This window comes from Hemitrygon akajei, chromosome 12 (assembly GCF_048418815.1).
Source record: "Hemitrygon akajei chromosome 12, sHemAka1.3, whole genome shotgun sequence".
In the NCBI taxonomy this organism is placed as follows: Eukaryota; Metazoa; Chordata; class Chondrichthyes; order Myliobatiformes; family Dasyatidae; genus Hemitrygon; species Hemitrygon akajei.
The window spans coordinates 97,662,880-97,893,130 of NC_133135.1; the positions used below are offsets into that span (position 1 = coordinate 97,662,880).

Below are 230,251 nucleotides of genomic sequence, written 5' to 3' on the forward strand. Positions count from 1 at the left end.
CATTTGTATAGGTCACTCCTTCCCCAGAAAAGGTTCCAATGATCCAAGAACTTGAAACCCTGCCCCATCTCCTCAGCCACTCATTCATCTGCACTATCTTCCTGTTCTGACCTTCCCCAGCTCATGGCACTGGGAGTAATCGGGAGATTATCACCTTGCAGGTCCTGCTCTTCAACCTCCTTCCCAACTCCCTAAACTTATTGTGCAGGACCTCTACCCCTCTCCTGCCAATGTCAGTGGTACCAACATGAACCACAACCTTTGGCCGCTCACCTTCCCCTTCAAGAATATTTGTAACTGCTCAGCGACATCTTGGACCTTGTACCTGGGAGGCAACATACTTCCCTGGCATCTCTTTTGCTGCCACAGAATCTCCTATCTGCCCCCCTATCAAGTCCCCGATGACTGTTGCTCCGCCTGATTTAACCCTACCCTTCTGAGGCTCAGAGCCGACCTGTCAGGATGCTGGAGCATGGATCCAATCGCAGACCCAGTACTGTGCACATAGTGATTTTAATTGAGTAACAAATCCCAAGGTGCAAACAAAGTCAGCGTCAAAGTTCAGGCAGAAATCAAAACATCCAGAGAAATCCAAAAACCCGAATCAGGAAACAGGCAGAGCTCAGATACAAATAATGGCCAGGCTCAGGAAAACTCACTGGCACAATCTGGCAACAAACAGGTGAAAACAGGACTGAAGTACACTGAGCACCAAACAGAGGGGCAGATGATAGGTGGAGCACAATGAGACACGGGTGGCAGCAAAACAGGTAATAATGAGAAACAGATGAGAGACGGAGTACTCAGTAATACAGGGGCTAGAGTAGAGCAGGAGCGGGGACAGTACGTGGCAACACAAAACCACAGACTGACAGCTAGGGGGAAAACACACAAAAAGACAGAGTTCAACTGGAGGTACTGACAGTAACCTCCCCCACCACCGTATGGACACCTCCTGGTGTCAGAGCAGGTAGAGCTGGGTGCTGGTGATGAAAGTCCCTGATGAGAGAGGGGTCCAGGATGTTATGGGTGGGGACCCAGCACCTCTCCTCAGGACCATAGCCCTCCCAGTCCACAAGGTACTGGAGGCCACGGGGACGAACGTCCAGCAGTGAAGGCCTCTGACCCATCAATGAGCCGTGGGGGGGGGGGGTGGTTTGGGGACAGGACACGGGTGGCTCATGAAAGGCTTGATGCAGGACACATGGAAGGTGGGATGAATGAAGTGGAGAGTGCAGGGGAGCTTGAGACAGACGGCAGCAGGGCTGATGACTTTAGCAATGGGAAAGGGGCCGATGAAGTGGGGAGCGAGGTTGCGGGAATCCACCTTGAGGGGCAGGTCTCAGGTTGAAAGCCACACACGCTGTCCCTGGTGGTAACGTGGGGCCTTGGAGCAATGGTCAGCTTGACGCTTGATCCTAGCAGAGGCATGGAGGAGGGCAGAGCAAGTGCGCCCCCACGTCTGCTGACAATGGCGGATGAATGCCTCAGCAGATGGGACGACAACCTCCTCCTCCTGGGCAGGAAACAGTGGAGGCTGGCAGCCAAGGCAGCACTCGAAGGGGGACAGACCAGTGGATGAGGACGGATGAGAGTTTATGGTGTACTCGGCCCAGGGTAGTTGCTGACTCCACGCAGAGGGATTCTAGGAGACCAGACACTGCAATACAGTCTCTAGCCTGCTCAGTTTGTGGGTGGAATCCTGAAGACAGACTCACAGAGGTACCCAGAAGATTACAGGATACCCTCGAGAAGTTGGATGTGAATTGAGAGCCCCTGTCTGACACAACATCTACAGGTAAACCATGTAATTTAAAAATGTGCAGTACTAGTAATTTGGCTGTTTCTTTGGCAGAGGGCAGTTTAGGTAAAGGAATGAAGTGTACAAGACTTGGAGAAACGATCAACTACTGTGAGAATGGTGGTATTACCATCTGATGGCGGAAGACTGGTGACAAAATTCAGGGTCTCTTGGGGATAGATGGGTTGTAACAGATCAGTGGGTGACCTGTTACGAGTTCTCACCTTCAGCATAGACCAAGCAGGCTGAGACAAATTTGTGGATGTCATCTCCCATGGAGGGTCACCAGAACCACCAACTGATGAAGGCCTGGGTGCACTTGGTTCCAGGGTGACAGGATAACCAGGAAGAATGACCCCCCTGCAATACCAGTGAGTGGACAGAGCTGGGTACATAAACACGGTTAGTGGGGTATTGACTAGGGGCTGTCTCACTCCGTTGAGCAGCTTGCACCATGGCTTCAATATTCCATTGCACTGCACCCACGAGACAGTGAGCAGGGAGGATGACATCAGGTACCTCAGGGGTCTCAGAGGAAGGAAATCTTAGGGAGAGGGCATCAGGTTTTCTATTCTTGGAACTGGGGCGGAAGGACAGAGTAAAATTGAATCTTGAGAAAAACAGGGACCAACGAACTTGACGGGAGTTGAGACACTTGGCCATACAGATATATTCCAGATTCTTGTGATCAGTCCAGACTAAGAATGGCACCTTTGCTCCCTCCAGCCAGTGCCTCCACTCCTCCAGAGCTAGCTTCACAGCCGGCAGCTCACAGTTTCTGACGTTGTAATTCTGCTCCGTGGGAGTGAAGCGGTGAGAGAAGGCACGGGTGTACCTTCTCATCCTTGGCCAAGCACTGAGAGAGAACAGCTCCTACACCAATGTCAGACGCATCCACCTCTACAATGAACTGCCGGTCGGTGTCGGGTTGAATCAGGATGGGGACAGAGGTGAAACGTTCCTTCAGGTCAGAGAATGCTTTTTCAGCAGCAGGGGACCAGGAGAATCTGACAGCTGATGAGGTAAGAGCAGTGAGTGGTGCGGCCAGTGTACTGAAATTTCTGATGAAGCGGCAACAGAAGTTAGTGAAGCCCAAAAAGTGTTGCGACTCCTGACGAGTCGAGGGTTGGGGCCATTTGACCACCACCTTGACTTTCTGTTGGTCCATCTGAATGGAACTGCCTGAAATTACGTACTCCAGGAAGGAGACTGTATTGTGATGAAACTCACATTTCTCAGCCTTCACAAAGAGATGGTTCTCCAGAGGCCTTGGAGCACTCTGCTGAACACACAGATCACATCCGCAAAGGACTTAGAAAAAAAAATCAAAATGTCGTCGAGATACACAAAAACAAATCAGTCCAGCATGTTCCTGAGAACATCACTTACCAGGGCTTGGAAGACAGCAGGGCCATTGGGGAGACTGAATGGCAAGACCAGATAATGGCCTGAGGCGGTGTTGAAGGCCATCTTCCACTCATCCCCTTCGTGGATGCGAACAAGATGGTAGACATTATAGAGATCAAGCTTTGTCAAAACTGCGGCTCCTTGTAGTAGTTCAAGTGCCGAGGTCATGAGTGGAAGAGGGTAACGGTTCTTAACAGCGACTTCATTCAGTCCCTGGTAATCAATACATGGACACTAGGAGCCATCTTTCTTTCCAACAAAGCAAAAACCAGCACCAGCAGGGGAGGAAGACAGCCGGATGATGCCTGCAGCCAGAGACTCTTGAATGTACTTATTCATGGCTTCTGTTTCAGGTATGGACAGGGAATACAGGTGGCCCCTTGGGGGAGATGTGCCAGGCAAGAGGTCAATGGCGCAATCATATGGACGATGAGGCAGCAGGGAAGTGGCCCAGGACTTGCTGAACACAGCCCTGAGGTCCATGTACTCATGAGGGATGGCACTAAGGTCCAGACATTCCTCAGGGGGATCTGGGCTTGGAGACAAGAGGATCTGAGCATCACAGAGGCAGTGGGAGTGACAGAATGGGCTCCAGCTTACAATCTTACGAATGAGCCAGTCAATGTGTGGGTTGTGTCTGACTAACCAGGGATGGCCCAGGACAATGGGAGCCTGAGGAGAGTCAATAACAAAGGGTTAACTGTTCATGATGGTTGCCGGATAAACTGAGACTTACCAGGGCCGTGACATGGGTGATGTTAGCCAGACTCTGACCATTCAAGGCGTTGGCCATTAACGGTGACTGGAGAGCAGATGTGGGTTGTCCCCACTGGGCAGCCAAGCCAGAATTGATAAAAACACCCCTCCACACCAGAATTGACCAAGGCAGAGACTGCTCAGCATTGGACGCCCCACTCTAGAGAAGCAAGTATGAGAGGGAGTGGCGTCGAGGAGGGCCGGACAAGGATCACACCCACCAGTACTTCTCATCCTACTGGTGAGCACTTGGCTTTTACTAGGCAGGTGAAGATGAAGTGGCCTGATTGGCCACAGTACAGACAGGAACGGGTGCTGATTCTCCTTTGTCTTTCAGTCGGCATCAGGCGGATACGGTCAACATGTATAGCCTCAGGCTTTGGAGCAGGAGTTGTAGATGGGGGCAAATGGCAGGGCAATGTAGACTGACGAGGAGCTTGGAACTCACCCAGTGCCCCCAGGGGCCCTCTGGAACCCCTCCCTCTGCGGCGCTGCTGAAGGCGAACATCAATGCGGATGGCCAAATCCACCAGGGCTTCAAAGGTGGCAGGAAGGTCCTGGGTGACCAGTTCATCTTTAATATCTTCAGAGAGGCCATTCAAGAAGGTGTCATACTGCGCCTCTGAGTTCCAGCTGGAGGTGGCTAGGGTCTGGAACTCTATTACGTAATCTGACAAAGTTCTGTGCCCCTGGTGCATGTGCAGCATTTCACAGGCAGCCTCTCTCCCACATTTGGAGCAATTAAGCACTTTTCTCATCTCTTCAGAAAATAACTGAAAACTACTCCAGAAAGGAGAACCTGACTCCCAAACGGCTGTTACCCATTCTCTTGCCTGACCGGACAGTTAGCTGACGATGTAGGCTACCTTGGCTCAATCAGTCGGAAATGTTGTTGGTTACAGTTCAAAAAATGAGGGTGCACTCAAAAAAAGCAGCAGGTACTGGGCTCACCTGAGTACTTTTCTGGAGGAGGCAGACAGGGCTCTTAGATGGGAGGAGTATGCAAGGACACAGAAGGCAGAGTGGAATATGCAGTCACAGAATGTTGATGGGTGCTCTGGGACAGCTGGAGTGACTGAGTCTGGGCCACAAGATCGGCTACATTGGCAGAAAGAGACTCGACTGCCCTGAACACGGAGTCCGGCTGGTTCTGGTGTCTCCCCAGCATCACTCCCTGTTGTTCCAGGGCAGCTCTCAGATGACTGGGGTCTACTGGGTCCATTCTGCCCAGATTGAACTATCAGGATGGTGAAGCAGGGATCCAATCACAGACCCAATACTGTGCACACAGTGATTTTAATTGAGTAACAAATCCCCAGGTGTAAACAAAGTCAGCATCAAAGTTCAGGCAGAGATCAAAACATCCAGTGAAATCCAAAAACCTGAATCAGGAAACAGGCAGAGTCAATATTCAGACAGACAGAGTACAGATACAAATGCTGGAAAGGCTCAGGAAAACTCACTGGCACAATCTGGCAACGAACAGGTGAAAACACAGGACTGAAATACACTGAGCAATCAACAGAGAGGCAGATGATAGGTGGAGCACAATGAGACACGGGTGGCAGCAAAACAGGTAATAATGAGAAACAGATGAGAGATGGAGTACTCAGTGATACAGGGGCCGGAGTACAGCAGGAGCACATGGCAATACAAAACCACAGACTGACAGCTAGGGGAAAACACAAAAAGACAGAGTTCAACTGGAGGTACTGACATGACTGCAGTGCTATTGATCAGATAGGTCATCCCCCTCAGCAGTATCCCAAGGGGTATACCTGTTGCTGAGGGCAATGGCCACAGGGAAACCCTGCACTGACTTCTTTCTCCCTTTACCTCTCTCAGTGTTCACCCAACTACTCCCTGAATTCTGCACTCTGGGTGTAACCACCTGCTCAAAAGTTATATCTATCAAATGCTCTGCCTCCCAGATGATCCTAAGTTCATTCAGCTCCAGACTCCAGTTCATGCAGTCTTTCATGCGTTGGATCCTGAAGATGCTGGAAGTCCAAAGCAACATACATAAAATGTTGGCAGAACTCAGCAGGTCAAGTAGCATCTATGGAAATGAATAAAGAGTCATCGTTTGGGCTGAAACCCTTCATCAAGACTGGAAAGGAAAGCAGAGTAAGAAGGTTGGGGGGGGGGCGAGGAGAAGAAGCTAGAAAGTGATAGGTGAAGCCAGGTGGGTGGGAAAGAGAGTTGAAGTAAGAAGCTGGGAGGAGAGGAGAGTGGATCTTGGGAGCAAGGGAAGGAGGAGCAGCACCAGGAGGAGGTGATGGGCAGCTGAGGAGAAGAGGTAAGAGGCCAGAGTGGAGCAAGTGAAGAAGAGGGCAGGAGGAGGAGAAGAAAATTACTGGAATTTGGAGAAATCAAACACATCTCTCTAGCCCTTTCTTGATAGGACTACCCTTTCATCTCAGGAATTATCCTGGTAAACCTCCTTTGCACTCTGTAAATGGTATTGTATCCTTTCTTAGGTAAGGGAAACAAAACTGTGTACAGTACTCCATGTGTGGCCTCACCAACACCCCAGTACAATTGTAACACAACCTTCCTATTTCTAAGCTCAAACCATCTTTTAATAAAGAACAAAGTTTCAATTACCTTTCCATCTGCTACACCTGCCTGCTGATATTTAATGACTCATGCAGAAGTCCACCTAAATCCCAGACACTCAAAAAACTGCAGATGATGGACTCTTGGAACAATACACAAAATGCTCACAAAACTCAGTGGGTCAAGCAGCATCTGTGGAGAGCAAAGGACAGTTCTTGCCCCACTGGTTCCCATCACCTCTCTACACTGGCTGCCTCCTCTCTACTCTTTTAGTCTAGGTGAATGGTTGAAACCTGAAACATTGACTGTCCATTTCCTTTCAAAGGTGCTGCCTAATGCGTTGAGTTCCTCCAAGACACCATCTTTTTACATCTAGGTGTCTCTGTAATGCTGAATTCCCAGATTGTTCACTTCTTCTGTAAAGATCGAACCTCCACTACCTGAGAAAGGGTCTTCAGCTTGAACCACTAACTCCGTTCTTCTTTTCACAGACGCTACCTGACCTGCTGAGTGGTTGTTTTTGTTTCAGATTTCCAGTATTGCAGCATTTTTGGATTTGCAACTACTCATGGAATCATTCAGTGCTACTAGTGTTTGTTGGGCCGTTGTACAGGGAATGGGCTTCTTAAGAGAGCACATAGACCCAAACCATCACCTTTACTGAGCTGCCCTAGTTTCTCACGTATATCCAGGTATGTTGTAGATTCTGACTAATATATCACTGGCACATCCCTCCCCACCACTGGCAATATCTACAGGATGCACTGCCTTAAGAACGCATCTTCAGATCATCAAAGGTTCCACCATCCAGGCCACACCATCTTGTCAGATCTAGCATTGAGCAGAAGGCACAGAAGCCTAAAGTCTACTAGTTTCCAGAACAGTTACTTCCATTCAACCATTCTGTTCTTGAACCAAAACTCAAATTACTCCAGTATGAACAATTGGATCCTGTTGTCTCCAACTCCAGTTCCAACGACTCCAGGTGCCTCAAGACCGTGAATTACACAGCCTCTAGCTGTTACTCCAGCCCCGACCTCAGAACCTCTACCTCCTGACCAAGACCTTCTTCACTGCCACTGGGCCACTGGTCTCCACTTCCCCTACCACCACTCTCCAACCCTGGGTCTCTCAGGCTCCATCATCACTTCTTGGGTCCTCAGAGACTCCATCTTCCTACCTTCCCTGAACACCCTAATTCTTCCCTCTTCTCTGATACCATCAACTCTCCTCCCCTCTGATCCTAGCTCTAATCCATGCCATGTTTACCATTCTTTCCAACCTTCCCCTCTCTGAGGCGAAATGTTCAGTCCTTAGCAAGAGCCTTTTTTTTGTCCCCCTTTTCCCACACCTCAGTGAGTTCTGTGCCCACCATGACACTGAACTCTTTTTCTGTTGCCTTCATTTCTGTACCCTCTTTGGCAAGGATTCCCCACCCCACACCAATGAGACATTCACCTGTCTCCAACCCTCCTCCTATTCTTGGACACCCTGATCTGGTTCTCTGTCTGCCCTGGATTTTTACATCTCTAATTGCTAAGGAGACATCAACTGTCTGAACTTCGGCACTCCTCTCTCCTCCTTGAACCTTACCCCTCTGAATGCACTGCCTGGCACTCTCTGTACACCAATCCCAACTTCAACATCAAATCCACAGACAAAGAGGGTGCTGTTGTACTGCAGTGAACTAACCTCTACTTTGCTAAAGCCAGGAAGTAACTCTCAAACACCTCCTCTTACCCATTGAAAAGGACCCCACTTAGGACCATCAGACCACTGTCTCCTGAACCATCACCAACCTCATCAAATCTGGAGATCTCCCATCCACTGCCACCAACCTCATAGTTCCCCTATCCCACCTAACCAAGGTCCATAAATCTAACTGTTTGGGCAGGCCCATTGTCTCTGCCTGCTCCGGCCCCACTGAACTCGTGTCCACATACCTTGACTCCATTCTATCACCCTTCCCACCTACATTGTCACACTTCACATGCTCTCAATCTCTTCAACAACTTTGAATACCCTGGCCTCATTTTCACCATGGTTGCGAGTTCCAATTCCCCCATCCAGAAGGCCTTAAAGCTCTCTGCTTCTTTCTTGACAACAGGCTACACCAGTTCCCCTCTATCACCACCCTCCTCCATCTGGTGTAACATCTTCACACTTGACAATTTCTCCTTCAGCTCTTCCCACTTTCTCCAGACTTGTGGGGTAGCCATGGACACTTGCATGGGCCCTAGCTATGCCTACCTTTTAGTTGGCCCTAAACAATGCTACCAGGTGAGGTAACACTTAACCTGCGACTCTTTTGGAGTCATCTACTGTATCCAGTGCTCCTGATGTGGCCTTCTCTACATTGGTGAGACCTGACATAAATTGGGGGACCACTTTATTGAGGACTTCTGTTCCATCCGCAAAAAGCAGAATTTCCCGGTGGCCAAGAATTTATTTTACTTTATTGTCACCAAACAATTGATACTAGACCGTACAATCATCACAGCGATATTTGATTCTGTGCTTCGCACTCCCTGAAGTACAAATGGAAGTAAATATAATAACAATTTAAATTATAACTCATAATTAGAAAATAGAAAAGGGAAAGTAAGGTAGTGCAAGTCAGGTCCGGATATTTGGAAGGTACGGCCCAGATCCGGGTCAGGATCTGTTCAGCAGTCTTATCACAGTTGGAAAGAAGCTGTTCCCAAATCTGGCCGTACGAATCTTCAAGCTCCTGAACCTTCTCCCGGAGGGAAGTGGGACACAAAGTGTGTTGGCTGGATGGGTCGTGTCCTTGATTATCCTGGCAGCACTGCTCCGACAGCGTGTGGTGTAAAGTGAGTCCAAGGATGGAAGATTGGTTTGTGTGATGTGCTGGTCTATGTTCATGATCTTCTGCAGCTTCTTCCGGTCTTGGACAGGACAACTTCCATACCAGGTTGTGATGCACCCTAGAAGAATGTTTTCTACGGTGCATCTATAAAAATTAGTGAGGGTTTTAGGGGACGGGCCAAATTTCTTCAGCTTTCTCAGGAAGTAAAGGTGCTGGTGGGCCTTCTTGGCAGTGGACTGTGCTTGGTTAGACCAAGTCAGGTCATTTGTGATATTCACCCGAGGAACTTAAAGCTTTTGACCTGTTCCACTTGTGCACCACCGATGTAGATGGGGTCGTGCGGTCCGCTACTCCTTCTGAAGTCAACAACCAATTCCTTCGTCTTGCTGACATTGAGGGATAGGTTATTGTTTTCACACCATGCCACCAGGTTCTTAATTTCCTCTCTGTGCTCAGACTCATCATTACCCAAGATACAGCCTACAATTGTGGTGTCATCAGCAAACTTATATATTGAGTTCGATGGAAACTTGGCTACACAATCATGGGTGTACAGTGAGTACAGCAGGGGGCTGAGTACACAGCCTTGTGGGACACCAGTGCTCAGAGTTATTGTAGTGGAGAGCTTGTCCCCATTTTTACAGCCTGGATCCTATCTGTGAGTGTGGTGAACTACATATACCTGTCTGGACACGCCCCCCCCCCCCCCCCCCCCACCAGCTGACTGCTCCTGTGGCTCCTCCCACAGACCCCGGTATAAAGGCGATTGGAGCCACAGACCCTTCCTCAGTCTCCAGGATGTTGTGTGATGGTCACTTGCTGCTTGTGCTTTCTTCCAGCCAATAAAAGCCTACCTTAACCCATGTCTCAGAGTTATTGATGGTGCATCAGTGAGGAAGTTGAAGATCCAGCTGCAGATCTGAGTGCTAAGACCCAGGTTCCAGAGCTTAGGAATCAGTTTATTTGGAATGATGGTATTAAAGGCAGAGCTGTAGTCAATGAAAAGGAGCCTTACATATGCGTCTTTATTCTCCAGGTGCTCTAAGGAGGAATGTAGTGCCAGAGACATGGCATCTGCCATTGACCTGTTGCTCCGGTAGGCGAATTGCAAAGCGTCAAGGTTGACCGGTAGGTTATGGTTGATGTGTGCCATAACCAATCACTCGAAGCACTTACACGAGGAAATCTGCAGATGCTGGAAATTTAAACAGCACACACAAAATGCTGGTGGAACACAGCAGGCCAGGCAGCATCTATAAGGAGAAGCACTGTTGATGTTTTGGGCTGAAACCCTTCGTCAGGACCCTCGAAGCACTTCATAGCAATTGATGTCAGAGCCACAGGTCGATAGTCATTCAGGCATGCCACCTTGCTTTTCTTCAGCACTGGGATTATCGTTGCCTTCTTAAAACACGAGGGGATCTTAGACTGAAGCAGGGAGCAGTTGAAGATGTCAGCAAACACTCCAGCTAGCTCGCTTGCACAGGCCCGGAGAACCCGTCCCGGGATGCCATTTGGGCCCATTGCCTTCCTTGGATTTATCTTCAGGAAGGCTCTTCTAACGTCTTCCTCGGTGATGATGAATCTCGATGCCACCAGGTCCAGTTCATCCAGAGGGAGCTGGCCGCTCCTCTTCTATTGGAATCTTGCGTAGAATACGTTAAGTTCGTCGGGAAGAGAAGTGCTACAGTTATTGATATTCCCAGCCTTTTCTTTGCACCCAGTGATCTCATTTAGACCCTGCCGTAGTCTACTGGCATCCCCCGGTTAGCCTGGGCTTCCAACTTGGCTCGATATTGCCTCTTAGTGCCCTTAATGGCTTTCCAGAGTTCACGCCTGGATTCCGTGTAGCGACTGGTATCCCCGGACCTAAAAGCTCTACCCTTCAAAAGGGACTGGAACCTCATAATTCATCCAAGGTTTCCGGTTAGGGAATACCCGGATTGTCTTGCGAGACACACAGTCCTCTGTGCATTTCCAGATAAAATCCATGACGGCTGAGGCATACTCATCGAGGTTAGCTGCCGAGTCCTTGAATACTAACCAATCCACTGATTCAAAGCAGTCACGGAGTACCTCATCTGTTTCCTCTGTCCAATGTGACACCACTTTTGACACCATGACCTCCCACTTCAGTTTCTGTTTGTAAGCCTGATGGTCCAATTTACCGAAGTGAGGTCGTGGGACAGAATGGTAGGCATCCTTGACTGCTGTGTAGCAGTGGTCAAGTATATTCGGGCCTCTAGTGGAGCAGGAAACATGTTGGTATAACTTTGGCAGCGCTTTTCTGAGGTTGGCCTGGTTAAAGTCCCCGGATGTAATGAGCAAAACCTCCAGATACCTGGTCTCAAGTTCACTGATGTTGGCATACAGTATATTCACAGCACACTCCATGTCCGCCTGGGGGGAATTGTAGACTGCTGTCAGTATGACCGAGGTGAATTCCCGTGGCAGATAATAGGGACAACACTTCATCGACAGATGTTCCAGGTCCGGACTGCAGGAGCTTGTCAGTGCCACTGTGTCCGAGCACCACGCAGTGTTGATCAGTAGGCAGACACCACCTACCTTCGTCTTGCCTGAAGACACCGTGCAGTCCATCCGATGGATCGAAAATCCCTCTGGTCGGATGGCACAGTCGGGGGTGGCAGGGGAGAGCCAGGTCTCTGTGAAACAGAATACACAGCAGTTCTGCATCTCCCTGCAGTAGGTGAGTCTCCCTTTAAGATCATCCACCTTGTTCTCTATGGCTTGCACATTAGCTAGTAAGGTGGTGGGCAGAGGGACCCTAAAGCCTCTCCGCTTCAATCTGACCAGCAGTGCAGCTCTTTCCCCATGCTTCCTCAGTAAATAGTTCATCTTTCCAGGTTTCCATCGATGCAGTGTGTTGTTGGCATTTTAATTTAAATTTAATTTTAATTCCCATTTCAATTTCCATTCAGACATGTTAGTCCATGGCCTTCACTTCTGTCACGACGAGGCCACCTTCAGGGTGGCAAAGCAACACCTCATATTCCATCTTGGTAGCCTCTAACCTGAACGTCGAGTTTTGCTTCCAGTAATTACTGTATTTATTTTCTCTTCCCCTTCCCTCTGCTTCTCCACTCTGACTTCTTACCTCTTCTCTTCACCAGTCTATCACCTTCCTCTCTCTCGTGCTCCTCCTCCTTCAATTTTTCCCCTCTCATATCAAATTCCTTATTCTCCAGCCTTTTCTACCCATCACCTCCCAGCTTCTTACTTCATCACCCCTCCTCCACACACCCAGCTTCACCTATCACCTCCTAGCTTGTCCTCCTTCCCCTCCACCCACCTTTTTATTCTGACATCTTTCCCATTCCTTTCCAGTTCTGAAGAAGGGTGTTGGCCCAAGACATTGACTATTTATTCATTTCCATAGATGCTGCCTGACATGATGAGTTCTTTCCTGAGTTTGTGTGTGTTACTTTTAACAATTTGACCACTTTGCAATAAAATGGACATTTTGTTTAAATTGTCTTTACTGGGGAAAATGTGTATAATCTATTCACAAGCTATGTAATCTGGGGTGTGCAGATAGATGCTCAGAATTAGAGAGACAGCAAGGAGTTTGGAGATTGCTGAAAAACAGAAGGGCTGCATCAGGAATGTAAGAACCTGCACTGAAACTGAACTCATAATCTTCAGGGACAACGTGTGATGGTTTTGATAGATAGATAGATACTTTATTCATCCCCATGGGGAAATTCAACATTTTTTCCAATGTCCCATACACTTATTGTAGCAAAACTAATTACATACAATACTTAACTCAGTAAAAATATGATATGCATCTAAAATCACCCTCTCAAAAAGCATTAATAATAGCTTTTAAAAAGTTCTTAAGTAGTTTACTTAAATACATTGAGTCCTAACCCCGGCACTTTAACATATCTTACTCCTGGCGGTTGAATTGTAAAGCCGAATGGCATTGGGGAGTATTGATCTCTTCATCCTGTCTGAGGAGCATTGCATCGATAGCAACCTGTCGCTGAAACTGCTTCTCTGTCTCTGGATGGTGCTATGTAGAGGATGTTCAGGGTTTTCCATAATTGACCGTAGCCTACTCAGCGCCCTTCGCTCTGCTACCGATGTTATACTCTCCAGTACTTTGCCCACGACAGAGCCCGCCTTCCTTACCAGCTTATTAAGACGTGAGGCGTCCCTCTTCTTAATGCTGCCTCCCCAACACGCCACCACAAAGAAGAGGGCGCTCTCCACAAATGACCTATAGAACATCTTCAGCATCTCACTACAAACGTTGAATGACGCCAACCTTCTAAGGAAGTACAGTCGACTCTGTGCCTTCCTGCACAAGGCATCTGTGTTGGCAGTCCAGTCTAGCTTCTCGTCTAACTGTACTCCCAGATACTTGTAGGTCTTAACCTGCTCCACACATTCTCCATTAATGATCACTGGCTCCATATGAGGCCTAGATCTCCTAAAGTCCACCACCATCTCCTTGGTCTTGGTGATATTGAGACGCAGGTAGTTTGAGTTGCACCATATCACAAAGTCCTGTATCACAAAGATGTGCTGGCATTGGAGAGGGTCCAGAGAGAGTACAAGAGGACTATAAGGGTTAACATATGAGGAGCATTTGATGGCTCTGGACCTGTACTCACTGGAACTTAGAAGAATGAGAGAGATCTCATTGAAACTTATCGAATAATAAAAGGCCTATACAGAGTGGATGTGGAGAGTTATTTTCTTTTGTGATGGGGAGTTAGGATCAGAGGGCACAGCCTCAAAATAGAGGCTCATCCATTCAAAACAGAGATGAGGAAAAATATCTTTAGCCAGACAGAGGTAAATCTGTCGAATTACTTGCCACAAACAGCTGTGCAGGCCAAGTCATTGAGCATATTTAAGGCAGAGGTTGATAGGTTCTTGATTAGTCAGAGTGTCAAAGGTTATGGGGAGAAAGCAGGAGAGTGGGGTTGAGAGGGATAACAAATCAGTCATGAAAGAATGGCAGAGCAGACTCAATGGGCCAAATGGCCTAATTCTGCTCCTGTGTCCAGAGCCATCAAATGCATCAGAGCACATCTTTGTGATACAGGACTTTGTGATATGGTGCAACTCAAACTACCTGCGTCTCAATATCACCAAGACCAAGGAGATGGTGGTGGACTTTAGGAGATCTAGGCCTCATATGGAGCCAGTGATCATTAATGGAGAATGTGTGGAGCAGGTTAAGACCTACAAGTATCTGGGAGTACAGTTAGACGAGAAGCTAGACTGGACTGCCAACACAGATGCCTTGTGCAGGAAGGCACAGAGTCGACTGTACTTCCTTAGAAGGTTGGCGTCATTCAACGTTTGTAGTGAGATGCTGAAGATGTTCTATAGGTCATTTGTGGAGAGCGCCCTCTTCTTTGTGGTGGCGTGTTGGGGAGGCAGCATTAAGAAGAGGGACGCCTCACGTCTTAATAAGCTGGTAAGGAAGGCGGGCTCTGTCGTGGGCAAAGTACTGGAGAGTATAACATCGGTAGCAGAGCGAAGGGCGCTGAGTAGGCTACGGTCAATTATGGAAAACCCTGAACATCCTCTACATAGCACCATCCAGAGACAGAGAAGCAGTTTCAGCGACAGGTTGCTATCGATGCAATGCTCCTCAGACAGGATGAAGAGATCAATACTCCCAAATGCCATTCGGCTTTACAATTCAACCGCCAGGAGTAAGATATGTTAAAGTGCCGGGGTTAGGACTCAATGTATTTAAGTAAACTACTTAAGAACTTTTTAAAAGCTATTATTAATGCTTTTTGAGAGGGTGATTTTAGATGCATATCATATTTTTACTGAGTTAAGTATTGTATGTAATTAGTTTTGCTACAATAAGTGTATGGGACATTGGAAAAAATGTTGAATTTCCCCATGGGGATGAATAAAGTATCTATCTATCTATCTATCTATCTTTTCTTAGATAAGGGACCCAAAACTACTCACAATACTCCAAATGTGATCTGACCAATGCCATATAAAGGCTCAGCATTATATCTTTGTGTTTATATTCTAGTCCTCTTGAAATGAATGCTAACTTTGCAGTTGCCTTCCTTACCACCAACTCAACCTTCAAGTATACCTTTAGGGAATCCTGCAAGAGGACTCCCAAGTCACTTTACACTATGATTTTAGTAATTTCTTCCCATATAGAAGATAGTCTAGGCCTTTATTCCTTCTGCCACAGTGCATGACCAAGCACTTCCCTACACCATATTCCATCTGCTACTTATTTGCCCATTCTCCCAATTTGTCTAAGTCCTTCTACAGACACACTGCTTCCTCACCACTACCTGCCCTCCACCTATCTTTGCAAACTTGACCACAAAGCTATCAAATCCTTCATGCAAATAATTGACATATAACGTGAAAAGAAGTGGTCCCAACACCGACCGCTGTGGAACACCACTTGTCACTGACAGCCAACCAGAAAAGGCCCCCTTTATTCCCATTCTTTGCCTCCTGCCAGTCAGCTGTCTTCTATCATGCTAGTATCTTTCCTGTAATACCATGGGCTTTTATCTCATTAAGCAGCCTCATGTGTGACACCTTGTCAAAGGCCGGAAAGTCCAAATAAACAACATCCGCCAACACTCCTTTGTCTATACTGCCTGTTATTTCCTTAAAGAATTCCAATAAACTTTTCAGGTAAGGTTTCCCCTCAAGGAAACAATGTTGACTTTGGCCTATTTTATCATGTGCCTCCAGTACCCTAAAACATCAATAATAGACTCCAACATCTTTCCAACCACTGAAGTCAGTCTAACTGGCCTATAATTTCCTTTCTTCTATCTCCTTTCTAAAGAGTTGAGTGACATTTGCAATTTTCCAGTCCTCCAGAACTTAGTGGTTCTTGAAAGAGCACTTCCAATGCCTCCACAGTCTCTTCAGCTACCTCTTTCATGCATAACATTTAGTTGCTAGCCTGTCCCTCTCTAACACTTTTCTGTCTCTTCCTGATCTACCCATTTCCTTCTACACCACCCCAGCTCTGATCACCCTGTTTCTTTTCCCACCTCTACCTACTCCATCTGCCCATCACTACACAGGTTTCCCACTGAGACTCTTCCACCACTGTTTTCATCTGCCCTCCTTACTCTTTTCACTTGGTTTCATGTTCCACCTTCCCCTCGGAGCAGATTCCAATCAACAGCCCTTTGTCACTTCCACCAATCACCTCTCAGCCTGTGGCTTTCCCCACTCTCTCCTCTAATCACCTGCCAGCTCTTTCATCACCCCTTTACACTTTCTGTCTAGGTGAAAGTTCTTCAGCTTGAAACATTGACTGCCCATTTCCCTCCACAGATGGTGCTTGACCCATTGAGTTCATCCAGCGTCTTGTTTGTTGCCCCAGGTTCCAGCACATGCAGTCTCTTGTTAGTTTTATTTCAAACATTCCCTCTGCCCTCTCCACTCAACCACCTCTCCACAACTCACAACATCTGTCTGACATCCAGGTTTTCCCAGTTCTGACAGTAGTTTACCAGCTGGAATCATTGACTGTTCTTCTCTCCACAGATACTGCCCAACCTGATGAGTGTTCCCTGCAATTTCTATTGATTATTTTCTAAGATACGACAGGGACTCTCAAATGGTTGCTGACCCGATACTCCCCATAGCTGGAAGCTAGAACTGACGACCTCAAGATCAGGGGCCGGGTAGAATGTCTTTACCCCGAGGGCTGAGAGTGGTTGGGATTCTCATCCTATGATGTTGTGAAGGTTTAGTCACCGGGTTCATTCAGGATGGACTGCTGCATCTCAAAGGCTGTGGAGTTAGTGCAGGCAAATGTTACTGATCGGCCATGGTCTTGCTGAACAGCAGAATTATTTCAGTGGACCTGTCCTGGTCTCCGCACATAAGTTTAATTATGAAGAAGTTTGCGAAGATTTGGCATGACATCTAAAAGCTTGACAAACTTCCATAGATGTGTAGTGGAGAGTATATTGACTGGCTGCATCAATACCTTTGAACAGGAAATCCTACAAAAAGAGGCGGTTACAACCCAGGCCATCATGGGTAAAGCCTGCCCCATCTTTGAGCCTGAAAGCATCATCAGCGACCCCCACCACCCAGGACACGCTCTCTTCTCGTTACTGCCATCAGGAAGATGGTAGAGGGAGCATCAGGTCTTACACCACCAGATTAAGGAACAGTTACTACCATCAGGCTTTTGAACCAAAGAGAATAATTTCACTTAGCTTCACCTGTTCATCATTGAAATGTTCCCACAACCAATGAACTTGCTTTCAAGGACTCTTCATCTCATGTTCACAATGTTTATTGCTTATTTATTTATTATTTTTTCTTCTTGTATTTGCAGTTTCTTGTCTTCTGCACTCTGGTTGCATGGTCTATTTGGGTGGTCTTTCATTGATTCTGTTATGGTTATTGTTCTATAGATTTATTGAGTTTGCCCACAAGAAAATGAATCAAATTATATTGGTAATAAATTTACTTTGAACTCAAGCAGAAGAGCTGATCATTGACCGGGAAATGCAGTTGAGCACATGCTCCTGTCTATGATGTTGGTGTTGATGGAGATGGTTTCTGGGGGAGGGGGGCGGGGAAGCACAACACACCAGCACCTCTGTTTCTTCAGAAGGCTGAGGAAATTCAGCATCTCCCCAATGACCTTCATTTTTTACAGACGCACTATAGGAAAGATCCTAGCTGAACGAATTCATTGTTTAACATGGCAACAGCTTTTCCCAAGACTGCAAGGTGTTGTGGACACAGCCCAGTCCATCATGAAAATGAGTCTCCCCTTCAAGGACTCTGTCTACATTTCCTGCTGTCTTGCAAAAGCAGCCAATTTAATCAAGGACCCCATCCTCCCCTGGTCTTCTCCTCTCTCCTGTTGGGCAGAATATATAAAAGCTTCAAAACACATACCATCAGGGTCAAGAACAGATTCAGTCCTGCTGTTATAAGATTCTTGAGTGTTTTAAGAATACTACAAGAACTGTTGATCACTCAATCTATGCCATTGTGACCTTACTTGTCTCCTGCACTGCACTTTCTCTATAACTAACACTATATTCTACATATCTACATTCTCTTTTCTTTCCTTTTGTACTACCCTTTGAAATAATATGTCTGGATGGCACACAAACACGGTGACAATTATCCATTACTTCTGATAGTGCCCAGCACTGTTGCCATTGTCATTACCATCACATGACAGTCTACAGAATTTGTACCAGATTCTGAACAGAGATTTCTAGTCTAGGACTGCTTCTTGGTAAGAGAGTATGGTGGATGGAGAAAACTATTCATGGATTTTCTTGGAGTCTCCTTGTTAGAGTGGAACATCCCTACTAACTTAATATATTTCCTCATTGATACTATTGAGTTCTTGTATTTATTTAATTATAACATTATTTTGTATTTACTGTGAATTCCTGCAAGAAGATGAATCTCAGGGTAGTATATGGTGATATATAAGTACTTTGATAATAAATTTAATTTGAACTTCTAAACTCTTGGCTCATGTACCAAATGTAGTCAGTGGCCATTTCACCAGGAGCACACAGAAACCCAGAGCAAGAAGCAGAGGAGCTCATCACCACAAAGTACACAAGCCATCTCCTGCCTCATCTGCAGAAGAGTCCGATTTTTGGAACAAACTGAACTGGAGTAGAAGCTAGTCTTCTTTTGATCCAAGAGGCTTGGGCAAAAACTGAGTAATGTTGCAGTGGTAAACAGTTTTGGGGAGGCTGCATTTGGAATATTGTGTTTAGTTTTGGTTGATGTGCCATAGGAAAGATGTCATTAAGCTGGAGAGTACAGAGGAGGTTTATAAGGATGTTGCTGGAACTCAAGGGAAACTCAAGGCAAGCTAGGACTTCATTCATTGGAGTGCAGGAGAATGAGAGTTGATCATATAAAATGTATAATATCATAAGGATGGGTTAATGCATGCAGTCTTTTTGCCAGGGTTGATGAATCAAGAGCATAGGTTTAAGGTTAGAGAGGATTTAAGAGAAACCCAAGGAGCAACTTTTTTTTTCATTCAGAGATGGTCAGTATATGGAGTAAGTTGCCTGCAGTGTTCAAAGCAGGTACATTAACCACATTTAAAGGTTATTGGATAAGTATGTGAAAAGGAGAGGCTTAGAGGGATATAGGCAAATGGGACTACCTTAGACCCACATTTTGGTTGGCATGGATGAGATGGATTGAAGGGCTTGTTTCTATTCTGAATGACTGGACTGAAGAAAAAAAGATTTAAGAAACAAAACCAAAAATCCTTAGCAGCTTAGGCATCTTGGCAGGTGCAAGGTTTACTCCCTCCACAGATACTGGTCAAGCACTTCCAGCAAGTACTGTGTTCTCATTTCATGTTAACACCACCTGCAGTATTTTGCTTTACAATTACACTTGTTCATGGTGAGGTGCGTTGGAGTGTTCCTAAGGTCCAAAAGAAGTGACAGAGTAGTCTATCTTTCTTTATTTTGTTTAATAAGATAACAACCCTGTAAGCACTTGATTAAGTTTGTGTAACTACTGTAACGATGATAATGATTCATTCCCCTCGTTGTGGTGGACAGGGGTCAGATATTCTCCCCATGAAGATGATGGCATTGATGGCGACTTCTCGAATCAGCAGGATGAAAGGCTGGTTGGCGTTGAAAACCTCCAGGCCCGGACGCAATGAACGTCCCATCAACATCACGGCCGTGGCGGCTGCAGCCTCACTGCCTTCCTCGTTCACCTGCCAGGCAATGTGTCCATGTCAGGCTGACCCAGTACACAGATGTCAAACCCTCCCATTGGATAGAGAACAAAGCTGCTGCTACACTGCACTGGCAAACACTTGCAGAAAGTGTACCATGTGGATGATGTAGAGTGTAGCACAGTCTTTATACCAGCAGTATAACACCCCCAGATTAGGCATAATGGAATGGGTATGGAGTAAAATCCCTAACACACTGGCCCATCACACCTGGCCAGCATGAAATCAACATAGATTAGACACAGAGTAAAGCTGTCCCAACACACACTCACAGGACAGAGACAGAATGGGTTAGATACAGAGTAAAACTCCCTCCACACTGATCACACACTACCACAACAGAGATAGAATGGATTAGATACAGAGTGAAGCTCCATCTACACTGTCCCATCACACACTCCTAGGGCAGGAACAGCACAAGTTAAATATAGAATAAAGTTTCTCCCTTAGGCTATCCCATCATATCAATTCAGGACATGTACAGCTGACACCAAGTGAAACTCAGTCTACATGGGAATTCTCCCACACTGTTATTCAACTACTAGTCCATATGAACTGGAGAAACATTCAAAACAAACCACAACATGGAAATTTAAATAGAGAATCAAATGATCTGGAGTAAAATACCACCATGATCTGAGAGATGACATCAAAAAACATCCACCTAATTTAGATACTTACTCAGGGAAGAAATTTTGTTCTTTACAGGTCAGGCCTGTATATTGACTTTCAACCACGCTTCAAGAACATAAAGAACTGTATCAAGGGAAGCCAAGGGACCCGTGAGTTTCTGCCATAATTTAGTAACATCAGCTCCACTTCCCTGTCTATTCCCTATAACCCTCAAGCCTCCATTGAGCAAATATCGGTCTATTTTGGCCTTCAATGGCCACAAATCTCTGGGCTAGAGACCTCCAGGAGTTACACTCTTCTGAGAGAAGAAATTCCACTTCATCCCCATATCAGGAGACTATGCTCTTGAGTTCTAGATGACCTTAAAGGGGGAACAATATCACAGCATCCACTCTATGAAGGCACCCTGGATTTTTCTGACTCCCCTCTAAACTCATCAGAGTATTGGCACAAATTCTCCTCATAAGAGAGCCTCATCATGGCAAGAGTGCTCCTTGTGAACTTACACTAAAGTATTTCCAGTGCAAATATACTCCCCCCCCCCTCAAAGTAGGAGACTATGATAGGACCAGATGCCATCTCATTGGCTCTTCACACAACTCTGGTCTATCTGGACAGCAAAGATGCTTACATCAGGATGCTCTTTATCAATTACAGCTTAGCATTTAACATCATCATCCCCTCAAAGCTGGTCAAGACCTGGGCCTCATAAGCCCCTTGTGCAATTGGGTCCTGGATTTTCAAACAACAACACACACAAAATGCTGGTGGAACACAGCAGGCCAGGCAGCATCTATAGGGAGAAGCGCTGTCGATGTTTCAAATCTCTTACGATCTTTCCTTTTGGTTAGTCCTGACGAAGGGTTTCGGCCCAAAACATTGACAGCGCTTCTCCCTGTAGATGCTGCCTGGCCTGCTGTGTTCCACCAGCATTTTGTGTGTGTTGTTGTTTGAATTTCCAGCATCTGCAGATTTCCTAGTGGATCCTGGATTTCCTCACTTGTAGACCCCAATGCAGGCCTGGTATAAGAACACCAAATCCTTTGAGCGGGAAATCCTACAAAAGGTAGTGGATTCAACACAGTATATCATGGGGAAATCCCTCCCAACCATAGAAAAGCAGCATCCATTACCAAAGATCCTCACCACCCAGGCCATGGTCTTATCTCACTGCTGCTATCAGATAGAAGGCACAAGAGACTCAGGACTCGCACCACTAGGTTCAAGAACAATTACTACCCTTCAACCATCAAGCTCTTGAACAAAAGAAGGGGAGAAGGGTGGATGAACTTAGAGAATGGATTGATAGCTGGAAATATGATGTTGTAGCTATTAGTGAAACATGATTGTAGGAGGGGTGTGATTGACAACTAAGTATTCCTGGATTTCCTTGCTTCAGGTGTGATAGAATCGGAGGGGCAAGGGGGGAGGTGTTGCATTACTTGTCCAAGAAAATATTACAGCTGTGCTTTGGCAGGATAGATTAGAGGGCTCATTAAGGGAGGCTATTTGGGTGGAATTGAGGAATGGGAAAGGTGTAATAACATTTATAGGGGTGTATTATAGACCACCTAATGGGGAGCGAGAATTGGAGGAGCAAATTTGTAAGGAGATAGCAGATATTTGCAGTAAGCACAAGGTTATGATTGTGGGAGATTTTAATTTTCCACACATAGACTGGGAAGCCCATTCTGTAAAAGGGATGGATGGTTTGGAGTTTGTAAAATGTGTGCAGGATAGTTTTTTGCAGCAATACATAGAGGTACCAACTAGAGAAGGGGCAGTGTTGGATCTCCTGTTAGGGAATAAGATAGGTCAGGTGACGGAGGTATGTGTTGGGGAGCACTTCGGGTCCAGTGATCACAATGCCATTAGTTTCAATATAATTATGGAGAAGGATAGGACTGGACCCAGGGTTGATATTTTTGATTGGAGAAAGGCTAACTTTGAGGAGATGCAAAAGGATTTAGAAGGAGTGGATTGGGACAATTTGTTTTATGGGAAGGATGTAATAGAGAAATGGAGGTCATTTAAAGGTGAAATTTTGAGGGTACAGAATCTTTATGTTCCTGTTAGGTTGAAAGGAAAGGTTAAAAGTTTGAGAGAGCCATGGTTTCAAGGGATATTGGAAACTTGGTTCGGGAAAAGAGAGAGATCTACAATAAATATAGGCAGCATGGAGTAAATGAGGTGATCGAGGAATATAAATAATGTAAAAAGAATCTTAAAAAAGAAGTTAGAAAAGCTTAAAGAAGATATAAGGTTGCTTTGGCAAGTAAGGTGAAAATAAATTCATAGAGTTTCTACAGTTATATTAATAGCAAAAGGATAGTGAGGGATAAAATTGGTCCCTTAGAGAATCAGAGTGGACAGCTATGTATGGAGCCAAAAGAGATAGGGGAGATCTTGAACAATTTCTTTTCATCGGTATTCACTAAGGAGAAGGATATTGAATTGTGTAAGATAAGGGAAACAAGTAGAGTAGTTATGGAAACTATGATGATTAAAGAAGAGGAAGTACTAGAGCTTTTAAAGAATATAAAAGTGGATAAGTCTCCGGGTCCTGACAGGATATTCCCTCAGACTTTGAGGGAAGTTAGTGTAGAAATAGCAGGGGCTCTGACAGAAATATTTCAAGTGTCACTAGAAACGGGGATGCTGCGGGAGGATTGGCGTATTGCTCATGTGGTTCCGTTGTTTAAAAAGGGTTCTAAGAGTAAACCTAGCAATTAAGTTTGACGTCAGTAAATTAATGGAAAGTATTCTTAGAGATGGTATATATAATTATCTGGATAGACAGGGTCTGAGTAGGAGCAGTCAACATGGATTTGTGTGTGGAAGGTCATGTTTGACAAATCTTATTGAATTTTTTGAAGAGGTTACTAGGAAAGTTGACGAGGGTAAGCAGTGGATGTTGTCTATATGGACTTCAGTAAGGCCTTTGATGAGGTTCCACATGGAAGGTTAGTTAAGAAGGTTCAATCGTTAGGTATTAATATTGAAGTAGTAAAATGGATTCAACAGTGGCTGGATGGGAGATGCCAGAGAGTAGTGGTGGATAACTGTTTGTCAGGTTGGAGGCTGGTGACTAGTGGTGTGCCTCAGGGATCTGTACTGGGTCCAATATTGTTTGTCATATATACTAATGATCTGGATGATGGGGTGGTAAATTGGATTAGTAAGTATGCAGATGATACTGAGGTAGGTGGCGTTGTGGATAATGATGTAGGTTTTCAAAGCTTGCAGGGAGATTTAGGCCAGTTAGAAGAGTGGGCTAAACGATGGCAGATGGAGTTTAATGCTGATAAGTGTGAGGTGCTACATTTTGGTAGGAATAATCAAAATAGGACATACGTGGTAAATGGTAGGGCATTGAGGAATGCAGTAGAACAGAGTGATCTAGGAATAATGGTGCATAGTTCCTGAAGGTGGAATCTCATGTGGATAGGGTAATGAAGAAAGTTTTTGGTATGCTGGCCTTTATAAATCAGAGCATTGAGTATAGGAGTTGGGATGTAATGTTAAAATTGTTCAAGGCATTGCTAAGGCCGAATTTTGAGTACTATGTACAGTTCTGGTCACCGAATTATAGGAAAGATGTCAACAAATTAGAGAGAGTACAGAGGAGATTTACTAGAACATTACCTGGGTTTCAGCACCTAAGTTACAGAGAAAGGTTGAACAAGTTAGGTCTTTATTCTTTGGAGTGTAGAAGGTTGAGGGGGCACTTGATAGAGGTATTTAAAATTATGAGGGGGATAGATAGAGTTGACGTGGATAGGCTTTTTCCATTGAGAGTAGGGGAGATTCAAACAAGAGGACATGAGTTGAGAGTTAAGGGGCAAAAGTTTAGGAGTAACACAAGGGGGAACTTCTTTACTCAGAGAGTAGTAACTATGTGGAACGAGCTTCCAGTAAAAGTGGTAGAGGCAGGTTCGATTTTGTCATTTTAAAAAAATTGGATAGGTATATGGACAGGAAAGGAATGGAGGGTTATGGGCTGAGTGCAGGTAGGTGGGACTAGGTGAGAGGAAGCGTTTGGCACAGACTAGAAGGGCCAAGATGGCCTGTTTCTGTGCTGTAATTGTTATATGGTTATATGGTTTGTTAACTACACTCATTTGAAGATTCTTTAATCTTATTATTTCATGCTTGTATTTTTTGCTATTTATTTATATCTGGATCTGCACAGTTGTTCATTGATCCAGTTTACAGTTACTGTACTACAGATATGCTAACCATGACCACTGAGAAAGAATCTCAGGGTTGTATGTGGTGACATGTACATTCTCTGATAATAAATTTTACTTTGAACTCTGATCCCAGGAATTAACCTGTTAAATTCCTTGAAATGCCTCCATCTATGATGTCCCTTTTTTAGGTAAGGGGACCAAAACTGTCATCAGTATTCTTGTTGTGGCCTCACTACACCTCTGAAATTGGAACGAGATTTCCCTAATTTCATTTTTTTGCTATAAAGATTAATGTTCCTTTTGCCTTCCTGATTACATACTGCACGGGCATGCTAACTTTATACATTTCATATCCAACATCCAGGCACGACTGAATTTCTCACTTAAACAGTACTCTACTTTTCTACTCTATCTGATAATTAGATAACTTGCTCTCCACATTATACTGCATCTGATAAACTGTTGTCCTCTCACTTTGTCCATCTATATCCTTTTGTAAATTCCTGAAATCTTCCACACAGCTTGTTTTCCAAACATCATTATGCTGAGGAAATCCACGTCCACATCCACATCCTTAATAAAGTTTGAGAATAGTCATGCTTCCAACACACAAACTAGATAGTTTGCCAATCCAAAATGACCCATTTATCATTACTTTATTTTCTGTTTGTTACCCAGTTGGATATCCAAGCTAATACATAACCCCAATTACTATGCAGTAGGTCTAACTATAAGCAATAACCTTTCATCTGGACCAGACTGAGTGCCGTATACAAATCCAGATATACTCCATCCATTGGTTCCTTTTACACTGTACCTGGTACATTTTCAGAGAGTTCCACTAAGCTTGTCAAACATAATTTCCTTTTCAAAAAACCATATTGCCTCTGCTGATAAATGGTTTTCTAAATACCCTTGCGTTTCCCATGGGAGGAGAGTTAGTAAAACTGGAAGGCATATGTTTAAGGTGAGAGGAGAAACACTTAATAGGGGCAACTTTTCACCCAAGAGAGTAGTCAGTATATGGAACAAGCTGCTGAAGTAGTTGAAGCAGGTACATTGACAACATTTAAAAGCCAATTGGACAAATAGACAGGAAATGTTTTGAGAGATATGGGCAAAATGAAGACAAATGGCGTTAATGTAGAAAGACATAGATGTTGAAGGACTCTATGAGTAATGCACTCAACATCAGCAAAAGCAAGGAATTAATTGTGAACTTCAAGGAAAGGAAGTCAGAGAACATGCACCAGTCCTCCTTGAGTATTGGCTGTAGAAAGGGCGAACAGTTTCAGGAAGACTGTCAGCATCTTAAGCGATCTGCCTGGGCCCAAGGCATTGATGTGATCACAAAGGCAGGCTACAGGCTCTGCTTCATTAGGAGTTTGAGGAGATTTGGTATGTTACCAAAGACTTTACATATTTCTATAGTGGAACAGTAGAGAGAATTCTGACCAGCTGCATCAGAGCTTGGTATGGAGGTTCCTCTACATAGGATCACAAGAGACTACAGAAGGCTGTAGATTCAGCCACTTCCATCATGGGCACAACCCTCCCACCACTGAGGACATTTTCAAGAGGTGGGGCTTCAAGCAGGCAGCAACAATGATTAAATATCCTCACCATCCAGGACATGCCCCCCTTGAATTACTATAATCGGGGAGGAGGTTCAGGAACCTAAAGACCCCCACTCAACATTTTAAGAATAGCTTCACCTCCACCATCAGAATTTCTGAACAGCCCATGAACTCATTAGCACTACCTTGCTGAATTCACGAATACTAACCTGCTATTTGTCTTTTGCTCTATTTATTTATTTTGTAAGTTTAATGTCTTGTATTGTATTGCGGTCAGTAAACAACCAATTTCACAACATACTGGATATCAAGTGATTACGATTCTGATTCCAACATTTGTCGCTGACAAGTCTATAATTTACAGACCTATATTGACGGGCTGGCTGGCCCAATAAATTTTTTAAAAGAGAAAATTAAATATACTGTAAATGAGAAACAGTGTAAAGAGCCTGGACTCTCCCATGGTATTGTCTCAGAGCAAATTCCAGATTCAGTAAACCAATAAGCATTGCTATTACCCAGACTGGGTTCTCAGAAATACTCTCTCAGGTTAAAGAAGCCTCGGACAGTTGGGCGGCAATTCCCAAAATTACAGGTAGATAGGATGGTGAGGAGGACACCTGGCATGCTTGCCTTCGTTAGACAAGGTTTGAAAACTGGAACTTGGTTATCATGTTACAGTTACACATGGTGTTGTAAGGGTACACTTGGAGTACTGCACACACCTGTGGTTATCCCACTAGAGGAAGGATGTCTTTAAACCAGAGAGGGTGCAGAAACTTACAAGGATGTTACTGGGACTGAAGGGCTTAGACATACTGGACAGGTGGGACTTCTTTCCCTGGAACATAGGCCTTGTCAATGTTTATGCTTTCATGTGGGGCATTGATAAGGTAAGTGGTCAGAGTCTCTGGCCCAGGGTAGGGAGTCTAAAATATAAAGTGACGGACGAAAAATTTAAAAAGGACCTTTAGAGCAGGGGATGGTCAGTATATGCTATGAGCTGACAGAAGAAGTGGTTGAGGCAGGTACATTAACAACATTTTAAAGACATCTGGACAGGTATATGGATTGGAAAATCTCAGAGGGAATATCGAGCAAATACCGGTAAATGAGACTAGCTCAGGTAGGCACTGTGGCCAGCAGATAGATGAGTTGGGCTGTTTCCATCCACATGGGGACACTACTAGGGAGACAGCTTCCTGGAGTGCAGCTGTCAGCAAACAGAGGCTTATTTACAGGTAAGACAGAAAACAACATACCTCCAAAAAGGCTTTATGAAATGCATCGGAAACATAAAGGTCAGTGTGCATTCCTTCAACTAGTCCTGTAAGGTAAACACAATCAACGTTTCTCAGCGTGCAATAAGCAGAGAGACAAAACACCATCAGTCTGCTGTCAAACCTGAGGTTGATCAGAACAGATTCTGACTAACAGTACGCAGGGCTGGATGTGGTTCAAAGCCTTGGTTAGCTCCATCTGGTGAGGGTGGATAATACAGGGATCTGGATGTGACCAGAAGTAGGAAACTGAATGGACAGAGGTATTGAGAGAGGAGCAGGGAGGGGGGAGGGGTTGGAGATGGGGGAGGGGATGGAGGAAGGGGAAAGGATGGGGAGGTAGAGGGATTGGAGGGGGAGGATGATAGGAGGAAGGTAGGAGACAGAGTAGGTGGAGGGAGAGGATATGAGAAGGGAGGGAGATGATGTGGAAGGATGGAGGGGACCAGGAAATAGATGTTGAGGAGACAGGGAGAGGGAGTGGAGGGAGACAGGAAGGTGTGTAGCGAGGGAGATGGAGAGGGGTTTAGGGAGGGTTATGGGTAGATGTGTGAAAGGGAAACATCAGATCGGAGAAGGGAAGGTCAGGGAGCATTTGGGAAGTTGATGGTAAGGTAGGGTGGGCAGAACGGGATGAAGAGAGTGATATGGGCAAGGTAAAGGTGGGAGATGGGCAATAGACTGGGTGACGAGGAGGATGAGCGGGGATGGTGTGTAGGGGTTGGGTAGATTGTGGGTGGTGAGTAGTGACCGAGAGCGGAGGGAACATCACACACAAACCTGGGAGACTTGCTTTCTCAGCGTTGAACAGGTCGACCAGGCCCATCTGCTTTAGCTTGTTGGTCAGGCTGAATGAATCCTCGACACGGAATTGAGGGATCGCGAGCTCCACCTCCACTACATTCAGCCTGTTGAGCCAGCCCAGCATCTTCTCGTGGCTCAATGCAGCCTCGATCTCCTGCAGGTTGCCTCCCGCCATGGGGAGGATCAGCACCATGGAGACATCGTCGCCTTTATACGGGAGCTCAATCACCTTCACCTTGTCTGCTGTGAATTTGCCAAATCGGAAGGAGCCCTGTTGCTGCATCATTGGGACCCGGCACTGGATGTTGGCGGTTTTCTCAAACTCCCTTACTGTTGTCATACGCTTATCAAACATGGACTTCCACAAACCCTGCACAAAGAGGTGAAAACTTACCATTCTTCTCTCTGACATCTGCAGTGGCACAGAAAATCTTACCAATTACAGGCATGGAGAGGATATTTTCAGCAGTGGGAGTGTCTAGGACCTGAGGGCACAGCCTCGGTATAAAAGGACACCATTTAGAACTGAGGTGAGCGGGTGTTTTTTCTTCCAGAGAGCAGTTAATCTATGGAAGCCATTGCCAGCGTGGACTGAGTAGGCAAAACTTTCAGTGTATTTAAGGCAGAATTTGATAGGTTTTTGATTGGCCAGATCTCATTTAGGTTCAGGACCCTTTCAGTAACTATCAGGATGGCAGCTCAGACTGCAGTTCAGACCCTTGGGTTATGTCACAAAGGCCCTGATGACAGACATTCCATCCTGACCTTGGGAACCAGTCCAATGACATTGCTGCAGCTCCTACAGATGACAAGTATTGTCAAATGGAAGACTTAGGCAGCAGCAGCATTCTCTCGACAGAACCCTTGCTCAAGGGGGCAGTCAGAGACCCTCACAGTCAGGAGTTCCTCCCTACGGGTTCCTTACAGAGCATGATGGGAATATTTTTAACAGAAGAAGAGAAAATGGTTGAGGGACACAGTATTTTGTGCTGGGTGAGCATGGAAGAAAACAAAAAAAATCTTAGAAATATGGGAGACAAAGTTTCCAGTGCCAAAGACAAGGGATAGCCCCAGGGAGTGATGTAGATCAGAGGGACTTTGAGTTTGGTTAACCACACACAAAATGCTGCAGAAACTCAGCAGGCCAGGCAGCATCTAGGAAAAGAGTACGGTCAACGTTTCAGGCTGAAACCCTTCTGCAGGACTTCAGGTACATGGTTCTCAATCATCTTCCTAGAGTTGGGGGGGTCAAGAACTCAAGGGAATAGGTTTAAGCTGAGGGACAACTTTATTACACATATGTGGAATGAGCTACCAGAGGAAGCTGTTGAGGAAGATAAGGGAACAGTAGTTGAACAGGTACTGTCCATAGTTTGAAAAGGGTTAGAAGATTACAGCCCAAACACTGGCAAATGGGACATCGTTGTTGACATGGACCAGTTAGGGCAAAGGGCCTGTTCTGCTGCACAACTCTATGAATCTCAAAGAAACAAGTACTAGTTGTGCAGCATCTAGGGAGATGAACAAACAGTTGATGTTTCTGACTGAGCAGCTTCTTCGGGACTGGAGAGGAAGGGGGGAGATGGCAGAATAAAAAGGTGGAGGGGGTGGGGAAGAAGGCTAGCTGGAAGGTGATAGGTGAAGTCAGGTGGGTGGGAAAGGTAAAGGGCTGGAGAGGAAGGTATCTGATGGGAAAGCAGAGTGGACCATAAGAGAAAGGGAAAGAGATGGTGATAGGCAGGGGAGAAGAGTTAAGAGGACACAGAGGGGAATAGAAAAAGAGGTGTTTTTTTTTACTGGAAGGAGGAATCAATATTAATGCCATCAGATTGAAGGCTATTTAGACGGAAGATGAGGTGTTGCTCCTCCACTCTGAGGGAGGCCTCATTGTGGCACAAGAGGAGGCCATGGACCCTCATGTCGGAATGGGAATGGGAATTGGAAATCGGAATTAAAATGTTGACCCACCAGGAAGTTCCGATTTTGGTGGATGGACAGGAGGTGCTTGACAAAGCGTTCCTCCAACTTACAACAGGTCTCACCAACATAGAGGAGGCTGCATCGGGAGCACTAGACACAATGGATGACCCCAGCAGATTCACAGGTGAAGTGTTGCTTCACCTGCAAGGACTGTTTGGGGCCCTGATTGGAAGTGAGAGAGGAGGTGAACGGGCAGGTGTAGCAGTTTGGGAGGGAGATTAGTGGGGTGGGATGAATAAACAAGTGAATCTTGGAGGGAGAAATCCCCGCGGAAAGTGGAGAGTGGTGGGTGGAAGGTAAAAGTGTGTTCTGTGGTAGGATCCTGTTGAAGATGACAGAAGTTGTAGAGGATGATGTATTGGATGCAGAGGCTCATGGAGGGTTAGGTGAGGACAAGAGGAACTCTCTCACTGTCAAGACAGCAGGAAGATGGGATGAATGTGGATCTTTGGGAAATGGAGGAGTTACGGGCGGGGGCAGCATGAATGGTGGAAGAAGGAAAACTCCATTCTTAAAAGAAGGACATCTCTGATGTCCTGTAAAGGAAAGCCTCCATCCTGGAAACAAATATTTTAATTCTGATTCCCATTCCTGTTCTGATATGTTGGCCCATGGCCTCCTTTTGTGCTATGATGAGGCACCCTCAGGTTGGAGGAGCAAAACCTTATATTCCGTCTGGGTAGCCTCCAGCCTAATGGCATGAATATTGATTTCTCCTTCTGATATAAAAAAAATCCCTCCCCTTCTTCTCTTCTTCTATTCCCTACTCTTGTCTTTTACCCCTTCTCACCTCCCCCTAGTGCCCCTGTCCCTTCCCTTTCTCCTGGGGTCCATTCTCCTCTCCTGTCAGATTCCTTCTTCTCCATCCACCTGACTTCACCTATCACCTTCCAGCTATCCTCTTTCCCCTCCCCCCCACCTTTTTATACTGGCGTCTTCCCCCTTTTTTTGCAGTCCTGAAGAAGAGTCTCAACCTGAATTGTCAACTTTTTGTTCAGTTTCATAGATACTGCCTGGCCTGAGTTCCCCTAGTATTTTGTGTGTGTTGCCTTGGATTTCCAGCATCTGCAGAATCTCTTCTGTTTACATGCTAGTTATAATACCTATGGAAAACCAATTAATCTGGAACCTGATAAATCCAAAAGAGCTAATGAGCTACATCCCAAAGATTTGAGAGAGATGGCTCTGGAGAGAAATGAGTCTCTTTTCTCATCTTCCAGGTGATTGGAATGATTCCTACGGATTACAGGGTGATGAACATCAATCCATTATTTAAGGAAGGAGGGAAAGGGTCTAACCAACTCGTTGACCTGATGTCAATAGCTGGGAATGTTGAAATCAATTGTAAGGGATGTGAAATCAAAGCGCTAAGAAAATAATAATATAATTGAACAGAGTCTACACAAATTTATCAAAAGAAATTGGTGTTTGATTAACCCACTGGAGTTTATTGTGTTGTATGAAGCGGAGGTATCAGCGGATGTGGAATATTTGGAATTACAGAAGGTTTTTGATAAGGTCATGCATAAGAAGTCAATGAACAAGATCTGAGCACATAGAGTCATGCAGAATGGAAATGGTCCATGCAGACCAAAACTCCCATCCAAACCTATCCCATTTACTCAACATGTAGGGCATATCTCTTTAAACATTTCCTATCCATCTATCTGTCCAAGTACCTGTTAAATGTTGCTAATGTACCTGCCTCAAAGACTTCCTCTGCTAGCTCAATTCGCATTCTAACCACCCTCTGGGCGAGAAAAAATGCCCTTAGGTCTGTATTAAATGTCTCCTTGCACACCTTAAATTCTTTAGTTCTTGATTCCCCAACCCTGGGAAATGGACTATGTGCATTGGCCCTCATGATTTTATACGCCTCTATAAGATCATCCCTCATTGTCCCACACGCCAATGGTAAAAGTCACAATCCACTCAACCACGGTTCCCTCAGCTCCAGGCAACATCCTTCATGGACATTATACACTGGAGTGGATAGAGTAACCGTGCACGGGAACAGTCTCTCAGGCTTAACTGGTCTGTACTGACCAAGATTCCCATCTAAGCTGGCCACATTTGTCTACAGGTGTCCCATATCCCTCTAAACCTTTCCTATCCATGTAGCTGTCCAAGTACATTTTAAATGTTTTTAATGTATCTGCCTCAACCACTTCCTGGTATTGCATGCATTTCCATGACCACTGTCTGGATAAACAAGTTGCTCCCCTCATACCTTAAGCTAAAGTTCTTTGGGTCTTGATACCCCAACCCTGAGGACAAAGACCGTGTGCATTGACCCTCTTTATTCCCCTCATGATTTTATCCAACACTATAAGATTATCTTTCATTCTTGTCATCTGTCAAGTGGGGAGACTGAGAAGGTTAGCGTTGGTTTAGAAGAATGAGAGGGGACCTCAATGAAATGTGCAACATTTGTTGTTGGTATTGAGACCAGCTGGATGGACACCATGGGTGGCATAGACTGGTGGAGCCAAAGGGCCTCTACCTGAGCCGTGTTTCTCTATGACTCCATGGTAGGGAGACCGAAACCATACACAGTGCTCCAGGAGAAAAAATGAAGTTGCAGTTCAGCCTTGAACAGGCAGCACTGTCTTCTCCTGCTCCAGTTTCTCTCTGATTTCAATAGTCTCGAGTCATCCCCATGCCTTGCATCCAGGGAACTGTTACATTCTTATATTCCTCCTGTTTGAACTATGAAATCCTGACCTGGGCCAATAGTTCAGGGAACCTCTGGGTTAAAGCAACAAGAGGTGACATGAGGGGTGTCCATCTCTTTCAGTTCCTGAGAAGGGTTGGGAGGTCTCATAACCCTTTGCAACCAGATATACAGGAGCTCAGAGAGACTGACAGACTGTAGGGATGACAGCTCACCTTAAAATATATAGCGTTGATGATGACCAAAGTGGTGAAGGGAGTTATTGCATCTGGGGGAAGGAGATTCTTGATGAGCCCTTCAGTCTTGTTGGCCACCCAAGAGTTGATATAGTTTCTGGCCACATTGGGCTTCTCCTGCCAAGGAAAAAGCAAAATTTTTAACTGTGTTCAACAGCCCCAAGTTGTCCCAATGCTTCACACACAGAGATGAGGTTTCATTGAAGGTTAGTCGCTATTGTCAGAAAGGAACCTGTGCACTGCAAGCTCCTACAAGGAGATAAATTTCCAGCTAATCTGATCTTTTAAAGTGGTGACAATATTGAAGATTTTCCTCAACCCTTCTTCAGACAACATCAACCCAAGTTAGTAGACATGGTTTTGTTGAAACATTCCTGGAGATATAATACTGGCACACTCCTGACAATGACAGGATGGGTCTCAGCTAGTTGGTTACAGGATCTCCAATAGAAGAGCAGTTTCTCTCCTGGATCTTCAGTGGATCCTGTGGAAAATCCTTGGCACAGGGGTCCATTGAAAGGGTTACCCATTAGCCTCATTAGCTCAGGGAGGAGGGGTGGGATGGTGATGAGGTGGCATGGCCAGACACTGAAAGGCCTAGATAAAGTGGACGTGAACAGGATGTTTTCATTAACAGGAGAGTCCAGAATCAGAGGTCTGAGGACACAGGCATCCCTTTAAAGCTGAGATGAGCAGGAATCCCTTCAGCCAGAGTGTAATGAACCTGTGGAACCTGCTGGCACAGAGGCAGTGGCAGCCAAATCATTGGGTAGTTTGAAGGCAGAGATTGACAAGTTCTTCATGAGTAAAGGGGTTAGAGGTTACAGGGAGTAGTGGGAGAATCAGGTTGAAAATCTCTGCCACGGTAGAAATGATTGGATGGGCTGAATGCCCTCATTCTGCTCCTACATCTTCTAACCTCAGTATTCCGTGGAGGTTGATTTTCTTTCTTCTTTCCTTCTATTCTCTCTTTTCACTAGCTTCTCTCCCCTTCCCCTCTTTTTCCATAGATATCCTTCCCTCCTCACCACGTCTCCTCCCCTTCCCTCCTCCTTCTGACCATCCCTCCCCGCTCTGCTTTCCTCCCACCAGCTCCTCCAAATTCTCTCACCCTGAAGTTAAGTGGGATCAGCTTTGCTTTGTACACAGCCTCACTGATGTTCTGGAAAGTTCTGTTGTAGGTCAGCGCCTTGTCGCCAAAGAGGCGGTTGGCCGATACCAGCTCTGATGACTTGTTGGCTTTGCGATACAGTCTGCAGTTGAGTTTGGCAAAGAAGTAGTGGACTTGATCTGATGTCTTCTCTGTGATGGTATCAAACCTAAAGACCTGGTGGTGGGTTGGGAAGGGAATTGGAATAGGTTTATTATTGTCACATGCTCTGAGATACAGTGAAAAACCTGTCTTGAGCACTATTTAAACAGATTACATCATTGCATAATGCATTGAGGTAGATCAAGATAAAACAATAACAGAATGCAAAATGTAACGGCTACAGAACAAGTAGACTGCAGGTAGTCAATAAAATGCAAGATCAAGAACAAGGATCATAATGAGGATCATAACGAGGTAGATAGTGAATTCAAGAGTCCATCTTATAACACTAGGAAACTATGTGTGACATCCCCTCAATACCACCCCTCCTTCAGCAGGACATTCCCTCAGTAGGATAGTTGTCCATTTGATGGTTTTGTCTGCAAGGAACTAATTCCTTGAGTACAGCAACACGTGAGTGCAGATCCGGAAATCTGGGCCAAAAGAACACGAAATGCTGGGGAATCTCAGTGGGTCAAGTAGCATCTGAGGAGGGAAATGGACAGTCAAGATTTCAGGCAAAGACCCTTCATCTGTAGACAGAAAGATTAGAGGGGAGATGAGGGGAAGAGGTGGGCCAAGAGCTGGTAGGTGGATGGAGAGGAGAGAGGAAAGAATGACAGATCCTAGGAGGTGATGGGTGGAGGTCACAAAGGGCTGCAGATGGTGCAATCTGATAAGAGAGGAAGGTGGTGCATAGAACCAAGGAGGGAGGTGTGGGACAGATGTGTGGCAATGGAATGAGTGCAGGAGATTAAAGAAATGGGTTGATGGGTGCTAGGTGGAGGAACTGAGTAGATCAGGAGGAGAGACAAAAGGACGTGGGCAGTAGGTTATCTGAAATTGGCACTAGGATGTAGACTAAGCTGAAAATTAGGTGCTGTTTCTGTAATTTGCATTTAGCCTCACATTGGCAGCGGAGGAAACAAAGGACAGGCATGTTGTTGTAACACTAAATTGTAGAAAGTGAAGGAATCAGCCCAGTCCATCGTTGGCAGCACCCGTCTACCACTGACAGCATCAACATGAGGCCACACCTCAAGAAGGCGATGTCTGTCATCAAGGACCCCCATGAGCCAGGTCATGTCCTCTACTCACTGCTATTATCAGGAAGTAGGTTCAAAATCCTGAAGACCCACACCACCAGGTTCAGGAACAGATCCCTTTTACAGTCACCAAGCTGCACTGCCCCAATCCCTCCTCAGGGGTACAAAACTACAGACCACTTCTCGCACTGCCTTGAACTTGTCTCTGATTATAGCTGTTTTTTCACACTAATACCTTGTTTTCCACTCTTGTATAAATTATGTATAATCTTTTTTATAATTTATATTCTATTTGTTGTCTGTGCCTATGAGTCAGTGATGTTCCTACAAACACGTTTTCCATAATAACTATGCCTCACTGTCACACTGTGCACATCACAATAAATGCGACTTGCATGAGGAGGAGAATTGAAATGGTTGCCAAACAGGAGTTCCAGGCAATTACGGTGGATGGAGCACAGGTGCTCGGCAAAAAGGTTCCCGATCCTGCGTGTAGTCTCACCAGTGTAGGGGAGGCCACGTTGATGGTATGCAGGATATACAGCTGGCCATCCAGACCTTTGGTACTTTGGTTACCTACTCATGCCTGTCATCCTGTTGCTGTGGCTTCGTGATTATGAACCCTGAGCCACCAGTAACCCTGTACGCTGTAGGCACCCACCTCCATCAGCTGCCGCAGGGTGTTGCCACAGGCACCCAGCTTGGTCATGGCGAAGGCTGTCGAGATGCTGAGTGGTGACATGAAGATGTTCTGGGTGTTGGACTTTGAACTGGCAAGACGTTTGTAGAACTCAAAGGCAAACTTGCTGATGGAGCGAGACAGTTCCCAGACCCGAGGGTTTGTGTTCTCCGGATATTTCCTGGGACTGTGCTGGCTCGCTTTCTGGCGGCCATCTGTTGGCTGGTGACCCTTGTCTGGAGTTCGGTAGACGCACATGGGCTGGCCTGGGATATCCTTCAGTTTGGTATTACAGTGGGACAGTCTTTCACCGTTGGACACATGAGGCTGGGTGGTCCCCACCAACACTGCACAAAGCAGCAAGCCGAAGAATTTCATCCTGCAGAAAGAGACTAGGCCGGTAGATGAGGGTTACTCCATAAGCAAATTCATTAGCTTACCACCACATCCACTGTGCTGTCTACACACAACTCAGCACAGCCACAGCCCTTCACAACCATGACGATGTTCTCATAAAGTGAGGTAAATCCGAGGTTTGACATTACATGCAGACCCACCACCAGGGCAGTACTGTGGGGGGGGGGTCGTCACACTGGGAGGAATGGTACTGGGGGGGTCACTGTGGGGGGTTCGTACTGAGGGAGGGTCACACTGTGGGAGGGGTGGTATTGAGGGAGGGTCCCACTGTGGGAGGGGTGGTACTGAGGGAGGGTCCCTCTGTGGGAGGGGTGGTATTGAGGGAGGGTCCCACTGTGGGAGGGGTGGTACTGAGGGAGGATCACACTGTGGGAGGGGTGGTACTGAGGGAGGGTCCCTCTGTGGGAGGGGTGGTATTGAGGGAGGGTCCCACTGTGGGAGGAGTGGTACTGTGGGAGGGTCACATCGTGGGAGGGGTGGTACTGAAGGAGTGTCACACTGTGGGAGGGGAGTTACTGAGGGAGGGTTGGTACTGAGGGATTTTATTCCCTGGTTTGTTGGAGAATGAGTATAGATAGGGTAAATTCAAGCTGGCTTTTTCCACTGAGGTTGGGTGAGACTAAAACATGGAGTCATGGGTTAAGGGTGAAAGGTGAAATGTTTAAGGGGAACACCAGGGGGAAGTTCTTCACTCAGAGGGAGGTGAGAGTGTGGATCGAGGTGCCTGCATAAATGGTAGATGCGAGTTCAGTTTCAAAATTTAAGAGAAATTGGGATCAGTACCTGAATAAGAGAGTTGCAGGTCAATGAGACAAGGCAGAATAATAGTTTGGCATAAACTAGAAGGACCTGGTTCTATGTTCGAGAGCTCTATGACTCTCCTGATCTTTTAAATGCTTGTAGCCCTCTTCTCCCTGAACCCTCAGTCCCTTTTACCTGACTCTTCCAATCTCTTCCTTTCCCTGAATCCTTCTTCCATTTCCATTGCTCCATGACTCTTTATTCTCCCAATCCCTTTTCCTCTCCTGCTCCCTCACCCCTTTCCTCCTTCACCTTCTACTTTCCTGGTCTCCGCTTGGGGGTGACTGGAGCATGGAGGCACTCTGGACTTTGGATGCTTGCTGGGTAACCAGACACTGTTCTCAGCCAGGGAAGGCAGTCTGTGGAAGCTCGGCATGCAGAGTGACAGGCTCTCAAGCGTCTCTGCGGGTGCTGTGTAAATCTCAGCTGTCTCAGTCTGCCCTGGGACATAACTCTCCTTAGAGTCATATAGCACAGAGACAAGCCCTTTGGCTCAGCTAGTGCCGGTCAATCAAGATTCCAGTCCATGCTGCCTGATCTGCTGAGTTCCTTCAGCATTTTCTGTCTGTTTCCCATCTGAGTTTGTACCATTTGTCCACATTTGACCCATATCCCTCTGCCTTTTGAATGCTGTTAATGCACCTGCTGCAACATTTTGTCTAGCAGCTTATTCCACATACTGACTGCTCCCTGGATGAAGAAATTGCCCCTCAGTTTCATATTAAACCTCTCTCTCTCTCACTTTAAACCTACACTCAGTGGCCGCTTTATTAGGGACCTCCTTGTACCTAATAAAGTGGCCATTGAGTTTACGTTCAATGAGTTTACCTGCTGCTGTAGCCATTGATTTTACCCATTGAGTTTACCTGCTGCTGTAGCCCATCCACTTCAAGGTTCGATGTGTTGTGCATTCAGAGATGCTCTTCTGCACACCACTGTTGTAACACAGTTATTTGAGTTACTGTCACCCTCCTGTCAGCCTGAACCAGTCTGGCCATTCTCCTCTGACCTCTCTCATTAACAAGGCATCTCTGCCTACAGACCTGCTGCTCCTTGACAGTGTGCGTTCACCCCATCTTCACCTCACATGATTTTTTATACCTCAAAAAGATCATACCTCATTCTCTGGTGCTCCAATAAATAAAGTCTGAACCTGCTCAACCTCTCTCCATTACTCAGTCCTTCCAGTTTTGGTAACATCTTCATAAATCTCCTCAGAGCTCCAGCTTAATGGCACCTTTCCTATATCAGGGTTATGAAAACTGAAAACAATATTCCAGTTGCAGCCTCACCAGTGTCTTTTACAACTGCTACACTCAGTGTACTGACTGATGAATCCAATGCGTCAGAAGCCTTCCTCGCCACTCTGTCTTCCTGAAAGGTTTCAGGGGACTACCATACATAAATACCATAGGATCCTCCTGTTCCACAACATTCCCCAGGCACTCCGAAAGTCTACTCTCATTTGTCTTCGCAGAATACAATGCCTCACACTGATCCAAAATGAACAGGAACAGGATTTCACCCACGTACCTGTGAATTTCAGTCCTGGCGTGGTGTTTGAAGTGAAAGGGTGAAAAGTTCCTGAATCAGGATAACTGCGGAGACAGCCCAAACAGACGGGTCAGTGGTTGTGAGTATGAAGTGGGAGGTCACTGGAGATTACCGAACCTGTGCAAACAGCAAAAGCAAACGACGGACTGGTTGAAGCTCCACAACAACCATGTTTCGACCTGTGGTTAACCCTTAAGTCCTGCTCCTGTGAACTCTTCTACCCTGAGACAGAAGAGGGGCCACGGAGGGACTTTGGTAAGCCCCGTGAGTAGTCACACCAGCACCCCCAAGTCAAAAAGCCATGGCTTTCACTTCACCAGTGTACGAGTGAGGGAGAGAGGGCTGCATTGTTGAGTGAGACATTTTAAGGAAAACTCACTCTGCCCTGTCCGGTGACAGTACCCACACATCTCTTGTGATGTTGGATGCACAACAAGCAACCCTATGCTCCATCATCAGGGCCAAGGCACTCAGTATTCACTCGTTCTGCCCTATACCCCCACTCCTGCCACCTCCTGCCAGAGGTGAATCAAACAGGTCAATTCAGATGCAGGAGGGGAACTGGAGAGGGAAAGAAATTGTTAGATAAAGAGTGAGAAGAGAGGGGCAGAGAGGAAAATAATTATTTTTAATTTCTAGGATTTGATATATTTGATCATTTCAGGACTTTGCAAAATTAATTCTTTGAACAAAGTGTTGCATTATAGGTAGATCAGTAAGGTTAGGATCGTAAGACAGTCAGACACAGGAGCAGAATTAGGCCATTCAGCTCATTGAGTCTGCTCTGCAATTCCATCATGGCTGATTTATTATCCCTCTCAATCCATTCTCCTACCTTCTCCCCGTTACCTTTAAAGCTGTGACTAATCCAGAACCTCTGTTTCAAATATACTCAATGACTTGTCCTCCATAGCCATCTGTGGCAACAAATTCCACAGCTTCACCACCCTCTCGTTAAATAAATTTCTCTTAATTTCTGTTCTAAATGGTCAGCCCTCTATGCTGAGACTGTGTCCTGGGGTGCAGTCCTTCTGGTCCTGAGATCCACCTTTAGATCTTTCAACTTCCCAAGCAACTTCTCCTTAGTAATAGCAACCACACTCACAAATTTCTGGAATTCTGCTAGTGCCTTCAACAGAGAAGACTGATGCAAAATACCTACTCAGTCCATCCGTTATTTCTTTGTCCCCCATTACTACCTCTCCAGCGTCATTTTCCAGTTGTCCAATATCTAGTCAGTCTTTCTTTTATTCATGAAATATCTGAAAAAAACATTTTGGTATCCTCTTTAATATTATTGGCTAGCTTACCTCTTGGACTTTTTTTTTTGTATCTTTCCATTGATGTTTAAAAGCTTCCCAACCCTCCAACTTCCTACTAATTCTATTATATGCCGTCTCTTTTGCTTTTATGTTGGCTTTGACTTCCTTGTCAGCCATAGATGTATCATCCTCCTTTTAAAACACTTTTTCATCTTTGGGATTTATCTATCCTGCTTCGTCTGAATTGCTTCCAGAAACTAAAGCTATAGGTGCTCTGCCATCATCTCTGCTAGTGTTCCCTTTCAATCAACTTTGGCCAGCTCCTCTCTCATGCTTCTGTAATCCCCTTCACTCCACTGTAATACTGATATCATCTTCAAATACTTCATCTTTTCCCTCTCAAACTGCTGGGGGCTTCTATGGTCACTGTCTCCTAAGGTTCCTTTACCTTAAGCTCCCTAATGCAATTTGATTCATTACTCAACAGCCAATCCAGAATTGCCTTTGCCCTAGACTGTTATCCACAAGCTTCTCTAAAAAGCCATCTCATAGTCATTCTACAAATGCCCTCTCTTGGGATCCAGCACCAACCTGATTTTTCCAATCTACCTGCATATCAAAATCTCTTATGATGATCATAACTTTGCCCTTTCAACATGTATTTTGTATCCCCCATTGTAATTTGTTCTCCACATCCTGGCTACTGTTTGGAGGCCTGTATATAATTCCCATCAGAATCTTTTAACCCTTGCAGTTTTTAACTCTACCCAAGGAATCTGCATTTACTGATCCTATTTCACCTTTTTCTAAATGTAAGGCTCTAGTTCTCATCTTTACTGTTATGCTGTAGGCATTTCATTTAGCAGTTCTGTAAGAGAAGTCCATTCTACTTTCAAACTGATTGGGTTATTGTTAAAGATAAGGAATGATGAGGAATGTGTGCCATCCAATTAGGTTGGTGGAATTGAGGGGAGGTTTTTTAGGTGAGGGACACTAAGGGGTCTTGGGGTTTTGGTTCGGCAGAAGATGAAAAGAGAAGGTGCTGGGAAGAACCAGTTGTAGGATATGACCCAGTGGGAGACCCATTTGTTCGAGGTGGATTGCAAGCAATGTTTGGAAGGTGGTATGTGCTCTTACACAGACAGAGACCCTAGTGTGGGAGTGACAGAGTAGTTCAAGATGAGCTCCAATTTGTGCACTTTTGGCTGTTTAATTAAAATGGACACTTTTCTGTTTGTTTTTCTTTACTAACCCTTTAGTTAAGATTGATAAATACAATTCCTTTAATTGTATGCAGTGTACTGTCTGTTATTTCATGTCTCTAATTTGTAACAGGGTTGTTCTAGAGAAGCTCCGGCCTATGGTTAAGCCACACTTAGACCCCTCCAGTTCGCCTATCAGCCCCGACTAGGAGTTAAGGATGCCATCATCTACCTGCTGAACCATGTCTACGCCCACCTGGACAAGCTGGCGAGCACTGTGAGGGTCATGTTTTTTGACTTCTCCAGTGCGTTCAATACCATCCGCCCTGCTCTGCTGGGTGAGAAGCTGACAGTGATGCAGGTGGATGCTTCCCTAGTGTCATGGATTATTGATTACCTGACTGGCAGACCTCAGTACGTGTGCTTGCAACACTGTGTGTCAGACAGAGTGGTCAGCAGCACTGGGGCTCCACAGGGGACTGTCCTGTCTCCCTTTCTCTTCACCATCTACACCTCGGACTTCAACTACAACACAGAGTCTTGCCATCTTCAGAAGTTTTCTGATGACTCTGCCATAGCTGGATGCATCAGCAAGGGAGATGAGGCTGAGTACAGGGCTACGGTGGGAAACTTTGTCACATGGTGCGAGCAGAATCATCTGCAGCTTAATGTGAAAAAGACTAAGGAGCTGGTGCTGGAGCTGAGGAGGGCTAAGGCACTGGTGACCCGTTTCCATCCAAGGGGTCAGTGTGGACATGGTGGAGGATTACAAATACCTGGGGATACGAATTGACAATAAACTGGACTGGTCAAAGAACACTGAGGCTGTCTACAAGAAGGGGCAGAGCCGTCTCTATTTCCTGAGGAGACTGAGGTCCCTTAACATCTGCCGGATGATGCTGAGGATGTTCTACGAGTCTGTGGTGGCCAGTGCTATCATGTTTGCTGTTGTGTGCTGGGGCAGCAGGCTGAGGGTAGCAGACACCAACAGAATCAACAAACTCATTCGTAAGGCCAGTGATGTTGTGGGGGTGGAACTGGACTCTCTGACGGTGGTGTCTGAAAAGAGGATGCTGTCCAAGTTGCATGCCATCTTGGACAATGACTCCCATCCACTCCATAATGTACTGGTTAGGCACAGGAGTACGTTCAGCCAGAGACTCATTCCACCGAGATGTAAATTACACAGCATCCACACAAACTGGGGTTTGGGATGGGAGAGCCGTCTCATCTCATGAGTTTGGCGGGACTGCAGAGTGTCTTCCCTAGACTTACAACAAGAAACCCAGGAGGTTTCATAAGGATTTGATTGAATTTTTTGCCAACATAGCCACACCGCCCCCTTTGCCTACCTGCCTGTCCTTTCAATACAATGTGTATCCTTGGATGTTAGGGTCCCAGCTAAGATCTTCATTCAGCCATGGCTCAGAGATGCTCACAACATTCATTTCGGCCAATCTGTAACTGTGTTACAAGTTCATCTACCTGTGTGTTCCAAATATAACACCTTCAGACCTGTATTCTTTACTCTTTTTGATTTTGCCCCTTGTTACACTTCAACTCATCCCACTGACTGCAATTTTGCCCTATCATCTGTCTGTCCTTCCTCACAGTCTCACAACAGATTGCAATAAGATATAGGAGCAGAATTAGGCCATTTAGCCCATTGAGTCTGGCTCCACCATTTCATCATAGCTGATCCATTTTCCCTCTCAGGCCCAGTCTCCTGCCTTCTCCCTGTATCCCTTCACGCCTGGACCAGTCAAAAATCTATCAACCTCAGCCTTAAATATACCCAATAATTGGCCCCCACAGCCACCTGTGACAAAGATTTCCACAGATTCACTAATCTCTGGCGAAAGAATTTCCTCGTCATCTCTGTTCCAAAAGGACATTCCTCTAATCTGAGGCTGTGTCCTCTGGCCTAAGTCTCCCCCACCATAGAAACATCCGCTCCATTTCCACTCTACTGAGGCCTTTCAACATTCAATAGATTACAATGTGTTCACCCCTCATTCTTCTGAATTCCAGTGAATTCCATCAAATGCTCCTCATATGACACGCTATTCAATCCCAGAATCATTTTCGTGAACCTCCTTTGAACCCTCTCCAATGTCAGCACATCCTTTAAGGGGTCTAAAACTGTTCACAGAACTCCAAGTGAGGCCTCACCAATGCTTTATAAAGCTTCAAATTTACATCCTTGCTTTTGTATTCTAGTCCTCTTGAAATGATTGCTAACATTGCATTTGCCTTCCTCACCAACTCAACCTGCAAATTAACCTTTTGAGAATCCTGCAGGTCTTCCAAAACTCTTTGCACCTCAGATTTTTGAAGTTTCTCTCCATTTAGAAAATAATCAACTCTTTCATTTCTCCTACCAAAGTGCATGACCATACACTTTCCAACATTTTATTCCATCATTCACTTTGCCCATTTTCCTAATCTGTCCAAGTCCTTTTGTAGCCCTATACTTCCTCAAAACTACCTGCCCCTCCACCTATCTTCATATCATCTGCAAACTTTGCAATAAAGTCATCAATTCCCTTATCCAAATCATTGACATACAGTGGCATGCAAAAGTTTGGGCTCCCCGGTCAAAATTTCTGTTACTGTGAATACCTAAGCAAGTAAAAGATGACCTGATTTCCAAAAGGCATAAAGTTAAAAATGACACATTTCTTTAATATTTTTAGCAAGATTACTTCTTCATTTCCATCTTTTACAGTTTCAAAATAACAAAAAAGGAAAAGGGCCTGAAGCAAAAGTTTGGGCACCCTGCATGGTCTGTACTTAGTAACACATTCTTTGGCAAGTATCACAGCTTGTAAGTGCTTTCTGTAGCCAGCTAAGAGTCTTTCAATTCTTGTTTGGGGAATTTTCACCCATTCTTCCTTGCAAAAGGCTTCTAGTTCTGTGAGGTTCTTGGGTCGTCTTGCATGCACTGCTCTTTTGAGGTCTATCCACAGATTTCTGATGATGTTTAGGTTGGGAGACTGTGAGGGCCATGGCAAAACATTCAACTTGCACCTCTTGAGGTAGTCCATTGTGGATTTTGAGGTGTGTTTAGGATCATTATCCTGTTGTAGAAGCAATCCTCTTTTCATCTTCAGCTTTTTTACAGACAGTGTGATGTTTGCTTCCAGAATTTGCTGGTATTTAATTGAATTCATTCTTCCCTCTACCAGTGAAATGTTCCCCATGCCACTGGCTGCAACAGAAGCCTAAAGCATGATCGATCCACCCCCGTGCTTAACAGTTGGAGGTGTTCTTTTCATGAAATTCTGCACCCTTTTTTCTTCGAACAAACCTTTGCTCATTGTGGCCAAAACGTTTTATTTTAACTTCATCAGTTCACAGGACTTGTTTCCAAAATGCATCAGGCTTGTTTAGATGGTCCTTTGCAAACTTCTGACATTGAATTTTGTGGTGAGGATGCAGGAAAGGTTTCCTTCTGATGAATCTTCATTGAAGGTCACATTCGTGCAGGTGTCGCTGCACAGTAGAACAGTGCACCACCACTCCAGAGTCTGCTAAATCTTCCTGAAGGTCTTTTTGCAGTCATGCGGGGGTTTTTATTTGCCTTTCTAGCAATGCTACGAGCAGTTCTCTCAGAAAGTTTTCTTGGTCTTCCAGATCTCAACTTGACCTCCACTGTTCCGGTTAACTGCCATTTCTTAAATTACATAATGAACTGAAGAAATGGCTACCTGAAAACACTTTGCTGTCTTCTTATAGCCTTCTCCTGCTTTGTGGGCATCATTTACAGTGTATTTTAATTTTCAGAGTGCTAGGCAGCTGTTTAGAGGAGCCCATGACTGCTGATTTTTGGGACAAAGTTTGAGGGGTCAGGGTATTTATAAAGCTCTGAAATTTGCATCACCTGGCCTTTCCTAACGATGACTGTGAACAAGCCATAGCCCTAACAAGCTAATTAAGGTCTGAGACCTTGGTAAAAGTTATCTGAGAGCTTAAATCTGTTGGGGTGCCCAAACTTTTGCATGGTGCTCCTTTCCATCTTTTCACTCTAAAATTGTACAAAACAAAAATAATACACTAATCTTGTTTAAAATGTTGAAAAGAATGTCTCATCTTTAACTTTATGACTTTTGGAGATCAGTTCATCTTCTACTCACTTAACTATTCACAGTAACAGAAATTTTGACCAGGGGTGCCCAAACTTTTGCATACCACTGTATAATGTAAAAAGAATGAGTCCCAAAACAGACCCCTGGAACACCACTAGTCACCAGCAACCAACCAGGAAAGTCCTCCTTTATTCCAACTCTTTGCTTCCTTCCAATCAGCCACCGCTTTATCCATACAAGAATCTTTTCTGTAATGCCATGGGGTCTTGACTTGCTAAGCAGCCTCGTGTTGTGGCACCTTGTCAAAAGCCTTCTGAAAAGCCAACTACACATCTATCAATACATCTAGTTGTATACCAATTGCCCCACCCTCAGCCCTTTCATTCCAGTTCCCATCCCCCTGCCCAATTAGTTTAAACCCTCCCCAACAGCTCTAGCAAACCTGCCTACAAGGATATTGGTCCCCCTTGGGTTCAGGTGGAAGCTGTCCTTCATATACAGGTCATACCTTCCCTAAAAGAGATCCCAGTGATCCAGAAATCTGAAACCCTGCTCCCTGCACCAATTCCTTAGCCACACATTCATCTGCCAAATGATCTCAGTCCTACCCTCACTAGCAGACGGTACAGGCAGCAATTCAGAATTACTGCCATGGAGTTCCTGCATTTCAGCATTCTACATAACTTGTTATATTCTCTTTGGCTTGGAGGGCAAGTCATTGGGAAGGTTAATATATTTTGATCAGTAAAGGCATCAAAAGAAGAAGGCAGAAAAATGAGGTTGAGATGGATAATAAATCAGCCATGTTGGAATAGTGGAGCAGAGTCAATGGGCAGAATTTCCTAATTCTGCTCCTTTGTCTTATGGACTTTTTCACAAGGCTTAGACAGAGACCTGGTTGCTGTGGCTCTGCCCTGGTAGGCTGACCCTCCTCAACAGTATCCAAAGAGGTATGGAATGGCCGCAGGGGTACTCAGCACTCTGTCCGTCTTTTCCCTTTCCTTCTCTTAAATCACCCAGATTATTTGTTTCCTACAAATTAGAGCATATTCTGTCAACAAGTGCAGCTGGATGCATCTCACGCAGATGTTCAGATGTAAAAGTTTGTGAACCCTTTGCAATTACCTGGTTTTCTGTATTAATTACTCATAAAATGTGGCCTGATCTTTATCCAAGTCACAATAATAGACAAACACAATCTGTCTGAACTAATAACACATGAACAATCATACTTTTCATATATTTATTGAACACATTTAATCATTCACAGTCCAGACTGAGTATGTAAACCCTTGTATTTAATAACTGGTAGAATCTCCATGACCAGCAATAACCTCCACTGAATGTTTCCTGTAGCTGATCAGATTTGCACAATGGCGAGGAGGAATTTTAGACCATTCCTGCATACAACACTTTTTCAGTTCATAAATTTCTGGGATACCTTGCATGAACAGTCCTCTTCAGGTCACGCCACAGCATCTCAATTGGGTTAAAGTCTGGACTCTGACATAGCCATTCCAAAACACAAATCTCTTTTATAAACCATTCTGTTGTTTATTTACTCATGTTTCAGATCATTGTCTTGTTGCATTATTCAACTTCTATTAAGCTTCAGGTGCCAGACTGCTATCCTGACATTCCCCTGTAAAATGTCTTGAAATTTTTTTTGAATTCAAGATTCAATGATTACAAGCTGCCCAAGCCCTGAGACAGCAAAGCAGCCCCAAACCATGGTATTTCAGGATGTCCTCTCCTACAACTTCTACAACCCACACCTCCAATCTCATCCCATTGATTGGAACACCTGACTCAAAATAGCTTGTATAGGTGGCATTAACCCAGAGGTTCACATACTTTTTTGGAACCTGGATTATGATTGTTTAAATAGTGTACTCAGTATTGATGAGAAGTACAATTGTTTGTGTGTTAATAGTTTAGACAGATTGTGTTTGTCTATTATTGTGACTTAGATGGTCTCCCAGAATTCCCACTTCTGACACGAATATGCCACTGACCCTGACCGATTCTCACACCAGCTTAGGCACCAATTGACAAAGAAAGGATCTTATCAGAAACTTTCCTTAGCCTCTGTCCCTCATCACAGAATCCTCTTGAGCTAAAGCATCAAGCAGTCCACTCCAACAACTTTGGGGACAGAGAGGGAAGTTAGACCATAAGTCAACAGAGCAGAATTAGGCTACTTGGCCCATCGAGTCTGCTCCACTATTCAATCATGGCTGATCCTTTTTCCCCTCAACTCATTCCCCAGCCTTCTTCCATAACCTTTAATGCCATGCCCAATTAAGAACCTATCAAACTCTGCCTGAAATACACCCAACAACCTGGCCTCCACAGCTGCTTGTGGGAACAAATCCTACAAATACACCACACTCCGGCTCAAAAAACTTTTCTGCATGTTTTAAATGGACGCTCCTCTATCCTGAGGCTGAGTCCCCTTGTCCTAGACTCCCTCATCCTTTCCACATCTACTCTGAGTTGGCCTTTCAACATTCAAAAAGTTTCAATGAGACCCCCCCCATCCTTTAAATTCCAGTGAGTACAGACCCAGAGCTATAAACAGTTCCTTGTATTACCACTTCATTCCCAGAATCATCCTCTCCAATGCCAGCACATCCATTCTTAGATAAGGAGCCCAAAACCGCTCACAATAGTCAGGGTGAGGCCTCACTGGTGCCTTATAAACCCTCAGCATCAGATCCTTGTTCTTATATTCTAGACCTCTTGAAATGAATACGAACATTGAATTTGCCTTCCTCATGACTAACTCAAACTGCAAGTTAACCTTTATGATGTTCTGCACAAGGACTAGTCCAAGTCTCCCATGCATCTCAGATTTTTGGATATTCATGTTTCGAAAATGGTCTGCATGATTATTTCTGCAACCAAAGTACATGACCATTCATTTTGCAACACTGAATTGTAGGAGTCACATCAGGCTTTAGGGCAGTGATGTGGGGTATTAGAGATCAGGCCAGAGTCCAGGTTTCTATTCTGCAGGACATGTTCAAAGGACATCTGTAGACAGATTCTGGGCTGGCAAGCATAGTGGACAAAGACCAGTGAGCTGATGCCCCTGTGTCCCCCATGGATCAAAGATCAATGCAGGCCAGAGACATGAGGGCCGATAACCCTCTAGATGCGCAAATTGGCAAGTCAAGTTCAAGATCCTGTGGAGTTTGAGGCCTGGAGTTCGGGGCCCTTTTATCGGTGAGTCTTGGCAGAGTTGATACTGAAAATCAAAACCTAAAGGTTGATGGAAGCCCAAAGTCTATGAGTCCACTGGAGGCGGCTCTTGCTGGGATTGGAACAGAGAGTGGGAGAGAGAGAGGGGGGATTAAGAGAGGGGTAGGAAGAGAGAGGGGGGAGAGAGAGAAGGGGGAATAGAGAGAGGTGGAGCAGGAGAGGGAGGCTTGTGCTGCTGAACATGGTGGGCATGCTATGTTGTGTCAGACTGTGGTGATACTTCTGGGCTGCTCCAGCACATCCATGTCTTTACTTGTCTGCACCAATGTATGTTTCAATGTACATTTCAGAAGTACATGAATCTGAAATGGGTCTGGCTTAGGTTGACATGGACCATTTGACTGAAGGTCCTGTTTCCGTGCTGTATCACTCTGTGAGGGGGTGAGACAATGATGCTCCCCTTCTGGAGAAGCTAGAATGAGGGTTCACTATTTAAATATCAAAGGGTTGCCTACTTACAAGGTAAAATTCTTTTTCAGTGGCTGAGAGTACTTGTGACTCTTAAAAGTGCAGTCTGAATATTTTAATGCAGACGAAATAGGCTGAAATGTGATGAGGTAATATGAAGATGTTCTGTACTGACCTTATAAAATGTCTCAGCAGGGACATTCTGCTACTTGTTTATCTGATCACAGGTAGGAACACTGTCACAGTCATACAGCATAGAAACAAGGCCTTTTGCCCAAAGGTCCATGAGGCCAAGATTCCCATCTAAGCCAGTTCCACTTACCGTAACGACCCATATCCCTTTAAGCTTTTCATATCCAGTTGGCTGCCCAAGCGTCTTTAAATAGAGTAATACAACACAAGTCTCTTCAGCCCAACTAGTCCTTGGCAACCAAGGTGCCCACCTAAGCTAGCCCTTTTTGTCTATATTTGGTCCATATGCCTTTAAACCTTTCCAAGTCATGTACTTATCAAATGTTTTTTAAAGATTGTAATTGTATCTGCCTCAACCACTTCAACTGGCAGGTCATTCCATATACTGGACCACTCTCATTGAAAAAGCTGCCCTTCAAGTTATTAATAAATCTCTCCCCACTCACATTAAATCTATAGTTCATGATTCCCTTACTCAGGGAAAAAGAATGCATGTTTACGCCTCTCACAATTTTATAGTCTCCCACACTTTAATGAAAAACATCCCAACATGCTCAAGCTTTCTCCAAAACTTAGTCCCTTGAGTGCCAGAAACATCCTTGTAAATCTCCTATGTGCTCTTTCCAGCTTAATGGCATCTTTCCTTTCGCAGGGTGACCTACTATAGTGCGGGAACAGAGGGAGAGAGAAGCACAGAAGTGGTGAACAATAAATAACACCAAGGACACAGGTTGCAATTCAAAATTTTGTTTTCTTTTTAAACAATTTATTGAAGTCCTTGTGAACTTCTATTGTTTGACAAACTGCATTTGCTTTCTGACAAGCAGAACAATCTCATGAACAGTTTCTTTACTGATTCCCTTTCCCCAGTACTGAAGCAGAATATTATTGTACTATACAAAGGCAAAAAACAATGTTCACACAGTGAATTCATTACAAAGGAAAAAAGCTACATTCCACATTGGAGAAAGATATTCTAAAACATTCCATACTGGAGTATATCAAACAAAATTTTCAGGAAATTTATTTTTTTTTTACCTTAATTTAAGAAAACTAAACAAGCTGATGTGTGAGAAGGCAATACTCTCTGCACGAGGATCAACATCAGGTGGTGTCTGGGGCTCTTCTTCTAACAATGTTACACACTCAGAGCATCCATCATGCACTCTCTCCACAGGATCTCTGGCAGCACCAAATAATGGTGGGCCTCTGAAGAGAGAGCGAGCTCACAATGGCTTAGAGCAATGTACAGGGTAGACACAGTGGCTGTCCCCAGCATGTGCTACAGGTGGGTGAATGGGCCAGGTTTTACAGGCAGGGCATTGGTCCAACTCACCCCAGGAAAATCACTGCCCCGTCTGCAGCACACGGGGTGCAAAGTGGAGCACAACCTCTCACACACTCTGACCCTCACCAGAACCTGCAGGCAGGGGAGCGTGAGTGGGGAAGAACTGGAGCGGGTGGAGCAGTTGTAAGGATGAAAGGGTTTGGAACGAAGGGTGAGGGGTGGTATGGGCAGACAGATCAGGTTAGGTGTTAGGAGAGGGCGGGATAGAGTGGAGAGAAGGCAAAGGGAGGATGAATTGATGGTGAATGGGGGGGCTGAATATTTTAGAAAAGGGAGAGAGGGGAATGAGAGTTGTGGAAAAGTTGCAGCAGTAAATTTGATGGAGAGACTGGAAGCAAGACAGTCTGCATACTGATCTGTCTGATGTACCGGTATAAATGAATGGCTTGGTATGATCCCTGATGTTTTGCCAGTGATCTGCCCTATGGTCTGGTGCTGGTAATGTTCTCTCTGCACCAAACCAGTCTAATCTGATGGCATATATCTCACACATTATCACTGCTCTGTCTGAAGAATGAAAATGATTCCACCCCAGGAGCTAGCAATAAGTGGCTAGCAAGACGCAAACAATAGATGGCACGAGGTTGCTAACTCATGCTTTTTCATAAACATGCCCAGCTGATGGCTTTCCTGTATTGGCAGGGTTAAATAAAACATACTTCATGTTGAAGTGTAGGATACAGCTGAAGCCAGTGCTCTCCAAAACAAACCCTCCCAGTCTTGATTTTCACCAGCCAAGAGGACTAATTCCAATATACCCAACTCAGGCTCCAACTTGTGGGTGCTCACTCTTGATCCCTCACTGATTATCAGCAGGATACACAAAGATTATGAGTAAGGTCAAAGGCAAGAGGGCAAGGCAGGAAGGATATGGGTGAGATGTTGGGCACCTTGTCCCATTCACTCCCACAAATGAGGAAGACAGAAGTACTTTGTCTTGGCAATATGGCAGATTGTAAACCTGGGCTTGGGAAAGTGAGAGGGGCAGAGCTCTTCAGAAACAAGAGTGGTGGGTGTGGGGTGGATGCATACTGTGGATAGGACTGACAACTGACTGCTACTGTATCACGGCTGGAACCTGGAAAATTAAATAAGCTGGACAGGGAGAAGGCTGAAGATAACAGTGTTTTGGAAAATCCTGGGCCTGACCACAGACTGCTGTGATCAGCCTTGGTGTGCGGACCAAGCTGTGGGCACCTGGGCCCCGATGTGGTCTCACCGTAAACCTGGGTAGGTGATAACTCACTTCCTCTCCTCTCCTAGGTAACACCACCACTCAGCTGTACCAGAATAATGAACAAAGCTCACCATCTCCCTCAGCCTATCCTCAATGGAAAGTTTGGACTCCACTCTGTAATCTGGACATAAGCACCACTCTGAGGGTCACCTGACCACTTGTTTCCACTACTTCCCAACCCCTGCCACCATAATGCCCCAGAAAGCCCAGGTACCTGTGCACGGAAGCAGGAGTGTGGATGGTGTCCCAGCCAGCAGTTTGCAGCCCTTCCAAAGAAAACAACTTCACAGAAGTCATTGTGACAAGATCGGGGATGGGGAACTGCAAGCGAGAGAAGCAATGCTGGGCAAGGACTTGTCAGCATTAGTGTCAGAAGGATACACCTCCCACTGCACTGACACACTGTGACTCCATGCACTCAAGCCACTGTGGGGCCAGACAACTGCAGACTGAATATCAGTGCTTAGTATTGGCATCGATTTGAAGGAAAATATCTAATAAAAGTACCAAAATTACAATCACATAGCTGAGAAAATAAATATCACTGCAATAGGCAGTACTCTACACCAGAAATCAGCCAAAATAAAATAATACAGGGAAGTGCTGAATCTCCCTATCAGTTGTTTCAGTGAGAGCTGATGGCCCTTTCCTTACAGCAGGTTACAACAGATCCTCATTTAGGCAGTTTGCCCACTCACACTGGCACCCAGCGAGGGCAAAGTGCACACTAGAAATCTGACGCAAGATAAGAAGACTTTAAAGCTAGGGGAAGGTGGGGAGGTATTTGTTTGGGAGGGATCACTGACATTATGTCAATGTCAGGGCTGGTTACAGAAGGTGGAGGAGAGGATGGAAAGGAATTAATCCTCATTTGGAAGTGCTTACAAGAGATGTGGTATCATTTGCCTGGACTGAGAACACCTTCCAGCTTCAGGTTGATTCCCAGGGATTTGGGAATCATTTTGTGAACCTTCTACCATTAATGTTTGAGGACAGTATTGATTTATTGACATAACCTCCTTGACAGCAAAGGCTCCAGCTGAGATACAAGGGGTATTAACCTGTGGGCGAAGTACAGACCAAGGCCAATTCCACTGAAATGGCAGGGGCCGTGTGGGGGGGGGGGGGGGGGGGGGGGTAGAGAGAGAGAGAAGAGGAGAAGCAAATCAGAGCCAAGGCTTTGGGGAACTGCTAGGCTCACATCCTTTGCTGATTAATTTCAGCCCCTACCCCACTTTGAGGTAGCAGTCCTAGCCCCCCCAATTTAGTCAGAACCAACAGTGTAAAGCTGCTGTGATGAACACTGTCGAACAGGAAAAGAGACACAAGGTCAGAGAAACACAGCTGGGTCTGAAATAAAACAGAACAGATTTTGGAAGCACATTTTGAAATTATATCGGCCTCCATGGTCTTAAGAAAATTTGTAGTAAAGTACACAGTTAAATGTTATTTCACAAGGATTTTTCAAAACAAACTGCATAAAGCTGAACTCAGCAATGAATAACACTCCCAGCCAACAATCTTTTCCATCAAGATTCAATCTGAAAGTGTTAGTCCTGGTTAGCTTTGAGAAAGAGATATACTGCAGAGGTACCAAGCAGCCAGCACCTGCCTTCACAGCTTAACCATTTTTGTTTCAGATATGTACAGCTCTCACTGGGCATCTGGAATCCTATAATCAGACCCACACAAGCAGGGTCTGGGATTCATAAACTCATCACTCAATCAGCCCCAGAGAATCAGCACTAATTACCCATTCAGTCTAACCTAGCTGCGGATATGAAAAAAAGAGCAAGCCTTTAGAATGGCACCCAGAATCTGCTTTTTATGGGGCTTTTTTCCATCATTTGTGATTCAGGTTTATCTGAACAGTTTTACTGGAAAAAAAACTGATAACGTACAATATCGTTCCTTAGAGTGCAGCTGTGCGATGGTCCAATCTCGTACCACTTTCACAAGCCAAAACAGAGAAACTGAAAGGTCAGTGCAGCACAGTAGTATCCTGCAAACAATTCTGCACCGTATTCCAAGACCTTCTGAATTATAACCCAGCCCTTTTTACACTGAACTTCTTCCACACAAACCTATCACTCCATTCAATCCCACAGTGGTTCCAATCTCTCAATCATGCACTGGTAATTCATGCCTCAGCACCCTCATCTCCTCTCCACTGGAAGTCTAGCTCAACTTCCTCTCCCATCACAGACTATGGCTTGGGAGACATGGCCCAGATCTCTGCCTCACTGACAGGTCAGCCCAGACACACAAGCTAGAGCTCCACCCAGCTTCCTCCTCAATGATAGTCTGATCTTGGGATGACCCACCCTCTCACTGGAACCAGCAGGCGTGACCTTTCAGCTGCTCCACGACCTTTGGGATGTGGATACTCCTCAGTAGTTAACATAGGCTAAGCAAAGAGAGGCATTAACTTCAATAAAGTTCATTTTCAGAAAGCAGTAACCCTTTCCTCTTAGGCTGCTCTTGGATTAGTTAATTTCCACCCTGTGGAAAGTAAATACAACAACAATATTTAAGAGTGTTACTTTTCCCTTGGTGAAAGCCTTTCTGACCATTTCTTCCCTCCTCACTCGCCTTCTGAGGAAGGTTGCTCAAAGAAAGAGGTCAGAGCTTCTTTCTATCAGAAAGTAACAGCTTTCGATTACATGTGTTAGTGGAAGTATTTGCTCCTCACTGTGGTGGAACTAAAAAGGTTCCATCTGTGACGTTGACCTTCGTCACATCATCTCAGAATCCCATGGGAATGTGACTTCAATAACTTGCGCTGTTGCAGGCACAGTTCTGAAGTTGGGGTACATAAGGTGAGATTACTTCACTAAGATTAACCAGGTAATCATAAGAATATGTCCCATGCCTTGCAAGCCAAGGCATGCATGCTAATAAAATAAAGTTTACACACACACACAACAACAAAAAAAAACTCAATGCTACTTTGACGCATTGCATCTAGATGAGTGGTGTGTCAAGTCCATTGCTTGCAGTGCTGTATATTTTAACACGATGTTGAGTGGACTTGTCCAAGACAGTTGCTGTCTCCATTTGTTTAAAGGCCGTTCTGTTGGCTGTCGCAGTGGTCCCCTGCTCCCTCTGTGTCAAGGGCCAGATTGAGAGAGGCAGCTTTGCTGGTCAGTGCGCTGACGGAGCTGTCTGTAGTGAAGCCAGAGGCCCCGACCTTGCATCTTTCACTTTGCAACAAGAAACAGAGAGGTTTTAGCATTTCAAGCATGGACAGAGTGCATCTGTTACATTAACAAGTTGCTTACCCTCAGCCCTAAACTCCTCACATTGTTCAGGCTCCTGCTGCTCTCTGTTCATTGGGAAGCTGAGGCAGGATTTTGGTCAGCACACTGAGTCTGACCAAGCTGGAAGAATCCTGACTAGTAGTTGCATCACGGTCTGGCACAGGCATACAAGAAGTGGATCATAGGCACAACATCTACAGGAGAGGCTGCCTCAAGAAGGTGGTATTTATCATCAAGGATCCCCATTACATGGATCTTGCCTTCCTCTTCCTGCTGCTGTCAGACTTCCCACAGCAACAGGTTCAGGAATGGCTATTCTCCTACGAGCAGCTTTTTCTTTCCTCTCGTGACTGTCTTGTATAATCTATATTGTGTGTTGTTTATGAAGCTGCTGCTAGTCTATGTGCCTGTGAAGATGCTGCTAGTTTCTCATTGCACCTGCATCATGCAAATGACAATAAGCTTGACTAGTGTAGCTAGTGATGTCAGTAGAAATAACACTACCCTATGAATGTGCAAAATCACATAGCCATACTGGAGCCCCTCACTGCCACAGCATGCACCTTCATAGTTACATAGCTGGCAAGGAGAGCTGTGAGAGCTGTGAAGGGCTCGGGAGAAGCCCACATTGACCAGTGACAGTTCTGCAGCCGAATAAAGAACTCTTCCAGGGCTCTGAGCTCCAGCGGAATAGGAACACAAGAGCCCATAGATCCTGTTCCCCATTCATTAGTCCTGACGTGATGCATCTGCCATCTCTATCAATACAAGATCAGGTGGCACAGTTTCAGAATAAAGGGATACCCCTTTCAAACTGAAATAAGGAACAATTTCTTCAGCCAGAGCGTGGTGGATTGAGGGATCAGTGGAATTTGTTGTGATAGTGGGTGATGGAGGCCAAGTCATTGGGTATATGTAAGGCAGAAATTGATGGTTCTTCATTGGCGGGTGGGGGGGGGGGGGGGTTACATGGAGAAGGCAGAAGAATGTAGTTAGCCTTGACTGAATTGCAGAACAGACTCAATGGTCTGAACAGTTTTATTTTGCTCGTATTTTTTAAAGTCTCATTACCACTCTCTCCTCATACTTCTGGACATCTTTTCTGTCTAGAAACCTCCCCTCCCCTTTAATATATTCAGCAATCATAATGGAAAGTGCGCAGTGTTAACACAGACAACTGTGGGTAAAATACTGACAATCCAGATGAATCCAGAATCTGGCCTGCATCAACCACCAGTAAATGATACCTTCCAGAAAACGTTTGCAGTACCCTAACCCCGCATGGTTGAACCCAACCAGCCTGGACACAGGCCCAGTTCACTGGGCACACTGTTCACGAGGTCAGTCTGTGGGCCGCACTGGGTATTAGACCCCAAGGCACCATAATCAAGTCCAGAGCAAGGATGTTGGCTGAATCTATGGCAGTCACTCACGAATGGGACTAACTAACCTGATATAAGCAGAATGTAGCAGCAGGGTCTCTGGGTGTCTATGGTTGTTGGCTGCTCACACAACACAGGACTGCTCCTTTCTGAAAGCTGAGGGCGTAAACCTGCATTTACTGAATGTCAAAGTGTCTTGCTTTAAAGCAGATTTCCAGGAAATAAAACATTAAATGGAGCACAATAGGACGGAGGCTGAGATTTCTGACACACTGTGGAATGGTCTGCACTGATAACTAGATGTGCTGAGCACCCTTGGGACCAGTTACCTGAGGGAAGGTTGCAGATCCTCTGAGGGTTTGTGCTGCTGCTCAGGCTGTCCATTCTCTGCCTGATGGCTCGATGCCAGCTTATACTGCACTTCCAATGAGGGTCGACTCTCCTGTGTAACGAACAAAAGTTGATTGTCTGGGATTGATTACATAATACAATCATGATGGTACAGCTCTGGTTGCAGCCTAGGGTGATGTTAGGAAGGAGTATTAACTTGAGATGTTATAATGTGGAAGATGCAGCAGCCAATTGTACACAGCACAAGCACACACACTAGATCTTAGGGACACTGTTGGATCTCTCCAATGCAGAAGAAAGAAGTCTCCACTCTTCCTGATTCATCCAAACCAAGTAAATGGGGTTCAGCTGACACTCAGTACCTGAATCCAGACAACTGGACAAAGTGAAGGGCTGCCCCAAGGCCCAGTTGAAAGCCAATCTGCTCCACTGATGGAGTCAGTCCTGGAGGAATAGGCCATTCGGCCCTGTTCTGCCATTCAGAAACACCATGGTTGAATCTCTACCTCGGGACCACATCCTCACTTCTTTCCTTTCCCTTGTTATCCAAAGATCCATTGTTGCCTTCAATACACTCAACCATCAGGTCACTGACAATCCTGTAAAGTGGGAGAAAATTCCCAGATAAAGGAACTTTACCTGAGATCAGCTCTAAATGGCCAATTACTGGTCCTACCCGGGTTATGTTTGTAATCCAAACATTTCACAGGCTGGAGATGCAGCCATGAACCAAGAACCTATCCAACAGAAGACACCTGCAGCCCTTTGGCAATCCATCCCAATAGTCTCACAATGTTCATTCGTATGTATGTGCATTTGTAAGCTCGGTGGGGGCAGAGGGGAACACTTTGATGCTGAAATGACAACCTTATGGGTTCAAGCCTATACATCCCTTTCAGAAATTTGCATGCCTTAAAAAAGCACTGATTCCTAGCCTGTTCTGCATTCAGATGAAGAGCATTAAACCCTGACTTGATTTGCAGCTGTTCTATGCTATATGGCTTTCTGACATAGTTATGTTGCTTTGTACTGTTGCCCTGTCCTTTGCACGTTAACTTATAAACTTTCCTTTATCTGGCACTGTAGGTTCACTGAATGGCGAGACACCAAATACACCCCAGTTGACATTTGGAATAGATCATGGAGCTGGGGCAAGAAGTGGTCTTGAGGATTCGACATGACCTTATTGCATGGAGGAAAAGTTGGAGGAGCTACCTAGGTCCATGCCTGATCTGGATTATGATCTTCAGACAAGGCTTCACTGCTGAGGTCCTGGCCACTCACCGTCTCCAGCTCGTGCTTCCTCTTGCCGATCTCCCTCTCCACCTGGTGCAGTTCCAAGCTCAGCTGCTCGCTGGACATTCGACTGGGCCAAGAACTGTGCTGTTGTGTGGTGAGGCTTCCCACCTCTCGTTGGCCTAGCACTGGGCTACTGGCGACCTAGGGAATGAGATGAGCAAGAGCATGTCAACCTGCAGTACATTCCCCATTTTTCACACCCCATGGCACTTGATCTTGAGGAACATGGAAGAAGGGAGGTGAACAGACTCCAGCAAAAGATCTTCCTACCTTGATTTTCTCGAGCTCCTGTCCATATTCCCCACCCTCTCCTGTCCTTCCCTTCCTGTTGACCTCCCCAGAGTTACTCTCCTGAGCACTCACCCTTTCCCTCATTGGGCCCAGATACCTCTCTTGCCCCTTCCAAGAGATTCTTTCTCCTATCCAGTTATACCCTGTTGGCTGGGCAGTATCATGCTGCTGTGTCAAATACCCTCTGGTCAATGGTACCGCCCCCACCTTTAGATTCAAGTGCAGATATTTGAGCTGCAGGAACATTTGGATACCTCCATCCCTCGAAGCTGACTGTGCTGGCTGATCTGCTGGTTGACTTGTTGCAGCTCCAGCCTCAGTTGGTCCCGGTCCGTTGGAGGTATGGGGGGCACAGGGTGCTTCCCATGGGGAGCCATTTCCTGTACGTTCAGCCTCTCTCTGTATGGTACAAACACTACAATAAATCGACATTGCAATATCGGCAACAAAGACTCTCCAGCCTCTCCTCCCACCCACCAAAGTACAGTTTCACCATCAGCACACATTCTTCTCAAGTAGTACGACAGCGAGGAGTGTCCACCTTTAGCCTCTGATGTACGCGCGCGTGTGTGTGTGTGTGTGTATATATATGTATATATATATATATATATATATATATACACATTCTCACTCACTCTGCATTATGGGTCTGAGAATGGGTCCCATACTACCTCACCAGGTCCGAAAAGCCTGACACTGTTTCAGATCATACCCTGGTCCCAGTCTGCTCAGCTGGTTTTTCTTTCCGATCATACCCTAGTCCCAGTCTGCTGAGCTGGTATCAATTTTAATTTGGCTCCTGTCAATTCTCTTGGATCTCACTGTCGACTTGTAATTCGACAGGTGAGATGGAGATATGGTTGTTAGAAACTGCAATTAGTGCCATTAAATGACCTGGGGGTAAGCTTTCAGAGTGAATTCTGCATTCCGCCTGGTAATGAAGTAATAGCGATTGTTGTCAGGACGGTGTGGGACTTGGTTGGGAACCTATATTCCTATGCACCTGTTGCTCTTATCTGTCTTAGTGGGCTAGGGAGGTGCTGTTGGGGTAGTCTGGGCAGAAACCACTTTGCACCCTGTCAGTGATATGCACTGCAGCCACAGTGCACCAGTGATGGAAGGAGTGAATGTTTAGGGTGGTGGATGGGGGTCAAGTGCAGTAACATTATCTTGGATGGTGTTCAGTTTCCTGAGGATTGTTGGAGCTGCACTCACCCAGGGACATAGAGAATACTTCATCTGAGCTAGGTTTAAGTTGTTAATTAATTACTAATCTAAGATCAATAGTTTGTTAATAAAGCTATTAATGGATATGGTCCAAAGCTGGAATTTGGATTAACAAACAACCTGCTGCAAGAACTGGTCAAGCAGCATCTGTGGGGGTGAAAGAAACTGTAAACACTTTGGGTCGAAACCCTGCATTGGGACTGAGTGCAGAAAGGAGATAGCCAGCATAAAGAGAAGGGGACTGGTGACACAGAGGTGACTGGAGGACTGAGGTGGATTTTGGCTGAAGAAGAGGGTTGGAATTTGTAGATAGAGGAGGTGGAGACTAGGTCATGGAGCAGCAATAAATAAATCAAAAAGCAAAACCAGTTTGAGGTTAAGCATTCTTCTGTCACTCCTTTCTCTTCTAAACACTCATTCAAAATGCTCTTCAAAAGCATTTTCAATCTCACATCACGTGGCTCCAATCACAAACAAGAGAAAATCTGCAGATGCTAGAATTCCAAGCAACATGCACAAAATGCTGGAGGAACTCAGCAGACCAGGCAGCATCTAGGAAAAGAGTATAGTCAACGTTTCGGGCTGAAACCCTTCAGCATGACTCACAAAAGCCTTTGACCTGAAACGCTGACTGTACTCTTCTGACTGTACTGACACTGCCTGGTCTGCTAAGTTCCTCCAGCATTTTGTGTGTGTTGCTCACATGTTCCAATTTCTCAACACCTGTGTTGTTACTGTACTGGGCCACCTGGAGCGGTAGGTGGTAACGAAGTGTGGGAGGCAGCAGGTTATTACAAGAGGTTAGAACTCCCTACCTGTCAATAAAATGTCCCTGAGCATGTAAGCTTTGATGAGAATATGAGGCTGGTGAGTTTGTCCAACTGCTGTGGTTTCCATATGGATTATAATCTGCCAAGGGGAAATAAAGGCAAGTTTAAAACAGTCTAAGAGTCCAGTTTTAACTTCACCTGCAGCTGTAATGGTGACAATATTCTCAAGTAGTACTGTGAAGACTTGGGGTCCATTTGCCATGAGCTGCTGTAACATACTTATAAACAGCTGCTTCGAATGAATTGAAGAATTCCCCTCAGATGTGAGCAAATAAACCTATTGCAGACTGGCCTAACTTCACAGGAGGTTTTAGAACAACTGGGCCTCTTGAACACGTTCAACCTTTCAGATTCCTGCTGACTGCTCTGTGTTTGCGGACCTTGATGCCCTGATGCAAGGACAATTTATCAGTAGAAAGCTTACGCTTTGGTAACTCTCCAACAACATCACAGCCTTTTAGGGGATCTTTGTAGGAAAGTGATTTTACTCCTTCTGCTAATTTAAAAATTGGTAATTCTTAGAATTGTAGGGTTATACAGCAATGTCACAGACCTTGCAGCCTACCCCATTCGTCAAGCACCTATTTACACTAATCCACAGTCTACACGTCCTTGATAATTCATCCAGTGATAATGGTAAGGGCTCCACGAACGACTGAGTTACAAATTCCAACCCTCCTCAGACCCCCTTTAAGTCTATTACCCTAAAAATATGGTCTCTAGTTTTTGACGAATCTGTTTGGAAAAAGTTTTGCATTATCTACCCAATATACACCAATCAATTCTACATGCTTCTATTAGATCCTCTCAGAGCAAACTATCTACTCTCTCCACATAACTGAAATGCTCCATTCCATGCAATGTCCTGGTGAATCTGCTCTGCACACTCTTCAGTGCAATCATATCCTCCTGTAGTGTAGTGACCTGAACTGTACACGGTACCACAACTACGGTCTAACCAATGTTTTATAAAATCCCACTACTTTTGCTGTTATATCCTATGGTGTGAAGACATATCCCATGTGTCTTCTTAATCACCGAATCAGTGCTGTCACCTTCAGGGATCTTAGTACTTGCAAATCAAGGTTGCTCTGTTCCTCAACAACTCCGTATAGCCTTACCATTCACTGCATATATTTCAGGTGACCTCCTACACTTGACTAAATTCCTCCTGAGCAGCACACAAAATGCTGGAGGAACTCAGCAAGCCAGGTAGTATCTATGGAGAGGAATAAACAGTTGAGGTTTTGTGCTGAAACCTTTCATCAAGACTGGAAAGAGGCAGAAGACAGAATAAGGTGAGGGGAGGGGAAGGAGAAGGAGTATAAGCTGGCATATGCTAGGGAGACCAGGTGAGGAGGGAGATGCGTGAGTGGAAGAGGGGGGTGAAGTTGGAAGCTGGGAGGGGATAGGTGGAAGAGGTAAAGGGCTGAAGAAGAAATCTAATAGGAGATGACAATGGACCATGGAAGAAAGGGCTGAAGGAGGGGAACCACATGGAAATGATGGGAAGGTGAGAGTCATGAGAAGAGCTAAGAGGATAATCAGAAATGGGAAAGGAAAAACCAAGGTAGGGGGGAGAAATTTCTGTAAGTTGAAGAAATTGCTATCAGATTGGAGGCTACCAATCTGTTTATTCCCTTCTATTGATACTGCCTCGTTGTCTGAATTCCTCCTGCATTTTGTGTATGTTGCCCAAGATTTCCAGCATCTTGCATTTTTGATTACATTGTAGCGATGTGCTACACACAGCGCTGAAATAACGACACGCAGTCGGTAAGTCGTTTCAAGACTAGTTTATTCAAACTTCGCGGTGCTGGCATTTAATCCCTAGCGCCCGCCCTCTCTGGGCAGAAATGACATCAGCGGTGCATTACCAAAGTCTCCCCCTGTGCACTGGCTATTTGTGAGGCGGTTCACCTGTGCAGAAAGTGGGTTGCCACATAACCCCCCCCCCCAGAACTGGCCGATACACCCCACAATGTCCACAGTCTGGATCAGCCTCTGTTTGGGAGGTCTGCCTCTGCGCCGCGGTGCCTGAATCTCGACTGGCTGCGCCAAGTCCACACGGGCTGGTTTGAGTCGGTCCACTGTGAAAACCTCCTCTCTCCCCCCAATGTCCAGAACATACGTGGACCCGTTGTTGTTGATCACCTTGAACGGCCCCTCATACGGCCGCTGTTGCGGTGCCCAGTGTCTGCCCCTTCGTACAAACACAAACTTACAGTTCTGCAGGTCTTTGGGTACATGGGTCAGGGTCTGTCCAGGACTGCTGCGGGTTCTTCCTCTTGCCCCCTTGGGGCTGGTATGAACTCTCCCGGGACGGCCAGGGATGCACCGTACACCAACTTGGCCGACGAGGCATGCAGATCCTCTTTGGGCGCTGTGCGAATTCCAAGCAGGACCCAGGGAAGCTCGTCCACCCAGTTAGGTCCTCTCAGGCGGGCCATGAGAGCCGATTTCAAGTGACGGTGGAAGCGTTCCACTAGTCTGTTCGACTGTGGGTGGTAGGCAGTAGTGTGGTGTAGCTGCGTTCCCAACAGGCTGACCACAGCCGACCACAGGCTGGAGGTGAACTGGGCACCTCTGTTGGAGGTAATGTGGGTCGGTACCCCAAAGCGTGCTACCTAGGCTGTAATCAGTGCTTGGGCGCAGGAATTGGCAGATGTGTCGGTGAGCAGGACTGCCTCTGGCCACCTCGTGAACCGGTCTACCATAGTTAGGAGGTACCGCACTGCTTGGGACACTGGTAGGGGGCCCACGATATCCACATGAATGTGGTCGAACCTCCGGTGGGTGGGTTCGAACTGCTGCGGCAGGGCTTTAGTGTGCCGCTGCACCTTGGCTGTTTGGCACTGCGCGCACGTTCTGGCTCATTCACTGACCTGCTTGCGAAGTACGTGCCACGCGAACTTGCTGGAGACCAGCTGGATGGTTGTCCTGATAGATGGGTGTGCCAAACCATGTATGGAGTCGAAAACTTGCCGCCTCCAGGTAGCCACGTCGCACAGGAGGGTCCTCTCACCTGGGCCTACGAGGAGGTCTTGCAGCTGCAAACCCGAGACTGCGGTCCTGTAGCTGGGCACCTCGTCGTCTGCCTGCTGCGCCTCCGCCAATGCTGCATAGTCCACCCCCAGGGACAGGGCCTGGACAGCTGGTCTGGAGAGTGCGTCCGCCACGATGTTGTCCTTTCCCGAGACATGCTGGATGTCCGTCGTGTACTCGGAGATGTAGGGCAGATGTCGCTGCTGGCGAGCCAACCAGGGATCGGACACCTTCGTGAATGCGAAGGTCAACGGTTTGTGGTCCGTGAACACGGTGAACGGCCTGCTTTCTAAGAAGTACCTGAAATGCCAGATTGCCAGATACAGTGCCAACAGCTCCCGGTCAAAAGCACTGTACTTGAGCTCGGGTGGTCGTAGGTGCTTGCTGAAGAACGCCAAGGGTTGCCAGCGCCCCTCGATGAGTTACTCCAGCACCCCACCGACTGCTGTGTCGGATGCATCCACCGTGAGTGCGGTTGGAACGTCCGTTCTAGGGTGCACCAGCATCGTGGCATCTGCCAAGGCTTCCTTGGCTTTAATGAAAGCGGCCATGGCCTCATCGTCCCAAGTAATGTCCTTGCCTTTACCCAATATCAGGGTGTACAAAGGTCGTGTGATACGGGCTGCTGAGAGGAGGAAACGGTGGTAGAAGTTCACCATACCAACGAACTCCTGCAGGCCTTTGACCGTGTTGGGCCGGGCAAAGTGGTGGATTGCGTCTATCTTGGCGGGCAGAGGTGTTGCCCCGTCTTTGATAATCCTGTGGCCCAGGGTCGATGGTATCGAGACCGAACTGGCATTTGGCCGGGTTGATCGTGAGGCCGAAATCACTCAGGCGGGAGTAGAGCTGGCGGAGGTGGGACAGATGCTCCTGGCAACTATTGCTGGCTATAAGGATGTCGTCCAAATAGATGAACGCAAAGTCCAGGTCGCGTTCCATCGCACCCATTAGCCGCTGGAACGTCTGTGCGGCATTCTTCAGGCCGAATGGCATCCAGAGGAACTTGAACAGGCCGAACGGGGTGATAAGTGCTGTTTTGGGGATGTCTTCAGGGTGCACCGGGATTTGATAGTATCCCCGGACGAGGTCTACTTTGGAAAATATTCTTGCCCCGTGCAGGTTTGCTGCAAAGTCCTGTATGTGCGGCACGGGGTAGCGGTCTGGTGTTTGTAGCCTTGTTCAGTCTGAGGTAGTTGCCGCATGGTCTCCAACCCCCAGCTGCTTTGGGCACCATGTGCAGGGGGGAGGCCCATGGGCTGTTGGACCTCCATACGATCCCCAATTCCTCCATCCTCTTGAACTCCTCCTTTGCCAGGCGGAGCTTTTCCGGGGGGAGCCTTCATGCGCGGGCGTGGAGGGGTGGTCCCTGGGTCGGGATGTGGTGCTGAACCCTGTGTCTGGGCATGGCTGCTGTGAACTGCGGTGCCAGAATCGATGGAAAGTCCGCCAGGATTCTGGTGAATTCGTTGTCCGACAGCGTGATGGAGTCCAGGTGTGGGGCCGGCAACTTGGCTTCACCCAGGGAGAACGTCTGGAAAGTCTCGGCATGTACTAGTCTTTTCCCTTGCAAGTCGACCAGCAGGCTGTGAGCTCGAAAGAAGTCCGCCCCCAGGAGTGGTTGGGCCACCGCGGCCAGTGTGAAGTCCCACATGAACCGGCTGGCGCCAAACTGCAGCTGCACTGTGCGGGTGCCGTAGGTCCGTATCGTGTTGCCGTTTGCGGCCCTCGGGATGGGTCCTGGCTTCCTGTTGGCGGGTTCCGTACCCCGTCGGGGGCAAGACGCTGATTTCCGCTCTGGTGTCGACCAAGAAGCGGCATCCTGACTGTTTGTCCCAGACGTACAAGAGGCTGTCCTGGTGGCCAGCCGCCATAGTTATTAGCAGCAGCTGGCCCTGGCCCTTGCAGGGCGGGCGACAACGGCGGGCTTTTGTGCCCCACCGTTGGTGGTAGAAACACCACTGTTCACTGTCCTCATCACTCCTGCCTCTGTGCTGTGTGCGCCCCCCTGCCGGGCCTGGTCTGGTCCACTGTTGGGCGCGTGGCCTGGTAATCTGACCGACGGACGCCACGCTCTCCCTCTTGGCTTTCTACAGCATGTCTGCCCGGGCCACCACCTTCCGGGGGTTGCTGAAATCTGCGTCGGCCAGCAGCAGATGTATGTCCTCGGGCAGTTGCTCTAGGAACGCTTGCTCAAACATGAGGCAGGGCTTGTGTCCGTCAGCCAGGGCCAGCAACTCGTTTATCAATGCTGACGGCAGTCTGTCTCCCAAACCATCCAAGTGAAGCAGGCAGGCACCCTGCTCACGCCATGAGAGGCCAAAGGTCCCAATGAGCAGCGCCTTGAATGCTTCATACTTGCGTTCTTCCGGGGGCGACTGTATGAAATCCGCAACCTGGACGGCAGTCTCCTGGTCAAGGGCACTCACCATGTGATAGTAACGCGTAGAATCAGAAGATATCTGCCGAATCTGGAACTGGGCTTCTGCTTGGCTAAACCACACGTGTGGTCACAGCGTCCAGAAAGTCGGCAGTTTTAGCAAAACTGTGTGAACAGATGAAGAGTTGGTCATCTTTGGTCCAAATCCCGTTTGGACCGTCGGGGTCACCAATGTAGCGATGTGCTACACACAGCGCTGAAATAACGACACGCAGTCGGTAAGTCGTTTCAAGACTAGTTTATTCAAACTTCGCGGCGCTGGCATTTAATCCCTAGCGCCCATCCTCTCCGGGCGGAAATGACGTCAGAGGTGCATTACCAAAGTCTCCCCCCGCGCGTTGGCTATTTGTGAGCAGGTTCGCCTGCACAGAAAGTGGGTCGCCACAACATTCCTCGGCTATTGCTTTGCCCAATTTATCAGCTGATCAATGTCACTCTGTAGCCCGATTACTGTGCTTATTATCAATAGCAGCACAATTTCTTTGTCATCAGCAAATTGATAATTCATGCTTTCTACCTTTTATCCAAATATTATCATATGAATACAACAAATATCTAACTTTACAGACCAGTGTTCCATGTTGGGCCTTGTTAATGAGATTAATATAATCATTATAAATTACATCTACTGCATTGCATCAATACATTTTGTCACTTCTTCGAAACTAAAATTGGACAGGCAAAATCTCCCCATAACTAAACCATGTTGTCTGTCCTTTAACAACTCTTACTTTTTTGTGTGTAGGTAATTCTTGTTTTCCCTGTAACATCACTAGACTCACAGACCTGCAAATTACCTAGTTTATCTATGATGCTCTCATTGAACACTTGATGTCCTGTAGTCATTGTAGTCATGCGACCAGTGAAGATTTGAATGGTTGTCAGGGTCTCCTCTCATGCCTTTCATTGTATAGAATATGTCTCAAAACTCCTTTATAATGATAACACTGTCTCTCTGCCCGAGTTCTTCAACTATAAAGTCCTTTGCTTTGGGTGAATACCAAAGAGTCCATTGGTTCCCTTTGGTTCCTAATAGCCCCATTAATTAACTAATTATCCTCATCATTAAAATACTTATAAAATGCTTTGGAATTTTCTATAAAAGTGATGACTTGCACTCATCTTTTCCATCCTAATTACCTACTTAAGTATCCCCTACGCACTTGTTCTGGACCCCAAGATCTTGGCTATTTACAATGGTTCAGATTACCACCCTCTGGATGAAAAAGATGTTCCTCTGAAATGGGGAGAATTTTCCTGCAGTTCACCCTATAAATACCCATGCAATTTTATATTCTTCAATCATGTCTACTCTCAACACCTCAAGAAAAAGTCTTTCCTTGTAACTGAAACGTTCCATCCCAGGTGACATCCTGTGAATCTCCTCTGCACCCTAGAGTTACTGTACTTCACTCACTGCAATATCCAGGAGGATACTTTCCTACATTTAAGAGAATTTTGTGCTGGGTTATTGTAACCTTGCTTACCTGACACACTGATGGGCTTGGTGGCAATGCTTTGTGAAGCCATTGCTTGCACTGGCCCTGTTGTCTGATAGCTGGTTTTGGAAGTGCGAGAAATAGCACCAAATTTTGAAACAGTTGGCAGCTCCCCGAACGGGATGATGGGATCCTCCTCCTTGTTTTCAGAGGCTCTCCTCTGAATGTCAAGGTTCATTAGCTGTTCCCGCAGGCCTTTACTGTCAACATTCTGTTAAAGATATGAATTCACGTATAATTGATTAGAAAGTACACAATTGCACCAACTAGTCCAATAATTTGGGTCCTCACTCGGGTTGCCACTCTGCTGCGCAGCACAGAGCATGCCATGTTTCAGCTTCCTGATGGGTGGGCAAAGGGTGAGGGAGGAGGGAAGAAGGGTGAGTGAAACAGCAATTTCAAAGCTCCAGTCAGAGCATTTGATAGATTTGACTGACTGTGCCCCTGGTCTTTTGATTTGGAAACACACAGCAATTTTACTAGCCTCCAACTCCCTGGCTCCATCTTGAAGTCTCCATCTCAAGGTCCACTGATAACTTGTTTAAAATTGTCCATGACAATGTTCATGCTTTGATTAAGCCTTTTCCTACCATTTCTTATCTTACATGAGTGGAACATCTTTCCCTCTCTGTTGTTTATTTCAGTGTTTACTTCAAACGCTATGGAGTGTCACATTCCTTACATTCCCAGGGTGGAGACTTTTCCCTGGATTATCTACTGGATTTCTTGTGGTTTACTGTATATTACAGTCACTAGAACTTGATTCCTTCAGAAGTGGAAGGATCCTAGCTGTCTTAAAAGACAATGTCAGGTCATTATTCCAATCCTGACAGCTTCTGTCATTACGCACACAAGCATGACCCATTTCAAGCCTGAAGTAAATTATATTCAAATCATTATTACTTACTTGGAAGGGAAGGGAACATTTTATCTCAGTATATACTGTCCCAGGTATTCAGGATTGCAAAGATTACACACGTGTTTGTCATGTTTATATACTGTACACACTGTTCTAAGAACAGTACAAAATCCTTATCATTTGTCAATAATTCACGATATTAACAAGTGCATGAGGAAAACCCAGCAGAATCAACAACAACATGCCTGTCTGTCCCAACAACATGCTCCTATCACTGCCCTTTGCAGTGTCCTTTGGTTTAATGCTTTACAAATATTTACAGCACTGGGAACTGGGCTCTATTGTTAGTCAACCACTATGTTGCATCTTTTGACTGTGACTGGGATGTCACATTGATGAGATGGATGCGTTCTTTCTTCATGTGAATGTAATGGTCCTACATGATATGACTAGTGTTTCTCCAGTACATGCACCCCAAACGACAAATCAAATAGAACACAGACATCCACTGTCTGTAGCAACGACCAACCTCATTCTGAAATTACTGCGGCTTGACCTTGTCTGTAGCAATGACCAACTTCATTCTGAAATTATTGCAGCTTGGCTTTGCTGTTCCTGTCCTGGAAGTATGTGATGGGACAGTGCAGAGGGATCTTTACTGTTTCTAACCCATCTGTCCTTGCCCCAGGAATGTTTGCAAACATAAATTGAGGATTTAGAGATTTAATACCGTAAGATTTATAAGAAGAAATAGGCCCCCTGACCCAATGAGTCACTCTATCATTCAATCATGGCTGATTTACACTCAGTGGCCACTTTATTAACTATACCTTTCTAGTACTGGGTAGAACCCCCTTTCCCCCCCAGAGCAGCCTGAATTCTGTGTGCCATGGATTCACAAGGTACCAGAAACATTCCTTAGATTTCCTGGTCCAGGCTGATATGATAGCATCATGGAGGTGCTGCAGATTTGTTGGCTGCACATTCACGCTGCGAATTTTCCATTCTACCACATCCTAAAGGCACTCTATTGGATTGAGATTTGGTAACCGTGGAGGCCATTGGAGTACACTGAACTTGTCATGTTCGTGAAACCAGTTTGAGATGACGTGCACTTTGCGACATGACGCATTATCCTGCTGGAAGCAGCCTTTAGGAAATGGGTAACTGTGGCCATAAAGGGATCACATGGTCAGCGACGATACACAGGAAGGTTGTGGCATTTAAACAATACTCAATGGTATTAAAGGGCCTTGTGTGCCAAGACAAACATTACAGCACCACTACCAACTGAACTGTTGATAAAAGGCAAAAAGGATCCATGGATTCATGTTGTTTACACCGAATTCTGATCCTACCACCTGCATGTTGCAGCAGAAATTCAGCTTCGACCAGGCAATGTTTTTCCAACCTTCAATTGTCCAGCTTTGTTGAGCCTGTGTCCAATGAAGCCTCAGATTCCTGTTCTTAGCTGATGGGAATGGAACCTGGTGTGGTCTTCTACCATTGTAGCATATCCACTTCACGGTTCAATGTGTAATGTGTTCAGAGATGCTCTTCTGCATACCATTGTGGTAACGTGTTTATTTCAGTTACTGTCACTGTCCTGTCAGCTTGAACCAGTCCGGCCATTCTCCTCTGACCTCTCTCATTAACAAGCCGTTTTTGCTCACTGGATGATTTTTGTTTTTCACACCATTCCTTCAAATTCCTTGGTGTCCACATTTCTGATGATCTCACCTGGTCCCTGAACTCCTCCATCCTGATCAAAAATGTGCAACGGCGCCTTTGATCCATGCTAGTAAAACCTTGGGCTCTTATCTTGTTTAGCAGCTCTTGTCAAAGGCCTTCTGAAAGTCCAAACAAACAATATCCACAGACTCTCCTTTGTCTACCCTGTCTGCTATTTCCTCAAAAAATTCCAATAGACTTGTCAAGCAAGATTTCTCCCGAAGGAAAACATGCAGACTTCAGTCTACGTTATCATGTGCCTCCAAGTACCTCGCAAACTCATCCTGAATAATTCTTATTTGTGATGAGCGAATTCTGTGTTTTCCACAGAAACAGCAGCAAACTCTAACCGTTGCTGCTCTACTATCATCCCTACTAGTGCCTCCTTCCAATCAACTTTGGCCACGTCCCTCATGCCTCTGTTGTTGCCTTTACTAAAATGCAATACCAATACATCTGATTTTAGCTTCTCTCCAAAAGGATTTGAGGAAATATTTTCTTCAGCCAGAGGGGGTTACAATCTGGGATGCATTGCATGAGAAAGTGAAGTCAGGTATTCTCACAACTTTGAAAATCCATCTGGATGAGCACTTAGATGGAAAAGGCAGCTACAGCCAAATGCTCGTAAATGGAAAGAAAAAATTTAGTAACTTTTAATAAATTTAGATCTGGTGTTATGAATCTATGAACTCCTGTTTTGGGAAGTTTTTGATGGGATTGTGTAGAGGTTTTCCCCCCACTTTCCAACCCCCCAGACTTTCCACTCTGTGCTGTTCTTTTCATGAATAGTTTGATGAGACAGCATTGCGGCAGCTTAATTTGTATCAACTCTGTCCTGTACCAAATATTAATATTCAGCTGTGGTATGTAGCTGCCTTTCTTAACACCTTAACTGAGCACAATTTTCGAGAGAGGAACTGTGTTAATAAATCAATCAGTATTATGTTCTGTGGTGATTCAATGAAACTTAAGCAGGAAAGGTGATATTTATCCTTGACCCCTCTAAGCCTGCACACACCTCATCAAAATAGTCAGCATTTGCTCACAAGCCTGGACCTCAAAAATCAAAAGATAGTTCTATCCTATGTAATCTTATTCACAGAAATGCTGGACCCATATCCCCCTCCACCCTCATATCCAGAGATGTACTCCAGGTTGCTCTGCTGCTATTTTAGTCAAATCCTACTTTCAATGGTTTGGCTCAGCACAGTTACTCCATGGCAAAGTTAACTCAGCCAGCATTTGTCTGCACACTTACACTGCTCTTACCGTCATTTCCAGGCTGCTGGAAGTCATCATATCTTTGGGCTGTGCATCTTTGCTGCCAATGTAAGAACTAATTGTGTCACAAGACCAGGGCGAGTACTGAGCAGCGTAATCATGGTCTTTGTACTTCTTCACTGCTTTTAGGTCCTCATCGGAATACTAGACATGTAAAGATACAACAGTTAGACCACGTGGACTCAAAAAACAAAGTTTGAACTTGTCTATGAAAAAGAAAGTACAGAATTTACAATTCAAATTACTACAATAACACTACTTAATTGGTGATGAGAGCTTAAAAGTACTGAATGGAATCAATAATTGGGTTTGGTTACAAAGTGGGAGGAAGCCTACTGCAGGATGAAACCCATGCCTAAAAGCCAATGTTGTGAACATTAAATTCTCTGATTTCAGGAAACATGCTCCTCCTGTGCAGGTTGACTCTGTGGTTAAGAAATCATACGGTGCATTGACATTCATCAGTCGTGAGATTGATTTCAGGAGCCAAGAGGTAATGTTACAACTATACAGGACCCTGGGTCAGACCCCACTTGGAGTGGCCAGTGCTATCATGTTTGCTGTTGTGTGCTGGGGTAGCAGGCTGAGGGTAGCAGACACCAACAAAATCAACAAACTCATTTTGTAAGGCCAATGATGTTGTGGGGGTGGAACTGGACTCTCTGACAGTGGTGGCTGAAAAGAGGATGCTGTCCAAGTTGCATGCCATCTTGGACAATGACTCCCATCCACTCCATAATGTACTGGTTAGGCACAGGAGTACATTCAGCCAGAGACTCATTCCACCGAGATGTAACACTGAGCGTTATAGGAAGTCATTCCTACCTGTGGCCATCAAACTTTACAACTCCTCCCTTGGAGTGTCAGACAATAGGCTGGTCCTGGACTTATTTCCACTTGGCATGATTAACTTATTATTATTTAATTATTTATGGTTTATATTGCTATATTTCTTCACTATTCTTGGTTGGTGCGGCTGTAACAAAACCCAATTTCCCTCGGAATCAATTAAGTATGTCTGTTGTGCTCATTTCTGGTCGCCTCACTACAGGAAGGATGTGGAAGCCTTAGAAAGGGTGCAGAGGAGATTTACAAGGATGTTGCCTGGATTGGGGAGCATGCCTTATGAGAATAGGTTGAGTGAACTCAGCCTTTTCTCTTTTATGCAACGGAGGATGAGAGGTGACCTGATAGAGGTGTATAAGATGAGGAGAGGCATTGATCGTGTGGATAGTCAGAGGCTCTTTCCCAGGGCTGAAATGTTCAGCATGAGAGGGCATAGTTTTAAGGTGCTTGGAAATAGGTACAGAGGAGATCTCAGGGGTAAGTTTTTTTACACAGAGAGTGTTGAGTGCGTGGAATGGGCGGCCGGCAACGGTGGTGGAGGCGGAAACAATAGGGTCTTTTAAGAGACTCCTGGATAGGTACATGGAGCTTAGAAAAATAGAGGGCTATGGGTAACCCTAGGTAATTTCTAAGGTAAGGACATGTTGGGCACAGTTTTGTAGGCCGAAGGGCCTGTATTGTGCTGTAGGGTCTTCTATGTTTCTATTTGTCCCTGCCCTCTCTTCTGGTCTTCTCAGTTCTCCCTACCTCTATCCAAATCATCCCCTTATCACAGTTTTCTTTTTCACCACACCTCCCTTATTTGACTCTATGCTCCATCTTCCTCTCCTTTCAGATTTCACCAACTGCAGCCCTTTGTCACCACCATTTCTCACCTCCCAGGCTGTCGCTATTTGCCCTCCTCTCACTTCTTTATACTTGCTATTGCCCCTCTTTCAGTTCAGATGAAGGGCCTGATCCAAAATATGGACCTTCTACAGATGCCACCTGACCTGCTGAGTTCCTCCAGCAGCCTACTTTTTTGCTCTACACAGGTCCTCCTCAGCTTAGGTTTCTGTGAACTCTTCATAACCCAAACAGCTCGCAAGTCAAAAATGATGTTGCTGACAGAGTTCCAACATGTCAAAAATTGTCATGCAGCAGCCAGCAAATCCATCCCACTGGTGTCCCAACTCTTGTTCATATATATGGACTGTACATACCAAACATTTGCAAGCTGAAAATGACTTAAGACTCATCAATGTGAGGATATCATTGTTTACCAGCAGCTCAATGGAGCTGTCTGCACATAAATACATCACGAGGGTGAAGCCCCAGGATTTGGCTAGAGAAGCACCATTCACCCCCAGCCTGGTCCAGAGTCAACCGCTCACCCCCAGCCTGGCCCAGAGTCAACCGGTTACTCCCAGCCTGGTCCAGAGACCACGTTCAACCCCAGTCTGGCCCAGAGTCAACCGTTCACTCCCAGCCTGGCCCAGAGAGCACTGTTCAACCCCAGCCTGGTCCAGAGGACACTGTTCACTCCCAACCTGGTCCAGAGGGAACTGTTCACCCCCAGTCTGGTCCAGAGACCACTATTCACTCTCAACCTGGTCCAGAGATCACTGTTCAACTCCAGCCTGGCCCAGAGTCAACCGGTCACTCCCAGCCTGGTCCAGAGACCACTGTTCAACCCCAGTCTGGCCCAGAGTCAACCGTTCACTCCCAGCCTGGCCCAGAGAGCACTATTCACCCCCAACCTGGTCCAGAGACCACTGTTCACTCCCAACCTGGTCCAGAGGACACTGTTCACTCCCAATCTGGTCCAGAGGACACTGTTCACTCCCAACCTGGTCCAGAGGGCACTGTTCGCTCCCAACCTGGTCCAGAGGGCACTGTTCGCTCCCAACCTGGTCCAGAGGGCACTGTTCGCTCCCAACCTGGTCCAGAGGGCACTGTTCGCTCCCAACCTGGTCCAGAGGGCACTGTTCGCTCCCAACCTGGTCCAGAGGGCACTGTTCGCTCCCAACCTGGTCCAGAGGGCACTGTTCGCTCCCAACCTGGTCCAGAGGGCACTGTTCGCTCCCAACCTGGTCCAGAGGGCACTGTTCGCTCCCAACCTGGTCCAGAGGGCACTGTTCGCTCCCAACCTGGTCCAGAGGGCACTGTTCGCTCCCAACCTGGTCCAGAGGGCACTGTTCGCTCCCAACCTGGTCCAGAGGGCACTGTTCGCTCCCAACCTGGTCCAGAGGGCACTGTTCGCTCCCAACCTGGTCCAGAGGGCACTGTTCACCCCAGCGTAGCCCAGAGTCAACCGTTCACTCCCAGCCTGTCCAGAGATCACTGTTCACCTCCAACCTGGTCTAGCGTCAACCATTTATCCCTAGCCTGGTCCAGAGGGCACTGTTCACCCCCAGCCTGGCCCAGAGTCAACTGTTCACTCTCAGCCTGTCCAGAGACCACTATTCACTACTTCCAGACTCTGCGGTAGATCGTATTTCCTAAGCAACAGAAAACTAAGAATTACAAGTACCTCCGAGGAAACATCTACAAAGGAAGATGGTATCACTGCTGTTGGAGGGAAGGGAGGTGGAGAGATGGTTTTCCGCTCCTCGAGCTGAGCCATAAGCTCTTTCCTTCGGCGGTGTAGGTAATCCAAGCTTGGTGGGGGCTGAGGCTGGTGCTGGGGCACCCTGCTATGAGGATCCTGTAACAAAAAAGGACAATCAGCAATGTTTGCATGCTTTTCCCCGTGGGCAGTTAAAATGTGATCTTGCTGGCAGATGAACCCCCAAGCACATCAGCCATTTCATGTACAAGCAGAATGACACAAGGTGGAAAGAAACAGAGGACGTGCAGGTAGATTTACATGACTGAGGCGAGTAAGCTTATGCACATAAACATAGGCAGAGCTTAGGTGGGCTGAAAAGCCAGATTCTGCAGCGTAAATTCCACTGTCAGAAACAACAGCCAATCACTGTCGGGCAAAGGCACTGTTTTCTCCTGTATTAGTACAGGTCTCTAAAATGAAGATGGGATCACACAGCACAGGAGCTCTGTGCTGTGTTAGCCCACTTTAGTTCGGCTTATAGTAGCACTTAGCACCCCACAGCTGCTGTCCCACACTACCCATGGAATAATGCCAGAAAGTACACATGCAGACAGGACAAGGCTCCAGTTCCACAGCTGCCTGTCTGACACAGGAGACTGATGGCTTGGCTGAGATGGTGAAGACTTTAGATAGCTTGTATGACATGGGAGAAAGCACAAAAAAATTGCTAAATCCAAATGGTGAATAACATCCACAGACCACACGTACTCGTTCAGCACTTAGCTCATTGTACCCTGCTGCCCATCTATTTCCTTTAGCTATCAGAGCTAAACTCTTCCTCAACCTGCTCCATTTTCCCCTTTTCAAATATTTATCCATCTTCTCTCACCAAAACTAGGCATTTTGCTCTCTTGATTAGGCATTCCACCAATCACTGAAACAGAAACCAAAATGAAGCAACTGCTTCAACATTGACCTCCAGAGACATCTCTCCAGTCCAGAAGTTGTCTGATTATCTATCCATGTGCATCATGCACCTCATCATATCTACAATGTGGCACCTTATCAAATCAAAAGCTTTTACATTTCAAAATTCCAAAAATCCACTGCACTCAAGATGCTCTTGATTATTGGCTTGAAGAATTCCTTTAAGTTCCGTCAGACATGATGCTGCTGCCTTTCTGGGTGATTTAGTCCTGTACATTTACACAGTAGTGTGTGAGTTCCCACTGAGGGATGCTGGAAAAACTGCCTTTACTCTTGCTATTACAGATGGCTGCCATCAAGAAGCTTTTAAGAGGCTCCTGTATATGTACATGGAGCTTAGAAAAACAGAGGACTATGGGTAACCCTAGGTAATTTCTCAGGTTAAGGACATGTTCGGCACAGTTTTGTGGGCCGAAGGGCCTATATTGTGCTATAGGTTTTCTATGTTTCTAAGATTAATGATTGCTCAAGGGGCAGCATGCTATGTCCTCATATTTCATCCTCATCAATGAGAATTCAATCTCTCTGGTTCAGGTCTTCCTTTTGTATCTTTTCACTTCAGGTCAGGACAACAAAGATTTTATTTTTCATCCCTCCACAGCATCACAGGATCCCCTTCAGTTATAATTAATTCACCTGAGTGCTTACCATTTTGTTGTGCGTCCTGGCATATTCCATGACCAGGTCAGCAAAACTCACAATGTAGAAGATTCCTGGACTGGGCTTGAATAGCAGAATGGGATACCTGAGTGGAAAGTGTTTACTGAGTCGGTCTATAATTGGAGGGGTAAATCTGGATAAGGAACTGCACAATACTCTGACGGAAGGTGATTATGGGTTGGTCTGGAACAGGAGGGTACCTTGTCAGAGATGATTATTGGTCTAGTCTCGTATCCAAGGACACACAGACCCATATCTGTTCCAATTTATTCCAAAGAACAAGCTGTAAATGCTTCAGCAGGGTTTACTATCATTCAGGATAACCCAGTGCTAATACATCCTTTTCTGTGACACCTGTATGAAATAATTACTGCTCCCTGTGTCTGGGTGGAATTCAGAAGAAACAAACAGGTTATTTCTTCAGTGTGTTTAGAATGAGCCTGTGAGTGTGCAACGGACATTTATTGACTTCAGAGAGAGTTCTGATAAGGAACAAAATGCACAAGGTTCACCAATGATTTCTGATAACACGGAACGGACTGATACCAGCAGAAATTCCAAGAAGATTGCACAGAGCACAAGGTGGTAGCAGTCTAAGTGATAGCAGTGAGACCTACCCTGTATGCAGGCCTGATCTGGGTGGGGTGGGAGCTCATGGTATAGTAGCTTTCAGGAGCGTAGCATTCCCTTGGCTCTGCAATGCAGTTAGTCACTGCAGATGGTACATCGACTGGTATTGGGCTGTTTCGAATGTCCTCCCTTGGGTAAGATTGTAGAGGGTGGTAGATCCGCCGCCCATCATAATGGGGAGGGTACATTCCTGAAACTGGTTGTGCCAGTGGGTACTGCTGAGGGCTGGAGTACTGAGAGCTTCCCATCCTCTCCTGAATGTAGGATGGGTAATGGTCCTGGTACTGAACACTGGAAGGAGGCAGAGGAGGTTCTGGTACATTGCCAGCCCGTCTATAATGCGGTAGGTAGGGTGCCACAGATCCAGAGGAGTGATGAGGGTAGTAGAGGTCTGAGGAAACAAGAACAAAATATCACATTTAGAAACAGTTGCATCACACAAGGGTGCTGTCAAAAACAATCAAGATACAAACATGTGAGTTAGAAGGATTTAGGCTCTTGAACCAGTTCTATTATTTAATACTGTGGTTATTCTGGATGTGGCATCAACTTCACATTCTTGACTACCCACCATAGCCTTTCAGACTCTTGGTTATCAAGAATCTATCCACCTCTCCCTTAAAAAAAATACTCAAAAGACATCCTTGCCTTAATCACACTGACAATTCCCCTAAAGGTCTTGTACGTTTCAATAGCCTCCAATTCGAGCTGTAATCTAACAGGAAGATTCAGGTGGTTTAAATGTAGGGCAACACCCATAATCCAGTATCCAACCATTTGGAAATCCCAATGGTTTGGCATCTGATTCACTGGATAATGTTTCTTGACTCTCTAGACCCAATTTTACACTCCTTCCTTCTCACTAGGATCCAGTTCCTAAACTGGGCCTTTGCTTTCGTGTTTCCTTCTGCCTATTAGTTCTCAACTTATCTTTCAACTTACCAGGGTCCTGTGCTCCCTTTAAACTTAACAATTCACTAAGAAAGGTACTGTAATAGATTAACATCTAACGAGAATAACATCCAAATGCCGAGAAGGTTTGCTAATCCCACTCCAGAGGTCTGAGCATATGGATTACCAGAGTTTTTTTGTAAGTGGATACATGCTGTAAGCTGGAAGCATATCGTGAGAACATATGTATTTAGGAAAAACCTACATCCACCCCAAAAGAACACTCAAGGACTTGTTTCCATCTCCAAGGACAGTAATTCTAAATGTCCACTTTTCTACATTGACGTGCAATAGCGCTGGAGAATTATAACCCAGACCCACTGACTGAGAGGTGAGCCTTGAGTCATGTGAGGTGGATGTTAAAATGTAGGTAGAGCAAATAATAGGAAGGCAATGGATGGCCTTTATAGCAAGATGCCTCAAGCACACAATTCTCTGGTGGGACTACACTTGAAATACTGTGCACAACTGGTCTCTCGACCTTAGGAAGTATATACTTGTGATAGAGGGAGTGCAGCAGGGGTGGGGAATTGTTGTATAGAAAGAGATTAAACAGTCAGAGGCTATTTAGAAGACTAAGTGGTGATTTTGCTGTACAAAATACTTACTGGGCTTGACAGGATAAATGTCGGGATGATGTACTCCCTGACTGGAATGTCCAGAAGAAGGGTTATTCCAAAATAAGAGGTCAACCACTGAAAGCAGAGGTGAGAAAAAATTGCTTTATCCTGTGGGTAGCAAATCACCATCTCAGGGAGTGGTGGTCTGTCACTATATTCAAAGGATCAATGGATTTAGAGACACAGTGTGCCAGGGATATGGTGTCAGTGCAGAAAAGTGTGCACAGATTGAGGATCAGTCTGATCTTACTGAATGGCAGAACAGGTATGAGGGGCTAATTGGCTTAGCCATGATTGGAAGCAACTCTATCAGAATAAACTAGCTACTCAAAGGGAGGGACTCCCTGACCACTTCCTCTCTCGAGTCTGTTCAGAATGATAAGTTGATGCCCCACCTGGTGGCCACACACTATAAAAGAAGAAAGTAAGAAGGGATCAACAAAGTAATGGGGCAAACAAGGCCTTCAACTAATACCACTCCACTGTCAGTTCCCACAACATCAATCCAGTCATCTTTCACTGCCGGACTGACAGAAATGCAAGAAACTGCAGAGAGAGGTGGACTCAGGCCAAATTAACACTGATGCTGATTCCAGAAAGCAGCATCTATCATCAAAGATCATAGCTATCATCAGGAAGGAGGTACAGAGGCTTCAGGTCCCACACCACCAGATTCAAGAACAGGTACTTCCCTTCAATCAGTTGGTTCTTGAACCAACATGTAGATCCTTAATCTCTAGCTCAATATAGGAACACTATAATCACTTTGCCCTACAATGGACTTTTTAATGTTCTAATTGTGTTCTTCTTTTGGATAGTTTTTTGGATAGTTGGATAATTCATTCCATTCTTGTGAATGCTGTGGCTCAAATGCTCTGTGCCTATAATGCTACTGTAAGACTGAACAAGTGGAATAAGTTAGGTCTTTATTCTTTGGAGCGTAGAAGGTTGAGGGGGGACTTGATAGAGGTTATTTAAAATTATGAGGGGGATAGATAGAGTTGACGTGGATAGGCTTTTTCCATTGAGAGTAGAGGAGATTCAAACAAGAGGACATGAGTTGAGAGTTAAGGGGCAAAAGTTTAGGGGTAACACGAGGGGGAACTTCTTAACTCAGAGAGTGGTAGGTGTGTGGAACAAGCTTCCAGAAGAAGTGGCAGAGGCAGGTTCGATTTTGTCATTTAAAAAAAAATTGGATAGGTATATGGACAGGAAAGGAATGGAGGGTTATGGGCTGAGTGCGGGTCAGTGGGACTAGGTGAGAGTGAGCGCTCAGCACGGACAAGAAGAGGCAAGATGGCCTGTTTCCGTGCTGTAATTGTTATATGGTAAGTAGTTTTCCACTGCACCCATGCACTGATGCACTTGTGCGTATGACAATACACTACACTTTGATTTCTTTCTTTTACTTTGAGATTGACCATGTCCCCTGAATCCACTGATTTTGGTAGCAGCATCCTTGATCATTTTTAATCACTCTGCCTTCCTTTCCCTACATAAACTCTGGTTCAGTAGTTCATCAATACACTAGGATAGTTGAAGTAGTTTGACTAGAGGTATAGCAGTAATTTAGAGTGTCGTGTTTCTGAGGGAGAGTGCAGCAGGCAAATCACATAGCAATGAGGCACTCTAAACTGTTGCTATGCCTGTAGTCAACTAGAGGCAAAGCAGTACTCAATTTGCTTGCTGCACTCTCCTAACAAATGGTCAGCTTGCTTCCTCCTGCTGCCCTCTAATGGTCATTCTCAGCTCTACCTGCTACCACTTCTGTGTCTTGTGGCATGAGCCTCACGCAACCCAACTGTTCACAAATAGACTGCTTACTTGGCGGATACTGCGGTGGCTCATAGGAAGCAGCTGAGCTCCTTGGGTCCTGGTAATACACGTCAGGCTGCTGGCTAGGGGTGTACATTTGTGATCCCCGTGGTACCATCTGGATCTGCTTGGAGACTGGCATGGGTGGCATCTCGGCACTTATTCGTGGTGGCACGGAGAGGGCACTGATTGGCACCGCACCAAGGGAGCTCTTCTGTGGCAACTCAATCCTGCTGAGATACAGGGAAGGACAGGATTAGCTTGAAGCAACGTGGGGAGCTTCACATACCAGAAAAGAGGAAGAACAAGAACAGGAGTAGCCCATCCATTTCCTCAAGCAAAGAAGCAGAAGCCAAATACACACATGACTGATCAACGGATCCCGTTTCCTCGTGCAACTTTGGCATCAGGATCTGGCAGATGGGGGAACATTGACATTCAGCATGTCTTGTGGGGAGCAACAATCTGCAGGACAAGCAGCATCTGAGAGGAGAGGTTGTTGATGTTTCTGACATAGGGTTGTTGTAATGTAGAAAACATAGCCCACAGGAAGGAGAACACCACCAGATGCTGCTGGTTGATAAATAAATATTGATCAGGCCACCCACACTCTTCTAATTAATACTTAGGGACCCACTGCCATGAAAAGTTGCAGGAGAAGCTTTCCCTGTGCATTGATTTTTATACATAGCAGCAGTACTCTCAGAAATGATACTTCCTGATCAATGACATTTACTCAATAATTTACTATGGTAGGATTTCACCTTTGGTCACCACCAACCCAGAATCTTAAAACTGCACATCACACGAACAGGCCACCTTCAGCCCACCTCATCGATACTAACCAATTTCATCTGCCATTTTTAAGGCCTGCCTCCTTAGGCTGACAGGGTGGATAAAGAGGGAAACTCCTTCCTCTGGTTGCAAATCAAGAGCTGTCATGTTTTAATATTCCAACAAAGGCAGCACCTTCATTGAGACATGGTACCTGGAAGCACTTCCTTTTTCTTTTGGCAGAAGATGCACTGATAACCTGGAACCCTATTTCTGAAAAGAGCTGTCGAAGCTCTGAGTTACTTAAAAATGATAGTGGATTTTTGTTAGGCACACGAAGTGGAAGCAAGACAGGTGTTTGGATAGAGAATAACACAGCAAGGATCTAACTGAATGGGGAAGTAGGTTGGAGGGGGAGGTTGCTTTATTTTTCATTGTTTGGAATGTGGGCACTTCTGACAAAGCCAGCATTTCCTACCAATTGGGGTGTGGTTGTGAACCAGCTTCTAAAAATCATGCCCATCCCCCCCACACATGCTGCTCACGTTCTGCTTGCTGGCAGAGAAAGGTGTTGTTGAAGTGGTCTGCAACTACAGTGCACTTTGTAGGTGGAATGTTTCAGGTGGTTTTCCTCACTTAGATACTGTTTATGCTTGTTTCAATCATCAGGCCAATGAACCCAACAGACTTTTCCCTGGTTTGTTTCTTTAGTTAAAGGGTTCAGGTTCTGAAGAAATGGTATAGAACTGAAAGTTAATTCTTATTTATTTCTCTAGATATATATGCTGTTGGACCTGCTGAATACTTCTATATTCTAGTTGTTTTATATATCCATCCTGTTTTTGAATTAAGTGTGCAGGTTCATAATTCATGTTATTCAGATGGGTAATCTGACAGCATTCTTGTCACAGCATTGGAATATGCTAGGCAGATAGGATTCAAGTATTTAAATGGAGGCTGAACACAAACAGGGGCATGAGAGTGGTTGGGAGCAGATAATTAGAATGTGGTGAGACAGATGGAACATTCAGCAGAGACCGGTTGTATGGGATACATCTCTGCTTGTCATAGATTCTATCTAATACCATAACCATCACAAAACACAAGATGAGCTTGCAACATTGAGTATTTAAACCTCAAACAACACTGAAAATATTTGGTATGTTTGTGGAACACAAACTGGCTTGTTGGGATTTCCCACATTGCCATTGTGAGAATGGCAATACTTCAACTGCACTCTGAAGGCTGTTTATATTTGGACTAATGGAAGACATGAAACAGATCCTAAAAATACAAGCTTCTCAGTGCTCAGTGCTTCAAACACCCTAGCACTGCGAGTGAATGTCCCAGTAACCTGCTGAAAACTATGAAACTCCTGCAGAGAGAGCAGGCAATGGGTGATCCACTGGGGAAAGGGGCCTCCAGGCAAAGTGGTCTTGTGCAGCAGGCTATTGGGAATTGACTCTCAGAGCAGTCGAGGAGATTCCCACCCACCAGGTGACTAGGGAAGCTGACAGCTCTTGGACTTTTATCAGGCTGATGTTAAATGCACCTTACTGTGAGGATAAAGAGTTTTCTTACGAGTCTGGTGGAGATCCTGACACCGATCCCGGCGCACTCATACTCATGTCGCCCATCTTGCCCGGCTTCACTGCAATGTCATAGGTGCAGTCCGTCCCACGGGATATCAGCTGTGCAATGCTGTTGCTCGTGACTACCATGCCATTTTGAATGGACACGGGCTTCGTGCCAGCTTCCAAGGAGCCCTCATCAGACAAGCTGTTGGACGTGACTGACATCACCCCTCCCACCTTGCTGAGCTGGGTGAGGGATTGGCTGAGAGGCCGCCCGGCTGCTAACCGCTTGTTCCTCATGCGAAATCTGGAAGGGAGAGACATCACCAAGAGATCAAATAGGTCAGCCAGTGTCACAGCTGGTCTGAGGAGTGCTGATGTACCTGGTTCTTATTGTTGGGGACTGGAAATTTAGTGTCCCTGAAAACTTCACGTTACAGCTGAAATAATCTTGGCTGTGCAGTGTGAGGAAATGATTGTTAATCTAGTGTTAAGCCACATCTTTTGCTTTGCTACATTTTAGATGTTTTACAATGTAAACACTTGATTCACTTGAAGTTAAGAGCCATCCAGCCAGACAAGGGAGAGTTGCTGACTACACTGACAAGGCTTTATGTTGAAAAGCTCATCGTGCGTGGTAGACAAAGATAGGAGTTTAGAGGCAGGGTATTCAATCCCAGGAAGGTGTGTGATGAAAATGGCAGGAATACAGACAACTCAAGTTGCCAAACTTTATTTGTGTTGGAATCGATCACTAAGGAATGTGGTCCACAGGTGATGTGGCAACAGGCTACAGCAATTAGATTGCTCTTCAGTGAAATAACATGTTCCTCTTGGAAGCTACGAGCAGTGACTTCATTAGGAGCACTCTGAGAACTGTCAGCACTAAGGTACTACTAGTCTGACCTTCCACTGAACTGGCAAGCTGCCCAAGCTCATCACAGAGCAAAGCCCACCCCACCATTGAGCACATTTACATGGAACCCTGCCAGAAGAAAGCAGTATCCATCATCAAGGATTCCCACCATCCAGGCCATGCTCCCTTCTTCTCCTACACTTGGGCAAGAGGTACAGAAGCCTTAGGGTCCACACCACCAGGTTCAGCAAAAGTGACTACCCAACAATCATCGGACTCCTGAACTAGCGTGGATAACTTCACTCAAAACAACTCAACAAAACTCAACCTTCAGACTCACTCTCAAGCAACTGTTATTTTTTATGTGCACAATTTGTCTTTTGCACATTGGATGCTTCTCAATCTTTGCTTATACTGAATTTTTCATAAATTCTTCTATATTCCTTTATTTCTTGAGAATGCCTGCACGAAAATGGCAAGAAAATGCCCTGTCCTGTGCCCCTCCCCAAGTACAGTCTCCTGTCCTGACCTGCACCCCAACCCATATACATGTTCCAGCCATGACTGTGCCCTTTCCTGGCTCCGGCCCTGACCTGTGACCCTCCCCAGGTACAGATCCTGCCCTGATCTGTGACCCTCACCAGGTACAGATCCTACCCTGACCTGTGACCCTCCCCAGGTACAGATCCTGCCCTGACCTGTGACCCTCACCAAGTACAACATTCTGGCCTGACCTGTGACCCTCCCCAGGTACAACATTTTGCCCTGACCTTTGACCCTCTCTGGCTCCTGCCTTAGAAATGACTTTGTTCTTGCAATTCTGTTCAGCAGTTATGTATCTGACAGCAATGGGCTTGCTGGATGTGCCAGGGGAGCACTCGCCCAACATGGGAACTGGAAAATCTATCTCCCAAGGCAGACTCTCCCAAGTCTCTTGTACTGTTATTATTGATAAAAGCCAGGCTTCCTGAAAGGAAATGCTAGTTTTTGAGCAAAGATCTATGCCATTGGATCTGGGGTGGGCTGCCCTAGTTACAGTTTTATTTGCCTTGGTAGAAAACTATGGGAAACATAGTTTTGATGTTGTGTACTTGGATTTTCAGAAGGCTTTTGACAAGGTGCCACACATGAGGCTGCTTAACAAGCTACAAGACCATGGTACTACAGGAAAGGTGGTAGAAGCAGATATAACTGCTATTTGGTCTGACAGGGAATCGAGAGATGTAGACCCTGTGCAGACACCACCACCCATGGCAGCATGTTTTAGGCACCTTCCACTCTTCGTGAGAGGAGAAAAATCTTGTTTCACACATCGCCTTTAAATGTTCTCTCTCTCTTTCACACCTTAAAGCAGTGCCCTCTCATATTGGACATTCCCATCCCCATCCTGAGAACACAAGGCTCTTATTTCTCAATACCATTGCTGCAGAACGTTCAGTTGAGGTACTGTAGGTTATGGTTCCACAGTACAGCAGAAAGCTCATGTGTTCATTTAGGATATGGAAGCACCTACAAACTAGGGCTAGCAAGAGACTAAATGCAGGGATAAAACAGGGGCACAATCAATGGCACAACGTGGGGCGTGGTACAAAGCAAGACCATGAGGGAAGGGTAAAAAGTAGGACACTGGCTGTTAAATCAAACAAGTGAGTGATAATTTGTGCTCACTTACACTGATAAATTAAGCCACTTCTCTAAAAAGGGAGATTCAAGTTTCCCATCAGGACTGTGCAGAGTCAGGTGACATGAAATACGAATGTCCGCAGTGAGCCTGCATAGCACTTACTTTTCGAGTTCATCCTGGGAATGGGCAAAAGTACAGCTTGCTCCTCGAGGACAGCCTCCCCGCTGCCTCAGGTCTCGGCACATGCTTGTTTTGTACTTGCTGCTCTGTGCTGACTGCATTGTAAACAAAGAAAACAGCAGACATTATACAGAAATACACAAGGGCTGGCCACCCTTTGCTGGCTCATTTCTAACTCTACTCGGGGGAACACACACAAATTGCTGGAGGGACTCAGCAGGCCAGGTAGCATCTATGGAAAAGAATAAACAGTCAACATTTCGGGCCGAGACCCTTCATCAGGACTGGAAAAAAGATGGGAAAGTCAGTCAGAGCAATAAGTTGGAGGAGGGGAGGTAAGTAATAGGTGAAACTGGGAGAGGGGAAGGAGGTGAAGAGCTGGGAAGATGATTGGAGAAGGAGAAAAAAGACTGGAGGAGGTGGAAGAGCACCAGAGGGAGATGATGGGCAGGGAAGGAGAAGGTGGGGGGGGGGAGGGAAACAGGAATGGGGAATGGTGAAGGAATTACCGATATTCAAAAAAATCTATGTTCATATCATCAGGTTGGAGGCTACCCAGACAGAATACAAGGTGTTGCTCCTCCAACCTGAGTGTGGCCTCATTGTGACAGTAGAGGAATCCATGGACTGACATGTTGGAATGGGAATGGGAAGTAGAATTGAAATACATGGCCACTGAGAAATCCCACTTTTTCTGGTGGGTGCTCAGTGAAGCAATCTGTGTCGGGTCTCACCAATGTACAGGAGGTCACACCGGGAGCACCAGGTACAGCAGATGACCCCAACAGACTCACAGGTGAATTGTCACCTCACCTGCAAGGATTGTTTGAAGCCCTGAATGGTAGTGAGGGAGGAGATGTAGGGGCAAATGTGGCACTTGATCCGTTAGTGGGGATAGTCGAAGGAGGGCCGAGCAGACAAAGGAGTTCCACAGGGAGTGATCCCTGCAGAAAACAGAAAATTGGGTGCGAGGGGGAAAGGGGAGATGTGCTTGATGGTGGAAGTTACAAAGAATTATGTGCTGGACGCAGAGGCTAGTGGGTGGTATGTGAGGGAAAATGTTAAGAGATGCAGGTGAGGGCAGCATTGAGTGTGGAAGAAGGAAAACCCCTTTCTTTGAAGGAGGATGACATCGCATTAGTTTGAATGAAAAGCCTCATTCTGAGAGTAAGTGCAACAGAGGAATTGAGAGAAGGGGACATAGTTTTGTGTGTGGTAGGTCATGCTAAACAAATCTATTAGAATTTTTCGAGGAGGTTACAAGGAAAGTGGACGAAGGGAAGGCAGTGGATGTTGTCTACGTGGACTTCAGTAAGGCCTTTGACAAGGTCCCGCATGGGAGGTTAGTTAGGAAGATTCAGTCGCTAGGTATACATGGTGAGGTAGTAAATTGGATTAGACATTGGCTCAATGGGAGAAGTCAGAGAGTGGTAGTGGAGGATTGCTTCTCTGAGTGGAGGCCTGTGACTAGTGGTATGCCACAGGGATCGGTGCTGGGTCCATTGTTATTTATCATCTATATCAATGATCTGGATGATAATACAAAGACTGGAGGTGTAGTGGACAGTGAGGAAGGTTTTCAAAGCTTGCAGAGGGATCTGGACCAGCTGGAAAAATGGGCTGAAGAATGGCAGATGGGAGTTTAATACAGACAAGTGTGAGGTATTGCACTTTGAAAAACCAAGGTAGAACATACAAGGTAAATGGTCCGGCACTGAGGACTGCAGTAGAACAGAGGAATCTGGGAATACAGATACAAAATTCCCTAAAAGTGGCGTCACAAGTAGATAGGGTATTAAAGAGAGCTTTTGGTACATTGGCCTTTATAAATCAAAGTATTGAGTATAACAACAACAACAACACACTCAAAATGCTGGTGGAACACAGCAGGCCAGGCAGCATCTATAGGGAGAAGCACTGTCGATGTTTCAGTGCTTCTCCCTATAGATGCTGCCTGGCCTGTTGTGTTCCACCAGCATTTTGTGTGTGTTGTTTGAATTTCCAGCATCTGCAGATTTCCTCATGTTTATTGAGTATAAGAGTTGGAATGTTATAGTGAGGTTGTATAAGGCATTGGTGAAGCCGAATTTGGAGTATTGTGTGCAGTTTTGGTCACCTAATTACAGGAATGATATTAATAAGGTTGAAAGAGTGCAGAGAAGATTTACAAGGATGTTGAGAAACTGAGTTACAGAGAAAGGTTGAATAGGTTAGGACTTTATTCCCTGGAGCGTACAAGAATGAGGGGAGACTTGATATAGGTATATAAAATTATGATGGGTATAGATAGAGTGAATGCAAGCAGGCTTTTTCCATTGAGGCTAGGGAAGAAAAAAACCAGAGGACATGGGTTAAGGGTGAAGGGGGAAAAGTTTAAAGGGAACATTAGGGGGGGCTTCTTCACACAGAGAGTGGTGGGAGTGTGGAATGAGCTGCCAGATGAAGTGGTAAATGCGGGCTCACTTTTAACATTTAAGAAAATCTTGGACAGGTACATGGATGAGAGGTGTATGGAGGGATATAGGCCAGGTGCAGGTCAGTGGGACTAAGCAGAAAAACTAAGCAAAGGGCCTGTTTCTGTGCTGTAATGTTCTATGGTTCTATTCTATGGGATGGCATTTTACAAGTGACAGGGTGGTTAAATACACCATTAGAATAATTAATGGGCTCTCTTTGTCGCCCACAGTGCTGTCACTCATCTAAATGCCAGAGCTTGGGAGGGCAACAAAGAATGAAAACAGCTATAGCACCCCTTGTCACTACTCTCTGCAAGTTTCTGCTGCACATCACCTCCCTGTGAAATTAGCCCAGGAAATTTTCACTGTCAACTAGCTTGCCAACATTGACAATCTAGACTCAGACTTGGATGTGATACCTGATAGGGGTGCTGGTGTCTGTGGATAAAAGCACCGATATGCTCATAGCGATGGTGTTCTTGACTTTTCTAGTCCAGGCTGACACTTTTTTGCAATTTAAGCCACATTTTTGTCCGGATTAGAGAATAAGACAAAAGTTTCTAATGGGATAAGAATTTAACTTCAGACAACACGGCAACAAAATTGAAAAGAAAGGTGGTGAATGCAGGACTGAAGGAAGGCGTTATATCTGAATGCATACAGTATACAAAATAAGACAGATGATCTGGTAGCAGTTAGAAACTGGCAGGTGTGACATTGTGGGCATCGCAGGGTTATGGTTGAAAGAAGATCTCAGCTAGGAGCTTAACATCCAAGGTTACACATTATATTGAAAGGACAGGCAGGTAGTCAAAGAGGGTGGGGTAGCTATGTTGATAAACAATGAAATTAAATCCTTATAAAAACGTGGATCAGAAGCTAAAGTATCTTTGTAGGTAGAGTTCAGAAACTGCAAGGGTAAAAAGACTGATGGGAATTATACACAGGTCTCTTTACAGTAGCCAAGATGTAGGATACAAGTTTTAACAGGAGATAGAAAAATCTTGTAAAAAGGGCATTGTTATAATGGTCAAGGGGGATTTCAATATGCAGGCAGATTAGGAAAACCAAGGTGGTGCTGGATTCCAAGGAATTTGTAGAATGCTCATGAGACAGCTTTTTAGAACAGCTTGTGCTTGAACCCACTAAGGAAATCAATTCTGGATTGGGTGTGTGTAATGAACAGATTTGATTAGGGAATTTAAGGTAAAGAAACTCTTAGGGGCAGTGACCAAAATATGATCGCATTCACCCTGCAGTTTGAGAGGGATAAGCTCAAATCAGATGTGTTGGGATACTGTGGAGTAAAGGTAACTACAGTGGCAAAAGTTGATTGGAAGGGATCACTAGTGGAGACGACAGTAGAGCAGCAATAGATTCAGGGAATAATCTGGAAGACGTAGGGTTGGATCATCACAAAGAAGGAATAATCTAAGGGAGGATGAAATAACCTTGGCTGACAAGGGAAGTGAAAGACAGCATAAAAGAAAAAGAGAGAGCATACAATATAGCAAAAATTAGTGGGAATCTAGAGGATTTGGAAGCTTTTACTAACTAAAGGAGGCAACTAAAAACCAATGAAGAAAGAAAAGATGAATATGAAGGTAAGCTAGTCCATAATATAAAAGAGGATACCAAGTTTTTTCAGATATATAGAGTAGAAGAGAAGCAAGAATGGGCTTCAAATCCTGGAAAATGACACTCGAGGTAGTAATGGGGAAGAAAGAAATGACAAGATGAACTGAATAAGTGTTTTCCATCAGTCTTCAATATGGAAGACACTGGCTGAGGGATTCTTGATCCACCAGATGGACCAATTGCCAATTTAGAGAAAGCAAGAGGTGGGGCTCTCTATTTCATGATAAAATCTTTGTGATATTTGGACATTGTGGTCTTGTAGCACTTTTATTCTCCAAACCTGGAACATCTAATGATTAAGTGCAGTCTGTTCTACTTACTGAGAGTTCTGACCGCAGTTTACATATCACCAAAAGCAGATGCTAAGCATCCTTCAGGAGAGTGAACCTATGAAAGGCAACTGGCCCAGATGGGGTACCGAGCTGAGTACTAACGACCTGTGCTAATCAACTGGCTTGAGCGTTCATTAATATCTTTAACATCTCGCTTTGGCAGTCTGAAGTACCTAATTGCTTCAATTATACTTCAATTCAAAAAACAGTGTGCTAACCAGCCTTATTGACTACTGTCCATTAACATTTGCATGCACCATGATGAAGTCTTTTGACAGGCTGACAATAAAGCACATCAACTCCTGCCTGAGGAGTGACTTGGATCCATTCCAATTTGTCTACTGTCACAAGTCAACAGCAGATTCTATCTCATTGGCTCTTCACTCAACCTTGGAACATCTGGATAGGGAAAATGCATATACCAGGATGCTTTTCATTGACTACAGCTCTGCATTCAACACTATCATCCCCTCAAACCTAACAAATAATATCCAAGCTTCAATACTTCCTTGTGCAACTGAATCTTCGATTTCCCCACTTGCAGATCCCAGTCAGTTTGGATTGGCAACAACACCCTCTCCACAATTACCAAGAGCACAGATGCACCCAAAGGTTGTGTGCTTCACCCCTGCCCCACACTCTACTTGCTTTACACTTATGAGTGTGAGGCAGTACAGCTCCGATGCCCTATTTAAGTTTGTTAATGACACCACTGTTGCGAACTGAATCAAAAGTGGTGACAAATCAGTATATAGGAGGGAGACTGAAAATCTGGTTGAGTTGTGTCACAAAAACACTTAGTCAGCAAAACAAAGAGATGACTACTGACTACGGGAGGAGGAAACCAGAGGTCCATGAACCAGTCCTCAGAGGTGGAGAGGGTCAGCAACTTTAAATTCCTGGCGTTATTATTTCAGAGGGTCTGGTCCTGGATCCAGCATGTAACTGCCATTACAAAGAAGGCAGAGCAGCGCCTCTTCTTTCTGGACATTTGTATAGATTTGGCATGTCATCTAAAACTTTGACAAACTTCTATAGATACAGCGTCTTTTCCCCCTTGGAAGTTTTCATGTTTCATTGTTTTACGACATTGAATCACAATGGATTTAATTTAGCTTTTTTGACACTCATCAACAGAAAGACCATTCGTGTCAAAATGAAGAGATCTTTATAAAGAGATCTAAACTAATTAAAAATATAAAACACAAAATAATTGATTGCAAAAGTATTCATTCCCCCCCCCTTTAATATGACACACTATATCATCACTGATGTAGCCAATTGGTTTCAGAAGACCCATAATTTATTAAATGAAGATCACTGTGTGCAGTCAATGTGTTTCAACTGATTGTAGTAAAAATAGACCCTGTATCTGGAAGGTCCAACTGCTGAGTCAGTATCCTGGCAAAAACTACACCATGAAGACAAAAGCAAATCCATGAAAAGCACAAGTCAAGAGACAGATACAACAAAATTTCCAAGTCACTGAATATCCCTTTGAGTACAGTTTAGATAATCATCAATAAATGGAAAGAATATGGCACAGCTGTAAATCTGCCTAGAGAAGGCTATCCTCAAAAACAGAGTGACCATGCAAGAAGGGAACTTGTGAGGGAGGCCACCAAGAGACCGATGAGAACTCTGGACGAGTTACAAGCTTCAGTGGCTGAGATGGGAGAGACAGCACATACAACAACTGCTGCCCTGGTGCTTCACCAATCTAGCTTTATGGGACAGTGGCAAAGAGGAAGCCACTGTTGGGAAAAAAAATCTCACATGAAATTTCAGCTAGAGTTTGCCTGAAGGTAAGACTTCAGAAGACTCTGAAGTCAGCTGGAAGAAAATTCTGTGGTCTGATGAAACCAAAATTGAGCTTTTTGGCCATCAGACTAAATGCTATTTTTGGCATTTACAAAACACTGTCCATCATCAAAATCACACCATTCCTACCACGAAGCATGGATGGTGGCTGTGGGGATGCTTCACTGCAGCAGGCCCTGGAAGGCTTGTGAAGGTAGAGGGTAAAATGAATGCAGCAATATACAGGGAAATCCTGGAGAAAAACCTGATGCAGTCTGCAAGAGAACTGCAACTTGGGGGATTTGTTTTTCAGCAAGACCCTATGACCCTTTGCATAAAGCCAAAACTACACAGGGATGACTTAAAAACAACAAAGTTAATATGCTGGAGTGGCCAAGTCAGAGTCCAGACCCCAATCCAATTGAGAATTTGTGGCTGGATTTGAAAGGGCTGTTCACTCATGATCCCCATGCAATCTGACAGAGCTTGAGCCGTAAAGAAGAATGGGAAAAAATTGTAGTGTCCAGATGTGCAAAACTGATAGAGACCTATCCACACAGACTCAAGGCTGTGATTACTGCCGAAGGTGCATCTACTAAATACTGACTTTAAAGGGGTGAATACTTATGCAATCAATTACTTTATGTTTTATATTTGTAACTAATTCAGATCAATTTTGTAGAGATCTGTTTTTACTTTGATACAAAAGAGTGTTTCTCTGTTGATCAGTGTCAAAAAAGCCAATGGCAAATTAAATCCACTGTGATTTAATGTTGTAAAACAATAAAACATGAAAACTTCCAAGGGGGCGGTGGTGTGAATACTTTTTATAGGCACTATACGTGGTGGAGAGTATACTGACTAATTGCAACAGTGCCTGGTATGGAAACACCAATTACTTTGAAATGAAAATCCTACAAAAAGAACTAGATACAGCCCAATGCATCACAGGTAAAGACCACCCCACCATTGAGCACATCTACATGGATGCTGTCACAGGAAAGTCACACCCACTATCCAGGCAATGATCTCTTCTCGCTGCTGCCACTAGGCAGGAAGTACAGGAGACTCAAGTCTCACACCATCAGATTCAGGAACAGTATTACCCCCCCCCCCCCCCCAACTATCAGACTCCTGAACCAGAGGGGGTAACTTCACTCACTCCAATACTGAACTGATTACCACAATCTATGGACTCACTTTTAAGGACTACACAATTCATGTCCTATAGCTTATTCATTTATTTTTGTATTTGCACAGTTTGTTGTCTTTTGCCATTGGTTGTGTCTCCATCTTTGTGGAGCATGGCTTTTCACTGATTCTATCATGTTTCTACTGTGAATGCCTGCAGAAAATGAATCGCAGAGTAGTATATGGTGACATACATGTACTTTGAACTTTGCCCCCCTAACAGCTACATTTTTCTGCTCCTGGCAACATAAACGCCCTCTCCAGTGAAATCACATGGCTCCTATAAAGTTGGCTGCATTTCTGATCACCTGCTGCTGGTCTGTTCCTTTCTTGCTATGGTTTTGTACAAAATCCACCAGTCCGTGTACGACAGTCTTTACAGCCACCAGCCCAAATTCCAGCTGCTCCCATGTTGGAGGAGGGGCATCTGCAGAGAAATTTGGCAAACATCGGATTAGACAAGGACAGAGAAGCAGCTTGCAGTACAGGGGAATTCTTGCATGGTATGACAGAAGTCCACCTTCAGAAGAATCCTGACAGGGTCACAGAAGTCTGACCCTGGGGAACCGCTTATGGTGAACTTGAAAGATATTCATTGCTGGGTAATCAGTATGACACAAACTCATAAATAATATAGAAAGCCCTGCAAATTTAGGAGAGTCAAAAGGGTAAGGTACTACCAGTCATTTAATTAATACCAGAAATACATTTGAAGCTTGCAATACTTGGCTATTTACATTGTCCATCACTTTCTTCCTTATAGAGCATGCAGAATATTTTCCCCCATCCAAGGAATATGACTTAATTCTTTCATGAGGAAATATGCAACTTATTCTAGAACTAGCCACAGATCTGAGCCCGGAACATTTCAGTCTGTTAAAAATGAAACGCAACATTGTTGTGGGTTTGTGTGCTTTGCTGCATAATTAAACTTCGAGCTGACTTGTGAGAAATGAAACGGTGTTTGTACCTGGGCTGGGGTCAATGTTGGCCAGTAGTTCCAGGTGTGGCCTCAGCCGGTTCAGATTGGCAGGATCCCCAGTTCTTTGCAGGGCAATTGTCAGCTCCTGAACACTCTGTGCAAAGGAGGCTGGTGTTTGCAGCTGGGAAATAATAACATAAACAGTTAAAACTACGTAATCTTTGTGAAGTCCCAAGTCCCTTTTGGATAATCACAACATCACAAAACATCCAAGTGAAAAGATTCAAATCAAGCTTGTAACAGATTAAGTTGGAGCCACTGGAATAAAGCGTGTCTACACAAACTCACAATGCCAGAAGACCCTTTGCCTCTCATTAATGTGCTTCCACAATCTCAGACCATTTACTGATAATGGTATTGGAAAAATATGTCTACGGTCTCAAAGGTAAAATTATAACAAATCTGATTCAGTCACTCCACACAACATTCAATGGACCTAGACAATGAGTTGGAGGGGAGCGTCTAAAAGATCATTTCTTATTTCTTAAAGGGGAACTACATTTGCAACCCAAGGCTGTAGTCTGGGGTCTGTTGACTTTGAGGATTGCTTACAGGACTGCTTAGAGTTGGTGAACTGGACAATATCTGAGGATTCATCTTCGAGTCACCAACTTCATCAAGACCAGAATGGAAGAGTGAGTGCCTTCGAGAACATACACAACATATCCAAATCAAAAGGTATGGATGCACCAGGAGATTCATAGTCTGCTGAGGGCTAGATCTGTGACCTGTGATCCAGAACTATACAAGTCCAGGTACAACTTATTCTGATTAAAACAATTCTGATTAGTTGGAGATGGAATCAGATATGTGCCAGCTCTGACTGGATTTGCAGGCCATTATTTCCTACAGAGCAAAACCTAAAATGAATGGTTATGACACTTCACTCCCCAGCTGAGTAAACATTTTTTAATGCATTCTTCAAGGGAGAATACGACTACACCTGTGTGAATCCCTGCAGCATCTCATGAACCTGTGATCTGTCTCAGAAGCTGATGTCTGACCTTGATGGTGGGGCATTGAAAACCAACTAGCAGGAGTGTTCAAGATCATCTTCAATCTCTCACTGCTACATTCAGAGGCTCCCACTTGCTTCAGAAGGGTGATAATCACACCAGTACATAAAAGTGCAGGATGAGCTGCCTCAATGACTAATGCCCAGTTGCATCACATCTACGTGATAAAGTGCTTTTGAGAGGCTGATCACGACCAGAACCGACTCCTGTTTTCTGCCGCAATCTGCCTATAGCCACGTAGGTCTACAGGGAATGCAAACTCACTGGTGATTGCTCTCGGCCTTGGATTATCAGGACAATCGCAATACCTACGCCAGGCTGCTGTTTATGGATTACAGCTCAGCATTCAATAAAATCATACCCTCAGTACTAATCAACAAGCTCCAAACCTGGGCCTTTATACCTCCCACTGCAACTGGATCCTTGATTTCCCGATTGGAAGACCACAGTCAATGCAGATTGGAAATAACATTGTCTCCTTGCTATCAACCTCAAAAATGCGTGCTCCACTGCTCCATCCTCTCTACACTTGTGACTGTGTGCACTTTTGCCGAGAACACAACTATAGTTGGAAGAATTTCAAATGGTGTTTAGGAAGCATAGAGGAGCGAGATAGATCAGCTGGTTGAGTGGTGTCATAAGAACTTTTCACCCAACGTCAGTAAGAATGAGGAGGTGATTGTGAACTTCTGGAAGGGGAAGTTGAAGGAAACACACACCAGTCCTCATTGCTGGATCAGCAGTGGAAAGGGTGAGGATTTTCTGATTCCTGGGTATCAATGTCTGTGAGGATCTATACTGGGCCCAATATATTGTTACAATTACAAAGAAGGCATGATCGCAGCTATATTTCATTAGGAGTTTATAAGGACACTTTGTATGTCACCAAGGACTCTCACAAATTTCGACAGATGTACTGTGAAGAGCATTCTAACTGGATGCATCACCATCTGAGGGACCACTGCACAGGATTGGAAAAAGCTGTAAAAAGTTGCAAACTCAGCTAACTCCATCATGGTCACTGGCATCCCCAGCATCAACATCTTCAAAATGTGATGCCTCAAAAAGGCAACATCCATCATTAAGGTCCCCCCATCATCCAGGACATGCCCTCTTCTCAGTGCTACCTTCAAGGATGTTCAAGAGCCTGAAGACAGACTCAATATTTTAGCAAAAGTTTCTTCACCTCCACCATCAGTTTTCTGAATAGGCAATGAACCAATGTACACTACCTCACTATTATTTGTTTTCGCTCTACTTATTTAAATTTTGCAAAGTACTACTGCTGCAAAACAACAAATTTCATGACAAATGCTAGTGATATTAAACCTGATATTGATTTTGAAAAGGGATTTTTATTGCTCACTTAATCTTTTGATGAAATTTCTAAAAACACTTTTTCCTGTTGCATATGGTAAATCATCTTGTATCTTCACTACCAAGATATGATTTTTGATACCATTCATTTTTAAACTCTATGCAGCAAAATTATGTAAACACAACAGAGCAATCTGAATGTATTGGCAGCAAAGTTCAAGGTCTAAGTTCAATTAATTAAGGTGACCTGTGCAATGGATTGTAAATATCTCATGATACAGCTTAAAAGCAGAACCTAGTTTTAATTCATTAATCAGCATTTTAAGAGAGTTCTCTGCAACAAATGCCAACCACCTATTTACAGCATGATTCAGGTCCTGCCAAACATCAGAGCTTAATGCAACCCACAGTAACATTCAAGGAGGTCTATGCAGTTCCAAAGAAAACTAAGTTTCATTAAAAACTTATTTTATTCTCTGCAAAGAAGAGTGGGACAGTAGATTGCTGAGTTTGTCCCCCAGTATAACTAGCAAACAGCTGGTATACCTTGTCAATAATAGATTGCATGTGGGACTTGTGTGACAGATCCCCATAAAGGAGAGAGGACCATTGGTCAGGAGCAATGCGAAGCCCTGCCTCCATGGCAATCTGCACGATCTGAGAGTCATGTTCCCGCCGCAGTGCCTCATAGGTCCGGAACTCCTCCTTCAGTTGCATGAGAGATGAATCTTCATCTCTCTTTGTGACCTGTAATGGTGAGCAGACTGTCAACACAAAGCCAGGAACAGTAAAGCCATTTACCACAAACCCAGTAAAAGCAAATAATAATTAAACACAGACATGGAAATAGATAATCGCCTGTAAATGTTCCCACTGTAACAGTGACTGAACATTCAAATATCTGAATAACCACTGAACTAGTTCTATAACATGGCTGAAGCAATAAACATGCCTCAGTTACTGACTTCAGGAGGGGCAGTATACACGCTCCTGTATACTGTGCTGAGGGTCAACAGAGTTGAAACTTCAGGTTTCATCATTACCAATCACCTGGCCTGATTCAACCATGTAGAATTCACAGTCAAGAAGGCTCACTAGTTTCTCTGCTTTCTCAGAATGCTGAAGAAATTTGGAATGTTGCATTTGACCACCAATTTTTATAGATGCAACTTAGAAAGCATCCTATCTGGAGGCATCAGTCTGGTATAGCAAATGCTCTGCTGGAGGCCACAAGAAAATGCAGAGTTGTGGATATAGCTTAGTGCATCACAGAAACTAACCTTCCTTCCATAGATTCCATCTACATTTCTTGCTACCTTGGTAAGGTAACCAGCGTAATCAAAGACCCCATCCACTCTGGATATTCTCTCTTTTACTTCCTCCCATCAGGCAGAAGATATAAAAATTGAAACTGCGTATCAACAGGGTCAAGACTAACTTCTATCTTACTGTTACAAGATATTGAACTATCCCCTATTACAATAAGATGGAATCTTGACTTCAGTTTACTTTGCTATGTCCTTCCACTGTAAGACTGCACTTTCTCTGTAACTGTAACTACATTCTGTAATTTGTTATTTCCCCTTGTACTACCTCAATGCAATGTTATAATGAAATTATGTATATGGATGGTACAAAAAGTTTTTCACTGTCCCTTGGTACATTAAGCTTATTTCCCAGTATGCAAACACAGAATAAGGCATCAGTAACAGAGGGAGTTAACTGGCTGCATTACTGGATCTAGAGACACGTTCCAATCACACCATGTCAGCTGAGAGTATCGATTTAACACTACAGATCTATGAAACCTCCAGGTCATCAAGTAAGCATTTGGTTCATCAATGTCCCTCAGGGAAGGAACCTCCCTTCCTCACTTAGTGTCTAGCTTCTACATAACCAATTGTTTGCTGGGGTGTTTGAGATGGGCAATAAATGCTAACATTACGATATCAACAATATAAGTAAATACTTCTTCACAGTGGACAACTATGGGCTTGGTAATTAAAATAGGACTGAGACACACAAAGAATAAGAACTAAATATCATTTGACTGATAGTATTCATTAAATGTCAAAAAAGGAAGAACTCAGCAGATGAATTAGCATCTACAGAGGGAAATGGACAGTGGAAATTTTGGGTCGAGACAGTTTAGCTAAAGGTCTTGACCTTAAAAAGTCAACTGTCCGTTTGACTCCTGCTTGATTCACTAAGTTCCTCCAACTTTTTGTGTGTTGCTCCAGGTTCAAGCGTCTGTAGTCCTTTGAGCTTCCAGTTAAAAATAGTCTGTAGACCATAAGACATAGGAGCAGAATTAAGCCATTCAGCCCATTGAGTCTGTTCCGCCATTTGATCACGGCTGATATATTTTTCAACTCCATTCTCCTGCTATTCCTCTTATTGCGTACCTACCAACCTCTGCTTCAAATATACTCAATGACTTGGCATTCACAGCCTTCTGTGGCACTGATTTCTACAGATTCACCACCCACTGGCTAAAGAAACTCCTTCTCATCTCTGTTCTAAAGGGGTATCTTTGTATTCTGAGGTTGTGCCCTCTGGTCTACTGACTTTTGGAAAGATCCTCCGCATATCCACTTCATCCAGGCCTTTCAATATTCAATAGGTTTCAATGAGATCGTCCCCTCATCTTTCTAACCTCCAGCGAGTACAGGCTCAGAGCCACCAAACACTCCTCAGATGTTAATTCTTTCATTCCCAAGATTATTCTCACAAACCTCCGACTCTCCAATGCCAACACATCTTTTCTGAGAAAAGGGGTGCAAAACTGCTACCAATGCTCCAAATATGGTCTGAATATAGCCTTATAAAATGCAGGATTACATCCTTGCTTTTACATTCTAGCTCTCTCGAAATTAAGGCTAACAATGCATGCCTTCCTATTAACTCAATGTGCAAGTTAATCTTTAGGGAACTGTGCATTAGGACATCCAAGTCCTCTGTCCCTTCGATTTCAGAATTTGTTCCCCATTTAGAAAATAGCCTGTCTTTATTCCTTCTACCAAATGGAAAAACTATACACTTCCATATGCTGTATTCAATCTGCCACTTCTCCAAATCTGTCCAAGTCCTTCTGCAAGACTCCCTGTTTCTATAACACTACTTGCCTCCATCTATCTTTGTATCATCTGTAAACCTGGCATCATTTAGATCATTAACATATACAGTGGATTCCAGTTAATTGAGACACACCGGGACCAGTATATTTTGGTTCAATTAAGTGGCTGCCCTAGTTAACCAAAACTTCATTGAAATAGTTAAGTATAAAACGTCAAACTACTGTTTAACTGAGCAACAAATTATGTATTTAAATGAAATACAGAACAAATTTGAACAGTACCAGTACTATAGTACTATAAAAATTGTGTATTAGTTCACAGTAGTTACTGATGGAGAAATTCATCCTATGTTCATGCCGTGTTCTTCAACTGCCTATGTAAATGAACAATATCAATGCAGACATCTATGCTTCAGATAATGCTTTAGGGTGATTTCATCTTCATTGTTCATTATAACAATCAAGATGATTGGTGATACCTTTAAATTCTTCATAGTTCCTAACTTGATGAAGTAATGAAATTTTTACCCCAGATCATTTCTGGCATCCTCAAGCCTGATTGAAACCATAGTAAACGAAACAATTCTCAATGGTCTTATTGCTTATTTCTCAACAAGCGTCAGCGACAAAAATCACTGCTTTTTGAACACAAACACACACAATTGAGGCTATTTAACATGGTTTGCTCTAAGCACACTGTAGCATTTAATGGCCACACAAGCACTCACAACTGACACTAGTTAGAAACTGTTCACCAACCGTCTGTCCGAAATAAGTGGTTGTCCAGATTAACCAATGGCCCATCTAATCTGAATCCATTGTAATGAGAAAAGTAGCTGACCCAACACTAACCCCTGCGGAACACCACTAGTCATCGGTAGCCAACTGGTAAAAGGCACCCTTTATTCCCACTCTTTGACATCTGACAGCTAGCCAATATTCTGGCTATGCCAGTATCTTTCCTGTAATACCACTGGCCCTTACCATATGCAATACCTTGTCAAAGGCCTTCTGAAAATCCAAGTACAAACATCCAATGACTCTCCTTTATTTATCCTGCCTGTAATTTCCTCAAACAATTCGAACAGATTTGTCATGTAAGATTTCCCCTTAAAGAAATCATGCTGACTGGCCTATTTCATCTTATGCCTCCAAGTACCCTAAAACCTTAGTCTTGTAGTAACAGCTAGTGACCATTAAATCCTGTGCAACTTATAAACAGGAGCTCAGTGACAAAAGGCAAACAGCAAACACTGCCTTATAAACAGTTATCCACAGTGATTCAGGAGCCTGATGGCTGAAGGATAATAACTGTTCCTGAACCAGGTGGTGTGAGACATGAGGCTCCTGTACCTCCTTCCTGGTGGCAGAGTGAGAAGAGAGCATGGCCTGTGTTAGGGTTCTAGATAATGGACACTGCTTTCTTGTGGCAGTGCTCCTTTCAGATTACTCAATGATGGGGAGGTCTTTGCCTGTGATGGACTGGGCTTTTTGTAGACTTTCCATTCTTGAGCATTGGTGTTTCCATACCAGGCATACAGTGTGCCCTCTGTAGCAGTGGGTTACAGTCAGCACTGCTTTAGCAATAGGGTAACCTTGAAAAGACTTCACTAATACTGAATATTATTCAGTGAAAGTGAAAGTGAGCAATCTTTTATTTCATTGTAATATGTGTCATCAGTAAAAGCCCCAATATAAACTAACTGAGGTTATTTGTTGTAGCTATAATACAATTTTACAGCATAATTTGTCATTCAAACTAGCATACCTAGGGAACAGTCGACCTGTCAAATTCCTACCTTCCTAAACTACAGATTTTTCCTTGAACTACTTGTCCAGTGTACTTAGAAAATCCGTCATTGAACCTATGTCAATAACTTTTAGGATCCTGTCCATTCAATCAATGACATCATCCTGGGAAATATCCTCTCTTAGGGTCAAAGTTAAGAACACTTTTTATTAGGCTTAGAACGGAGAGTGGCGTGAATTACAAATATTCCTTAGTTTTCACACTATTTCTTTATTTACAACACTACATGTAGGAGCAAATGGAAAAACCATACAGAGTTGTGTTCAAAGTAATTGGTGATTTATTAAAACTGATGCACACCAGGAGATCAGTCAAAGATGATCTACTCAAGTGTGAATTTGGTACAGCTTTTACATTCTCAGCTGACAAGATTACACAGAGACTTGATTAACAGTAATACTAGGTTTTGATTGCAGAATGTTGGTTATAGAAAGACTTAATTATGGTCTTGATTACAGAATAAAATGATTATGGAATTACAAAATTAAAAAAGTCCAACTTAGTTAACAGTAGAATCAATTTTGTATTACAACAATGGGTGTACATTTCTGAAATTTGTGCATCATCACTGATGCATTCTATGTCCCTACTTTTGGGTGCTGTCTGTAGTTCCCTGTTACCACATACGGACAATTCATATTCCTATTTACTAGTTATTAGTCATCACTATTCTAACAGAAACTCTCTGAGTATGGTTTGTAACCTCTTAACATTTGTGCATGCATCTTCACATCTTTGCTTTAATGCACATAATTCCTTTGCTAAAGATATCTTTCACACTTGGAGTAAATTTTCCTCTGCCCAGTGTCTATCCAAACCACCAGATCATCTGTGGCATTTTGTAATTTGCCATTTTCCTTCTCATCATTTGTATCAATTATACCTTTGAAAAATTACAAGCTGCTTCACAGCAGTGTTACCTACTAAACATTTAGAGAGAACCACTTGCCAATATTAGGATATCTGGTCAATGAGGCATGTTTTGAAGAGTAACTTTAAGGGTTTAAGTGATTTGGAATTCCAAAGCTTTGGACCAAGATAAGTGAAGGCACAAGGACCAACGATGGAGTGATAAAGATACAAAGGCTGTAACTCAAGAGTTCAGAGAGGGCAAGATGGAGTTACCAAGTGGAGAACAGTCTTCACTGTAGGGCAAGATAGAGTTACAGAAATTGTTGAAGTCAGGCAACTGTAGAAAGGATAAACACAATAAAGCCTGCAAATGCTGGTAATCCAAAGCAACACAAACAACATGTTGGAGGAATTCAGGTCTAGCAGCATCTATGGAAATGAACAAACAGTTGATGTTTCGGGCTGAGACCCTTCTTCAGAACTGAAAAGGAAGGGGAAGATGCTAGAATAAGAAGGTGGGGGAGAGGAAGGAGGCTAGCTGGAAGGTGATAGGTGAAGCCACGTGGTGGGAAAGGTAAAGGGCTGGACAAGGAGGAATCTGATAGGAATAAGAATTATGGTTGTTAGTTTTCAGTCCCAGGGAACCATTATGGGTCAATGACATTTTTGCATTTATAATCATGCTTTGGTGTTTCTTACAGGAAGTCCCCAAGTGTAGTACAACCGAAGAATTTAGAAGTGTGTGGTCACTGTTGTTATGCTGGAAATCTGTGCACAACAAGCTACCACAGCAAATAATGATGACTAGAATGTTTGCTTTAGTAGTCAAACAGTGATAAAAGGAAAACATAGAACACAGTAAAGTACAGCACAGCAACAACCTTTGGGTTATGATGCTGTGCCAAACTAATTAAGCTAAAGACACAACACACACAAAATGCTGGTGGAACACAGCAAGCCAGGCAGCATCTATCGGGAGAAGCACTGTCAACGTTTCGGGCCGAGACCCTTCATCAGGACTAACTGAAAGGTGAGATACTGAGAGATTTGAAAGTAGTGGGGGGAGGGAGAAATGCAAAATGATAGGAGAAGACTGGAGGGGGTGGGATGAAGCTAGGAGCTGGAAAGGTGATTGGCGAAAGTGATACAGAGCTGGAGAAGGGAAAGGATCATGGGATGGGAGGTCTCAGGAGAAAGAAAGGGGGAGGGGGGAGCACCAGAGGGAGATGGAGAACAGGCAGGGTGATGGGCAGAGAGACAGAAAAAAAACAAACAACTAAATATGTCAGGGATGGGGTAAGAAGGGGAGGAGGGGCATTAATGGAAGTTAGAGAAGTCAATGTTCATGCCATCAGGTTGGAGGCAACCCAGCCGGTATATAAGGTGTTGTTCCTCCAACCTAAAGACACATTCCTTTCTACCCATATATGGCCTATGTCCTACCATTCTGTGCATATTCACATGCCCATCTAGGTGCCTCTTCAACACCTCTGTTACATCTTTCTCCACCACCAACCCTGGCAGCACATTCAAGGCACCCACCATGTTCTGGAGGAAAAAAACTTAATCACACATCTCCTTTGAACTTACCCCCTCTCACCTTAATACTTGCCCTCTGGTATTAGGTATTTTAATTCTGGGAAAAAGATACCATTGTTTTCTCTATTTATACCTCCCATAATTTTATAAACTTCTATCAGGTCTCCACCTGATACTGCTACTCCAGAGAAAACAACTGTTGTTTATCCAAGTTCTCCTAATAGCAGATAGTATCCATAGCACCCTTGTGATAAGTATCTTCCGTATCCTCTCCACGCTCTCCACATCCTTCCAATAGGGTGACCAAAATTTACAGAAATACTCATGATCTGACCCAACCAGTGTTTTATAAAGCTGTAATATAACTTTGCGACTCTTTCGACTCAATGCCTTAATCAATAAAGGCAAATGTGCAATAATCCCTCCTTATCATCTCATTAACCTGTTCAGCCACTGTTCAGTCCTGTTATAACCTGGACCCCAAAATCCCTCCACACATCAATGCCTTTAAGTACTTTGCCATTAACACTACACATTTGATTAGATTAAACTCCACCCGCATTTCTCTGTCCATATCTGCAACTGATCGGTACCCCACTGTATCCTTTATTCAAAGGATGCGAGTGGGGTTAGTTGGGACTTTGTGTGCTACAATTCCCTAGCAGGCATCGGATTGTGTATAATTAGGCACTTGGCAAGGGCCAATAAAAAGTAGTGCTTAGAGTGGGAAGCTCAGGTTTTGACACAGAGGCATCAACAAGGAGAGGTGAGACTATAATACTTATATTTTTGTGTTTAATTTTTCTTTCTTTCTTATTGCACAGTTAGAGCAGTGTGGGTGGCAACCAGGATAGTGGAATGCTCTTCATGTGAGATGTGGAAAAGCAGGGAGACCTCCAGTATCTCCGATAACTACAGCTGCAGCTTCTTTCAGACCGTGTTAAGGAATTGGAGCTGGAACTGGAAGAAGTCTTGATCATTTGGGAAATTGAGGGGTTGATTGACAGGACATACAGGGAGGTAGGACATAGGTAACTGGGTGACTATTAAGAGGGGGAAGGGGATAGGCAACCAGTGCAGAGTACCTCTGTGCTGTGTCTCTCAACAAACAGGTATACTGCTTTGGATACTTTTGGGGGTGGGGCAAATGACCTAGCAAAAGATAGCCAGAGCGATCAGGTCTCTGGCACTGAATATGGCCGGGGGGGGGGAGAAGAAGAGTGCAGTAGTGATAACCAGGGAAGCAGACAGAAGATTCTGTGGATGTGAAAGAGACATCAGGATGGTATGATGCATCCCAGGTGCCAGGGTCAGGGATGTCTCGGACCGGGTCCACAGCTTTCTAAAGTGGGAGTGTGAGCAGCCAGAGGTTGTGGTACATATTTGTACCAACGACAAAGGGTGGTAAAGGGAGGAGGTCCTGCAAAGAATATATAGGGAGTTAGGTAGAAAGCTGAAAAGCATGACTTCCAGTGCAGCAATTGCTTGATTGTTGGTTGTGCCACATACCAGTGAGGGTAGGATGGATGATTTGGCAGATGAATGTGTAACTGATAAATCAGTGCAGGAGGAAGGGTTTCAGATTTCCGGATCACTGGGATCTCTTTATAGGAAGGTAATGACTTCTACAAAAAGGCTGGGTGACATAGGATCAGTAGATGTAAAATCCTTGTGGGTAGAGTTAAAAACTGCAAGGGTAAAAACGACCCTGGTGGGAGTTATATACACGCCTCCAAGCAGTAGCCAATGGGAGAATGATAGGCATATAAATAGGGGAATATTTGATCCTTATAGGGGATTTCAATATGCAGGTAGTTTGGGTTACGGGAGAAAACAGGAGAACGTGGTTGAATCAGCCATGAAAGAATGGCGGAGCAGATTAGAAGGGTTGAATGCCTAATTCTGTCATGTCTTGTGGTCTTAGTCAAACTTCTACACTGTGCACAACGCCACCAATCTTTGTCCTCCCACACTTTTACAAAACAGTTCCACAGGTCTCCAGTTAAAGATTTTGTTTGTACAAGGACAACCTAGCGAGTACATCATGAGTAATGCAATACATATTGCCAAAAATTGTGTACTGGGAATACACGTAACTAATATAGAAAGTTCCAGGAATATACATAACTATCAACAAGACTGAAAAAGTGACAGCTCAATCATTGCTTTGTGGGAATAGGTCCTGGGATCAGTTCAAGTTTCTGAGAGGGGCTGGGAGGGGAAGAAAAGTCCAGTCAGTGAGTAATTAAGAGGTAACAAAGCATGGATAAGGTTTTCACTGCAGGTGAGCTCAGGAAGGGCAAACAGGCAATGTTTGAGAAGTAGAAAAAGGCAGTTAGTGCAGGAGATGAAACACAAGAAACTTGGAAATACACAGCCAGCCTTCAGGACCAAACTATGGCTGCAGGAGGTTGAAGCTCTTTCACAAACAGTGTAAAATATTGGTGATGTAACACATACAAAATGTTGGTGGTACTCAGAAGGCCAGGCAGCATCTATGGAAAAGAGTAAACAGTTGATATTTAAGGCTGAAACCCTTCTTCATGTCTTGGCTGAAAACGTCGACTGTTTACTCTTTTCCATAGATGCTTCCTGACTTGCTGAGTTCCTCCAGCGTTTTGTGTGGATTGTGTTGCTTGGATTTCCAGTTTCTGCAGACTTTCCTGTGTTTGTTATTAATGGTGCAGTAGTTTTCAGCAAGTACCCGGTTGGGTAGTATGGAGGAGAACAAAGTACAAAAGGAAAGGTTTGTTTTTAGGGTGGAAGGCAGGTAAGAGTAAATGGCAAAAAAAAGGAGCAATACTGGAGTAAAAAATAAAAGATTTGTTTAGAGGAAGTACAAATGAGAAAAGCAGGATAATTCAACAATTGCTGTGGGAATAAAATGTAAGCAAAGGTTAAGAATGAAAATTACTTAAGTTATTGTTGAGTTAGGAAGGCTGCAATCGTCTGGACCAATGTCTAATGGTTTAGGAGGCTAATTGACTTAATGGCAGATATTAGTCGTAGAGATCACGGAAACAGGCCCTTCAACCCACTGATTCCATGCTGACCATCAACCACCCCTGTACACTCATCCTACAATGAGGGCAATGGCTATTGCCTTCACAATATTTAACTAGAAGAAATCTCTAACACCAAGTGCCTGTCTATGGAGAGCTGGAGAGGGTGGTGAGGTTGAATTCAGTCTCATCAACAGAATGCAAAATACTTTATTGTATTTTAGTAAACTTTCTCCTTTGTACATATAATCATATTAATTATTCAGCACAGTAGATGCCCTTAAACTGATTCAGCAACACCCAATCGGTGCACTTCAATTGACTTACTTTGAAACATGATGCTCTGTACAGGAGCTGCACCACATGGCCAATGCTGGTCTTTGAGGCTTGAGGAAATCGCGGTTCCAGTCTCTGAACCACAAACAGCACCAGGACTTTCCTTGAGAGTGCAGAACCATCTTCCAGTGCGAGAAGGACAAGTTTGAGAGCTTCTTCCTGCATTGCTGGGAGCCAAACAGATCACTCACTCACTCAACAAGGTGAAGATCAACCATTCATAACCTTGTTCATCTGGACCCAAAGGTATAGCCTTCTGTGCCTAGTTTCTCTAAATCCACTTTATTATTTTACAGTTACATATCCCTCAGTGGTACAATTTGTTTTATCAGCAAAGTGAGTAGGGAGTTTTGCAAACAACCTAAATTCTGCTGAATTTCTGACAGTGATGTTAAATAATAAGGCTAAAAATGATTTTCTTCAGTGAGAAGGGCTAAAGGGAATTATACCTTAGCCACATTTTAACAGGGTGTGTTTGATGAGACAGCGTAGATGGAACATTACTGTCTCAAGCTCATGCTTCACCTACCCCAGCAACCTCTGAAGGGGTAGTGTGAACAGGGTAAAATATTACTCTACGTTTTCTTCTTTCCCCATGTCCTGCTTTTGGGATGGTGGACAGATGGCAGTGGGGGATTTCAATAAGCAGCCCCTTCCCCAGCAACGATAATGCAAGAATTTGGAAATTACTTAGCCTCTTGCCAGTGAAGCTGTGTGGTTGGTGTGGTGAACACTAAACTGAATCTGCAGCATTACATCAGTATTGTACCTGGTCCAAGAAACTGGCAGCCCCTGGCTCTTACAGCAGCCCAGAGATTGGAGGAGAGTTGCTGTGGGTTCTGATGCTGGAGGATGAGCTCGGTGACGGTGCGCTCCCCTAATGAACGTGCAGCCCGCATTGCCCGGATCCGGCCCTCCTCTTCCACCAGCTGGCAGTGAACCAGTGTGACCAGCTTCCTCTGCATGGGCCGGCTCAGCACACTCTGTGCTGCACTGCTGAGCACCACACCTGCAACACAACACAATACAGTTCAGTACAGGCTCAGGAGCCTTATGGTTGTAGGGTAATAACTGTTCCTGAACTTGGCAGTGTGAACCTCAAGGCTCTGTACCTCATGCACAATGGTTGCAGTGAGAAGACAGCATGGGATGGATGGTGGGGTCTTTGATGATGGATGTTGCTTTCTTGTGGCACTGTTCCATATAAATGTACTCAATAGTGGGGAAGGCTTTGCCTTGGCTGTATCTACCACTTTCTGTAAGCAGGCTGTGATGCAACCAGTTAGGGAGCTCTACAGTGTGCATCTCCAGAAATCTGACAAAGGTTTTGATTAAATGCCACGTCTACATAAACTTTTAAGGAAGTAGAGGTCTATCGTGCCTTTTTCACGTGTTCCAAATTAGTCAATATGAGTACCTTTGTGACTAATAACTTTTAACTGAGTGGAAACATCCCTGGCTGAAAATGACATAGGGACAAGTAAGTAGACAATAGTTTGTTGAAGTGGCAAGTTCATCTTCATACACAGGATTTGGTGTTATCTGCAAGACCACTATTTAATGTCCTCTCCACCACCTCTTATGAGAGGTAGTTGGCTGTTTCCTTAATACACTAGAGTTTGTGAATGAAGGTACAACTTCAGTATACTTGGGTAGCAAATTCCTACTCAACAACGTGAAGGAATATTTTTGTATTGGGAATGTGCATCTAGCAGGCGAACCTGCAGGTGTGGTCCCTCCCCCCTGCTGACTTTGTCCTCTTTAGAATTACACAAGACAGGAACAGACCAATATGCATATCTATGATAACCCCATTTGCCTGCATGTCAACATCCCTATACACCTTTTCTATTTAAGTACAGTCCAAATGCCTTTTAAATGTTGTGGTTATAATCTGCCACTACCATCCCTCTGGCAGCTGATTCCATATACACCCCATCTTGTGTGAAAATTTTATCCATTATTTCCTTAAAGTCTTAACACTCTCACCTTAAACCTGTACCCTCTATTTCTAGACTCTTCCACTCTGAGAAAAATACTCTATCCATTGTATAGCCCTTAATTTTATAAACCTTTATAAGTTCACCCATCAGCCTGCTACATTCCAGTGAGAATAAATCCAGTCTATCCAGCCTCTCCTTGTAACAGCAGTCCTCTATTCCAGTGAGTCTCTTCTGTAAACACATCTTTCCTGCAGTGTGGCAACATGAACTGTACGTTGGTGTGGTCTAACCATTGTACAGCTGCAACAAGATGTCCCAACTCTTATACTCAGCCAAAGCCAACAAAGGTAAGCATAACAAATATAATCTTCACTAACCCATCTATCCGTGTTGCTATTTACAGGGAGTTAAGGGCTTGCACCCCAAGATTCTTCAAAGTAACAAAGGTCCGTGCCATTTACTCTACACACCCTGCCAGAATTTGACCTCTCAAAATGCATTTCTTTACCCTTGTTTCCTTTAAGTTCCATCTGATCCATGTTCTACTGTATTCTTTTCTATCTATAACTTCACCAATTTCCATGTCACATGCAGATTCACTATCACCTACATTCTCATCCAAGTAATTTATACAGATATTAACAAAGGTCCAAGCACCAATCCCTGCCACAAGAAAACAGCATCCAAGCATTCTTCCTCACCCCCCATCCAGGCCATGCTCTCTTTTTGCTGCTGCCACTGTGAAGGAGGTGTAGGAGCCTTTGGTCTCACACTGCCAGGTTCAGGAACAGTGATTACCCTTCAGCCATCAGGCTCCAGAACTGATGTGGCTAACCTCACTCACCACAACATTGAACCAATCACTGAACATAACTATGGACCCATTTTCAAGGACTGTACCACTCATGTTCTTAGTATTATTTATTATTACAACACACACAAAATGCTGGTCCAACACAGCAGGCCAGGCAGCATCTATAAGGAGAAGCACTGTTGACGTTTCGGGCTGAGACCCTTCATCAGGAGGGTTTTTGTGTGTGTTGTTTTGTTTGAATTTCCAGCATCTGCAGATTTCCTCGTGATTATTTATTATTAGTGGTTTTCTTTGTATTTGCAGTTTGTCTTCTTTTGCAAATTGGTTTCTTGCTCGGCTTTGTGTGTAGTTTTTCACTTTTTCTATTGTATTTCTTTGTACTACTGCAACATTGGCAAAAAAAATTGAATCTCAGGGCAGTGTGTATGGTGACATACACCTAGTGGTCACTTTCTAAGGTACAGCTGCTTGTTAATTTAAATATCTAATCAGCCAATCACGTGGCAGGAATTTAATGCATGGTCAAGTGGTTTAGACCAAAGATCAGTATGGGGAAGAAATGTAAGTCTGACCATGAAATGATTATTGGTGCCAGATGGGGTGGTATGTCCATCTCAAACTGCTAATCTCCTAGGATTTCCATGCAAAGCAGTCCCTGGAATGTACAAAGAATAGTGCGAGAAACAAAAAAAACATCCAGGGAGCAGCAGTTCTTTTGGCAAAAAGGGCATGCTAACGACAGAGGTCAGAGGAGAATAGCCAGACTTGTTCAAGCCGACAGGAAGGTAATAGTAACTCAAATAACCATGCGTTACAACAGTAGTGTGCAGAAGAGCATATCTGAATGCACAACACATCAAACCTTGAAGTGGATGGGCTACAGCAGCAGACCACACCGGGTTCTACTCCTGTACCTAATAAAGTTTATACTTTTTTAATTATTGTAATGTACTGCTGCCATAAAAACAAATTCCATAACATATGCATGGCAGATGCAGTTTAATGTGGATAAATGTGAGGTTATCCACTTTGGGGGCAAAAAACAGGAAGGCAGATTACTATCTGAATGGTGTCAAGTTAGGGAAAGGGGAAGTACAACAAGATCTAGGTGTCCCTGTTCATCAGTCACTGAAAGTAAGCATGCAGGTACAGCAGGCAGTGAAGAAAGCTAATGGCATGTTGGCCTTCATAACAAGTGGAGTTGAGTATAGGAGCAAAGAGGTCCTTCTGCAGCTGTACAGAGCCCTGGTGAGGCCACACCTGGAGTATTGTGTTCAGTTTTGATCTCCAAATTTGAGGAAGGACATGCTTGCTAGTGAGGGAGTGCAGCATAGGTTCACGAGGTTAATTCCCAGGATTGCGGGACTGTCAGATGTTGAAAGATTGGAGCGATTGGGCTTGTATACACTGGAATTTAGAAGGATGAGAGGGGATCTGATTGAAACATATAAGATTATTAAGGGATTGGACACGCTAGAGGCAGGAAACACGTTCCCGATGTTGGGAGAGTCCAGAACCAGAGGCCACAGTTTAAGAATAAGGGGTAGGCCATTTAGAACGGAGTTCAGGGAAAACTTTTTCACCCAGAGAGTTGTGGATCTATGGAATGCTCTGCCTCAGAAGGCAGTGGAGGCCAATTCTCTGGATGCTTTCAAGTAAAAGTTAGATAGAGCTCTTAAAGATAGTAGAGTCAAAGGATATAGGGAGAAGGCAGGAACGGGGTACTGACTGTGGATGATCAGCCACGATCAGATTGAATGGCGGTGCAGGCTCAAAGGGCCGAATGGCCTACTCCTGCACCTATTGTCTGTATGCTAATGACATTAAACCTGATTCTGATTCACTGAGTGTATAGGTACTCAGAGAAGAAATTGATTTTGAATTCTGAAATCCATGCAAACAGCCCCTCCCTGCTCTTAGTTACCGCTTCACAAAAACTCAGATTTGTGACACACGATGTCCCTTGCACAAAGCCATGATGGCTCCTCCTAACCAGTCCTTGCCTTTCTAACTGAACAAAAATGCCATCCCTCAGAATTTTCTACAACTTTTCCCCTATCACTGACCTTCCTGTAGTTTCCAGGGTTATCCTTATTACCATTATCAAACATGACAACATTAGCTATCCTCCAGGAGATTCTGCTACCTCATCCACGCTAGTGACGATGCAAAAATCTCTATTAGAATCGCAGCAATCTCCTCCCTTGCATCACATACCATCTTGGGATAGATCATCAAGATTTGTTTGGCTAGATAATCTAAATGTGCCAGTATTTCTTACACATCCTACTTCCTGATACAGGGATATATACCTCACTTTATTCTCCAGCCTCCACATCTTTCTCTTGATAAGGACTGCTGAGAAGTATTAATTTAGGGCCTCTTTCATATTCCCTAGCTTCACACTCAAATTACCGTACTGGATCCTAAAGGGACTTGATCCTTCCTATAAAAGGTTCAAGATTCTCTTTAATCCCATCAACCAAGATTATTTCATAAACCACATTTGTTTTAATTCTATCAACCTCAAAGGACTCACTCAATATCAATTTCCTATCCCTCATATATGTTTCTTTCTTTTCCCTGATTAAATCTTCGTTCACCCAACTTTCCTAAACTTACCAACTTTGCTTCTTACTCTTACAGAGATGCTGACTCATTACCTCACTTTAAAACACCTTCCACTTATCAGATGTGGTTTTCCCCTCTAGTAGTTGCTTCCAATCTGTTTCTGAAAGCTCCTGTCTTACACAATCAAAATCTACTTTCCCTTAGATCAGGGTCCTTTCTTGGGAGCCAACTTTCTTTCTCATTCTCTACCTCGAACTTTACAAACCTATGGCCACTGTTCCTTTACAGACACTTCTATCACTTGCTCATCCTCATACCTTAAGGTGAGGTCAAATATAGACCATCCCTAGTAGGACTCTCTCAATAGTGCTTCAAAACATCTTCCTGGATGCATTTTCCAAATTCCTCCCATTCTAAGCCCCTTGCACTTTGGCAATCCAGAAAATACTGGGAAAGTAAACCCCCCCCACTACAATAACCCTATTGTTTTAAATACTTCTTTGATTTGCCTACATATCAATTCTCACAGACTCCTGGGAGGCTTATATACACTATAAACCCACCAAAATGTCCCCTGGGTTCTTATTCCTTGGTATTTTTCCCCACCACTGTTGCAAGGCTTAACGGCCTGCAGTTCCCTACCTTGTCTTTGCAGCCCTTCTTAAATGAAGGCACAACATCAGAGTAAAGAAGTCAAACAGTATGGAAACAGGCTGTTTGGCCCACATCATCCATGCCAACCATGGAACCTATCTAAGGGAGTCCCATTTGACCCACATCTGTCTATCTTTCCTATCCATGTCGCCATCCAGATATCTTTTAAATGTCATTGCACCTCCCTTAGTAACTTCCTTTGACACCAGCAATGATATAAAAATAACACTGCAGCCCAAACTTTAACTTCCATTCATGCTCAGTTCTGAATTTTATTGGATTTTGCTGCTAGCAGCTCTGCTCCACTGCCCCAAGCACACATTTTGTGCTTTGGCTGTCTGCAAGCTGCATCTTTCTTGCTGCTCAGTATCTGGAAAAGTTCACACTAACTGCAAGGGAAATTAGAATTCTTGGGTCATTATTTGTTTCTGGAGAAGGTGCAGATATTTACTCAGAAGTCAGCTGGGATGGAATGTTTCAGTTTGGAGCTGCTGTAAGATTGGGTGCATATTCCTTGGAGTGCAGGAGGGCAAGGGAAGACCTGATACAGTGCCTTGAAAAAGTATTCAGCCGCCAACCCCTTGTTCACATAAATATTACAACCAGGGATTTTGATCAATTTAACTAAACATTTTTATTTGTGAATCACTTGTTCCCTTTCTGACAGTACAGCCCAAAAAACAGGGAAAATTGTAAAGCATGAAAAACCTAAAAATTAAAAAAAAAATGTTATCAGTTCAAAAGTATTCATCCCCTTTGCTCAGTACTTAGTTGTCTACTACTTGCAGGTATTATAGCCAGTAGTCTTTTTTTTTCGATAAGTCTCTCTTAGCTTCGCTCAACATTATGAAGCAATGTTTGCCCATTCCGCCTTGAAAATTGCTCAAGCTGTGCCAAGTTAGTTGGGAGCTGTGATAGATGAATCAAGGTCATGCCAGAGGAGTTTGAATGAGTTAAAGTCAGGACTCTGAATGGGCCAATCAAAGACATCAATTTTCTTCATTTGAAGCCACTCCATGTTGCTCTGGCAGTGTGCTTTGGGTTGTTGTCCTGCTGAAAGACAAACTTCCTCCCCAGTTTAGGCTTCTGGCAGAGGGTAGCAGGTTTTTATCCAGAATCTTTCTGTATTTAGCAGCATTCATCTTCCCATCAATCCTGATCAGATTTCCAGTTTCTGCTGCTGAAAAGTATCCCCATAACATGATGTTAGCTCCACCATACCTTAAGAGTAGGGATGATGTTACCAGGCTGATGCGCAATATTAGATTTACACCATGCGTACTGCTTAGTGTTAAGGCAAATGCTTCCAGTTTAGTATCATTCAACCACAAGACCTCTTCCACAGTTTTACAATACCTTCCAAGTGACGCACTGCAAAGTCTTTATGGGCAAGGACATACTTTTTTAAGCCAGGGCATTTTCTTTGCCACTCTTCCATAAATACCCTTTTTGTGCAAGGCCTTAAGAGTTTGTGGAGCCATGGAGTTCATCTCCAATTGTAAACATTGATTTCTGCAACTCACTCAGGTGATTGTTGGTGTCACAGTAGCCTCTCTTACAAGCGCCAATCTTCTCTGGCAACTAAGCTCAGAAGGGCGGCCTGACCCAGGCGATGTGGTTGTGGCTTCATATGTTTTCCACTTTTTCAGAATGGACTGCATTAAGCTCTGAGTATGTTCAGTGCCTTTGAGATGGTTTTGTACCCTTCCCCAGATTTGTGCTGTTACGGATTCAGCAACAATAAATATATAAGTAAGGCAGGGGTTTTTATAACAAACAAAACGTTTATTAAACACTGAAAAACAAACCCCCAAAAGTAAACAACTAACGTAACCGGAAATTAGCTGCTGTGTGGCAGCTTAAACAGTTCTTAAAGCAATAAAGCAAAACAGTTCTTAAAGCGATGTTGCAAAAACAGTTCTTCAAAGTAGTACTGCAAAAGTTCAAAACGCTTACAGTCCATTAAAGGAGAGACTTTTTAAACGATTTAAATTCTCTTTCATGTCGTGTTGCTGCGGTTCCCAGTCGAAGAATTTACGAAGATGAAAATGAAACGGCTTAAAGGCACTGACCTTTCCTTTACAAAACTGTACCCAATCCTTTCTGCTATATTTCGCAGGGATTAACACAGGGACAGTCAACAAATTCCTTCCGAATGAGGATCAAACAAGGTCGAACCTGTTTCACTGTCGAAATCGACTTTCCCCGATCTTTTGGCTCCCGAACTCCGATCTTCACTCTCCACTGATTTTTAACTGGCAGTATTATAAAGAAACTGCTGGCAATGACCTTTTAAACTTTAGGCATTAAATAAAACTCCATCTTTCAAACAAACTGCGTCATAATATTGGACCACGCAGTGGCATGGAGTCAAAACGGCAAATCCAGCCACGAACTGCCCCTCCTCACAGGGAGGGGTCCTCCTTTTAAACCCTGTAAAAAAACCCTGTCACATGACCTCTACTGGCGGGAAAATGGCACCACTCCACCATCACAAGACCATTACCTTAAGTCCGGTATAGCTTCAACACCACTGTCATGTGACAAGTACAAAATACCCACGGGTACGTAACAGTGCTTCTCTATGATCCTTTCCCTGACTAATCTTGGATGCTTCTCTTGTCTTCATTTTGGTTTCGTCTGTTGAAAATCTACCAGATGATCCTCCAATTTTCCACACCACCAAGTTGGGTGAGAGGATAAGGTAAATATATCGCAAAGTTAGTGCAGTAATTTTAGTTTTAAAATTTTTAATGAATTGTTGACAGGTTTTGGAATTTTTCTTTGAGTTGACACGATGCATAAATGTTTTGTAGATTAGCTCAACAATTTTAGTTTAATATATTTAAACTTAGAAAATGAGACAGTAAAATGTGAAAATGTGGGCTGAATATTTTTTCAAGGCACTGTAGTTATATACAATTTAAAAAGTGCAAGAATAGTTTAGGTAGTAGGAAGCCTATTCCAATGACATACAAAACCAGAGTGCGTAAGTTTAAGGTGAGACTTACAGGGGATCTGAGGAAGAATTTTTCCACTCAGAGGGTGACTGCAACCTGGATCAGACAATCTGAAGGTGTGGTGAAGGCAGGTATTTCACCACACAACAATTACAAAGCTTCTGAATGAGCACTTGAATTGCCATGTCAGGAGTGCTGGTAAAGATGCATTAGTGTACATAGAAATTGAAGGTTGGCATGAACAAGGTAGACCAAAGGTCCTGTTTATATGCTATAAGACTCTGTAAGATCGAGGTACAGAGTTACACAACACAAATCTGTGCTTATTGAGCAATTACCTAAGCATTTTTTAAATGGCATGTCATACAGTAATGATTTGTTTGGTTCAGATGATACTGCATTTGCAGACAGATGCCATTTGGATGAGTTGTAGGGATAAAATAGGGTGTCTAAAAAAGGTTTTGACATGTAGTGCAGGAATGCTCGAGTTCACACTCAAACAGCAGTGTGATGTTGAGCAAAATATTGCTTTTGTATCTTTAGCGAGGGATAAACTTTGGTCAGAAAATGGCAGTATCTCCTAGTATCAGTTTTGGTTCAGTTCCACTTGAGAGGCCTTATCTTTATCACCCAACAGTGCAGCAATCACACAGCCTCACACAAACAGTTAACAGATACTTATGCCTAAATTCTTGGAATTAGCTACAAGAGTACGACCAAGTCAACACTGATTAGAAGTTATGGTCTAGTCTGTTACTCTTAAACTCAGATACATTCTGTCATACACATTGATTTTCCCCAGCTGTTACTGCGAATTATAAACAAAATATTCACCACTAACAACACATTTCTAGAATGAAGAACTGTTCAAAAGAACTTGCTCAGTGAGAGATATATTCTGCTTGTTTTATAGTGTGTTACATCCCCTTAAACATGTCTAGATGCAAAACACGCAAGAAGAGTCTGGTGCAGAAAAAATACAATTGGCTACATTCCCTGATTGACATGTTATCAAGTCTTCAGGATTTATAATGCATAAAATTATTTTGAATAAATCATACTGTTAAATAACTAAAATCATAGAACCATAGAACATTACAACACAGAAACAGGCCTTTTGGCCCTTCTTGGCTGTGCTGAACCATTTTTCTGCCTAGTCCCACTGACCTGCACCTGGACCATATCCCTCCATACACCTCTCATCCATGTACCTGTCCAAGTTTTTCTTAAATGTTAAAACTGAGCCTGCATGTACCACTTCATCTGGCAGCTCATTCCACACTCCCACTACTCTGTGTGAAGAAGCCCCCTCTAATGTTCCCTTTAAGCTTTTCCCCCTTCACCCTTAACCCATGTCCTCTGGTTTTTTTTCTCCCCTAGCCTCAGTGGAAAAAGCCTGTTTGCATTCACTCTATCTATACCCACCATAATTTTATATACCTCCATCAAGTCTCCCCTCATTCTTCTACGCTCCGGGGAATAAAGTCCTAACCTATTCAACCTTTCTTTGTAACTCAGTTTCTCAAGTCTGGGCAACATCCTTGTAAACCTTCTCTGCACTCTTTCAACCTTATTAATATCCTTCCTGTAATTTGGTGACCAAAACTGCACACAATACTCCAAATTCGGCCTCACCAATGCCTTATACAACCTCATCATAACATTCCAACTCTTATACTCAATATTTTGATTTATAAAGGTCAATGTACTAAAAGCTCTCTTTAATACCCTATCTACCTGTGACACTACTTTTAGGGAATTTTGTATCTGTATCCCTAGATCCCTCTGTTCTACTGCACTCCTCAGTCCCCCACCATTTACCTTGTATGTTCTACCTTGGTTTTTCCTTCCAAAGTGTAACACCTCACATGTGTCTGTATTAAACTCCATCTGCCATTTTTCAGCCCATTTTTCCAGCTGGTCCAGATCCCTCTGCAAGCTTTGAAAACCTTCCTCACTGTCCACTACACCTCCAGTCTTTGTATCATCAGCAAATTTGCTGATCCGATTTACCACATTATCATCCAGATCATTGATATAGATGACAAATAACAATGGACTCAGCACTGATCCCTGTGGCACACCACTAGTCACAGGCCTCCACTCAGAGAAGCAATTCTCCACTACCACTCTCTGACTTCTCCCATTGAGCCAATGTCTAATCCAATTTACTACTTCACTATGTATACCTAGCAACTGAATCTTCCTAACTAACCTCCCATGCAGGACCTTGTCATCTGTCATTATTTCCTGTATTTATTTTACTTAATTTATTCCTTGTTGGGAATTTGAACAAAAATTGAACACTAACATTTCTTAATTTGTGATTAAAAATATCAAACTAGATAGATATTGTTAAAGTAATATTTACAGGAAATAACCTTCAGAAATAACTTGAATCTTCACAAAATGCTGGAAGAACTCAACAAATCAGACAGCATCAATGGTGGGGAATAAACATTCCATGTTTTGATCGGCCCTTCATCAGATGTGGATAGATTCCCCTCCTTCCCTTTCTTCCTCTTCAACCTGTATTAAAGCTCCTGAATGTCATGTTCTGTTAAATGCTGTCTTGTTATCGAGGGAAGGTTATTCCCTTCTTAAAGTCTGCTTTTTTTTGAGGTTTAGTGCCATACTCTGACAAATTAAATAGCACTTCAGAGGAATAGGATACATACTGGAGAAATGCCCACTTTCTTTGAAGACAAGACATATGTTGGCAATTTTTCCATTGTTGGTTATAGAGGTGGAGCTTAGGAGGGTCAGAAACAGATCTATTTTCATCTTTAATATCTCTATTTTTCCCTTTCAGGGTTCTTTTGAAGACCCTGATCTGGAGTTACATGTTGACTATGGTTCTTTGTGGGAATGGGACCTGCTCTCGGGGTTCCATAACTGGACGCTGGTCAGCATGCCAAAGGCTCAGCCTAAGAGTCAGGCTCGGATTTGGAAGCCTAGGATCTCGGGGCTCCGGAGTCAGGTGGATCGAGGGTTGTTGTCAAGACAGGAGACCCGTATGTTGTTGGGGGAGTCAAAATATCTATGGCTGTGTGTCTGGAGACTCGGGATCTTTGTGATCTTCAGGCACAGAGCTTGAAAAAAGCAACATAATGGACTTTTAACATCGTAAATCAGCAAGTTGTTTGTTATGCCTCCTGGCTCGCTGGGAAAATGGAGACACCTCTTTCTCCCTTATTAAGAAGGAACAGAACCTGCAGTATGTCGAATACCAGGTGAAACGCAAAGTCTTTGGGGTAACTGCAAGTCTGTGTCTTTGCTATTGCTTTTGCTGCACATTTGAATGCTTAGTGTTGGTGCCAGTGGGGGGGAAGGGGGGAGGATTGTTGCTCATTGCCACTTAACGTGTGGGAGGGGGCAGCTGGGGGGGTCTTTGGGGTTCTAACATTTAACTGTCGTTCTTTCTTTGGGGTACGCCTCTGCTTTCGTGGATTGTTGCGAAGAAAAAGCATTTCAGGATATATATTGTATACATTTCTGACATTAAATTGTACCTTTGAACCCTTGAAGTCAGTGTTGAAGCTGTTCTGCAATTCTGGAGTGATGGTCTTTAGGACAATGATTGGTTCACTGTTTTGAAATTTGTTAAATAATTGTATCTATGATGATGGAGATCCCAGGGCATCTTCTAAGATGTCGTTGGTGATATATTGTTAGTTTTGGGGACAGCTCACAAAGCCACTAGCTGTGTGTGTGGACTACAATTACTGCAATTCATAGCCCATAATTTTCATTTTGGAGGTGCTCTACTGAACCACCTGAACGATTTGGCATTTTTACACTCTCCTGAAGGATTCAGTGAACTGGATTCTCGAGAATATAGATATGACAATGGCCATTGCTTGTGCAGACCTTGGGCTGGATCAAAAAACAAACTGATGTTTAGCCAACTTAAGTGCTGAGCCAGGTTAAAAAGATTTAAAACATCAGAGGGCAGAGATTAAATTGGTATTCAGCTCACTTCTCTGTGTCAGCCAGGATCCCCCACCCGAGCCCATTCCACCTGCCTGAGTTTGACATCGGGCACGTGTTGCAGGGCTTGGGTCCACACCGCCAAGTCTGGGAGTAAGTTGATGCCCTGCAGCCACCGTGCTGCTCCTGGATCAGCTTCACTCACCCTGATGCTGAACTGGCTCTGTGGCTGTGAACTCACTTTTGGGGTCTCTGTGGTTCATGTTCTGCGCATTTATTTTTACTTTTATTGTCGTTTACACAATTTGTTTTTTGGATATTGGATATTTGAAGGTCTTTGTTGTGTGTTTTTTTTAGTGGATTCTATTGTGTTTTTTTTGTTTTGTGGCTGTGAGTAGATGAATCACAAGGTTGTATAATATGGTATACATACTTCGATAACAAATTTAGTTTGAACTTTGAGATGGCTAAAGTGGATTTGAGCATTTTTGGTCAAATATACTTTCTCAGTCTGTCATTGGTATGTTGCTTCAGGAATTAAATTGAGGAAAAGACTAAACTATAGTAGGTAGTGATTTTTCCAACATTGCCAGGTTAGAAAGTTTACATTTAAGATTTGATTTGACTTCACAGCTGCAAACATTGGTTTTCATTATGATGAAAGCTCACTGACCTAAACTATTTCTGGGATCTTGCTTTTATTTCAGATTTTCCAGAAACCACAGTTCTTGGTGTTTTGCATTTAGTTCCAGCCGGGCAGCTAGGAGTTACAATATGCACGTACTAGTTTCTATTGCTTACAATTCAGATAAAACAATACATTACACATGGGTGACAACTGAGAGATTAGATTAGTATCTGTGAATATGACAATATCAGAACTCAAGTTATTTAAAACAACTTTGAAAGGGTGAGAGGCTGAATCTTTGTATATGTTATTTTGCAATAGAAACGACCAAGCATAGTAGATTCAATGCCAGTTTGTTACACCATCCCAGGTATCAATGATTTTCCACCCATATCCTTCAATTACAGTAGATGCAAGCCAGTAATACAAACCAGGGTATTTTTAAAAAAAATTTGGTGACTATCTAAACTAGGGGTGTCAAACTCATTTTAGGTCACGGGCCGGATTGAGCAAAATGCAGCTTCATGCGGGCCGGATCAGTCAGACGTGTGCGAACGCAGCTTTCGTTGCCTCCGTTTTTTCAGCCTGCTCTCATGTGTCTCAGTCTCTGCTATAACTACAAAGTGTTTCACTTTACAAATTCCATTTCTTATGAAGAAGACTGCCGAGCAAGACTGCCGAATAAACACTAAAAACCCTGAAAAACCTGGTACCTGAATAAACTCAGCATTAGCTATATCATACGCCATAGGCGCTTCGATTACTGGGGCCAGCTTTAATAGTAATTAGATATTATCTCGCGGCCAAAGATAATTCCACCGCGGACCGGATTTGGCCCGCAGGCCTTGAGTTTGACATATATGATCTAAACCTTTCAATAAGATTCCATCCTGCATCTCATTCCCAGATATTTGTTATCCTATATATAAACCATGTAAAGCTCCTGATTAGAGCTTATAAAATTCCCAAAGAGATATCAAAATACTCTGTTAAAATGCTCTAGATTGTAGGTTGTACCTCTGGCGCTGCTAAGTGGTTTCAGGTAGAGGGCCAGTTCCTCCACACATTTCTTTGCTTCTTCATAGTGTTTGGTATTTTCTGCTCCAGTACACAGGGTGACAGGCTGTGGCTCTGGAATCTGCACACAATCAGAGCATAAAAAAACAGACTGACTGCATATGATTATTACGATGACAAAATATTATTATACTTTTCATAACATATTGTAGCTATTTAACACTTTATATTTAATATACAAACAAAAGAAAATCTGCAGATGTTGGACATTTAAGCAACACACAAAATGCTGGAGGAACTCAGCAGGCTAGGCAGCATCTATGGAAAAAAGTACAGTTGACGTTTTGGGCTGAAACCTCGACTGTACATTTTTCCATAGATCATGCCTGGCCTGTTGAGTTTCCCAAGCATTTTGTGTGTTTTGCCTAATATAAGCCAGTTTTAAATGTACATTGCATCTTGTATTTATTGACTTACTTTGTATCTTAACTGATCCCAAAGCATTTTTATGGACACAGAAATAGAATTGGGTGTTTTCTACTATTTCTGGGAAAACTTGCACCAGGGAGGCGCTAAGATGGCGATAGAGGGCAACATATTCAGGCTCATCTGCAAAACAGCTTAAATCCCTCTCTTTAATGTCTCTTTTTCCTTTTCAAGGTGGCTGGGGTCCTATTGGAGTCTGTGATGTACAGCTACACTGAAACAGTGGTTCTATACTGCAGTGCAGTTCTGCTTCTGCTTGCCGAGTGGCCTTGCATTTTCAATATCTCCAGGAGCAGCCTGGAAGATGTGCACCTTTGGGAGGCCCCTGTGGACTACTCGATTCCTTGCTGAACTTTGCAGAGGTTAGAACATCGAGTCAGCAGGTTTGGCTGTTGGAGGCCTCTGCATCAGAGGGATCGCTCTCTCGATAGGGGTGGGGAAGAATCTGCTTGTTCTTGAGTCAAATGAGCTTGAATGAGTGTCGCTTCAGGTTGTAACATTGAAGCAGCAATCTGTTGGGTCTTCCTCTTACTGTGGAAAGGGTGACATCTCTGTCCCTTGTTAGTGAGAGAGCCCATGGCATGTCTAAGTGCTGGGTTATGGACTGTAATTTTTGTTGAACCACAGATCATGAACTCTTGGTGGGGGGGGGGGGTTTGCTACTGCTTGCTTGGTTGCTGTTGATGCATGTTGAGCATGTTGGGGGAGGGTTGATGCTTTGACAATAGACAGCAGGTGCAGGAGTTTGCCATTTGACCCTTCTAGCCAGCTCCGCCATTCACTGTGATCATGGTTGATCATACACAATCAGTACCCCGTTCCTGCCCTCTCCCCATATCCCTTGACCCCGCTATCTATAAGAGCTCTATCTAACTCTCTCTTGAATGCATCCAGAGACTTGGCCTCCACTGCCTTCTAGGGCAGAGCATTCCACATATCCACCACTCTCTGGGTGAAAAAGCTTTTTCGCATCTCTGTTCTAAATGGCCTACCCCTTATTCTTAAACTGTGGCCTCCAGTTCTGGACTCACCCATCAGTGGGAACGTGCTTCCTGCCTCCAGTGTGTCCAATCCCTTAATAATCTTATATGTTTCTATCAGATCCCCTCTCATCCTTCTAAATTCCAGTGTATACAAGACCAGTCGCTCCAATCTTTCAACATATGACAGTCCTGCCATTCCGAGAATTAACCTTGTGAACCTACGCTGCACTCCCTCAATAGCAAGAATGTCCTTCCTCAAATTTGGAGACCAAAACTGCACACAATACTCCAGGTGTGGTCTCACCAGGGCCCTGTACAGCTGCAGAAGGACCTCTTTACTCCTATACTCAATTCCTCTTGTTATAAAAGCCAGCATGCCATTAGTTTTCTTCACTGCCTGCTGTACCTGCATGCTTGCTTTCATTGACTGATGTACAAGAACACCAAGATCTCGTTGTACTTCCCCTTTTCCTAACTTGACTCCATTTAGATAGTAATCTGCCTTCCTGTTCTTGCCACCAAAGTGGATAACCTCACATTTATCCACATTAAACTGCATCTGCCATACATTTGCCCACTCACCCAACCTGTCCAAGTCACCCTGCATTCTCATAACATCTTCCTGACATTTCACACTGCCACCCAGCTTTGGTATCATCAGCAAATTTGCTAATGTTACTTTTAATCCCTTCATCTAAATCATTAATGTATATTGTAAACAGCTGCGGTCCCAGCACCGAACCTTGCGGTACCCCACTGGTCACAGCCTGCCATTACGAAAGGGACCCGTTAATCACTACTCTTTAACCATATAACCATATAACAATCACAGCACGGAAACAGGCCAATCCGGCCCTCCTAGTCCATGCCGAACTCTTAATCTCACCTAGTCCCACCTACCCGCACTCAGCCCATAACCCTCCACTCCTTTCCTGTCCATATACCTATCCAATTTTACCTTAAATGACACAACTGAACTGGCCTTTACTACTTCTACAGCAAGCTCATTCCACACAGCTAACACTCTCTGAGTAAAGAAATACCCCCTCGTGTTTCCCTTAAACTTTTGCCCCCTAACTCTCAAATCATGTCCTCTCGTTTGAATCTCCCCTACTCTCAATGGAAACAGCGTATTCACGTCAACTCTATCTATCCCTCTCAAAATTTTAAATACCTCGATCAAATCCCCCCTCAACCTTCTACGCTCCAATGAATAGAGACCTAACTTGTTCAACCTTTCTCTGTAACTTAAGTGCTGAAACCCAGGTAACATCCTAGTAAATCATCCCTGCACTCTCTCTAATTTATTGATATCTTTCCTATAATTCGGTGACCAGAACTGTACACAATATTCCAAATTTGGCCTTACCAATGCCTTGTACAATTTTAACATTACATCCCAACTTCTGTACTCAATGCTCTGATTTATAAAGGCCAGCGTTCCAAAAGCCTTCTTCACCACCCTATCTACATGAGACTCCACCTTCAGGGAACTATGCACTGTTATTCCTAGATCTCTCTGTTCCACTGCATTCCTCAATGCCCTACCATTTATCCTGTATGTTCTATTTGGATTATTGTAGAAATGTAGAACCTCACACTTCTCAGCATTAAACTCCATCTGCCAACGTTCAGCCCATTCTTCTAACCGGCATAAATCTCCCTGCAAGCTTTGAAAACCCATCTCATTATCCACAACACCTCCTACCTTAGTATCATCAGCATACTTACTAATCCAATTTACCACCCCATCATCTAGATCATTTATGTATATTACGAACAACATTGGATCCAAAACAGATCCCTGAGGCAACCCGCTAGTCACCGGCCTCCATCCCGATAAACAATTATCCACCACTACTCTCTGGCATCTCCCATCTAGCCACTGTTGAATCCATTTTATTACTCCAGCATTAATACCCAACGACTGAACCTTCTTAACTAACCTTCCATGTGGAACTTTGTCAAAGTCCATATAGACTACATCCACTGTCTTACCCTCGTCAACATTCCGCGTAACTACTTCAAAAAATTCCAATAAGGTTTGTCAAACATGACCTTCCACGCACAAATCCATGCTGGCTACTCCTAATCAGATCCTGTCTATCCAGATAATTATAAATACTATCTCTAAGAATACTTTCCATTAATTTACCCACCACTGATGTCAAACTGACAGGTCTATAATTGCTAGGCTTACTTCTAGAACCCTTTTTAAACAATGGAACCACATGAGCAATACGCCAATCCTCCGGCACAATCCCCGTTTCTAATGACATCTGAAAGATCTCCGTCAGAGCTCCTGCCATCTCTACACAAACTTCCCTCAAGGTCCTGGGGAATATCCTGTCAGGACCCGGAGATTTATCCACTTTTAAATTTCTTAAAAGTGCCAGTACTTCCACCACTTTAATTGTCATAGGTTCCATAACTTCCTTACTTGTTTCCCACACCCTACACAATTCAATATCCTTCTCCTTAGTGAATACCGAAGAGAAGAAATCGTTCAAAATCTCTCCCATCTCCCTCGGCTCCACACATAGCTGACCACCCTGATTCTCTAAGGGACCAATTTTATCCCTCACTATCCTCTTGCTTTTAATATAACTGTAGAAGCCTTTCGGATTTACTTCCACCTTATTTGCCAAACCAAACTTGTATCTTCTTTTAGCTTTTCTAATCTTTCTTAAGATTCCTTTTACATTCTTTATATTCCTCGAGCAATTCCTTTACTCCATGCTGCCTATATCTATTGTAGACATCCCTCTTTTTCCGAACCAAGTTTCTAATATCTCTTGAAAACCATGGCGCTTTCAAACCTTTAACCTTTCCTTTCAACCTAACAGGAACATAAAGATTCTGTACCCTCATAATTTCACCCTTAAATTACCTCCATTTCTCTATTACATCCTTCCCATAAAACAACTTGACCCAATCCACTCTCTCTAAATCCCTGCGCATCTCCTCAAAGTTAGCCTTTCTCCAATCAAAAATCTCAACTCTAGGTCCAGTCCTGTCCTTCTCCATAATTATATTGAAGCTAATACTATTGTGATCACTGGACCCGAAGTGCTCCCCAACACATACATCTGTCAGCTGACCTATCGCATTCCCTAACAGGAGATCCAACACTGTCCCATCTCTAGTCGGTACTTCTATGTATTGTTGCAAAAAACTATCCTGCACACATTTCACAAACTCTAAACCATCCAGCCCTTTTACAGAATGAGCTTCCCAATCTATGTGTGGAAAATTAAAATCTCCCACTATCACCACGTTGTGTTTACTACAAATATCTGCTATCTCCTTACACATTTGCTCTTCCAACTCACGCTCCCCATTAGGTGGCCTATAATACACTCCTATCAGTGTTACTACACCTTTCCCATTCCTCAATTCCACCCAAATAGTCTCCCTAGAGCTCTCTAATCTATCCTTCCAAAGCACCGCCATAAGATTTTCTCGGACAAGCAATGCAACACCTCCTCCTCTGGCCCCTCCTACTCTATCACACCTGAAGCAACTAAGTCCAGGAATATTTAGTTGCCAATCACACCCTTCCTGCAACCATGTTTCACTAATAGCTACAACATCATAATTCCAGGTATCAATCCACGCTTTAAGCTCATCCACCTTTCTTACAATGCTCCTAGCATTAAAATAGATACATTTAAGATACTCTCCACCTCCTCCTCTCTTTTCATCCCTAGCAATGCATTCAAATTTATTATCCTTTTCTTTCTTCTCCCCTACATCTTCCTGTCAGCCTGTTTCCTGTCAGCCAGCCAATTTTCAATCCATGTCAGTACTCTGCTCCCAATACCATGTGCCCTAATTTTGCCCACTAATCTCCTATGTGGGACTTTATCAAAAGCTTTCTGGAAGTCCAGGTACACTACATCCACTGGCTCGCCCTTGTCCATTTTCATAGTTACATCCTCAAAAAACTCCAGAAGATTAGTCAAGCATGATTTTCCCTTCATAAATCCATGCTGACTCGGACTGATCCTTCTACTGCTATCCAAATGTATTGTAATTTCCTCTTTTATAATTGACTCCAGCATCTTTTCCACCACTGACGTCAGGCTAACCGGTCTATAATTCCCTGTTTTCTCTCTCCCTCCTTTCTTGAAAAGTGGGACAACATTAGTCACCCTCCAATCAGCAGGAACTGTTCCTGAATCTATAGAACATTGGAAAATGATTACCAATGCGTCCACGGTTTCTAGAGCCATCTCTTTAAGTACCCTGGGATGCAGACCATCAGGTCCCGGGGACTTATCAGCCTTCAGACTCAACAGTCTATCTGACACCGTTTCTTGCCTAATATAAATTTCCTTCAGTTCATCCTTTACCCTAGTTCCTTTGGCCACTATTACATCTGGGAGATTGTTTGTGTCTTCCCTAGTAAAGACAGATCCAAAGTACCTGTTCAACTCATCTGTCATTTCCTTGTTCCCCATAATAAATTCACCTGTTTCTGTCTTCAATGGCCCAATTTTGGTCTTAACTATTTTTTTGCTATTCACATACCTAAAGAAGCTTTTACTATCCTCCTTTATATTCTTGGCTAGTTTACCTTCGTACCTCATTTTTTCTTGGCGTATTGCCTTTTTTGTTATCTTCTGTTGCTCTTTAAAAGCTTCCCAGTCCTCCGGTTTCCCACTCATGTTATACTTCTCTTTTATTTTTATACTGCCCTTTACTTCCTTTGTCAGCCACGGCCGCCTCTTACTCCCTTTAGGATCTTTCTTCCTCTTTGGAATGAACCGATCCTGCACCTTCTGCATTATTCCCAGAAATACCTGCCATTTTTGTTCCACTGTCTTCCCTGCTAGGGCATTGTTCCATTGAACTTTGGCCATCACCTCCCTCATAGCTCCGTAGTTCCCTTTGTTCAACTGTAATACTGACACATCCAATTTTCCCTTCTCCTTCTCAAATTGTAGGTTAAAACATATCATATTATGGTCACTACCTCCTCAAGGTCCCTGATCAAATCCGGTTCATTGCACAACACTAAATCTAGAATTGTCTTCTCCCTGGTAGGCTCCAGTACAAGCTGTTCTAAGAATCCATCTCGGAGGCACTCCACAAACTCCCTTTCTTGGGGTCCAGTACCATTCTGATTCTCCCAGTCTACCTGCATGTTGAAATCCCCCACGACAACTGTATCATTACCTTTGCGACATATCAATTTTAACTCTTCATTCAACTTACACCCTACATCCAGACTGCTGTTTGGGGGCCTGTAGATAACTCCCATTAGGGTCTTTCTACCCTTAGAATTTCTCAGTTCTATCCATACTGACTCCACATCCCCAGATTCTATGTCCCACCTCGCAAGGGACTGAAAATCATTCCTCACCAACAGAGCCATCCCACCCCCTCTGCCAGTCAGTCTGTCCTTTCGATAAGATGTATATCCTTGAATATTCATTTCCCAGGCCCTGTCCGCTTGAAGCCATGTCTCAGTTATTCCCACAACATCGTACTTGCCAATTTCCACTTGAGCCTCAAGTTCATCTACTTTATTCCTTATACTTCGTGCATATATATATAATACTTTTAATTTGGTGCTCAACTCTCCTTTCATATCAATTCCTATTTCACTTGGCCATACTGTATGATCTCTTCTTGAGCTTTCTACTCCATTGATTCTGTTGTCCTTTTTAACTTTTCTTATTTTCACTTTCCCTTTAACTCCATCCTTATATTTCCAGTTCATCCCCTCCCCCCCCACTACTTAGATTAAACACATTTGTGTTGCAGTGGCAAACCTGTCTGCCAGAATGCTGGTCCCCCGCCTATTAACATGCAACCCGTCCCTTTTGTACAATTCATCCCTACCCCAAAACAGATCCCAGTGGTCCAAGAATGTAAATCCTTGCTTCCTGCACCAGTTCCTCAGCCACACATTCAGATCCATTATCTCCCTGTTCCTGCCCTCTCCAGCACGAGGAACTGGAAGCAAACCAGAGATAACCACCCTGCAAGTCCTGTTTTTCAGCCTTCTTCCAAGTTTTCTGAAGTCCCGCTGCAGAATGTCCTTCCTCTTCTTCCGATGTCATTTGTGCTGACATGCACTACCACTTCCGGCTGTTCACCTTCACCCTTGAGGATTCCCTGCAATCGGTCCGTGATGTCCTGGATCCTAGCACCAGGGAGACAACACACCATCCTTAAATCTCGCCTGTTGTCGCAGAAACCCCTTTCCGTACCTCTTACTATGGAGTCCCCTACTACCACGGCTCTTCCTGATGTCTGACTCCTCAGCTCTGCTTCTGCACCAATTTTCAGCTCGCAGACCTGTCCGCCTCTCAGACTGGCAGTATCTTCTGTCCTGACAGCTTCCAAGAAGGTGAACCTGTTTACGAGAGGTACATCCCCTGGGGTCTCCTGTACTTCAAGCATTCTTTCCTTCCTCATCGTCGCCCCCTTTCTCTCTTCCGGTATCCTCGGTGTAACACTGTAGGTCCTGTCCAGAAAACCCTCGTTTTCGCGGATAAACCTGAGGTCATCCAGTTCTTTCTTCAGTGCTGCAACATGCTCCTTCAGAAGCTGAATCTGGACACACTTTCCACAGCTGTAGCAGCCGGGGGCACCATCAGTGTCCCTGAACTCCCACATCATGCACGTAGCACACTGAATCAACTTAGCGGTCATGTCTTCACCCTCTGCAATTGTGCCTAGCGTAGTCTCCTCGCCAAAGACTCTCGAGCCAAAGACTAGCACTTTTCACACCAGGCACTTCCCTCGACCAGGCCACTTCCCTGCTGCTTGTGTGTGTGAGGGGGGTGGGGGGGCCTTTGTGGTTCTAATGTTTTTCTGCCATTCATTCTTTGGGGTTTTCTGTTTCATAGATGTCTGTGAAGAGTAAGAATTTCAGGTTGTACACTATACACTCTCTAATATTAAATTGAATGATTGACTGGCACAGAATATTTAATTTCTCTGCCAATTTCATAATCTCCAAAATAATCTCTTCTGACTCAGCTGGTAAAGGATCCATTAACTTTTCCCTGTACATCCCTCTGAACATTTTGAAACACAGTTGTAATATAGAAAATAATATACGTAATGACAAATATGTTAATAGTGCTCACGTTGTAAGTATGAGCTCCAGAACACCCAACACCCAAAAGTTTCAGCTTCCCCAGTAAGGGAAAGAGGAATGAGAAGGGACAGTTGTAACTACAGTTGGCCCTCCTTAACCGTGAGGGATTGGTTCCGGGACCCCCCCCCCCCCCCCCGTGGATACCAAAAAACGCAGATGCTCAAGTCCCTTATATAAAATGGCGTAATATTTGCATATAACCTATGCACATCCTCCTGTATACTTTAAATCATCTCTAGATTACTTATAATACCTAATACAATGGAAATGCTATGTAAATAGTTGTTATACTGTATTGTTTAGGGAATAATGACAAGAAAAAAAAGTCTGTACGCGAGACACGAGGCGAACAATGCTCACACAATGAGCGCTGGAGAGAGAATTTCTGGGATTTCCCAATTGGTTGAATTGGCGTACGCGGAACCCATGGATAAGGAGGGCCAACTGTACTGCAGTTTATATTTTATATTTTAGTTTTTCAGTTTATATTTTGTCCTTGTTTTGATATGGCTCACTTAACATTCTCTCAAGTCAGAAGATTGCAGATTCAATGACCATCTTCAGAAATTCAAGGATCATGCCTCGGTGCATCTTTGGAGAGGCAGGAATGAGGGAATCTTGTGCAATCAATTACTGCACACCATTGGGAAGGCAGCAATGAGAGACTGCTTGCTATTAGAGGTCTGCCATTCAGACATATTAAACCAAGACCCCAGCTGCCCTCTCAAATTAATGCAAACAATCCCAAAATCTCATTGCAAAGAACTAGGATGTTAACTCCAATGTCCTGGATGACATTCATCAATAATCAATCCTCATATTCCTACTAGAGGAAGCTTGCTATGTGCAAATTGGTTGCTGTGCTTCCTATATGCAAGACTTGGAAGCTGTAAAATACTTCGGGATGCATATTATAATAATGCATCTTTTCTACTGTTCTCTGCTCTTGATCATCTTGTTACTTAAAGGTGTGATATGGCAGGAGGGCCATTCCATAGAGTGCTTTAAAAATACACAATTTTGTATTATAAGGTGCCAACCCAGTTCCTCAATCAGTGCTGTGATAAAAATCACCAACATCTCATGTCAAGCTTAGTTAAGTGATATCATCTAGTGGGGATTATTATTTTTTTTTAAACAAATTATAAAAGAAGGTAAAGATTTTCACCCTTTACTAGTGGTTGGTGACATTCTTCAGAAGTGGGAGTGTGCAGACCCAGCTGGGAACACAATTTGGTCTGGTGTTAATCCACTAACATTCACCATTTATGGCACAAACGTGGATGAGACTCAGAAGGAGCCTCATCTGTGGGAACTATGAAAACAGCATCCCCACACTACCAGAACTAAACCAAAATTGAAACTGCTGAAGCCCAGAGTCAGATGACAGAGGAGGCGCAGTCACTTGCTGGAGCCAAGCCTTCAAAGGTTTCCCAATTAGTCCCACTATTCCACTTCAAGTACCACTTTTTAAAGTATTTTACCACTTTAAAGTTACTAAGGAAATAATTTACACATTTTTTCCAGGCAACATATTTCAATTTATTACAATTTGCTTTGGCAAAGTAATTTTCAATGCTTTATTGGTTTAATCTTTGGCAATTAGCTTGAATCTGTGCCTTCTGGTTATTGCCTATTCTTCCAGTGAAAAAAATTCCTCGCCCACTTTATCAAATCTCTTATCATTTTGAATCTCACTGCTTCTACAAAAGCATCCAGTAACTGAACTTCCTTATCCCTGCAAGTGCACGGGGAAATCAGCACCCTCTCAAAGGTAGCGTAAGAGGGATAGGAAACAGTTCGTAGCACCTGAACTTCATACTACATCCTTCTTGTTCTCCACGTAATCACTTACCTTCACAGCTCATCACCCCTAATCTTTTCTGTTAACATGAAGGATATATTCCATTCATAAAGACAGCAGCAGCAATGTCAAACCTTTCACAGCTTCTTCAAAGGAACAAATGCAATTAGTGTATCATCTTGTATCTGGTCGGGGACAGTGTCACTCAAGGCTACCATCAGCTGGAGAACAGTGTTAATAAATAGGAGTTAAGACCCATTTAGTAGTGAATGAAAACTCCACCCCCAAAGAGGTGGAGAGTTGGGGAGGGGATGTGATTGGTGCTGCACACTTAGGGATCAGTGGCGTTCATGGTCTGAAGACACTATCATAGAAGGGATAACTTGTGGGGTGACTTTCCTGAGGTGTTTAAGGTGATTATAGTAGAGTTTTCTTAAGAAATCATTTGCCTTTATTGAAAATGTGACAATAATGGTATGTGGATACAGAGTAAATGACATTAACATTGGAGGTGTGCCCCTTATATGCTTAGTGTACTAAGAGACCTGGAACTACAGGGTCAATGAAATTAATAATGATTTAACTTAACATTAACAATTTAAATGAATGAACAGAGGCATATGGAGTAGAGACATCTCTTACTATTCTCTTAAGCGGTAAGAGGTGAATGGTAATTTGCAAAGCTTCCTTTGGTCAGCTGTAAAATTACCTGGGAAATATACAGGCTCATGCTTTTTCAATAAAGACATAGGTGTGAAGAAATCTCAGAGTGAGTCAGTGGTCATTGGACAGATTATGTTAAGTGCTATTCTAGGGAGAGTTGTAAACAGGAGCCCATCCCTCCAATGATTCAGCACTGCAGTTTTGAAAATAACTCCTATAGGCATTCAGATGTCACACACAGCCCTCCTACACTGTGTGTAACAGAACTGTGCAAGCATCTCACTTTGATTTATTTCCATCCCCTACCACTGTATTTTGAACTCTGCTATTCCACTTCAGCCTTGCATTACACACACCATACGCCAGTCAGTCATAAACCTGATGTGAACCCCTATAGTCAAGAAAGGCGTAACTTTTAGCAGATTTCTGCACAGTATACTTGGGCAATCCATAGAGAAAGGTGCTATTCATCATAAGGGAAGAATGGCCTGAATAATTATGGAGTGCCACACAAGGAAACCTATTTCAACAGGGAGATGCAGATGAAGTTTTTAAAAAATGAGTTCACATAACACCTTTTACAACCTCCAAACAAGCCAACACTTCAGAGGTTCTGAGTTGGCTGTTTCCTGAACTTCTATAGTGACCGAAATTCAGAAAACAAGTTGCCAAATTGCACACAGCAAACTGTGCCAATAGCAACCTGAAAACATTTTAGAAGTGCTTATTAAGGGACAATACTGGTGAGATATAGTAATTTACAGAGGAACAGTGCTATCATGCTGCTTATGCCCATTTCCCATATATTGCACCATGATGTAACACTCAGTATGGCAATGAGGTTGTCTTCATTCTGTGTTCAAAGCTCGATCTTAAATCCAACATCTTCTAACTCAGAGGCATGGATCCTGCCAACTCAGCCCATTGATACATCCATGCAGTGAACACTGTTCCAGCTACTGTATGTACTGCATAATACCTTGCACAAAAGCTATTGTGTTTTACAATGATTGACAAATATGGATGTTACAGTAACTCAACAAAACCATGCAGCGTTCAAGGGCTGAACACCACATTAGGCAGGAAGTCACGGGACTGAATAATGTGTTATACACTGAGATTTGGGAACAAGTATGTTGCAAAGAGTGTTGCAGAGTGTTAACAGATGTTGTAGAGGGGAAAAAAAGAATGTCTGAATTCTTTTCAGTGCTTTGCTAAAAGGTGTACAGTTTGAATGCTCTGCAGCAGAGGAATATGGCCGGTTCAGATTGGATGATTGAAGAAAGGAACAAAGTGAGTGAGCCCTGACTGATGAGGAGAACACCATTGCTGGCAGCTTGTAAGCAGGGTTCAACCTGGAGTCTCCAGGTATGAAACACTAACACCACCACAACCAAACTCAGGATAAGAATGTACATTTTCAATTTCTGATTTAACACATATTAGAAAAGCTCTGGTAATGGGGAAAAATTGTTCATTTCTGTGCATCCAATGGCATCAACAAGCAGAAGGTGGGGGAGGCTACTATAATCTGATAAAACCTTACAGAATGCATCCAATCACATTAAGTAACTTATTTGTTAATTTATAGAGAGTGATTCTTACCTGGGCTCCTACCAGCTGTAACAAAGCAGAGTTCACAGGTAACATGTCTATGTCTGTGTTGATAGTGGTTTGATCAAAAGGACAAGCCTTGCGATGCAGTTTGTTGAGACACATCTTACAGACTGTGTGTCCACAGCCTAGGCTGATGGGCTTGCGTATGTTCTCATCGAAGGTTTGGAAGCAGATTGGGCAGGAGAGGAAGTCTGTCCATTGTGGAGCCTGCACAGGCATTGTGGCAGTGAACAAATGGGGAGTCCCAGAATCAGGTGGTCAGAAATAGAAATTCATCATCGTTGTCTCAGGCTCATTGTGCATTATAGCATCTGTAATCAAAGAGAAATTAGTCAAATTATGTTACAATTGGGTAATTTAAGGCTGACTTTATGCTTGAGCTCAAGTATGCGTCAACACACAGTACCAACATGTATATAGAACTAACACGAGGAAATCTGCAGATGCTGGAAATTCAAACAACACACACAAAATGCTGGTGGAACACAGCAGGCTAGGCAGCATCTATAGCTTTGTCAGGACAAAGGGTCTCGGCCCGAAACGTCGAGAGTGCTTCTCCCTATAGATGCTGCCTGACCTGCTGTGTTCCACCAGCATTTTGTGTGTGATGTATATAGAGCTGTTCAGCACAGTACAGGCCCTTCGACACACAATCTTTTAACCTATTCTAAGATCAATCTAACCCTTCCCTCCCACATATCCCTTCATTTTTCCTTCATCCATGTACCTATATAAGAGTCTCTTAAATGTCCCTAATATATCTGCCTCTACCACCCTGGAAGCACATTCCATGTACTCTATGCAAAACAAATACCACTGATATCATCCACAATACTTTTCTCCAATCACTGTAAAATTATGCACATTCATTTTAGCCATTTCCACCCTGGGAACAAGTTTTGGTTGTCTAGACTAGTCTCTGATCACTCTATCAAGTCACCTCTCATTTTCCTTCGCTCAAGAGAAAAGCCTAACTCATTCAATCTATCCTAACACACGCTCTCTAATCCAGAGAGCATCCTGTTAAATCTCAAAGTTCACAGTAAATTTATTATAAAAAATATATACATAACACCATATACAACCCTGAGATTCTTGTGGGCCATCACATTTGATGCAAGATAATAAAATTAATGAAAGACCATACCCAACAGGACAGATAACAACCAAAGTGCAAAAACAGAAACAGAAAGGGAAAAAAATTAAGTAAGCAATAAATATTATGAACATGAGATGAAGAGTCCTTGAAAATGAGTCCAGTTCAGTGGGAACATTCAGTGAAGGGCAAGTGAAGTTGAATGAAATTGTCCTCTCTGGTTCAAGAGCCTGATGTTTGAGTGGTAATAACTGTTCCTGAACTTGTTAGTGAGTGCTGAGGTTCCTGTTTCTTCTTTCTGATGGGAGCAGTGAGAACAGAGCATGGCCTGGATGGTGGGGGTCCCTGATGATGGATACTGCTTTCCTGTGGCAGTTCTCCGTGTAAATGTTCTCAGTGGTGGAGAGGGCTTTACCCATGACTGACTGGGCTGTATCAACTACTTCTTGCAGGCTTTTCCATACAAGGCCATTGGTATTTTCATACTCAGCAATTCTGCAACTAGTCAATATACTCTCCAGCACACATCTACAGAAGTTTACCCAAGTTATAGAAGACATGCCAAATCTTCACAAACTTATAAAAAAGTAGAGGCACTGCCATGCTTTCTTCGTAATGGTACTTGAACGTTGAAGCCAGGACAAATCTTCTAAAATGATAACACAAGAATTTAAAGTTGCTGACCCTCTCCACCTCTGATCCTCCAATGAGGACTGGCTCATGGACCCCTGGTTTCCTCCTCCTGATGTAATTAACCAGATCCTTGGTTGTGCTGACATTGAGTGAGAAGTTATTATCGTGGCACTACTCAGCCACATTTTAATCTCCCTTCTATATGCTGAATTGTCACCACACTTGATTTGACCAGTGACAGTGGTGTAATTCGCAAACTTAAATATGGCTTCGGAGCTGTGCATAGCCTCACAGTCATAAGCATAAAGCAAGTAGAGTAGGGGACTAAGCACACAACCTTGTGGTGCATCTATGCTGATGGAGTGTGTAGAGCAGATGTTGTTGCCAGTTCAAACTGATTAGGGCCTGCAAGTAAGGAAATCAAAGATCCAATTACACGAGAAGGTATTGAGGCCAAAGACTTGAAGCTTATTGACTACTTATGGCAGAGATGCAGGGGGAATGGTAGTATTGAATGCTGAGTTGTAGTCAATGAAGTGCATCCTGATGGTTGCATCTTCGCTGTCTGTACGTTCTAGGATCGAGTGAAGAGCCACTCTGTTGTTCACCTGTTGTGATGATGCGTAAATTGGAATGGATCCAAGTTTTCCCTCAGGCAGGAATTCATATGTTCCATCACCAACCTCTTAAACCACTTAATCACTGTAGATGCAAGCGGTATTGGATGACAGTCATTGAGGCAGGTTACCACATTCTTCTTAGACCCTGGCATAATGAAGCCTGCATGAAGCAGATGGATATCTCAGCCTGATGAAGTGAAAGGGTAAAGATATCGGAGAATTCTACAGCCTGTTGATCAGCACAGGTCTTTAGTACTTGGCCAAATATCCCATCTGGGCCGGATGCTTTCTGCAGGTTCACCCTCCTGAAGGATGTTCTCACGCCAGCCTCAGAAACTGAAATCACAGGGTCATCGGGGCTGTGGTTTTTATTCAGCTTTTCAAAGTGTACTGTATCACTTCACTTTTCCAGATTGAACACCAGACACTGCTTCTTAGCCTAGCTCTACATCCACTACACTATCCACAACACCACTAACCTTACCGTCATCTGTAAGCTTAATAACCCGACCTTCTACTTTCTCATCCAAGTTATTTATATAATTTAAAAAATCCACAAAGAGCAGGGGGTCCCAGAACAGATCCCTGCAGAACTCCTCTGATCACAGACCTCAAGCTGAATATGCTCCTTCTACTACTATCCTCTGCTTTCTGTGGAAACCTCTCAATGGTCTCTGCCAATTCTGAATCCATGCAGCCATGCTTCCTGATATTCTGAATAAGTTTATCATGTGCAACCTTGTCAAAAGCCTTGCTAAAATCCATATACACCACACCCACTGGCTCTACCTGGATCAGTGGTGTTCAGGACCAGTGATACAGAAAAGTGTAAGAGGTCCAGGTATGAGTCCTGGAAAGCCATCTCATATTGCCATATGAATGGCAATTCCAGACCAAATCTGAATCACAGAAGGATGCTCGACAACTTTGGCAAAGCTTGACTTGAATACCATCACCTCCTACAAACAAAAACCAAGCAACATTAATAACAAGGTTTTGCTCCCAGATGGGCTCAATACCTTTTATATTCCCTTTGACCAATAGAACATGGAGGCACCTTCATGAACTAATCCGTTAGTCTCGTGAGATCTTGGATTTGCGCCTCGGAAGGTTTCCAGGGCGCAGGCCTGGGCAGGGCTGTATGGGAGACTGGCAGTTGCCCATGCTGCAAGCCTTCTCCTCTCCACGCCACCAATGTTGTCAAAGGGAAGGGCACTAGGAGCCAAGCAGCTTGGCATCGGTGTCGTTGCAGAGCAATGTGTTGTTAAGCATCTTGCTCAGGGATACAACACGCTGCCTCAGCTGAGGCTCGAACCAGTGACCTTCAGATCACTAGACCGATGCCTTATCCACTAGGCCACGCGCCAACACTTTCATGAACTAATGATAAAGTTCAAAGGAATTGGGCGATTCTCAGATTCCTGTAAATAATGGGTTAAGTCTGTGTATTTTGTGAGTGACTGCAGCGTGTTTGAATAATGTCTCACAGCTGCATCTTTGCAGCAAGATAAGGGTTAAAGTTCACACAGATCCACATAAGATGTCTCCTGATTTTTCACACCTTTTGGTTTCGACAAAAGGAAGTACCTGGTGGAAATTAGACAGGACATTCCTTTCTTAATTAAAGCATAAATCTGGTGTATGTTCTTACCTTTGTATTTAAGTTTCAGCTCCAACAAACCAGGTAAGGACATTCCTTATTTTTAATTAAAATGGCTGGAGTGTCTATCAAACTGATTGTTCTTTTGTATCGGTAGCCTTATAAATTGTAACAATTCTGGAAGTCGAACAGTAAACTTGTTTGAACCACTGGAGGGATGAGAACGCTTCTCCCCCTGATGTCGGGACCAAGTTCCCTCGCCGGCTGAGCTCAAAGAAACTGGTAGAAAGATAAGTAACGATCTTCTGTGCTGTAGTTATTTGGTCTGGCAAATTTACGTTTACATTTGGTGCCATGACTCGGATCCCAACATAGGGAACGTCTCTCTAGGCTGAGTAAGTGATAGGGGGGCTTGAATCGAACACAATTGAGTGGCAGGGCACCCCAAGGTAGTTTACCTCTGCCTATTCCTTGTGTCCAACTGAGCATTTTTGCCCCTTGCCCATTGAGACCGGTACTTTGACGGGATCAGACGACCCATTTGGATACAGTATTTAAGGTAAGCAGTTGTCTCTTTTACGTTGCTGTGGGTGACAGGATATGGCCGGTTGAAATCTGAAAATGGTATGAGACTGGCAGCCCGGTAAAATTCTCAACTTGGCAGCAGAAATATGGCTGGTTGAAATTTAATGAGACAAGTTTAGGATAAAGGAGGAAAGGCCTTCAGAGTATGTGAGAGTTTTTGTGAGAATTAAAGGCTGCGGGTGACATTGGGTATTCTGTATTGTTCCTAAGGAAAGAGAAGGGACTAGGGACCCCGGTCAGGAGAGGCGGTCACTACTACCTGACAGATTTGATCATATCAGCTGCCTCCTGATAATAAGGCCGGTTGAAATTGATTAAGGGGAAGGCAGGCTGGCTAAATTTCTCACCCAGTGGCATAAACAGTGACTGTTTTTTGGCTTGTGCCTAGGCCCTTGTATTGTGTATTTTGTGCCTATAAGCCGTTTGCCTCATTGGTTTGTCTGTGTTTCGTGTATTTGTGATTTTAGCTACTTGCTTTGCTTTGTACAGCACTTTGGTCAACGTGTGCTGTTTTTAAATGCGCGATATAAATAAACTTAATTTGACTTAATAAATAAGAATAACTGGTAATATAAAAAGGGCAATAATGGGACAGGCCCTTGATACAGCTGGAAAGGGAACTCCCCTCCAAAGTATGTGTGAAAAATTACTTAAATCAGAGGACGATTTACGAAGATTAAGTTTTGCACTTACTAAAGGTTTGGGATCTGATATTTGGCCCCCGAGGGGCACTTGGGATATAGAGTCATGTGAACAAGTGGTTAATTTAATCTGGAAAAAGAACTGTGGAAAGAAATGGAAATTCCTGATTAAGGAATGGAAAGATAAAGCGGATGTAAAATGGAATAATACTTTATATATTGGATACTATATATGGGATAAATTGGAAACAGATGTTCAAGGGTGAAAGCACAGAAGTAATGTGGAAGAAGTTTAGCGACCACTTGTGCTGGATTCAGGATAGGTATGTCCCACTGAGACAAGGAAAAAATGGTAGGAAAAGGGAACTGTGGCTGACGAAACACGTCAGGCAACTCGTCAAGAGGAAGAAGGAAGCATATGTTAGATATAGGAAGCAGGAGGGGCTCATGAGAAATATAGGGTAAGCAAGGAAGGAGCTTAAGAAAGGACTTAGGAGAGCTCGAAGGGGGCATGAGAAGGCCTTGGCATGTAGGATTAAGGAGAACCCCAAGGTGTTCTATGCGTATGTGAAGAACAGAAGGATGACAAGAATGAAGGTGTGGCTGCTAAAGGATAAAGAAGGCAACAAGTGCCTGGAGGCAGAGGAGGTTGGGGAGGTCCTAAATGAATACTTTGCTTCAGTATTCACAAGTGAAAAGGCCCTTGGTCAGGGTGAGGTTGAAATAGAACAGGCCAGTGTGCTGGAGAATGTGGAGATTAAAGAAGAAGTAGTGTTGTATCTTCTTAAAAACATCAAGATTGATAAGTCCCCAGGGCCGGATGCGAAATACCCCAGGTTGCTGTGGAAAGTGAGAAGAGATCGCTGGAGCAGTAGCTATGATCTTTGAATCCTCTTTGACTGCAGGGGAGGTGCCGGAGGAATGGAGAATGGCAAATGTAATTCTCTTGTTTAAAAAAGTTAATAGGGAGAATCCTGGGAACTATAGACCAGTGAGTCTTACGTCAGTGGTCTGCAAACTATTGTAAAGGATTCTTAATGATATGAGCATTTGGAGAAGTACAGTCTACTCAAGGATAGTCAGCATGGCTTTGTGAAGGGAAGGTTGTGCCTCACGAGCCTAATTGAGGTTTTTGAAGAGGTAACAAAAGAAATTGATGAGGGTAGGGTGATAGATGTGGTCTACATGGATTTTAGTAAGCATTTGACAAGGTCCCCCACAAGAGACTCATCTAGTAAGTCATGAGGCATGGAATCAGTGGAAACCTGGCTGTTTGGATATAAAATTGGTTTACAGGAAGAAAGCAGAGGGTAGTAGTGGAAGGGAAGTATTCTGCCTGGAGGTCGATGACTAGTGGAGTGCCACAAGGATTTGTCCTGGGACCCCTGCTCTTTGTGATTTTTATAAATGACCTGGGTGAAGAGGCGGAAGGATGGGTGAGTAAGTTTGCGGATGACACGAAGATTGGAGGAGTTGTGGATGGAGCTGTAGGTTGTCGAAGCTTACAAGAGGATATAGACAGGATGCAGAGTTGGGCAGAAAAGTGGCAGATGGAGTTCAATCCGGATAAGTGTGAGGTGATGCATTTTAGAAGGACAAACCAGAGGCTGAGTATAGGGTTAATGGTCGGTTACTTAAGAGTGTGGATGAACAGAAGGACCTTGGGGTTCAAATCCATACGTCCCTCAAGGTCGCTGCACAGGTAGTTAAGAAGGCCTATGGGATGCTAGGCTTCATTAATAGGGGGATTGAGTTCAAGAATAGAGAGGTCATGTTGCAGCTCTATAAAACCCTGGTTAGACCACACTATTGTGTTCAGTTCTGGTCACCTCATTATAGGAAGGATGTGAAAGCTATGGAAAGGGTGCAGAGGAGATTTACCAGGATGTTGCCTGGATTGGAAAACAAGTCTTATGAGGCAAGGTTAGCAGAGCTGGGACTTTTCTCTTTGAAGCGTAGAAGGATGAGAGGGAACTTGATAGAGGTCTACAAGATTATGAGAGGCATAGATAGGGTGGATAGCCAGTACCTGTTTCCCAGGGCACGGGGAGGGAAGTTTAGGGGAGACATCAGGGGTTGGTTAGTTAGTTAGTTAGTTATATATATATACATATACACACACACACACACACACACACACACATTATTTATTTATTTATTTATTTATTTTTTACACAGAGGGTTGTGGGTGCCTGGAATGACTTGCCAGGGATGGTGGTGGAGGCTAAAACATTAGGGGTATTTAACAGCCTCTTGGACAGGCACATGGATGAAAGAAAAATAGAGGGTTACTGGGTAGTGTGGGTTTAGTACTTTTTCTTAAAGGAATATATGGGTCGGCACAACATCGAATGCTGAAGGGCCTGCACTGTGCTGTAATATTCTAGTGTCTAGTGTTTACTGGCCAGTTGGAGGAATAATGCATGTGGTAAAGGGATAGAGGTATGTACAGCAGAAGGGACTCCCAAGAGTTGGGAGACACTGAAAGCAGAGTGTGAGTGGGTAGATGGGCAACAAAAGAGAGATCAGGAAAGGCAGTGTAAGCAGACAAAGGCTGATATGGTCAGACAGAAAGGATTAGAATGACAGCGCCGTGGGAAAACCCTGAGGCCTGATCAGGATCCACAGCCCGTGTCTGGCATACTGACTCTTTTTGATGATTCGGAAGATACTGATAGGGATGAGGAGTGGGGATGTTACCCTAGACTGCTACCACCCCCCTTACCCTTCTCACAACCAACCGCACCACCCCCGCCACCATACCAGGCTCTGAAGGATCGAATGTAGCAGAGTGAGTTAAGATAAATCCCAGAAAACAAACCTGGAGGGGATCCTGGCCAGGAGATTCTGGAGAGGGGCAGTCTAAACTTTGTGATAAACTTGGAGGAATCCAACTGAATCCCCAACAGCAGTGCCCTATTAGGCAGTTGCCCAATCCCCGAGCAGGTGAGGGGGCAAGCAACCACCAAAAATTGAAGTATATGTCCCCTGGAAACCCCAGGAGATGATAATGATAATGAATCAGGCCCCGGACTGTAAGGAAAAACCAGCCCAATTTGCTCAGTATGTTCGAAGTACTATTCTGATGTATAATGCCACTCCCTAGGACCTGTTTGAACTATGCTGCATGATACTGTCACCTGAAGAGACAACAAAATAGCAGGATCAATTGGGTGAGGGCGGTAACAGGGGGCTGATCCGAAGCCACGGGGAACTAGTGCAGCAATTTCCTAATAACCGAGAAGCACAGACGAACCACTTGATCCAATCATTAGAACGAGCCTGACAACAACCCGTGAACATCACTAAGGTGTTAGAGTGCAGACCAAAGCCAGGAGAGTCAGGGGGTGATTATTGGGAGCGGTTCATTGCTTGCTATGGGATATTCGCAGGGGATTCAGCCTTTTATCAAGAACGGGATTCACCATTGTTTAACGCAGAGGTGTCGAACTCAATTGCACATGGGGCCAAAACTCAAAGCACACTTTAGGTCGTGGGCTGAACAGGATAAACATTTATTGAACACACTAAAACTAAACATTTTTTGAACATAAATATGAATAAAAACAGACAGGAATATTATTCCAGAAAAAATAAACTAAAACTTTAAATAACTTAAATATTTTGCTCTCCATAAAAATATCTCCTGTCAGTATTATACAAGTTAGAAATATGAGCATGCTGCAAAAAAACCCTGAAAATATAAATAAAATTTGTGCTTTTCAGTAAAAGTTAAAACAACAACAAATCAAAACACTCAGTTTTCTTTGCTCTGTTTTGTCAGAGCTGGATGCTTGGCATCTTTTCTTGGCAATAAGTTCGTTTAGGTTTGGTGTAAGGTTCTGTGTTGTGGAGATTCTCAGGATGGACTGCAGGTGTTCATCAGTGAGACAACTCCTGTGTGATGTTTTGTTAATCTTCATCACTGAGAAAAGCTTCTCACACAGATATGTGCTACCAAACATGCACAAGGTTCGAGCCGCATGTAGACGGAGCTGAGGCATTGCTTCAGGAATGGAGCGAATAAACTGTACGGGCCCTGCAGTGTCGTACTTTGCCTTTAGTGTCCCATTACACTGCAGCTCTATCAGCTCCATCTGAATCTGTACAGGTGCAGTTTCCACGTCGACGGCAAATGGGTTGCGAAGCAGCTCGAAATTAATTTTTTGTGCTTCAGTCACCAAAGCGCCGTGCGAACTCAGTGCGAAGTGCACTCAGTTTATCAGCAAAGTGCGCATTTGGGAACATCATCCGACCTGGTTCAACATTACTTGGCAACAGGGAAAATGAGGCAGGTTGCACTGGTGCATTTGTGTCTCCCATAAGAGCAGCTTCACTTGAAATGCCTTCGCTGCATCATACATGTCAGTGATCATGCGGTCACGTCCCTGGAGCTGAAGGTTTAAGACGCTGAGATGTGTTGTTATGTCAGCCAGAAACGCCAACTCACATTTCCACTTTTCATCCTGCAAAACTGTGGAGTCTTTTCCTTTACTGTCCATGAACTGACAGATTTCCTTGTTGAGCTTAAAAACTCTATTGAGAACTTTTCCCCGACTCAGCCAACGCACCTCTGTATGATAAGGAATGTCAGCAAACTCTGAATCTATTTCCCGCATAAAAGACTGAAATTGCCGGTGATTTAAACCTTTAGCTTGGATAAAGTTTACGGCTTGTGTTACAGTGCTCATTACATGTTCCATCTTTAGGACTTTACCACACAGCGTTTCTTGGTGTATGATGCAGTGATATGTTGTTAACTCACCAGTACAGTTCTCCTCCTGCATCTTTACCCGCATCCTTCCCACTAGTCCACTTTTTTCACCGCACATCGCCGGTGCTCCATCTGTTGTAAGTCCAATAAGTTTGTCCCAGGGCAATTTCATGTCGGTTACACTTTGACATACATTTTCAAAAATGTCTTTTCCTGTCGTTGTCCCGTGCATCGATTTAATGTTCAATATTTCCTCTGTAACGCACAAATTGGAGTCCACTCCTCGGATGAAGATAGCCAGCTCTGCAGTGTCCGTCATATCAGCACTTTCATCCACAGCAAGCGAGTATGCAATAAAGCCTTTGCTTCTTTCAATCAACTGTGTTCTTAAATCAGTGGCTATCTCACAAACGCGATCAGCAACCGTATTTCTACTCAGGCTTACATTAGCCAACATCTGCTTTTTGTCTGGACACACGACGGCACACATCTTCATCGTGCAGCTCTTCAGAAACTCTCCCTCGGTAAATGGCCGGGCTGATTTGGCTATCTCCTCTGCCACAATAAAACTTGCTTTCACAGCAGCTTCACTTTGTGATTTTGCTCTGGTAAAAAATGTCTGCTGAGATGTCAGATTCTTCTTTAACTCTTCTACTTTCTGTAGCTTCTGCTCTGCGTTCAGGTTTTTCAGCTTATCCTGATGTTTTGTCTCGTAGTGCCGTCTGAGATTAAATTCCTTAATTACAGCCACATTAGCTCCACAAATAAGACACACGGGTTTACCGGCAATGTCAGTAAACATATACTCAGCAACCCATCGGTTCTGAAAGACTCTTTTTTCAGAATCAACTTTTCTCTTCGCCATTGTTAGGGGTTAGCTTTGACTTCAGAATAGCGTTGTATACAGCAACAGACACTTGACGCGGGAATGTTCCCGGGTAGCCTATCGGCAGCTGTTGCGCTGCATTATGGGATCTGTAGTTTGTGTGTTATCAGCGCTTCATATCGCCGGGCCATTAATAATTAAAATAATAGATCTATCTAAAATGATCTTGCAGGCCGGATATAATTGTACACCGGGCCGGATATGGCCCGCGGGTCTTGTGTTTGACACCTATGGTTTAACGCTATGGTCTTGCAATGTATTCCCCACCCCCCGGTACTGCTGACATGATCCGGACAAATAACATGAACTGGTCTGAGAACTCCCGGCCTCAGATGAGATGAGCGGTGGTGTACTACTGGAATGGCCAGAATGAGTCTAAGCCTCGACCTAGACCGTAGGTAAAAACCGAATATGTCCAATGCCCGATTGCTGGGCGTAGACGGGGACCCCCTAGATGAAAGGGAAGAGCCCAAAGATCCTGACTGGTGCTTCCATGATTGGCTGTATCCTGACCCCAATACTGACACACCAGGAAGCCAGAATATGGTATTAGTAGCACCTAGAAGACCGCTGAGAGAAGAAGACCCAGGTATTAAACCCTGGGGGACGGGGGCAAGACAGAGGGATTCAATACGAAACAGTCCCCGGCATGGGCTGCCAATGGAGGCCTGTTATAATTGCAAAAGAATGGCCATTGGAAAGCAAATTGCCCCGGGATACCTAGACAGGATTCCGCTGCACCCGGGCCCCCAAGGGCGCCCTTTACAACCAATAATCCATTTGCTTGACCTCAGGCAGAAATCTCCCGGTGATAAGCAAGTCCTCTCATCAGGAACCCCATGTCACCATACAAGTGGCTGGAATCCTGATTCCATTCATGAGTGACACAGGGGCAACCACCTCGATCCTCAATCAGGAAATAGTAAAGGATAAAGGGTTCCAGCTGTCTGGCACTACCATCGTCTTATTAGGATTCAAAGGACACACAGATTCTTACTCACACACGCAACCGCTGCTAGTAGAATTCGAAGGACGCTACTGTGACATCTCCTTTACGGTAACTACCAACCTAGGCTGTAATCTGCCAGGGAGGGGTTTGCTTTGCCCACTGGAAGTAGAGATAATTTGCACCGATGAGGGTATCACCATAGGCTTGATTGGCCGCGGGCAGTATCCTCAGTTTACAGTTCCTCGGTGGGGTTTAAGTATGGACCCCACACAGTTTACCCCACCACTCCCCATATCAGACCCCCATGTAACTAACTGTCTGTTATGACCCCACCGGAAGCTCTGCCAAAGACACCCAGTACTATGCTCCTTTTGAAGGATTAGAATATCCGGTCTTGTTGATCAGAGAGGTGGAAGGGAAAGAAGGCTCAGTTTATCTGGTCACGATTCCAGGATACCTATGGTGCCAAACCAGGTTGGTAGTCCTGCATGTCACCTTGACCGTGTGTCCAGGGTATAAACACAAGAGCCTGGGATTTCTTGCCTAAACACTGACACGGATAGCTGTTGACACCAGAGGGATCTGCCAGGCTTTTCCTACAATGGCCATTGAATATGGTCAATGGCCAATTCATCCACCAGGAGGTCACCCCCCCCTCCCGGTGATGGGCCATCCCGGGTCACGAAGCTGGGCATACTACTTGTGCCCCAATTCGGATAAGACTAAAGGAAAATCAAACTCTACCATCTATTCCTCAGTATCCCTTGAAACCAGAAGCTGAGAGGGGGTATGGGTGTTGATTAATTCCTTTGTAGCCCAAGGGATCCTGGTGCCTTGTAGCTCACTCTGCAGTACCCCCATATTTCCCGTACCCAAACCAGGGCGAAAAGGTTGGTGACTAGTCCAGAACCTCAGGAAAATAAATGAGATTGTGGCTCCAGTTCATGCTCTGGTTCCTAACCCGGCCACTATTCTAAGTTGTACCCCAGCCGATTCTTGTGTATTCACCATTATCGATTTACAATAATGCATTTTTTGCTGTGCCTCTACACCCAGACTCGCAGTATTTGTTCACTTTCACCTATCAAGGCCAGCAATACACCTGGACCCCGCTGCCCCAAGCGTTCATCCTCTCCCCTACGCTGTTCTCACAGACTCTCCAGAAACAATTACATACCCTTGAGTTGCCACAGGGATCAACGGTAGTACAGTACATGGATGATCTACTCCTGGCTAGCAACAAGGTGCAAAACTGCGAAACCGACACTACTGTACTGCTGAATTTCCTGCACTCTTTGGGCTATGTGGTTCCTCCACAAAAAGTAAGAAGCTCATAGGCAGAGGTTAAATTCCTCGGCATTGTCCTTTCGGCCACAGAACGAGAACTGACGGAGGACCAAATATGACCCATTGCTGCTACTTCCCCACCAACCACCCCTAAACAGATGCGTACTTTCCGCGGTCTTCTCAACTTTTGCAGGTAATGGATACCTAATATTACCATTTATACCCGCTTATTGACTCCCCTGGCATCATCGAATGTTCCAACTAGTTTTACCCTAACGACCGAGCAATCGACAGCATTTACTGAACTAAAAGGTAGTCTCTCAAGGGCTCCAGCCCTTGGCCGGCCGTTGTACGACCACCTGTTCCACCTGTATGTCACTATTAAGGAAGGAAGTGCCACTGCCATCCTAACAAAGATGCACGGCGACTGCAAAAGACCGGTGGCTTATCACTCAATGAAGTTAGACCCGGTTGCCGCAGGATTACCACCCTGTTCACAGGTATTGCCAGCGATCTATATGCTAGTATCTGCAGCCTCAAATATTACACTACATCAACAGGTAACAGTCCTGGCCCCTCATTCTGTGGTTGAATTGTTTAACCTCCCCACAGACTCAACATTTAATGCAAGCCCACCAGAACAGATATGAGACAGCCTTGCTTAATAATCCCTTCTCCCACTGTACGCTAAACCCTGCCACATTCTTAACAGAGCCACCGCAGCAACTCCCTTTTCCAGACCACGATTGTATCCTCAGAAACCATCTTTTTACGACAGCCCATGAAGATTTAGCTGATCAGCCACTTCCTAACACCGAATTGATTCTCTACATAGATGGCAGTTCCGTTATTGCTCCGACAGGCCAACGCTGTTCTGGTTATGCTTTTGTCACGGACTCTGACACAGTAGGACATAGCTCCTTTGAAACACCAGTGTCTGCACAGAAAGCTGAGCTTTTTGCCCTCACCAGTGCTTGCATATTGGCTAAAGGGAAATCTGCCAATATTTATACAGACCCTCGCTATGCCTTTGAGGTGGCACATGACTATGGGGCTTTGTGGGAGCATCGGGGATTCCTGACCTCTACTGGACAGCCCATTAGCAATGCTGTTTTTGTACACAACTTATTGCAGGCTTTACAATTAGCAGCCAGTGTGGCAATCACCAAATGCATTGCCCACACTGGAGAACCTGGTGAGGTTTCAAAAGGTAATACACGTGCTGATGCTGCAGCTAAACAGACGGCTCTAAACCCTGCCCTATTAGTCCCCTCAGGATCCCAGCAGGCTCCTGTTAGGCAAAACTTAAGGACGGGTATGCCAGACATGGGTGAGATATGTATGTTACAGGGGGATGCCCCTGACAAAGAGCGTAAACTATGGTTCCAAATGGGGTGCCACCTTGAGCCTCAGAATAATCTATGGGTGACCCCTGCAGGACAGGTTTGCGTCTCTTCTGTGTTTTTAACCTATCTTAATTGATTACATGCATAACTGTACACATTTGGGCAAGGAGGGAATGGTTAATACTTTATTACAAACTTGGTGGCACCCTGATTTCCAGAAAACAGCTGAAAAACGAGCTAAAGCATGCTTAATTTGTATAAAGACAAATACTGGAAAAGGGATGCTCTGTGGTTCTGGAACCACCCCCTTGCCTGGTGGGCCTTTTGCTTGTCTGCAACTTGATTTTATAGAATTACCTACAGTACATTGTTATAAACATTGCTCAGTAATACAGGTGCACATTCCTTTATCCAAAATTCTGAAATCCAAAAAGCTCCGAAAACTGAAGTTTTTTTTGCCAACAGCTGACATCACTCAGGTGTGATGTGGCAGCAGTAGCAGAGGCCGCCAGACGTCAGTTGTGGTTCAGCACTCGTACTGGTTACATGTGCATTTGCTGTTCACTGATATTTTGTGTTCACTGTAGACTAAAATGTCAAAAAGAGCTGCAGATACCCCTATGGGTAACAATGAGAAAAAGAGAACGAAGCATCTATCATTATCAATAACGCAGAAAGTGGAGTTATTGCAGAAGCTTGATCGTGGTGTGTCTGTGGGGCGTCTTACTGAAGAAAATAGCGTCGGAACTACCACTGTTTATGATTTAAATAAATAGAAAGACAAGTTACTGAAGTTTTATAGTGACAGTGACGTTCTACATTTATTCCAATAAGCGATTTACCATGTGTTTGATTTGGTTCATTTGAAGCTGTATATTTTTATGTTTTATTGAATGTTTTTGTTGGAAATAAATATTTTTCTTGTTATGATTTCCTAAACCATACAGTATAACAACTATTTACATAGCATTTACATTGTATTAGGTATTATAAGTAATCTAGAGATGATTTAAAGTATATGGGAGGACATGCGTAGGTTTGGTGTGCCACCGGGTCCTAAAGTCCACCTCATGAGCCAGGTTAAATAAGGGACTTGAACATATGTGTTTTTTGGTATGAAAACACATACCTGAAATCTGAAAAATTCTGAATTCCGAAATGCAACTGGCCCCAAGGATTTTGGATAAGGGATTGTGGGCTGTACTGTAGTAGATGTATTTAGTAGATGGATTGAAGCTATCCCCACGACTGACAATACTGTTATAACAGTGGTAAAAATATTGCTGAGGGAAATAATTCCCCATTATGGACTCCCGGAAATGATAAGCACAGAAAATGGACTGCACTTTGCAGCCAAAATAAATGAAGAAATCTGCAAGGAGTTGGCTATAAAGCAACAGTTCCACTGTACCCACCACCCAAAGGCAGCTGGTGTAGTGGAACGAGCCGATGGTATCTTGACAGATAAGTTGGCCAAACTTACCCAGGAGACTGGATTGACCTGGTTAAAGGTTCTACCCTTGGCCTTGTTCCACATGAGAATCACACCCTCAGTTAAAACGGGGTTATCCCCTGCCGAGATTATCTAGGGGAAGCCCAACCTCCCCTTCCTGAAAGGATGGACATGCATACCTTAGGGAAAGAGATGGGAAAATATTTATGCAAGTTAATTAAAACTCTCCAAAGCTTGCATTCACAGGTACAACAGGCCTATCGAGAGGATGACACCCAGCCTAAGGGTGACTACCCCACCAACAAGCCTGGAGATTTTGAACTGATTAAGAACTGGGATCGTAAGAAGTTGGAACCGAGGTGGAAAGGACCGTACCAAGTGCTACTGACAACACCTACTGCAGTGAAAGTGGAAGGGCAGCTCCGGTGGATACATCGAACAGATTAAACGTTACTGGCGGAACTGATAAGGACTGAAAAATGTATTGGTTAATGATAATTTTAATGACCCTAAGGGGACCTGTCCCTGTTTCGGGAGGCCCCTAGGTTAACACTTTTCTGTCCCTCTGCCATACCTACGCTAAGCAAGTAGAACGGGGAGCATATTGGGTATGTTTTGTATCATGTTGTAGAAGCGACAATCTATTCTGAAAAGTTATCATGTAATGATAAAAAGGAGGGAATGATAAAGTTTAAAGGAATTGGGGGATTCTCAGATTCCTGTAAATAATGAGTTAAGTACCGACTATGTCTGTGTATTTTGTGAGTGACTGCTGTGTGTTTGAATAATGTCTCACAGCTGCTTCTTTGCAGCAAGATTAGAGTTAAAGTTCACACAGATCCACATAAGATGTCTCCTGATTTTTCACACCTTTTGGTTTCGACTAAAGTCGGTATCTGATGGAAATTAGACAGGACATTCCTTTCTTAATTAAAGCATAAATCTGGTGTATGTTCTTATCTTTGTAATTAAGTTTTGGCTCCAACAAACCAGGTAGGACATTCCTTTTTAAATTAGAGTGGCTGGAATGTCTATCAAACTGATTGTTCTTTTGTATCAACAGTCCATTGACTTGGCTGGAATATTTATCAAACTGATCTTTTGTATCGGTGGCCTTATAAATTGTAACAATTCTGGAAGTCGAGCAGTGAACTTGTTTGAACCGCCAGAGGGATGAGAACGTTTCTCCCCCTGATGTCGGGACCAAGTTCCCTCGTCGGCTGAGCTCAAAGAAATAAACTGGTGGAAAGATAAGTAACGATCTTTTGTGCTGTAGTTATTTGGTCCGGCGAATTTACGTTTACACTACTGAGGACAAGCGACAACTTACTGGTGGGTTTCAAAGCAAGAAGTACAACTAAATACTTTAATAACAATTTCTCTGTAAAAATTTATGGTAAACAAAAATCGTAATGTAGAGGCAAGCAAAGGCAAGGCTGACTAGTGGGTCGAGGCGTGTGGGTACGAGTGAGGTCGAGGCATGTTTGAGAAGTGACAAGATGGCACTGGCGTACATCAGCGACTCTGTGGGCTGCAGAAAATTGTTCCAGTTTCCTCTTAAATATACTTCTTTGACAATAAACGTACTTTGAACTTTGATCTCATTCTCTGAGATCGAATGAGAGCTTCCAGACTTCGTACCTGGTCGAGTACAGAAGACCTGTGCAACTGGTTTCAATCTCTTACTTTGGCAGGCCAAGTATGTACCCATCCGGTTCAAGCAAGCTTCAATTATACCGCTGCTTAAGAAGAAAGTAGTAATCTGCCTCAATAGCTATCGTTCAGTTTAACTCACATCCACTGTGAAGTGCTTTGAGAGACTGGTAATGAAGTACCGTAGATTCCGGACTACAGAGCGCACCTAATTAAAAGCCGCAGGCTCTAATTTTAGAAAGAAAATCAATTTTGTACTTGTACAAGCCGCACCGGATTTTAAGCCGCAGGTGTCCCACGTTGTAATATGAGATATTTACACAGAAAGATATTACACGTGAGGATTTTTTAACTTTTAATTAAATCCGTATGGTAACATAAACAAATACATATTGCAAATGCTTTTTTTCGAACCGTGCCTGTAACATGGTTACTTTTAAATATACATACGTATCGGTAACACACAAATTACGTTGCGTATACTTTTTTACTGAACAGTGCACGAACAACATTCCAATATCTCCTAACGACTGGTAAAAAAATATATACTGCAGCCTACCAGGAAAAGTTATTGATCGCCTTTAACTTAAAAGCTGCATCATCGCGCGGGTCTAATGCGCTCGCCCCCTCCTTTCCGTTTATCGCAAACCGGTATTTTCCCCACAAGACGCGGCGAAACCGGATGTGATGTCATAGCATCCCGGGATGTAGTACAGAAAACAAATATACTTAAAACACTTCTAACTTTAACTAGAAAATACTAACAAATGAATTACTAAGCGAAAATATTATAAACTAAATAACTGCCATAAAGGCAGCACAATGCTTTTCTTCGAGTGTTTTCCATGTTGATGAGGGTGAGTACAAATGACTGATTTACAATAATTTAATTGTGAAAGTGCGCTTGATTTATCGTACAATTTCATTGGACCTCTGTGAACTACTCATCAATTTTATTGGTCTACTGTTACGAGGCAAAATGTTTTTGGCGGCATGAAAAAAAACCATGCATTAGCCGCACCGTAGTAAAGGCCGCAGTGCTCAAAGCGTGGGAAAAAAGTAGCGGCTTATAATCTGGAATCTACGGTATATCAACTCCTGCCTGAGGAGTGACTTGGATCCACCAAAATTTGCCTAACATCACAACACATCAACAGCAGGTGGCTTTACATATGCTCTTCACTGAGCTCTGGAACATCTGGACAGTGAAGTGAGGACGCTTGTCATTGACTACAGCTCAGCTTCCAACATTATTGAAACTAATCAACAAGATCTAAGTCCTAGGCCGATACTGCTTCAATTTCCTCATTTGCAGACCCGTCAGTTTGGATTGGCAACAACATCTCTTCCACAGTCACCATCAGCACAGGTGCACCACAAGGTTGTGTGCTTTGCCCCCTGCTCTACTCAGTTTATACTTAAGACTGTGTAGCTAAGCACAGCTGCAATGTTCTATTCAAGTTTGCTGATGACACCACTGTCATGGGACGAATCAAAAGTGGTTACAAATCAGCATGAAGGACAGAGAAAATCTGGCTGAGTGGTGCTGCAACAAACACCTCGTACTCAATGTTAGTGAGACCAAGGAGCTGATTATTGACTTCTGGAGGATGAAACCAGAAGTTATGAGCCAGTTCTTATTGGAGGATCAGAGGTGGAGAGGATCAGCAACACTAAATTTCTTGGTGGTGTTATTTTGGAGGATTTGTCCTGGGCCCAACACGCAAGTGCAATTATGAAGAAAGTATACGGCGGCGCCTCTACGGAGTTTGCACGACATCTAAAACTTTGACAAACTTCTACAGATGCGTGGAGTAGAGTATATTGACTGGTTGCATTCCAGCCTGGTATGGAAACATCAATGCCCTTGAATGGAAAATCCTACAAAAAGTAGGATATGGCCCAGTGCACCATGGATAAAAACCTTCCCCAATACTGAGCATGTTACATGGAGCATTGCTGCAGGAAAGCAGCATCCATTTTGCTGCTGCCATTAGGAAGGTGGTACTAGAGCCTCAGGACCCACACCACCAGTTATTATCCCTCAATCATCAGGTTCTTAAACCAAAGGGGATAATTCCACTCAACTTCACTTGCCCCATCATTGAAATGTTCCCACGACTTACAAACTCATCATCCCACTTTCTTGATATTTATTGCTTATTTATTTATTATTATTTATTTTTTCCTTTTCAATTTGCAGTTTGTGGTGTTTTGCACATTGGTTGAAAGCTCAAGTTGATGTGGTCTTTCTTTGATTCTATTATGATTATTATTCTAAAAAGGATTTATTGAGTATGCCTGCAAGAAAATTAATCTCAGGGTTGTAAATGGTGACATATATGCACTTTGATAATGTACTTTGAACTTTAATGTTTTTTGAAAGTCCCAGTTCACCCCTTTTTTCAACATTGACATGTTCAAGCATATCATTGTTTTATGTAGTCCACATTCATTAAGATCCCTCTCACTTGTGAATACTGAAGCAAAGTATTCATTAAGGACCTCTCCAGCCTCAACTAACTCCAAGCATTTGCTTTCATCCCTGATTGATCTTTCCCTCACTCTAGTTATCTTCTTTTTCTTCACGTACATGTATAAATACATACACAGAAAACTTTGCATACAGACATATTTATTTCCCCATAGATGAAAATGATCTGTTTTCAATCATTTCCTTAAAGAGAAGGCTGGGGAAGATCCAAACACAAAGGGCCCAAGGAATAAATAGGTCTGCTAAGGACAAGACCACAGAATTTTATGGCGATTTTAAAATCATCTAGGAATCAGAATAGAGTTACCAATAGATTACAAAGAGGTATGGCATACCTTGAATCTGATCACTTTTGCCTAAGAGTGCATCAACTTTCTAATAAAATCACAAAGTCAATAGAGCAGAATCAATAAAGTTGTACAGCACATAAATGGGCCTACTAATCCATGCTCACCTTTCTGCCTGTTTACATAAATTACAATTTCCCTCATTATGTCTGTACCCTCCTATGCCTTGTCTCGATGTCTCTTAAATACAATGACTGTATCTGATTCCACCACTTCTTCAGGCAGCAAGACCAAATATCAACCAGTTTGTGTAAAAAAAACCCTCAAATCCCCTTTAAAATTCCTTCCTCTCACTTTAAATCTATGCCCTCTTTAGTGTTTGACACATGGGTAAAAGATTCTGACCATCGATACTTGTAATATTTTTAACATACCGACTGCCCCATGTAAAAAATTTCATTTTTGCAGATGTTCTTAAGTTGATTTCAACTCCAAGTTAAAAAATACACAAAAATCACGATGTTGTGCCATACCTCCACAGTATAAAAATGAATGGCATCAGCAGCACATACAACTGACCAGAAATAACAATATATATAAAAAAAAAACGAGAGGAAGGAAACTAGAAACTTTGCAGAGAAAACTAGTTTGCTGTATAACATATGTATGTTGGACTTTTAAATTTAATATTATGGGAGCTCATTCAAATGTAGGCGTGTCCATAAGTTGGGTGTTTGTAACCCACTGATGGCCTGCATTACCTAACAAGTCTCCCCTCACAATTCAGGTAAAACAAGCCCAGCCTGTCCAATCTCTCTCCATAACTAAAGTTCAATTCAACAAGATCTTGGTGAACCCCTTTTGCATTTTCTCCAGTACAACCATATCCTTCTTATAACAAATACAGAAAATGCTGTAAATACTCAGCAAGACATGTTGCCACTATGGTAAGGAAAACAGAAGCAATGATTCATGTCAGAAATCCTTTGTCAGACCCTCAGACAGCCTGAACATCAGAGTGTCTCAAGAAAGAACTCCAGCTTGAAATGTTGACTCTCTTCCCACAGATGTTACCCGGCCTATTGGATACTTCTGGCACTTAAAAATTTTGTTTTAGGTTTCCAGTAAATGCATTTTAATCCCTTTCTGCACCCTCTCGAGCTTAATCATACCCTCCCTTTATTATGATTAAATGTGCACAGAATACTCCGACTGATCTAACCAACATACTGTACAACCATAATACAATGTGCCAACTCTTTACAGCCAATGAATTCAAGCATGCCATATCAATTGAACTGACTTTATTTCTTACATCCTTCACATACATGAAGAGTAAAAATCTTTACGTTACGCCTCCGTCTAAATGTGCAGTGTGCAATCAAAGTAATTTATAATGCCTTCTTCACAATGCTGTTTATGTGGCCACTTCCAGGGAACTAGGTACCCAGTGCCTCTATTTACAACACTCCAAGGCCTTTTTTGTGCCTTGCTCTTGATTCACTTACCAAAATGTAACACTATGCACTTCTCCAAGTTAAATTCCAACTACCATTCCTCCACTCACTTTCTCTGTTACACGCTTAGACAATCTTCACTGTACACTCTACCATGCTCTGCCTCCTTCTACCAAACATCTAATCAATTTGTTCACTCTGGATCTCATGTGTTTTATAATCCTCCAGACCAGCATAACATTCAGAAACTAATCAAAGTCCACATAGACACTGTCCTCAGCGCAGTCCACCTCATCATCTCTTTTTAAAAAATTTGATCAAATTCATGATTTCCCATACATAAAGACATGGTCATTATTCCTGATCTATATTCTGCTGTATCCTTAGCCAACCTTCCTCGTTACGAATGAGGCCACTAACTTTCTTATCATATAAAACTTACGAATCATAATTCCTACATTCACATCCATGTTGCTAATACTACAAACTCCTGCAATACTTCACTGGACACAGATTCTCAATCAAAAAGGCACTTAGACCATTACCATTACCTTCTGTCTCCTGTCACAAAGCTAGTTTTGAATCCAATCAGCCAGCTCACCTTAGATCCCATGTCCTTTAACCAGAATCAGCCAAGTAGGAATTATCAAATATCCTAAAGTTTTTAGTAAGTTTAGTAATTTAGCTATTTAGTAATAGTTACATGAGCTTATTGCTGTGGACTGTAGATTATATTGATCTCATTCAGTTTTTCTGTGTTTTCTTTCTTGTTCTCAATTGGTGGGTGAGTGATGTGTTACTTTTTTTGGGGCAAGGGATGGGTCAGGGATATGAAGACTAATGTTCTTGTTGTTGATTTTCTGTGTGAGTGATCAGTTAGATTTTTGTGTGCAAGAAAGGTTGGAGGTTTGATGTTTATAGAAAAAACACAGAAAACCTGCAGTAGCCCACAATGCTGTGACGAGCATATACTTACTTTAGAAATTATCTGGGGCTACCCAGAGCCCTCTATTTTTCTAAGCTCCATGTACCTATCCAGGAATCTCTTAAAAGACCCTATCGTATCCGCCTCCACCACAGTTGCCGGCAGCCCAATCCATGCACTCACCACTCTCTGTGTAAAAAACTTACCCCTGACATCTCTTCTATCTACTTCCAAGCACCTTAAAACTGTGCCCTCTCGTGTTAGCCATTTCTGCCTTGGGAAAAAAGTTCTTTCTTCCTTTTTCAATCTTTTTATTAATTTTCAAATTCATATACATAACAGTAATAGTGCAAAGAGAATGGAATTACATCATTAATAATTGCATATACGAATATAAACTAGAAATAACATAAGTATACTAAGCCTCCCAAACTCTTAATGTAATTAAACATGATAAAAAAGTGAAAAAATATCAAAGGAGAAAAAAAACCTCAAATTGAAAAAAAAATTAAGTATACTAAACAAAGCTGGGCTATTATATTACATCGGATAGAATCATTAATGTTGTTAGTTCCACTCCTCTATCCATACATACATTTAAGGTTGATAATAGGAATTCAGAAAGGTCAAGTTAAATCGAAGCAAAAGGCGGAGAGGGAAGAGTTAAAAGAAGCTTGGAGAGAAGCTGTTCTTTTTACTGATTGGGGCAAAGAGGCTAGACTGTGCAGGCACGTAAGGTAGCGTGCCAAAGGTTTAAAAGAAAGACCGCCATATACAACAGCCATCGTCGGAGTGGACTGAGGCAGAGTGGGACGGTTTTGGCTCAATCAGGCTTCGGCGATAACAGGCAGAGGCGAGGTTTGAACAGGGCACGACTGCGCAAACGCGTGAAAGTCGGCCTCTAATATCAGCGGGGGAATTTAAAAAGCAAGCAGAGGCTGAGTACAAGCTTCACTGTAGGTGAGGTAAGGCCGGGTAAGATCCTTTAATTAATCTAATTAGGAGTAGGTAATGGAGGCAGCAGTTAGAGCAGTCGAGTGCTCCATTTGCAGTATGTGGGAAGTCAGGGCGAGCACAGCTGTCCCTGATGACTACACCTGCAAAAGGTGCATCCAGCTGCAGCTCCTGACAAACCATTTCAGGGAACTGGAGCCGGATGAACTTTGGATCATTCGGGAGGCAGAGGCAGAAATAGACAGGAGTTTCAGGGAGATAGTCACCCCTAGGAGACAGGTAGCTAGGTGACTGTCAGGAGAGGGAAGGGGAATAGACAGGAAGAGCAGAGCACCCCTGTGGCAGTTCCCATCAACAATAAGTATACCCTTTTGGATACTGTTGGTGGGGACGATCTACCAGGGACAAGTTGCAGTGATTGCGTCTCTGGCACCGAGACTGGACCCTCAGCTCAGAAGGTAAGGAGGGAAAAGAGCAGAGCAGTAGTGATAGGGGATTCGATAGTTAGGGGGACAGATAGGAGGTTCTGTGGAAGAGATCGAGAATCCCAGATGGTCTGTTGCCTCCCTGGTGCCTGGGTCCGCGATATCTCGGATCGAGTTCTGAGTATTCTCAAGAGGGAGGGTGAGCAGCCGGATGTCGTGGTCCATGTAGCAACCAATGACGTGGGTAGGAAGATTGAGGAGGTCCTGAAAGGTGAGTTTAGGGAGCTTGGTGCCAAGTTAAAGGACAGGACCTCCAGGATAGCAATCTCAGGATTGCTACCAGTGCCACGTACAGGTGAGTTTAGAAATAGTAAGATAGTGCAGATCAACACGTGGCTGAAGACATGGTGCAGGAGGGAGGGCTTCAGATTTATAGATAATTGGGCAGTTTTCCAGGGAAGGTGGGACTTGTTCCTGCGGGACGGTTTACATCTGAACTGGAGGGGGACAAATATTCTTGCAGGTAGGTTTACTAGAGAGGCTCCAGTGGATTTAAAATAGATACGAGGGGGGAGGGAAACCAGAGTGTAGGAACAGATGTATGGGAGAAGGAAGAAAAAGAAGACAGTAAAGTTCTTTGTACTGTTAGAGATAAACAGAGAGGAGATGGAGAATTTCTTAAATGCATTTATTTTAATTCTAGGAGCATTGTAAGAAAGGTGGATGAGCTTAGAGCCTGGATTGATACCTGGAAATATGATGTTGTAGCTATTAGTAAAACATGGTTGCAGGAGCCGTGTGATTGGCAACTAAATATTCCTGGATTTCGTGGCTTCAGGTGTGTCTTCAGGGACAAGAGGGGGAGGTGTTGCGTTGCTTGTCAGAGATAATATTACAGTGGTGCCTTGGCAGGATAGATTACAGCGCTCATCTAGGGAGACTATTTGGGCGGAATTGAGGAATGGGAAAGGTGTAGTAACACTTATAGGGGTGTATTTTAGATCACAATGGGGAACGAGAATTGGAGGAGCAAATTTGCAAGGAGATAGCAGATATTTGTAGTAAGCACAGGGTTGTGATTGTGGGAGATTTTAATTTTCCACACATAGACTGGGAAGCCCATTCTGTAAAAGGGATGGATGGTTTGGAGTTTGTAAAATGTGTGCAGGATAGTTTTTTGCAGCAATACATAGAGGTACCAACTAGAGAAAGGGCAGTGTTGGATCTTCTGTTAGGGAATGAGATAGGTCAGGTGATGGTGTTATGTGTTGGGGAGCACTTCGGGTCCAGTGATCTCAATGCCATTAGTTTCAATATAATTATGGAGAAGGATAGGACTGGACCCAGGGTTGAGATTTTTGATTGGAGAAAGGCTAACTTTGAGGAGATGCAAAAGGATTTAGAAGCAGTGGATTGGAACAATTTGTTTTATGGGAAGGATGTAATAGAGAAATGGAGGTCATTTAAAGGTGAAATTTTGAGGGTACAGAATCTTTATGTTCCTGTTAGGTTGAAAGGAAAGGTTAAAAGTTTGAGAGAGCCATGGTTTTCAAGGAATATTGGAAACTTGGTTAGGAAAAAGAGAGATATATACAATATAGGCAGCATGGAGTAAATGAGATGCTTGAGGAATATAAACAATGCAAGAAGAATCTTAAGAAATTAGAAAAGCTAAAAGATACAAGGTTGCTTTGGCAAGTAAGCTGAAAATAAATTCAAAGGGTTTCTACAGTTATATTAATAGCAAAAGGATAGTGAGGGATAAAATTGGTCCCTTAGAAAATCTGAAAGGACAGCTGTATGTGGAGGCAAAAGAGATGGGAGAGATTTTGAACAATTTCTTTTCTTCGGTATTCACTAAGGAGAAGGATATTGAATTGTGTAAAGTAAGGGAAACAAGTAGGGAAGTTATGGAAACTATGATGATTAAAGAAGAGGAAGTACTGGCGCTTTTAAAGAATATAAAAGTGGATAAGTCTCTGGATCCTAACAGGATATTCCCTCGGACCTTGAGGGAAGTTAGTGTAGAAATAGCAGGGTCTCTGACAAAAATATTTCAAATGTCATTAGAAACGGGGATGGTGTCGGAGGATTGGCGTATTGCTCATGTGGTTCCATTGTTTAAAAAGGGTTCTAAGAGTAAACCTAGCAATTATAGGCCTGTCAGTTTGACGTCAGTGGTGGGTAAATTAATGGAAAGTATTCTTAGAGATGGTATATATAATTATCTGGATAGACAGGGTCTGATTAGGAGCAGTCAACATGGATTTGTGCGTGGAAGGTCATGTTTGACAAATCTTATTGAATTTTTCGAAGGGGTTACAAGGAAAGTTGATGAGGGTAAAGCAGTGAATGTTGTCTATATGGACTTCAGTAAGGCCTTTGACAAGGTTCCACACAGAAGGTTAGTTAGGAAGGTTCAATCGTTAGGTATTAATATTGAAGTAGTAAAATGGATTCAACAGTGGCTGGATGGGAGATACCAGAGAGTAGTGGTGGTGGATAACTGTTGTCAGGTTGGAGGCTGGTGACTAGTGGTGTGCCTCAGGGATCTGTACTGGGTCCAATGTTGTTTGTCATATACATTAATGATCTGGATGATGGGATGGTAAATTGGATTAGTAAGTATGCAGATGATACTATCTCAACAGTTTTGCGTATTGATTTGCAACCTCATCCTATTGCAGGTGGCGTTGTGGATAATGAAGTTGGTTTTCAAAGCTTGCAGAGAGATTTAGACCAGTTAGAAGAGTGGGCTGAACGATGGCAAATGGAGTTTAATGCTGATAAGTGTAAGGTGCTACATTTTGGTAGGAATAATCAAAATAGGACATACATAGTAAATGGTAGAGCATTGAAGAATGCAGTAGAACAGAATGATCTAGGAATAATGGTGCATAGTTCCCTGAAGGTGGAATCTCATGTGGATAGGGTGGTGAAGAAAGCTTTTGGTATGCTGGCCTTCATAAATCAGAGCATTGAGTATAGGAGTTGGGATGTAATGTTAAAATTGTACAAGGCATTCGTAAGGTCAAATTTGGAGTATTTTGTACAGTTCTGGAAACCGAATTATAAAAAGATGTCAACAAAATAGAGTAGAGAAGATTTACTAGAATGTTACCTGGGTTTCAGCACCTAAGTTACAGGGAAAGGTTGAACAAGTTAGGTCCTTATTCTTTGGAGCATAGAAGGTTAAGGGGGGAACTTGATAGAGGTATTTAAAATTATGAGGGGGATAGATAGAGTTGACATGGATAGGCTTTTTCCATTGAGAGTAGGGATTTCATTGAGAGTTGAGATTCAAACAAGAGGACATGAGTTGAGAGTTAGGGGGCAGAAGTTTAAGGGTAACACGAGGGGGAACTTCTTTACTCAGGGAGTGGTAGCTGTGTGGAACGAGCTTCCAGTAGAAGTGGTAGAGGCAGGTTCTGTATCGTCATTTAAAGTAAAATTGGATAGGTATATGGACAGGAAAGGAATGGAGGGTTATGGGCTGAGTGCAGGCCAGTGGGACTACGTGAGAGTAAGCGTTTGGCACGGACTAGAAGGGTCTAGATGGCCTGATTCCGTGCTGTAATTGTTATATGGTTACATCATATGAAAGTGTTCAATAAATGGTCTCCAAGTTTCTTCAAATTTAACTGAAGGGTCAGAAGTAACACTTCTGATTTTTTCTAAACTTAAAACATGATATAGTTTAGGAAAACCATTGAAGAATAGTAGTTTCCAATTTAACAGATCTTCTAGCCATTAGTGTAGCAAAAGCAATCATCCGACGAGCTGAGGAGGATAAATAACTATGTTCCATCATTGGTAAGCCAAAAATTGCAGTAATAGGATGAGGTTGCAAATCAATACACAAAACTGTTGAGATAGTATCAAAAATATCTTTCCAATATTTTTTCAAAAGTGGACAAGAACAGAACATGTGGGTCAAAGAAGCTACCTCAGAATGACATCTATCGCAGACAGGATTTATATGAGAGTAAAAACGAGCTAGACATGTGGGCCCTATGCACCACCTTAAATTGTATTAACTCATGTTTAGCACATATAGAGGAAGAGTTAACTAATTGAAGAATTTTCTCCCAATTCTCTATTGGTAATACAAGTTGAAGTTCCTTTTCCCATTCATTTTTAATTTTATCAGATCTACCTGGCTGTATTTTCATAATCATATTATAGATAGTAGTTATGAAACCCTTCTGATAAGGGTTTAAACCTAAAACTTTTTCCGTGATATCAGTTGGATATGAAGTCGGAAAAGCAGATAATGTAGTATTCAGATCAGAAAGTTTCTAATTTGTAAGTATCTAAAAAAATGGGATCTGGGCAAATTATATTTATTAGACAACTGTTCAAAGGACATGAAACAGTTATCCAAAAATATGTCACGAAAGCATTTTCCGTATCAAAAAGGCTTGATCCATAAGACGGTTGGAAAAGATATAATCGGGCTTGATAGGATAAACTTGTTCAAACCAAAAAATTTACGAAACTGAAACCATATTCGTAGTGTATATTTAATTACTGGATTAGCCATTTGTTTATTCAGTTTAGAAAGAACAAAGGGAAGTGAAGTCCCTAAAATAGAAACCAATGAAAATCCTTGTACCGATTTACATTCAAGGTTTACCCATTGTGGACTTGGAGTTACATCCAAATGGGAAAAAGGTTCTTACTATCCACATGATCAATGCCTCTCATCATCTTATACACCTCTATCAGGTCACCTCTCATCTTCTGTTGCTCCAAGGAGAAAAGTCCAAGTTCACTCAACTTATTCTCATAAGGAATGCTCCCCATTCCAGGCAGCATCCTTGTAAATTTCCTCTGTACCCTTTTTATAGTTTCCACATCCTTCCTCTAGTCAGGAGACCAGAACTGAGCACAGTACTCCAAGTGGGGTCTGACCAGGGTTCTATATAGCTGCAACATTACCTCTCTGCTCTTGAACTCAATCCCACGGTTGATGAAGGCCAATGCACCATATGACTTCTTAACCACATAGTCAACCTGCGCAGCAGCTTTGAGTATCCTATGTTCTAGGTGTTCTTGTACATCAGTCAATGAAAGCAAGCATGCAGGTACAGCAGGCAGTGAAGAAAGCTAATGGCATGCTGGCTTTTATAACAAGAGGAATTGAGTATAGGAGTAAAGAGGTCCTTCTGCAGCTGTACAGGGCCCTGGTGAGACCCCACCTGGAGTATTGTGTGCAGTTTTGGTCTCCAAATTTGAGGAAGGACATTCTTGCTATTGAGGGAGTGCAGCGTAGGTTCACAAGGTTAATTCTCGGAATGGCAGGACTGTCATATGTTGAAAGATTGGAGCGACTGGTCTTGTATACACTGGAATTTAGAAGGATGAGAGGGGATCTGATAGAAACATATGAGATTATTAAGGGATTGGACACACTGGAGGCAGGAAGCACGTTCCCACTGATGGGTGAGTCCAGAACTAGAGGCCACAGTTTAAGAATAAGGGGTAGGACATTTAGAACAGAGATGTGGAAAAACTTTTTCACCCAGAGAGTGGTGGATATGTGGAATGCTCTGCTCAGAAGGCAGTGGAGGCCAAGTCTCTGGATGCATTCAAGAGAGAGTTAGATAGAGCTCTTATAGATAGCGGGGTCAAGGGATATGGGGAGAGGGCAGGAACGGGGTACTGATTGTGTATGATCAGCCATGATCACAGTGAATGGTGGTGCTGGCTAGAAGGGCCAAATGGCCTACTCCTGCACCTACTGTCTATTGTCTGTTGTTCTCTGATCTTCCACACTGCCAAGAGTTTTACCATTAATACTATATTCTGACATCATATCTGACATACCAAAATGAACCACCTCACACTTATCTGGGTTGAACTCCATCTGCCACTTCTCAGCCCAGTTTTACATCCTATCAATATCCTGCTGATAGCCCTCCACACTATCCACAACACCCCCAACTTTTGTGTCATCAACAAATTTACTAACCCATCCCTCCACTTCCTCATCCAGGTCATTTATAAAAATCACAAAGAGAAGGGGTCCCAGAACAGATCCCTGAGGCACACCACTGATCACTGACTTCCATGCATAATATGACCCATCTACAACCACTCTTTGCCTTCTGTGGGCAAGCCAATTCTGGATCCACAAAGCAAGGTCCCCTTGGATCCCATGCCTCCTTACTTTCTCAAAAAGCCTTGCATGGGGTATCTTATCAAATGCCTTGCTGAAATCCATATACACTACATCTACTGCCCCACCTTCATCAATGTGTTTAGTCATATCTTCAAAAAATTCAATCAGGCTCGTCAGGCACGACCTGCCCTTGATAAAGCTATGCTGACTATTCCTAATCATATTATGCCTCTCCAAATGTTCATAAATCCTGCCTCTCAGGATCTTCTCCAACTTACCAATCACTGAAGTAAGACTCACTGGTCTATAATATCCTGGGCTATCTCTACTCCCTTTCTTGAATAAGGGAAAAACATCTTCAACCCTCCAATCCTCCAGAACCTCTCCCGTCCCCATTGATGTTGCAAAGATCTTTGCCGGAAGGTCTGCAATCTCCTCCCTACCCTCCCACAGTAGCCTGGGGTATATCTCATCCGGTCCTGGTGACTTATCCAACTTGATGTTTTCCAAAAGTTCCAGCACATCCTTTTTCTTAATGTCTATATGCTCAAGCTTTTCAGTCCACTGTAAGTCTTCCCTACAATTGCCAAGGTCCTTTTCCGTAGTGAATACTGAAGCAAAATATTCATTAAGTACCTCTGCTATCTCCTCCGGTTCCACTTTTCCACTGTCACACTTGATTGGTCCTGTTCTCTCATGTCTTATCCCCTTGATCTTTTTATCATTTTTTTTTGTGTGGCTTGGGGGCTAGGAGTTTGATGATTTAGCTGCTGTGTCCGTGTGGGCGATCTGTTAGTTTTTTTGTGCGAGGGGTTGGGGGGGGGGGGGCTTGGGGTTTGCAAGTTTTGTTCCTTTTTCTTTTTCATTTGGAAAGAAGGTTCATATATTTTCTTTCAATTACTTACAGAAATTGTTTTTCAAATGTGCACAATTCCTATCCCATAAAATTCTAGAATTTTCTCCAATAATTTCCCTACCATGTGGGGTTACCTGGCTTATCTGTGCTATCCTGCAGTCTCCTTGTACCTCACTTGTAGCTAACAAAGATGCAAAAAGTCTCAGTCAGGGCCTCAGGGATCTCCTCCCCTATTTTCCATATCAACCATTTCATTCAGCCCTGGGGACTTATCAACTCTTTCATGTCCATGACATTTAACACTTAATACTAACCTGCCCCAGATTATCCACATACCCCTCTCTGTACTCACTGCCTTCCATGTCCTTCTTAGTGAGAAGTAGTAATTTCAGATTTTGCCCACATATCCTGGCTCTGCAAGTAGTTACCTCTCTGATCCCCAGGACCCATGTTTTCCCTGGCTACACTCTTGCTTCTGATTTATTTATAGAAGGTCAGGTTGTTCGCTCATTTATTAAACCTGAGGTAGGATAGGATGCATATAGATTGTTAGCATGTGGCTTAAAGCTGTATCCATCAGTGGTACTTCCTCATAGAATGTGTAGGTTTTCTCTGGGGACCCTGGTTTTCTCTCACAGTCCAAAGACATACCAGTTAAGAGGTTACACAAGTGAATCTGCAGATGCTGGAAATAAATAAAAACACAAAATGCTGGCAGAACTCAGCAGGCCAGACAGCATCTATGGGAGGAGGTAGTGACGACGTTTCAGGCTGAAACCCTTCATCAGGAGTCATAGTTAAGAGGTTAATTAGTCATTGTAAATTGCCCCATTAGCAGGCCAGGTTTAAATCGGGGGATTGCCGGATGGTACAGTTCTAAGGGCCAGAAGGGCCTATTCGCACTGTATCTCTAACTAATTAATACCAGTGCTGCAATTTTACTGCATAACACCTAAAAAATCTATAATATAGATTCCTGTTCACCCATTGCCCATGGGCTGATTGACATAAACTAATTTCTAGTACAGCAAAGATTTAAACTTTATGTTTGACCCTTCTGGTCTCTATAATCCCTGTTGGGCTGAAGGGGCTATTCCTATGCTATTCCTTTCCTCAAAACAGAAAAGGAAAACTGCAACAAAGACATCAGAAATCAAAAACTTGGATTAATTATTTTGGAAAATGTCAATGGCATGAAGGTCCAAAATATGTGGACACCATTGAATCAAAGAAATTCAGGCTAGCTATGTGAAATCTGATACATTACCCAAGATCTGGAACAAAGCACCAATAGTTGCACCGATTATACCAGGTAAGGAAGCCCCAAGATCCAATCTGTTGTTGGTCAGTTTTATTATTTTACCATTTGTACAACTTCTTTCTCAAAGACTTACTCATCTTTCCAAATTTGTGACAGGAACTAGATGCAATACCACAGGTGAATTAACCAAAGCTTGATAAAGATTCAGCACAACCTCTGCTTTTGTGCTCAGTACAGAATCTTAGAGGACTAACTGTTCTCTTAATGCATCTTCCCATTTCCAAATTTCTCTATATGTAGAACATGTTCAGTCAGAATGCAGATCCATCTCAGCTTCTAAAATCCCCAATATCAGAAGCCATGTAATTCGATCCACTCATTGCAAAAATTAAAGAAATAGTTGATAGCAACGGATATTTGAAAGCGTGAAAAATTGCTCAGGAATATCTTATTCACAAAAAAGGAACATGACACATCCAGATCAGCTAGTTAACAATCTTATACCAATTATCACCATTTGGCTCCTCATACTTGCTGTCTTTAATAAGATGACAATCTTGTCCCTCTGTGCCGTATTTCTACAGCCTGCGATTCCATCATTCTCTGTTTTGAATAACTCAATGAACCTGTGCAGCTCTCAATAGATTCACTACCTCTGGGTGAAGAAGTTACTTCTCCACTCTGTCCCAAATGTTGAACCCTAGTTCTACACACTCAGGTTAGGGGTAACATCATTACTGTCAAGACCCATAATTTCATACATCTCATCCTTCTCAATTCAGTAAAGGCCCTGAATTACAGCTTATAGGACAATGCCCCCCTCCCTGGTCATATCAGTAATCAGCCTGGTGACCCTCCGATCCAAATTCCTATTGCTCTTTGGGCAAGGAAATCAGATCCACAGCACTGTATGGCAGCTACATTAAACAGGTTGATATATTTTGATTATCCCACTACCAAGCACATCTTTCCCTCCCCCCCCTTTCTGCTTTCCGCAGGGATCGCTCCCTATGTGACTCCCTTGTCCATTCATCCCCCCATCCCTTCCCACCGATCTCCCTCCTGGCACTTATCCTTGCAAGCAGAACAAGTGCTACACCTGCCCTTACACTTCCTCCCTCACCACCATTCAGGGCCCCAGACAGTCCTTCCAGGTGAGGCGACACTTCACCTGTGAGTCGGGTCTCACCAATATATAAAAGGCCACACCAGGAGCAAACCAAAGCAAAGATTTGACCAGATACTGCCTCTAAACATTATCACTTCACACTTCAAACTGCACCACACACAATGCCTACCAGCAGACAAGCCATCATCAGTCTCCACTCAGTGAAACTGGATAAACACAGCATTTATTCACTTACAGATATCGAGAACACATTCACCACAGACCCAAGCAGTCTACATCCACACCAATACTACACAAAGCAAAGCCTTGACACTTGAACCAAGGATTGTACACTGCTTTTTAAAGTTTGAGTTAAGCCATTATTCAGCAGCACTATAACCTGCAACGGCACTGAGCCTCTACCTGCCAATACAACATCCACTAACACCATCATATACAACATCCACTCCACACAATAAGATCTGAGCACATTAACACAACAGATTATGGCCTCTACGTACCAGCAGACCAACTGCTCCTTCACAAACTCCATATACAGAAATTAGCTTTCACATACTGACACAAGACCTTTTGTAACCTCCACACAATTGTGGATGACAAAAATTCTACCTACTTAGAACTGACCACATGGGAAAGAGGGCAGCCATTAACAATAACATGGAACTGCTCACTGCCTTCACACAAGAGCATAGCCATTAATTAGTTTTATTTATTAAATGTACATCAAAAAGTGAAATTTTATTTATTGTTATTTAAGATACAGCATGGAATGGGCCCTTCTGTTCAAATGAGCCACATCAACCAGCAATTTAACACTAGCATAATTACAAGATAATTTACAATGACCAATTAATCTACTAACCATTACTTTGGGTGAAATACACCCAAACGTACAGTGAAATGCAGTACATTAGTACAGCATCCACCCACTGATGTGAGACCAGGCATACACACACCAAAATGGGACTAAGCATATCTTTCACATTGGACCTTGGATTGGAGCAAGTAATACATAACTAAATACAGTCTACATGGACATTAACACAGGAGCAATCTTAGTTCCCATATCAAATATACTCTCTTTTAACACCAACCTCACTCCAAAACAGGTAGTGCATGGGCCCAACAGAGGAACATAGATCCAAGTACAACCTTCATATAACACAGCATTGAGCAGATTCTATACACAAACAGGAAATGAGCAAAACTTTAGACATAAACGTAGCTTAAAGCACACTAATGTATGCAAACTCAGGAGTGAACATAATTCTGACACAAAAGCAAGGGAATTGCACTGTCAGAAGTTTCAAATTTACAAGACTGAGAACACTGGTCAAAGTCAGACACACAGCAGGGTGCACACACAAACTCGAGTGACAATACCACATGTTACTACATAGATAAAACTACAAGGACAAGTACAGCCTCTCAGCCCATTGCTCCCTCAGATATATACACAGAACTATTAATCAAAAACTGTGATGATACTGGAGTTGCTGCAATTATAGTGAAATCATTAATGCCCTCCACATCAATCCAAACCCTGCCTCCTGTATAAATTTGTATCAATTAATCTTGCAATGTAAAATGGGTGTCAATGATGTGGCCCTCAGTACTTCCCTCCAGGCACAAGAGCATGAGACTGAGCAAGTCATTCACAGGCCTGGTTAACAAAGACTTTTTTTTAAAAAACTGTAGCTCCTTGCCAAAAAGTCAGTGACTTTTCAGCTCCTCATATATTATGGTAACCCCCCCCCCCCAAAATAGCTATTCACTACGCCATATTAGGCTGAATGCCAGGTTAACTCTTCTCCAGCTGGGATAACCAGAGGACTGAAAGTTTGAGAGGGGAGATCTGCTAGTCTGTCATTAGAATAGTAAGCTGCCTGAACTCAAAGCCCTGAATAAGTGCTTGTGTGTAACACACTGGAAACAGGCCCATCTTCTTTGTCTTTAGGGACTGTTCCATTCCACCAGACACTTAAGGGTTAATTCAATCTGCCTCTCTCCTCCGATCCCCTCCCCCACTCACTACGAATAGAGAAAAGCAGAACGGGAGAAACTCCGCAGCCTAGCTTGCAGGAACATGTATCCATTCGCACTGACCCACAAAGCTAAGACCATAGCCACCGTCGCAGTCTTCCGTGCTCAACACCAGCCGCAGTCTGCACAGGAAGCTGCATCGAAGGCTATTTCTAAATTCTTCTTCTGGACAGATGCCTACCTTATTCGAGGTACATCTCTGCTTCTTCTCTTCTTCTGGGGTTTTCCACCCTCACATTCCCCACACTCCCAACTTCCTCCTTATTGTGTGTGGGAGGAATCACCCCACCAGGAAACAGCTGCTCGAGGCGCACTCTGAACTTGCGCGCATGCGCACACACTACCGGATGCTCCGTCAGTCGAAACAGTGCCCGGCGATACAGGCCCCCGCCTAGCTCCGCCCATCTAACCCCCGGCTTGCCAACCCTCAGCTGCTGCACACCAATACAAACAGGCTACTTTTGCGACGAAGTGGTATGTATATAAGCACCAATGTATATAATCCACAAACGTTTGCCAACAGTGTATTTTTCAAGGAAAGATTTTTTCCCCTAACACTTTGCATCACATCTTCTCCCAGTGCTGTTGTGAAAATTTATCATCAACAGATACCCTCTCAGTTCTGCGATGCTGACCCAGGGTGATGTCTGTATGGAATTGGCACCCTCTGACCGTGTGGGTTTCCCCTCCGTGTGATGGTTTCCCACCACATCCCAACAATATATGGGTTGGTGGGTTAATTGGCTGCTGTAAATTGCCCCTGGTGAGTAACCCACCAGAAACAGGAGTTTGGTGTAGGTGAGTGGTAGGATCTGGAGAAAACTGATGCTAGTATGGGGAGAATAAAACTGAATGAGTTTGAGTGGATGCTGATGCCTGGTGGAGGCTCAGGCAACAAAGTCTGCACTGACCATCATCCACTAATTTACACAGATTTTTTTTTACTCCTCCCACTTTCTTATCAACTCTCTCCCAGATTTTATTACTCACTGACTGATTAGGAAAATTTCCAGTCGCAAATAAAGTTTGTGGGCACAAAAATAGCACACTTGGAGGAAACCCACATGGTCACAGGGAGTAAGTACAAGCTCCACATGGAGCACTCAAGGTAGGGATTGAATCCTGGATCTCTAACACTATGGAGCAGTGGCTCTGCTAGCTAGGTTCACAAATCTGAAGCTCATATTGAACCTACAGTCTTCTGTCTTGGCAGGTGAAAGAGTTCAAGCAATGGAAAATCAATTATCAGCTTTAAACTGAGACTGACAGACTTTAGGTAACCAAGAGTGCTAAGGGATATGGAGATTGTCTGCAGGTCATCAACAAATTCAACTAAATGAAGTTCACTGGATGAGTACATAGCAGTCCCTGATAAAGAATCATGGTGTAATTATAGCAGAGAAACTGAAACTGAGCCCACCATGTCTGTGAATATATTGAGTATTCCTTGTACTAATACCATCCTCTAACCCATATATGTCAAACTCAAGGCCCGCGGGCCAAATCCGGCCCATGGTGGAATTATCTTTGGCCCGCGAGATAATATCTAATTACTATTAAAGCTGGCCCCATATGGCTAATGCTGAGTTTATTCAGGTACCAGGTTTTCAGGGTTTTTAGTGTTTATTCGGCAGTCTTCTTCATAAGAAATGGAATTTGTAAAGTGAAACACTTTGTAGTTATAGCAGAGACTGAGACACATGAGAGCAGGCTGAAAAAACGGAGGTAACGAAAGCTGCGTTCGCACGCGTCCGACTGATCCGGCCCGCATGAAACTGCATTTTGCTCAATCCGGCCCGTGACCTAAAATGAGTTTGACACCCCTGCTCCAAGCCTTTTGCATGTCACTGATTCAAGTGCTTGTTCAAATAGTTCTTAAATGTTGAGAGTAACTGCCTCCACTACCTCCTCAGGCAGTGTATGCCAAATTCTAATCATGTTCTGGGTGAAACATTCCTCCTCAGATCTCTTCCAAACCTACTACCCCTCAGCTTAGGCCTATGACAAGTGGTTTCACGTACCTCTGCTATGGGTAAAGATTTCCAAATATATGATGTCTCTTGTAATTTTGTGTCTTTCCTCTGATCCTCCCTCCTGACTGCATTGTATTCCAAGAGGTTGTGGTTAATGTTTCATACCTTCCAATATTTAAAATTAATGCACTTTAGTTGGTTATTTACGTGTGATTCATCTGTAGATTTTATCCTTACCTTCATAGGTTATCGTGTGTTATGTGCCCTACTGTGTTTCACACCCTGGTTTGGAGAAACATTGTCTCGTTTCTACATACATTGCATGGTTATATACATTATATAACTGTATATAGTTAAATGACAATAAACTTGACTTGATCCTCCTAGGGTTTAAGAAACAGAAACACAGCGTACCCAGTCTCGCCATATCACTGAATGAGTCATCCCAGGCAATATTCAGGTTTCTGAGCATTCCCAATGCCTTCAAGTCTTGTAAAAGGGACTCTGGCACCTTTTGATCAAGAGACTCAAATTTCCTTTACCATGAAGTTAAAGATGACAATTGGAAAGTGGTCCAACTATGTAAGAAGAGAAAGGGTTAAGGTTAGACTGTGCTAAGATCTAAGCTTACAAAACATATGCTGACACATTGCTAAATAAGGATATAAGATTCTTGCAAAACTGTATAGGTACAATCTGTACCTTGTGGTAATCATGAAGAACTAAAAAGGAGTCATTGAGCTAGGAGCTGAGAGCGGAGGTGGATGGAACAGATGGAGATAAGCTGTACTCTTGTGGCTAACTCCAAGGCCGATAAGTGTTTGAAAACTTGGCAGACATGGCTCTGCGGATGGCTAACTCCAAGGACAGAGGATATGAGAAAATGTGTATGTGACCCCCGAAATGTACAAGCTGTGGGGAGGGGGAGAGTGGAGCTGACTATGAATAATTGTAGGAATGATACAGCAACTGAGGGACACGTGATAACCTACTTGAAACTGTATAAAAGGAAATGAAATGTAATGCTCTGGGCTCAATACTGCTGGAGCAGTTTTGGGTCCGACTCTGCAGACTCGTGAAAAATAAAGCTTTGCCGCTTTGCAGTTTGCTGAGACTCATGGTGTGAGTTATTTCTGACAGCTGGGGGTCTCGTCCGGGATCCCCACTCCGGTCGTGGAGGGCGAGAGGAAGGACATCGGAGAAGGTGCACCCTGCCGAGTTCGGCAGTCCCTGATTCCTTGCTCGTCGTCTGAAGCGGCTTGAGCGAGTGAGATCCGGACAGCGCAAGGCGGCAAAGCAGGGAGGAAAGGAGACGGTTCTACGGCACACCGGGTAAGTGAGACTAGCTAACTGAGATCTAGGTGGGTGTGACCGGGTAAACTAGGTGTGACGACACCTAGAGTAAAAAGAACCGGGCCGGGAAGGGAATAATGGGAGGGGGAAGCTCAAAGGAAGAGGAGCCGGAGAGTTCGGGTTTGTTCCCGAAGGTACCTCCTGATAGCCCCCTCGGTAGAATGTTTGCAGGATGGGGATATGGACGAACAAAGGGAAAGCAGAAAAAGAGAATGGTAGAATATTGCAAATCATGGTCCAAACAGCCAATAAAAGGGTCCTCGGTATGGTGGCCACCATTTGGGTCAGATGAGGATTGGGTTAGACAGGCCTTAAACATATATGTAAACTCTAAACCAAATGTGAGAGAGGAAGAAAATGAGTATGCCTCTTGCTGGGTTCCCGGACCAGGAGACTCCGCAAGAAGTTTTAAACTAGAAACTAAAACTAAGGAGGAAGAGCCTCCTTGGGAAGTGTTGAATCATCTACCTCCCCCTTATGTTCCCCGGCCCCAGCAGCCCGAACAAGCTGCTAGTGCTCCGCATCCGGATGATCCGCAACGGCAGGCGGAAGAGGAGAGAGAGAAAGAAAAGGAGAAGGGGAATGCCGGGGAACCTAAGTTTCCCCTGTTAAACCCGAACTGGGATAAGCAGACCGGAGAAGGTCAAGGAAACATGAGAGACATGAGGGAATTCCTGATAAAGGGAATAAGACAAGCGGTCCCCAAGGGTCATAACTTCACTAAGGCGTTCGGAAGCCACCAGAACCCCGATGAGACCCCAACTGACTTCCTGGATAGAATTCGGAAAAATATGCAACAATATGTGGGGGTAGACCCGGAGACAGAGGTGGGACAACAGTTAATCAGGGTAGAATTTGTATCAAAAGCTTGGCCAGATATTCGGAAAAAGCTAGAAAAGATAGAGGACTGGAATTCAAAACCCTTGAGCGAATTACTGCGAGAAGCGCAGAAGGTGTTTGTAAGAAGAGACGAGGAGAAACAGAAAAAGACCGCTAGGATAATGGTTCAGACAGTACAGCAAGTAACCACAGAAAACAGGGAAAAGAGGGGAACGTGGTCAGACCGAGGCAATGGCCAAGAACCAGGAAGGAAAACGCGAAGGACTCTAAGATGCTTCCACTGTAACGAGGAAGGACATTTTAAACGGGAATGTCCTAAGTATCGGCGAGAGGTCAGGTCATATGCCATGATGGAGGACGAAGACTAGGGGGGTCGGGGGTTCCTACCCTTGGGGAGAAGAAACTATCGACAGGAACCCCTGGTAAATCTGAAATTAGGTCCCCAAGGGTCAGATACAACCTTTATGGTAGATTCGGGTGCTGAAAGATCCAGTGTAATCCAGATACCTCCCGGCGCCCGAACAGGAACAAGAGTAATGAAGGTATCCGGTATCGGAGGAAAAACGATACAAGTACCCATTGTGGACAATGTGGAAGTCGGATATGAAGATAGGGCAACCAGGCAAGACCTTCTCCTGCTGCCCTCCGCAGGATTTAACCTATTAGGAAGGGACCTGCAAGTGCAACTGGGCATTGGAACAGTGCCGAACAATGGAGAAATAATAGTAAAATTATTCGCATTAAAAGAAGAGGACGACCAGAAAATAGAGCCTGAGGTGTGGTATAGAGAGGGAAATAGGGGAGGATTGAACATCAGCCCTCTACAGATCACCTTGCTACCGGACGGTCGCCCAGTAAGGAGGAAGCAGTATCCCATTGCGATGGAAGGAAGAAAAGGGCTGCAGCCGGTAATTGAAGGGCTGATCGCAGATGGACTGCTGGAAGAATGTATGTCGCCATATAATACCCCCATCCTCCCGGTGCGAAAGCCGGACGGGACTTATCGGATGGTACAAGACCTGCGGGGTCTAAATGCAGTAGTCCAGACCCGATACCCGGTAGTACCCAACCCGTACACCCTGATGAGTAAAATCTCCCCTGACCATGAATGGTTCAGTGTAATAGATCTAAAAGATGCTTTCTGGAGTTGCCCGCTAGAAGAAAGCAGTCGGGACATGTTTGCGTTTGAATGGGAAAATCCTACAACAGGGCGGAAAAGACAACTCAGATGGACGGTCCTGCCGCAAGGATTCACTGAGTCACCTAACCTATTCGGGCAGGTCTTGGAGCAAGTACTAGCGGAATTCCAATGTGCTCCAGAGAACCAACTGCTACAGTATGTGGATGATTTATTACTATCCGGGCCAACACAGAAAGGGGTGCAGGAAGATACCATCAGATTACTGAACTTCCTAGGGAAAAAGGGGCTACGGGTCTCCAAGAAAAAGTTACAATTCGTGGAAAAGGAAGTAAGGTATCTGGGACACCGGGTCAGTAAGGGACAGCGAAGCATTACCCCAGAAAGGATAGCTGGAATAACAGGGATGTCGCTACCTCGTACCAAGAAGGAGATACGACAGTTCCTGGGGTTAGTGGGGTATTGTCGAATCTGGATTGAGAATTATACTCCCCTGGTGAAATTTCTGTATGATAAACTCGGGCAAGATGAGCAAACAGTAAAATGGACAAAGGAAGAGGAGCAAAAATTCAACTATATCAAGGGGCAATTGATCCGTGCTCCGGTGTTAGTCTTGCCAGCCCTGGAAAAACCATTCCAGCTGTACGTCAACAATGCCGAAGGAATGGCCCAAGGGGTACTCACCCAACTAAGAGGAGGAAAGCGGCAACCCGTGGCTTTCCTGTCAAAAATGTTAGACCCGGTATCGCGTGGATGGCCCACCTGTATCCAAGCAGTGGCAGCGACAGCGATATTGGTAGAGGAAGCCCGGAAACTAACCTTTGGAGGGAAGATCACAGTGCATTCTCCCCACTCGGTCAGCACCCTACTAGCCCAGAAGGCACATCGGTGGCTCACTGACTCCCGCATTCTAAAGTACGAAACTATACTGATGACCGGAGAAGACCTAAACTTCGCAAAGGATTCCAGTTGCAACCCAGCCCAGTTCCTCTATGGAGGACTAGAAGAAAAGGAGTCAGAACACGACTGTATTGAATTGCTGGACTTGCAAACAAAGAGCCGGGAGGACTTACAGGAAGTTCCCCTGGGAGAAGGACAGGAATTGTATATAGATGGATCCTCACGATGTATTGATGGAGTACGGCACAGCGGATATGCCATCATTGACGGAGAGACTGAAAGAATAGTGGAGTCCGGGAGATTACCGGGAAACTGGTCGGCCCAGTCATGCGAATTATACGCACTCCAGAGGGCTCTGAGGATATTGGAGAAGAGGATCGGAACAATATACACTGACTCTAAGTACGCCTATGGGATAGTACATACCTTTGGGAAGATATGGAAAGAAAGAGGACTGATAACGGCCAGAGGAAAGGGACTGGCACACGAGCAAATGATAAGTATGACATTGGAAGCCCTGGCCCTACCAACTGAGATTGCGGTAGTACATGTACCCGGACACCAAAAAGGATCAACACCTGAAGCAGTAGGGAACCGTCTAGCCGATGGGGAGGCCAAACGAGCAGCCGTTGAAGACCCGATCCAACTCCTGACCTTGATACCAGTGAGGGAAGGACTTACTAAACAACCTATGTTTACCCAAATAGAGATTGATAGCATGAACCAACTAGGAGCCCGAAAAGACACTGATGGTAAATGGACGGTCCCGGATGGGAGACAGGTACTAAATAAGGAAGTAACCCGCAACATCCTCCAACAGTTGCACCATCAAACCCACTGGGGAGTACAGGCCATGTGCGACACAATTCTGAGGGACTATGTATGCAAAGGAATATACACACTGGCCCAGCAAGAGATAACTGGATGTCCGACGTGCCAGCGGATAAACAAGAAAGTGATGCGATCCACTCCAAGAGGTGGCCAGCCACTGGCCATGAGACCGTTCCATAGAGTCCAGATCGACTTTACCGAACTACCCTCAGTGCAGAGATGGAAGTACCTGTTAGTAATAGTGGATCATTTTACCCACTGGGTGGAAGCATACCCGACCACAAAGGCCGATGCGCCTACAGTAGCCCGAATACTACTAGAAAACATAATCCCCAGATATGGGATCATGGGGTCCATAGACTCGGACAGAGGGACACACTTTGCCTCCAAGACGCACCAGTTGATTTGTGATGCATTGAGTATCCAATGGAAATACCATACCCCGTGGCATCCCCAGAGTTCGGGACGGGTGGAAAGGATGAACAGTACCTTAAAGGCGCAATTGACCAAATTAATGCTAGAAACCAAGTTACCCTGGACTAAGTGTCTCCCCATCGCCCTGTTAAGAATCCGAACAGCACCCAGGAAGGATATAGGAATCTCCCCCTATGAAATGCTGTTTGGACTCCCGTATTGGAATAAGGTAGAAGGGTACCCCACGCTACAAGGGGGTGATATTTTTATAAGGAACTATTTACTGGCACTATCTCGTTCCTTTGCAGAACTGCGGAAGAAGGGTCTCTTGGCCCAGACTCCGCCGCTCGACTTTGCTTTACATCAGATCGTGCCTGGAGATTGGGTTCTGGTACGGACCTGGAAGCCGGAGAAGTTACAACCACAGTGGGAAGGCCCTTTCCAGGTCCTGTTAACCACCGAGGCGGCCGTACGAACAAAAGAGAAAGGGTGGACCCACGCATCCAGAATAAAGGGACCAGTTAAGCCTGGGGGACACACGGAGTGGACCTGTGTTCCCAGTGAAGAACCGTTGGTGGTGAAACTGAAAAGGCAACAAAAATGAACTCAATGTGGACTGTTACATTATTGACTGTAATATATTTAATTCTGTATGTGGGAAAAATAGAAGGGAAATGTGACAAGTGTAGGAACCGAGTTTTGGAGAAAGGAAAAGAACGACCCGGGGCCCTTGTGTCACATTCACATGTAAATGACCAATGTTATGGAAAAGAAAAAGAGGAATGTGAAGAGGGAGGAATAAAATATACCCTGAGAAAGAACAGGGGATACCCCGGTGGATCAGTGAGAGAAGAAAAAGGAGAAGGGAGAAGTTGGAGTGTACGAGAAAGTACATGCCCTGAGACAGAATGGATATGTGAAAGGAAAGAAAAAGGAAGGGCAGAGTTTGGTGGAGTCAGAGAAGAATGGGGAACCTATGGAAAAACAAGACCGGAAATGAAGGAAAACCTGTTTATAGACTTAGCAACTCGAATAGCTACAAGTTTAAATGTAAGTGACTGTTGGGTTTGTGGGGGACCCCACATGAGCGAGCAATGGCCATGGATAGGTGAGAGTTTGAGTGTGTGGGAGCTATTGGCTCATGATTGGGATAAGAAAAGGACTGGGAGGACGCAAGAATGGAAGTTAACAAACTATCCGGAAGGACAAGTATGTGTAGAAAGAAAAGGGAAGGTGAAAGTAGGAGAAAGCCCATGTCAGAGTATAAAGTTGGCTAAAACAAAAAAATAATGCCACTTGGTGGCCCGAGGAGCCGACTTGGTACATAACTAAAGGGGCAAAGGACAATTGTACGGCTATGGGAAACAATTCGGGAATCTGGAATTGCAGTGGGCATAACCCGTACGAAGGAATTCCCAGTGTTTGGAAAGCCTGGCGGAAAGCAAGGAAAGGAGGATTTGTCCCAGAAGGTCTGTTCTGGATTTGTGGGAATCAGGCATACACCAAATTGCCGAAAGGATGGGGAGGAGTTTGTTTCTTAGGCCTTATAAGGCCAGAGTTCTTCCTCCTACCCCAGGATGAAGATAGGGAATTGGGAATCAAGTTATTTGACTCACTGAGAAGGGAGAAGCGGGAGATAAAGGTGGGAGAATGGGGCGACGAGTGGCCTCCAGCACGCATCATTGAATATTACGGACCAGCAACTTGGGCCCAGGATGGGTCATGGGGTTACCGAACCCCGGTATATATGTTAAATCGAATAATACGCCTACAAGCTGTAGTAGAGGTGATCACCAACCAAACCGCATTGGCTCTGGAATTGCTGGCTGAGCAGCAAAGCCAGATGAGAACAGCCATATACCAAAATCGATTAGCATTGGATTACCTATTGGCCTCCGAGGGAGGGGTCTGTGGAAAGTTCAATCTGACAAACTGTTGCCTAAAGATAAATGATAATGGAAAGGCAGTGTTGAAAATATCCGACAAAATTCGGAAGTTGGCCCATGTGCCAGTACAAACTTGGAGATCCTTAGGGAACCTGAGTTGGCTGGATAGTCTGCTGGGAGGAAGCTGGTGGCGAATAGCCCTGTTAATATTTGGCGGAATACTCATAATGATAATCATATTACCATGCTTAATACCCTGCTTGAGAGCATTAATAACGCGAGTAGTAGTACAGGTAATGCAGCCAGGGAACCCAGCTGACCCGGCTAAAATGCTGTTGCAACGAGGCAGAGAACTGGAAGAGTGGAATCCCTGGACAAATCCTTAGCACACTCTAAAAAGAAAAAGGGTGGAATTGTAAGAAGAGAAAGGGTTAAGGTTAGACTGTGCTAAGATCTAAGCTTACAAAACATATGCTGACACATTGCTAAATAAGGATATAAGATTCTTGCAAAACTGTATAGGTACAATCTGTACCTTGTGGTAATCATGAAGAACTAAAAAGGAGTCATTGAGCTAGGAGCTGAGAGCGGAGGTGGATGGAACAGATGGAGATAAGCTGTACTCTTGTGGCTAACTCCAAGGCCGATAAGTGTTTGAAAACTTGGCAGACATGGCTCTGCGGATGGCTAACTCCAAGGACAGAGGATATGAGAAAATGTGTATGTGACCCCCGAAATGTACAAGCTGTGGGGAGGGGGAGAGTGGAGCTGACTATGAATAATTGTAGGAATGATACAGCAACTGAGGGACACGTGATAACCTACTTGAAACTGTATAAAAGGAAATGAAATGTAATGCTCTGGGCTCAATACTGCTGGAGCAGTTTTGGGTCCGACTCTGCAGACTCGTGAAAAATAAAGCTTTGCCGCTTTGCAGTTTGCTGAGACTCATGGTGTGAGTTATTTCTGACAAACTACAATGGAGGAAGTCTACAAAAGACATCCATGTTAGTATCTTGCCTTTTGTGATCTCAGGATGTGCCCAAGCATTTTAAATCCAGTCAAAAACTTTAAAATGTAGCATAGTGTAATGTTCACAATGTAGCAGCCAATCATATAAAGATGCCAGAAAAAGCAATTTGTTGCTATGTTTAAGTGGAGGTTGAGGATTTAAACACTAGCCAAGGGAACCCTACCCTACTCATTTTTGAAAAGTGTGGTGGGATCATTTTACCATAGGACCTTAGATTCACATCACATATGGCCTAATTCTGCTCCTAAAGCTTATGGTTTTCTGGAGTTCAGGAAAGTTTGTTCATCAGTACACAGAAGTCCCAATGAGAGTGGATACTTGATCTGCAGTTAGGGAATGAGACAGGGCAGGTGACAGAAGTTTGTGTAGGGAAACGTTTTGCATCTAGTGATCATTATGCCTTAGTTTCCATGTAAATATGGAAAAATAGGTCTGGTTTGCAGGTTGAGATTCTAAATTGGAGAAAAGCCAACTTTGACGGTATCAAAAAGGATTTGGCAAGTGTGGATTGTGACAGGCAGTTTTCTTGGTAAGTGGGAGGAATTTTGAGAGTACAAAGCATGTATGTGCCTGTCAGAATAACATAACAGGTTTATGGAAACTTGATCTTCAAGAGATATTGGGGCTCTGGCAAAGAAAAAAATAGGAGGTGCATAGTAGTTGCAGGCAGTAGGAATAAATGAGGTGCTTATGGAGTATAAATGCAAGAAAACACTTTGAGATCAGGAGGGTTGAAAGAAGGCATGAGGTTGCTCTAGCAGACAAGGTGAAGGAGAATTTAAGGGATTCTAAAGATATGTTAAGAGCAAAAGGTTTGCAAGGGACAAAATTGGTCCTCTGGAAGATCAGAATGGTAATCTATGTGTGGGCCAAAAGTGACGGGGGAAATCTTAAATAGACTTTTTGCATCTGTATTTGGACGCTATACAGATTACAGAGGAGAAGATGTTTGTTGTCTTGAGGCAAGTTAGGGTGGATAAATCCTCAGGGTCTAACAAGGTGTTCCTTTGGACCCTATGGGAGGCAAATTGCAAGGGTCCAAGCAGCGATATTTAAATCCTTAGCGACAGATGATCAGCAGATTGTGGGATAACTAATGTTGTTCCACTGATTCAGAAAGGCTCTAAAAATAAACCAGGAAATTATAGGCTGGTGTGCCTGACATCAGTAGTGGGAAATTTATTGTAAAGTATTATAAAGGACTGGAGTTTTTTTGAGGAAATTACCAGGAAAGTTGAAGTAAAGGCAGTGAATGTTGTCTTACGAGGCATTTGACAAGGTCCAGTATAGGAGGTTGGTGAAAAACGTTCAGTTGCTCGGCATTCAAGATGAGGTAGTAAATTGGATTAAATATATGGGAGGAGCCAGAGAATGGTAGTAGATGGTTGCCTCTCTGATTGAAGGCCTGTGATGAGTGGAGTGCAATAAGGATCCTTTGCTGTTTGTCATTTATATCAATGATCTAGATGATAATGTGGTTACTGTGTCAGCAAATTTGCAATGACACCAAGATTGGGGATGTAGTGGACAGCGCTTGCAGCAGGATCTGGACCAGCTGGAAAAATGGCAGATGGAACTTAATGCAGACAAGTGCAAAGTGCTGCTCTTCAGTAGAACCAACCATAGCAAGTCTTACACGGTGATGGTAGAGCACTGAGGAAGAACAAAGGGATCTGGGAATACAGGTACATAATTAATTGAAAATGGCATCATCAAAGGTAGATGGGGTCGTAAATAAAACTTTTAGTACATTGGCCTTCATAAATCAAACTACTGGGTACATGAGATGGGATGTTATGTTTAAGCTGTATAAGACCTTGGTGAGGCCTAATTTGGAGTATTGTGTGTAGTTTTGGTCACTTACCTACAGGAAAGATGCAAATAAGGTTGAAAGAGTACAGAAAAATTTACAAGGATGTTGCTGTGACTAGAGGACGTGAATTAAAAGTAACGATTGAATAGGTTAGGACTTTATTCCTTGGAATGTAGAAGACTGAGGGGGAGATTTGATAGTGGTATACAAAATTATGAGGAATTTGATAGGGTAAATGCAGGCAGGCTTTTTCCTCTGAGGTTGGGTGAGACTACAACTAGAGGTCATTAAGGGTGAAAAATGAAAAGTTTAAGGGGTACATATGGGGAAATGTCTTCACTCCAAGGGTGGCAAGTGTGTAGAACGAGCTGCCAGCACAACTGGTGCATGCAAGCACTATTTCAACGTTTAGGATAAGTTTGGATAGGTACATGGATGGCAGGGGTATGGAGAGCTATGGTCTGGATGTAGGTCAATAGGAGTAGGCAATTTAAATAGTTTGGCATGGACTAGATGGACCGAAGGGCCTGTTTCCGTGATATACTTTTCAATGGCTTTATGATGTACAGAGTAGCTGGGACTGAACTCCAATGCCCCAAACTGTAATAGTGTTGTGTTAAAGCTACGCTGGGTGGTGCACTGCTGTAGCACAATCATTCCAAGGTTTGACAGGTTATGCACACCACTATTGTGCGGTTAATTCAATTACTCTCACCTTCCTGTCAGCTTCAAAAAGTCTGGCTATTCTCCTCTGACCTTGCTCATTAACAACACAAACACAAGGAAATCTTCAGATGCTGGAAATTCAAGCAACACACACAAAATGCTGGTGGAATGCAGCAGGCCAGGCAGCATCTATAGGAAGAAGCACAGTCGATGTTTCGGGCCGAGACCCATCCTCAGGACTAACTGAAAGAAAGGATAGTAAGAGATTTGAAAGTGGGAGGGGAGATCCAAAATGATAGGAGAAGACAGGAGGGGGAGGGATGAAGCCAAGAGCTCGAAAGTTGATTGGCAAAAGGGATACAGTTGGAGAAGGGAAAGGATCATGGGATGGGAGCACCAGAGGGAGATGGAGAACAGGCAGAGTGATGGGCAGAGAGAAAAAAAGGGGGGGGGGAACTAAATATATCAGAGATGGGGTAAGAAGGGGAGGAGGGGCATTAACGGAAGTTAGAGAAGTCAATGTTTATGCCATCAGGTTGGATGCCACCCAGCCGGTATAGAAGGTGGTGTTCCTCCAACCTGAGTGTGGCTTCATTTTGACAGTAGAGGCGGCCATGGATAGACATATCAGAATGGGAATGGGACGTGGAATTAAAATGTGTGGCCACTGGGAGATCCTGCTTTCCCTGGCGGACAGAGCGTGGGTGTTCAGCGAAACGGTCTCCCAGTCTGCGTCGGGTCTCACCAAGATATAGAAGGCCGCACCGGGAGCACCTGGTGTGATATACTTGGTGTATCAGTTATACTAATTATAACTGTATATCAGTATATCCCTTAGTATACTTAGTATATCACACCAGGTGCTCCCGGTGCGGCCTTCTATATCTTGGTGAGACCCGACGCAGACTGGGAGACCGTTTCGCTGAACACCCACGCTCTGTCCGCCAGGGAAAGCAGGATCTCCCAGTGGCCACACATTTTAATTCCACGTCCCATTCCCATTCTGATATGTCTATCCATGGCCGCCTCTACTGTCAAGATGAAGCCACACTCAGGTTGGAGGAACACCACCTTATATTGCGGCTGGGTGGCCTCCAACTTGATGGCATAAACATTGACTTCTCTAACTTCCGTTAATACCCCTCCTCCCCTTCTTACCCCATCCCTTATTTATTATCGGCCTTTTTTTCTCTCTCTGCCCCTCTCACAATCACTCCTTGCCTGTTCTCCATCTTCCTCTGGTGCTCGCCTCCCCCTTTTTCTCCCTTGGCCTCCCGTCCCATGATCCTTTCCCTTCTCCAACTGTATCTCTTTTGCCAATCAACTTTCGAGCTCTTTACTTCATCCCTCCCCCTCCTGTCTTCTATCATTTTGGACCTCCCCTCCCACTTTCAAATCTCTTGCTATTCTTTCAGTTAGTCCTGAGGAAGGGGCTCCCCCTGAAATGTCGACTGTGCTTCTTCCTATAGATGCTGCTTGGCCTGCTGCGTTCCACCAGTATTTTGTGTGTGTTGCTCATTAACAAGGTAGTTTTGCCCACAGAACTGTCACTCACTGGGTATTTTTGTACCATTCTTTGTAAACTTTACAGCAGGGATTTCCAAGCTGGGGTCCATGGACCCCTTGCTTAATGGTATTGGTCCATGGCATGAAAAAGCTTGGGAATCTCTGCCCTACAGTCTGCCGTGTATGAAAATCCCACAAGATTAGCAGTTTCTGAGATACTCAGACACCAACAATCATGGTCAAAGTCACTTAGATCATATTTCTTCCCTATTCTGATGTTTCTTCTGAACAACAACTGAACCTCTTGACCATTCATGCTTTTATGCATTGAGTTGCTGCCACATGATTGACTGCTTGGTTATTTGCATTAACAAGTGTACAGCTGCAATTAATAAAGTGACCAAGCAATGTAAATGCAAACAGTTGAAACTCCAACACATTTCTACAGCACACTTTACCAACCAGTAAAATTTCTATTTCTCTCCAGTTTCTTGTTGATCAGCTATTCCTTTGTCCATGCAAAAGCACTTATTTTAAACACTAGGGGCTATTATTTTATGCATTAAGCATTTGATGTGAAATTGCATCAAATGCCAAATGGAAATCTAAGTGCAGTATCAGTTCCCCTCTTCCCACAGCATCCGTCACTTCTTCAGCAGATTAGAAAGTGTAGAGTTGTGGACAGCTTTTAACCAGCTGTTACAAACTTTTGAATGGACCTCTTATACAAAAGATGGACTCACAATCAACCTCGTTATGACCTTGCACCTTATTGTCTACTGGCACTGCACTTACTCTAACTGTAACTCTTTATTCTACATTCTAACCAACATGTACAACACGCTGGAGGAACTCAGCAGGTCGGGCAGCATCCACGGAAACAAGCAGTCAACGTTTCAGGCCAAGACCCTTCATCAGGACTGAAGAGGGAGGGGGCAGGGTGGGAAGAAGGCTGGTAGGTGCGAGGTGAAAAACCAATCAGAGGAAAGATCAAGGGGTGGGGGAGGGGATAGGCAGGAAAGGTGAAGAAGGAATGTAAGGGGAAAGCACTATGTGTAGTAGAAGGCTGAATCATGAGAGAGTGATAGGCAGCTGGAGGAGGCAGAGTGAAACTGGGATGGGGGAAGGGAGAGGGAGGGAATTACCAGAAGTTGGAGAATTCAATGTTCATGCCAAGGGGCTGGAGACTACCCAGACGGTATATGAGGTGTTGCTCCTCCAACCTTTCCTGCCTATCCCCTCCCTGCTCCCCTTCCCCCACCCCTTGATCTTTCCTCTTATTGGTTTTTCACCTGGCACCTACCAGCCTTCTCCTTCCCACCCTCCCCCCACCTTCTTTATAGGGCCCCTGCCCCCTCCCTCTTCAGTCCTGATGAAGGGTCTTGGCCTGAAATGTTGACTGCTCGTTTCCACGGATACTGCCCGATCTGCTGAGTTCCTCCAGCGTGTTGGTTTGACCACAGCATCTGCAGTGTACTTTGTGTTTATTATTCTACATTCTGTTGTTTTCCCTTGATCTCCATGGATGGCACACAACACAAAGCTTTTCACGGTACCTCAGTGTACATGACAATATGAAACCAATTTACTGATTTTCAAAGTGTTTCAATAAATTGGTGAAACATGACCATCCATGGAACCATATTTGTAAACCACCCTTGGAATGATGACAGTAATGTCATGTCTGTACTCAAGGCTTGGCATGAAACTGAGCAGGGTCTCTAAAGTGTTTACAAGATGGGATGCTGGACACAGATTTCTTATGAGATGGAGATGCCCTTCCTTTGAAGTAGAGTACCACCTAGTACTACACAACACAAGCAGTCTCAGTAATGTATTTCATGCTGTAATTAGGTGTGTTTTCCACACAGCTGCTCCTGCGCACTCTCCACTTCCTCGCCCTCATCCATTCAATTGGCTTGCTGTGGCAGTCCACTCTGCTATTTGGTAATGAGTGGAACTCACCAATGGATGACTTATCTATACAGTAGTCATTTAAAATATGGCCCTGGAGTGGAGACTGCTGCATGAGGCTTTTAATTTGGTTATTGGAGTCTTAAGTCACCTGCCATTTCTACAGCTAGAAAAGTCCACATTTATACGGAGAGTGAAAGGGTACATTTCCCAAGTACTTGAAGGAGCTGCTCCTCAAATTCTGGCTGAACTGACCCTGGTTTCTAGTTAATTTGCCCATCTCCCTTGATCGTTGGTTAGAGTGCAGCAGGGAACTTCAGTTGAGGGTCCTCCAGTGATTCACTGCTCCCTCTCCAGGGTCATTCCAATACAGACATATTCTTGGAAGGGGGCAGTCAGTCACCTTTGACGAGCCCTTCATAGGTCCAGTCAGCAGGCTGTTGAAAGGCTCGTCAAAGGTGACTGACTGCCCCTCTTCCAAGAATATGTATGTACTGGAATGACCCTGGAGAGGGAGCAGTGCATCACTGGAAACCTCCTAGGATCAGTGTACACCACAGAAGTTCAGGTACATCTTGGACAGCAAGAATTCTATTTGAATGTAAAGACTTTTGCAAATAAAGTTAATAAAAATGCAACAAACATACAATGGTGGGCCTGGGATAAAAGCCGTAACAAAGTGTTTAAGAAAAAAAATAGATGTCCTCCCAGCTTACTTAAGGGTACAAAAGCCACACATACTTAAATAAAAGCCTTCAGTCTTTAGTCACAGAACAGGCTGGGCAAGTAAAGTTCCAAAATGGGCTCATCCTCTAGCTAACCAGGTTGTTATTACAAGCTTGCATGGTGACTCACCAGAAACCACATTTTCCTTGGCCTTCAGGGGGAAAAACTCATTCCATGCCTGCATCAGAAAGGATAAAGAGGGTCTTTCTGTTCTTCATGCAAACTTCAAGTGAACTCACTCACCGGGTGTCGTCACTGATTGCATGTAAACCTCAAGCCTTCTATCCTCCCATTAGATTCCAGTCCCAATTATACTCAACACGTGCCACAACAAAATGTAAAGCAATCATAAGTCTAAATCAGTGTCGATTCAGTTCTCTCAGAGTAGGGTACCTGTATAATCAGTGCCAGCAGCTCACTTGCTTTATTGTAACAGCCATATAGTATACAATCACACTCAAAGGTACACGACACACTCTGTAACACAAACCAAGGCAAGGTCATCTTGGTGTACAGTGATTCACCCAAGAACAACACAGGGCACTGTTGGATTCTCCCTCTGAGCAAAAGAGGCAGGGTCACGTCTTCTCCTATGCACACCCTGCCAGTGTTGACAGACAAGGGCGTACTCAGATAGCATTCAAAACATGGAACAATGACTCAATAGCACAGTACTAGACTGTAAAAACAGCAGGGTATTAACATCATGTACCTTGCAATGGTTACAGTTAAGTCATCAACCAGAACAGCAGATGCTGGAAATCTGAAAGAAAACCAGGCAGGATTGCAGTTCTATGGTAAATGCTACTATACGCTGCATACAGTCACACCACATAAAAGGGTATGCCATACCATAATGAATAATCAAAATTTTAACACATCAAACACTGGCCTGATACCAACTGACAAGCAGCAGAGGCTAACTCATTAAATACATTTAAGAAACAGATAAACTTTTGCATAGCAAGGGAATTAAGGGTTATGGAGAAAAGGCAGGTAGGTAAAACTGAATTCATGGTCAAATCAGCCATGATCTTATTAAATGGCGGAGCAGGCTGGATGGGCCAGGTGGCCAATTCCTGTTCCTAGTTCTTATGTTCATCAAGATTTGCTTCATTCTAATTTATTATTTATTTTCCCAGTTTTGATAAGGAGTAACTTAGGTTGAGATATTGTGACTTTGTGGCAAAAAAAAAAACACAATAGCATCTCTTCCACCTCAGGCGACTGAAGAAGTTTGGTATGGGCCCTGACTTTCTACAGGGGCACCACTGAGAGCATACTGACTGGCTGTATCACCACCTGGTATGGGAAAAGCACCAACCCTGATCGCTGGGCACTGCAGAGTGTGGTATGGACAGCCCAGTTCACCTGTTGATGTGAACTTCACTCCATCGAGAACATTTGCAGCAGGTGCAGAAAGGAGGCCTGGAAGATCATCGGGGACACCAGTCACCCCAACCATAAACTGTTTCAGCTGCTTCCGTCTGGCAAATACTACCACAGCATTAAAGCCAGGACCAACAGGCTATGGGACAGCTTCTTTCTACAAGCCATTAGACTTATAAATTCACATGTCTGTACATTACAACAGAGTCATAACGCAAAGATTTTTACTCTCTCATGTTGTGGGATGGATATCAGATTTAAATAATTTCTAATTCTATTTAATGTAGAATGACTGTTGGAAGGAAATATTGCTTCTTGATGGAGAATTTTAAAAATTATTATTAGATTTTGAGATCATAATAGAGAAATATTGTGGTTTTGATTGAGGCTTTAAGTCTGCAATAATGAAGGGAAGATATTAGTCCTTGAGAACATTATGAGCATACAGTGATCCCATAATATAGTCTGGAGATGACAGTTATGGAGTCTGATGGTGGGGAAATTTTAGTTGGTTACATGGTAAGGGGGAAATAATGAAGTTCTTGATGTTATGATGAGGGGATACGTTACTAAGTTTATAATCAGGAAATACAGTGCATTATGGTTAATAGGGCCATCAGTGAATCGTGGCAGCTGCTTATTTGTGACAACTCAAAGAACAAAAACTAAATCGAGAAAATATCAGGGATTCACTTTCTTTATTTGGGGCACTGTTTAATTGGGACCAGAGACTGTTGCCAAACAGTTTCTAACTAGCGTTAGTCGCATGCACTTGTGCAGCAGTTAAGCCACAACACAAACAGATAGGGGCAAACAAATTTTAAATAGCGACAGTTGTATATGTTTGTGTTCAAAAAGCAGTGATCTTTGTCACTTTTAGTTGGTGAGAAATAAGCAGCAAGACAATTCAGAACTGTTTTACTCACTGTGGTTTCAAACATTCAGGCTTGGAGTTGCAAGAAATGGCCAGCAGTGAAAATAGACAATAGGTGCAGAAGTAGACCATTCGGCCCTTCGAGCCTGCACCGCCATTTTGAGATCATGGCTGATCAATTACTATCAATACCCGGTTCCTGCCTTGTCCCCATATCCCTTGATTCCCCTATCCATAAGATACCTATCTAGCTCCTTCTTGAAAGCATCCAGAGAATTGGCCTCCACTACCTTCCAAGGCAGTGCATTCCAGACCCCCACAACTCTCTGGGAGAAGAAGTTTTTCCTTAACTCTGTCCTAAATGACCTACCCCTTATTCTCAAACCATGCCCTCTGGTACTGGACTCTCCCAGCATCTGGAACATTTTTCCAGCCTCTATCTTGTCCAATCCCTTAATAATCTTATATGTTTCAATCAGATCCCCTCTCAATCTCCTTAATTCCAGCGTGTACAAGCCCAGTCTCTCTAACCTCTCTGCTTAAGACAGTCCAGACATCCCAGGAATTAACCTCGTGAATCTACGCTGCACTTCCTCTACAGCCAGGATGTCCTTCCTTAACCCTGGAGACCAAAACTGTACACAATACTCCAGGTGTGGTCTCACCAGGGCTCTGTACAAATGCAAGAGGATTTCCTTGCTCTTGTACTCAATTCCCTTTGTAATAAAAGCCAACATTCCATTAGCCTTCTTCACTGCCTGCTGCACTTGCTTATTCACCTTCAGTGACTGATGAACAAGGACTCAGAGATCTCTTTTTATTTCTCCCTTACCCAACTCTACACCGTTCAGATAATAATCTGCCTTCCTGTTCTTACTCCCAAAGTGGATAACCTCACACTTATTCACATTAAACGCCATCTGCCAAGTATCTGCCCACTCACCCAGCCTATCCAAGTCACCCTGAATTCTCATAACATCCTCATCACATGTCACACTGCCACCCAGCTTAGTATCATCAGCAAATTTGCTGATGTTATTTTCTATGCCTTCATCCAAATCGTTAACGTAAATGGTAAACAGCTGTGGTCCCAATACCGAGCCTTGTGGCACCCCACTAGTCACCACCTGCCATTCCGAGAAACACCCATTCACCGCTACCCTTTGCTTTCTATCTGCCAACCAGTTTTCTATCCATGTCAATGCCTTCCCCCCGATGCCCTGAGCTTTGATTTTACCCACCAATCTTCTATGTGGGACCTTATCAAATGCCTTCTGAAAATCGAGGTACACTACATCCACTGGATCTCCCCCGTCTAACTTCCTGGTTACATCCTCGAAAGACTCCAACAGATTAGTCAAGCATGATTTACCCTTGGTAAATCCATGCTGGCTCGGCCCAATCCTATCACTGCTATCTAGATATGCCACTATTTCATCTTTAATAATGGACTCTAGCATCTTCCCCACCACCGATGTCAGGCTGACAGGTCGATAGTTCTCTGTTTTCTCCCTCCCTCCTTTCTTAAAAAGTGGTATAACATTAGCCATTCTCCAATCCTCAGGGACTGATCCTGAATCTAAGGAACATTGGAAAATGATTACCAATGCATCCGCAATTTCCAGGGCCACCTCCTTTAGTACCCTAGGGTGCAGACCATCTGGACCTGGGGATTTGTCAGCCTTCAGTCCCATCAGTCTTCTCATCACCGTTTCTTTCCGAATGTCAATCTGTTTCATTTCCTCTGCTACCCTATGTCCTTGGCCCATCCATACATCTGGGAGATTGCTTGTGTCTTCCTTAGTGAAAACAGATCTAAAGTACTCATTAAATTCTTCTGCCATTTCTCTGTTTCCCATAACAATTTCACCCAATTCATTCTTCAAGGGCCCAACGTTGTTCTTAACTATCTTCTTTCTCTTCACATACCTAAAAAAGCTTTTGCTATCTTCCTTTATATTCCTGGCTAGCTTGCGTTCGTACCTCATTTTTTCTCCCTGTATTGTCTTTTTAGTTAAGTTCTGTTGTTCCTTAAACACTTCCCAATCATCTGTCCTCCCACTCACCTTAGCTCTGTCATATTTCCTTTTTTTTAATGCTATGCAATCTCTGACTTCCTTTGTCAACCACTGTGGCCCCTTTCCCCCCCTTTGAATCCTTCCTTCTCTGGGGGATGAACTGATTTTGCACCTTGTGCATTATTCCCAAGAATACCTGCCATTGCTGTTCCACTGTCTTTTCTGCTAGGCTATCCGTCCAGTCAACTTTGGCCAGCTCCTCCCTCATGGCTCCATAGTTTCCCCTGTTCATCTGCAACACTGACACCTCCGAGCTGCCCTTATCCTTCTCAAATTGCAGATAAAAGCTTATCATATTGTGATCACTACCTCCTAATGGCTCCTTTACTGCAAGATCGCTTATCAAATCCTGTTCATTACATAACACTAAATCCAGAATAGTCTTGTCCCTGGTCAGCTCTCGTACAAGCTGTTCCAAGAATGCATCCCAATGCATACAAACTCCCTATCCTGTGGTCCAGCACCAACCTGATTCTCCCAGTTCACCTGCATGTTGAAATCCCCCATAACTACTGCGACATTACCTTTGCCACATGCCAATGTTAACTCCCTATTCAACTTGCACCCAATAGCCATGCTACTGTTTGGTGGCCTGTAGACAACACCCATTTGGGTCCTTTTGCCCTTACTGTTCCTCAGTTCTATCCACACAGACTCTACTTCTCCTGATCCTAGGAGTATAGGAGTATACTTCTCCTATACCCTTGCAAAGGACTGAATCTCATTCCTCACCAACAGGGCCACCCCACCCCCTCTGCCCACATTTCTGTCCCTACGATAGCACGTATACCCTTGTACATTCATATCCCAGGTCTGATCTCCCTGCAGCCATGTCTCCGTTATCCCAACAACATCATAGTTACCCATTCGCACCTAGGCTTCAAGCTCATCCGCCTTATTTCTAACACTTCGTGCATTCAGATATAGAATTTTTAGCCCATTTCTCCTCTCTCTGTTTGAATCGCTGCCTATTGTGCTTAACCCAGCTCCCCGGACTCCCATCGGGCTATACGCCCCTAGAATTTTGTTGTCCTTCCTAAATTTACTTATTCTTTCAACACATTTAACTCCATGTTCCGTCAGACCATCCCTCTGTACATGAGTCCTCCTTATCACTTGTTCCGCCCCACCTTCCTCTACTACACACTTAATATTCCGGAACTGTGTAGTCCCCACCTGTCCTTTATTCTTCCTCTCGCTATCCTCTCTCACATTCTGGATCCCTGCCCCCTGCAAATTTAGTTTAAACCCCCCGAGAAGCACTAGCAAACTTCCCTGCAAGAATGTTAGTACCGCTCCAGTTCAGGTGTAAACCGTCCCTTCGGAACAGATCCCACCTTCCCTGGAACAAAGCCCAATTATCTACAAACCTGAAGCCCTTCCTCCTGCACCATCCTCTCAGCCACGTATTAATCTTTATAATCCTTCTGTTCCTTGCCTCACTCGCACGTGGCACAGGTAGCAATCCTGAGATTGTTACCCTGGAGGTCCTGCTCTTCAGCTTCGCACCTAACTCCCTGAACTCCCTACGCAGGACCCCCTCACTCATCCTACCCACGTCATTGGTCCCTACATGGACCACAACATCTGGATTCTTGCCCTCCCTCTCGAGAATAACCTGCACCCGACCTGAGATGTCTCGGACCCCGGCACCAGGGAAGCAACATACCATCCGAGACTCCCGATTTTCCCCACAAAATCTCCTATCCGCCCCCCTGACTATAGAATCCCCTATCAATACCGCTCTCTTCTCTTCCCTCCTCCCCTTCCTAGTCAAGGGTCCAACCTCAGTGCCAGAGACAGGACCACTGCAGCTTGTTCCTGGTAGGTCATCTCCACCAACAGTATCCAAAACGGTATACTTATTTTTGATGGGAACGGCCACAGGGGTGCTCTTCTCTCTCTGTCTGTTCCCACTGCCTCTCTTGACTGTCACCCATTTGCCTACCTCCTGTCTTTTTGGTGTGACTGCCTCCCGATAACTCTTATCTATCTCTGCCTCCCGAATGATCCGTAGTTCATCCAGCTCCTGCTCCAATTCCTTAACTCGGTCTGATAGGAGCTGCAGCTGGATGCACCTATTTCACTACTTCAACAAGTTAGAAACTATGAAGAATTTGAAGGTATCAAGTTCTTCATAGTTTCTACTTTGAAGGTAACATCTTAAATGTTAGAATGAAAATGAAGATTTGGAGGTTGCAACCGTTGATAGCATTGTATCAAGGCAGTGGTTTAACTGCACTAGGTGGCTGCACTGATTTTGTTCAGTTGCAGTCAAAGGACACGGATGAATTCTTTCGTCAGTAGTATTCGGAACAAATATACAGTTTTATAGTACTGAATTGAGTGTTCTAATTTGTTCTGTATTTCATTTAAATACATAATTTTCTAATCAAACAGTAGTTTATCTTTTTTATACCTTTTTAATGACTTCCGGCTCCAAAAGTAGTCATAGCCGAAGGGTGGTAGTAGGGTTGAACTCCCACTGCTAAACAAATGCTCTTCATGGTGTGCGTCTCAAACAGCCTCTGACAACCAAGTCCAACTCCTGACCTTCACACGTGGCATAGTTCTTATGCCTGGCGGAGCTGTTCTCACTGACAGGAAAAGGGGCAAAGGTGGGCCACTGGTGCCCTCCAACCAGTTACTCCGGGCAGATGGGGCTCATTAACCATGGATGATAGCTCATCTAGGAGAGGGAAAACTCCTATTTCAAACCTCTGCTGCTTTGCAGCTATACCCACTCATGGGAAAGGCTTTGGGAGTAAATCCCGAGGAAAAATCTGGAGTCAGAGTCCTTAAGGCAGCTGACTGCTGTACCCGGCACTGGCACAGCAACTCCTGCGATGCTGCTGGCGCCAAACTGTATCAACTTTTGTCATTCCTTTGGACCTGTCATCAGCATAGAGAGGGGTGTCCCACTGCATGGGCAGCAGACGGATCTCCATATCAACTCTGCCCTGGCTTGCGCCCTGGAGGCCACGCCAGCTTCCTCAATAGCCACAGGCGACGCTGCTTGACAAACCAGTGACCAGGCGCAGTACCCATGGTCGACCACGATCGACGGAGGCCACACACTTCCATGAGCTTTAGCTAATTGGGGCAACTGCTTAATTGGGCCAAAATGTACTGGTCCCAATGTGTTGTAATTAACTGGAATGCACTGTATATGTTATTGTTACAATGGAAGATAGTTGTTCAGGTTTTAATGGTTAAAAGTTATTAGAAGCTACGATCTATATGAGTATTGGAGGGAGATAGTAATCCAAAAGCTAACAAACTGAAGCCATACCATATCAACTCATCACTATTGATTGCAAGGATTTGATATATCGGCTTCAAAGCAGATTTTAACAGGTGTATAATGAAAAATCACACTTCAACTCCAAAACTCTTTTTTCTTGGTATCAACCTCATGATAAATATTTTCTCTGTTCTCACCACCCTTCTCTACAATTAAAATATACCTGATTTAGAACTTTCCCAGTTCTGATCAAAAGCCATTATGCATTTAGACCATAAGACATAGGGGCAGAATTAGGCCATTTGGCCCATTGAGTCTGCTCCGCCATTTCATTATGACCAACCTAATTTTCCTCTCAGTTCCAATTTCCTGCTTTCTCCCCATATCCCTTATAATCCTGACCAATCAAACTCTGCTTTAAATATACATAAAGACATGGCCTCCACAGCTGCCTGTAGTAAAGAATTCCACAGATTAATCACACTCTGGCTAAAGAAATTCCTCATCTGTTCTAAAAGAACACTTGTCTATTCTGAGACAGTATCCTCTTGCCGCAGACTCTCCCATCAGAGGAAATATCCTCTCCACATTCACTCTCTTAAGGTCTTTCACAATTCTGTAGGTTTCAATGAGGTCACCCCTCAATCCTCTGAATTCCAGCAAGTACTGGGCCAGAGCCATCAAATGTTTTTCATATGACAAGCCATTCAATCCTGGAATCATTTTCATGAATCTCCTTTGAACCCTCTCCAGTTTCAGCATATCCTTTTTAAGATAAGGGGCCCAAATCTGCTCATAATACTCCAAATGAGGCCTTATTAGTGCTTTATAAAGTCCCAACATTACATTCTTGTTTTTATATTCTAGTCCTCTTGAAATTAATGCTAACATTGCATTTGCCTTCCTCACCACTCAACCTGCAAATTAACCTCTCCATTTAGAAAATAGTCAACCCTTTCATTTCTTCTACCAAAGTGCATGACTGTACACTTCCCGACACTGTATTCCATCTGCCATTTATTTGCCCATTCTCATAAACTAAGTCCTTCTGTAGCCTCTCTACTTCCTCAAAACTACCTGCCCCTCCACCTAACTTAATATCATTTGCAAACTTTGCAACAAAGCCATGAATTCCATCATCCAAATCATTGACATATAATGTAAAAAGAATTGTTCCCAACACAGACCCCTGTGAACTCTACTAGTCACTGGTAGCCAGCCAGAAAACTCTTTGCCTCCTGCCAATCAGCCACTGCTTTATCCATGTTAGAATCTTTCCTGTAATACCATAGGCTCGTAGCTTGTTCAGCAGCCTCATATGTGGCACCTTGTCCATGGCCTTCTGAAAATCTAAGTGCCCAACATCAACTGATTCCCCATTGTCTATCCTGCTTGTTATTTCTCCAAAGAATTCCAACAGATTTTTCAAGCAAGATTTTCCTTGAGGAAACCATGCTAAGGCCTACTTTATCATGTGCCTCCAAGTACCATGAGACCTCATCCTTAATAATTGACTCCAACATATTCCCAACCACTGAGGTCAGGTAAACTGGCCTATAGTTTCCCTTCTTGTCTCTCCCCCTTCTTGAAGAGTGGAGTGATATTTGCAATTTTCCAGTCTTCTGGAACCATTTCAGAATCTATTACCGGCAATTCTTGGAAATTCATTACTAATGCCTCCACGATCTCTTCAGCTACCTCTTTCAGAACACTGGGGTGTACACCATCTGGTCCAGGTGTATCTACCTGCACAGATACTACCTGACCTGCTGAGTGTTTTCAGCATTTTCTGATTTTATTCTGAACTTACCACAGGCCACTCTTTGCAGTTTTGCCCCTCATCTGGAGTCTTAAAGTGTCAGCAATCCATTATCCCAGAAGCATTGAGCAGCATCTGTAAAATAAAGGTTATTCTAGTCACACAATGTAAATACTCAGATATCTTTACATTACACTGGCCAACAAAGATTTTGTTTCCTGAATACCTTTAGGTGTATCTTATGAATTTTGGGCTACTGATAATGAAAATCACCATGAAATTTCCCTATCACGCACCACTTTTTAAAAATCAAACTAATGTTTATTATTTCAATTCATAATTCAAGTCCATTAAAATGTTGCCTACAATGTAAGCTGGAAAATTTCCTATCTTGTCCGGCATGCTTAGGCGGTGCAGCTGCTGCACAGCAGGACAGGTTTTAGTAATAATTATTGGGTTCAGGACTGCAAGCATGAAATTTGCTATCACCAGGCACAAAATTTTCTGTCAAGGATTTTGATATTTGAGACAGATGCTTCCCAGAATAATTGATACCAAGATTAAGGAAAGCATTTTTGTTGGTCCACAAATCAAACAGGTCATCAATGACAGGCAATTTGAAGAATTTCTAGTGGGACCGGAGAAAATCACATGGAAGGCATTCAAGGAAGTTGTTGAAATTTTTCTCAGCATCTACAGAGCACCAAACTACATGCAGCTGGATGAAAGCATTCTTCAAGCATATAAGATCAAGAAATGCAACATGTCACTAAAGATTCATTTTCTGCATTCCCATTTAGGCTTCTTCCCTGCAAATCTTGGTGCTGTTAATGACGAGCATGGTGAAAGGTTTCACCAGGACATTGTGGTCATGGAGAAAAGATACCAGGGCAACTGGAATCCATCAATGCTGGCGAATTATTGTTGGACTCTTAAGTGAGAAGCCTCAGACACTAAGTACAAATGAAAATCATTAACAAAATATTTTTAACAGCTTAACTATTGCAAAGCATCAGCACCATTATGCAATTAAACACATTATATTCAATAAAAGTTAATTTGTTGTTTCTCCAAATTCCTACGTGATACAAGTAATTATATTTGTGTTCATCTTCAAGCAGTCTATAATAAACAAAAAAATTCTGAGGAAGCAAAACTTTTGAAAAAATTTGTGGTCCAGTGTTACCAACATATGGCTGATCCAAGACGTCAGACTGCTTTTTCAGAAAGCATAACCAAGAGAAAATTAAGATGAGCACCACACACAAAATGCTGGAGGAACTCAGCAGGCCAGGCAGCATCTATTGAAAAGAGTAAACAGTTGACATGTCCAGTTGAGACCCTTCATCAGAGACCCAAAAGGTCAACTGTCTGATTCTTGGATTTTCACCTGCACCTGCAAACCCTAACCCTAGCTTTAGAAAATTCAGACAGTTCATACCACAGATTAAAACCACATTACCTACAATGTTCTTTTACCTGTTTCTATGCTTCCTTAAATGTTCATGACTATTCACAAAATAAGGAAAAAAATCAGACTTCTCCTTCTACAGTTCTATTCCTGAAATCTTTTATTGTTTTGCTAACCAAGTTTCCACCTGCTTCAAAAGGGCAACAATTATACCAGTGCCCAAGAGCAGCATGAGCTACCTTAACAACTATTGTCCAGTCACTCACGTATACGTTGATGAAATGCTTCGAGAATCAACAACTGCTTCAACAAAGACCTAGACCCACTACGATTTGCCTATTGCCACAATAGGTCTACAGCAGACATGATCTCAATGGCTATCCACACGGCCTTGGTTCACCTGGACAATGCAAATACCTATCTCAGGATGCTGTTTATTGACTGTAGCTCAGCATGTAACACCACCATTCTTACAGTCCTGATTGAAAAGCTAAAGAACCTAGGCCTCAGTGACCTCCCTCTGCAACTGGATTCTTGACTTTCTAACCAGAGATAATCTGTGCAGATTGGAATTAATTTCTTCACCTCGATTACAATCAGCAGTGGCGCACCACAGGGATGATTTGCCCACTGTTATACTGTCTCTACACCTATGACTGCGTGGCTAGGCATAGCTCAAATGCTTTCTATAAATTTGCTGAAGATACAACCATTGTTGGCAGAATTTCAGATGGTGATGAAAGAATGTACAAGAGCAAGATTAGTTAGTTAATGGTGTTGCAGCAACAAACTTGCACTCAATGTCAGCAACACCAAAGAACTGGTTGTGGACTTCAGTAAGAGTAAGACAAGGGAACACAAACCAATCCTCAGAGGGATCAGAAGTGAAGCGAGTGAGCTGTTTCAAGTTCCTAGGTGTCAATATCTCTGAGGATCTAATCTGTTTGCAACATATTAATGCAGCTATAAAGAAGGCAAGACTGTGGCTATATTTCATTAGGAATTTGAGATTTGGTTTGTCAACTAAAACACTCAAAAACTTCTACAAATGTACCATGGAGAGCATTCTGATTGGCTGCATTACTGTCTGGTATGCGTGGGGTAGGGGACTACTGCACAGGGTCAAAGTAAGTTGCAAAAAGTTGTAAAATTAGTTAGCTCCATCATGGGTACTAGCCTCCGTAGTATCCAAGAAGTGGTGCCTTAGGAAGGTGATGTCCATCATTAAAGATCTCCACCATGCAGGACATGCCTTCTTCACATTGTAACTATTGGGAAGGAGATACAGAAGCCTGAAGGCATGCACTCAGCAATTCAGGAACAGCTTCTACCCGTCATCCGATTTCTAAATGAACATTGAACCCATGACCACCTCACTACTTTTTTTTATTTGTTTTCTTTCGCACTACTTATTTTAACTATTTTATAGACAAATATATATATTTACTGTAATTCATTTTTCTTCTCTATATTTATCATTTATTTCATTGTACTGCTTCTATAAAGTTAACTCATTTTAAGAGGTATCCCGGTGATATTAAACCTGATTCCGATGCACAAAGCACAAAGGTCTCTTTGTGCCTGTAACTCCTGAGCTTTCAGTTCAACATTCTACAGGTGTACTCAATAAAAGAATGATTCACAAACAAGGAAGTACCAATAAAATGGAAGGCAACTTCCTTATTGAAAATACCCATTTATGCCTCCTATACATGACATAGCACCTGTTCAACAGGAGGCACCTGGAAACTAAAGCAGCACCTGTGCAATTGACCATTTTTCCTCAGTCTTTCTCCATCCCATTTCTGCACTCGCTTCCATTTAACTGATCCAAGGCTGATGAACAATATTGTACCACAAATACAGAACAGTTCTATAACAAAAGGGACAGCCAAATTCATCCAAATCAGTGAAGTCTGGCTCACCGACCACTGCAAAGAGGACTAATTATGTGGTTGTCAGTGATCCCCAAGTTGCCTCATGTCCGTGTAGCATCCACAAAGCCGTTACTTGTGGCCTTTGTCCCAGAGTTATCTATCCACCTCCCAGCCATTTTGACTGCTCCTCAGCTGTTAGAGATTGTTAACAATGTTTCCTCCTCATTGAGCATTCAGACAACTTTGGCCCAAGGCAATTAGCATACCACTGTAACAGGTATACAGTGGATGACATATCCCTGGGCCTACATTAATTTCTGGAGCACCTGTATAGTAAAAACACTTACATCAGATTATATTTTATTAACTACAACTCCACCTTTAATATTATGATTCCAAGCAAATACATCACTGCACCCTGGGAGAGACATTTGTCTTCCTGCACAATGATTAAAAATCTTCTAAATGCTTTTTAGCAATCTTTGCCTCTCTACTCATTGCTCTTACTGTCCCAATTAATGCAGTTAAAATCCACATATGACAGTGATGTTTAAGATCCATTTAGACAGACATCTGAACAGACAAAGATTGGAGAGATATGGACCACATGCATTCTGATGGCATCAAGTTCATTTGGCATCATGGTTGGTGCGGATGTAGGTGGCTGAAGGGCCTATTCCTGAGTTCCAGAGATAATATGTGGAGTCAGAGTAATATAGCACATATATAGTCTTATTGGCCCAACCCATTCATGATACTCATCTAAGTTAGCCCATATCCCTTTCCTAAATGCTTATCCAAATTTAAATGTTGTAATTGTACCTCCCTGCACCACTTCCTCTGGCTGCTTGTTCCATATATCCATCGCTCTCTGGATACAGAAGTTGCCCCCAACTTCCTTAATTCAGGGCTTCCCAACCTGGGACCCCTTGCTTAATTGTGTTGGTCAATGGCATAAAAAGAGGTTGTGAACCCTAAACCTTAAATCTATGCCTTCTCTTTCTTGATTTCCTAACTCCGAAGGAAAGACTTGAGTTCATTCACCATATGCCCCTTGTGATTTTACACACCTCCAACAGATCATCCGTCAGTTCCCTAAGCTGCAAGAAACAAAGTCACAATGTGCTTAGCCTCTCCCTATCAAATTCTTCAAGTCGTGGCAACACAAGAGATTCTGCAATGCCGTAAACTTGTGAAAAGGCCAGAGCAACTCAGTGGGTCAGAAGGCATCCGTGGAGGAAAATTTTTTGATCCACTGAGCAGGCCTGAACTGAGGCAGAAGCTTCAAGAGGTACAAGGGAGGGTCCAGTCACACAGGCAGGATGGTGGTGGGATTAATCCTGTTGCCAGCACCTGCAGCAGATAGCTGGCCAACATCCCGGAGCTCCTCCTTGTCATGGCCTCGTGTCTGCCTCTCCCCTCCTTCCTCACCCTTTTTACCTTCCCGGTAACCGTGCCCACCCTTCCTCACCCACCCGGGAACCATGACCACCCCTCCTCACCCTCCCTCCCCAGTGACCGTGCCCACCCTTCATCCTCCCTCCCCGGTAACTGTGCCCACCCCTCATCTTTCCTATCTGGTAACCGTGCCCACCCCTCATCTTCCCTATCTGGTAACCGTGCCCGCCTCTCATCTTCCCTATCTGGTAACCGTGCCCGCCCCTCATCATCCCTATCTGGTAACCGTGCCCGCCCCTCATCTTCCCTATCTGGTAACCGTGCCTGCCCCTCATCTTCCCTCCTCGGTAACCGTGCCCGCCCCTCATCTTCCCTCCTCGGTAACCGTGCCCGCCCCTCCTCACCCTCCCTCCCCACTAAGCGTGCCGCCCCTCATCTTTCCTATCTGGTAACCGTACCCGTCCCTCATCTTCCCTCCCCGGTAACCGTGCCTGCCCCTCCTCATCCTCCCTCCCTGATAACTGTGCCTACCCCTCTTCATTTTCCCTCCCCGCTAACCGTGTACGCCCCTCCTCTTCCTACCTCCCCGGTAACTGTGCCCGCCCCTCCTCACCCTCCCTCCCTGTCCGCTAACCGTGCCGCCCCTCACCCTCCCTCCCTGCTAATCGTACCCGCCCCTCCTCACCCTCCCCGGTAACCGTGGCTGCCCTTCCTCACTCTCCCTCCCCGGTAACCGTGCCCGCCCCTCCTCACTCTCCCTCCCCGGTAACCGTGCCCGCCCCTCCTCACCCTCCCTCCCTGTCCGCTAACCGTGCCGCCCCTCACCCTCCCTCCCTGCCTGCTAATCGTACCCGCCCCTCCTCACCCTCCCCGGTAACAGTGCCCGCCCCTCCTCACTCCCCTCTCCCCGTCCCTGCGACCACCCCTCCTTACCGGCCGGCCCCATCACAAAACCTACCGGTGGCCCGGAAAACCGGAAACAGGTGCTCGCCCAACACCTTCCCCCGACACACAGGAGCTGTAGAAAACTGTTCCCCCGCTCCTGTTCCTCCGCCACCACCGGACAACCTTCCTGGGAAACTCAGCAGACTGGATCCCCTTCTCACGGAGAACGACGTCAGCGGAGGGTGTGAGATTGAAACTAGAAGAAAGCGCTGGAAGCGCAGGTCGTGCGGCTTCTATGAGGAGAGAAACAGAGTCACTGTTGAAGTCGGAGTAGAGCAGGAAGGACAGAAGGAGAATATTGAGCTGTGGGTATAAGGATCTGACCTATGTAACCAGGTTATGTGATCAGTGAGTGAACGGGAACAGTCAGAGGGTGAGAAAGTCGGCACAAGAATGTAGAAGTTGTGAAATACAGAGTGGGGGGATGTGTCTGGCTGGTAAGAGTTGGTATATCATTTTCTCCCAGAATGTCACCGGTAACCAACAGGCTCCATTTTTACTAATGTCCACAAAGTGATTTTGTCCCCAAGTTTGAGAATACACTTGCTACTAGAATTGGTTTCTAATCATATTGTGTACCAAAATACAGAGGAAAAACTTAGTTTTGTGTGTCATCCATGGAGATAATTTCAAAGCATTAGTATATTGAGGAAGTACAAAGGGAGAAAAACAATAACAGAATCAGAATATAGTGATACAGCTGCAGAGAAAGTGCCATGATGAGATAGATTGTTAGGTCAAGGGTCCATATACTACACAGGGCTGTGGTAGAGTGACCATATTTTTAATGTCATCAAAAGTGCATGAAAGAACATTTCTAAAGCTGGAGTGAGAGAAGAAACTAGTTCTGATGTTCATAGCAATGAAAATATGTATATTAATTGAACTTTGAATTTAATAACAGGAATCCATTTGTATGTAGGCTTTTGTATTTTGGAGATGGACAGAATATGTGAAAATCAAGTTGAGCCAATATCATGAATGACTGATGAGAAATGGAGGACCTCAGGGGCAGGTGACCTCCAGATTACTCCTGGTGCCATGGCTGCAGAGTTCAGGAATAGAAAGATAGACCAGATGAGTGCATGGATGAAGATCTGTGGCATGGCGCAGGGATTCAGGTTCTTGGATCATTGGAATCTCTTCTGGGGTAGAGGTGACCTTTACAAGAGGGACATGTTTCACTTGAACCAGAGGGGGACTAATATCTTAGTGGGGAAATTTGCTTTTACCACCAGTCAAGATTTAAACGATCAGCAGGAGCATGGGTCTCGATAGAGTGAAATCAGCAAGAAGACAAGTATGTGCAACAATCAGAGCATGTAAGCCTAGCAGTCAAGATAGCCATGTTTACAGTAAAAGGGCAGATAGAAAATAAAAATAAAAACTCAGCTTTAAATTACATCTATTTATACATTATGCACATAGCTTAACAAGTAAGGCAGATGAGCTAAGGGTCTCTAGAGACTGGGATGTTGTGGCCTTGACAGAAACATGGCTGAGAGAAGAGCTCCAGATTATTCCTCGGGGTTTACTCCCGAAGCCTTCCCCATGAGTGGGTATAGCTGCAAGACAGCAGAGGTTTAAGATCAGAGTTTTCTTTCTAGGTGAGCCACCAACCACTGCTGAAGAGCCCCAAATGCCTGAAGCGACTGGTTTTAAGGCTCCAGTAACCGGCTTTTACCCCTTTTCCTGTCAGTAGAAACAATTCTACTGAGCTTAGTAGCTAAGCCACACGTGAAGGAACTGGACTTGGTTTTCAGAGGCTACTTGAGACGTAAACCATTGGAAGCATTTAATAGGTAGTGGGAACTTGTCCTCAGCACCACCTCCGCCTATAACAGCTTTAAGAAACTATGGACACCTTGACAGGCTATATTATAAAGCCGCAATAGTCAGTGGGAACTTGAAGAGCAGATGTGTTGAGACATTGCATGTATTTGTGAGAGGAACAGGGTAGCGCTATTGGAAGATTTCAATTTTTCTAGCATCCATTGGGTCGGCCAGATTGCAAAGGGCCTGGATTGGGTGGAATTAATTAGTGTATTCAAGCCAGCTTCTTCATGTAGTACTTGGTAGGAGCAACACTGGACCTCCTCTTAGGGAACGAGGCAGGCCAAGTAGCCAAAATGGCAATTGGGGTGCACTTTGGCTCCAGTGACCACAACTCTATTGGTTTTAAAATAGTCATGGGTAAAGATAGAACAGGTTCACGGGTTAAAATCCTGAATTGGAGCAGGTCCAACTCTGAGGGCATTAAGCAGAATCTAGCTGAGCTCAACCGGGAGAATCTATTTAAAAGCAAAAGAACAGTTAGCAAGTGGAAGAGTTTTAAAAAGGTCACCTTAAGAGTCTAGGGGCAGAATGTTCCTGTTAGGGTAGACATGTCAAATTCAGTGAACCTTGGCTGACATGACACAGAGGCTCTGCTCTGGAAAAAGAAGGAAGCATTCATTGCCTTTAAGCAGCTGGGTGCAAGTAAATCCCTGAATGAGTATAAATGGTGTAAGAAGGAAATCAGGAAGGCAAAAAGAGGGCATGAGATGGATTTGACAGACAGGGCTAAGGATAATACCAAGAGGTACTTCAGTTATATTAACAGTAAAAGGTTGACTAAGGAGAGACTAGGTCCGCTTAAAGACCATCAGAGCCACTTATGTGTGGAGCTGCAGGAGATAGCTGAGATTTTTAATGTCTATTTCTCCTCAGTGTTTATGAAGGAGAATATCATGGATGCCAAGATGTCATAAGGCTTGGAACAGGGCCTGACCAAGTGCTCCCCTGGACGTTTTGGGAGGCCAAGGAAGAAACTGCAGAGGCCCTTGTAGGAATATTTGCTTCATCATTAGCCACTAGTGAACTGCCAGAGACTTGAGGGTGGCTATTGTTTTTCCAGTGTTCAAGAAGAGTATCAATAACAGGCCAGGAAACTGAGCCTAACTTCAGCTGTAGTGATGCTACTGAAGGGAGTTCTGAAGGCCAAGGTTTGCCCACTCTTTCATAGTCAGGTCCTGGTCTGGAGTAGTCAGCATGGCTTTGTACATTGACATCATGTCTGATCTTTTGGAGTTTTTTGAAGAGGTGACCAAGGGGATAGACGAAGGTAGAGCAATGGATGTTGGCTTGTTCAGTAAGGCCTTTAACAAGGTCCCATTTGGCAAGCAGATCTGGAAGGTTAGGTCGCATTAGATTTAGGAGTTGCTAATAAGGTGGGTTTATAATTGGCTCGATGATAGGAAGCAGAGGATGATAAATCAAGGTTGATTCTCTGACAGGAGGCCTGTGACTGGCAGGGCCACAGGGGTCAGTGTTTTGACCTTTGCTATTCATTATTTATGTAAATGATTTATTTGTATGTGACTACATGGCACAATTAACAAGTTTGTTGATGTTACTAAACTATGGGGTGAAGCAGGTTACAATGAATTACAAAACGATCTTTGTCAATAAGGAAAGTGGGCTGAGGAATAGCAAACTGATTTCATCTTAGATAATCAGAATCGGGTTTATTATCACCGGCATGTGATGTGAAATTTGTTAACTTAGTAGCAGCAGTTTATGCAATATATAATCTAGCAGAAAGAGAGAAAATAAATAAAATAAAACATAGTAATAAATAAACAAGTAAATCAATTATGTGTATTGAATAGATTTTTTAAAATGTGCAAAAAACAGAAATACTGTATATTAAAAAAAAGTGAGGTAGTGTCCAAAACTTCAATGTCCGTTTAGGAATCGGATGGCAAAGGGGAAGAAGCTGTTCCTGAATCACTGAGTATGTGCCTTCAGGCTTCTGTAGTCTAAGGACATGCAAATAGAAAGGGTTGTGAAGAAGGCACTTAGCATGCTGGCTGTCATCAAGGCATTGATGTAGGAGTAGTTTTATAGATCATTCGTTAGAACACTTTCAGAGTCACAAACATGAGACAATCTGCAGATGCAAGAAATCCAAGCAACACACACAAATCGCTGAGGAACTCAACAAGTCAGGCAGCATCTATGGAAAAGAGCAAACAGTTGATGTTTCAGGCTGAGACCCTTTGTCAGGACTGGAAGAAAAGACGAGAAGTCAGAGTAAGAAGGGAGGAAGAAGTACAAGGTGCTAGGTGAAACGAGGAGGGGGAGGGGTGAAGTAAAGAGCTGAGAAGTTGATTGGTGAAGGGCTGGAGAAGGGGGGATCTGATAGGAAAGGGTAGAAGACCATGGAAGAAAGCGAAGGTGGAGGAGTACCAGAGGGAGGTGATGAGCAGGTATGGAGATATGGTGAGAGAGGGAATTGGGAATGGGGATATAGTGAAGGGAGGGGGGAACATTACCAGAAGTTCGAGAAATCAATTTTCATGCCATCAAATTGAAGGCTTCCCAGACGGAATATAAGGTGTTGCTCCTCCAACCTAAGTGTGGCAGTAGAGGAGGCCATGGATTGACATGTTGGAATGGGAATGGGCCAGGAGGGAGATCAGTGGGGAGGGACAAATTGAGAAAGGAGCTATCCCTGCAGAAAAGTGGTGGTGGGGGGAGAGAGAGAAGGAAGATGTGCTTGTTGTGGGATCTATTGGAGATGACAGAAGTTACAGAGAATTATGTACTGGATACAGAGGCTGGTGGGGTGGTAGGTGAGGACAGGAGGAGCCCTATCCCTGGTGGGGTGGTGGGAGGATGGGGTGAGGTCAAATGTGCGCAAAATGGAAGAGATGCTGGTGAGGGCAGTGTTGATGGAAGAGGAAGGGAAGCCCCTTTCTTTGAAGAAGAGGGATATCTCATTAGGTCTGGATGAAATGCCTCATCCAGAGAGCAGATGTGGCTGAGGCAGAGAAAAGGGTATGGTGTTTTTGTGCATGACAGGGTGGGAAGAGTTTAGTGCTGGTAGCTGTGAGAATCAGTGGGTTTTAAAAGATATCAGTGGATAAACTATCTCCAGAGATAGAGACAGGGAAATTGAGAAAGGGGAAGAAGGTGTCAAAAATGGACCAGGTAAATTTGAGGGCAGGGTGGAAGTTGGAGGCAAAGTTGATGAGCTCAGCATGGGTGCAGGAAGCAGCACCAATATAGTTGTCAGTGTAGTAAAGGAAAAATTGGGGATTTATACCATTGTAGGGTTGGAACATAGATTGTTCCACATAGCCATCAAAAAAGCAGGCATAGCTGGAACTCAAGCGAGTGCCCATGGTTTGGTTTGAAGGAAGTGGGAGGAGCTGAAAGAGAAATTTTTGAGAGTGAGGACCAGTTCCACCAGACGGAGGAGAATAAGTTGGGTCTGTTGTCCAGAAAGAAGTGCAGAGCTTTAGACCGTCCTGATGGGGGAATGGAGATCTATAGGGATTGGACATCCATGGTGAAAATGAGATGATTGGGGCCAGGGAACGGATGTAGGTAGGAAGGGCCTGAACCAGGGGAGATAAAACAGAGTCAAGATATGCAGATATAAGTTTGGTGGGGCAGAAACAAGCTGGACAGCGGGTTTAGAGTACAGGGTACAGATTTCGTCATCCTTTTCTTAGGCAATACCTTATCATGCTGGAGAGGGTGAAAAGATTTATAAAGGTACTGCCTGGGTGACAGGGCCTGAGTTATAGGGACAGGTTGGCCAGACTGGATCTTTATTTCTTGAAGCGTAGGAGAATGCAGAGTGGCCTCATTGAAGACTATAAAATAATGAGTGCTATTGATAGTCTTTCCCCAGTGTTAGAAAGTCCAAAACTAGACTGCGCAGTCACAAGATAAGAGGGGAGAGATTTAAAGCATATCAAAAAGGTAACTTCTTTAAGCAGAAGATAGAGATTATCTGGAATGAGCTATCAGAGGAAGGAGGCAGGTATAATTGCAAGATTTAAGAGGCATTTGGATAGGTACTTGGAGTGAGGCTCATTGTAGCTTATGAGCCTACCATGGGCAACTGGGAGTAGTAAGGAGAATGCAGTGGTCAGCATGGACCAGTTGAGCTGAAGGATCAGTTTCTGTGCTGTATTACTCAATGACTCCACCTGAAGTTGTAGAATTCAGTATTAAACTGGGAAGGCTACGCCATTCCTGGACTGAAGATAAGATGCTGTTCCTCATGCTAGTGTTGGACCTCTCTGTGACAGTACAGGAGATCACAGGCCAATAGGTCAGAGTGGAATGGGGGATTAAAATGGCAGGCAGTGGGAAACTCAGTGTTACACAGTGCACTGAATACAGAGCAATCACCCAGTCTGCATTTGGTGTCTTCAGTGTGGAGGACACCACATTGTGGCAAATACAATTTAGGTGGGCAAATGTGCGGCAAATGCATTTTGTGTGGGTGGGCAAAGGTGTGGCAAGTGCAGTTTGGGTGGGCAAAGGTGTGGCAAATGCAGTTTAATGTGGAGAAATACAAGGCTGCCCACTGGTTCTAGAAACAAAAAGACTGTGTCATTGTCCCTCTGGGCAACAGCCCTGTCCTCTCTAATTCCACCATCAGGAGACACGACATCTAAGTATAAAGCACAAGCAGAATGTGAAGAAACACGCACCTTGTTGCTGCGAAACCCTGTTCAGTTACCACACAACACAATTTTAACTCCAGGAAACAGGTGGCACTGAATATAAGAGTGTATAATATAAGTCTGTGGGGAGTGGGTATAATCCAGATTTCTCCCCTCAGTCTCAGACATTCCAAAGAAAGCATCTCAAGTTTGTCGAACCTCCCTTAGAACATAGAATCCTACAGCATAGTACAGGCCCTTTGGTCCACCATGTCTGCGAACATGATGCCGAATTAAACTAAATCTCTTCAGTTTGTACGCGATTCATATTCCCCATTCCCTACATCTTCACATGTCCATCGAAGATCCTCTTTAATGCCACCATGACCTCTGTTTGTAGTTCCACCCAACCTCAGTATTAAAGGCCTGCTTGCATTTACCCTATTTATTCCCCTCAATTTTGTATACCTCTGTCAAATCTCCCTTCAATCGTCTATATTCCAAGGGATAAACTCCTAACTTATTCAATCTTTTCTCTTAACTCAGATCCTCTTGTGTCAGCAACATCCTTGTAAATTTTGTCTGTACTCTTTCAACTTTATATGTTTACTGTAGGTAGATGACCAAAATTACACACAATATTCCAAATTAGGCCTCACCATCATCTTGTACAACTTAAACATAACATCCCATCTTCTTTGCTGAACAGTTAACTGCCGGTTAACTGTCGGCTAACTATTACTTGGATTGCACTACCTGTATGTATAATCTATATTTTCATTTATATTTATCATTATTATTATTATGAGCAGAGAGACAACATCTGCCGGAAGTAAATTCCTTGTATGTGCATAGGTACTTGGCAAATAAAGTCTGATTCTGATTCTGATTCTGTACTCAATACAATGATTTATGAAGGCCAATGTGCTAAAGGATTTTTTTTAATGACCCTATCTACCTGTGATGCCACTTCCAAAGAATTATGTACCTGCATTCCGAGATCCCTTTGTTCGTTTTTCCAGCCGAGGCAGATCCCTCTGCAAGCTATGATAGCGTTCCTCACTGTCCACTACACCCCCAATCTTACAAGCAACCAAAGACCCAGCACCACTCCCTGTGCACAGCACAAGACACAGGCATCCATCCAGAGAGGCAACCCTCTAATACCACACTCTGGCTTCTCCCACTAAGCCAATGTCTAATCCAATTTATTATCTCATCCTGAATGCCGAGCCACTGAACCTTCTTGACCAGCCTTGCATGTGAGACCTTGACAAATGCTTTACTAAAGTCTATGTCAACAACGTTGATTGCTTTGCCTTCATCCAGTTTCCTGGTAACTTACTCAAAATACTCTATAAGGTTAGTTAGACATGACCTACCAAGCACGAAGCCATGCTGACTGTCCTTAATCAGTCCACGTCTATTCAAATACTCATATATCCGGTCCTTTAGAATACCTCCCAATAACTTTTCTCACAACTGATGTCAGACTTACCGACCTATAATTTCCTGGTTTATGTTCAGAGCCTTTTTTAAACAGCAGAACAACATTCCAATTGATTGTGTGGATAGTCAGAGGCTTTTTCCCAGGGGTGAAATGGCTGCCACAAGAGGACGCAGGTTTAAGGAGCTTGGGAGTAGGTACAGAGGAGATGTCAGGGGTAAGGTTTTTATGCAAAGAGTGATGAGTGCGTGGAATGGGCTGTCGGCGATGGTGGTGGAGGCGGATATGATAGGGTCTTTTAAGGGACTTTTGGATAGGTACATGGAGCTTAGAAAAATAAAGGGCTTTGGGAAACCTTAGTAATTTTTAAGGTACGGACATGTTTGGCACAACTTTGTGGGCTGAAGGGCCTGTATTGTGCTGTAGGTTTTCTATGATTCTATGTTTCAATTCTCTGGTACCTCTCCTGTTGCTGAGGATGTTTTAAACATTTCTGTCAGGGCCCTAACTTTTTCTGCTCTTGCTCCCCATAGGGTTCGAGGGAACACCTCGTCAGGACCTGGGGATTTATCCACCCTACTGTGCCTTAGGGTAGTAAACACCACCTCCTCTGTAATCTGTACAGGGTCCATAAAGTTGATGCCGCTTTGCCTCACTTCTATAGACTCTGTATCTGTCTCTTGAGTAAATACGGATGCAAAGAATGCATTTAGGATCTCTCCTATCTGTTATGGCCCCATGCACGAATTACTATTGTGATCTTCCAGAGGACCAATTTTGTTCCTTGCAATCCTTTTGCTCTTAACATATCTGTATAATCCCTTCAGATTCTCTTTCACCTTGTCTGTAGGAGCAACGTCTTGCCTTCTTTTAACCCTCCTGATTTTTTTTCTTAAAAGTTCTCTTGCACTTCTTGTACTCCATAAGCACCTAATTTGGCAGATAAATGTGTGGCTGAGAAGCTGGTGCATGGGACAGGGCTTCAGGTTCTTGAATAATTGGGATCTCTTCTGGGGGAGGTATGACCTGTTCAAAAGTGACAGGTTGCACCTGAACCCGAGCGGGACCAATATTCTCACGGGCAGGTTTGTTAGAGCTGTTGGGAAGGGTTTAAACAAACTTGGCTGGGGGCTGGGAACCAGAGTGAAGGGACTCAGGAAAGGATGAATGGTAAAAAAGTAAAGATAGCATGCAGTCAGATTGTCAGGAAGGGCAGGCAGGTGATGGGACTTTGTTGCAGCCAACAGGCTGAGTATCAAATCATTAGGGATGCAGAATCTGAAAGTTTAGCAAATACGGTGCTCAAGGTGTTGTATCTAAATGCATGTAGTATAAGAAATAAGATGTTGTAGAAATAATTCTGTTGTAGTTGTGAGCTGAATGTCGAAGGCTACACATTATATCAGAAGGATAGGAAGGTAGGCAGAGGGGGGTGGTGTGGCTCTGCTGGTAAAGAATGGTATCAAATCAGTAGAAAGATGTGACATAGGATCAGAAGATGTTGAATCCTTGTGGGTTGAGTTAAGAAACTGTCAGGGTATAAGGGCATTGATGGCAGTTATATACAGGCCTCCCAACAGAGGCTGGGAGGTGGACCACAGGTTACAACAGGAAATGGAAAAGGCGAGTCAAAAGGGCAATGTTATGGTAGTCATGGGAGATTTTAACATGCAGGTCAATTGTTGGTTGGTAACAGATTTCAAGAGAGTGAATTTGTTGAATGCCTAAGAGATGACTTTTTAGAGCAGTTTGTCATTGAGCCTACTAGAGGATTAGCTATACTGGATTGGGTGTTACGTAATGAACTGGAGGCGATTAGGGAGCTTAAGGTAAAAGAACCCTTAGGAACCAGTGATCACAATATGATTGTGTTCAACTTGAAATTTGATAGGGAGAAAGTCTGATGTAGCAGTATTTCAGTAGAGTCAGGGAAATTACAGTGGTATGAGAGAGGAGTTGGCTAAAGTAAGTTGGAAGGAGCTGCTGGCTAGATGTCAGCAGAGCAGCAATGGCGTGTTTCTGGGAAAAATGAGGAAGGTGCAGGATAGATGTATTCCAAAAATGAAGAAATACTCAAATGGTAAAATAGTATAACAAGTGGCTGACAAAGGAAGTCAAGGCTATTGTAAAAGCAAAATAAAGAGCATATAGCAAAGCAAAAATTAGTGGAAAGGTAGAGGATTGGAAAGTTTTTAAAAACATACAGAGAGTAACTAAAAATAGTCATTAGAAGGGAAAAGATGAAATATGAAAGCAAGCTAGCAAATAATATCAAAATGGATAGTATAAGTTTTTTCAAGTATGTTAAAAATAAAAGAGAAATGAGAGTGGATATAGGACCACTAGAAAATGAGGCAGGAGAAATAATAACAGGGGACAAGGAGATGGCTGATGAACTAAATGAGTATTCAAAGGCAACACGAGTGAATTTGCAGATGCTGGAAATAAATAAAAACACAAAATGCTGGCAGAACTCAACAGGCCAGACAGCCTCTATGGGAGGAGGTATTGACGACGTTTTGGGCCGAAACCCTTCATCACTCCTGATGAAGGGTTTCGGCCCGAAACGTTGTCACTACCTCCTCCCATAGAGGCTGTCTGGCCTGCTGAGTTCTGCCAGCATTTTGTGTTTTTAACTAAATGAGTATTTTGTGTCAGTCTTCACTGTGGAAGACACGAGCAGTATGTCTGATGTTGTAGTGTGTGAAGGAAAAGAAGTGGGTACAGTTACTGTTATAAGAGAGGAGGTGCTCAAAAAACTGGAAAACCTAAAGGTCCATAAGTCACCCGGGCCAGAGGAACTACACCCTAGGGTTTTGAAAGAGGTGGCATTAGAAAGAGGTGGCATTGAAAGAGGTGGCATTAGAAATAAAAGTCATTGGACTCTGGCATGGTACCAGAAGACTGGAAAGTTACAAATGTTACTCCACACTTTAAGAAAGGAGGAAGACAGCAGAAAAGAAATTATAGACCAGTTAGCCTGACCTCAGTGGTTGGGAAGATGTTGGAGTCAATTGTTAAGGATGAGGTGATGGAGTACTTCGTGACACAGGACAAGATAGGACAAAATCAGCATGGTTTTCTTCAGGGAAAATCCTGCCTGATGAACTTGTTAGAATTCTTTGAGGAGATTACAAGTTGGATAGATAAAGGGGATCAGTGGATGTTGTATATTTGGACTTTCAGAAGGCCTTCAACAAGGTGCCACACATGAGGCTGCTTACCAAGTTAAGAGCCCTTGGAATTACAGGAAAGTTACTAACATGGTTAGAGCATTGGCTGATTGGTAGGAGGCAGCGAGTGGGAATAAAAGGATCCTTTTCTGGTTGGCTGCCAGTGTCTAGTGGTGTTCCCCAGGGGTCAGTGTTGGGACCGCTTCTTTGGAATAGCTGGCTTTATTGCCAAGTTTGCAGATGACACGAAGATTGGTAGAGGGGCAGGTAGTGTTGAGGAAAAAGGTAGGATGCAGATGGACTTAGACAGGTTAGGAGAATGGGCAAGAAAGTGGCAAATGAAAAATGCATGGTTGTGCACTTTGGTAGTAGAAATAAATGTGCAGACTATTTTCTAAACGGGGAGTAAATCCATGAATCTGAGATGCAGAAGGACTTGGGAGTCCTTGTGCAGAACACCCTAAAGGTTAATTTGCACATTGGGTTGGTGGTGAGGAAGGCAAATGCCATGTTAGCATTCATTTCAAGAGGTCTAGAATACAAAAGCAAGGATGTGATGCTGAGGCTTTATAAGGCACTGGTGAGGCCTCACCTTGAGTATTGCAAACAGTTTTGGTCTCCTCATCTTAGAAAAGATGTGCTGGCAGCAGGTCCAGAGGAGGTTCATAAGGATGATTTCAGGAATGAAAGGGTTATCATATGTGGAACGTTTGATGGCTCTGGAATTCAGAGGGATCATGGGGTATCTTACTGAAACCTTTCGAATGTTGAAAGGCCCAGACAGAGTAGATGGGGAAAGGATGTTTCCCATGGTGGGAGAGTATAGGACAAGAAGGATAGAGGGGCACCCTTTCAAAACAGAAATGCAGAGACATTTCTTTAGGCAAAGGGTGGTGAATTTGTTGCCATGTGCAGCTGTGGAGGCCAGGTAGTAGGGTATATTTAAGGCAGAGATTGAGAGGTTCGAGTTTGGACATGGCATCAAAGGGGAGAAGGCTGGGAACTGGGGTTATGGAGGAGGAAAGAAAATATCAGCCATGATTGAATGGTGGAGCAGACTCGATGAGCCAGATGGCCTAATTCTGCTCCTATGTCTTATGGGCTAATTTGTTCCTACCTGTCTGTACCTGCTATGCACCTCCTTTTTTTCTCTTAACCAGACCCTCGATATCTCTTGAAAACCAAGGTTCTCTAAACTTCTTATCTTTACCTTTTATTCTGACAGGCACATACAAGTTTTGTTCTCTCAAAATTTCATTTTTGAAAGCCTCCCACTTTCCAAGTATGCATTTGCCAGAAAAAAGCCTGTCCCAATCCACACTTCCCAGACCATTTTTGATACCATCAAATTGGCCTTTCTGCAATTTAGAATCTCAACCCATGGACCAGACCTAACTTTTTGCATATTTACTTTGGAACTAATGACATTGTGGTCATTGTTTGCAAAGTGTTTCCCTACACAAAATTTCTGTCAACTGTCTCTCATTCCCTAATAACAGATCCAGTATCGCATGCTCTCTTGTTGGGACTTCTATGTACTGATTAAGGAAACTTTCCTGAACACATTCAACAAACTCTCTCCCATCTAGTGCTTTTACAACATGGAATTCCCAGTCAATATGTGGAAAGTTAAAATCACCTAATGTAAAAACCTTATGTTTTTTGTAACAGTCTGCAATCTCTTTACAATTCGTTTCTCTAAATCCCAAGGGCTGTTGGGTGGTCTGTAATATAGCCCCATTGATGTGGTCATACCTTTCTTATTTCTGAGTTCCACCCAAAACGCCTCACTAGTCATTTTCCATAGTCTGTCCCGACAGAGCAATGCTGTGGCATTTTCCCTGACCTCCTCTCCTCCTTTAATCCCTCCCACTCTGTCACGACAAAAACAATGGAACCTCAGAATATTGAGCTGCCAGTCCTGCCGGTCCTTTTCTACGATACTACTTACGTTGAAATATTTGTAACTCAGGACACTAGTTGTACCATGCTCAACCTTTTATTTGCTGACTTGTCTGACGTCTTACCAACATTTGCCTCCACAACCTTGCCATTCACTGTTCTGGCACTCTGGTTCCCATCTCCTTGCAACTCTAGTTTAAACCCCTCCATGCAGCATTAACAAACCTTCCTGCTAGGATATTAGTCTCCTGTCTAGTTCAGGTACCTTCTGTCCTGTCTGTACAGGTCCCACCTTCACTGGAAATGAATCTAATGATCCAAAAAACTTATGCCCTCCCTCTTACACCAACTCCATAGCCACACTGTTAGACTGTATAATCTTCCGAGTTCCGGCCTCTTTATCACGTGGCATGGGTAGCAATCCTGAGATCACATCCCTGGAGATCCCGCCCTTTAACTTAGCACCTAACTCCTTGAACTCTCTATGCGAAGCCTGGTCGCTTGTCCTATTCATGTAATTCATACCTACTTAGACTATAACCTGTGGAGCTATAGGCCAGTTAGTCTGATGTTGAAGTCGATTATTAAGGATGAGGTCTCGGTCCTTGGAGGTACATGATAAATAAGCCATTTTCAGCATGGTTTCCTCAAGGGAAAATCTCATCTGACAAATCTGTTGGAATTCTTTAAAGAAATAACAAGCAGTATAGACAAAGGAGAATGGGTTGGTGATGTGTACTTAGGTTTTCAGAAGGCCTTTGATGAGGAGTCTCACATGAAGTTATGAGCCCATGGTATTACAGGAAAGATTCTAGCATTGTGTGAAGTAGTGGCTGATTGACAGGAGGCAACCAGTGGGAATAGAGAGAGCCTTTTCTGATTGGCTGCGAATGACTAGTGGTGTTCCATAGCAGTCTGTATTGGTTCCTTTTTTTAATGTTACACATCAATGGTTTGGATGATGGAATTAATGGCTTTATTGCAGTGGATGGACAGGTAGTTTTGAGGAAGTAGAAAGGCTACAGAAGGACATAGACTAGGAGAATGGGCAAAGAAGGGTCAGATGGAATACAGTGTCGGGAAGTGTACGGTCATGCACTTTGGTAGAAGAAATGAAAGGGTTGACTATTTTCTAAATGGAGAGAAAATACAAAATACTGAGATGCAAAGGACTTGGGAGTCCTTGTGAAGGATTGCCTAAAGTTTAATTTGCAGGTTGAGTCTGTGGTGACAAAGGCAAATGCGATGTTAGCATTCATTTGAGGAGGTCTAGAATATAAAAGCAAGGATGTAATGTAAAATTTTATAAAGCACTGGTGAGGCCTCTTTTGGATCTGGAGTCCCTAAGGCAGGCTTACGTTGAGTTCAATGCTGACTGGCAACTCTTGCGACCCTTCTGGTGCCAAACTGTATGGGTCTCTGCCGTTTCTTTGGGTACATCAGAAGCATGGAGGGGGAGAGCTTGCTACATATGCAACAGCTTGTTCTTTATATCAAAGAGCCCTGGCTTGCATATCTAAACAGTTGGGATGCAACATCCAGGATCGACCCAACAGATGGAGGCCTCATCATTAATTTTACAAACTTCTGATAGGTTTCCAGTCAGTCTCCAAGGCTTCAGAATAAACAACACTAGTTTATTCACCCTGCCATCAGAGCTCATACCCTCTAACCCAGGCAGCACCTGGTAGACCTCTTCTGAATCCTCCAAAGCCTAAACATCCTTCCTGTAATGGGGCAAACAAGTCTGAAAAAGAGCTCAACACTGTTCTTATAGCTGAAGACATATGAGAATGTAGGTGCTGGAATTTGAATCAAAAAGCCAGAGAAACTCAGTAGGTTGTTCAGAATCTGTGGAGGGAAATGAATGAGTCTTTACTAAAATAATATATAGCTACAATTTGTAAAGTGGGAAAAGAGAAGTGGTTTGGAGAAGCAGCTTTAGAAAATGAAACCCTATCTGGTAAAGACAGGGCCAGCTGCACTGGTATGATGTGAAATAAGATATTAAGTCCATAAATCATCGAGGCAGAATTGGGCTATTCAGCCCATCAAGTCAGCCTTAGAATGTTTGACTCCAGGGCTGGAAGTGCTCCTGGTTTTCAACGTGTTAGGAGAGGAGAGACTGGAAATAAATGTCCTCCAGATGTTGCTGGAGCAGGAGCCACAAACAGTGAAACACTCAGGGATGTCCTTGATTGAGAGTTGGCAGGCGGACAACCAGATGAGCTAGACAACATTGGGCTGGAGGGCAGTTGGAATGGAGAGGTCTCAGGGTTAAAAGCTCTGCTGGGAACATGGAGTGATCTGTCCGAGTGGCGGTCTCCTCAAAGTTCAATCACTGCCTCAAGGTTCCATACGTGACCGTCCAGCTGGCAATGTGATGTGTGGTTGACAGGCTGGTCGACTGCTTCAAGTACTGGGTTCATTATTAGAGCCACCACAGGGTGGCAGTCTTGAGCTACATCAGGAGCCTGGAACTGCAGCTGGTAGTTGTGTTAGCCAGGGTCTCAGATTCAAACCCGACTCCAAGGTTCTGCAACAGGCTGAACACCAAGCTACAAGAACATGAGTATTGTCTTGATTCTCTTCGTAGAGCTTTACCTCTTCATGCTGAAGTTCTATAAGATTTTGGAGTATTATGTGCAATTCTGGTCGTTCCACGATATCTATTTACCTTATTTAGAGGTATAGCATGGTAACCAATCCTTCCAGCCCAATGAGCCCACTCTGCCCAATTACACCCATGTGACCAATTATTCTGCTAACCTGTATGTCTTTGGAATGTGGGAGAAAACTGGAGCACTCAGAGGGACCAGAAGAGCAGAATTAGGCCATTCATCTCATTGAGTCTGCTCTGCCATTTTAAATATACTCAATGACTTGTCCTCCACAGCTGTACGTGGCATTGATTTCCACAGATTCACCACCCTCTGGCTAAAATTCCTCCTTATCTCCGATCTAAATGGCCGTCCCTCTATTCTGAGGCTGTGCCCTCTGGTTCTAACTCCTCCACCCCACCAAAGGAAACATCCCCTCCACATCTACTTTATCTCGGCCTTTAAAAATTTGATAGCTTTCAATGAGTTCCCCCCCCCTCAATCTCCAGCGAGTACAGCCAGAACCATCAAACACTCCTTTCATTCCTGGAATAATTTTCATGAACCTCTTCTGGACCATCTCCAATGTCAGCACATCCTTTCTTAAATAAGGGCCCCAAAACTGCTCAAGAATTCCCAAATGTAGTCTGTCCAATTGTTCTTGTATTCTAGTCTTCTTGAAATGATTGCTAATGTTGCGTTTGGCTTCCTTACCAATGATTCATCCTGCAAGTTCACCTTTAGAGAGTCCTGCACAAGGATTTCAAAGTCCCTTTGCCCCACTGATGTTTGAATTTTCTGCCCGTTTAGAAAAGTCTACAACTTTATTTATTCTACCACAGTGCATGGACCGTACACTTCCCTACGCTCTATTCCATCTGCCAGTTCTTTGCCCATTCTCTTAAATCTGTCAAAGTCCTGCAGATTCCCTGCTTCCTCAACACGACATGCTTCTTCACCCATCTTTGTATTTTCCACAAACTTGGCCACAAAGTCATCAATTCTCGTCTGCAAATCACTGACATATAATGTGAAAAGAAATGGACCCCTGTGGAATACCACTAGTCACTGGTAGCCAGGCAGAGTAGACACTCTTTATTCCCATTCTTTGCCTCCTGCTAGTCAGCCAAATGTCCGTCCATGCTAGTGTCTTTCCTGTAATACCATGGACTCTTGTTTAGCAGCCTCATGTGCTACATCTTATCAAAGGCTTTCTGACAATCCAAGAAGGCAACATCCACCTACTTTCCTTTGCTTATCCTGCATGTTATTTCCTCAAAGAATTCCAAAAGATTTATCAGGCAAGATTTCCCCTGAAGGACTTTAGTCTACTTTGAGATGTGCCTCCAAGTACCCTGAAACCTCATCCTTAATAACAGACTCCAACAATTCCCACCCATTGAAGTCAGGCTAACTGGCCTATAATTTCCTTTCTTCTGCCTCCCTCACTTAAAGAGTGGAGTGATATTTGCAATTTTCTGGTCCTCCAGAACTATTCCAGAATCCAATGACTCTTGCAAGATCATTACTAATGTCTCCACAATCTTGTCAGCTACCTCTTTCAGACTACTGGGTGTAGTCCATCTGGTTCAGGTGACCTATCTACCTTCAGACCTTTCAGTTTCCCAAGCATCTTCTCCTTAGTAATAGCAATTACACTCACTTCTCCCTCATGACACTCTTAAAATACTGGCATACCACTAGTGTCTTCCATAGTGAAGGCTGATGCAAAATACTTATTGAGTTCATCTGCTATTCCTTTGTTCCCCATTGCTACCTCTCCATCGTAATTTTTCAGGGGTCTGATAGCCATTCTTGCCTCTCTTTAATTCTTTATATATCTGAAAGAACTTCTAGTATCCTCTTTTATATTATTGGCTTGCCTTTCATATTTCATCTTTTCTCTCCTTATGGTTTTTTTAAGTTGCCTTCATTTGGGTTTTGCTATATTATATGCAATCTGTTTTACTTTTATGCTATCTTTGATTTCCCCAGTCGGTCATGATTGCCTCATCTTCCCTTTAGAATACTTTTCATCTTTGGGATTTATCTATCTGGCACCATCCGAATTGCCCCAAGAAACTCTAGCCATTGCTATTCTGCCATCATCCCTGCTAGTTTCCCTTTCCAATCAACTTTGGCCAGCTCCTCTCTCTTGCGTCTGTACTTCACTGTAATACTGATACATCTGACTGTCTTCTTCCTCTCAAACTGCAAGGTGAATTTTATCATATGATCACTGCTTCCTAAGGGTTCCTCTACCTTTAACTCTCTAATCAAATTGGGTTCATTACACAATACCCAATGTAGAATTGCCATTCCCCTAGTGGGTTCAGCCATAAGCTAATCTAAAAAAACCATCTCATAGGCATTCTATAAATTTCCTCTCTTGGAACCCAGCAGCAACCAGATTTTCCCAATCTACCTGCATATTGAAATCCCCTATGACTATCGTAACATTGACCTTTTGTCGTGCATTTTCTATCTCCCATTGTAATTTGTAGACCATATCCTGGCTACTGTTTGGAGGCCTGTATATAACTCCCATTAGGATCTTTTTACCCTTGTAGTTTCTTAACGTTACCCATAAGGATTCTACATTCCTGATCCTATGTCACCTCTTCTAAGGATCTGATTTCGTTTTTTTACCAGATGAGCCACCCCACGACATTTGCCTACCTGTCTTTAGATACAGTATGTATCCTTGGATGTTAAGCTCCATTATAATCTTCATTCAGCAATGACTCAGTGATGCCCACAATGTCATACCTGCCAATCTCTAACTGTGCTACATGCTCAACTACCTTATTCAATACACTGCATGCTTTCAAATATAACACCTTCAGTCCTGCATTTCATCACCCTTTTCGATTTTGCCCCCATGTTGTACTTGAACTTATCTCACTGATCACAGTTTTGCCAATCGTCTGCCTGTCCTTCCTCACAGTCTCACTACACATTGCATCCACTTGTTTACAACTGCCCCATCCTCAGCCCTATCACTCCAGTTCTCACCCCCCGCCAAATTAGTTGAAATCTTACCCAACAGCTCTAGCAAACCTGCCTGCAAGGATATTGGTTTCCACCTTGGGTTCAGGTGTAACCCGATTTTTTTGTACAAGTCATACCTTCACCAGAAGAAATCATGGTGATCCAGAAACCTGAAACCCTGCCTCAGCCACTCACTCATCTGTACTATCATCTTGTTCCAGCCCTGACTAGCACGTAGCACTGGGAGTCATCCAGATATCCTTGAAGGTCCTTCTCTTCAGCCTTTTCCCCAACTCTCTATACTTACTGTGCAGGACCTTCTCCCCCTTTCTACCCATGTGATTGGTGCCAATGTGCATCACAACCTATGGCTGCTCACCCTCCCTCTCGAGAATCTTCTGCAGCTGCTCTGGAATGTCCTGGACCCCTACACCATCCTGGTGTCTCTTTCCTCTCCATCCCCCTAACTATTGAGTCTCCTATCACTATTGCTCTGCCTGACTTTAGCCTTCCCTACTGAGCCTCAAAGTTGGCACTGGCATGGCTGCTGCAGGTGCCCTGATAGGTCATTCCCTACCCCCCCCCCCCATCAGTATCTAAAGGGGTATACTTGTTGCTGAAGGGAATGGTCACAGGGGAACCCTGCACTAACTGCTTACTCCCCTTACTTCTGATGGTCATGCACCTATGATCTGAAGCCCGTACTCTGGGTGTGACCACCTCCATCAAAGTCTCATCCATGAAGTTTTCAACCTCCTGGATGGTCCTGCGAGCACCCAGCTCCAGTTCCTTGACCTCGTCAGTCAGGAGCTGCATTTCCTGCAGAAGTAGTTATCGGGGAGACTGTCCAGTACCCTCAAATCCCACATCTCACAAGGAGAACCATTCTGCCTACACTTGTACTAACCTTTGCTTGTTCTAACCCAAGTCTGTTGAACCAAAGTCTGGCCACTCCAAAAATAGCTGCTCTGCTTCCACCTTACTTCTTTTTATTGGCCCCTGCCGAGTCTCTAAAAGATTGTTATGATTGCAGCATGACGTAAGTTTGCAAAAGGCCTTGATTTCTTTTTAAACCTTGTGCTGCCTCGCCAACAAATGACTTCTTGCAATGATTGCAGCCTGCTGAAAAAAAAACCCCATGCAGTCATGGGGAGAATGTACAAACTGCTACAGACAGTGGTGAATTAATTGGAGAGGGTGCAGAAGAGGTTTAGCAGATGCTGCCTGGGTTAGAGGGAATATGCTATAAGAAGAGGATGGACAAACTTGGGTTGTTTTCTCTGCTGCAGTGGAAACTGAGGGGAGATCTGAATGAAATTTATAAAATGATGAGAGGCATAGATAAACAGCTAGTATCTTTTTTTCCCAGGGTGTAATGCCATATACTAGGGCATAGGCTCAAAGTGAGAGAGGGAAAATTCAAAGGAGATGTGTGGGCCAACACAAAAGGTGGTTTAACTAGTTTAACTAGTTTAACTAGTACCTGGATATGTTGCTGAGGCAGTGGTGAAAGCACATACGACAGTGGCACTTGAAGCTTTTCAATGGACACATTAACAAGCAGGGATTGGAAGGAAATGGATTAGTTTAATTTGGTGGTGTGCTTGGTGCAACATAATTGGAGAAAGGGCCCTTTCCTGTGGGGTACTGTTGTATGTTCATTATTCAAGAGTGCCATGAATGGAGAAGGCCATGTGACTAAGGAGTAGTGGGTACAGGGTGGCTTGTCCAGAACTCCGGGGATATATTCAAATCAAATCAACACCTTCATTAGGGAAGGGCAGAAGTCCCAATCAAAGGATGCTGTACCCCAGTGAGAAAGGTCACTATGCAATCCTGGCAGTTTCGACTTTACTTTGGTGAACCCTTGCACAGAGGGACTAAGGGGATCTCTGTGAGAGTATTGATCTGAGTCCTGACACCCTACATTGGCCCAATGTCAATCACATCTCAACAACTGATAATGCCATCCAATGTCCAACACCGCTCCTCCTCCAGTACAGATTCACAGAGGGGCTGCAGATGGTGGCTAGTGAGACAGGAATGGGGAAAGCCTGCAACTGAATCAGAATCCAGTTTATAATCAGTGACATATGTCATGAAATTTGTTATTTTGTGCCAACAGTACAGTGCAAGATGTAACAATTACTGTATTACAATAAAAATAAATGTTTACAAAAGGAATAGCAAAGTTCATAGACTGTTCAGAAATCTGATGGCGGAAGGGAAGAAGCTGTTCCTAAAACATTGTGTGTGGGTCTTCAGGCTCTTGTATATCCTCTCTGATGGTGGTAATGAGAAAAGAGCTTGTCCTAGATGGTGAGGGCCTTAAATGCTAGGTGCTGCCTTTTCGAGGCATAGCCTATTGAAGATATCCTTGACAGTGGGGAGGATTGTGTCCAAATGGCTTTATCTACAACTCTGCAGCCTTTTTGATCTGCACTTTGGAGCCTCCATACCAGGCGGGAACGCAAGCAGTCAGAATGCCCTCCACTGTCCATCTGTAGAAATTTGCTAGCATCTTAGGTGAGCCAAAAAATGTAGTGTCATCTGCAAATTTATAGTTGGTGGTTTTTAACTGTGCCTAGCTATGCAGTGGTGAGTATAGGGAGTAGGGCAGTGGGTTAAGCTTGCGCAAATTGTAAAATTCCCTATCTCTCATTGCCTCTGCATGACGCCCAGCTTCCTGTCTTCCACCCTGGCATCCTTTAGCTGCCTTGGTCAGAAGCTCAGGAATTCCCACGCAATATCTCTCTGTTTCTCCACCTCTCCCTCATTTAAAACCTTCCTCAATTAAATATTCTATAATTTATAACTTTTCTTTTAAATCCTCTCTCAATTAAATCTTCTTCCAATTAAATCATTCTTCATTTCATTTCTTCTTTTTTTCCAACTCCCATTGGGAAGAAGATACAAAAGCCTGAAAACATGTACTACCAGGCTCAAGGATAGCCTCTATCCTATCATAAGACTATTGAATGGTCTCCTAGAATGATAAGATGGACTCTTGACTTCACAGCCTACCTAGATATGGCTTTGCACCTTATTGGAATTGGTTTATTATTGTCACATGTGCATTGAAACACTGCATGTCATCATGCAGATCTTTTCATTACAACAGTGCATGAAGATACACAAAGGAAAACAATGACAATGCAGAATATAGTGTTAACAGTTACAGAGAGAATGCAATGCGGGTGGACAATCATTTGCTGACATTGAGGCAAAGGTCATTACCATGACATCATGTCACTAGGCTCTCTATCTTCTTCCTGTTTACTGACTCATTGTTATTTGAGATCTGGCACACTTGCTGGAGTCATCTGGAAGATTTAGAGCAGAATCTGGCCACACAGCCTTGTAGAACGCCATTATTTGGGATATGCATGGCGATAATGTTGCTGCCATCCTTACTGATTGTGGTCTGTTATTCAGAAATTCAAGGACTTTATCAGAAAGTGAGTAGAGCCCAGTGTGCCAAACATGTCAATCTAGATGTTCTCAAACCAGAAGCAGTACTCAAACCAGTACCGAGAGATCCACTTCCTACTGAAGTCTAGGAGTGTGGTGTTCAAATTGGGTGATCCCGACCTATGCAAGAAATCAAGGTACAACCTTTGTAAAAAGCTGCCATGGATGCCAAAAGACTATACCACTTCAAAATTGAATCCCAGACTAGCTGTGAATTGTGGCAGGGCCACTAAACAAAGCTGGGCAGTATTGCTGGCAACAATGCATCTCTTTCCAATGATTTTAATGCATTCCACGCACACTTTGAACAGGAGGGCATTGGAATGTTACCTCCTGCCCTTGGCACCCAAACCTACAGTCATTGTTGCAGATGTCAGATCAGTCTTTGGAGAATGAACCTCTGGAAAACACCTGGGGTAGATGGAGTCCCTGCCATGCCCGTCGATCCTGAACAGATCAGCTGGTGGGGGTATTTGTACGTATTTTTAACCTTTCCTTACTACAATATGAGGTTTCCACCTGCTCTAAGAAGACCAGTATCACCCCAATACATTAAAAGAAACAAGGTAACTTGCCTTGACCATGAACCCTAATGACTACTGCCCTGTGGCTCTAATGTCCACCATCATAAAGTTCTTTGCTAGTCATAGCATACATCAGATTCAGCCTCGCAGGCAACCTCACCCACTGCAATTTGCCTACAGTTGAAAAACATTTATGGCAGATGCCATCTCCCTGCCCCTATGCTCATCTCTGGAGCACCTGTACAGCAAGGACACCTATTGTTTATTGATTACATTTCTGCCTTAAATATTGTAATTCCAGGTAAACAATTCTCCAACTCCTAGATCTGGGAATCAATATCTGCCTTTGTAACTGGACCCTTGTCTTCCTGCAGTGCACTTTCTTTGTAAATGTAAAACTATATTCAGTGTTCTGTTATTGCTGATCCACTGTACTACCTTGATATACTGATATTGTGAAATGATCCGTATAGTTGGCATGCAGAACAAGATTTTTCATTATACTTTTGTATGTGTAACAATAATAAGCCAAATAAAATTTCCTTCATTTAAAACCTCCGTTTAAATTCTCCCTTGTTTAACACCACCCTCATTAACCCAGCACAGTCCTTAGTTGATGGTGGTGAAAATTACATTTGTTGACTCCTTTGAAACACTTAGGTCCTTGTCTACATCTCCACCTTGCAAGGCACGAGCCCTGTTAGTGGCTGTTGCTGTTTTCTCTGACAAACACATGAAGGTATCTCAAGCTGGTACAGCAGGCTTGCAACAGCTGATAAGATCAAAAAGTGGAGCCATGGCAGTAGTGTCGGCTCAGCTGTTCGAGATGGACTTTGGCCCAATGGGATCTTATTTTATTGGTTGTAAAGAAGTATTGCTTAGGAGAGAGTCTGCTGATAAATTGTGGTCGGGCTGTGGTTACGTAACAGGGCTAATGCTCCACGGCAAGAATGCAACTCTGAAAATTCTGTTTGAAATAGTTCAGGCAATAAAGAGATCTTGTTTAAAGTGATGATGAGGGTGTTTTGTAAAGCCACAGCTGGTTCACGTGTATGTCGGAAAGTGAAAGCTGGCATTTTTTCATCAGTTCCCTGCTGTCACTGACAGCTGTGTCTTCACTGCGTCCATTCTACCCTCACCTTCCTACCCTAGATTCCTGGAAAGATAACGTTAGATAAAAGATTAAACACAAGGAAATCTGCAGATGCTGGAAATTCAAACAACACACACAAAATGCTGGTAGAACACAGCAGGCTAGGCAGCATCTATAGGGAGAAGCGCTATCGACATTTCGGGCCGAGACCCTTCGTCAGGATAAAAGATTAGCTTTATTTGTCACTTGTACATTGAAACTGTGTGGGATGATGAGTCTATCGGGGACCCTGAGGACTTGTGGAAATTGTATGGTGGTTTCTTTTGAACTTATAGTCTTTTAACATATTTGGACTATTTTTACTGGGCCCATGGTCTTTTTTTTTATCAATTATGCTATTGTTTGCACTGTTGTAACTATATGTTGTAACTATGTGGTTTTGTGCAGGTCTTGTAGCTTTAGTTTTTGGTCTTGATTTGTCTGGTGGGATTGGAGCTCCTTTCCGGGGAACGCGCTAAGATGGTAGCGCGATATTAATACGCAGCAGCCTCTCCAGACTCTGGATTGGGGCTTGTCAAAAGTTATGTGGATTTTCTGGTGTAGTCAGTTTTGTCATGTGCTTTTGTGATATCATTCTGGAGGAACATTGTCTCATTTTTTAACTGCATTGCATTTGTGGTTTCTAAATGACAATAAACTGAATCTGAATCTGAATCTGAAATGCGTTGTTTGTGTCAATGACCAATACAGTCCAATGATGTGCTGGGGGCAGCCCACAAGTATTGCCATGTTTCTGTCAACAACATTGTATGTCCACAACTTACTAAGCCTTACTTCTTTGGTATTTGGGAGGAAACTGGAGCATCTAGAGGAATCCCATATGGTCACGGGGACAACATACAAACTCCTTGCAGATAGTGGTGGGAATTGAACAAGGTCAAGTGTTACAGTAGTTGCTATGCTACTGTGCAACCATCTTTTGTTTTAACCTCCTCCCATGTCAACTCTACCTCCCTGATCTGTATCTGATCTCATTTGTACCCTTCCTAGTTAAAACCCTCCTGGTTTATACTCTCCTTCTGTAATAACCACCTGCTTCTCTCCAGCCTTTGATTCCCTCTGCTAAATCCCCATCTGGCCCTTACTCAGGAAACCAGGAGTGGCCAAGGCACTTCAACCCAAATATAATATCTCCATGGAGAAAATATTTAAAAAAAAATGCTCAGCATTGAGGGTTTGGGTAAGAATAGCTCAGTGCAGCTATTAAAACAGCCAAATGGTTTTTGACAGTGTTGTCATCAAAGAAGGTTAAGTCAGGGTCCTACAACCCTCCCAGGATGTAAAGGATGCCATAGAGTTGTTGGGACATGGCCAGTAGAGATGTAAATAATTTTCTAAGCTGATCTTGGAACAATGAGGCACTAGATTCTGCAGCAATATATTGGTATCAAGAGTGCAGAAAAAGGACTTTCTGCCTATCAAGTTTCTGACATGACTTTCTGCCATGGCAACCAAGTTTCCTAACTGACCTCATCCAATTTGACTGTGCTTGGCCATTATTCCTCCAAATCTTTCCTCTGTATGTACGTATCCTTACAATACATATACCTATGAGAGTTAGGTCAAAGGAGTTCAGGATAAGGCAACATCAGATCAGGTGTACATTCAAGAAGTCCCTGTTACAAAGGTTTCGCTCAAGTTCTATGAGGGAAATCATAGAAACCAACACTGGAAACACTCAGCTGGTCAAGCAGGATCTGTGGGAAGAGAAACAGAGTCGCTGTTTCAGATTACAAAATCCTGGGCTTCCTGTGCCTTTTGGTTTTATTTCTCATTTCCAACCTCTTGCTTGAAATGTTGTATTTGAACTTATGAAAATGAAAAACTTGCTTACAGCAATATCACAGGCTTATAGCTGCACACAACACATAGAATATAAGTTATATGTAAATTATACAGGACAGCAAAGAGGAAAAAAACTGTGCAAAAACAAGACATCAGTGCCAAAAAAGTCACCATTGAAGACAAAGCCATTGTAGTGCAAGTCATGCTTTGAGGTGTTCCATTGCTGAGGTAGGGTTTGGGTTGTGTAGGTCAGTTCAAGAACCTGATGGTTGTAGGATTGCAGAGGGTCCTAAACGTGGTGGTGTGATGCCTCCTGTTCAACGATAGCAGTGAGAAGGCAGCATGACATGGATGGTAGGGGTCCTTGATAGTAGATGCCGCCTTTTAGATGCAGCATCTGCTGTAGATGCTGCCAGTCAGAGAGGTATGAACTAATGCGAGAGTGCTGCTACTGGGCATCCATCTCTGTTGACACATATGTATATAATGGCAAGATCATTGATCCAATAGGCTATAGTGTGTTTAGTATTGGTTGTTAAAGGGGGACTGAAACTCTAAGTTTCATGAATCTTGGTTCATGTGGATAGTTCACTCTCATGGTAGCAGCTGCTAGTATCCGGAGAGGCTGGGCCCCAGAATGGAGGTCTTCCTGGGGTCATAGCCACAGTGATCTGAGTTGCCCACTGCAGAACTAACATCACACAGGGTATCCGAGGTGTTATTTTATTAATTTTGACTTGGCAGTATAGTGTGAGCACATAGGTGTTATGTTTTGTAATGTCAGGAAAGCACAGGAGTCTGAAATGTGAGTCTAAATTCAAACTTACTTTAAGCTAGATGTGTATGTATCACGTGGTAGTGTGATGACATATTTATTTTTACAAATAACCCATAATAGTTTATTTAAAGGAACACACACACACTTTCTCTCTCTCTCTCTCTCTCCCCCCCCCCCCCCCTTTCCCTCTCTCCCTCTCTGTCATATTAAATATACTAAACCAGCATTTGAACTGGCCTTTGGACAGACACTGGAACTTGGGTAGGGAGCAGGAGGCAAAGAGAGATGCTGATGGATGTGGAATTGGCAGTAAATGCTGACACCTCGACTTGATATGTCTTTTATGAATGACAGATGAGAGAATAAAGTTATATATCCCAGTCTTTAGCCATTACTAAATCAGATTTCTCCCTGAACCTTGCCCATCCTGGTCTATAACCTCCTTTTATTCCTACTTAGATCTTGGAACCTCTCCAATTTCACCTAGTTGCTCCACTCTGTGACTTTGTTAGTGGAGTTATCAGTTGTAGAGCTCAAAGCCCTGGCCTGGGAGACTCTCCACACCCTCTTCATGACTTTTCCTCACTGTTAAGGTTCTCTTTCAAACCCACATCCAAGCTCACACTGTGATAATGTTCTGACTGTGTTAAAGCACTGGGTAGGAGAGTCAGAGTGTGGAATGGATGGAAGCAATTAGCAAGGGTTATGAAAGGAACAAAGCTCTGATAGACAGGCATTGAGCATGGGGAGATCACCACTAAGAGATGATCCAAGTATGCTCAATCAGTGACATACTTGTAACACTAGGTGAAAGGTTGATCCAATTAAGGTGTTTAACTGAAGAGGCATTGATTGTGTAGAAAGTAAACTGATGATCTATGGTGGAAGGTAGAATGTTACACATTCACTGCTGAGGTGCAAGCCCACTCTGTAGATATCTCTCCCTTTGCCCACACTGTAGGTATCTCTCTCCCTACCCACACTGTAGGTATCTCTGCCCCCTACCCATTCTGTAGGTATCTCTCTCCCTTTGCCCACACTGTAGATATCTCTCCCCACTACCTACTCTGTAGGTATCTCCCCCTCCATACCCACTTTGTAGGTATCTCTCTCCCTTTGCCCACACCGTATGTATCTCCCCCCCACCCACTCTGTAGATATCTCTCCTCCCTACTCACTCTGTAGGTATCTCTGCCCCCTACCCACCCTGTAGGTGTCTCTCCCATTTTGCCCACTCTGAGGTATCTCTCCCTCCTACCCACCCTGTAGGTATCTCTCCCCCCACTCACTCTGTAGGTATCTCTCTCCCCCCACCCACCCTGTAGGTATCTCTCCCATTTTGCCCACACTATAGGTATTTTTCCCCTTGCCCACACTGTATGTATCTTTTTCCCACTGCCCACATTATAGGTATCTCTCCACCCACCACCAACACTGTATGTATCTCTTCCTCCTGCCCACACAGTAGGTATCTCTCCCCCCCCCACCACCAACACTGTATGTATCTCTTCCTCCTGCCCACACAGTAGGTATCTCTCCCCCCACCACCAACACTGTATGTATCTCTTCCTCCTGCCCACACAGTAGGTATCTCTCCCCCCACCACCAACACTGTATGTATCTCTTCCTCCTGCCAACACAGTAGGTATCTCTCCCCCCACCACCAACACTGTATGTATCTCTTCCTCCTGCCCACACAGTAGGTATCTCTCCCCCCCCACCACCAACACTGTATGTATCTCTTCCTCCTGCCCACACAGTAGGTATCTCTCCCCCCACCACCAACACTGTATGTATCTCTTCCTCCTGCCAACACAGTAGGTATCTCTCCCCCCACCACCAACACTGTATGTATCTCTTCCTCCTGCCCACACAGTAGGTATCTCTCCCCCCCCACCACCAACACTGTATGTATCTCTTCCTCCTGCCCACACAGTAGGTATCTCTCCCCCCACCACCAACACTGTATGTATCTCTTCCTCCTGCCCACACAGTAGGTATCTCTCCCCCCCCACCACCAACACTGTATGTATCTCTTCCTCCTGCCCACACAGTAGGTATCTCTGGAACTGGAGCTTCGGCTGGTTCCACCTCTAAGGTTACAATCAGCCCACTTCATACTTGTGCCTGTTTATCACGGGTACAGTAAGTATGCTGATGCCAGAGAGAATGTCGGTAATAATTTCTCCACAACGGAGTGTGGGAAGATCCTGAGCCTTC

At 44.0% G+C, this 230,251-nt stretch overlaps 3 protein-coding genes and 1 long non-coding RNA gene across 10 annotated transcripts; 2 read left to right on the top strand and 2 right to left on the bottom strand.

Annotated features, from left to right (window-relative positions):
* Positions 1-19,824: 19,824 nt before the first annotated feature.
* On the bottom strand, positions 19,825-39,437 carry serpinc1 (serpin peptidase inhibitor, clade C (antithrombin), member 1). 4 transcript variants are annotated; one of them, XM_073063728.1, is made up of 7 exons: positions 39,281-39,437; positions 36,512-36,921; positions 34,604-34,819; positions 33,472-33,609; positions 28,579-28,972; positions 27,781-27,845; positions 19,825-20,094 (listed from the first exon to the last, which is right to left on the bottom strand). In XM_073063728.1, the coding sequence occupies exons 2-7, from the start codon at positions 36,905-36,907 to the stop codon at positions 19,906-19,908; spliced, it is 1,398 nt and encodes a 465-aa protein (XP_072919829.1). In that variant the 5' UTR covers positions 36,908-36,921; positions 39,281-39,437; the 3' UTR covers positions 19,825-19,905. The 4 variants fall into 4 exon arrangements, with proteins under 4 accessions (XP_072919829.1, XP_072919830.1, XP_072919827.1 ...); XM_073063729.1 differs by having other exon boundaries at positions 36,512-36,908; positions 39,281-39,432; XM_073063726.1 differs by lacking the exon at positions 39,281-39,437 and adding an exon at positions 38,865-38,884 and having other exon boundaries at positions 36,512-36,908.
* Positions 39,438-50,448: 11,011 nt separating this feature from the next.
* LOC140737308 (roquin-1-like) lies at positions 50,449-201,963 on the bottom strand. Of its 3 annotated transcripts, none has more exons than XM_073063731.1 (21): positions 201,775-201,963; positions 196,182-196,265; positions 134,364-134,686; positions 121,706-121,826; positions 107,958-108,197; positions 107,180-107,355; positions 97,120-97,320; positions 94,229-94,361; positions 93,567-93,685; positions 85,824-85,936; positions 83,189-83,488; positions 80,843-81,066; positions 77,435-77,838; positions 75,153-75,326; positions 71,783-71,938; positions 67,912-68,134; positions 60,928-61,021; positions 59,140-59,284; positions 58,580-58,735; positions 57,274-57,386; positions 50,449-55,505 (listed from the first exon to the last, which is right to left on the bottom strand). In XM_073063731.1, the coding sequence occupies exons 3-21, from the start codon at positions 134,592-134,594 to the stop codon at positions 55,364-55,366; spliced, it is 3,465 nt and encodes a 1,154-aa protein (XP_072919832.1). In that variant the 5' UTR covers positions 134,595-134,686; positions 196,182-196,265; positions 201,775-201,963; the 3' UTR covers positions 50,449-55,363. The 3 variants fall into 3 exon arrangements, with proteins under 3 accessions (XP_072919832.1, XP_072919834.1, XP_072919833.1); XM_073063733.1 differs by lacking the exon at positions 201,775-201,963 and adding an exon at positions 201,750-201,770; XM_073063732.1 differs by lacking the exons at positions 196,182-196,265; positions 201,775-201,963 and adding an exon at positions 169,975-170,116.
* Positions 103,195-151,424, top strand: LOC140737311 (uncharacterized). 2 transcript variants are annotated; one of them, XR_012101097.1, is made up of 4 exons: positions 103,195-103,341; positions 104,675-104,870; positions 107,204-107,434; positions 150,419-151,424. It is a non-coding gene; the product is annotated as an uncharacterized lncRNA (long non-coding RNA). The 2 variants fall into 2 exon arrangements; XR_012101098.1 differs by lacking the exon at positions 104,675-104,870.
* On the top strand, positions 173,039-180,068 carry LOC140737307 (endogenous retrovirus group 3 member 1 Env polyprotein-like). The gene is made up of 2 exons (XM_073063730.1): positions 173,039-173,098; positions 177,551-180,068. Exon 2 carries the CDS (start codon positions 178,600-178,602, stop codon positions 179,512-179,514), a length of 915 nt encoding a protein of 304 aa, XP_072919831.1. The 5' UTR covers positions 173,039-173,098; positions 177,551-178,599; the 3' UTR covers positions 179,515-180,068.
* Positions 201,964-230,251: the final 28,288 nt, after the last annotated feature.

What these genes read in the sequence shown, in the direction of transcription:
- serpinc1 (XM_073063727.1), bottom strand. An exon ending in TGAGAAAGCAAGTCTCCCAG is followed by an intron (nt 27,846 to 28,578) that starts GTTTGTGTGTGA and finishes TTTACCTTACAG; the next exon opens with GACTAGTTGAAGGAATGCAC. An exon ending in TTCATAAAGCCTTTTTGGAG is followed by an intron (nt 20,095 to 27,780) that starts GTATGTTGTTTT and finishes ATTGCCTGGCAG; the next exon opens with GTGAACGAGGAAGGCAGTGA.
- LOC140737307 (XM_073063730.1), top strand. Translation starts at nt 178,600, where the DNA reads ATGGGAAACAATTCGGGAATCTGGAATTGCAGTGGGCATAACCCGTAC.
- LOC140737308 (XM_073063731.1), bottom strand. Translation starts at nt 134,594, where the DNA reads ATGCCTGTGCAGGCTCCACAATGGACAGACTTCCTCTCCTGCCCAATC. An exon ending in TACAGCTGGTAGGAGCCCAG is followed by an intron (nt 121,827 to 134,363) that starts GTAAGAATCACT and finishes GATTGTGTGCAG; the next exon opens with ATTCCAGAGCCACAGCCTGT. An exon ending in TCCCAGGATGAACTCGAAAA is followed by an intron (nt 83,489 to 85,823) that starts GTAAGTGCTATG and finishes TCTCCCTTCCAG; the next exon opens with ATTTCGCATGAGGAACAAGC.